The sequence below is a fragment of the Dendrobates tinctorius genome, unplaced genomic scaffold (assembly GCF_039654945.1).
Source record: "Dendrobates tinctorius isolate UK_male_01 unplaced genomic scaffold, ASM3965494v1 ptg000081l, whole genome shotgun sequence".
Classification (NCBI taxonomy): domain Eukaryota; kingdom Metazoa; phylum Chordata; class Amphibia; order Anura; family Dendrobatidae; genus Dendrobates; species Dendrobates tinctorius.
The window spans coordinates 20,952,738-21,241,095 of NW_027361749.1; the positions used below are offsets into that span (position 1 = coordinate 20,952,738).

A 288,358-nucleotide genomic window follows, 5' to 3' on the forward strand; every position below is an offset into this window, starting at 1 on the left:
GAATCACTGGGATCCAAGGAAGCGTTTCAGAGTTATTACCTTATAAAGGGACAGTGGTCAGAATTGTAAAAATTGGCCCGTCATGAACGTGCAAACCACCCTTGGGGGTAAAGGGGTTAATCACAGACAGCACGAGGACTGCACACTGCTGCCATCATTGTGTTGCCAGTAATTTTCATCCGCGACTGCTATTAATAACGAACATGTTATTTTTTTTGCAGACACACGGTATGCAAAAAACACTGATGTGTGAACAGCACCATAGACTAATAGATATGTGTTCTATCCATGACAAACACAGATAAAACATATCCGGGATTCACAGATGTCTGAATAAGGCAATAGGGTTGGAAATTTTAAAACCCCGTGAACAAAATGGGCCTCTGCTATCTTACAAAACTTTATAGCTGCTCTTTTTAAATATTAAATTAGACATCTAGACTATTCTCCCTCTCATACAGGTGTTAGAATTAAGGCCCCGTCTCACATAGCGAGATCACTAGTGAGATCGCTGATGCGTCACTGATTTTGTGACGCAATAGCTATCTCGCTACATGTGACACATAGCGGCGACCGGCCCCCCTGCTGGATATCGCTGATCGTGCTCAAATGTCCTGGGCCATTTTTTGATCGTTGGCATCCCGCTGGCCAGCATGCATCGCTGTGTCTGACGCCAATGAGCGACCTCGTTGGCGACGCAGAACTCAGGGACGCAGGCTGGAATAATTCAGAATAGCTACTGTGTGACAAAGCACCAGCGATCCTTACTAGGTCGCATCGTTGTTGGGATCGCTGGTGCGATGCTATGTGAAACAGGACCCTTAGTCATGTATTGATACAGCCTCGAAAGGTCCTGTAAAGATCTATGGAAAAGATAGTCTATGGCCAACAGGCCACTGTCATCAAATTGGGAGTTGTTAAACAAAGAGCCCATTTACTCTTATTACAGAGGGACAAAGGGGTTATTACCCATTGCCAATTTACCCCATTGTTAGGTAAGTTCTTGTAACATCACAAAATTGGCTATAGATAATCTGCTGTAAGTTTACCAGTGGGATTTAGTCATATAATTGTTGCAATGTCAGAAGTGGTTACAATTAGGTGAACTACGGTTTCATCACAAGTGGATTTTATTCAGGCAAATTACTGAAATCACATTGGATCATTTTATCATTGCTGTGAGCACTGGGTCCCCGAGTCTCCCCATGCTAGGCCGGGACTTCTGGTTCTGATCAGACCCTGGATGGTTCTGCAAATGTGCGTAAGGTCACAATCTAATCACATGCACCGTGACCTTGGAGTGCGCATGTGCAGAACCCCATCCTTGACCTCATCAAAAGCAGGAGTCTCAGGCTAGCGTGAGGAGACTCGGGGACCTAATGCTCACGTCGATAAGATGATACAATTAGGAAAGGACAGGTGACTGTGAGGAGCAGAGGGGCATGAGAGGTGAGCTGTTAGCGAAGAATAAATTTGTTTTTTTAATCTTTTGATGACACCTTACAGTTTAGCAAAATTATGGGCATTAGCCGCCATTTTGCTGAATCCATGTGGAAGTTAACTACAAAAAAAAAAAAATCTGCATTTTGGTTAATGCGGAATTTTGAACAATTCAAGTAGAATTTAGTTTCACTCCTCGATTAAAGAGCTACTGCTCTAAAGCAGAAGCAATCATTTGTGTTGATGTGAATAGAGATGAGCGAGCCCGAAAGTGTCAGGTGCTGAACGCCAAACACTGACTTCTCCTGGAGGTTCGCTGTACAGTTTGGGAGTCCGGAGAGAAAAAGAGAGACGAAAGTTCGGTAGCACAAGACGAACCCAAACTTCCATGGGTTCACTCATGCCTAGTTATGATTAGGTTTTGCAAGTATTTTCATACTGTGATCATTTACTAAAGAATGCAATAATCATTGGAGTTATCCATAAACATTAGGTTGAAGAGGAAATTCTCTTAAGTGCTCCCAAGTCTTAAAATTAAGACTGATGATATGCTCAGATCACAAGTGCTGCAGAGCATTGGGGTGTCATACACGAGGTGCAATCCAGATCTACTAATGTTGATCTTTTTTATATGGATTACTTGTAAAGTCACAGCCCACAGTTGACCACAGTTATTGACCGTCATGTTTCTGGATCATATATGTGTTTGCATACCAAGTAGTTCTTCCTTATAAATTTCAGACACTAAATTTACTATTTTTCAGTTTCACATATAGTGGAGCAATTTGTATATATCCATTAGGATCAGAAGGATCAATTCTCATTACACTGTATTATATCTTTTTACCATTTAATTCGCATGCACAAAGTATTACATAGGGACCTAAATTAATTTTGTAATATATTATACTCACTTTTTTTTTTTCAGTCTTCCTAGAAGGCCGCAGAACACTTCACTAGATAGGAACTCATTAATATAGGTTTATTGCATATTCTCAGATCCGCCAAGTCATACATTATATGAACTGTGTTTGCTTGCCACAAAATTGCAATAATCCTCTATAAAGCACATAGCCTCTTGATGTATTAAGAGTTTACACACTAATGCATGTTATGTATGCCTTGGAAGGATTAGGTTATATATCGTAATTATATTCTCATGCTTCATGAATACAAACAGCTACAGATTCTGTGTACCGAATGTGGAGAACATCGCAAGAAGCTTCCAATAAAAAGTGTAATTTTTTCATAAAAGATTTCAAAATTTATATGACCTAGTAGTTCTGAGTCAGAGTAATTTCAAAGGCCTCCTGTCATTCTGCATCAGTAATCCATGTAAGGCCGGGATCACACTACTGTGTGTGATGCGAGAAAGTCGCACGAGTCTCTCGCATCAAGACCCGGCGCTACCGCCAGCACTCAGGGCCGGAGCTGCGGCTGCGCCGGGTGTTGATGCGAGAGACTCATGTGAGTTTCTCGCATCACACACAGTAGTGTGATCCCGGCCTGAAGAATGGCAATTCATCTATCGAATGCATGAAAAGGAATCCAGAATGATTAAAGCTGCTACTAATTCTCTGCTGCACTCATCATGCCTGTCCTAATATTACTTTTTAATCACACAAGGACAACTTAAAAGCCAAAATGCAAGATTTTAAAGAGTTATTACGGTTGAAAAATTGACAAGTCCATCCAGTTCATCTCAGGGGTGGGAAATGATAAAGGTAATGGGGTATATGTACAACCACAATGAATGAGCCAGTCTATAGGCCCTGTCACACTAAGCGATATCACTAGCAATATCGCTGTAACGTCACTGGTTTTGTGACGCAGCAGCGATATCGCTAGCAATATCGCTATGTGTGATACTTACCTCCGACCGCTCCCCCGCTGATTATTGCTGATTGCGCGAGAACGTCCTGGGTCGTTTCTCGTCGTCAGCTTCCTGCTGGGCTTCCTGTGGTGCCGACGAATGACGCGTGGATGCGGGAGGACGTCAGGATCGTCTCGTCTGACAGGTAAGTAGCGAGCCCCGACCCCTGCGATGTCGCTGGTGAGATCTGCCTGAGTGGCAGCTCACTAGCTACCACTTAGCGATGCACCAGCGATCCATATTGTCGGGATTGCTTGTGCATCGCTAAGTGTGACAGTACCTATCACAAGAATTAATCTTTAAAAGAATAATGTTTTGGGGGCGCTAGTACTCCCAGAGGGATATCCGCCGCACGACAAGACAACACACCGCACTGTTGAAAATTACAATACAAAAAACCAAAATATGTCTGCGCTGAAATATCCTCATTAATCCAGAAACCAACCAAATTGCGAGACTGTAAACCCCCAATACCAAAATAAACTGCAAAATAAGTAAAGGCGTTTCAGAAAAAATATATATAATATAAATAGGTCAATCAAATAGGAAAAAAAATATATGTATAAAATTGTGTTATGGGAACACTGCAAATAATTATCAGAAGATGGTATATATACCTCAATTATGCCCAGTAGGATATTGTAGTTCACATGAAGAAAACAAAAGTGTGACCGTTTCCTTGGAGTCAAACGGGATTAAAGCTCCATGGCTTAGGTAGTTATAAGAAACTACCCTTCCCGCATGCCGTTTTGTGTATTACTTAAGATCAACACGGGGTAAGTCACTTCCAACAGTTAATTATTAGAGAACTGTCCCGGCCGGTGACAGTCTCATAGGTTACTCACTGCTCCCTCAGTGCGCCAGCGTTCTTCACAGCGCGGTTCACAGCGTGGAGCTTTAATCCCGTTTGACTCCAAGGAAACGGTCACACTTTTGTTCTCTTCATGTGAACTACAATATCCTGCTGGGCATAATTGAGGTATATATACCATCTTCTGATAATTATTTGCAGTGCTCCCATAACACAATTTTATACATATATTTTTTTTCCTATATTTTTTCTGAAACGCCGTTACTTATTTTGCAGTTTATTTTGGTATTGGGGGTTTACAGTCTCGCAATTTGGTTGGTTTCTGGATTAATGAGGATATTTCAGCGCAGACATATTTTGGTATAAGAATTAATCTTTCCCTCCTGATCTCAATTGTCAATCCACTCAACCAAACGTTCAGAAAACAGTTTTACACAAGTACACAATTATTGATGTTATTTTCTTCTAAAAAGTGAAAAAACATTCAAGCTCTATTTTAAGCCAACAGTTCCCAATGTCACCAGCTCCTGAGATTATGCCTTTCCTGCTTTCTTGTGTTGTTCCAATGCAAAAAAATAGGAAATAAATGTGTGTATTACAAAACATGTGTAATTGCAATAATTTTCTGGGAGAAATACTTCATTTTCTGGAACAATTTCAAGGGTGCCAACACTTTCGGCCATAACTGTATGCCAGGTAAAGGCCTTATGGTACAGTATCTGAACATGGAGGTTGTAGGCTTATTGACCAGTAAGCATATGCAAAGTGAAGATGGCGAGTCTCACTGGAGACATGGTCTGGTCTGATCTAAGAACAACAACTAGATACTAGCTATATGGATTGCCTCAAACATCCTTATAAATTGGTCCTAGAACGGACCACAATGTGTAGACACGCTGAAGTCGATAGTCTGTGTTCAGACCGATTTGCATGGATGACTGAAGCAGCCCTTAGACTAGCCATTAAGTCAAATTAGATGTCAATGGGCAAATTTTGCACAAGCTGCTCCATTCAGATGCCCACAGATGCTACCTTACACCCCTGTATAAGGCCCTGGTCTTTGCTGTAGGGTCTGGTCTTTGTTGCCCAGTAGAGTGAGGTGAGGAAAAATTGTATGCATGCAGAGTCAAAATCAAGAAGATGGGAAAAATAACAAAACCAGAATCATGTAGTCAAGAGATATCAGGGCTCAAGTCCAGCAGGTCAGGCAGTACATTGTGCACCATACAATCCAAGGGTCAATTCACAATAAACCACAGAAAAGAATATACAATGACTGGCAACGATACACAACTAAAGTGCATTTAAATAGCGTCTAGTGCACTACTGGTCAGACGAACCTGGCTATCGGACAGCTGGCTAGACCCGGTGATTGGCTGACCAGCACGACCATGAGTGACAACATTTATTACTTACTGATGAGGGCGACCACAAGAAGGGAAGTGAACTCACCTCCAGGGGCATAGCTAACTGCATTATTGGGACAGGAGTCTACATCTACTCCCCCTTTACTGTTAGCTTCTCCACCCGGAACAGAGCGGCAGAGTCTAAGCGATGGCTGAAGGACACAGGAATAGAGACAGTTGTGCATAGAGCCCATCAAATATGTCAGCACTATATAACTGAAGTGGAAAGCACAATAGAATAATAAAGCAAGGTGGGAGTGTTTCCGGAATGTTTTATTTGCATTTTTCATGTAATAAATTAGCGAGACTACTAACAGATTTCTTCTCTTTAATTCTGCACCTTAAATCTGCACAAATGATACTTGCAGTCCCTCCGACCACCATGTCATAGTGAATTGTAACCCACAATAACAGTTTCACATGAATATTTCACTACAACATGGATTTTAACGGGTGAGGAGAGCAAACACAGAGAGGGTCGTTAATTGAAAAAAATAGGAAAACATGGTTTGGAGGAACAGATGCGAAGCGCGGATGCTGCAGCACATCAATGATAGATTTAACTTCTGGCAGTCACTGCTGGGGGTTGTTCTGACTGCAGTTGTTTTCCCAGATATTCCCTGAAAGACATTAAATAAAAATATCAGTATAGTAATAAGCAAACCTAAATACGCATCAGCCATAGAGGTTCATTTACTAATGTATGTTGCATTTATTCCATTGTCTATAATTTTCATATTAGTTTCAAGCTGTAAAGCCCACCACACACGAGATGGCTGCTGGACAGACCTATCACTCTAGTGGGAGCCATCTCAGGCGACTCTCCCATACACAGAAGCACCAGGTTGGCCGACAGCTCTTGAGTTTTCTGTGAGAGAAGCGCTGCCTGCATCGGAGCTCATCTCGGAGAGAACGGAGTAATCCGGAGGCCAAAACCAGACAGGATCCTTAACTCCCCAGATAATGAGTTGTCTAGCACCCCCATACACTGAGTGTCGGCCGATCCCATGTATGGAGGGCTTAAGTTACCAGCAAAACAAGCTACTTTCAAAATACAGACACACGGAACATGATAAAACTACCACTGATAATCTGTTACTAAGGGAAGTTGCAGTAGGTTACACATTTTCTTAGCAGTGGCCACTACAGGAGAAATGTGGCATTACATTGTTACCAAGTAATCTATTATTATTATTGCGCCATTAATTCCATGGCGTTCTACATGTGAAAAGGGGTGTACATAATAAAAACAAGTAAGTTAACCTTAAACAAAACAAGTGAACAAGTGGTACAGGAGGAGAGAGGACTCTGCCCACGAGGATTCATAATCTATAAGGAATGGATATATAGGGATTTATAGTCATGCCTCGTCTTCCAGCGCAGATGTCACTTCTTTACAGCTTATTTGTGACACCTCGTGGCTCCCTCCTTGCTTAACCTAGGCACCCTCCCTGCTCCTTGACATGTCACATACAATCTGTGAAAGTGCATGGAGAGAATGCAAGGTAAGTGGAAAGACGTCACATAATAATTGTAAAGGAGTCAGGAGATATCACAAAACAAGTGACGACAATATGCCTGCTCACTCCGCGCTCCTTCACAACTCTTGTGTATCATATGAGGAATGTCGGTAAAGAAGAGCAGAGAGTGAGGGGAAGGTGAAAAATTAAAAACACACAGATAAGGATTAGTCTGAGGGATGGCATGCATTTGACTCAAGAAGCATGCCATGCCCCCCATGATTTTTTGAAGAATGTGGAGTTCAATTATTTTTTATCTCCCTGGAGTACCACTTTAAAGAATTTAATTTTAAAGCAGCTTTAACAGTTTATGTAACTTATTTAGAAACCTTACACAACTGCATGTACTGAAATATCCATATATAATATTTGCTTGTGCCCCTCACCCAACAAATATCTTTAAGAATACAAGGACAGAACAATGGAAAGGACACCATTGTAGGCATTTACTACAGGCCGCCTGTGCAAGCTGAAGATATGGATGAACTCTTTATGCATCAAATGGCCAAGTTCTCCTAAAAATATGACATAGTTGTCATGGGAGATTTCAACTATCCAGACATTTGTTGGGAATCTCTCTCAGGCAAAACTAACAGGTCAAGGAAATTCTTATCCTCTCTTGCTGACAACTTTATCTTCCAAAAGGTAAAGGAGAAAACAAGGGGAACTGCTACCTTGGATCTAATCCTTATAAACAGGGAGGAAATGGTTGAGGAGGTAAAAGTGGCTGGGACCCTAGGAGGTAGCGACCATGCTATTTTAGAATTTTGGATAACTAGAGGCGGAAGACCTGTGAAGACTCAGACGTCAAGGTTAGATTTCAGAAAGGCAGATTTTAAGGGATTCAGAAAGAGAATTGGAGGGATCCAATGGCTGGATATCCTTAAAGACAAAAATGTCCAGGAAGGATGGGAAATCTTGAAAAATGAAATTCTCAAAGCACAGTTGTTAACAATTCCGAAAAGAGGGAAGAATAGGAAGCATTTAAGGAAGCCAGGATGGATGAACACAGAACTTAAGCACATGCTAAAAAGGAAGAAAAAAATGTTTATAAAATGGAAAGAGGGAGGCATATCTAAAGAAGAATATAATGCTGTCTGCAGAACCTGCAGGGCACAAATCAGATTATCTAAAGCTGAAAATGAATTGAGGCTTGCAAGAGATGTCAAAAGCAATAATAAAGGATTTTGGGGATATGTCAAAAGTAAAAGAAAAGTCAAAGATGCTATAGGATTTTTACAGGATGAAAATGATGAAATGGTAAGACAGGATGTTGAGAAGGCTGAACTTTTAAATTCCTACTTTGCATCTGTTTTCTCTCAGAAAGGAAATGTAACATCAACTGTTATTCACTGTCCTATTAAGGGAATAGAAGAATCCAGGATATCTATAAACAGAAAGATAGTGAGGAAACACTTAGCTAACCTAAATGAATTCAAGTTTCCAGGTCCAGATGAATTACACCCCAGAGTACTGAAGGAGATAGCAGAAGAAATTTTTGAACCCCTCTCCATAATCTTTGAAAATTCTTGGAGAACAGGAGAAGTGCCAGAAGACTGGAGAAGAGCAAATGTTGTTCCTATCTTCAAAAAGGGGAAGAAGGTGGACCCAGGCAACTATAGGCCGGTGAGTCTGACTTCTATACCAGGAAAGATCTTTGAACAAATTATTAAACAACATGTATGTCAATACCTGGATAAGAATGAAGTGATTAAACAGAGTCAGCATGGGTTTGTAACTAATAAGTCATGTCAGACTAATTTAATTTCCTTCTATGACGGTATTACTGATTGGGTGGATCAAGGAAATGCTGTATAGTATATCTTGACTTCAGCAAGGCATTTGACAAAGTCTCTCATACAATCCTTATTGAAAAAATGACTAAGTATGGAATGGACAAGGCAACTGTTACGTGGATTCATAACTGGCTTAGTGATCGGACCCAAAGAGTGGTCGTAAATGGCTGCACATCCAGTTGGAAGAATGTCTCAAGTGGGGTACCACAGGGCTCTGTCCTGGGCCCTGTATTGTTCAACATCTTTATCAACGATTTAGATGAAGGAATTGAGGGTAAACTGATTAAATTTGCTGATGACACAAAGCTAGGAGGGATAGCTAATACTAGAGAAGAGAGAGAGAGGATTCAAAAAGATTTAAATAAACTGGAGAAGTGGGCAGCAACTAACAGAATGGTTTTTAACAGGGAGAAATGCAAAGTACTACATCTGGGCAATAAAAATGAAAAAAGCATATATAGAATGGGAGGAATAGGGCTAAGTGACAGCACATGTGAAAAAGACTTGGGTATACTAATAGAAAGCAAAAAAGGCAAATGCAATTCTAGGATGTATTAACAGAAGCATACAGTCTAGATCACGTGAAGTAATTATTGCCCTCTACTCCTCTTTGGTCAGACCTCATCTGGAATATTGTGTCCAATTTTGGGCACCACATTTTAAAAAAGACATCAACAAACTGGAGCAAGTTCAGAAAAGAGCGACCAGAATGGTGACCGGTCTGCAAACCCTGTCTTATGAGGAAAGGTTGCAGGATTTGGGAATGTTTAGTTTGCAAAAGAGAAGACTGAGAGGAGACTTAATAGCTGTCTACAAATATCTAAAGGGCTGTCACATTGTAGAAGGATCAACTTTATTCTCATTTGCACAAGGAAAGACTAGAAGCAATGGGATGAAGCTGAATGGGAGGAGACACAGATTAGATATTAGAAAAAACTTTTTGACAGTTAGAGTGATCAATGAGTGGAACAGGCTGCCACGAGAAGTGGTGAGTTCTCCTTCAATGGAAGTCTTCAAACAGAGGCTGGACAGACATCTAACTGGGATGATTTAGCGAATCCTGCTTTGAGCAGGGGGTTGGACCAGATGGCCCAGGAGGTCCCTTCCAACTCTACGATTCTATGATTCTAAGTAGTATTCCCAGCTCCAAGATCCTGTCTCAATATGTAGCAGGTGTAATAATAATATTAGCAAATCCCTCCAATTAGAAATGTAGCATAGTTCTTCTGATTCGCTATGCCTCTTTCCTCATGTGCACGACCTTGGGAATCCATGGTTACGACCACTGATATAGTGACAACTAGTTGCTAGTGGTCGTAACCTGGATACCTAAGGTCCTGCAATGCCTGTACACGAGCAAAGACATAGCATATCATAAAAACTATACTACATTTCTAATTGGAGGTGCATGCTAATATTATTATTATTGCACCTACTACATATTGGGATAGGATCTTGGAGATGGGAATTTCCCTTTATGTTAGTAGATATAATTATTCTTATTATTTGTGCCAAGAATAAGACAGCGCTTCGTTTCTATGATGCGCTATCAGAACTGTCTCCTCAATTACAGTAATGAAACACACGAGCCGCCTCTGTGAAAAACACCATAATTTACACAACACAAGCCCTGGGATCAGCTTGATCTGCCGGAGATACGGAGACAAGATGCAGTTATCTGTTTTTAAGAGAGTCTTTTCCCTATGTTCATCTTGTTATCAGCTATGGGGCACGGTCCATCAACAGCAATGACACGCTATTAATAAGAGCGCCGCTATAATCTTGGCCATCAACATTTTTGGGAAAAACAGCACACACACAATCCAGTCTGCTAGACGTAAACCATTCCACACTGACAGATCTAGTTTGCGGCTTGGGGTTTCTTGTAATAGAAAAAGTGATTTAATCAAACAGAAAATAGAAATGCAAAGATAGATAGATATATATCGGCTTCACGGGTGAAATCTCATTCTTGCTTAAAGTGTTGATTGAAGAAGTGGGCGTCCTACCTCTAGAATCTTAACATTATACTCTATGGGAGCTCTAGAAACAAAGTATTTAGTCCCATAGAGAAGAAGAGATTGTCTGCTTTGCACAAGTCCTTCTTGTTAGAAGGGTCTCTCGATGCTTACCAAGAAAAATGGCCATCTACTGTTACCCACAGTAATTAGTTGGAACATGTGGGAAAAGCAGTAATTAAAGCGGAATGCTTCTAAGAACGCTCGTTTCTCGATTATTCGACAGTGTAAACAGTCTGCCAATCACTTGAACAACAAGCAAAACGTTCGTTTGTGGGGTGAAATAGCTTTGAAGCCAGTTTAAAAATCATCATTCTCGACAGCAGATGACGTGGCAGCCTATGCAGAACAATCCATCACTGATCTCTCAGTGCATTACATAATGCTGCCTGTCTACAGCAAAGAGGATACTGGTCAGAGGTCGTTTAATGTAAACCTGCCCAACGTGTTCCCAATAAGAAATGCATTTCAAATCATTTCGACCTCCAGAGCAAGAGACATTTAGGCCTTAACTTAGAATTCCCTAGCATAGTATATCAATTAGTAGACACTTAAAGAAGGAGCCCTTTAAATGACCACTGTTGGACTGCACAACTGGGGTAATTCATATGGAAAAACAACTAGCGTAATGGATCTATCAACAACACTTAGGCAATGTGATCTAAGCAGAGTAAAAAAAAAAAAAAAATAGTTAAAAGTTAAAACTGCACCCCAGTCTAAGTCAAATTAAAGTGAAGCTGCACCCTTGACAATCTTACTAATAAAGCTAACCAGTTTTTTTTTTTTTTACAAAGTTTCTACCCCCAATATTGAGTGCCTATCTTTTGGTCATCAATATTAGATATGGGGTGGGGTGTCATTTGATGCTACAACCAATCAGAAGCTGAACGTAAACCATGTGATGGCACGGAGCAGCATCGCTCCATCACACTGCTTAGTGGCCGTTCTTAGGTACTGCAGATCAGCTCCATTTATATGCATAGGAGGTCACATACAGGACCTAGAGCAGCCACTAAACAGTGTTATGGGGTGATTATGTTGCGCAACTTCAAATTGTTTAGCTCTGGACGCCGCAGGAGCTGTTAGCAGCCAACTCATGATGGTGCTGGGAGTCGGCTCCCATCTGATGCTGATGACATACTGTATACTATAGATATGTCAGAGTATGTATGTCAGTGTCCAGCTGCAGCAATGAGACTCATGGGTCTTTCCCACCTGGTGATCAAGTTCCTGCACGGACTGGATTAGGAGTAAATCCTTTAATAGGAGAACAAAAAGGAAATCCAGCAAGGGCTCAGCAAACCAGGATTGGAGTAAAATAATACTTTTCTTTATTTCTTCAAAAAGGTTAAAAAAAGACCCACAAGGATCAGGAACCAGAGTGCGTGGCAGAAATAAACGCAAATGGGACTACGCGTTTCGGCGACCTATTCGCCTTCTTCACGGTCCAAACCTGTTGAGCCACCACGGCAGCTGGACCAGACGGCCGGCTCAGAGAAACAAGACAAGGCGAGACAAGACGTTAGTTCAAGGAAACTTCATTAAGGAACACTTCTGGGTACAACAGGTGCAAAACGTGAACACACAAAGTACATAAAGCAAGATGCGTGCAAGGGCACGCCGAGGTCCAAAGCATGGCACGTTCAGATGGTAGACAGAGGCACGAGGACATCGGACTCCGGACAGCAGGCAACGATCAACCGGGACATCAGGTTCTGTAGCTCTGAAGGTGATCGGCAGGTTCCGGACATCCGGTAAGCAAACCAGGGTTCCATGCAAGGAGACAAGACAAAGTTAGAAACAGGATGCGTGTCAACGAACACGCCCGGGTCAGGTTCACAGGACAGAGGCCTGCGCATGCCAAGGGGCATGCCAGGGACAGGTACAGGGACGGTGGCCTGCGCGTGCGAAGAGACACGCCAGGGAGAGATACAGGACGGAGGCCTGTGAGTGCAGAGGACAAGCCAGGAACCACGATAGGGTACGGTGGCATCGGTATCCGGGATGCTGGCATCGATCGACAGGGTCCAGGAATCAGACTGCGGAAATCAGCTCTGGACATCAGGCCGCAGTCATCTAGGGCTAGACCTCTGGCAGAGGTCGGCAGGTTACGGAATCCGGCAGGCAAGACAGGGTTCAGAGCAGAGCAAAGTAAGCAAAAGACTTTGTGCAAGAGTAGCACGAAAAGGCAAAGTGCAAAAACCAGCGTGAGTGCAAGGGAGCACAGAAATCACGGCTGGGGCACCGGCAGTGGCATATGCAGGCGGGCACGACTAGAGGCGGCACCGCTGCGGCTCACACAGCCGGTAACCACTATAGCACTGGACGGCGGGCACGGCTGAGGCACACAGGCGAGCACGACTAGAGGCGGCACGGTTGAGGCACAACATGCAGGCACCGGGTGACCAGGCACGAGCATGAGTGCAGGGAGCCACAAGGCAGGGCTAGGCAAAGGTACAGGACAGAGACGCGTGCGAGACAGCACGGAAAAGCCTAGTACGAAAAGTGCAAGGGCGCACGAAATATCAGAGACAAGGCATAGGGTAAGAGGCAGAGTCCTGCGCATGCAGAGGGCATGCCAGGGGCAAAGTACAAGACGGGGCCTGCGCGTGCCAAGGGGCACGCCAGGGACAGGGAAAGAGTCTAGCAGTGGAGCGTAGGCCGAAGCCCAGTGTAAGGTACACCTGGGGTGGACCCGCTAGACCGTGGCAACGAACCTCCCGGGGGCGAGCTGACCAGGTGGACCACCCCCTATACAGGGAGCGTTTGGGGCAAGCCCGCGGGTAACTATTACCACGGCAGCTGGTACCCTGGAGAGTAACGACAGACAGACTACTAGAGCCGGGTTGGGGGTACAGGACTGACGGTACCGGCTTGGAGACACAGGACAGGCGGCACGGCTGGGAGACACAGGACAGGCGGGCACGGCTGGGAGACACAGGACCTAGGAAAGAGGAAAAAGGAGAGGGGAACGAGCCACGGATGGACAGGACGCGATAGCGAGCATAGAGGGCGGCCAAAATCACTGGGGAAAAGCAGTGATACTCAGGCACCGCTGGCAGGAAGAGGCGGCCAGATATAGGGGCTAGTAGGAGGACTTCCGGGTCGTGACCTAAGGTGGAGGAGGAGCAGGCGCGCGTCCTCAGGAGGAGGAGGAGGAGCGCGCGTGCCCAGGCACAGTATGTGCGCGCGCCCGCCGAGCAGGAGGGGCGGGAGCGCGCACCCGGCGCGGTCCGGAAGACCGGACGAAGGGGACCGCCGGACAGGGAAGAGGAGCCAGGGAGGACCGAGGACGGCGGCGCAGAGGGAAGCGGGATGCCGGAGGAAGGGTAAGCTGCGGCCGGGAGGAGGCAGAGAGAGGAGCGCGCGGCAGCCGCCGCGTGACAGTACCCCCCTCCTTACGCGCCCCCCTCCGCAGTCCGGAAAAGAATTTGGCCAAGATTCGAGGGGCCTGGATGTTCTCTTGGGGCTCCCAGGACCTCTCCTCGGGACCAAAGCCCTTCCAATCAACCAAGAAAAAGGTTCTCCCCTTTTGCTTTCTCATGGCCAAAATATCTTTAACCTCAAATACATCGTCTGCGGAGACAGGCGGAGGTGAGTGAGGGGCTTTAGAAAGGAAACGATTGAAGACGACTGGTTTTAGCAAGGACACATGAAAGGCATTAGGGATACGGAGAGAGGCAGGAAGCCGTAGTTTATAGGAGACATCGTTAATACGGGACAAGATCTCAAAAGGTCCAATATAACGGGGACCCAGTTTATTGGAAGGGACCTTGAGGCGAATAAACTTGGAGGCCAGCCAAACTTTATCACCAGGGTGATATGGCGGAGCATCCAGTCGTCTTTTGTCGGCGTGTCTCTTAACTCTGTTACGTACCAACTCGAGAGCGGCCTTGGTCTCCTGCCAGATCCTGGAGAATTCCCCGGTCAGAAGGTCAGCCGCCGGTACACCCGAGACAGGAGGAACCGGTAGAGGTACACCAGGATGTTGCCCATAGACGATAAAGAAAGGGGACTTGCCTGAAGACTCGCTGGCGTGGTTATTATAGGCGAACTCAGCCCACGGGAGAAGTTCAGCCCAGTCGTTCTGGTGGACATTGGAAAAATGCCGGAGGTAGTTCACCAAGCACTGATTTGTCCGTTCAGCCTGACCGTTGGACTGGGGGTGGTAAGATGAGGAGAAGTCGAGAGTGACATCCATTGATCTGCATAGGGCTCTCCAGAAGCGAGAGGTAAATTGGACTCCTCTGTCAGAAACAATATGTTGGGGCAGTCCATGAAGACGGAAGATGTGCTGAACAAAGATCTTCGCCAAGGCTGGAGCTGATGGTAAGCCGGAAAGGGGAACGAAGTGTGCCATCTTAGAAAACCTATCAACCACCACTAGGACGACTGTACAGTTGGCAGAGTGGGGTAGGTCCGTAATAAAGTCCATGGCAATGTGTTGCCAGGGGGACGAGGGTATAGGAAGCGGGTGTAGAAGCCCAGAAGGTAACTGCCTAGGCACCTTGATCTTGGCACAGGAGAGACAGGAGGCGACGAAATCCCGGACATCCTGGGGAAGAGTCGGCCACCAGTAGTAGCGGGCTACCAGGTGAAGTGTCTTCTTAATCCCGAGATGGCCAGCCAGCTTGGAAGCATGTCCCCAGTGAAGGATTCGTCCTCGGTCCTTCTCCAGCACAAAAGTCTTGCCAGGTGGAGGTGAGAGAAGAGAAAGTGGTGCCACCGTGATGAGCCGGGATGGATCCAAGATATGCGTGGGTTCTTCTTCGACATCTGAGGGAAGGAAGGATCTGGACAAAGCGTCAGCTTTGAGGTTCTTGTTGCCTGGGCGAAAATGTAGATCAAAATCGAATCGAGCGAAGAACAGAGACCACCTGGCCTGGCGTGGGTTGAGTCTCTGCGCAGACCGAAGATAAGCTAGATTCTTATGATCTGTGAAGATTGTGAAGGGATGTGCGGCGCCCTCCAATAAGTATCTCCACTCTTCTAGAGCTAACTTGATGGCCAGCAGTTCTTGGTCCCCTATGGAATAATTCCGCTCTGGGGTGGAAAAGGACTTGGAAAAGAAGCCGCACGTGACGAGTTTACCGGAAGAAGATTTTTGAGACAAAACCGCTCCGGCTCCAGTTGCTGATGCATCCACTTCGAGGACGAACGGTTTGTTGGCCTCAGGACGATGGAGTACGGAAGCCGTGGTAAAAGCTCGTTTTAGAGATAGGAAGGCCTCCTCTGCTTCAGGGGTCCAGACGTGCGGGTTGGCTCCTTTACGAATCAAAGATGAGATAGAGCCGGCCAATGAGGAAAAATGAGGGATGAACTGCCGATAATAATTTGCGAAGCCGAGAAATCGCTGAACGGCTTTCACCCCTTGGGGACGTGGCCAGTTGAGCACGGCAGACACCTTCGCCGGATCCATACGCAGGCCGAAGTCGGAGATGATATATCCCAAAAATGGAAGGGAGGACTGTTCAAAGACGCACTTCTCCAATTTGGCGTACAGACGATTCTCCCTCAATCGGAACAACACTCGGCGGACATCTCTTCTGTGGGTGGACAGATCGGGAGAGAAGATCAGGATATCGTCAAGGTATACAACCACACTGGAGTACAGAAGGTCTCGGAAGATGTCGTTCACGAATTCTTGAAAAACTGCGGGAGCGTTGCACAAGCCGAAGGGCATGACGAGGTACTCGTAGTGTCCATCCCTGGTGTTGAAGGCGGTCTTCCATTCATCTCCGGAGCGAATACGGACGAGATTATAGGCTCCTCGGAGATCCAATTTAGAGAAGATTCGCGCACCTCGCAGCCGGTCGAACAGCTCGGGGATGAGAGGCAGAGGATATCTGTTCTTGATGGTAATCTGGTTAAGACCTCGATAGTCAATACAGGGACGGAGAGACCCGTCCTTTTTCTTAACAAAAAAGAAGCCAGCCCCAGCGGGAGAAGAAGACTTTCGGATGAAGCCTTTGGCCAAATTCTCTTGTACATATTCCGACATGGCCTGGGACTCGAGTGGATTCAAGGGATAGATTCGCCCCCGGGGCGGAGTCGAGCCGGGAACAAGCTCGATGGGGCAATCATATTGCCGATGCGGTGGAAGAGCCTCTGCCTCTTTCTTATCAAAGACATCTGAAAAAGCCCAATAGACCGAGGGCAAATCCGCAGGACCCGAGACAGGAGACGAGCATTTGAGGGGTTGTACTGGACGAAGACATCTAGTCTGGCAAACGCAAGTCAATTCGCGTTGCCAGCGAGATGAGATCTTCCAAAGAAGTAGGTGTATCCCTGCCTGCCAACTCATCCTTGATTCGGGACGACAAGCCACGCCAAAAAGCCCCTACTAACGCCTCATTGTTCCATCCTAGTTCAGAAGACAACGTATGGAACTGGATGGCGTACTGTCCCACAGAGAGAGCACCCTGGCGAAGGCAGAATAAGGACTCGGTAGCGGAGACCAGACGCCCGGGCTCATCAAAGACCTTGCGGAATGTCTCCAAGAAGGTTGCGAGCTGGGAGACTATCGGGTCATCTCGCTCCCACAAAGGATTCACCCAAGCCAATGCCTCACCCTCTAAGTGGGAAATCATAAAGGCCACCTTGGCCCGGTCGGAGGGATACTGCAGGGGTGCCAGCTCGAAGTGCAACTGACACTGGTTAATGAACCCCCGACAGAGCTTGGGATCCCCACTATAGCGTGGGGGTTTAGCCAAGCGGGGCGAGGACTGGGAAGCTGCCGCAGGCACAGGGACAGCGGCCGCCGTCTGTAGAGCTAGAAGGCGGTTATCTACAGAAGCTATGTAGTTTAAAATATGGGCCTGGGTGTCGCGCTGCTGAGCAAGCTCCTGCTGTAAGCCGGAGATCTGGGAGGCAATCCCCGGATCGGAGGTTTGCAGAGATGAAAGTCTGGACTCCATCGACTTGAGGAACGACATGATCCTCGCCTGATTCTCACGAAGGAACAAAAGTTCCTTTTGAGTCGGGGTCGGGGTACCAGCGGAATCCATGGCCTGAGTATTCTGTAAGGTACACCTGGGGTGGACCCGCTAGACCGTGGCAACGAACCTCCCGGGGGCGAGCTGACCAGGTGGACCACCCCCTATACAGGGAGCGTTTGGGGCAAGCCCGCGGGTAACTATTACCACGGCAGCTGGTACCCTGGAGAGTAACGACAGACAGACTACTAGAGCCGGGTTGGGGGTACAGGACTGACGGTACCGGCTTGGAGACACAGGACAGGCGGCACGGCTGGGAGACACAGGACAGGCGGGCACGGCTGGGAGACACAGGACCTAGGAAAGAGGAAAAAGGAGAGGGGAACGAGCCACGGATGGACAGGACGCGATAGCGAGCATAGAGGGCGGCCAAAATCACTGGGGAAAAGCAGTGATACTCAGGCACCGCTGGCAGGAAGAGGCGGCCAGATATAGGGGCTAGTAGGAGGACTTCCGGGTCGTGACCTAAGGTGGAGGAGGAGCAGGCGCGCGTCCTCAGGAGGAGGAGGAGGAGCGCGCGTGCCCAGGCACAGTATGTGCGCGCGCCCGCCGAGCAGGAGGGGCGGGAGCGCGCACCCGGCGCGGTCCGGAAGACCGGACGAAGGGGACCGCCGGACAGGGAAGAGGAGCCAGGGAGGACCGAGGACGGCGGCGCAGAGGGAAGCGGGATGCCGGAGGAAGGGTAAGCTGCGGCCGGGAGGAGGCAGAGAGAGGAGCGCGCGGCAGCCGCCGCGTGACACCCAGAGCCGGGCCAAGAAAGAGCCTTGGGACTAGACAGGGTACAGAGTGGAGGCTTGCACGTGTAGAGAGACACGCCAGGGACAGGGTCTAGCAGCGGAGTGTAGGCCGAAGCCCTGAGCCGGGCCAAGGGAGAGCCTTGGGACTAGACAGAGTACAGAGCGGAGGCCTGCACGTGTAGCGAGACACATCAGGGACAGGGTACAGAATGGAGGCCTGCACGTGTAGCGAGACACATCAGGGACAGGGTACAGAGCGGAGGACTGCACGTGTAGAGAGACACGTCAGGGACAGGGTACAAAGCGGTGGCCTGCACCTGTAGAAAGACATGTCAGGGACAGGGTACAGAACATAGCATAACAAGGAAGCATAGCGAAGACAAACAAAGCATGAAGGACAACACGAAACAAAGCACGAGACAAGAGACGGAATACGAGCACGGAGCGTGTGCAGAGACGCACGACAGAGCAAAGTGCAAGGGCACAGAATAGAGGGAGCGACCCAGCAGCCATGCAGGGAAGCAACACAATACTCAGGCCCTGAGCAAAGGAATGGGTGGTCTGATATAGGGCATAGCACCTCCACTTCCGGGTTAGGACCAGAGGAGAACTTCCAGTTCAAATCCTCCAGGATCACAGGGAGCAGTCACATGATCAGGATTCCAGACATGCAGGGATGATTGCAGAACCAGTGATGAAACCTAGGCAGGTCACATGATCAGAGTTCCAGACATGCAGAGATGATTGCAGAACCAGCCTATGCTGGAGCATAGGAAGGACACATGATCAGGGATTCTAGACATGACGAGATGATTACAGAAGGCAGAGCAGAAACGCAGGCATCCTGCAGCTCAACAGACATGAGGTGAGTGTGCACACTGCTCTAGGGAACATGCAAGATAGCAGACATGAGATGCGCGTGCACACCGCTCCAGGGGTTCTTGAGGCAAAACAGACAAGGCAGACATGGCGGACATGACATTAGGCAATTAAACTGAATATTTTAGCAGGTTTGACTAATTTAGAAGTAAGTTAATCTAAATATCCTTATGATGTCCAGCAATGAAATAAACAATAGGACCTGTACAATGTATGCAAAGATCTAGCAGACAGCTGGCAAAGTAAAAAAATGAGCAGAAAAGAAATGATAAATCTGCCACGTATTCGAAAAATCCATTCCCTCCTGCTGAATGTGATTATCACAATAGATTTGCTTTTCACTCGGTTACAGCGCTTGGTAATTGCTGCTCCAGAAGTGTGCTCTACAGCTAATCTTAGGAGGACTGTCACGACGGGCTTGTATCGGCAAATTAAATTAGAGCTGAATGGATTCGAGCTATTCTTTCATTTATATGTATTCAAAGACCACTAGTTCACAAAACCATCCCTTTAATTTATGTGTATGTGCGTTCTATGCATATGGATGAAAAAAGTGGATCCACTGTTACCTATGAGAAACAGAATGGACTACGGGTGCTTCTCACAAACTTAGAATATCATCAAAAAGTTCATTTAAATCATTTTTCAAGCTGGTTTTATAAAGTATTGTGATCTACTGAGATAATCACTTTTGGGCTTTCATTGGCTGTAAGCCATAATCATCAACACTGAGCTGAGCCAATATGGTTTTCTTTTTGGGGGGCTTAAGGGGGTAAAGAACACAACCATTGAGTTCAATTTATGCATTTGGCCCTATTTGCAAAGACCGATTTTATTTTCCACTGTGGGTCTCAGTAAAAGAGCGCCCATCTAATTGAGCCACTGCTATGCAATGGTCCATGTGTAGTCTTCTGTTGTCCTTCCTTAGGTCCCCATACCATGGCGGTTGATCGGTGCCCGCTGATCCTGTTGCAGTGGGTCTGATGGGATGGCAGAGGGATTTAACTGGGATCAGAGTTTGTTCTGATTTTGACAGTTGCCACAGGAACATGGCTTTGTATTTCATTAATGGTCCTGTTGATCATGGGGGTACACTGAGAATGCCCACACAGTCAAGGTTCGTAGTGGTAGCAAGTCCTCTGATGTATTACTGCTGCTCTAAAATATTATGGCAGGGGTTGTCAAAAGGTTAAATCAATAAGTAGCAGCAAATAAATACAGTAGAAAATATATTACAAAATTTTCACTTTTTCTTGAGCAGCATGATTGACAGCATAATCAAAGTAACACCCCAGATCTGAGTGACACAGGATGTGAAGTTCCGAAAGAATGTTCTTCTGATAATGCTTAATGGCTTATGTAGGATCCCTGAGGATTTAAAAAGCCATCCACACATTAAGGTACATCAGAAAATAGGAAAAATGCCTTGTAGCCTACATTTTGTAACGGCAGATGAACAGCACCTTTGACAACCATCTACTTAATGGGCGCTATTAAGTGACAAGTAGAATTAGGGCTGTCTGTCAAAATGAGAGGAGGTATAAATAACTATAATCAATACTTTTTTTTTGGGGGGGGGATCTGAAACAAGATCAAGAGTCATAAGACTCTATTGTATTTGCTTTGTAATTTCCACATATTATGATATCTTATCACTGAGCTGGTGGAGTAATATAGGGAATGACTGTCCATTAGGGTTATTTCTGCACGACATCTAGTGGGGCGAATTTAGACAAATGCATTTTAGTAGCTTTGCTTTTATGGTTCAGGAAATGTGGAATTATTTTTGCTGAATTATTATGTATGATTAACTATTTTCTTGAAATGGGAAAGAGGAAAACAGCAAAGGGCGCAAAGCAAGCTGCTTCCAAGGGAGCTGTATGCTGCAAGTGGCCGTCCATTACGGTATGGAAACATCTCAAAGGCTGGATGGATCCTAAAATTTGGGTTTGCTTGTATCCACCCAGTCGTGAGGTGATGAAACGTTGATTTGAAATTTCACGTTAAAGAATGGAACTTTACTTATCGTATCAAGTAAATTCCACCTATTTTTCAGACAAATTGAACAATTAAATCATTCTAGGGGGTTTTGGTTTATTCTACATTAACTGAGATCAGATCATATGCATGGATCCGACTTCACAAAAACAGCCTTGGATCTATCAACAGAGCTACAGTTGAATGCCATGTAGCAGGGGGCCTCCACTATGCTCTCTATGGGGTCATCTTATATTACGCATTCAAATTTAAGGAAATGTCTTTCTATGCTGGGTGCAGTCTCAGCCCCGATATGTTGTAAAAGTTTGCTTCATAAAGAATCTACCTTAAAGTGAGCATGTATCACCCGCTGGCTGTGTGATCTCAGCAGGGTATGTTTGACTCTGAAGTGCTGCAGCCACTGGGGACCAAGACCGCGCTATAGACTAGTGGGACAGGAGGGTCCCCGGCATCTTCTCCCTGCCCCAAATTGACAGGTCTCTGTCTATGTTTGCATACACAGAAGAAACTAGAAAGGAATGGGTAAAACTGGGCCTACCAGGTGAGCACAATTTGTGAAGTGTTATCGTCTTTTTACCCAGCTAGGACTCCATTGTGCTGTTTTTTCCAGTGTTTGCTCATAATATGTGAGCGTATAGGGCGATATCTGTCACTCCAGGGCAGCAGCGGGGAGAAGCTGCCAGGAACCCATCTGTCCCACTCTACAGTGCGGCTTGTCTCCATTGCCTTAAAGTATGTTTTTCTTTGAAATGTTACAGCATTTCAGAATCAAACATACCTGGCTGAGATAATACAGCCAGTGCCTGACACATGCTGCCCGCAGATTGGGCAGCATGTATAAAACGACAGCCTCACCCTAAAACAGTTGTTCAGGATTAAAAATTCAAGGTTTTCTTCCAAAAACATCACAACTGTCCACAGGCTGCATCCTGGATAACCCCTTTTAAAGAAATATACTCCCAAGTGTTGATGTTCAGACTCAGGGGAAGCAGATACACGCAATACTGGCTCCTCATGCCATTAAAAAGAGAAAGGCATCAGGAGTTTGCATTAAACAACTCTTCTTAAACGGACTCTACCAGCACAGATGACTGTTCAAACCAAGTACAGGCGCTCGGTGCACCATGGCGGAGCCAATTATTTAAGTGCACTGCCCCACCTACTTATTGTCCCTCTATCTTTACCCCCTCTCCCCTCTCTGACTGACAGCTCTGGCTTCATAGAGCCAGAGAAGGGTGGAAATAACTGGAAAACAAGTCAGTGGGAAGCTGAACTTAAATGCTTGGCCACGCCAAAGGTGCACCGAGTGCCTGTACTTGGCTTGAACACTCATTCTGCGAGGGCAGAATCCCTTTTAAAAGGCAATGAGAAAACAATGGTAGAGTCTATACACATTCTACCTAAAGTTGAAATTTTAGAACATCTTTTATGTATATTCTAAGAAACAATTGGGTGATTTGATGGAGATGTCTTCTGATCAGAACTTGTCCATAATTGTTAAAATGGTCCCTGGTTTTATTCAAAGGCTCCTATGTGAGGGATAAAGAATGACAAGTCCCACTTATGCCTTTGGAGAAAGTTTGGAGCACTGGTAGGAAACTGATCAGAGGCGCAACACCACACTGCACCCAAGTACTAATGCAGCCTGTGCAGACAAGAAGAGCACTTGGGGTGGTTTTTCCTGTCATTCTATATTTCTTGTAGACTATGTAATTCCACAATCATAAAGCCTTCACTGTCTCTAAGGCTATGTGCACACGGTGCGGATTCTGCTGCTGTTCCGCAGCGTTTCTGCAGCTGTGGGTCCGCAGCACATTCTGCTGCGTTGTACAGTACCTTTATTTCCTATGGAGATTAAAAAACGCTGTGCACATGCTGCGGATTTTTCCACGCGGTTTTGCTGCGGTTTACAATCCGCAGCATGTCAATTGGTGCAGAAACGCTGCAGTTTTACACCTCATCCATTATGAGGTGTAAAACCGCAGGGCAAAACCGCAGATAAACCGCAGGACTTTTGTCCTGCGGATTTACCTGCGGTTTTCTCTCCAAAATCCGCACACCAAAAAAAACTACGTGTGCACATAGCCTAAGGCTGTGTGCACACGCTGCGGATTAGGTGCGGATTCATCCGCGCGGATTTTGTAAAATCCGCAGGTGAAACTGCAGGTCAAAATACCTGCGGATTGCTCTGCGGTTTTGCCCTGCGGTTTTTCATCTCTTCAATGGAGGAGATGGCAAACCGCAAGGGAATCCGCAGAAAGAATTGACATGTCTATTCTTTCTGCGGATTGAAAACCGCAGATAATCCGCGCGGAAAATTCTGCACCATCTGCATTGCGGTTTTTGATTCCCATAGGGAATCATGCTACTGTACACCGCAGCAAAAACTGCTGCGGGTCCGCAGCGGCCAGAACCGCTGCGGAACCGCAGCAAAATCCGCAGCGTGTGCACACAGCCTTAGGAGATCTCTCCAGATCGTGCAATGAACCGTCTGAAAGGAGCCAGCTGTCACGAATGCAGCCACAGACGCAGCCCAGCAGGTGCCTCCACGCCGATGGCGAGGGGCGGGCATCTCCCGGGGACGCAATATGGACCCTCTATACCACAGAGGGGGACCTGGGCCTACCCGAACTAGGGAAAGGCAGCGACCGGGATTCTGTGGCAGCTGAGCATGAGGACAAAGAAGGCACGTAGGACTAGATAACACCACACAACTTCAGGTATAAATAAAGTAAAGTTTACTTAAAGTAAAGTCACAGTACATAGACAAAACAGGGCTAAACCAGGCTCCCGATTCCACACTTCCCAGAAGGGTACCACTCAGTGGACCCCAAGGCACCATCGAATCACCGAGGCACTCATAAGCGGGACATCGGGACACAGGCAGGACATCAAGACACACAAGGTCATCAGGACATCAGGGCACACGAGGTCATCAGGACATCAGGGTCACCCACAGGACATCAGAGTCACCGGCAGACATCAGACGGGAGTCGTTTGGTTCCAGACATCCAACACGACCTACAGGCACCACTACAGTCACCAGCTCCAGGCAGCGGTCATCAGGTTCCAGACTATGGTCGATAGGCTCCAGGCATCGGACCTAGGAAGGAACTTAAGCGTGATAGTGCTATCACCGCAGGATTGCTGGGCCTGCATGGAGCTAGCACCGCATGGTAGTCAGAGCACAGCATAGTAGATGCTCAGAAGGAACACCGGTTACAAGAGTCTCAGAGTCACTGGGTGCGGACCTCGAAACACGGAGGGATTCCAGGAACATAACACAGCAGACAGTTCAGACATAGTCAGGTACGGGATAGATACAGGATCAAGGATTCAAGCCAGGATACACCGCCTCCAGGCCAAGGCGAATTTAGACGGGGTCAGGTACAGGATCAGGGATTCAGGCCCGGATATACCGCCTCCGGGGCAGGGCGAGGGAACAGGACAAAGCAGGAATCAAGCCAGGGAATTTGGTACCATAACCGAGACAGACGAGGTCCACAGACACGAGACACACATAGCAAAGTCCAGGAGCGTTGTGAGTAGCTCTGGCCCCGCCCATAGGGCAGGTAAGTTTATAAAGGAGCTGCCCCTCAGCAATTGGCTGGGGACAGCATTTCAAGTACACACTAACCCTGATAAAAGCAGGGGAGGTGTGGCCGCGCACACCCTAAGCACGCACAGAAACCATTGCAGCACAATCAGTGCAGTAACTGCAGCTTAGAGCACCTGGCATCGTCTGCAAGCCTAGACACACGTGGAAAGTCATGCCCCAGCTGCAAATGACCTCACAACCAGTGTACAGCTTCCACAGCGGTGACCAGTGACCGCACATGCGAATGGTCAAACAGCAGAGCAAAGACCTAACAACACATGTGCAGCTACGCAGCAGAGCAGGGAACTGAGCAGGCTCCATACAGGTAACAGCCAGCATTATCCCAGCTCAATTAGGGGGAAAGGAGTAAGGGGTTAAAGCAGACATGCATTGTCACGCCGACAGGCAGATACAGACAGAACGGCGTGTCACCAGCGTTCTGTCTGAAATCAGAGCTCGGCATGCCAGTTTCCCTTGACCACATATAAAAATAAGGTCAGAAGCAAATCCACATTACAGTATCTAGCAGATGGGTCCCAGATGAAACATTGAGCATGGAATAATGAATTATCCAATTGTAAAGGCAAATATATAGAACTTTCCTGATGGCAGAGTGATAAAAGCAGTGCGCTAATGGCTCTAAGTAAGGATGAGAAATAGCAGCGATTCTGAAATAGCCTTCCACAGTGGGGTGCTGCAAATAATCGAATAATCATAGTAATTTAGAAAAGTCAATATTTTGATAATTTGTTTATAAAGTTGGGCACACGGTGGCCCTTGAGCCATGCGGTCTGCTGCCTCTCTGGGGCCACTCCTGACTTTGCAGCTCTGATAAATGTGTAGGATTCAGTGAAGCATTGCTTGATTCATGGCACCATCCTGAAACGCCACACGGCTGCTCGGAACGATCGATTGATAAATCATTCCTAGTCAAGGGAGTTCTTGATTGCAGTCTAATAAATACATTTGTGTCACTTTGTGCTATGTACTAGCAATGCTCTAGACAAAAAAAAAACAACAACCTGGGCATCTGTGTCTCATACAGTTGTGGCCAAAAGTATTGACACCTCTGCAATTCTGTCAGATAATACTCAGTTTCTTCCTGAAAATGATTGCAAACACAAATTCTTTGGTATTATTATCTTCATTTAATTTGTCTTAAATGAAAAAACACAATAGAGAATGAAGCAAAAAGCAAAACATTGATCATTTCACACAAAACTCCAAAAATGGGCCAGACAAAAGTATTGGCACCCTCAGCCTAATACTTGGTTGCACAACCTTTAGCCAAAATAACTGCGACCAACCGCTTCCGGTAACCATCAATGAGTTTCTTACAATGCTCTGCTGAAATTTTTGACCATTCTTCTTTGGCAAACTGCTCCAGGTCCCTGATATTTGAAGGGTGCCTTCTCCAAACTGCCATTTTTAGATCTCTCCACAGGTGTTCTATGGGATTCAGGTCTGGACTCATTGCTGGCCACCTTAGAAGTCTCCAGTGCTTTCGCTCAAACCATTTTCTAGTGCTTTTTGAAGTGTGTTTGGGGTCATTGTCCTGCTGGAAGACCCATGACCTCTGAGGGAGACCCAGCTTTCTCACACTGGGCCCTACATTATGCTGCAAAATTTGTTGGTAGTCTTCAGACTTCATAATGCCATGCACACGGTCAAGCAGTCCAGTGCCAGAGGCAGCAAAGCAACCCCAAAACATCAGGGAACCTCCGCCATGTTTGACTGTGTTATTTTCTATGAATGCCTCTTTTTTTCTCCTGTAAACTCTATGTTGATGCCTTTGCCCAAAAAGCTCTACTTTTGTCTCATCTGACCAGAGAACATTCTTCCAAAACGTTTTTGGCTTTTTCAGGTACGTTTTGGCAAACTCCAGCCTGGCTTTTTATGTCTTGGGGTAAGAAGTGGGGTCTTCCTAGGTCTCCTACCATACAGTCCCTTTTCATTCAGACGCCGACGGATAGTACGGGTTGACACTATTGTACCCTCGGACTGCAGGGCATCATGAACTTGTTTGGATGTTAGTCGAGGTTCTTTATCCAACATCCGCACAATTTTGCGTTGAAATCTCTTGTCAATTTTTCTTTTCTGTCCACATCTAGGGAGGTTAGCCACAGTGCCATGGGCTTTAAACTTCGTGATGACACTGCGCACGGTAGACACAGGAACATTCAGGTCTTTGGAGATGGACTTGTAGCCTTGAGATTGCTCATGCTTCCTCACAATTTGGTTTCTCAAGTCCTCAGACAGTTCTTTGGTCTTCTTTCTTTTCTCCATGCTCAATGTGGTACACACAAGGACACAGGACAGAGGTTTAGTCAACTTTAATCCATGTCAACTGGCTGCAAGTCTGATTTAGTTATTGCCAACACCTGTTAGGTGCCACAGGTAAGTTACAGGTGCTGTTAATTACACAAATTAGAGAAGCATCACATGATTTTTCGAACAGTGCCAATACTTTTGTCCACCCTCTTTTTTAAGTTTGGTGTGGAATTATATCCAATTTGGCTTTAGGACAATTCTTTTTGTGTTTTTTTCATTTAAGACAAATTAAATGAAGATAATAATACCAAAGAATTTGTGTTTGCAATCATTTTAAGGAAGAAACTGAGTATTATCTGACAAAATTGCAGGGGTGTCAATACTTTTGGCCACAACTGTAGACTAAAAACTGTAGAGCTCCAAAAATTATAATTACGGTACAAATTTTCAATACATATCATTATTATAAAGATATAAAGAAAGACTTACTATGTGCAATACTCCGAATCTCCCTCCTCCTTCTGACTGCTCTTCTTTCTTCTACTTACAGCTAGTCAACTTTGAACTTTAAAACTCCCTATGTGCACAAAAATAACTACTATTACACTGCACTAAGGACAGGAATAACTATAATAGCACTGCCACCATGTAGAGGAGTATGATTACTATAATAATGCCCCTCTGTGAAACTATATCAACTATAATCCTTTTATGTACAAGTATATAACGGCTATTGTATTACTCCTTATTTAAAAAGCTATAACTACTATTATAATACTGCCCCCATGGAGAAGACTATAACAACTATAATACAGCCACCATGTAGAGGAGTATGACTACCGTAACACTGCCTGTCTGTAATACGGTATCTACTGTAATGCTTTAATGTACAAGAATATAACTACTATAATACTGCCCCATATACAAGAATATAACTACTATAAATACTGCCTCATATATAAGAATATAACTACTATAAAACTGCCTCATATATATAAGAATATAACTAATATAATACTGTCCCCTATATAATATAACTACAATACTGCCCATTATAGATATAAGAATATTAGTATAATACTGTCCCCATATAAGAATATAACTACTATAATACTGCCCCTAATATAAGAATATAACTACTATAATACTGCCCCCTATATATAAGAATATAACTACAATAATACTGCCCCCTATATATAAGAATATAACTACTATAATACTTCCAAATCTTCTATTTCGACCAACAAATACTCTTTATCGTCCGAAACATCTCACATTTTATATTTCTTCCTATGCCAGATCTCAATACTGTAAATTTAGAACTGGAAGAATTAACAGCCTCGGTCTCCTTTGGTGCTCAAGTCTTTTTTATAATACTTCTCCATGCACAGGAATATACCTGCTATAATATAGCCCCATATGTAGAAAAAAATAAGTACTATAATACTGCCATCATGTACACAAATATAACTACTATAATACAGACCCCATGTACAAGTATATAATTGCAAAAATATTGCTCTTATGTACAAGAATAACTACTAATAACTACTATAATACTGCAATCTATATACAATAACATAACTACTACAATACTGCCTCCATGTATAATATGACTAATATATTACGGCCCCTATGGACAACTACTATAATATTGCCCCTATGGACAAGAATAACTACTATAACACCGTTCCATATACAAAAATATAACTATTATAGTACTACCCTATGTAGAAGAATATGACTACTATAATACTGCCTTCTAAGTACTAGAATATAACTTAATACAGCTCTTACGTACCAGAATAAAACTACTATAAGACTGGCCCCCATGTATAAGAATGTAATTACTATAATATGGCCCAATATGTAGAAAAATATAACTTCTATAATAATGTTTCTATGTATAAGAATAATTACTATAACTCTGCCTCTTATGCACAAAACTATAAGGCTATGTGCACACACAGTTTTTTGGATCTGCGGATTTTGTAGTAAAATCCGCAGATAAATCCGCAGGACTTTATCTGCGGATTTGCCCTGTGGTTTTACAATGGATGAGGTGTGAAACCGCAGCGGTTCAGCACAAAAGAATTGACATGCTGCGGATTGTAAACCGCAGCAAAACCACGCGGAAAAATCCGCAGCATGTGCACAGCGGTTTTTTTTTTACTTAGGAAATAAAGGTACTGTACAATGCAGCAAAATCTCCTGCGGACCCGCAACAGAGTCCGCAGCGTGTGCACACACCCTAACAACTAACAGGACGATGTTACACACAGTATCCCGATGTTCTCTTGTATGGCATATCAAAAAGTCGTCCTCTCACTCTCTAGCAGGCAAAGGCAGGTGACCTAGGTATTTTTTTTTTGAACCAAAGATTTTTTATTATATTCAAATGCCGTTTACATTACATGCAGGCAAAAGCCTATGCAAAATCCAGAACATATACAAAAAAGATATACGACATTCGAGTTACCCCCCTCATAAGAAAGCCCCCCCTCCTCCCTCCTCCCTCGCCCCCCAAGCCTAATTGCCATAAGACATTCTCAATAAGGTTGACTCTACTGCAACCACTTAGACCAAAGTTTTTCAAAATGCACCTCTTTGTGTCATCGTCTATAAACTCTTTCTTCTAACCGAACTACATTGTTCACTCGTACAATAAATTCCCCAACCGTCGGGGGCTCGGCATCGATCCATTTTTGTGCGATCAGTTTACGGGCAACATATAAAAGTTTTGCTATAATTGGCTTATATGCATTTCCCACAGACACTTCCTCCACATACCCCAACACACACGTTATGGGGTCCCTTCCCACTCCACATTGGTATATCTTCTCAATTTGTTCAATAACCTCCCCCCAATATGAAGAGAGTCTTGGGCAGGACCAGAGCATGTGTAACATTCCCGCGGGTTCAACTCTACATCTTGGACATTCCGCATTGTCCCTCAGGCCCATTTTTTCCATAAGTTCCGGGGTTTTATACGTTCTATGTATAATGTACAGCTGCGATATCCTACCCGGTTCACTCAATGAAAGTTTGGGTATATATTCTAATATAGTGTCCCATATTTCATCTTCTATCTGTCCCACTTCCCTCTCCCATTTAGCTTTTGCCTTTAGGGGAAACCTAATCATGTGGGAGTACAATAGGTCCCGGTAAATGGTGGAAATAACTCCCCTCGTACCCCCAGACGCGCACACATAATCCAACACAACATCTTTTTGTACCGTCATATGTGTCATATGTTTCTGTGCCTGGAATGCATGCCTGAGACCGAGGTATCGAAACTCCCCAAACTCCTCGAGAGCCCAAACTCCTCTTTTAATACAGAAAATGGCTTGATTTCCGTCCCCTCCAGTAACTGCCACATATATTGCAATCCTTTCCTCTCCCAATCACCAAAATCCTTCAATTTACACAGTTCTGATAGGCTTGCATTATCCCAAATAGGCGTGTATGTCGTCAATTCCCCAATTCCTCTAAGACTCTTAATATTTTGCCATATTTTATGCATTAACCTAAAAGTAGGTAGTCCTTTTCCATGACTCACAAAGCATCCCGCCTCCAGACTCTGTATTAATATTTTTTTATTGGTCAGTTGGGCCAAAATTTTTCCCATAACATTTAAATTTCCCTCCTCTTGCCAACCTCTGAAGTGCTGCCCTTGCGTTGCTATAAAGTATATCCATGGGTTTGGTGCCGCCAGCCCTCCTTCCCCCTTTGGAGCACTTCCAGTTTAATTTTTGCTTGTTTTTTCCCCCCAAATTAATTCCCTAAAAATAGTATTAATTTTATAAAATCTTCTCTTTGGGATCCACACCGGGGTATTATGGAGAATATACACCAACTGAGGCATCATTATCATTTTAAGTAGGTTCGTCCTCCCTACTATTGACAATACTAGTTTACACCATGCTGTCATCTTGGCTTTAAATTTAACTAATAAAGGATCCAGGTTTAATTCGAGAAATCTAGATATAGGCATTGATACCCATATTCCGAGGTATTTAAATTCATTAACTACTTTCAGCTGTCCATCCACCCCACCTATATGTGGACATCCCAATTCCCGGTCAATCCCCATGATACATGATTTGTCCCAATTAATTCTCAATCCGGAAAAGGATCCAAATCTTTCTATAAGGGCCATAACCTTAGTCAACGAATCTCCCCCATCTTGCAGAAAAAGGAGTATGTCATCTGCGTATAGGGCAATCTTTTCCTCCAGATTCCCATATCTGAAGCCCTGTATTTCTGTGGAGTTACGAATTTTAATCGCTAATGGCTCCATCGCCACCGCAAATAGCAACGGCGATAAGGGGCATCCCTGACGAGTTCCTCTGAACAACCCAAACGACTCCGAGGTCTCCCCGTTAATCCTAATGTACCCCTTTGGATCCACGTATAATAATTTAATCCAGGAAATAAATCTATGTCCGAATCCCATTAACTTCAATACTGCCCATAGATAATTCCACTCTACCCTATCAAATGCCTTTCGTGCATCCAGCGAGGCCACCACCCTTTCCCCTTCATTATCTGCCGGGAGTTGCATATTTAGAAAGAGTCTACGTAGGTTAATGGCGGTAGATCTATTTTGTAAAAAACCCAATTGGTCTGGATGTATCAATTTTTGAACAACCCCAGACATTCTTATCGCCAACATTTTAGCTAATATTTTAACGTCTGACGTCAATAACGAGATGGGTCTATAGGATTCAACGGATGAGGCATCTTTCCCCTCCTTAGGAATAACCACAATTACGGCCTCCCTCATAGACCTCGGCAATGCCCCTCTCTCCGCTGCATCTTCAAATACCTCCTTAAGTTTAGGTGCTACGACCTCTATTAGTTCCTTATATGCTTCTCCCGGGATACCGTCAGAGCCAGGTGACCTATTATTTGCCAATGACAGAATAGCCTTCTCCACTTCCTCTACAGTAAATAATTCTTCCAGATTCTGTTTATCAGTATCATCTAACTTAGGTATCTCCATCTCTTGTAAGTATCTATCCATTTCTTGTTCTCTAACCCCCAATTCTGAGGTATATAATTTTACATAGTATTCCCGGAAACATTCCAATATCCCAGAGGTGGCTTTATGAGTTACCCCATCCTCCTTGACAATTTTATATATCTGTGTGGAGCCTTTCTGCACCGCAGATATCACTGATAGTAAGTGTCCCACCTTTTCCCCTTCATCATAGAACAGTGCTCTCTGGAATGCCCTTTTCTTGTCTATCCCTTGTAAATATAACTTATTTACTTCTTCTTGTGCTTCTTTTAATGCTTTTTTAGTGGCGATACTGGGCCTATGTATCATTTCCTCCTCTGCCCTGCTCAATCTGTCTGTAGTCTCTTGGTTTACATGTCTCGTTTGTGTCTTACGTCTCGAAATATCTCGTTTGAATAGTCCCCTTAAATATGCTTTCATGGTATCCCACACTATAAGTGAGTCAGCAGAACCTTCATTTAATTGGAAGAATTCAATAAGATCTTTTTTAATAATTTCCATATTAAGACATTTGAGCCATTCCGGATGTATTGTCCCCCCTACTCTCCTCCTTTTTCCCACTCCCAGTCTCAAACTAACTTCAATTGCCTTATGGTCGGAGATAACTCTCTGTAAATATTCCACCGTCCCAACTATTCCGTCCATGCCCCTGTTACCTAATGCTAAGTCTATGCGCGATAAGGCATGATACGAGGACGAATAACACGAAAAGCATTTGTTCCCCTCATTCCGCACTCTCCATAAGTCTATCATACCCATCTCACTAACATATGTCCCGAATGGAGTCATCCTATCCTTCCTGGGGTTAATTCCCCCGATTCCCACACGATCCCAATACTCGTTCATGACATTGTTAACGTCCCCTAATATTAACACCGGACATTCCCCTCCCCTCCCCGTCCACTCAAAAATCTCTTGTAGTTTCTTTTTCGAATATGGGGGTGGAATATAAAGTGCCACTATGATCACACATACACCAGAAATTCGGCATCTCAGGGAAACAAACTGCCCATCCCTATCTACGTAAGATTCAATTTCCTCGTAGTGAGCATGAGAATGTATCAGTACAGAGACTCCCCTCGCGTAGGCCGAATACATAGAGTGATAGGCCCGGGTAATCCATTTTTTCTCTAACCATTTTTCTTTTCCTTTAATCAAGCGAGTTTCTAGTAAACACGTAATAGCTGGATTGTGCTTTCTAATTTCTGCCATGACTGCTGCTCTTTTACTTGGATCTGAAACCCCCCTCACATTCCAACTTAGAATTCTTGTATCACCACTCATTATGTCCTATGAACATCAGTTGTAGTCGGTCTCTTGTAGTCCCTTTATCACATTGCAGTATGAAAACTCTCCCACAACATATCCCCCCCTGATCCCCCCCGCCCCCCCCCTTCCCTCCTTCCCCGTATAACAGATTCTCTCTCTCCAACGAGAGAGGGTGCAACTGGCACCTAGCTACTGTGAGCCCTCGTATAGCCACTGAACCTCCTTCACTTGGGCGTACATCGCTCCCACCGTCACATACAAACATGCCCAATAGGCCACATAACTTTTTCTAACATGGATAATTCAATAAACATAAAAAAAAAAAAAACCCAGGATCTACGACCCAAAAATAGATCTGAGTACCCAGGCGTCGCGGGGCACAGATTCAAAAATAGAGAAAAAATGTCCGAAAAATTCTTCTTCAGCCTTTTCCTTCTTTCTCAGCCCTTAGTTTGGAGTGGTTGATTTCCATCCACTTGACGGCCTCCTCTGGGGTTGGAAAAAACTGAACAGACCCCAAAGCTGCTACTCTCAGTTTGGCGGGATATAACAGAGTACTTCACTCCCAGCACTCTCAGTCCTTTCTTGACCTCGCCAAATTTCATCCGCATTTTCTGAACCTCTGCTGAATAGTCCGGATATATTTCAATACGGCGTCCATTAAATATGAGGTCCTCCTTCTTCCTAGCCTCCCGGAGGATAGTCTCTCTATCTCTGCAGTTAAGTATCCTGGCCAACATTGTACGGGGGGGGGGACTACCCGGAGGGAGGGGTTGCAGGGGAACGCGGTGTGCTCTCTCTACCGCAAACACCCTGGAGAGTGTGTCTCTGCCAATTTTAGATAGGATCCATTGCTCAGTAAAGTCAGTGGGGTCGTTACCCTCTACTTTTTCCGGGAATCCCACAAATCTAAGATTGTTTCTCCTAGATCTATTGTCTAGATCATCTTGTTTTAAGTGCACTTCTGAAATCTTTTGCGTGTGCTGGTTCTGAGTTTTCTGCATTTTATTTACAGTGTCCTCAGTGGTGCTCACTCTCTCTTCCACAGCACCCATCCTAGCATCCGCCTTGTTTAGTGCCTCTTTAATTCCAATAATTTCTTCCTTAATATTATCAACCCGGCTGCTCAACTTAGTCAGTGTTTTTTTACAGGACAATACCACCAGAAAGACATCTTTTAAAGTTGGTTCCCCTTCAGGGCCCTCCTCGTCAGCTTCACTATCCTCCTCTTCAGATGCACACTCAGAGACAGTGACTCCCCCTCCCCCCTCCTTTCAGCCTCTCCTGCAGCTTCGTTGCTCATTCTCTCTCCCTCCAGCACAGTACCTTCTCCGGTGCCCCCCTCATCTTCCCTTGCAAAGCGCTGCAGCTTCTGGATAATTTGTGACCTTCTGCCATAGTTCTCAGTCAGTCTCTGTGCCTCCTCCACTCTCCCGGCGCCATCTTGTGCAGCCACACTGCCGTCCTCCCCGACGTCTTTCTGCCTCCTCCTCCCCATCTCCGCACTCTTCTTCACTCCCGGTGTCTCCACTCAGCCCTCGGGCACCCACCACAGCAGTAAGTGTGCACGGGTCTCTGTTATGTCGGCCTATTAAGGATTATTCTTCAGAATGACAGTGGAGCTCCTCAGCCTCACGTCCTCTCACATCCGCGCCAGGCCACACCCCCTGGTGACCTAGGTATTTAACACGTGTCTCGCACGTAATGTGTCAACTAAAAGCAGTGAGCATTGGTATTTTATAAGTTACAGATGCAGGAAAAAAGCGTCAGTGGGGTCCACCTCTCTGAACAAAACTACCAAGGGCCACAATTGCTATTAACCATGCCATCTAAAGAGTTAAATGGCTAGTATAATTGCTATTTCCGCTCCTGGCCATGACAGCACGTTGTCAGCTCTACATTACAGCTGACACCCACAAAGGATTTCGCCATAATAGTACAGCATCCTCCCCACAATGTATTAATACTCCATGGGACGCCATGCGAAGGGATTAATTAAATAAGCTGGAGTAAAAAGAGGGTGATTTATATTACTGGACCACGGGATGTTGGTTAAAATACATTTTCATTTCACCTTTGGCTTTGAATACAGCTTTAATTAATGCACAAAGATACATTCGTACTAGAACATTGCATTTCATTTACTCTGAACATTGTGCTATTATTACTAATATTCTTGATCAGTCTGTACTTAGTAGCAATTTATTGTATAGGACTTATATATAAGCTAAACTTTCTCTGTCCTGTAAGCCTTAGAAAATAAAGCGGTTTTCGGACTACCTTTAAAAATGTTCTGACTTGAAGACCTAGCCATGGCTAGTTAGAAATTTCCAGTTAACCTGTTCCTTTTAAGAGATTATCTGGCACCATTCACTTCTGCATCAGAAGTGATCAGTGCTGATGACATTATGACCCCACAGCGAATCTATTAACACATCTTGTATAGTTGTGAGGTTGCAACATCCAGAGTTGTGTAATCAGTAAACCAAACCTCCGACTCCTCAATATCACTGCCTCCCGACTCCACAGCTCTGCCTCACTACTGAGCATGTACATAACGTGCAGCACAGATTCATCTCACCTACAACTCCACAGCACTGGTCACTACTGAGCATGTACATAACGTGCAGCACAGATTCATCTCACCTACAACTCCACAGCCCTGCCTCACTACTGAGCATGTACATAACGTGCAGCACAGATTCATCTCACCTACAACTCCACAGCACTGCCTCACTACTGAGCATGTACATAAAGTGCAGCACAGATTCATCTCACCTACAACTCCACAGCACTGGTCACTACTGAGCATGTACATAAAGTGCAGCACAGATTCATCTCACCTACAACTCCACAGCCCTGCCTCACTACTGAGCATGTACATAACGTGCAGCACAGATTCATCTCACCTACAACTCCACAGCACTGCCTCACTACTGAGCATGTACATAAAGTGCAGCACAGATTCATCTCACCTACAACTCCACAGCACTGGTCACTACTGAGCATGTACATAAAGTGCAGCACAGATTCATCTCACCTACGACTCCACAGCACTGCCTCACTACTGAGCATGTACATAACGTGCAGCACAGAATCATCTCACCTACGACCCCACAGCCCTGCCTCACTACTGAGCATGTACACAACGTGCAGCACAGATTCATCTCACCTACGACTCCACAGCACTGCCTCACTACTGAGCATGGACATAAAGTGCGCACAGATTCATCTCACCTACAACTCCACAGCCCTGCCTCATTACTGAGCATGTGCATAACGTGCAGCACAGATTCATCTCACCTACGACTCCACAGCCCTGCCTCACTACTGAGCATGGACATAAAGTGCAGCACAGATTCATCTCACCTACAACTCCACAGCCCTGCCTCACTACTGAGCATGTGCATAACGTGCAGCACAGATTCATCTCACCTACGACTCCACAGCCCTGCCTCACTACTGAGCATGTGCATAACGTGCAGCACAGATTCATCTCACCTACAACTTCACAGCCCTGCCTCACTACTGAGCATGTACATAAAGTGCAGCACAGATTCATCTCACCTACGACTCCACAGCACTGCCTCACTACTGAGCATGTACATAACGTGCAGCACAGATTCATCTCATCTACGACCCCACAGCCCTGCCTCACTACTGAGCATGTACACAACGTGCAGCACAGATTCATCTCACCTACGACTCCACAGCACTGCCTCACTACTGAGCATGTACATAACGTGCAGCACAGATTCATCTCACCTACGACCCCACAGCCCTGCCTCACTACTGAGCATGTACACAACGTGCAGCACAGATTCATCTCACCTACGACTCCACAGCACTGCCTCACTACTGAGCATGGACATAAAGTGCGCACAGATTCATCTCACCTACAACTCCACAGCCCTGCCTCATTACTGAGCATGTGCATAACGTGCAGCACAGATTCATCTCACCTACGACTCCACAGCCCTGCCTCACTACTGAGCATGGACATAAAGTGCAGCACAGATTCATCTCACCTACGACTCCACAGCACTGCCTCACTACTGAGCATGTACATAACGTGCAGCACAGATTCATCTCATCTACGACCCCACAGCCCTGCCTCACTACTGAGCATGTACACAACGTGCAGCACAGATTCATCTCACCTACGACTCCACAGCACTGCCTCACTACTGAGCATGTACACAACGTGCAGCACAGATTCATCTCACCTACGACCCCACAGCCCTGCCTCACTACTGAGCATGTACACAACGTGCAGCACAGATTCATCTCACCTACGACTCCACAGCACTGCCTCACTACTGAGCATGGACATAAAGTGCGCACAGATTCATCTCACCTACAACTCCACAGCCCTGCCTCATTACTGAGCATGTGCATAACGTGCAGCACAGATTCATCTCACCTACGACTCCACAGCCCTGCCTCACTACTGAGCATGTACATAAAGTGCAGCACAGATTCATCTCACCTACGACTCCACAGCACTGCCTCACTACTGAGCATGTACATAACGTGCAGCACAGATTCATCTCATCTACGACCCCACAGCCCTGCCTCACTACTGAGCATGTACACAACGTGCAGCACAGATTCATCTCATCTACGACCCCACAGTCCTGCCTCACTACTGAGCATGTACATAAAGTGCAGCACAGATTCATCTCACCTACAACTACACAGCCCTGCCTCACTACTGAGCATGTACATAACGTGCAGCACAGATTCATCTCACCTACGACTCCACAGCACTGCCTCACTACTGAGCATGTACATAACGTGCAGCACAGATTCATCTCATCTACGACCCCACAGCCCTGCCTCACTACTGAGCATGTACACAACGTGCAGCACAGATTCATCTCATCTACGACCCCACAGTCCTGCCTCACTACTGAGCATGTACATAAAGTGCAGCACAGATTCATCTCACCTACAACTACACAGCCCTGCCTCACTACTGAGCATGTACATAACGTGCAGCACAGATTCATCTCATCTACGACCCCACAGCCCTGCCTCACTACTGAGCATGTACACAACGTTCAGCACAGATTCATCTCATCTACGACCCCACAGTCCTGCCTCACTACTGAGCATGTTCATAAAGTGCAGCACAGATTCATCTCACCTATAATTCCACAGCCCTGCCTCACTACTGAGCATGTACATAATGTGCAGCACAGATTCATCTCACCTACAACTCCACAGCCCTGCCTCACTACTGAGCATGTACAGAAAGTGCAGCACAGAATCATCTCTTCTATGACTCCACAGCACTGGTCACTACTGAGCATGTACATAAAGTGCAGCACTGATTCATCTCACCTACGACTCCACAGCACTGCCTCACTACTGAGCATGTACATAAAGTGCAGCACAGATTCATCTCACCTACAACTCCACAGCACTGGTCACTACTGAGCATGTACATAAAGTGCAGCACAGATTCATCTCACCTACGACTCCACAGCACTGCCTCACTACTGAGCATGTACATAACGTGCAGCACAGATTCATCTCACCTACGACCCCACAGCCCTGCCTCACTACTGAGCATGTACACAACGTGCAGCACAGATTCACCTCACCTACGACTCCACAGCACTGCCTCACTACTGAGCATGGACATAAAGTGCAGCACAGATTCATCTCACCTACAACTCCACAGCCCTGCCTCATTACTGAGCATGTGCATAACGTGCAGCACAGATTCATCTCACCTACGACTCCACAGCCCTGCCTCACTACTGAGCATGGACATAAAGTGCAGCACAGATTCATCTCACCTACAACTCCACAGCCCTGCCTCACTACTGAGCATGTGCATAACATGCAGCACAGATTCATCTCACCTACGACTCCACAGCACGGCCTCACTACTGAGCATGTACATAACGTGCAGCACAGATTAATCTCATCTACGACCCCACAGCCCTGCCTCACTACGGAGCATGTACACAACGTGCAGCACAGATTCATCTCATCTACGACCCCACAGTCCAGCCTCACTACTGAGCATGTACATAAAGTGCAGCACAGATTCATCTCACCTACAACTACACAGACCTGCCTCACTACTGAGCATGTACATAACGTGCAGCACAGATTCATCTCATCTACGACCCCACAGCCCTGCCTCACTACTGAGCATGTACACAACGTTCAGCACAGATTCATCTCATCTACGACCCCACAGTCCTGCCTCACTACTGAGCATGTTCATAAAGTGCAGCACAGATTCATCTCACCGACGACACCACAGCACTGCCTCACTACTGAGCATGTACATAAAGTGCAGCACAGATTCATCTCACCTATAATTCCACAGCCCTGCCTCACTACTGAGCATGTACATAACGTGCAGCACAGATTCATCTCACCTACAACTCCACAGCCCTGCTTCACTACTGAGCATGTACAGAAAGTGCAGCACAGATTCATCTCTTCTATGACTCCACAGCACTGGTCACTACTGAGCATGTACATAAAGTGCAGCACAGATTCATCTCACCTACAACTCCACAGCACTGGTAACTACTGAGCATGTACATAAAGTGCAGCACAGATTCATCTCACCTACGACTCCACAGCCCTGCCTCACTACTGAGCATGTACATAAACTGCAGCACAGATTCATCTCACCTACGACCCCACAGCCCTGCCTCACTACTGAGCATGTACATAAAGTGCAGCACAGATTCATCTCACCTACGACTCCACAGCCCTGCCTCGCTACTGAGCATGTACATAAAGTGCAGCACAGATTCATCTCACCTACAACCCCACAGCCCTGCCTCACGACTGAGCATGTACATAACGTGCAGCACAGACTCATCTCACCTAAGACTCCACAGCCCAGCCTCACTACTGAGCATGTACATAACGAGCAGCACAGATTCATCTCACCTACGACCCCACAGCACTGCCTCACTACTGAGCATGTACATAAAGTGCAGCACAAATTCATCTCATCTATGACTTCACAGCGCTGCCTCACTACTGAGCATGTGCATAAAGTGCAGCACAGATTCATCTCACCTACAACCCCACAGCACCGATCACTACTGAGCATGTACATAAAGTGCAGCATAGATTCATCTCACCTACGACTCCACAGCCCTGCCTCACTACTGAGCATGTACATAAAGTGCAGCACAGATTCATCTCATCTCTGACTTCGCAGCGCTGCCTCATTACTGAGCATGTACATAAAGTGCAGCATAGATTCATCTCACCTACAATTCCACAGCCCTGCTTCAGTACGGAGCATGTACATAAAGTGCAGCACAGATTCATCTCATCTATGACTCCACAGCACTGGTCACTACTGAGCATGTGCAAAAAGTGCAGCACAGATTCATCTCATCTATGACTCCACAGCACTGGTCACTACTGAGCATGTGCATAAAGTGCAGCACAGATTCATCTCACCTATGACTCCACAGCACTGGTCACTACTGAGCATGTGCATAAAGTGCAGCACAGATTCATCTCATCTATGACTTCACAGCACTGGTCACTACTGAGCGTGTACATAACGTGCAGCACTGATTCATCTCATCTATGACTTCACAGCGCCGCCTCAATACTGAGCATGTACATAAAGTGCAGCACAGATTCATCTCACCTACAACCCCACAGCACAGATCACTACTGAGCATGTACATAAAGTGCAGCATAGATTCATCTCACCTACGACTCCACAGCCCTGCCTCACTACTGAGCATGTACATAAAGGGCAGCACAGATTCATCTCACCTACGACTCCACAGCCCTGCCTCCCTACTGAGCATGTACATAAGGTGCAGCACAGATTCATCTCATTTACGACCCCACAGCCCTGCCTCACTACTGAGCATGTTCATAAAGTGCAGCACAGATTCATCTCACCTACGACCCCACAGCACTGCCTCACTACTGAGCATGTACATAAAGTGCAGCACAGATTCATCTCACCTACAACTCCACAGTCCTGCCTCACTACTGAGCATGTACATAACGTGCAGCACAGATTCATCTCACCTACAACCCCACAGCCCTGCCTCACTACTGAGCATGTACATAACGAGCAGCACAGATTCATCTCACCTACGACTCCACAGCCCTGCCTCACTACTGAGCATGTACATGAAGTGCAGCACAGATTCATCTCACATACGACTCCACAGCACTGATCACTACTGAGCATGTACATAAAGTGAAGCACAGATTCATAACTAGAGGAGGAAGACCTGTGAAGACTCAGACGTCAAGGTTAGATTTCAGGAAGGCAGATTTTAAGGGATTCAGAAAGAGAATTGGAGGGATCCAATGGCTGGATATCCTTAAAGACAAAAATGTCCAGGAAGGATGGGAAATCTTGAAAAATGAACTTCTGAAAGCACAATTGTTAACAATTCCGAAAAGAGGGAAGAATAGGCAGCATTTAAGGAAGCCAGGATGGATGAACACAGAACTTAAGCACATGCTAAAAAGGAAGAAAAAAATGTTTATAAAATGGAAAGAGGGAGGCATATCTACAGAAGAATATAATGCTGTCTGCAGAACCTGCAGGGCCCAAATCAGATTATCTAAAGCTGACAATGAATTGAGGCTTGCAAGAGATGTCAAAAGCAATAATAAAGGATTTTGGGGATATGTCAAAAGTAAAAGAAAAGTCAAAGATGCTATAGGATTTTTACAGGATGAAAATGATGAAATGGTAAGACAGGATGTTGAGAAGGCCGAACTTTTAAATTCCTATTTTACATCTGTTTTCTCTCAGAAAGGAAATGTAACATCAACTGTTCTTCACTGTCCCATTAAGGGAATAGAAGAATCCAGGATATCTATAAACAGAAAGATAGTGAGGAAACACTTAGCTAACCTAAATGAATTCAAGTCTCCAGGTCCAGATGAATTACACCCCAGAGTACTGAAGGAGATAGCAGAAGAAATTTTTGAACCCCTCTCCATAATCTTTGAAAATTCTTGGAGAACAGGAGAAGTCCCAGAAGACTGGAGAAGAGCAAATGTTGTTCCTATCTTCAAAAAGGGGAAGAAGGTGGACCCAGGCAACTATAGGCCGGTGAGTTTGACTTCTATACCAGGAAAGATCTTTGAACAAATTATTAAACAACTTGTATGTCAGTACCTGGATAAGAATGAAGTGATTAAACAGAGTCAGCATGGGTTTGTAACTAACAAGTCATGTCAGACTAACTTAATTTCCTTCTATGATGGAATCACCGATTGGGTGGATCAAGGAAATGCTGTAGATATAGTATATCTTGACTTTAGCAAAGCATTTGACAAAGTCTCTCATACAATCCTTATTGAAAAAATGAATAAGTATGGAATGGACAAGGCAACTGTTAGGTGGATTCATAACTGGCTTAGTGATCGGACCCAAAGAGTGGTCGTAAATGGCTGCACATCCAGTTGGAACAATGTCTCAAGTGGGGTACCACAGGGCTCTGTCCTGGGCCCTGTATTGTTCAACATATTTATCAACGATTTAGATGAAGGAATTGAGGGTAAACTGATTAAATTTGCTGATGACACAAAGCTAGGAGGGATAGCTAATACTAGAGAAGAGAGAGGATTCAAAAAGATATAAATAAACTGGAGAAGTGGGCAGCAACTAACAGAATGGTTTTTAACAGGGAAAAATGCAAAGTACTACATCTGGGCAATAAAAATGAAAAAAGCACATACAGAATGGGAGGAATAGGGCTAAGCAACAGCACATGTGAAAAAGACTTGGGTATACTAATAGATCACAGACTGAATATGAGTCAACAGTGTGATGCAGCAGCAAAAAAGGCAAATGCAATTCTAGGATGTATTAACAGAAGCATACAGTCTAGATCACGTGAAGTCATTATTTCCCTCTACTCTTCTTTGGTCAGACCTCATCTAGAATATTGTGTCCAGTTTTGGGCACCACATTTTAAAAAAGACATCAACAAACTGGAGCAAGTTAGAAAAGAGCAACCAAAATAGTGACCGGTCTGCAAACCCTGTCTTATGAGGAAAGGTTGCAGGATTTGGGATTGTTTAGTTTGCAAAAGAGAAGACTGAGAGGAGACTTAATAGCTGTCTACAAATATCTAAAGGGCTGTCACATTATAGAAGGATCAACTTTATTCTCATTTGCACAAGGAAAGACTAGAAGCAATGGGATGAAACTGAATGGGAGGAGACAGATTAGATATTAGAAAAAACTTTTTGACAGTTAGAGTGATCAATGAGTGGAACAAGCTGCCACAAGAAGTGGTGAGTTTTCCTTCAATGGAAGTCTTCAAACAGAGGCTGGACAGACATCTGACTGGGATGATTTAGCGAATCCTGCTTTGAGCAAGAGGTTGGACCAGATGGCCCAAGAGGTCCCTTCCAACTCTACGTTTCTATGATTCTATGATCTCACCTATGACTCCACAGCACTGGTAACTACGGAGCATGTACATAAAGTGCAGCACAGATTCATCTCAGCTACGACTCCACAGCCCTGCCTCACTACTGAGCATGTACATAACGTGCAGCACAGATTCATCTCACCTATGACTCCACAGCACTGCCTCACTACTGAGCATGTACATAAAATGCAGCACAGATTCATCTCACCTAAGACTCCACAGCCCTGCCTCACTACTGAGCAAGTACATAAAGTGCAACACATTCATTTCACCTACAACTCCACAGCCCTGCCTCACTACTGAGCATGTACATAAAGTGCAGCGCAGATTCATCTCATCTATGACTCCCACAGCCCTGCCTCACTACTGAGCATGTACATACAGTGCAGCACAGATTCATCTCACCTACCATTCCACAGCCCTGCTTCATTACTGAGCATGTACATAAAGTGCAGCACAGATTCATCTCACCTACAACTCCACAGCACTGGTCACTACTGAGCATGTGCATAAAGTGCAGCACAGATTCATCTCACCTACGACTCCAGAGCACTGGTCACTACTGAGCGTGTACATAACGTGCAGCACAGATTCATCTCATCTATGACTTCACAGCGCTGCCTCACTACTGAGCATGTACATAAAGTGCAGCACAGATTCATCTCACCTACAACCCCACAGCATTGATCACTACTGAGCATGTACATAAAGTGCAGCATAGATTCATCTCACCTACGACTCCACAGCCCTGCCTCACTACTGAGCATGTACATAATGTGCAGCACAGATTCATCTCATCTATGACTTCACAGCGCTGCCTCACTACTGAGCATGTACATAAAGTGCAGCACAGATTCATCTCACCTACAACCCCACAGCACCGATCACTACTGAGCATGTACATAAAGTGCAGCATAGATTCTTCTCACCTACGACTCCACAGCCCTGCCTCACTACTGAGCATGTGTATAAAGTGCAGCACAGATTCATCTCGCCTACAATTCCACAGCACTGGTCAAAATTGAGCATGTACATAACGTGCAGCATAGATTCATCTCATCTATGACTCCACAGCCCTGCCTCACTACTGAGCATGTGTATAAAGTGCAGCACAGATTCATCTCACCTACAACTCCACAGCCCTGCCTCACTGCTGAGCATGTACATAAAGTGCAGCACAGATTCATCTCACCTACAATTCGACAGCCATGCTTCACTACTGAGCATGTACATAAAGTGCAGCACAGATTCATCTCACCTATGACTCCACAGCCCTGCCTCACTACTAAGCATGTACATAAAGTGCAGCACAGATTCATCTCACCTACGACTCCACAGCCCTGCCTCACTACTGAACATGTGCATAAAGTGCAAAACATATTTATTTCACCTACAACTCCACAGCCGTGCCTCACTACTGAGCATGTACATAAAGTGCAGCACAGATTCATCTCATCTATGACTCCACAGCCCTGCCTCATTACTAAGCATGTACATAAAGTGCAGCAAATATTCATCTCATCTACGACTCCACAGCCCTGCCTCACTACTGAGCAAGTACATAAAGTGTAGCACATTCATTTCACCTACAACTCCACAGCCCTGCCTCACTACTGAGCATGTACATAAAGTGCAGCACAGATTCATCTCACCTACAATTCCACAGCCCTGCTTCAGTACTGAGCATGTGCATAAAGTGCAGCACAGATTCATCTCAGCTACAACTCCACAGCACTGGTCACTACTGAGCATGTGCATAAAGTGCAGCACAGATTCATCTCACCTTTGACTCCACAGCACTGGTCACTACTGAGCATGTGCATAAAGGGCAGCACAGATTCATCTCACCTACAACTCCACAGCCCTGCCTCACTAATAAGCATGTACATAAAGTGCAGTGTTGTGAATTTGCTTTCTGACCTACTTCGGGTTACTAGTGAAGGTAGTGGAGCTGGTTATATTGACAGAGGGGTCACGAGTTCTCTTTCTGGGCTCCCTCTGGTGGTTATTGGAGGTAATGGAGCTGATCTGATTAACAGAGGCTTGCCACCGGATAATGAGGAGGACGATTGGAGATCTGGAGTTTCTGATTGGATTTAAGACAGCCGACTCCCACTATCCCTGCTGGTGATTTTTTCCTGCCTCCTGAGGTCTTAGTTTCCAGATCATTCCCTGCATGCTCAGCTAAGTGTTCTTTTGCTATTGATCACATTTGTCTATTTCAGTTTTGTGTGGTCAGCCAGCTCCGGCTGAGGCTGTGCTGAATCTCCATCCATATGTTACTGCTTGTGCCAGTTTGTTTTTGTCCCTTAACAGATTGGCCTCTTTTTGCTCTGCTTTCAGAATATACCAGAGAGCTGATATAGTGGGCGAAGTCGTGCGACTTTAGTATTTTTCTATCAGACGTGTTGGACATTTTTTTAAGGGTTTGCAGACTTTCCTTTCCTGTCTTGTCTAGTTAGTGTGGGCCCCATCGTTTGCTCAGTCTATTTTCCTACCTGCGTTTGTATTTTCATCTTGTTTCACCGACAATATATGTTTGGGGGCTATCTATTCCTTTGGGGTCTGCTCCGGGGCAGTTTAGATTTCCCCTTTCTTGCTTTAGGCTTATTTAGCTCTCCGGCTGTGTCGAGGCATCTAGGATCATCGTAGGTACGCTCCACGGCTATTGCTAGTTGTGTGGTTAGGATCAGGGGTCTGCAATCCGCTTAGTTACCAACCTCTCTGGTTTTCTGTGGCTTAGCTTGGTCTTGCTCTCCTCCTCGGTGACCCAATCATAACAGTGCAGCACAGATTCGTCTCACCTACGACTCCAGAGCCCTGCCTCACTAATAAGCATGTACATAAAGTGCAGCATAGATTCATCTCACCTACAACTCCACAGCCCTGCCTCACTACTGAGCATGTACATAACGTGCAGCACAGATTCATCTCACCTACGACTCCACAGCCCTGCCTTACTACTGAGCATGTACATAAAGTGCAGCACAGATTCATCTCACATACGACTCCACAGCCCTGGGGCATCCATCATTTTACAGGAGATAATGGCACAGCATGCTTCCCTTTTCTGTGAAAATGACGAACTGGCAATGGATGCTTATATATGTTGTATTAAGAAAAGCAGATGGTGGGTCAAATAATTACGGTCACACGATCCAGCAAATATGCTGGAAATGGAGCGGAATCCTGACCATGCACACATTGCTAACTGTCATGGTTCAGCAATCTGCCGAAACCTCTTTTCAGTCTAAAAAAAACCTCCTGTCTGTCAGGTATCTGACGTAGGATGGATCCATTTCTTTAGTAGTTCCATTCTTCTCCTGTAACAGAAAAGAAACCTGGACCTCCTAAAGATGGTGTGAATGTAGCCTATCCTGGATGCGAGGTAACATGCTATATCGTATATTCAAGCTATGATTCTATGTCTGTTGCTCAGTCCACAAGGTGCATGACAGTAAAATGAATATAAAAGTCAATTTTCTTCAACTTTTCCCCAAAACTTTTTATAGAAGTAAATATTGATAAGTTCCTTTTAAATTGTTAGCAATTTAGAAATGAAGATGAAGCCACTGGAAAGCACTCAGCCAGCCACTGAGCTGACATTAAGGCCAGCAGTGCCGCTGATCAGCTGCAGTGTTCACATTGTGCCCCACAGGGAAATATTGATGTTAGAATAATCCTTCAAATTGAACTGAACAGTGACCTGTATGCATAAAATTAAATATTCCATAATATAGTCAACCCAGGTCCGATGGTAATTGAAGGGTTAAAGCGATGCCCCATGTTGTCACCAGCCTACATAGGAGTGTTCACAGAATGAACCCGAATAGGCTGCAACCAAACAGCAAGGCTATGTGCCCACGATCAGGAAATGGCGCATTTTTTGCTGCGTCCAAAACGCTGTATTCAATCACGCAGTTAAATCCGCATGTGTTTATTGAACCATGTGGATTTACCGCATCCAATACATTTTATTGTGAAAATGGACATGCTGTGGCTCGCAAACCTGCGGCATGGGATTTCTATAAATCCTATCCACTGTGTTTGCATCATAGAACGCAGCAGTTTGGGCGCAGCACAGGTGAGCTGCGCCCAAACCGCTATTACGGATCGTGGGCACATACCCCAACTGGCAGAACTCGGCGTACACCTCAATCCTGGTAGCGGAGACCCACGTGGAGTTATTCGAGTTCATATCAGTGGGCTCCCACGCTGACATTTATTTTTTCATTTATTAAAAAAAAAAAAAAAAAAAAAAAAAAATTTTGTGTGGGCTCCGGCATAATTTTCAGAACCATCAGAGGAAAAGCCAACGAATGAGGGCTGATCATAATAGCCTGAAATCCTTTATGGCTATTGGCTCCTTCTCAGAATATTAACATCAGCTCACAGCTGTTTGCTTCGCCTTTACTGGCTAGTTTACGGGGAGACACCCCCAAAAAAATTGACAAACGGTCCCCCTATAAATTCTAACTAGCAATGGCTAAAAAGACAGCAGCAGGATAATATTAATAGCCTATATAAGGGCCATGGTTATTGGCCCCCTCCAAGACTAAAAATATCCGCTATCAGCTATGGCTCATCAATAAATTGCACCAAATTGCGCTTAGCGTCACTCTTTCCACTTGACCTGGTGTGGTGATTGTTGGAGGGGTTCAAGTCAGCCTTGTATTGGCAGCTGACAAAGCCCGAGTCTATAAGACACCTCCCATTACTAACCCCGTATTCAAATTGTAAATAAAAAAACTCACAAAATAAAGACCTTTAGGCTAAGTGCACACACTGCAGATTCACCTGCGGGTTTTTATCTGCAGAACCGCAGGTAAAACCGCAGGTAAAATACCTGCGGTTTGGCCTGTGGTTTTGCCCTGCGGTTTGCCACCTGGACAATGGAATAGGTGGCAAACCGCAGCAGAATCCGCAGAAATAATTGACATGTCAATTGTTTCTGCGGATTTAAAACCGCAGCTTTTCCGCAGTTAAAAATCTGCAGCGTGTGCACAGCAGAATGTTAATCCCATAGGATAACATGCTACTGTACACTGTCTGCAGAACTGCTGCAGTTCTGCTGCGGCCAAAACCGCAGCGGATCAGCAGCAAAAACCGTAGCGTGTGCACATAGCCATATTGAAATAAATAACACGGCTTTACACACTTATTTAAGTAATATAAACAGATTATACTCACCTTAACACCTATTCTTTGATGCCCTTATCCCCTGTGAAAAAAAACAATATACTCACCTATCCCAAGTGAAGAGGTACCGTATTTTTCGGACTATAAGATGCACTTTTTCCCAAAAATTTTTTGGGGGAAATGGGGGTGCGTCTTATAGTCAAAATATACTTACAAGTAGTGTGGCGGCAGCATGAGTCGGGCAATACTGCGGCGGTCTGACGCTCCAGGATTACGATCGTACTCCCTTCCCAGGCGCTGCTCTGTGGTGTCTGGGCTGCACCTGCATTTTGTGAAAGCCCGAAGGCCCCGCACATCCATTGTGATGTAGTGGCCTCCGGGGGCGGTGTATACTCAGATTGAGATGTCGGCAACAAAAGAACCCCCCAGGAAGAAGCAAATGCGAAACGCGCATCGGGGACCATTGCTGCACCTTAAGGTTGAGTACATTTGCTTTATTCATTCATTTTTGCAAACATGCACTGTCCTCACTATGTGTGGATTTCTAATGCTGTGGTGATGCCAAGCTAATTGATATGTTGCTAAATTAAATATAGTGTGATTACAGTGCTGTGCAAATTAATTGGGACAAAGCATTTTTTTAAGTAAAATCGTAAGTTGGTTACCAGTCAGTGATTCAAACCAGTTTTAACTGCTTTGAACAGGTGTGAGTGCCTTTTCAAAGCAGTTAAAACTGGTTCGAATCACTGACTGGTAACCAACTTACGATTTTACTTAAAAAAATGCTTTGTCCCAATTAATTTGCACAGCACTCTATAAGGTTTCTTACCTATTCCCAGTTTAGCTTGCAGCAGGCATATGTTTCTGCACCTTATGCGATTGAAACACACTGTGATCATTTCTGCACGACTGTCTATTTAATATAAAGCTCTTTACAATCTATTTGCCATTAGTACCTCATTTAGGCTATATATGATGTCTATATGCTGCTAATCTACTTAGAATAGATCATTAAAAGGTGTTTTTCACCTACACCTAGTCTAACTTGCAGCATATGTAGATATTTGCCCTTTAAGCACTAGCTTGATATTATATGCTATTAATTATTTAGGTTTATAATATACATCTCTGTATGTGTGTGGCTGTCTGACAGGAGATTTCCGCTGTGATTATAACCTTTTTTACTTCTAAGATCTTTTCCTCAACTTAAAATTCGGTATTGATATTTATTTTACTAAGGTTTCTGACCGATTCTTACCCGTTTATAGAGTATCTAGCGGTGACCTTTTGTCTGATAACCACACTTATACTGATTAGACATTTCTAGTGGCTAATTAAAAAATCGTATGGGATTATTTTTGATGAATAGAAGGTACTCTCCTTATGGCAGTAATTTTTGCATTTGTATTTACCCCTATTAGTAATTTTTTATTAAATGTACGTATAGCTTAGTAAAGATTTGTATATTTTTTATATACTCGGCATTAAGGCTTCCCTTTTGTGTATAGGTTGTGTATATTTTTAAGGAATTTATACGTTCACCTCGTAGTAAAATTATTCCCTTCTATACCAAACACACTACAAATCCATAGAGTGTCCATCCACGATATCAGCGAGTTCACGTGAATGTCTAATGTGTATGGAGGCCTCCCTACTCTCCTCCAGCAGATAACGCCAAGGTAGGGAAGAAGCTGTCCTCTTGAATTTACATCAGCTGACTATTTTGGGAAAGGTTTGAAGAGCATAAGATCACTTCAATCTCAAAAACTGACAAGCAGGAGATAAGAAATGAACATAGGTAAGGGTTAGTGATGAGCGAGTATACTCGTTGCTTGAGTTTTTCCGAGCATGCTCGGGTGGTCTCCGAGTATTTTGGTGTGCTCGGAGATTTAGATTTCATCGTCTCATCTGCATGATTTGCGACTGCTAGACAGCTTAAATACATGTGAGGAATGCCTGTTTGTTAGGGAATTCCCACATGTATTCAGCCTGTCTACAAGTCGCAAATCATGCAGCTGAGACGAGGAAAACTAAATCTCCGAGCAAAATGCTCGGAGGACACCCGAGCATGCTCGGGAAAATCTGAGCAACAAGTATACTCGCTCATCACTAGTAAGGGTATGTGCCCATGTTCAGCATTAGCTGCCGATATTTCTGCCGCAAAAACATGCTCTTGGCAGGAAGAAATGCTGCGGAAAAGCACACTTTTTTCCAGCCTTTTTTATACATTTTTTGCCTATTTATAAGAATGGGTGAAAAACGCTTTAAAAATGCTGAAAGAATTGACATGCGCAGGATCTAAAGCGGCTTTAAACCTGCAAGGGAAAAATATTCAGCATACGCATTAGATTTCAGAAATCTCAATCACTTTGTTGGGACAATAAAACGATGCGTTTTCCTCAGCAAAACTGTGTGAAAAAAACAAGGGAAAAACACGAAGTGTGAACATACACATACTGAAGTACTCCAGGAAGGGATGGAGAAACTTGTGTTGGCATGGGGCAAGAGGAGAGATGACACCAAGATGGATTTCAGGCCGTAATGTAAGAGGCAAGGAAGCCTTTGTTAAATATTAATAATTCGTTAAATATTTCTTATTACACCCAGTTCTGTAGATTGCTTTAGCTTATATGACATAGGCTATTTTTAAGCTTGGCTCATGGTAGAAATGTCAGCTCACTACATATTTAAGTTTAGCCTTGAGGTAAATGTCAAACTCCATATATACCGAGATCACGTGCTTCAAGAGATGTATATAATTCATGGCTAACTGTAGAGGTCGCTGTCTTCTTCCCTCACCATCATGAAAGACAGACACAAAGATGTCGCCTGTGTAAGGCCATGACATGACATAACAGCTGGTATGTTACTTTACTACGAAGAAGCCGAACTGAGAGACAGACGCCATTTGCCATGTGGGATCTCAGAGAATGAAGATGGAAAGCTTTGCTATGAACAATGGACAATCTCTCTTTCACTTATTTTTATTCACCTGTTTTTCTGTAATAACCTTTCTTTGATGGAAGAATCCAAATAAACCACTATATTTTTATCTGGTAACTAGTCCTGAGTATTTTACAGGATAAGCATTATTTTACATTGGAGAGCCAGCCAGATCTGCATTTTTGTACTTTTTTGCGGATTTCCCTCCACTTGCCCAAAAGGGGGATTGGACTTTGCTAACGTCAAATCATATGTGCAAGTTATCGGGAATTCCACTACTTACAAGAATCACACAGAACCTAGAAGTAAGAATTGCCAGATAGATTGAGAAGTACTACAAGTGCCAAAGTGCCAGACGTGCTGAAGCCAAGACGTGTGAAGACAAGAGCCCAGCGTTGTCCATCAAAGGAACAAGCTGAGACATTTCAAGGTAAGATAAAATGGATGTCATTAATTGTCTTGCTAAGCAGAGTAAATTGAAATTTAAGTCTGTAGACAATTCTAATTCAGAAGTTTTATGGTTAAGTTTATATGCCGAGTGTGAACTCGAGAATCAAAGGTTAGATTCTAAGTTTTTCAATAGAGAAAGAGAGAGATTAAAAAATATTCTACAGATGGTAGATATATTTCATAGATCTGTGTCAGAGAAATCCAAAAATGATTGTTGTGATGTTCTCGAGATTGGCTGTAAAGTTAGGGAGATTGACTGTAATCAAGTGTCTGTAGCAGCCATTGAAGGTGACCTTGCAGACGTGGAACAAGATGGAGAAGTAGGAGGAGACTTCAGAACTGACGTAGAGGACGTACAAGGGAAAGACGTACCACTAAAAATAGACGACTCACAGGCCCAAATCCGAAGGAAAGTAAGGAAAAGTTTGCTACAGATATGCCAAATAATACCTGCATATGACAACAAAATGCATGTTTGTAGAAACTCTGAGGTTTTTGAAAGTTGTGTTGACAAATTTGATTTATCTAACGAGGAGAAGAATCAGTTGTTCAAAATGTGGATCCCTGTAACCTTTTCCAGGAGGTTATCTTTAAAGTTATCTGGTGAAACACATGAGAATTTAACTGATAAGGACAGATTAAAAATTCTCATTTTTTGTTCATCAAATGAAAATCATCCAGATATTGATATTCTTCAAAAATTAAGGATTGGTCGGAAGGAATGTATTTTTACGTTTATGTCCATATATGAACGTTTGTACAAAATCCTGAATGAGAATGTCAAAACACCGTCCCTCATAAGGAGTTTTGTAAGCAAATTTTGGTTTTTAAATCCTGCATCTCGTGTTATTGCGTCACAAAAAGATTCTTTGTTTGAATGTGCGCAATCTCTTGATTTTGCCAGAAAACACGAGAATCATGAAAAGAAAGTAAATTGTGCTAATTTTGTGAAGACAGGCAGAGTAAAATCTTATCAGAAGCTGGTATTAGCAAAGCCTTCTAAAATGAGTTTTCTCCAAAATCAAATCTACGAAGAAAGAAAAAGAAAATCACATGTTTGTTATAAGCCATATGGAATGATGCAAAAGAACACCGAAAAGACACAAATTGAATTAAGAAAAATGATGAGTTTTGATCTTCTTTCTGTAACCAAGATGGCCGAATTTGACAGACAGAAACAGGTGGTGAGTGACATCATGGCCTGTAAACTGAATACTCTGCTCCAAGAATCTATCAGCTTTAAAATGGCAAGAACCTTTCAGGATATTTTTTGCAGAGAAATAAGTATGGGTTTAGGAATTGGCTAGAAAAAGTAATTATATATATATATTTTGTGTAACAGTGTTATACAATTAGTGAGTTATATGTAATTATTTTATAGAGTATAATCCTGTAGTTTTATGGTTTGTGGATATATACATATTCATACAGTATATATAGAGTGTTTGTAGAAGTAGAAATAGTAGAACTGTATTTTTTAATGAAAATTAAAATCTACATCAGTAATAATATATAGAATTATGAATATGATATTAACCTTATTTTTTATGTTTCCTTAGAATTTTCATTTCAAAGCAGGACTTAATCGGGAAAAATTCTCTTCCAAGGATTTATGCCTTTATTTACACAGGAAGTTGCAATAATTGCATGATTTCATATATTTAACACTTAAAAGAAAATAACTAACGTATTTTTCGCTTTATAAGACGCTCCGGATTATAAGACGCACCCCAAATTTTGAGGAGAAAAATAGGAAAAAAACTTTATTTTTAATAAAATGGTGGTGCATCTTATAATCCATGCGTCTTATTGCTTTCCAGGGGTGGTGATGGAGGAGGCCGGAGTGGAACATTGCTGCTGGGATGAGGGGGTGTTTTGATGTGCAGCGTGCCGCTGCCAGTGTCTGTTACTGCCGCCGCCCTCTGTCCCCTGATGCTTGCCACCACCGCCACGCTCTGTCCCCCGGTGCCTGCTTGCCACCACCGCCGCACTCTGTCCCCCAGTGCTTGCCACCACCGCCACGCTGTCCCCCGGTGCCTGCTTGCCACCACCGCCGCGCTCTCCCCCAGTTCTTACCGCCACCACCGCGCTCTGTCCCCCCGGTGTTTGCCGCCATCGCCGCGCTCTGTCCCGTTCTGAGGGTACTTGCCGCGGCACTCTGTGCCCTGATGCTGCCGCTGCGCTGTCCGCCACCGCCGCGCTCCTGTCCCCCGGTGGTTTCTTCCGCCCCACCGCCGCCGCCGCGCTCTGTCCCGTTCAGCGTGGGGGGGGTCTCTGTCGCTCCATGCCTGCTTTCTTCCTGGAAAATGGCCGCCGCGCATGCGCAGACGGACATCTCGGCACTGAAATCTCGGGAGATGAGATTTCAGCGCTGAAATCTCATCTCCCGAGATTTCAGTGCCGAGATGTCCGTCTGCGCATGCGCGGCGGCCATTTTCCAGGAAGAAGGCAGGCATGGAGCGACAGAGACCCCCCCACGCTGAACGGGACAGAGCGCGGCGGCGGCGGTGGGGCGGAAGAAACCACCGGGGGACAGGAGCGCGGCGGTGGCGGACAGCGCAGCGGCAGCATCAGGGCACAGAGTGCCGCGGCAAGTACCCTCAGTGGCAGCGCAAATGTATATCCTCTTTGTAAGACGCACCCCCTTTTTCCCCTCAATTTTGGGGGAAAAAAAGTGCGTCTTACAAAGCGGAAAATACGGTAACTGCATTTTAAAATATGTTCTGTGTGTGTGCTTTTCCTGCATGGTTCGAATGACAACCACAGCAGGTGGAATTTGTACCTTGTTCTAATAATAAGTATACCAGACCAGTATACTATGTCCCTGTTCCTTAGGGAAAGAATTTTTAAAGGGGTCTCAGCTTTTGCAAAGCAATGGAATTTTTTTTCCAGGCCTAAATGTCAAGTATAGCTATACATATATTTATGTCATGTGTATTTGGGGAATATTCAAAGAAATATTAAGAGACTAAATTGAAATAGTTTACAATGCATTGATGATTAGGATAATTTGGGTTAAAACACGTGTATACATCACACCTTCGTATGTGAGGTATTTGGTTTAAACTTAATATGTGACACAGTCTGAGTGACAGTGACTGAGTGTATGAGCAGCTGCTGAGCGAGTGATGTGATACGTTTGTATGAGGCCTCAGGATTCTGAATGAGAAAAAAAAAAAAAACCCAAAAGCCTTTATCTATATGAGAAATATGCAGATCAGTTAAATTATTAGAATATTAGGATATATAATGAAATATTATCTACACAACATATATTTCTATAGTTCTTTAGTAATTATTTCTTGATTTAGTTAATTGTGGATAAGTGCAATCGCACAACAAAATAGAAAATAGTTTATGAAGAAAATCTATTCTTTCCTTATCAGCTTTAGCTCTTTTAAACAGGCACCAGCACAGAGCCTGGTATTCACCAGCTGCATCTGGGAATAGTGGACCTTCCTTCTCTGTCCAAGTGTGTTAATCTTAAACTACATTTAAATTAATTTTTCCAAAAGATAATTTTATGATATTCAAATTAATTTTAATGGTTACACATCTTCAGACAAATAATGGTATAAGCAAGTATAAATTCACATAATTTATACATGAATTATTTTTAATTTTGGTTTTGATAAATGAATTATTTCATGAAACAATATTTTTTGGTATTAAGGGGGAAAATATGTTTTTGATCCTGACTACATCATCACATTTGATTAAAACCTCTTCTTCACACATTTTAATAGGAAAAAATATTAATAAGGTACAATGGTATAAGTATTGGGTATAATAACAAGTATTATAAAGAGTCATTTCTTTACACTAAGAGGAATTACATGCAAAGTTGCATAATTTGAATATTTTGGTAACACAAGTTTATGACAATTATGAAATAATCCAGATCATGGAAATATTAAGGGTATATGTTACTGAAGACATAACTACTCTGCATCAACATAAAGGCCTTATTCTTATTTTTATTTTTATTCTTATTTTTCATTATTTTTAATTCTTTCACCAATATTTAGTAAAGTAATATCTACTGAGAATATTGCTTCATTAAATATAGCAATTATATGGTTCTATTACTAAGGAAATGTTTCACTTCTGAGTTATATGCAACAATTCTTTTATTCATTCATTCGCTCACTCATATATTCTTATTTTGGTTCATGGCTATACATTCCTACATATTATTAGTATAATAAATATATTCCTTATTAATAAAGATGAAAACACTGGTTACATAAAACACAGTGACACCTATGGGTTGAAAAAGGTAATTACACCTAAGACATAAAAAAAATGTTCTATCACATGAAAAAAATATGAATAATGTATTATCACTTATTATTGGTTTATTATTTCAAATATTGAAATCCATATATGGTACAAATTCTGATAATAATTATACGGATATTACTGATTGCTATGGTACGCTGTGATATTATAGGATAGGAAAATTACCAGATTTGGTATAGACTAGGGAATGAAGACTTCAAGCAAGATACTGAAATTACGTTAATAAAGACTTTTCATATTAAAATTGATTCTTATCAGTTGCAAGAAGAAGAATGCCGCGATCCAGAAGTTCCAGAAGGTAACAAAGCTATGACTTCTGAGAAATGAACTGTGATAATTACAAGTGCAGTATCCACCACTGACAGTCACGATTAAAGTGTCTAACCTGACAACCAGAGGACGATGATCCTATGATGCTGAGATGAACTGTGTTATCACGTTCTTATCAAGTTCCAGAGGTTTTCAATCACCTGAAAAGCTTCAATGAAAGCTGGTGAACAATGAAGGTAATTAACCCTGACATATGTCCTGTGCATTAGGACAAGGACTGGTTATGGTGCTATGTTTAGCAAGGAAGAGTCATTTTAACCCTTGCTTTGCTGACCAAAGACGTCACACCTGTTCAAAGACCAGTGCCGATGGAGGATTCCAGAATATCCAAGGCGAGCCAATGTAAGCCCAGGTTTTTAAAGGTGACACTACACAGATATTAAAGCTGCATAGACTTTGTTTTCGTATTAACATTTGAATTTATGGACTTTGATTTGATACACAACACAATTTCTACAACATCTATATGCTATAGAAAAACTGTGTTTTTAAAAGAACCAAGAAGAAGACAGAAGACATCAAAATGAAGACCAGATGACATCAGATGATGACTGGACCTGAGATGCTTCAATTTAGACTTAGGGAAGTATAATTATACATATTTTATATGAATATTGTTCACGGCTTACCATAACATGAATTCACATCAATTGTGTCATTGAGTACTTATAACGGTAATCTGATATTATTATTGTTATTGATATTAAAATATTTTGTCAAAGAAGAAGAAAAGAAGAAAAAAGATCTCATTATATTTTGAGGGTTCCAATTAATGTCTGTCTCCCTCAAAAGGGGGAATTGTTAAATATTAATAATTCGTTAAATATTTCTTATTACACCCAGTTCTGTAGATTGCTTTAGCTTATATGACATAGGCTATTTTTAAGCTTGGCTCATGGTAGAAATGTCAGCTCACTACATATTTAAGTTTAGCCTTGAGGTAAATGTCAAACTCCATATATACCGAGATCACGTGCTTCAAGAGATGTATATAATTCATGGCTAACTGTAGAGGTCGCTGTCTTCTTCCCTCACCATCATGAAAGACAGACACGAAGATGTCGCCTGTGTAAGGCCATGACATGACATAACAGCTGGTATGTTACTTTACTACGAAGAAGCCGAACTGAGAGACAGACGCCATTTGCCATGTGGGATCTCAGAGAATGAAGATGGAAAGCTTTGCTATGAACAATGGACAATCTCTCTTTCACTTATTTTTATTCACCTGTTTTTCTGTAATAACCTTTCTTTGATGGAAGAATCCAAATAAACCACTATATTTTTATCTGGTAACTAGTCCTGAGTATTTTACAGGATAAGCATTATTTTACAGCCTTCATGCGTCATTTTACTTCATACTATTACCTATGAGTTTCAGACTGCAAACCTTAATCCTGTTTTAATAAAGGTTTGAAGTTTTACTAGACATCATATCAGCATCCACGACCATGTAGAGCCATATTTTTTCCCTCTAGTCTATACTGACATGAATGTAGAATAATTGTTTGGTTCATTTATGGCATTTTTCTCCAAGTTCGTATGATCCCTTAAATAGGAATATGCTAGTTAACACTGATTGAATGAAATGACCAAATGTTATGAAGTCTAAACCGAGTGTAGAATGGGAATGTATGTGATCAGTGAAAATAAAGCCCTTGACCCTGCCATCATCAATGTCAGGCACACGGCTACATGAATGGGAACAGGGTATTAAGACAGTTCCTAGAATTCTTGACAAAGAGAAATGTAAAACGAGTTTCTATACAAAAGGGCTTCAATCAAGAAAACCCAGATTTGATTCCTTAAGACCTCATTTTAATGAGAATGGATGCGAGATGGCTTTCCATCATGAACTTGCTGGTGACCTGAAGAGAAAACACTTGAAAACTTCAATAAAATTAGGCCTTAAAAAGGTCAACTATAAAAGGCTTTCGGAGGTAGATGACAGCAAATTACATATACAAGGGCGGCTTTTATTATCAAGCCCTATATGCCGGCTTAGTTTCATTTAGATTTAGATTCAGCGACGAGCAAGAAAAGAACATTGCCCACTTGACATAATGTGACAGCCACCATTTTCCTTGTTAAATAAGCAGATCGTTTGTGGCCGATCATTCTTCTGCTATCTATACTCATAATCCATGCCCACTGATGCAGTAAAGCACTTTCCATCTCAGCATGATACCCCCTACTTACGGTAAATCCTTACTAGTTATGCTTCACGTTTAGCTCTATCTTTTCTCCTGGGTTTATATTCTGGTCAAAGCCCAAAAAATTAAAATGCATATGTCTACACATGCCGTATTACAGAGCTTTTCCCTCCAGAAGCATTGATTTCACGGTAGAGCATGGGAACTCAGCTGTACAAGGAGCGCCTAAAGGGTCCAAAATCTAGATCCAGAGGGTCAATCCAAGTTTCAATGCATGGGATGAAGCCTGATGCTTGGAAATGTTGAACTCCATCATAAAACTCTAGACACCATAATAAAAAGAAAAAAGAAATTGAACACTTGGATCTCTAAAAGGTCCATTTACAATGCATAATTCCTACAATAATCTTTCAGGGTAAACAGGCTACCGATCATCCGATGAATTAGAAAAAGGCTCTTTCATTGAGTAAAAACGGAGATTAGACCTACCGGTAATGTTATTTCCAGGAGTCCATCCTGACAGCACATTGGGGGGTTGTCCTTTCATCCTTACAGGGACAGGAAATGCATGAGAGGTTAAAAGGTCCCCTCCCACACCACCCTCCAGTGATTTTTCCAAGTACTACACCAGTATGGATGCAATTAAAATTTATTTAGATTTAGTACAAGCATAATGATACCAATACAAATCATAGGGAGGGAACTATCAGTGCTGTCAGGATGGATTCCTGGAAATAACATTACCGGTAGGTCTAATCTCCATTTTCCAGGACGTCCTATCCTGACAGCTCCATGGGGAATACCAAAGTAGGAATTCGCTTAGGGTGGGACTACTGCTTGTAGCATTTTACGACCGAAGGTCGACTGGCTAGCTGTTAGAGTGTCCAATTTATAGTGTCTACAGAAAGTGTTCGGTGTTGACCAGGTGGCGGCCCTGTCATATCTGTTCTACTGAGGCCCCCGCCCTCTCTGCCCATGAAGTCGCTATCGCCCTGGTGGAATGGGCTCTAAGCCCTTCAGGTACGGGCAAGCCTTTGGCCTCGTATGCCGAGGAAATTACTGCTGTTATCCACCTTGCCAGGGTATGTGTAGCTGCGCTTTTACCTCTATTTTTACCGCCGTACTGGATGAATAGTTTTGTGTCCTGTCGCCAATCCTGGGTGACTTCTAGGTAGCGGGTGACCGTACGTCTAACGTCTAGTGAATGAAACAGCTTTTCTTTATCATTCTTTGGGGCTGGGCAGAATGAGGGCAGGATTATCTCCTGGTTTAGATTCTGCAGAGACACTACCTTAGGGAGAAACCTTGGGTCTAGTTTGAGCATTATGTGGTCCTCGAAGATCTGAATGTAGGGATCTTGGACCGAGAGGGCCTGTATCTCACCTAAACGTTTGGCTGAGGTGATAGCTACCAAAAATACGTTTTATTGTGTGAGCTTTGAAATGTCTAACTCTGAAATTGGCTCATAAGGGGGCCTACACAGCGCGTTGAGTACCAGATTTAGGTCCCACGGGGGGACGGTTTTCCTCAATCTGGGTCTTAATCTCTGGGTGGCTTTTGTAAATCATGCTATCCATGGATGGGAGGATAGAGAGAAATTGAAAAAGGTACTTAAGGCCGCTATCTGGACTTTGGGTTTGCTCGGGGTCAGGCCCTTATCAAACCCTACTTGTAGGAAGTCCAGTATCTGAGGGATATTTGGCCGAGACAAATCTAAGGGGGCACTATCACTTTCCGAGCAGAATCTCTTCCAGATCTTACAATATATTGCTCTTGTAATAGGTTTACGGCTGGCCTGCAATGTGGAGATCACTTGGTCCGAGAGGCCATTAGACCTTAGGATGTCCCTCTCAGGATCCATGCTGCCAGTTGTAGGCTTCCTGGATTTGGGTGTAGCACTGGGCCTTGAGAAAGCAAGTCTGACTTTGTTGGCAGATGGAGTAGCCCCCTCTGAGCCATCTTCTTGAGGAGGGGAAACAAACTCCACCTGGGCCAAAAGGGTACAACTAGCATCACCTGAGCTCTCTCCTCCTGGATCTTCCAGAGAACCCTCGGTATTATGGCGATCGGTGGAAAACCATACAGGAGTCCCCCTCTCCATCTCTGGTTCAGGGCGTCGACTTCTTCTGGATGGTCTGCCGGATTGAGGGAGTAGAACCTCTTTAACTTGGCGTTTTTTCGTGTCGCGAAGAGGTCCAGTTGGGGTGTCCCCCAAATCTCTGAAGATCTCCTCCTTTAGCTCCCACTCGGTGGCCCGGACTTCCTGCCTGCTTAGTCGGCTATATTGTTTTGGGAGCCTTCTAGGTGTACTGCTGACAGGGAGCGAGAGTTGTTCTCCGCCCAGGTGAGGATGCGGGCTGCTAGATCCTGAAGTTCCCTGTGCCTTGGGCCCCCCTGGTGGCGTAGGAAGGTTACTGTGGTCACGTTGTCCGACATGATCTTTATATGTTGGTTCTGTAGGTGGGAACTGTTTCTTTTCAGCGTTTCCCAAACCGGTAATTTGAGGACTGTAAGCTGATGTTTTTGGGCCATGTTCCCTGACCGTATCTTCCCTCTAGGTGGGCTCCCCATCCTCTTCTGCTGGCATCCGTGGTGATGGTCACACATGGAGAATGGATCCAAGGAACCCCCTGGCTGATGTTTCTGTGGCTGACCCACCATTCTCAGGGATGATCTCAAAGCAGGGGACGGTCTGAACTTCTTGTTCAGCGAGGACTGCCGTCTGTCCCATTTTGTCAGGATCTCCCTCTGCAGGATTCTTGTGTGAGCCTGGCTCCACATGACGCAGGGTATGCATGCAGTTAGGGTGCCCAAGATCTCCATTGCGATTCTTATTGAAACCTGGTACTGGCCAAACTGACAAACCTTGTCCATGATGGGTTTCCTCTTTTCTTCCGGCAAGAATGAGACTCTTCTTTTGGAGTCTAGCATGACTCCCAGGAATCTCTTCTGGGTACTGGGCTGCAGGTCTGATTTTTCTCTGTTTAGGATCCAACCTAGGCTCTCGAGGCTGAAAATTATTGAGATGAGTTGTTCTCTTAACTCTGAGGCTGAACGGGATATTACCAGGAAGTCGTCTAAATAAGGTACAATAATTATGCCTCTCTGTCTTAAGTTTGCTACGACTTCGGCGACCAGTTTCGTAAAAACTCGAGGTGCTGATGCCAAGCCGAACTGAAGAGCCTGAAACTGAAAGTGGTAGCATTTGCCTCCTTTTTTTAGAGTGAAGCGTAGGAACCTTTGAGATTGAGGATGGATAGGAACGTGATAATATACGCTCTTTAAATCTATAGTGCACATGAAAGCGTTCTGGTCTATTAGAGGGATGGCAGTCTTCAGGGACTCCATACGGAATCTTTTGTACCGAACTCATTGATTTAGTGGTTTTAAGTTTATGATGGTTCGGCTTTCCCCCGATGGTTTTTTTATCGTGAAGAGTGTAGAATAGTGGCCCAGGCCTCTCTCTACATCTGGGACTGGAACCACTACTTCTGTTTTTAACAGGTCCCTTATGTCTGCCCATATAGGATCTATTATGGCTCTGGAACGGGTTTCTGTAACCACGAATCGTGCTGGGGGGGTTTCTGTAAACTCGAGGGTATAGCCCTGGGAGATTGTATTGAGGACCCATGGGTTCTGGGAGATGCGTTGCCATGCCCCTGCAAAGTGTCTGAGGCGCCCCCCCACAGGTATGGCGTCATTGCCTTCTGCTTCTAGAACTTTGTCCGGAGAGAGCCGGGGGAGCCTTTCTTCCCCCCCTCGAGTACTCCCAGCGAGATTTCCCTTTCCCCCTATATTCCTGCCTCTGGTAAGGACGGGGATCTCTGAAAGGGAAACTGCCTTTTTGGCTTTTCCTCTGGAAAACCTCTTTTGTCGTCAGAGGCACTCTCTAAAATCTTATCTAAAGCCGGCCCAAATACCTTCCCGCCCGAGAAGGGTATGGAACATAATTTATTTTTAGACTGGTAGTCCCCTGACCAGGTTTTCATCCATATGGCTCGGCGGGCCGCGTTGGATAGGGAATTAGGGAATTATTTCTGGCCGCAAACCGTACAGATTCTGCAGAAGCATCTGCCAGAAAACCGGTCGCGATCTTTAACAGGCGAATGCTCTCAAGGATATCACCCCTAGGGGTCTTTTCCTTTAATTGTTGTTCTAAATGGTCTACCCATAGGTGCATGGATCTAGTGACTGAAGTGGCAGCTATGTTTGCTTTCATCACCGCCACTGAGGCCTCCCAAGCTCTTTTTAAGAGCACGTCGGCCTTTTTGTCCATGGGCTCTTTGAGACTGGACGAATCTTCAAAAGGGAATTGAAGTCTTTCTCGACACCTTGGCTACCGGTGAATCAATCTTAGGCACTTCGTCCCAAGTGTTGATGTCCTCCTGGTTAAATGGAAGTCGCAGCTTAAAGTCTCGTGGCACAATCAGTCTTTTCTCGGCATCTTCCCATTCTTCCAGGATCATTGCCCGGATATGGTTATTAACTGGGAAGACCTGACGAATTCTAGCTCTTAATCCCCCGAACATTGCGTCCTGGATGGATTGCTCCTTCGGGGTTTCCTCGATCTGCATCGTACTTCTTACTGCACTGAGAAGCTCGTTCGTGTTTTCTGATGTGAAGAGGTACCTCTTCCCTGTCTCCAGGGGTTCAGAGGTGATCTCGCCCTCTTCCTCCGAGTCCGTGTCCCGTATCTCCTCCTCTGACGACTGGTCGGACTCCCATCTTGGTCTCTTGGCCTGGGACCGGCCAGAGGACTGAGACGCTGGCTCTGGCTGGTCACTGGTTCTGGCGTCCATGCTTGCGGAGCTGACAGAAATCACAGGTCTGTAGCGTCACCTATCGATCTGCCGCTGGCCCCCGCTTTCCCCCGCTCTTATCCTACCTTGTCTTGCGCCGGAACACTCATTCCCCGCTCCCTGCTGACGCGCCCTGCTGTGACCGGAAGTCGTCATCCCTGGGCGCCCGGAAGTGACGTGGCCGCCGCCATGGGCATTCTCGCGGGAACCGTGCTGTGGGAAAGCGGTATCGAATCCCGGAGCGACGCTCCACCGGACCGCAGGCAGAGAACCCCCCTTAGGGGGGTGCCGCGCAGAACCGTCCGACCGGAGGAGTTGGAAGTTAGGACCCCGAACCTCCTGGCCCCGGTAAGTTGCTGTATGCCGCGACTGCGGCGCTCTCGTGCCTGTCCTTACAGGGACAGGAAAAACACTGGAGGGTGGTGTGGGAGGGGACCTTTTAACCTCTCGTGCATTTCCTGTCCCTGTAAGGATGAAAGGACAACCCCCATGGTGCCGTCAGGATAGGACGTCCTGGAAATTATATTTTTCAAAGATCCTCGTTCTTGGAAGGACTTGGCAAGAACTCGCTCTGCTGTGAACTATGGCAGCCTATGCATATTCAATGCACATTGTATACTGCGGTCTGCCTGCGTAAACAGGCCATTAAATAATAGCAGATTGGTAAATCTCTACTGATCAGCGATGGTTTAGTGACGGTGGCCGCTCTGTGTAAATGGACCTTAAGAGGGCAGTGTGCTTCAGCTGCATGATCTCTATCTCTCAGAGATACGCCAGTGGAGAAACGATGATCACTACCACCTCCGATGGGTACATTGTCAAACCATTAAATTCGACAGAACGGCCAAATCTATTTGAAAGAAAAGTGCATCAATCATGTAAAGGCATTTATAGGTTATCAAGAAGAAGAGTAAATGTATTTCCATGGAGCGGGCACAAAACAGCCATGTCTGTATGCAGTTTGCAGAAAATCTAATTTCTATTACTGATTGTGATAGCATCACTGGTATCGCCTGAAGTTTGCATCAATTCAATTTATTTCAAGTCCATCATAATAGAAAATCCTGATTTATTTTTGAAATGATAATACATTCAGTGACATCCTAAGGGATGAGGCATTTGTGGATTCATTCACTATGCATTAAATAGGCAGATAAAGAAGGTATACTCTTCCAATCCCTCATTTTAAAGTCTCTTTAATACCAAGTACCGGTAAGTACAACCTTTCTTAATATTACACATTTCTTATGTCTAGAGCACACATATATACCGCACTTTCTGGCTCATTTACATTGTAACAAATTCAGTTTTTTTTTTTCCTTTTTTAATTTTTCTTAGTAAAAATAGAAAAAAAAAGCTTCGAAAAATCATCTAATTCCTTAACATTTACTTTCCCTAGATAGATGGTGTCCTCCCGGGATAACAACTTCCCCACTGACCAGTGAACCCGTGTGGCTGAAGAAGATGTGATATTCTACAGAGTTCAAGTAATGCAGATTTATGCCGACAACATACAGTTGCTTGCAAAAGTATTCACCCACTCACCCCCTTGTCATTTCCTCTATTTTGTTACATTACAACCGGTGTTTAAATATTTTTGTAATCCGATTTGTATGTGACGCATCAGCACTAAATAGTCTACTTAGTGAAGGGTCAAAAATACACTCAAATTAAATTTATGGGATCAAATAGCTAAAAATTGGCATGTGGATATGTATTCACCCCTTTTGCAATGAAACCCCTAAAAATATCTGATGCAAGCAATTACCTTCAGAATTGACATGCTTAGTGAGAGGAAGTCCACCTGTGTGCATTCTATGTGTCACATTCTGTCAGTGTATGCACACTTTCCTGAAAGGCCATGGAGGGTGCACCACCACTGACCGAACACCATGAAGACAAGAGAGATCTCCAAACAAGTCAGGGGCAAGGTTGTTGAGAAGTACAAGTCAGGGTTGGGTTATAAAAAAAATCCCAATCTCTGATGATCCCCCGGAGCACCATCAAATCCATTATCATCAAATGGAAAGAACATGGCACCACAACAAACCTGCCAAGAGAGGGCCACCCACCAAAACTCTCAGCCCGGGCAAAGAGGGAATTAATCAGAGAGGCAGCATAGGGACCGAAGGTAACCCTGAAGGAACTGCAGAGTTCCCAGCAGAGACTGGAGTTTCTGACCATATGACCACAATAAACCGTACACTCCAAAGAGGTGGCCTTTATGAAAGAATGGGCTGAAAAGAAAAAGAAAAGCATTTACTTACACAAAAAAAATTGTAAGGCTCGTTTTGAGTTTGCCAAAAGACATGTGGAAAACTCCCCAAATGTATGGAGGAAGGTGCTGTGGTCAGATGAGGACAAAATTGAACTTTTTGGCCACCAAGGTAAACGCTATGTCTGTTTTGGAGTGGTCTAGTCAAAGCCCAGACCATAATCCAACTGAGAAGCCATGGTTAGACTTGAAAATTGCTGTTCACCAGAGGAAACCATCAAACTTGAAGGAGCAGGAGCAGTATTATCTTGACGAATGGGCAAAAATCCTAGTGGCAAGATGTGGAAAGCTCTATCTAACTTATCTAAAGCGACTTAAGGGGGGCTTTACACATAGCGATATCGCTATCAATATCGCTAAAGCGTCACCGATTTTGTGATGCAGCAGCGATATTGCTAGCGATATCGTTACATGTGATACTTACCTCCGACCGGCTCCCCCGCTGGTTATCGCTGATCGCGCAAGATCGTCCAGGTCCATTTCTCGTCGGCTGCCTCCTGCTGGCGCCAACGAGCGACGCGTGGACGCGGGCGGGACGACATCATCATCGCCGCGTCTGAAAGGTAAGTAACGACCGCTGCTGCGTCTCTACGTCGCTGGTGAGATCTGCCTGTTTGGCAGCTCACTAGCGACCATTTAGCGATGCACCAGCGATCCAGACCGGGTCATATCGTGGTCGGGATCACTGGTGCATCGCTAAATGTAAAGGGGGCTTTACAGATTAATTGCTGCTAAATGAGGCTGTAAAAAGTTCCGAATTTAGGGGGTGAATCGTTATGCACACTGAAGTTTTCAGTTATTTTGTCCTACTTGTTTGCTTCACAATAAAAATAAAACAAATGTTCACAGTTCTGTACATATACTGATGCAAGCCTTCAAAAAAACAGTGACCACTCCACGTTGTGAGGTAGCAAAACACAAAAAATGCCAAAGGGGGGTGAATACATTCACAAGACACTGTATATAAGCAGGCTCACAAATGACAAGCAGGCATGGCTTACACATTCAACATCCACTTGCTAAACTTATTTGCAAGACATAATAAAGCTAAACTGGATTAGCAATTCCCTAATGGCCACAAAGCTTAAATAAAAGTTTGAAAGGATGTGTAATTACAACTAATGGCTTTTGTTAGCCTTTCATTTATATTTGATTTCTCTGGCTCCACACAACAATCTACATCAATGTCATTTGGAAACATAAAGAGAGGTAAACACATCACGAACGTAGCTGCCATCAACTAGTAATTACTAAAGTAAAATCATGCATTTAGTGTTACCTAACAACGAAAAATGAATAAAAGTGCATGTCATCAGGCAGACATGGAAACAGAGGCTTATCAAAACCGGAGTTTACTTGGCCATAGTGATCCGTCAAACATACATTGGCGAGAATTTCTTCTTTATGATTTGTCAACACAAAGATGTTCTCAATGTTGCCCGTTTCATAAAAGCAACGTAGCCAAATGAACCCTGATCTTGAGAAGCCGCTGTTCTACGACTACTGTGGTCCAGTACCGCAACCATGAGAAGCAGCTTTATCCTTACTGGAGACTTCTATACATATTGTCTCCTCTACATGACACCACAAGGCGAGCAAAGAAAATGAAAAGTGGTGAGGATCGAGATTTTACATCCAACGGTCTACAGTAGGTGTCGCCCTATGTAGCGACACTAATCTAACTGGATCAGGCAGACATTGCATACAGTAGGCAGTAATAAAGCAGAGAGTCCACAACTCTTCCCTCTTGGATCCACTTACCCACAGTTTACAATGGTTAAAGTGGTTTTCCCATCATGAACAAAAGTTTATTTTAATAAATAGATCTTGGAATAATAATAAGTTCCTCAATTGGATGTGTGTAAATGAAATGTTCCTGTGCTGAGATAATCTTATAAATGGGCCCCTGCTGTGTACTGTGTAATGGCCGTGGCCTGACCGTACAGGGACATGGTCTGATCATACCACAGCTCCTGGGCAGGGGAGGAAGCAGAAGAGTATACAGACGGGACAGCAGGAGACATTTCACTACCTGTTTTTAAACAAATGTCAGATGTGATTCTGTGATGTCCTGTCTGTATACTCTTTTGCCTCTTCCCCTGCCCAGGAGCTGTGGTATGATCAGACACAGCCATTACACAGTACACAGCAGGGGCACATTTATAAGATTATCTCAGGACAGGAACATTATTTTTAAACACATCCAAAAAATGAAACTTTTGGTAGTGGGAAAACCCTTTTAAGTGCCTTGTATTCATATCCAGGCAGATTTGGCAGATTGGGTTAATTTAAAGGAAGCTATTGCACCTATTAACTTAGATTTACAGAGGGAATCTTAAGGCCCCATACACATTGGAGTAAAGTCCTCCGGCCTTCCAACTGAGTCTCCTGATAAATGGTGTTGGTAGGTGAGAAGAATCGAGCACTTTAAATTCCAACACCTGCTTCTATTGTACTCACAGGAGATGAGCTGCCAGTGGGGTCTCTATAGAAAACACATTAATGCCGGTCATGTGGGGGGAGAGGCAGGAAGGGATCGGGAGAAATATCTGTCGGCTAAATGAGCAATGAGACAGAAGCTGTCTCGTGTGTTTAGTTATCATAATAGAGGTCCTAGCTCAAAGGAGGATCTGGATAGAAATGTAGACATTCGGCAAAAGTCCTAAAAAAGTCAACCAAAATAATACACAATGCAAAGAAGGACAAATAAAAAAGCATATAGCAATACATCTGATAGTATGAAGGTTTTCAAGACTCCAGAGATGGAAGACAATCGTGATTATGGCAAGAAGAGGAGAAAAAGAACTAAGCAAATATAACCACTAGTGACGAGAGACAGCTGGGATAAGGTGTTATCTGAGCATGCACAGGTGTAACCGAGTGATTCCGTTGTGCTCAAATAATATGTGCGAGTCCCCGCGCCTGCATGTCTCGTGGCTGTTCAACAGCCACAACACATGCAGGGATAGCATGACAAACAGCCGCAACACATGCAGGGATGGCTTAACAAACAGCCGCAACACATGCAGGGATGGCTTAACAAACAGCTGCAACACATGCAGGGATGGCTTAACAAACAGCCACAACACATGCAGGGATGGCTTAACAAACAGCCACAACACATGCAGGGATGGCTTAACAAACAGCCACAACACATGCAGGGATGGCTTAACAAACAGCCGCAACGCATGCAGGGATGGCTTAACAAACAGCCGCAACATATGCAGCATCGGGGACTTGAAAATATTTTTTTTTGAGCCCGCCAAAGACACTCGGTTAGCACACTAGCATGCTCGGATAACACCTTATTCCCAGCACATTCCCTTATCACCAATAACCACATATTTCATTGCTAGCATTTTATGGACTTTTCACCAACAATCCAACAACTTTTAATATCTGATAATCTATTCATCTGCTGCCAGATGAAAGCCCCTGCGTCCAGTTACCTGTGTGAGTGACACAACCACCCTCTTAGCTTTCAAACAAAAAAATAAAAACTAATGCAGCAGAATTACTATCACAGTCATTTATTCACAAGCAGCCACTTACCAGTTATGGACCATCAATTTCTGTACCGCTAGCAAAGCATTGTAGCGGACCTGTTGGTCTTCATGATGCATGTGGTTCATTACCAGCTGCTTCCCACCCAACTGCTCAATCACCCTGAAAGATGAAGAAAGACTTGTCATATTGATCGCAAGCACAGGCTCATCGATTCACCAGGACTTCATGACTCATGAGTATGAAGCGGTTTCTGCTCATTTTCATATCACATAACTATTAACTAGCTAATAATACATCATGAGTTTACAGGGATTATTTCATAATAACCATCTGACACATCTGACGCCATATTCAGGACTTCAATACTGGGAATGCTATTCTGAAGTTTGTGACAAGCAGCCGACACTTCTCATCCTAATCCTTCCACCTCATCACTAGTCCCACTGACTTGCTGGGAACTCAAGTAGAGTCTCCTGTTTGGTAAGGAAAAAGAGAAGAATCTCCAATATAATGTCAAGTATGTCAGAACTAATGTAGACAGGATTTAATAGCAGATTTCTACACAACCCAAGACCTCTAGTTGGGGGAGACATTGAGCATTGCAATAAAAAGGTTCACAGGGCACGATATACAGAATAGGTAAAAATAATTACATTAAACCTGTCACATCAGTTTACAAGTCAAAATCCACATCCGTGCCTTAAAGGGAATCTGTCACCAGGTTTTTGCTATGTAACCTGATAGCACCATGAGGTGGGGACAGAGACCCTGATTCCAGCAATAAATCACTCAGTTTTTCTGGGTGCAGCAGTGACGATAGAATCACAGTTTCTCTGCTGCAGATCCAGCAGAGCTCTCCACACCACAGCTTTCAATGTACATTGCATAGTGACAGATCGACTAATCAGTGCTGGGGACGCGGCTGGACTACTCTGCACGTGCCAAGTTGTCCTGTAAGGCCGGGATCACACTTGCGAGTGTGATGCGAGTCTCTAGCATCACACTCGCAAGAATGACCCCGGCCTAATGCTGATAAAATGCGCATTGTATTGAAACAGCAAAACACAGCCCAGTAAGTGACATTCCTGTAATCAGGGTCTCTGCTCCTATATTAAGGTACCCTCCATAACATTTGCCCTACATCACAAAAACCTGGTGACAGATTCCCTTTAATTATCTGATAATGTACATAACCACACTCCTGCGCTGTATGAAGCTTACCAGAGAAGAGTCATCTGGGTGTTGACAATGTCAGGAAGAGTCAGGCCATTCAATCTCCAACCACTGTATGACATCACCAGTCAGCAGCCAGAGAAAAGTCATTAGTGCCTGGAGTACAGGTGTCAGAAAATGGATCGTCTGACTCTTCCGGGCCTCATCAACACCCTGATGAATCTTTGTGCCCCTTTTATGAAATCAATTTCCCAGTTTTTTTCGGCATCTGAAATGACAGAGCAAGACAGAGTGCGTGTCACAGAACCCAAGCAATGCCTTAGAGTTCTATGTGTTTGGCAGTAGGTCCAAACAGGAAACAAGATGGCTGTTTTTGGTCCAACCATGGGACATCTTTGGTTAAGGGCAAAATAACAGCCTGCAGTTGTGAGGAGCAAAAGTGCTGCAGAATATCTCAAAGTGTACAACAGCGGCCACTAGTGGTCAATCAGCAGAATGCTGACAACTATGCGCTACATGGTGCTTGTCTGCACATAAGGCACCTACTTGGAAATCTAATCAGATCAGGGCCCGGTGGGACAGGTGATGCACATTACAATCAGATTACTGTAGAACAATAGTTTACAATATTATACACAAAATCTACACACACACAAAAAAAAAAAATTCCACACCTGCAGTACTCCACTTCAGATAGGCACATCACTGAGCACAGTCAAGTTTCCATTATAGCAATTAATTCTATCTGCAGTTTAACAGTTTGATGCCTTAGTTGCACAATCCTCTCTTTTCAATATAGAGCAGTGTAATTACTTAAGCCCTTAATTTTCTTGAAATGAGCTCCGACCAGCAACACGTGTGCCGCTTTCCGTTTGTTTTCACGGCCTGTTCACACAGGCAGACCAAGCTTAGTAAGAGATCATTCAGCGCACATAGGCTGGAATGGTTCTCCGCCGTCCAGGTTCTGTTTGCACAGGATGATGTAATGCAGGCAATGTTGATCTTTTGAGGAAACCTAAAGGCCCCGTTACACAGAACGATATTGTGAACGATACAGTTGCAACGTCACCAGTTTGGTGACGTTGCAGCGATGTCGAAACGACATCGTTGCGTGTGACATGTAGCAACGATCAGTTGGCTGATCGTTAATCGTTGCCTAATTGTCTGGGCCATAAATCTATCGTTGGTCTCCCGCTGGGCAGCACACATCGCTGCGTGTGACAGCGAGAGACCAACGATCAACGAGCTCCCAGCGCCATACAGCAGACGCTGGTATTCAGGGTAAACAGCGGGTAACTAAGCGCCGCACGGTGCTTAGATACCCACTGTTTACCCTGGAAACCAGCGTGCTCACTGGTCCTGATCGCTGGTGAGTCTACCTACGTGACAGCTCTCCAGCGATCCCATCCTCGTCGGATCGTTGGTGGGATCACTGGGACATTGAAGCGTGTAACGGGGCCCTTATGTTAACTTTATTGGACAAACAAGAATTCTGCTTGCTGGTCAGGTCATGGTCACGCTATCTCTAGTAATGCTCTTTTACAATAAAAGTGCAGTGTAAATGCCCCTTTACTCTGGCTGCCTGCTGCTAAATCAAATAGACAGAGAAGTTCGAGAGCTAAATGAATGATATGTACAGTAATTGGCTTTTCTATACCTGCAATGGTCCTGTGATTACAGCAGCCTCTGCACCGATTGAATCTGTGTATAGGACAGTACGTACAAAGCAGGGAGGTGCAGGGATGGTGAAAAGTGTAATCTAACCTATCAGGTTTTCAGAAATAGTGGTTGTAACCAGCTCCAGGGAATCTGTAACATGGCATTTAGTGATAAACTGTTGTTAATTAGGAGGAGAACTCTATGGCACAAACTTGCTGTGAAAGGGAAGTCTTCAAAAATCAAAGAAAAAAATCTAAGGAAGTCCAGCTCCGATCATGGCACACCCTAAAGGATTAAAAAAAATTGCTTTTAAAGTAGTATCCTACATTGTCACAATGTTACGTCTGCTGATGGCCTGATATTTGAAAGAATAATATGAGCAAGACTGAATTTAGACAGTCCGATGGCAGCTGTGTGTTTACTGATAGGCAGATGCTTGATCTCCTGTTTAGACAGGCTGACCACACTTCTATGTGCACAGAACAATGGTTAATATGATCATTTTGTGCGCACAGATTGACATGGTTCTCGGCAGCACATGTCCTGTTTATGTAAGGGTACCGTTACACATAGCGACGCACCAACGATCCCGACAACGATACGATCTGGCGAAGATAGTTTGTGCATCGCTAGTAAGCAGTCATACAGGCCGATCCCCAAAATGACGCACCAGCGATGTTACTAACGACCACGGCGATCGTAGGGACCTTGTCACACACTGTCTATTGTAACAATTCAGACTTTGAATAGGCGTCCTTCAGCGCTACCTTTTCCACGCCCCTCTGCACCGATTGGTGACCACAGCTGCGCTCTCATTAGTCTTATTGGGCGATGTATTTTACAACGCCCCTCTGCTCCGATTGGCGGCCACTACTGCGGCCACATTACGAAATCGAACTTATTTGCGCTCCCATCATTTGTTCCGGAGCACTGAGCACTATTGAGTTCTCTTTGGCTTCACTTTGTATTTGTACAGAGTCTTTTATAATGAGGTCGCTGTTGCGGCAACCAACTGGAGCTTAGGGGGTGTTGCAAAGACAACGTTTAATCACGCCTACGTTGCAGAGTTCTGAGTCGCCAACGAGGTCGCTCGTCGTTGATAAAGGACGTCAAACACTGCGATGCATGGTCAGCGGGACGCCAGCGATCAAAAAATGATCCTGGACGTTCAAGCACGATCAGTGACATCGCAGCAGGGCGCCGGTTGTTGCCGCGTGTCACATTTAGCGAGATCGCTAACGATGTCGCTGTTGCGTCACAAAATCATTGTCGCTTTAGCGATATCGCTAGCGATCTCGTTGTGTGTAACAGGGGCATAAGACTGTGTGCTGCCAAGAATGGTAATTTTTAGGCAAGCTTAAAAATTATTTCACTGGTCAGACAAGCATTTTGCTTATTTGTGGGGCAACTGACTGCCTGCTTAGATAAGCTGAGAGGTCGGAATATTTGATCACGATTAAACAGGCCCTTATATATCCTGTCGCACATATACAAGTTATAATTGATATTCACTTGTCTAAACACTTTGGACAAGAAAAAAAAAAAAAAAAACTAAAATGAGCATCTTTTGGTAACCACAAAATAGACAAAGATGGCCATTCTCTCTCGGCTCACCTGATATTATTTAGATAGCGCTTCCATTAAGAAGGAAAAAAAAAATCAACTTCCATTTGTGCCTAGCAGCTCTTCCCGTGACAGTCACTGCATGGCATCGGCTATGGGCGATTCCTAATGCAAACAGCAAGCTGCTAATGTACAAGCACAAATGCGGCTTATGCTTATTTCACCTTTAATGAAAAAGCACATTACCTCCAAAACTCTCGTCCACTGACTACAGAGAAACAGTCTAGAAATGACAACTGGAAAAGAAAAAAGTCACTAAATCACATTTTCTGCTAAAGCAATAAATGTCACAATTAGCACATTTGGAAAACAATCAAGCATTTTTTTTGTATTTCAGCTTGGAGTGGTGCAACTAATCCAAGCTCCGTGCCTCTAGTATTACAGTCACCAGCCGTGACCACAACTTCTGACTCCCCAGAAGCCAGAGGTAACGGTCACGCTCTCAATGTCAGTCTATCAGCGCCTTGTTCTGGGGTCAGAGGTAACGGTCACACGCTCTCAATGTCAGTCTATCAGCGCCTTGTTCTGGGGTCAGAGGTATCGGTCACACGCTCTCAATGTCAGTCTATGAGCGCCTTGTTCTGGGGTCAGAGGTAATGGTCACACGCTCTCAATGTCAGTCTATGAGCGCCTTGTTCTGGGGTCAGAGGTAACGGTCACACGCTCTCAATGTCAGTCTATGAGCTCCTTGTTCTGGGGTCAGAGGTAACGGTCACACGCTCTCAATGTCAGTCTATGAGCGCCTTGTTCTGGGGTCAGAGGTAACGGTCACACGCTCTCAATGTCAGTCTATGAGCGCCTTGTTCTGGGGTCAGAGGTATCGGTCACAAGCTCTCAATGTCAGTCTATGAGCGCCTTGTTCTGGGGTCAGAGGTAAGGGTCACAAGCTCTCAATGTCAGTCTATGAGCGCCTTGTTCTGGGGTCAGAGGTAACGGTCACACGCTCTCAATGTCAGTCTATCAGCGCCTTGTTCTGGGGTCAGAGGTATTGGTCACACGCTCTCAATGTCAGTCTATGAGCGCCTTGTTCTGGGGTCAGAGGTAACGGTCACAAGCTCTCAATGTCAGTCTATGAGCGCCTTGTTCTGGGGTCAGAGGTAACGGTCACACGCTCTCAATGTCAGTCTATGAGCGCCTTGTTCTGGGGTCAGAGGTATCGGTCACAAGCTCTCAATGTCAGTCTATGAGCGCCTTGTTCTGGGGTCAGAGGTAAGGGTCACAAGCTCTCAATGTCAGTCTATGAGCGCCTTGTTCTGGGGTCAGAGGTAACGGTCACAAGCTCTCAATTTCAGTCTATGAGCGCCTTGTTCTGGGGTCAGTGGTAACTGTCACACGCTCTCAATGTCAGTCTATGAGAGCCTTGTTCTGGTGTCAGAGGTAACGGTCACATGCTCTCAATGTCAGTCTATGAGCGCCTTGTTCTGGGGTCAGAGGTAACGGTCACACGCTCTCAATGTCAGTCTATGAGCGCTTTGTTCTGGGGTCAGAGCTAACGGTCACATGCTCTCAATGTCAGTCTATGAGCGCCTTGTTCTGGGGTCAGAGGTAACGGTCACAAGCTCTCAATGTCAGTCTATGAGCGCCTTGTTCTGGGGTCAGAGGTAACGGTCACATGCTCTCAATGTCAGTCTATGAGCGCCTTGTTCTGGGGTCAGAGGTAACGGTCACATGCTCTCAATGTCAGTCTACGAGCGCCTTGTTCTGGGGTCAGAGGTAACGGTCACATGCTCTCAATGTCAGTCTATGAGCGCCTTGTTCTGGGGTCAGAGGTAACGGTCACATGCTCTCAATGTCAGTCTATGAGCGCCTTGTTCTGGTGTCAGTGGTAACGGTCACATGCTCTCAATGTCAGTCTATGAGCGCCTTGTTCTGGTGTCAGTGGTAACGGTCACATGCTCTCAATGTCAGTCTATGAGCGCCTTGTTCTGGGGTCAGAGGTAACGGTCACATGCTCTCAATGTCAGTCTATGAGCGCCTTGTTCTGGTGTCAGTGGTAACGGTCACATGCTCTCAATGTCAGTCTATGAGCGCCTTGTTCTGGTGTCAGTGGTAACGGTCACACGCTCTCAATGTCAGTCTATGAACGACATGTTCTGGGTTGAGTTGTAACTTCCAGATCGCCTACCAAAGAATGGAGCGATCCGGCATGTCAAAAATTGCTGGAGACTACTGGAGCAGCGCTGATAAAAGATGAAGACAGTGGCTGGTAAGTATAGTACTATGGGCAGGAAACTTAGATTAGTGACACCACTCCAGTGCAGCAATAAAAATTTTTTTAAAAAAAGCAAAACGCTGAAGTGGCGCTTAAAAACCATTGTGTAATATTAAATAAATAATAAGAAAGCTTTCCTTTTTATCAAGAAACCTTGATAACTCATATCGATTGACTTTGGATTATCAAAGGAATAAAGGGGTGGAACATATGTTTTCAGGAGCACTCCTCTGCTTCTAGGTTTATCGCTTGTCAGGGATGGTGCACTCCTGATAACTGAATGGACCTTTCACCAATTCCGAATTATGCCCTCTCCTTACCTAGAAGGCCAGCCACTGACAATAGACTGCATAGGTAACCTAAGCAGTGAGCAGAAAACTCGTCTTATGTAGTCCATAAAGTAGCACGCTCGCCAAACAGTTTATTTTATTGTCTATGTAAATGTATGTGTAGTGTAGTGCAGGAGCAGCAATATACTCACCTATTGACGTTTCTCAGTGTCCAGTTCTGGTCCAGTCCTCTTTTTGGTTCACGTGACTGCTATTCCGACATGTCAGTTCACACCTGTCTTTATGTGTGAGGCGAAAGTCACTATCACAATGTAAGCCGATGGAATCTTGTTCTGACACTCCATAGACTTGCACTGTAAAAGCCATGTCTGGCTCATGCACAGGGCCCAACATGATTCAGAAAGTTGGAACTTCAGTCACTTGAACCAGAAGAGGACCGGAACGGCACAGGAAACCATGGAAGATGGTGATCGGTGCGTATATTACCGCACTTATGCAATCCATACATTTAAAATGGTTTAGGTAAAAAAAGTTTGCTGGGAGTGCTTCTTTATCTGCATAAATACAAAGGATTAATCAATTGTATTTACCAAGGTCACCAGGAATTATGAGCAGGTAGCCGAGAGATATAATATGTAATTCTAGCTGCTTTACTGCTTGATATTTAATTTTTTTTATTAAACTTAGAAACAGTATGTGGCCTACTGCTCAGCTCCCCCTTGTGGTGGCTATGGGTAGCCAGAATTGTATATTTTAGCTTTATGACTATAAAGGGAAATTGACAGTGTGAATTAGAAAATGTAGATCTGATTACTATAGAGATATTAACGTTTACCCCTAGCCGTGACATTTGGGCTGAAAGCAGGTGCCACATTTGAAGCATATAACGAATTTGCTGCGTATGTCACCACTTTCCCCATACCAAAATAACTACTTAGCAGGGACAATAATGGACAGGAAACAAAATCTGCCTGGGTAAAGAATGCACTGTAATCTCAATGCAAGACAAAACGAAAAACAAAAGTACAAAAACTATTTATTTTGTTCCCTCGGCGCCTCATTCACTGAACAGTGGATATAAACCATGGCATTGATGATGGAATGAACGAACAAAAATATTGTAGCCTTCTAGGAATTTTCATACATCTTTTAAATGTAGGTCAGAGGGTTTTTATTTGTGACTGTACATTGCATTCATTGCTAAGAATTGTGTGCACACACGGAAACACAAGGTTAAAAGAGTGATTCCTTTATGTTCCCTTTAAAAGGAGTTTATATTTATTTCTGAAGAAAATGGTATTTTTGACCATTATTTCAAATTACTCTTATTATCAATAAGGTACGTTGTAAAGATATTGTATGGACTCAATATTAATATTAAGTGGTTGAGTTTGTGAAGTCAGTATCTTCATTCTTCAGTCATTGTAGGGGTATTGTGCACACAACATCTGCTCCAAAAACTGCTTGAAAACGCGCTAAATGCCCCAAATTGAACAGATACATGTCTATGTCAAAATGACTTTTTGTTCCTGTGTTCAGTCTTTTAAGCATCTTTGACTTGATTCAGGTTTCGAAAGACCGAAAGCCGTTAAAAGAAGCGAGCGGACCATCTTCTGGGTATTCTTCGCTACGAAGACGCTCTATACGTTACAAGTCAATATGAAGGCTAAAAAATTCCCAAAAAATGCCACAAGTTTTTTTTTTTTGTGTGTGTGTGTTTTCACTTTAAAAATTGTTAGTGGTTTCTCCATTCAGTTAAAAAAGGAAAGCACTAGTGATGAGGGAACGTGCTTGGATAAGGCGTTATCCGAGCATGCACGTGTGTTAACCGAGTGACTTTGGCGTGCTCAAAGAATAAGCTTGAGTCCCTGCGGCTGACTGTCTCGTGCCTGTTCGACAGCCGAAACACATGCAGGGATAGCCTCTTTGTTAGTCAGTCCCTACATGTGTTGTGACTGTCGAACCCCCGCAGGGCCTCCCAACATAGTATTCGAGCACGTCAAAGGCCCTCGGTTAGCACACGCATGCTCGGACAACATCTTATCTGATCACGTTCGCTCATCACTACAGACTACTTAATATCAGTTAAAAAATATAAAGAGCCACAAGGCAGGCACAGTAATATTAAATATATAGGTAACATCCTTATAATAAAACAAATTTATTTACAACCACACATTATTATTGTCACATTGAAAAAAAGGATTAAAAATGTATTTCCTGCACAAATAAATATGATGGTGACACGACCCCTTGCAGAGCAAATTCACATACAGCCTATGTAAAGAAGATAGTCACTTCACAGTTGTTTTCTTATTAAACTCTCTTCCGGCACGGATTTCATTCTGTATTACACATCGCACTGATCGAAGACTCGTGCTTGTTTTTCGATATTTGCATTTGAGTGGAAGCATATTAAGGTTCTCGAAGAAGAGCAGATAAATTGAAGCAGCGCACACTGATCGATGATAGAGCAAAATCGATCCAGGCTTGTTTACAATCATTTATAGGTCACAATTATCTTCAGGTTATATTTGGTTTTTTTTTTCCCACTCAAAAGATAGTTAAGGATCATGATTTCGTTTAACAAATTATGAAAGAAAAATCAGAAAGAATGGATTTTTGTTCAGTCTGCCGCTCGGTTTTTCTCCCCGCCACAGGTTGAACTTGATGAACCTATGTACACATGTCAGGAGGATCAGCGACATCTAACGCACGTTTATAACCCTATCCATATGTTACTACGATGACGATAAGCAGGAAGAATATAGAAAATACACAAGAATAAATCTCACGAATCACTACAAAACTGAGACATATGTACACACTACGCCTATAGAGTGGCAAGAGTTAGAGGCTTTGGCCAGGGGTGCACAGAGCCTTGAAAAACACAGCAAGATTAGTAACATTTGTATCATTCATTTTTGTAGTTTTTTTTTTTAAGAAGGATTATCATGTCCAGACAGAGATTCCCTATCCAATCCGGTAAAAGAAAAGGTGCAGCAAGTCCAAGCGCTGCTAATATTTCCAAATTTATTACTGCCATTTTACTAAAAGGGTAAACTTTACTAAAATCCTTTTTAATTATATTGTTAGATGAAAAATGTTTCCGCCCGGGGGCTTCACTATTTAAAATTTCAAATAAACTTGCTTCCTGATTTTACATATTTAGCAGAGACTTTCATTCCCTGCAGATAGGTGGGCTCCACCAGTCCCCAGACCCTCCACTACCCTGTTTCCCCGAAAATAGGGCACCCCCCGAAAGTAAGGCATGCTAGGAGGAGCACTGTGCCTGCTAATATAAGGCACTCCCCCCCCCCCCCGAAAATAAGGCATACCTTGTTCTGTGCATGGGGCATGCAGTTGTGTCTCGCTCCCGCTGTCCAGTGCCCGCGACTGCAGCCGCGCTGTTCGCAGGAGTTAATCTCAGCCTCGGAGCTGTGTGCCGATCGCCGCCAATGAGCCCTGAGCCAATCACAGCGCAGGAACCATGGGCCAGCTGACGTCATCCTTAGCCTCTGATTGTTCCTGGGCTGTGATTGGCCCAGGGCTCCTGCGCTCTGATTGGCCCAGGGTTCCTGCACCACCAAAGCACTGAAAGCAGCAACGCGGAGGACACCAGTAAGAAAGTGAAAGTGTGTGTGTCTGTGTATGGGTATGTCTGTGTATGGGTGTGTGTGGGTGTGTGTGTGTGTGTGCTCGGTACACACATGGGAGGCTGCAGTGGGATACTGTGATAATGGGAGGCTGCAGTGGGATACCGGGATGATGGGAGGCTGCAGTGGGATGATGGGAGGCTGCAATACTGTACTGTAGAAAGATGGGGGCTGTAATGGAATGATGGGGGGTGCTGTATTGGAGACTGTAAAGGGATGATGAAGGCTGCAATGGGATGATGGGAATATTTGGGGCTGCAAAATGATGATGGGGCTGCTACGGTAAAGGAACTGCTGTCGGTGATTGTTACGGTAGCGGTACAGTGTCCAGAAAGTGTGTGGGAGCCATTTTAGAGCCTTTATGTTTTGTGGCCCTGTGTGGGAGTCAGGCAATTACAGTACCGTACCGTAGTGTGTTACTTTGATTTGTTGTCTGCTTTTCTGCTGAACGGTCTATATGTCTGACTACTGGTTTTACGCTACAGAAAGTTCCTTATGTAAGGGTAGAGCGCGCTGGAATGTTTCTCATGAAAATAAGACCCAACCCCCCCCCCCCCAAAATAAGACATGGTGCAACTTTCGGAGCAAAAATTAATATAAGACGGTGTCTTATTTTCAGGGAAACAGGGTAATTGAACAATAGATCCTTGAGAAGTGCAAAGCTCAGAAGACAGGAGCGCACAGACTGCTTGAGCGTGCACACAGACACCAGTACAGATAAAATAGAAATCATAAGCTACGAAGCCTCCACTTCTTTTGAATCCATGCACCCTTGCTGGTGTGTGGGCACCGTCTCCTGGATTGTGAACTTCTCCAAGGTCTATTGAACAGTGGGCACGGAAAGTATTCAGACCCCTTTAAAATTTTCATTCTTTGTTTCATTGCAGCCATTTGGTAAATTCAAAAAAGTTCATTTTTTTTTCCATTAATGTACACTCTGTACCCCATCTTGACGGAAAAAAACAAATGTAGAAATTTTTGCAAATTTATTATAAAAGAAAAACCAAAATATCACATGGTCATAAGTATTCAGACCCTCTGCTCAGACACTCATATCTAAGCCACATGCTGTCCATTTCCTTGTGATCCTCCTTGAGATGGTTCTACTCCTTCATTGGAGACCAGCTGTGTTTAATTAAACTGATAGGACTTGATTTGTAAAGGCACACACCTGTCTACATAAGACATCACAGCTCACAGTGCATGTCAGACCAAATGAGAATCATGAGGTCAAAGGAACTGACCAAAGAGCTCAGAGACAGAATTGTGGCAAGGTACAGATCTGGCCAAGGTTACAAAAGAATTTCTGCAGTACTCAAGGTTCCTAAGGGCACAGTGGGGTCCATAATCCTTAAATGGAAGAAATTTGGGACCACGAGAAGTCTTCCTAGAACTGGCCGTCCAGTCAAACTGAGCAATCGTGGGAGAAGAGCCTTGGTGAGAGAAGTAAAGAAGAACCTCAAGATCACTGTGGCTGAGCTCCAGAGATGCAGTAGGGATGGGAGAAAGTACCAGAAAGTCAACTATCACTGCATCCCTCCACCAGTTGGGCCTTTATGGCAGAGTGGCCCGATGGAAGCTTCTCCTCAGTGCAAGACATATGAAAGCCCGCATATGTTTTGCTAAAAACACATAACGGACTCCCAGACTATGACAAAAAAGATTCTCTGGTCTGATGAGACCAAGATAGAACATTTTGGTGATAATTCTAAGCAGTATGTGTGGAAAAAACCAGGCACTGCTCATCACCTGCCCAATACAATCCCAACAGTGAAACATGGTGGTGGCAGCATCATGCTACGGGGGTGTTTTTCAGCTGCAGGGACAGGACGACTTATAGCCTCATTCATGTTTCCTTCAATGGCAAAGTACAGAGATATCCTGGATGAAAACCTCTTCCAGAGTGCTCTGAACCTCAGACTTGGCCGAAAGTTCACCATCCAACAAGACAATGACCCTAAGCACATAGCTAAAATAACAAAAGGAGTGGCTTCGCAACAACTCTGTGACCATTCTTGACTTGCCCAGCTAGAGCCCTGACCTAAACCCAATTGAGCATCTATGGAGAGACCTGAAAATGGCTGTCCACCAACGTTCACCAAACAATCTGACGGAACTGGAGAGGATCTGCAAGGAGGAATGACAGAGGATCCCCAAATCCAGGTGTGACAAACTTGTTGCATCATCCCCAAGAAGACTCATGGTTGTACTAGCTCAAACGGGTGTTTCTACTCAATACTGAGGAAAGGGTATGAATACCTGTAAGTCTCTTTTCCCTGCATGAGTCAGCAAAATACAATTCTACATTACTGCAAAGTCCCTGGCAGGGGGAACAAGCAAAGCAGCTGGGTCAGAGTCAAAGAGGGGGTGGAGCATCTGCCAGGGACTTTGCAAAGAGTAGAATTGTAGTTCTAATGATGACTCATGCAGGGAAAAGCTAATTCTTTTTTCTACATAGAGCTTAGAGGGATTCAGCTTGTTTGCTTTAAATCACATGATGTCATAGACCTAATAGAAATTAGAAGAATTGGCTGGGTAGAAAGGCAAAATGAGCAATTGTTAAACAGCACTATATAATATGATGATTGCAATATACTATAAGGATAAAAACTTTGATGGGAGGAGGGCTTAATTAAGACCTTATTACAGCATCAAAATGGGTCCACTATGCTGTGGTTTGTTCGTGTTATCCAAGTGAATAAATGGACACAATTTGGAAAACTGTGCAACTTTCCTCAAGCTTTTTCCCCTGGTACTCCAATATAGTTGTTATAACCAAGTTGATGAGTTTCGTTTTGCTATTTTCTTCTTGTTTGTTTGTTCTTTTGCAAAAAAAACCCATAAAATTACTGCAAGACGCAGTTAGCAAATTAAATTAGAATACTTCTCCGAATTCTGTATACAAAATAGGAGCGCTGCTACAAAAAGTCCTTAGGTAACCATAGAGACAGTATGGTATGAAAAGGTGGATAGATTGGAGACCTTGGATATTGTTCAGAAACATATGTGTAGGTAGCAATAGATAAGAAATCACGGCAATGACTAAATAGCTAAAAAATATATATGTTGTGGAATATTAGATGTTTTGCCTCACAACCATTGCAGACGTACACTTTTGCCAAAGGCTTTTGCCAGTATAAAGTCAGACTTCCCCCACTGCTGCTTTTTCTCCCTACCTACCAGCAGTAGCCTTAGGGTATTGTGCACACGATCAGTAAACACTGCGGGTTGAACGCTGTATACTTGTCACAGCGTACTGGATGGGATTTTTGGAAATTTCTTGCCCACTATGCGTCCAGAGACACCCACAGAGATGGATTCGCAGCACGTCTTTCCAGAACGCAGCATTTCAATTTATCTTGCAAAAACTCCGCATGAGAAATTTCACCTGTTCAATATATTAGACGCAGTGAATCCGCACGGTTCAGTGATCACATGCAGATTCAACTGCATTCATTAGATGGCAGCGCTTTGGATGCAGCACACATGCGCTGCGTCCAAAGCGCTGCCAATTCCGGATCGTTGGCACATACCCTTACAGACACATGGAGAGCTGAGAATGCAACAGAATTCCTTCTCCCCACCCACCTCATGTAGTCCTACATATGGAGGGCTGAGACTGTAGCAGGATGCCTTCTCCTCACACAGTGTGCAGTCTTACATGAAGAGCTGAGACTGTAGCAGTATGCCTTCTCCTCACACACCGCGTGCAGTCTCGCATATGGAGGGCAGAGACTGTAGCAGGATGCCTTCTGCTCACACAGTCTGACATGAAGAGCTGAGACTGTAGCAGTATGCCTTCTCCTCACACACCGCGTGCAGTCTGACATGAAGAGCTCAGACTGTAGCAGTATGCCTTCTCCTTACACACAGTGTGCAGTCTTACATGAAGAGCTGAGACTGTAGCAGTATGCCTTCTCCTCACACACCGCGTGCAGTCTCGCATATGGAGGGCAGAGACTGTAGCAGTATGCCTTCTCCTCACACACCGTGTGTAGTCTCGCATATGGAGGGCAGAGACTGTAGCAGTATGCCTTCTCCTCACACACAGTGTGCAGTCTTACATGAAGAGCTGAGACTGTAGTAGTATGCCTTCTCCTCACACACCGCGTGCAGTCTCGCATATGGAGGGCAGAGACTGTAGCAGTATGCCTTCTCCTCACACACCGTGTGTAGTCTCGCATATGTAGGGCAGAGACTGTAGCAGTATGCCTTCTCCTCACACACCGCGTGCAGTCTTACATGAAGAGCTGAGACTGTAGTAGTATGCCTTCTCCTCACACACCGCGTGCAGTCTCGCATATGGAGGGCAGAGACTGTAGCAGTATGCCTTCTCCTCACACACCGTGTGTAGTCTTACCCATGGAGAGCTGAGACTGTAGCAGTATGCCTTCTCCTCACACACCGCGTGCAGTCTTACATGAAGAGCTGAGACTGTAGTAGTATGCCTTCTCCTCACACACCGCGTGCAGTCTCGCATATGGAGGGCAGAGACTGTAGCAGTATGCCTTCTCCTCACACACCGTGTGTAGTCTCGCATATGTAGGGCAGAGACTGTAGCAGTATGCCTTCTCCTCACACACAGTGTGCAGTCTTACATGAAGAGCTGAGACTGTAGTAGTATGCCTTCTCCTCACACACCGCGTGCAGTCTCGCATATGGAGGGCAGAGACTGTAGCAGTATGCCTTCTCCTCACACACCGCGTGCAGTCTCGCATATGGAGGGCAGAGACTGTAGCAGTATGCCTTCTCCTCACACACAGTGTGCAGTCTTACATGAAGAGCTGAGACTGTAGTAGTATGCCTTCTCCTCACACACCGCGTGCAGTCTCGCATATGGAGGGCAGAGACTGTAGCAGTATGCCTTCTCCTCACACACCGTGTGTAGTCTTACCCATGGAGAGCTGAGACTGTAGCAGTATGCCTTCTACTTACACACTGCGTGCAGTCTTACATGAAGAGCTGAGACTGTAGTAGTATGCCTTCTCCTCACACACCGCGTGCAGTCTCGCATATGGAGGGCAGAGACTGTAGCAGTATGCCTTCTCCTCACACACCGCGTGCAGTCTCGCATATGGAGGGCAGAGACTGTAGCAGTATGCCTTCTCCTCACACACAGTGTGCAGTCTTACATGAAGAGCTGAGACTGTAGTAGTATGCCTTCTCCTCACACACCGCGTGCAGTCTCGCATATGGAGGGCAGAGACTGTAGCAGTATGCCTTCTCCTCACACACCGTGTGTAGCCTTACCCATGGAGAGCTGAGACTGTAGCAGTATGCCTTCTACTTACACACCGCGTGCAGTCTTACATGAAGAGCTGAGACTGTAGTAGTATGCCTTCTCCTCACACACCGCGTGCAGTCTCGCATATGGAGGGCAGAGACTGTAGCAGTATGCCTTCTCCTCACACACCGCGTGCAGTCTCGCATATGGAGGGCAGAGACTGTAGCAGTATGCCTTCTCCTCACACACAGTGTGCAGTCTTACATGAAGAGCTGAGACTGTAGTAGTATGCCTTCTCCTCACACACCGCGTGCAGTCTCGCATATGGAGGGCAGAGACTGTAGCAGTATGCCTTCTCCTCACACACCGTGTGTAGTCTTACCCATGGAGAGCTGAGACTGTAGCAGTATGCCTTCTACTTACACACCGCGTGCAGTCTTACATGAAGAGCTGAGACTGTAGTAGTATGCCTTCTCCTCACACACCGCGTGCAGTCTCGCATATGGAGGGCAGAGACTGTAGCAGTATGCCTTCTCCTCACACACCGCGTGCAGTCTCGCATATGGAGGGCAGAGACTGTAGCAGTATGCCTTCTCCTCACACACAGTGTGCAGTCTTACATGAAGAGCTGAGACTGTAGTAGTATGCCTTCTCCTCACACACCGCGTGCAGTCTCGCATATGGAGGGCAGAGACTGTAGCAGTATGCCTTCTCCTCACACACCGTGTGTAGCCTTACCCATGGAGAGCTGAGACTGTAGCAGTATGCCTTCTACTTACACACCGCGTGCAGTCTTACATGAAGAGCTGAGACTGTAGTAGTATGCCTTCTCCTCACACACCGCGTGCAGTCTCGCATATGGAGGGCAGAGACTGTAGCAGTATGCCTTCTCCTCACACACCGCGTGCAGTCTCGCATATGGAGGGCAGAGACTGTAGCAGTATGCCTTCTCCTCACACACAGTGTGCAGTCTTACATGAAGAGCTGAGACTGTAGTAGTATGCCTTCTCCTCACACACCGCGTGCAGTCTCGCATATGGAGGGCAGAGACTGTAGCAGTATGCCTTCTCCTCACACACCGTGTGTAGTCTTACCCATGGAGAGCTGAGACTGTAGCAGTATGCCTTCTACTTACACACCGCGTGCAGTCTTACATGAAGAGCTGAGACTGTAGTAGTATGCCTTCTCCTCACACACCGCGTGCAGTCTCGCATATGGAGGGCAGAGACTGTAGCAGTATGCCTTCTCCTCACACACCGTGTGTAGTCTTACCCATGGAGAGCTGAGACTGTAGCAGTATGCCTTCTCCTCACACACAGTGTGCAGTCTTACATGAAGAGCTGAGACTGTAGTAGTATGCCTTCTCCTCACACACCGCGTGCAGTCTCGCATATGGAGGGCAGAGACTGTAGCAGTATGCCTTCTCCTCACACACCACGTGCAGTCTCGCATATGGAGGGCAGAGACTGTAGCAGTATGCCTTCTCCTCACACACAGTGTGCAGTCTTACATGAAGAGCTGAGACTGTAGTAGTATGCCTTCTCCTCACACACCGCGTGCAGTCTCGCATATGGAGGGCAGAGACTGTAGCAGTATGCCTTCTCCTCACACACCGTGTGTAGTCTTACCCATGGAGAGCTGAGACTGTAGCAGTATGCCTTCTCCTTACACACCGCGTGCAGTCTTACACAAAATTCAAATTCAAATAAGCTTTATTGGCAGTTTTGCCAAAGCAAGTGTACAAAAAGGAAAAGGGACTGTAGGGATGTTGAGTAGGGGCTGTTGGAAGGGGGCAGATCCAGGACAGGGCTATAGAAGTCCATGGCATAGGGAAGGAGGATGGGGGGATGGGGGCAGATTCAGGATGAGGGCTATAGAAGTCCATGAGTTATCATAGTTCTCTTTCTCGCAGTCTATGACATGAAGAGCTGAGACTGTAGCAGTATGCCTTCTCCTCACACACCGCGTGCAGTCTTACATATGAAGGGCTGAGACTGTAGCAGTATGCCTTCTCCTCACACACCGCGTGCAGTCTTACATATGAAGGGCTGAGACTGTAGCAGTATGCCTTCTCCTTACACACCGCGTGCAGTCTTAAGGGCCTGTCAGACTAAGCGATATCTCTAGCAATATCGCTATAACTTGTGACGTTATAGCGATATTGCTAGCGATATCGCTATGTCTGATACTTGCCTACGACCCGCTCCCCCGCTGATTACGCGAGAACGTCCAGGACTGTTTCTCGTCGTCAGCTTCCTGCGGCGCTTCCTGTGGAGAGACGAGCGTGGACGCAGGCGGGAGGACGCAGGATCGCCTAGTGTGACAGGTAAGTAGCGACCCCCGTCCCCTGCGATGTCGCTGGTGAGATCTGCCTGTGTGGCAGCTCACTAGCGACCACTTAGCGATGTGCCAGCGATCCTGACCGCGTCATATCGCTGGTCGGGATCGCTGGTGCATCGCTAGGTGTGACAGTACCTAAACATGGAGGGCTGAGACTCTAGCAATTTACCGTCTCCTCTCACACCACATGCAGACTTTCACATGGAGGGCTGAGACTGTAGTAGTATGCCTTCTCCTCACACACCACGTGCAGTCTTACACATGGAGGGCTGAGACTGTAGTAGTATGCCTTCTCCTCACACACCACGTGCAGTCTTACACATGGAGGGCTGAGACTGCAGTAGCATTCCTTCCTCCCCAATTCCTGTTTTACATTTCTGATAAAGGAAAAGGATTTCAATATTTCCAGGAAAAAACTACAAAGACACACTACTGCGATGTAAAGGAAATTGATTCTGCAGTCTTATGAGCCAATACCTAATTGGTGAAACATAAGAGGATAAGTTTTGGTACAGGGGTTGTCTCATGTATTCTGTTCGGGAGCGCACCATTCCACTGCTTCCTGTTTGCCGCAGTGCATTGCACTTCTGTAGATTAATGGTTCGGCGCAGTGGCATGGTCCCACTGCTGGTCCAAACTCTCCTATGCTGCAAGCATAGTCATCTCTGCTTCTGCAGCAACGGAGGAGCGCTGGGGGACATACGCTGGCTGGATCCAGCAATCTGGCCACCACTTGTAAGCGCTAAACAGAAGGCCTTGGTTAGGGAACCAGCCGCCTCTGATACACTGCATCGATGGCAGGTAACCTGAGTAGTATATTATAGAATTAAATTTACCTCTAATCTTGAGAACATAATACCTCATTGCTCGCCTCTTTGGACACCTGCATTGCCCATTTTTCCCTGTACGGTCCTCATCTCCTTTTCCTACTGCCGCCATGTGCGGAAAAACTGGGTCTATTGACGACAGGCAGGAACATCCGAATGAGACTAGGGCCAGGACATCTCTGCATAGGTCTGGCCTAGAGTGTGTATTGTAGTGTTGCAGCACACGTTGCCACGCCACAACGTGCATGTGTAGAGACGACCCAGGATGTCTCTGAACATTGGTACTGGAAGGTCATGGCAACCTTGCAATGTACAGCATAGGTCGTGGCTTCCCTAAGTGTGTTTATTCAAAGACAATGGTTTTACTTGCACATAGCGGTTTTTAAATTCCAAACAGAAAACACAGTATACGGTATATATGACTGAAGTAGCCAAGACATAATTGACAATACACCTATACTCGGACTGTAAACTGACTGGCCGAATCACACAAAAATAGCATTTAAAGTACAGCTAGACCTCGCCAAAAACCACCTTCAGAAGACCCCTTCCCCCACGTAAGCATCTCCTGTAATTTCTCCTGTAAAACAACATATAGTGCTTTAACTTTAGGAAACTCATTTTATTTTTTGATAATCATGATATTGTACTTTTAATTGCAAGTGACTGAAGGAGAGCAGATGTGTATCATAGATATGTAAAGAGTTAACAATAGAAGGACATCTTGGAGAGCTCCTCAGCAATTGTTTCTTATACACACAGAAAACGTAGAGTGACAGAATATGAAAGATTATACTTTATTGTCAATGCTTTTACAATAGGGATGTGAACAAAGGGGTAAATCATCAGGAGCTGTAAGCGGCTGAATGGTGCAGAAGTGGGGAAACAGACGCTAACTTTTATTTTAAAGACTGTCAAGGTTAAAACAATCAGCCTTTTTCTATTGTAAGCACTTAGAACAGGAGAGGTGGTGCTCAACAGAATGGAAATTTAGGATTCACATCATAATATAAATGGCATCTAGAGAAGGAGAGTTTGTCTTGTTTCATGTTGCGGAGATGTAACAGAATCGGAGCACGGAGCAGAAATCATTATCTTAATGGGGTAATGCACCTTATCTTAAGAACATGCCACAAACGTGTTTACAGGACCGGCCCCCTACTAATTGCAAATTAAGACAGTAGTCAGTTACTACAAATAAGAGCACAATAAGGCTATGCTCACATGTCCAGTAGTGATCAGTTACAAAGGATCCAGCAGATACCTTTTGGCAAAAACATGGATTTTTGTGATAAACTCACCGTAAAATCCTTTTCCCGGAGACGCTTATTGGAGGACACAAATACTGTGGGTGTATGCTACTGCCGCCTGGAGGCTGACACTAAGTGAAAAAAAGAGGTTAGCTCCTCCTCCGCCGTATACACCCTCGCCCCGATTACGGGCAGAAACCAGTTTGGTGCAAAAGCAGTAGGAGATCAAACAAAAATAAAACCTTAATGCAGGTAACAACATGTCTAGAAAAACACCACCCTAATATCAAAAAGAAAATGCATATTAAATTAAAAAAACAAGAGCCAATTGGCTACCAGGGTGGGTGTTGTGTCCCCCAATGAGCGTCTCGGAGAAAAGGATTTTACGGTGAGTTTATCAAAAAAAATCCATGTTTCTCCTTCGCCTCATTGGGGGAGGGGGACACAGATACTGTGGGACGTCCTAAAGCAGTCCCTGGGTGGGAAGTTGACTCACCGATCCAAGCTACATGCACCTCCTGTCTAAAGGTGCGCCACTGCTGCTTGGAGAACCCTTCTACCCAGGCTCGCATCCGCTGAAGCCTGAGTATGGATACTGTAATGTTTGGCAAATGTGTGCAGACTGGACCAGGTTGCTGGCTTGCAAACCTGTTCTGCCGATGCCTGATGCTGAAGAGCCCAAGAAGCGCCCACTGCCCAAGTAGAGTGTGCTCTGATCCCTGCTGGAACAGGTGCGCCTCTGATGCGGTAAGACTCTTGAATAGTCAACCGAATCCACCTGGCTATGGTAGATTTTGAGGCAGCAAGTCCCTTCCTGCGACCTTCTGGGAACACGAACAGCACGTGTGACAGAAGAAAAGGTGCCGTCCGTGACACGTACCTCCTGAGTGCTCTCACCAGATCCAACGTATGAAGGGCCTTTTCCACACAGTGTACCGGTGCTGGACAAAAAGAGGGCAAGACAATATCCTCATTAATGTGAAACGAGGAAATGACCTTTGGCAGAAAATGAGGAGCTGGTCTGAGAACCACCTTATCCTTGTGGAAAGTGCAAAACGGGGCTCGACAAGATAGGGCTGCCAGCTCCGAGACCCGCCTGATAGAAGTTATAGCTACAAGGAATGCCACCTTCCAGGAAAGGTACGACAAAGGCATCCTGTAGCGGTACAAATGGAGCTTCATGCAGAACGCCTAAGACCAGGATTAGGTCCCAGGCGTCCATAGGCGTCTTATAGGGAGATACCAAGTGGGATACTCCATGGATGAAAGTCTTTACCTGAAAATTGGTAGCAATCCTGGGCTGGAAAAGGACGGATAAGGCCGATATCTGTCTCCTGAGCGAACTTGGGGCCAAGCCTGAGTCTAAGCCAGACTGGAGAAAGGCCAAGATGTTAGGGATAGAGAATCTCAGTGGAGAACAATCGCGGCCTCGACACCATGAGAAGAAAACCTTCCAGGTGTCATGGTAAATTCGTGCCGAGGTAGGCTTCCGGGCACTAACCATTGTAGCAACCACTTCGCCCCCAAACCCCGCCTGGGTCAGAATCCAAGATTCAACGGCCAAGCCGTCAAACGCAGGGCCCCTGAGTTCGGGTGGCAGATCGGGCCCTGGGAAAGTAGATCTGGGTGCTCTGGCAGTCGCCAGGGAATGTCAGTGAGCAGCTGCACTAGCTCTGCGTACCATGCCCAACGGGGCCAGTCTGGGGCCAGCAGAATCGCTGAAACACCTTCTGCCTTGATCTTCTTGATGACTCTCGGAAGCAGTGGCACCGGGGGAAATAGGTATGGGAGGTGAAACTGGTTCCATGGCAGAACCAACGCATTCACGGCGATTGCCTGCGGGTCCCGGGACCGAGCGACAAATGTGGGCACCATATAATACACTACAGGAACAGAAAAGCGCAATAGGGTCTTATCCCGGTTAGTATTGAAATAATAAAAGAAATCCACTCACCTACTTTAGGAGAGATCGGGCATATATGATCAGTGTCAGCTGCTGCACGTCCAATGGTCATACAAGTAACCGCTGCTATATCAACTCTTACGGAATTAATTTTTGGACTTTCTGTGCGCTGCTCGACAAAACATACGATTCCAATCATGATTAAAGATTTATTCCCAACGCGTTTCGAAGCGAACACCACTTCTTCCTCAGGGGATGACAAATATGTCTTCCCCTGAGGAAGAAGTGGTGTTCGCTTCGAAACGGGTTGGGAATAAATAATCTTTAATCCTGATTGGAATCGTGTATTTTGTCGAGCAGCGCACAGAAAGTCCAAAAATTAATTCCGTAAGAGTTGAAATGTGGGCACCATGGCATTCACCCTGGAGGCTATGAGGTCCACATCCGGTATTCCCCACCGTTTGCAAACCTGCTGGAAGACCTCGGGGTGTAGTGACCATTCCCCGGACGCAAGGTCCTGCCGGCTGAGGAAGTCTGCCGCCCAGTTCTCTACGCCCAGGATGTGGACCGCCGATATCACCGAGTGATTCCTCTCAGCCTAGTGAAGAACGTGCCCTACCTCGCGCATGGTTGCTCTGCTCCGGGTGCCCCCTTGATGATTTATGTAAGCCACCGCCGTGGCGTTGTCCAACTGAATCCGGACAGGGTGGCCTGCTAGAAGGTGATGAAAATGTTGCAGAGCCAGCCAGATCACTCGTATCTCCAATAAGTTGATCGGGAGGCGTGCCTCCTGCGGCGACCACCGTCCCTGGATCGTGTAGTGGCGACAAACCGCTCCCCAGCCAAGGAGGCTGGCGTCGGTTGTGACTACCATCCAATGGTCTGGGGGAAAGGGTTACCCCTGGAGGAGGGAGGACCTTATTGTCCACCACTCGAGTGACTGTCTGACCTGCGAGGACAACCAGCACCGGTGATCGAGCGTAAAAGGGTTCTTGTCCCAGGATGACAAGAGGGTGTGTTGCAGGCGGCGAAGATGGAACTGGGCGAACGGGATCGCTTCCATTGCTGCCACCATCTTCCCTAGAATCCTCATCCCAAACTGGATGGTGTGAGGGACTGGTTGGCAAAGTGTCCGGACTCCCTGCCGGAGAGCTAGTGCCTTGTCTCGAGGGAGAATTACCAACCCTCGTGTGATGAAGGAGCAGCTACCATCTTGGATATGGGGCCTAATGCTTGCCTCATGTCTTAGCTTGGCCTGTCCATTTTGGTCTGAGTTCACAAGAATTACAGGGAGGTGTGATGAAGGACACCTACCCTGCTCCTACCCTCCAGGGCCTGTACGCATATTGAAGAAAGCAGGATTTAGTGCCCAATGTTGAATAGCAAGGTCTTTTAGTATGATAATGAGATAAAGCCCAAAACAGAACTTCAAAGCTTAAGCAGGAGCCACGCCAGCATGAGGCAGGAAGGGGCCTGGGGGCTTCAATTAGAATATACCTGTCAGCTAGACTCAGAAATACACATCCATTGTCTCTCCCAGCCTCTCCGGCTCCATCCTAGGATCATGGATTATGAGCACATCTTTCGAGTTATGGACTTATGAAAAATATCCGAGTGACCCTGAGGAAATCGCGCATCTGGCAGTGCGACTCCTGAGGCGGTGAGAGTTCTGGGGCCTGAGATACATAGATTGGCCACCCACAGCGACCCAATGGGGCCATATTTGCTCTCCACGCGACAGGCAAAACAAACCGCATTCACTGGTACCTCTCATGTCCTGATCCGATCATGCTGCTGGAAGTTACCCCCTTTCTTAGATATTGGGAATAAGTTCTGCAGGGAGCTAAAGGGTGGAGAATATTAGCCCACCCTCTGACACAGGGGGAGGAACCTAGCGTGCTGAACTAGCAGCACATGGCAGAGAGTCTCACACACTCACAGAGGAACCAGACGATGATGATCTAAGAAGGAACTGGGGACAGATCTGCCAAGGGGAGCAGAGTCCACTCTTTGGGGTCTGTCTGTCCGGAAACTAAGATTCTTGTACCTGTGGACTGCAGAGCTCCCGGCACCCACATGCAACCTACAATCTGGTAAATTGACCTCCAGCTTAATATCTCTAAGTCTTGTACCCTTATTGTTATATTTTACTCTGACTGCAAATCCACTGTAATTCCATTGTATAGCTTACTGTATATTTCTGTAATTATCTAGTGCGCCCTTAAGGCAATTAAACCATAAAATTAATCTTGGGCTGATGCTTTTACTCTGATTACGAATCTTAGAATACCCAGCGGGTAACAGGACATCCTCCCCAGCGGCTATTTGCTCTAGGTGCAGTTCCCTTACTGACCTGAGAGACAAAGGGGGCGCCGGAGAGCTGTGCCTGTGTAGTTACGTCACATTGGTGACGTGGGAGGAACGGGTCCTGTTTCCTCCACATTGGTGGCAGCGGTGGGATCAGAGTAATAGTGTGCGTGGGACCCCTACTCCCAGACACTAGAGACTACCAGCGGTAACTTTCACTGCTGGGGTCTTAAGGTCAGCCCAGCACTAGACGGTCAGAGTGTAAATATAATAAGTTGTGTGGGAGGTCAGGGTTGCAGCTGTGTCAGTAACCAGAGGTTCCCAAGATGGCGGAGGGCACCAGGAGTAAGGCAAAGGGGGAGGCCAATGATATGGTCTATGAGGAGGTGGTGGAGGACAATACCAATGAAGGTGAGGGGGAGCTCAGCCAGGGCTCCCCAAGGAGCCAGACCCCCGTGCTCAGTCCCGCAGTGGACTGTCCACCACCTGCCCGCCCCAGCCTGTCCAGATCGGAGGCCCTTTTCCAAGCGGCTATGGCAGAGTTCGAGGCTGGTAATGACGCCGCCCATGACAGACTCCTGGTGGCGGCAGAGAAAGCAGCGGAGCGTGAGCAAGCGGCGGCAGAGAAAGCAGCGGAGCGTGAGCAAACGGCGGCAGAGCGTGAGCATGCCGAACGTGTGCTGCAGGTTGCAGAACGCCGTGAAGCTGCGGAGCGCCGGCACCCACTGGAGATGGCTCAGCAAGGGCTTTTGTTGACGCTCCAGCCCCACCGGGGACCAAGGCTTCCAAGGTCCGGGCGGAGGACTTACCCCTGCTTGAAAAGGATGGAGACCTGGATTCTTTTCTGCTGGCCTTTGAGAGAACCTGCCTCCAACACCATCTGGCCCTGGATCAGTGGGCAAGGTACCTGACCTCCAGTTTGAGGGGTAAGTCCCTGGAAGTTTTGGGGGACTTACCTGCCGGAGAGGAGCAGGACTACAACAGCATCAAGTGGGCCCTGATCCAGCACTACAACCTCACCCCGGAGTCGTACCGCAGGAAGTTCCGGAGCCTGCAGCGGGCTCAAAGGACACCTGGACCAACCACATGCGGGCACTGCTGAGAGCTACGGAGCACTGGACCTCGGGTCTAGAGCTCACCACCCATCAGGAGGTCCAGGAACTGTTTGTCACGGAGCAGTTCTTGTGGAACTGCCCAGAGGACCTCCAGCAGTTCCTCCTTGACCGGAAACCAAAGGGGGCTTCTGCTACAGCCGCCCTGGCAGACGAGTATGCCAACAGGGCGTGCAAGCCAAAGAAGCCTGCCAGCAGCACCTGGAGAGGGGGTAAGCCCAGTCCTGCCCCTGTCCCCCCAGCCCCAGAGTGCAAGGGGTGTACCCCCCTGCTGCCCTCTCCAGGCCAGGAGCAGAACCCAGACGTTGTCATCATTGCAACCAGCCAGGACACTTTAAGGCTGCGTGTCCCCAGCGCCAGAAGGCCCCATCCCTGTCCCAGAAACCGTCCACTGTTTTGTGTGTGGGAGGGGGTGGTGGGAGGTCCCTGGACAATTACCAACCCGTCACCATCGGCCGCTCAGCGGTCATGGGACTGCGGGACACAGGCGCTGAACGAACCCCGGTACGTCCTGAGGTGGTGTCCCGTCAAGACTTGGTGCCTGGGAAAACCCTTTCCATCTCCGGAATTGGAGGTGTTGAACCGGCGCTGCCCGTCGCCAAGGTGTTTTTGGACTGGGGCGCCGGGAGGGGAATGCGGGAGGTGGGAATAACGCCAAATATTCCTGCCAATGTGTTGCTTAGGACCGATTTGGGGCGGCTAGTGTCTCAGTTGTGGCCACTAAACCCCCAAGTCCGGCTCCCTAAGAATGTCATGACTACTGTAAATGCTAATGTGTTGAATGTGCCTCCAACAGTGGAGGGAGTGAAACCTGATGGTAAGCCATGCACTGACACTACACACACAGGGCTCACAGTGAGGACAGGTGAGAAGACTGCAGGGGAGAGCTCAGAGGTGGAGGGAGGGGCTGCTATGGGCAGTGTAGGGCCCCTAAGTGAATCCAGCCTGCTGAGTCTAGGGCCTCTGCAGAAAGAGGAACAGGCCATGGGGGGAGGGGGTGTCCCGGGAGAGGAGCCACCAGGTAAGACCCCAGGGAAGGAGTTCCCCGCATCCGGGATGTCAGGAGGCCAGGGAAGTCTGCCTGACCCAGCGACTTGGTTGGGGACCGAGGGGAAGCAGGCGCTATCTGTGGTCTCAGCGGTCGTGGCCGCTGTTACCAGGAGTAGGAGCGCCGGAGCCCAAGGAGCCTCGCGGAGGTCCGACGGTTTCCCCCTCTCCGACCAAGTGACTGCCGAGTCAGACAGCGGCCAGGAGACAGATCCCGGGGAGCTGACAGAGGATGTGGCAGTTTCTTCAATTCTTGCGACATCGAGTCAGGGATTTCAGGCAGCGTTGGAAGCTGACACTAGTCTGAACGCTCTCAAGGAGCAGGCGGAACAGCTTCGCTGGAGTCCGACCACGAGCGAATGGTCTGGGACCAGGGACGGCTGTACCGGGTAACGGTCCAGCAGGGTTCACCGGAGGCGTGGCCAAGGGACCGACAGTTAGTGGTACCCTATTCGTTCAGGGCAGAATTGTTGCGGATCGCACACGAGATTCCCATGGCCGGACACCTAGGGATCACTAAAACCAGGGCCAGGTTAGCTCAGCATTTCTACTGGCCGGGAATGAGGACCGAGGTGATTGTCTACTGCCATTTGTGTGACACCTGTCAGAGGGTGGGGAAGGCGGGGCGGCGCCCCAAAGCCCCACTGGTAACTCTGCCCATCATTGAAGAGCCTTTCTCGAGGGTGGCTGTGGATCTCATTGGACCTGTGTCCACTCCCAGCCGCTCCAGGAAATGCTTCATACTAACGGTAGTGGACTATGCCACCCGGTACCCGAAGGCGGTAGCTTTGTCGTCCATTCGGGCTGACAAGGTGGCCACTGCCCTACTGGAGATTCTCTCCAGAGTGGGGTTTCCCCGGCAAATGCTCACTGACCGAGGGACCCAGTTCATATCGCAGCTGATGGAGTCTCTCTGTAAGCAGGTACAGGTGCAACATCTGGTAGCCAGCCCGTACCACCTACAGACCAATGGCCTGTGTGAGCGGTTCAATGGCACCTTAAAGCAGATGCTGAAGATGTTGGTCGACTCCCACGGGAGAGACTGGGAGCGGTATCTCCCACACCTGCTGTTTGCCTACCGGGAGGTCCCACAGGCCCCAACTGGGTTCTCCCTCTTTGAGCTCTTGTACGGGCGATGTGTACGGGGTCCCCTTGCTCTGGTGAAGGAAGCATGGGAAGGGGATTTGGCCACCCCTGGAGTGTCGGTCATTGAGTATGTCATGCGCTTCCGGGACAGAATGATGGCCTTGACACTGCTGGTGCATGACAATATGGCCCAAGCCCAGGCTGACCAGAAGCGGTGGTATGACCAGAATGCTTGTGAGCGGACCTACCAGGTGGGTCAAAAGGTGTGGGTACTGGTCCCCGTACCTCAAAACAAGCTTCAGGCGGCCTGGGAGGGTCCATACCTCGTGCACCAGCGGCTCAACGCTGTCACCTATCTGGTCACCCTGGACCACGCCCGTGGAAGGAGGAAGGCCTTCCACGTGAACATGATGAAGGCCCATCATGAGCGGGAGGCTTGTGCCCACCCAGTGTGCAACGTTCCCGAGGAAGGAGAGGTAGAAACCCTCCTGGATCTGCTCACCCAAGCCAAGGCTGGTGGATCCATCGAGGATGTGGGGGTTGGCCACCAGCTCTCAGAGGACCAACGTTCCCAGCTGGGGGGTCACCCTATACCCCTTTCGGGAGCTGTTCAGCAGCCTGCCCGGAAGGACTGAGACAGCCGTCCATGACGTGGACACCGGCAATCACCCCCCGATCCGGCGTTCAGCATATCAGGTCTCTCTTGAGGTGCAGCAGCACATGCGCCAAGAGATAGATGAGATGCTGAGGCTGGGGGTGATACAAGTGTCCAACAGCGCGTGGGCTTCGCCTGTAGTCCTCGTCCCTAAAAAGGACCGAACTACGCGGTTCTGCATGGACTACCGGGGGCTCAAAGCTGTGACGGTCACCGATACGTACCCAATGCCGCGCATTGATGACCTGCTCGATCAGCTGGCCGGGGCCAAGTACCTGACCATCAGGATCTGAGCAGAGGGTATTGGCAGATTCCCCTGACCCCTGGGGCACGGGAATGCTCTGCCTTTATCACCCCATTCGGACTGTACGAGTCCACGGTGATGCCATTCGGCATGAAGAATGCCCCTGCCACTTTTCAGAGGATGGTCAACACGCAGCTCGAGGGACTGGAAGGGTATGTGACCGCGTACCTAGATGACATCGCCATCTTCAGTCCCATCTGGGAGGATCACCTAGAGCACCTGGCGCAGGTGCTCAGGCGGATCCAGCGAGCAGGCTTGACCATTAAGCCGGAAAAATGCCAGCTGGGTATGAGTGAGGTCCACTACCTGGGACACCGGGTAAGTGGGGGAGCTCTGAAGCCAGAGCCCGGGAAGGTGGATGCCATCGCATCCTGGCCCACCCCCAGGACCAAGAAGCAGGTGATGTCCTTCTTGGGGACTGCTGGGTACTATAGGAGGTTTGTTCCACACTATAGTGCCCTGGCCAAGCCCCTGACGGACCTCACCAGGAAGAGGCTGCCCGTCGCAGTCGACTGGACAGTCGCCTGCGAGACAGCTTTCCAGGCGCTCAAGACCTCCCTTTCTAGCTCTCCTGTACTACAGGCAGCCGACTTCACGCGGCCGTTCGTAGTGCAGACTGACACCAGCGACTTCGGCCTCGGTTCTGTGCTCAGCCAGGTCGACACTACGGGCCATGAACACCCCGTTCTGTACCTGAGCCGGAAGCTCCTGCCGAGGGAAGTGGCCTATTCCACGATGGAGAAGGAATGTCTGGCAATTGTGTGGGCCCTGCAGTGTCTGCAGCCATACTTGTACGGACGCCAATTCACCATGGAAACAGACCACAACCCCCTCAGCTGGTTACACACGGTCTCTGGGACGAATGGGAGGTTGCTACGCTGGAGCCTCGCTCTCCAGCAGTATCACATCACCATTCGCCACAAAAGAGGCAGGGACCATTGTAACGCTGATGGGTTGTCCCGGAAAGGAGAGGTTGCGGAAGGGCGCATGGGGGAACACAGGAATGTGATACCCCCTAGCGCCCTCTAAAGCGGGGAGGTGTGATGAAGGAGCAGTCACCATCTTGGATATGGGGCCTAATGCTTGCCTCATGTCTTAGCTTGGCCTGTCCATTTTGGTCTGAGTTCACAAGAATTACAGGGAGGTGTGATGAAGGAGTTAACTGCTCCTACCCCCCAGGGCCTGTACGCATATTGAAGAAAGCAGGATTTAGTGCCCAATGTTGAATAGCAAGGTCTTTTAGTATGATAATGAGATAAGGCCCAAAACAGAACTTCAAAGCTTAAGCAGGAGCCACGCCAGCATGGGACAGGAAGGGGGGCCTGGGGGCTTCAATCAGAATATACCTGTCAGCTAGACTCAGAAATACACATCCATTGTCTCTCCCAGCCTCTCCGGCTCCATCCTAGGATCATGGATTATGAGCACATCTTTCGAGTTATGTACTTATGAAAAATATCCATGTGACCCTGAGGAAATCGCGCATCTGGCAGTGCGACTCCTGAGGTGGTGAGGGTTCTGGGGCCTGAGATACATAGATTGGCCACCCACAGCGACCCAATGGGGCCATATTTGCTCTCCACGTGACAGGCAAAACAAACCGCATTCACTGGTACCTCTCATGTCCTGATCCGATCATGCTGCTGGAAGTTACCCCCTTTCTTAGATATTGGGAATAAGTTCTGCAGGGAGCTAAAGGGTGGAGATTATTAGCCCACCCTCTGACACAGGGGAAGGAACCTAGCGTGCTTAACTAGCAGCACATGGCAGAGAGTCTCACACACTCAACAGAGGAACCAGACGATGATGATCTAAGAAGGAACTGGGGACAGAGCTGCCAAGGGGAGCAGAACCCGCGCTTTGGGGTCTGTCCGGCAACTAGGATTCTTGTACCTGTGGACTGCAGAGCTCCCGGCACCCACATGCAACCTACAATCTGGTAAATTGACCTCCAGCTTAATATCTCTAAGTCTTGTACCCTTATTGTTATATTTTACTCTGACTGCAAATCCACTGTAATTCCATTGTATAGCTTACTGTATATTTCTGTAATTATCTAGTGCGCCCTTAAGGCAATTAAACCATAAAATTAATCTTGGGCTGATGCTTTTACTTTGATTACGAATCTTAGAATACCCAGCGGGTAACAGGACATCCTCCCCGGCGGCCATTTGCTCTAGGTGCAGCTCCCTTACTGACCTGAGACAAAGGGGCGCCGGAGAGCTGTGCCTGTGTAGTTACGTCACATTGATGACGTGGGAGGAACGGGTCCTGTTTCCTCCACACCTCGTAAGGTGTCGAAAATCATCCCTAAAAAGGAAATCCTCTGAGCTGGCACAAGGGATGATTTTTTCACGTTGACCAACCACCCTAAGCGGGAAAGAGTATCTAGCGTGATGCCATAATTTTCCTCGCATGCCCGAATTCAAGGGCCCTTGACCAAGAGGTTGTCTAAGTAAGGCAGGACGACTATGCTCCGAGAGTGCAGGATGGCCATGGCAACTGCCATGACCTTTGTGAACACTCTGGGGGCGGTGGCTAACCTGAAGGGCAGCGCTGCAAACTGGAAATGTAGACCGTTGATGATGAAGCGTAGAAATCTTTGATGCGGAGGAAAAATGGGGATATGTAGGTAGGCGTCCTGGATATCGATAGAGGCCAAATATTCTCCCTGCCCCATATAACCGAACGGAGAGACTCCATCCGGAAATGTCTGATCCTGATAAATTTGTTCAGGAACTTTAGGTCCAAAACTGGCCTGACTGTCCCATCCTTTTTGGGGACTGCAAACAGGTTGGAATAGAAGCCTTGAGCCTGCTCATTTTCCGGTATGGGAATAATGACTCCGTTGAGCTGAAGCGATTTGATGGCCCCTAGTAAAGCTTTCTCCCGAGCATCCACCCTGGGAAGACGGGAAAGAAAAAGCCGTCCCGGGGGTACCTGACAAATTCTATCTTATACCCTGAGGACACCAGCTCTCTTACCCATGTGTCGTGTGCGACGGTGAGCCAGACGTGGCGAAACCAGAGTAGGCGGCCGCCTACCTTGCTGGTGTTGCCTGGAAAATGCCTCGAGTCATTTGGCTGAAGATCTTTGGGACCTTGGTCCCCTTGACCTGGGCTGGTGAGTACGCATTCTCCCCAACGGGTTGACTCTATGAGACCTGTTGATCCCTATCCTGGTTGGGGCGACCTGAAGCGGCAGAATTGGCCGCCGTAGTCCACCTGGGGTTGCAAAAGACGCGAAACCGTGCCTGAAACTGGTGACGAAAACAGCGGTTTGACCCTTTGTTGAGGGAGAAAACCGCTCTTCCCTCCTGTGGAGTCAGATGAGCTGATCCAACCTCTCTCCGCACTGATATGGTAGGGAAGTCAAGGACTTCTTCGACGTTGAATCGGCCCGCCATGTCCTTAACCACAGAGCTCTCCTAATGGAAAGTCCATTCGTGGCAGCGAGTGCCACGCAGTTGGCCGCATCTAAAGATGCATTAAGTAGTCCCCAGCCAGGGCAATCTAATTTACGATCTCTGACACTTCTGCTGGTAGGTCCATATCTTGCAAGGCTCTGTTCAATGATTCTGACCAAGAAACCATGGCCTTGGCTACCCACTTTGCCACAAACGAGGGAGAGACTGCTGATCCTGACGCCTCAAACACTGAGCGAGCCAAGCTCTCTATGAGACGATAAGTGGGATCCTTAATAGAAGACCCACTAGGTACGGATAGCAGGGTTTCAGAAGCCAAGCATGACACAAATGGATCCACCGTTGGGGATTCCGTCCATTTTTTACGGAGATCCGGAGAAAACGGATATCTCGCCTCGAGTGCCTTCTGGCCCGAGAAGCACCTGTCCGGCTGTTCCCTGTGTCATTACACTATGTCCTCAAACTCTGGGTAAGTGCAAAATACTCTATGGAGGCGCTTGACTCGCTTAAATGAAACCTCGTGACTTGAGGCCAAGGTGGAATCATCCTCAATCCCCAGAGTCTGGTTGATGGCTTCAATGAGGCTGTCAACCGTTTCTCGACACCCCGGCGTATCTAGGTCAAGGGGTTCATCCGAGTCATAGTCTGAGCCTTGCTCGCTATCGACTGCTGGTGAAGGAGAGCAAGAAGCAGAACTCACGGATGACGAGGCATCGGATGGACCGGGAGACGCCGTGTGGGTTTGTTTCCCCTGCGTCTGCCTGGAGTGAGAGCAGCCCCTGCAGGCAGGAGGCTCCTGTGAGGTAGAGGACCCCTCTAAGACAGGCGAGTCACTATCCCTGCCCCTATCTGGGGCACGAAGGGACTCGATTGCTCTCGTAAGTGATGCCATAGATTGCGACAAATATGCAAATAAAGTCCATGGAGCCTCATTTAATAGTCTCAAACACGGAACTAGCTCCTTTAGGAAACCACCATTACCACCATATTAAGTGGCCCTATAAGTCAATATCCAGCTCTTTACGAGTTTACAGATATGACAAGGGAAATACCAAGGCCAGGTATCCATCCACAGACAGCTGTTTCGGGGTGTTGCCCCTCATCAGTGTGGAGTAGGATTATGGCTAGGTGGGAGCAATGCCTAGTAGACCAACATCACGAAACAATCACTGACCACAGGGAGACCAGTCACAGAAAACACTGCGGCAGCCGGCAAAGGCGCTCAATCAGTGAAATCCTAGGTGCATTGCTCCCTGGGAAATACGAATATGCAAATAAAGTCCGCAATGCACCTAGGACTTCACTGATTGAGCGCCTTTGCCGGCTGCCGCAGTGTTTTCTTTGACTGGTCACCCTGAGGTCAGTGATTGTTTCGTGACATAGATTGCGACAGTGATAGTGCCCATTCCGATAGTGCCCATTCCGGGGGACTTGGTACACTGGGCTCGGTCGCAGGGGAGGGCTCCTGGGCGCGTTCGGACTCGCAGGCTTCGCATAATCGCTTGGTCTGCGCCTGCGGAAAGGCGGACCGACAGGAGATGCATGCAGCGTATAGAAACGTGTGCGTCTTAGCTTTTCCGGACATGCTGTTTCTGCCAGGCATCAGCGCTGCAGACCACTGGGCGAGAGCACTCCTCGTATTCACCTAGCGTGGCCTCTCGGGGGGTTGGGGGGCAGCACTTACCCCAGTCCTGTGTACCCAGCATTCTGGTAGTGCAGAGCACTGCTCCAGTTCAAACAGGTGCGCGCCACAACTGCGGGCAGGCGGCAGGGAGAAAAAAGGAGTCCTGGGGTTGGTACTTCCTCCTGCGGCCTAGCGTCGGCCCGAAGCCAGGGGCTAAAATTTCTTCGGTGCCCGCCCAGGTTACAGGGGGTGGGCCCGCCGGACATGGCGCGATGAAGGAGGGCGAGACTTCCGCCCGCGGCCTAGCGACAGCCGAAGCCGCGGGCTGGATTTTCAGCGCCCACCGGGGGGGGGCAGACACGCCGGCCGATGGAGCCAATTCCGGGAAAAAGGTGATCGCCGGCGAACACCAGGAAGCGCTATTTTGTAGCGGACGCTGCCGCTCCGACCCGCAGAAAGAGGCTAAGGGCTCCAGCCCTTTGGAACGCCACAGCAGGAGCCCTCCCAGGCCACCCTCCTCCGTGATGCTCCAGCTCAGGTAGAGGGGAGGGGGGCCACATAAAGGACGATGCAGGCAACCTAGCTCCGTCTTACCCTTCAAAGGGTGAGAAGAGGGACCGTCCGCCACCTTGCAGCACCGCAGTCTAGCATTGGTGGAGCAGTGGGGGCCGCACGGACTGCCTCTGTACAGCCTAGGGTTTCAATACCTTAGGGTGGTCAGGGCTAAGTCCGGCATCATGTCCCACGTCGCGGAAGAGGATACGTGGAGGCGACACTCGCACATGCTCGCTCGTTGTTGGTTTGGGGAGATCAGACCCTTTCAACAGGGTCCGTCGCCCATGTCTCATCTTCATAGAAGAAAAAAAAAAAAGAAAGTCTGGAAACAGACAGACGTGTGCCTCCAACAGACACTAAGCAAAAAACTGTTTTCCGCCCGTAATCGGGACGAGGGTGTATACGGCGGAGGAGCTAACCTCTTTTTTTCCCCACTTCGTGTCAGCCTCCAGGCGGCAGTAGCATACACCCACAGTACCTCTGTCCCCCAATGAGGCGAATGAGAAAAGCTGTGCAGAAATAATTTTTTAGTCCGTTTTTACAAAACTGATCTCTGCCGGATCCAATTTTTTTTATTTTATATTTTTTTACATTGAAGTCTATGTAAAAAAGAAACCGGTAATTAGAAATCCGTTTTTCTTTCATTTGTGGCTTGATCCAGTAACCAAAAACCAGATCCGTTACAAAAGAAGGAAAAACAGATGGTTAATTCCATAGACTTCAATGTTAAAAAAAAAACAAAAAACACAGACCGAGCAGAGAGCAGTTATTTAAATATGGCCGAGAAAATGGTGTCTGCACAACTTTTGCTGGTGCGTGTGTGATTTTGTATGCATATGTGGGGGTAGGTGTATGGGGAGAGGGCTCAGGAGCATATGCCTTTAACAGCAGCAACCATGGCTTGAGCCAAATGCTGCCGACAACCCCTTAAATACCACTGTCAGTATATGACCTCATCGTCTAATGGGTGCAATCGCACAGAAATGCTGTTTTGGGTGCCTATAGCCCCAATTTCCCCAATAATGGAGGCGGTACAGCACTGAGAAATCTAAAAGTGACCATGTGGATGACACTAGAAGGGTTAAAAAAAGTAGACTAATAAATAAAGTCCAAGTCCTGTGGACATCAAAGAGGAGGTTTCCCCACTTAGGACTCCTCATTGTGAGCTAGAAAAGGGAAAAACTTGGTAAGTGGATTTAATTTTGGGACATCTTGTGGAGTGTTTCTATTACAAGATAGATAAATCATTCCAACGAGCGCCATGCAAAATCATATTTGACCCTATAGTAGCTGCGTCCTCTCCTGACTGTTGTTTTCTGGAAGGCATTATATAAAAATCATAAGTAGAGCCTAACGCTACACATTGTGGACAACTGCTAACGAAGCATCACAAACTTTTTTTCTGTGGGTGGGGGGATAAGGGTGGAGCAGGGCTGGCGTCAGCAGCCGAGCAAGTGCCGGGGGGCACACTCGCTGTTTGGGACACCGGCGCGCTATGGAGACCCACGAGTGGGTCCTCCACTTGCTCCGGGCTCCAGAACTTGTAATACTTACCTCTCCCCGCTCCACCGCTGCGGCGTTTTCCACTTCTCCTTACTATGACGTTTTACGTCAGAGGGCGCGATGATGTCACATCTGTGCACCCTCTGCCTGAATATTCAGAGCAGAGAGCCGGTAGATGGCGACGGTGAGTCCCGAGCAGAGCAGCAGCCAGTGAGGATTGGTGAGCATTTACATTTTATTATTATTTTTTTAATGGTTGGAGCATCTTATGAGGACAATTACATATGGAGCCAATTATATACACAGTATCTTATGGGGACAATTACAAAAGGAACATCTCATGGGACCAATTACATATGGAGCAGTATATGGGGCCAATAACATTTTTATGTATTTATTTTACTTATTTATACAGCGCCATTAATTCCACAGCGCTTTACATACATTATTGGCACTGTCCCCGATGGGGCTCACAATCTAAATTTCCTATCAGTATGTCTTTGGAGTGTGGGATGAAACGGGAGAACCCGGAGGAAATCCATACAAACACAGGGAGAACATACAAACTCCTTGCAGATGTTGTCCTTGGTGGGATTTGAACCCAGGACCTCAGCGCTGCAAGCAGTATAAGGGACCAATTATATATGTAGAATCTTATGGGGCCAATTACATATGGAGCATCTTATGGGGCCAATTACATATGGAGCATCGTATGGGGCCAATTACATATGGAGCATTTTATGAGTGGGGCCCATTATATATGGAGCATCCTATGAGGCCCATCATATATGGAGCATCGTATGGGGCCAATTACATATGGAGCATTTTATGAGTGAGGCCCATTATATATGGAGCATCTTATGAGGCCCATCATATATGGAGCATTTTATGGGGCCAATTACATATGTTGCATTATATGGGGCCCATTCTATTTGGAACAATATATGGGGCCCATCATATACTGGAGCATTATATGGTGCCCATCAGATACTGTATGGAGCATTTTATGAGGCCTATTCTGTATGGAGCATTATGTGTGTCCCATTCTGTATGAAGCACTATATGGGGCCCATCATTTACTGTATGGAGCATTATATGGGGCTCATTATACTGTATGGATCATTATATGGGGATCATTATTTTATATGGAACATTATATGGGGTCCATTATTCTGTATGGAGAAATATATGGGCCTCATTCTGTAAGGACCACTATATGGGGTTCATTATTCTGTATGGAGCACCATGTGGGGCTCATAATACTATATGGAGCACTACATGGGGCTCCTTATTCTGTATGGAGCACTATGTGGGGCTCATAATTCTGTATGGAGCACTATATGGGGCTCATTATTCTGCATGGAGCACTATGTGGTGCCCATAATACTGTATGGATAACTATACTGGCCGGTTTCTGAGCTATTGATATCACTCATGTAATGTAAGAAGTGAAATCTTTGTTATTGTACTATACCTATATTTCTCTGCTGTATCTGTGCACAATGAATTGTGGTATGTGTTAAAGGGGCACACTGAGACACTTTCACTCGGGGTCCATGAAAACCTAAAGCTGGCCCTGGGGTTAGGCATTATTCCTAACATGAAAAATAACACAGATTTGGAAAGTATTTATGTGATCGTATAACGTCGAGAATCAGACACTATAAAAACACTTGCCTCTTTCCTCTTGGGTAATGCCGTACATACTCTCCGACATCATGGGCAGCCACGGCAAGGACTTGTGGGTCATCCGAGACTTCCAGGAGTTTTGTTAGGATCCTACAAAATGATTAGTAAAATGAGGCCAATTAAAGGTTTCACAATAAGTAACATTTTTGGCACTTGATCTTTGAGGCAAGGTCAATGTTTACTGCACTTCTAATACACCATACTCTTTTTTTGGGGGGAAAAGGAGGACTTTTTTGTTCATGACGGCATTTATAAAATATGAAATGCTCAGAAGACAACCAGATTAAAACTGCATATTGATGACTCATAGATATGCCTGTACTATAAAAAAAAAGCAGATGCTTTATCAGATCTGACCTGATTGGGATCTTCAGTCGTTCCAGGTGCCGCCGCAGCAGTTATTGCCGATTGGGTCACACTGGAAAAAACACTGAGAAACAGGTTTTCTTTACCAACTTTATTTAATTGTACTTGGCTGGTCAAAAATAGGTATATATGGTTTTTTTTTTTCTACTTTGCGGTGTATTTTTCAACAAAACGTCACGTGGTATTCATAGGAAAGTGTATGAGGCGTGGTATTCGTAGGAAAGTGCAAGCTGCTATGCTTTTCCATACATTGAAACAGATGGTATGCAGCCACATATTGGCTAGGCAGAGACCAAAGGAACCCACATTTAGCCTATGACTGGTAAATTGTGGATTATGGGAACAATGAAGTACAAAGGTTCTCATACACATTAGACTAATGTCAACAAACGAGTTTGGCCTACACTCTAAAGTGAACAGAGATGCTGACCACCTTATCGTTGAGGAAGATGCTGATCAGTCATGACCAAGTTAAGACATCCAATCGCATTGTTCTCCCACATATAAGCTCCCGGCAGACATGTCTGTCAGCGGCTTACTCATGGAAAACCTAGGATTATTTGGCTGAACGAGTGCTCCTGAGTATGGGAGAGACGGATGAGATCGCTGTCAGCTGAACGATTGGGTAAAGAATTGTTTGGGCGACAGCCATCTAATGTATATGGCTATCTTAAGGCTAAGTGCATATGGTATGACAAAAGGCTAATGTACTCTATTATATCTATTCTCAGACACTATTTGAGATCATCTTTATTTACCTCTAGCTTGAACTTCCCAGAATTTTGCTCTTCTTTATGTGTATACTATGAAGATGCTGGATCGGACTAGCAGATAGATAGACACATATATATATATATATAAACACATACACACATATATATATATATATATATATATATATATATATATATATATATATATATACACACACATACACACACACATACACAGTGGCATGTAAAGTTTTGGGCACCCTGGTTAAAATTACTGTTATTGTGAACAGTGAAGCAAATTGAAGATGAAATGATCTCTAAAAGGCCTAGAGTTAAAAATGATACATTTCTTTTTATTTTAGGCAAAAATATATCTGAATATATATTTTTATCCTTTACATTTTAAAAATTACAAAAAGGAAAATTGGCTGATGCACTCTGCGTGGTTAGTACCTATCAATCAACCTTAAATTGCCAAATGCCAATCAATGTAAGCTCATAGCTACAAATGAATATCCACCAACCTGTGGCCCAATTGAGAGCCCACCGCGAAACATGAGCATAACAACCAATTCAAAAAATATCAAAATTTTATTGGTAATAAAATTATTCACATAATTACAATATAGCGTACAAGAACAAAGATTGGTGACCCAAATGATTCCTCAAAATAAATTAATATTGCCGCCTAGCACATGACATGGCGCTGAAATGCTTATATTTTTGTTTATGCGCAAAATATAACCCTGCCTGTGAAAACGGAATCCCCACAGCCCATTGCTGTGTAATAACGCCAGCCCAATGAGACCTCTTAGGGATACCACAGCAGAAATTCAAAAACCCAGGAGTCACTGCACATTACTACCCCCCCTATCAAACTTCCCTGCCAAAGTGTTAGCTACTGGCCAAATATAAGAGGGGGAAACGCGCATCCTGATTCAAATTGCCCTAAACAGGAGTGGCCATCATTACTTTAAGAAATGAAGGTCAGTCAGTCCGAAAAATTGGGAAAACTTTGAAAGTGTCCCCAAGTGCAGTGGCAAAAACCATCAAGGGCTACAAAGAAACTGGCTCACATGAGGACCGCCCCAGGAAAGGAAGACCAAGAGTCACCTCTGCTGCGGAGGATAAGTTCATCCGAGTCACCAGCCTCAGAAATCGCAGGTTAACAGCAGCTCAGATTAGAGACCAGGTCAATGCCACACAGAGTTCTAGCAGCAGACACATCTCTACAACAACTGTTAAGAGGAGACTTTGTGCAGCAGGCCTTCATGGTAAAATAGCTGCTAGGAAACCACTGCTAAGGACAGGCAACAAGCAGAAGAGGCTTGTTTGGGCTAAAGAACACAAGGAATGGACATTAGACCAGTGGAAATCTGGGCTTTGGTCTGATGAGTCCAAATTTGAGATCTTTGGTTCCAATCACCGTGTCTTTGTGCGACGCAGAAAAGGTGAACGGATGGACTCTACATGCCTGGTTCCCACCGTGAAGCATGGAGGAGGAGGTGTGATGGTGTGGGGGTGCTTTGCTGGTGACACTGTTGGGGATTTATTCAAAATTGAAAAATATTCAGAATTGAGAGTTCTCAGTGGTTGATACCTTTTAATGGCTAACTGAAAAGATGGTAACACATTGCAAGTTTGTGAAACTACTCAAAGGCATACTGAACCAGCATGGCTACCACAGCATCTTGCAGAGGCGTGCTATTCCATCCGGTTTGCGTTTAGTTGGACCATCATTTATTTTTCAACAGGACAATGACCCCAAACACACCTCCAAGCTGTGTAAAGGCTATCTGACCAAGAACAAGAGTGATGGGGCGCTACGCCAGATGACCTGGCCTCCACAGTCACCAGACCTGAACCCAATCGAGATGGTTTGGGGTGAGCTGGACCGCATAGTGAAGGCAAAAGGGCCAACAAGTGCTAAGCAACTCTGGGAACTCCTTCAAGACTGTTGTAAGACCATTTCCGGTGACTACCTCTTGAAGCTCATCAAGAGAATGCCAAGAGTGTGCAAAGCAGTAATCAAAGCAAAAGGTGGCTACTTTGAAGAACCTAGAATATAAGACATACAGTATTTTCAGTTGTTTCAAACTTTTTTGTTAATTATATAATTCCACATGTGTTAATTCATAGTTTTGATGCCTTCAGAGTGAATCTACAATTTTCATAGTCATGAAAATAAAGAAGGTGTGTCCGAACTTTTGGTCTGTACTGTGTGTGTGTGTATATGTATGTGTAATATATTTTATACATATATACACACACATACATATACACACACACATACACACACAGAATTGCGGAAAAGTATGTAAAGACAATATTAAAAGTTGTGACCTATGATCAGGACAATATACGTCCTGGGAAAACAGCCCTCACCGTACCGGTCGTGACCTTTGATCCATGGAAACGGCCGTAGTTCTGTTGTTGTCTCCATCTTTTCTCCCTGCCGCTATGTTTTAATTTGCTTTGAATAAAGAATCACTACCGGTATGGTGAGTGCTGCCTTTTTCTTTCTATAGGACATTGCCACTGCACTTTATATCCGGCAAGCACCAAGATTATCACCATTCTACCGGATTCCTGAGGAGCTGTCAAGCTAGGTAAGTTGTGACCAGCGTCTTTGTCCTGGTGCCGGGTTTTCCTGTTTTCTTATCCACTGATGATTTAGCGATATTTTTAATATTAAATAAATATATATATATATATATATATATATATATATATATATATATATATATATATATACACACACATACATATACACTGTATCTATAATAATAAATGCCCTAACCAGCTTCCGGTTGTAACAACTTCCGTCCAGTTGTAACCGGTGACGTCACCACACACACACACGCACGTTAACCCTCAACACACCACACCGCCTCAACACACACTCCTCTCACCTTTCACCTCCACTCATGTCCACTCACTCTTTCACTCCACATACGTTCCTTTCTCTCACTCCGTTTCTCATACTCACACCGTCATCGTCGCTGCCCCGACATCTTCCTCCGCCGCCGCGATCCAGGATCCAGACGTTCTCCAGGCCGCCGACATTTTGGATCCCGATGTCGCCCACGCCAGCGACATGTTCTTGCGGGACGCCATCTTGGATTTCGTGAAGTCCCGCGATATTCAAGATGGCGTCGCCGCAACAACAGGAGTGTGTGTTGAGGCGGTGTGGTGTGTTGAGGGTTAACATGGCAAGAGGTGTTAACGACGTCGGCGAAATCTCGCGAGATTTCGCCGACGCCATCTTGCATTTGTGAAATTGCGTCATTTAGCTCACGCCGACTTGTTGTGCGGACGCTTGGCATTGCCTGTACCACCATGACTACTGCTGCCTTGGTCCTATGCCTGTTTACTGCCGGTGTCTAATTACTGGACCAATTTGCCTGTACTGCCATAACTATTGCTGCCTTGCTACTCTGCCGGTGTCTAATTACAGGGCTAATTTGCCTCTACCGCCATAACTACTGCTGCCTTGCTCCTCTGCCGGTGTCTAATTACATGGCCAATTTGCCTATACCGCCATAACTACTGCTGCATTGCTCCTCTGCCAGTGTCTAATTACAGGGCCAATTTGCCTCTATCGCCATAACTACTGCTGCTTTGGTCATCTGCCTGTTTACTGCCGGTGTCTAATTACAAGGCCAATTTGCCTCTACCGCCATAACTACTGCTGCCTTGCTCCTCTGCCGGTGTCTAATTACAGGGCCAATTTGCCTATACTGCCATAACTACTGCTGCCTTGCTCCTCTGCCGGTGTCTAATTACAAGGCCAATTTGCCTCTACCGCCATAACTACTGCTGCCTTGCTCCTCTGCCGGTGTCTAATTACAGGGCCAATTTGCCTATACTGCCATAACTACTGCTGCCTTTGTCCTCTGCCAGTGTCTAATTACAGGGCCAATTTGCCTATACCGCCATAACTACTGCTGCCTTGCTCCTCTGCCGGTGTCTAATTACAGGGCCAATTTGCCTATACTGCCATAACTACTGCTGCCTTGCTCCTCTGCCGGTGTCTAATTACAGGGCCAATTTGCCTCTACCGCCATAACTACTGCTGCCTTGCTCCTCTGCCGGTGTCTAATTACAGGGCCAATTTGCCTCTACCGCCATAACTACTGCTGCCTTGCTCCTCTGCCGGTGTCTAACTACAGGGCCAATTTGCCACTACCACTTCATAACTACTGCTGGGCAATTACAGGGTCAATTAGTATCTGTTTACTCTACAATACTCCAGGACGCCGCCTTCACTGCCAGATAACTGCCAAATAGACTCCTTTACCTGTGCCAACATGAGTCATAACAAAAAGTATGCCAATGCCAGTGAAAAGAAAGCAGCTTTAGCACTACGACAAAAACAACGCCGTGCTAATGAGACTCCTGAGGAAAAACACCATCGCCTTGAGAAGATTAAGGCTTATAAACGCCGTCGCCTCACACACGAATCCCCTAACTCTAAATCCATAAGATTGGCTGAAGAAGCCTCTGCACGCCGTCACCGCCGACAACAGACGGCCTCTTCCTCATCATTATTATTAGACTCACAACAGGATGCTTCCACATCAGCATGTGGAACAATTTACTGCTACACTTCATCCCATATGCCGTTCACTGACATAACTAATCAGCAATCTGTTTCTGCCCTATCAATACCACCATTCAATACCGATGCACAGTATGCCAATGCCAGTGAAAGGAAAGCAGCTTTAGCACTACGACAAAAACAACGCCGTGCTAATGAGACTCCTGAGGAAAAACAGCATCGACTTGACAAGATTAAGGCTTATAAACGCCGTCGTCTCACACACGAATCCCCTAACTCTAAATCTATTACATTGGCTGAAGAAGCCTCTACACGCCATCACCGCCAACAACAGACGGCTTCTTCCTCATCATCTATAATAATAAATGCCCTAAGCAGCTTCCGGTTGTAACAACTTCCGTCCAGTTGTAACCGGTGACGTCACCACACACACGCACATGTTAACCCTCAACACACCACACCGCCTCAACACACACTCCTCTCACCTTTCACCTCCACTCACTCTTTCACTCCACATACGTTCCTTTCTCTCACTCCGTTTCTCATACTCACACCGTCATCGTCGCTGCCCCGACATCTTCCTCCGCCGCCGCGATCCTGGATCCAGACGTTCTCCAGGCCGCCGACATGTTCTTGCGGCGACGCCATCTTGGATTTCGTGAAATCCCGCGAGATTCAAGATGGCGTCGCCGCAAGAACATGTCGCTGGCGTGGACGACTCGGGATCCAAAAAGATGGCGTCGGCGAAATCTCGCGAGATTACGCCGACGCCATTTTGGATCCCGATGTCGTCCACGCCGGCGACATGTTCTTGCGGCGACGCCATTTTGGATCGGCGAAATCCCGCGATAGTCAAGATGGCGTCGCCGCAAGAACATGTCGCCGGCGTGGACAACGTCTGGATCCAGGATGGCGCCGGCGGAAGATGATGTCGGGGATCGTGGAGCAGCGGCGATGACGGCGTGAGTATGAGAGACGGAGTGAGAGAAGGGGTCGTATGTGGAGTGAAAGAGTGAGTGGAGATGGTGAAAGGTGAGAGGAGTGTGTGTTGAGGAGTGTGTGTGTTGAGGGTTAACATGGCAAGAGGTGTGATGCTATCGCATCCTCCCGATGCGATAGCATCGGGCCATAATCTAGTATATAAATAATAGTGCATAACCGCCAACATGGGAGTCTGTGGGGTTCATGCATAATATACCAGTAGTGGTCCTTGGGCAAGACTACTAACACTATAGTGCCTACCTCAATAAACATGAGAGTGTCACGAACAAAGAGTCATACCGGCTCGGATGTCGCCCGAATTAACAAGGTCCGTGTCAGATGTTGAGGTACCAGTACAATCTGATGATAAATGGGCTACTGGAACAAACCATTCATGGACAAGGCAAGAGAACCTGGATATGATAAAATGCTACTATAACAGCAGACCAAATGAGAGGGGATGTATGAAGCGTATGAGGATTCTCTGGATAGACATAAGACCTGCATGTCCACTGACTGAGAAACAACTAAATAGCAAAGCCACTGAGGAAGAATCAGGTCTTCAAAAATTCATTTATAACAACAAGCAAAAAGGCAGCAACACTTACCTGCCCAGGTCTAGAACAAATGCACTGCAGGGTGCAGCCAGCCCATATAGCAAGATGTTAGCAACACAGGTGCAAAATACCAGATTAACAGCCACTCTCCACATACCCATTCCTGGAGGGGGTGACTGCCCAGTATACAATTGCACAATGAGGGTCCGCATAGGGTACCGTTCACACAAGGGAACTGCATGGTGTCTGGTTCACAGCCTATTAGTAACGCCCCTACTATTCGACTAGGCGGGCTGGCCAGCCCCTCTCAATGCATCCCAGTGTGAACACCCCTCATACGAGACCAAACGTATTTTTGGCCAAAATATCAGCTAATACCTCACTAATCGGTAAAAAATTTTTTGCACTACATTTTTCGGGTGCAGCCGAGCCCAGACACGTTTGGTCTCGTATGAGGGGTGTTCACACTGGGATGCCAGTAGAGCACTTGCATCAATACCTACCTCCACTGTAACTCAAACTAATAAACTGATATATGCTACTGCCTCAGCACTCATGGAAATGCTTGGCTATACAACCAGCAAGAACACCACAAGTATGTGCCCCACTTGGAAAAGAAGGCTGGAGAAAAAAATCAAGGTGACACGAAGGAAAGTTAGCCAACTAACAGAAATACAGAAATGTGTAAAGATCAAGAATAGGACCCAGCTGGACAGTACAAAGACATGACCTCAGCTGAAGCTCTAGAGACTGCTAAGCAAAGGCTCACAGCACTCGCTGCAAGACTAGGGAGATACACTAGTGAAGCTGAGGCCAAGAAGATAAATGCCCTGTTCTCCAAAGAACCATCTAAAGTGTACTCCCAACTTCAGAACAAAAGCACAAAGACTGCAACTCCACCAATAGCAGAGACTGAACAATACTGGAGGGACATATGGAAGAAGGAAAAAAAAAAACACACAACACCAGAGCAATATGGCTGCAAGATCTGAGAATGAAACACAGCAACCACCTAGAGCAAGAACCAGACACCATTACAGAAGCAGACATCTAACATCGGGTCAAGAACATGAAGAGCTGGACAGTACCTGGCCCAGACATGATCCACACCTACTGGCTAAAGAAATTAACAGCGGTGCATGAACGCATGGCAAAGCAGATGAACCAACTGCTAGAAGAAGGCCACCATCCAGCTTGGCTAACACAAGGTAGAACAGTGCTGATCTTGAAGGATCCTCATAAAGGAACAGCTCCATCCAACTACCACCCAATATCCTGCCTTACAACAACATGGAAACTCCTGTCAGGCATCATAGCCACCAAGCTCCAGAACCATATGAACCAGTACATGAATCCAGCTCAGAAAGGCATCGGGACTGACACCAGAGGCTCTAAGCACCAGCTCCTAGTAGACAGAGCATTCGCTCATGACTCAAGATCCAGACAGACCAATCTCAGCACAGCCTGGATTGACTGCAGGAAGACCTATGACAATGCCATACACATGGATCTGTGAATGCTTGGCTCTCTACAATGTCAACAGGAAATTAAGAACCTTCCTCAGAAACTCAATGGGGCTATGGAGAACAACACTGGAAGTCAACTCAAGAAGACAACTAGCACAAGTGACCATCAAGTGCAGCATATACCAAGATGATGCACTGTCCCCATTGCTGTTCTGCATAGGCTTGAACCCCCTCAGTCAGATAATTACAGAGTCTGGCTATGGATACAAGTTCAAGGGTGGAAACACCATCAGCCACCTCCTCTACATGGAGTTGTGACCCCTAAGGCTAGATTCACACTAGCGTTTTTTTAGCGCTGCGTGCGCAATAGAAACGCATGCAAAAAAGGCATCATGCGTTTTGCATGCATTTGCTTTTTTTAGGCGCATGCGTTTTAACCAGTTTCTAGCCATGTTAACTCTTAAAACGCATGCGATTTTAAACGCAGGAGTGCGCATGTCCTTGCGCACGCCTGCGTTCCCATAGACTGTAATGTGATTTTTTTTTGCGCATTCCGTGCGCAAGCATGCGCATGCGTTTTTTTGACACAGGTCGGACGGACCAAAAATGCAACAGGTTGCGTCCGGCGCGCCTAGGCGCACACTACAAAAAACGCATGCGCACAAAAACGCATACGAACGCGTGCAAACGCTAGACCATGCGCCCCCATGTTAAAGATAGGGGCACAGGACGCATATGCATGGACGCGCACGATGCGCTGCGCTAAAAAACGCTAGTGTGAAACCAGCCTAAGTTGGAAGAATGGCTACAACAGATCCAAGGAGCAACATCTGAGCTCTCTGTCCAGAAAAGCGCAATACTGGGAACAACTAAGATCCTGCGCTCTGGTAGGGGACCCGAGATTGAGAAAGGACAACAAAGACCACCCCATTGAGGGGTGAGAAGGTAGAATATATATATATATACACATACATACATACATATACACACACACATACACATATATACACACACATTATACAGCTATTGTTATAGCGAGATGTAGATTTAATACATAAAATTCCAGCTACAGATCATGCACTAGACAAAGAGGGGTTGATAGCATTAATAGACTGATAAAACTAAATCAGAGAAAATATAAATAGATACAGATATACAAGTGGGCCCCTGTTTGCTTCAAAGGTTTTATACCAACTATAGGGATTCACACTCTCAGGTAGGCATTAGTTAGTGTTCACATAGGCAATGCCGTTTTGTCCAAACAGGTGCAGTCTTATTGCCTTCATAAAACTCCAAAGGATTCAAAACCAAAAACAGCCTCTTCTGGGCACAAAGGTATGAAAGCAAATAAACAGCTCATTCAGCAGGCACATATTTGTCAGTGTTGGCTGACCCGAAAAGATTACAGTCCTTTCTCCAGAAGAAAACTTCATATACAGAATAGGCCCAATCTCACCAGTCTCAGTATTGCCTTTCAGCCAGAGCTCTAGAAGCTTCCAGCCCTAAACAAAAGTGTTCAACTCCAGGCACAGTTCATACTGAACAGGCTGCAGCTTCCACATGGTTCTCAGCAGTTCCAACACACAGACTGCTCAGCTTTCCTAGCTGACCCATTCATTCATTCTCCATTCAGAGAGACCCTGGCACATCCTCTTTCCCAGCTACAGCTCACTTTTTTTTTTTTTTACAGGTCACTCACCACAGTCCACTCGATTCTCCCCTATCCAGTAGTCTGACATATATAGTGAAACCAGGCCCTGATTTTTGTAAAAAGCTAGGCAGGTGCACCTGATAAAATTTTGCAGAGGTAGGTGTTAACCCTGTCCTACCTGACTGCTACACAACAAATTAGCATTAGTATGTGTTCACATTATACTACTGAGGCACAGGATATATTACACTTGTTAAAGGCCTATGGGAAATAGAATAAATCAAAGGAAACATTACAAATACCTGAGCTCTGCTCTAAACGGATCCAAATCAATTTAATACTGAAAGAAAATAGCTGCACAAACAAGAAACTCGCATAACTAAAGAATATCAACAATATTAATGCATTTAAAATTAAATAACAGAAAAAATTAAATGTGTGTATCATATATACACACATGCGTGAATCGGCGCCTGTGTTGCGTAACCTGCTAGACCAGGTTGTGACAATGCCACAATGAGCCTCGTAGGTTAAGATCGGCATTGACAAAGCCTGCCCTTAGCCAGTCATCAACAGATATACACATACATGACTGTACCACTCATATACCTATATAGATCACAATCTGTACCCTATTGATAAGAAGCTCTTTTCTTACTTCAGGAGCTCATAGTTCTTCTCATTCAGTCGTGGAGCGTTCTCTCTCCAGAACTTCTCTGATTTGTGGACTGGGCTCCATTCCAATCTTCCAGACTTCAGCTCAGAACTATACTCATCAAACGAGCTGTAAAGTAGGGAGAGAAATGACACTATTGCCAAAATTGTATCAGGTTTATTAATATATATTACAGATTAGTCTTCCAATTGGCATTGTGTATCCCAGAAATCAAACAGCGGTGCAAAAAGGCATATTAACAGCATAGCACATAATATCCCTGGCAATACTGACAGCTGTAAGAAAACAAATCAATAAGGAAAAAGTAAAGGATGCAGTGGAAATTTAATTCTCGGAAAGTGAGTGCTCATTCTAAATATGCCAAGGTGTATAAAGGCTGCTTACTATTGTTCAAAGATGGCTTTCGAATACAAGATTCTGCTGTAGAGGAAGTGCCTCCCTAAGGAGCAATATATTCTAACAGGTCTATCCAGCGAGAAGAGGGTGGACTTTTCATGCTTGCAATATTTTTAAGAATTATAACTCATTCTCTTCCCACCTTGTCTGATTTACAGCTCCCCTGTCACTCTCCTGCTGCGGAGATCTCACACCGCTCGGTACACGCTGCAGTTGTCAGTCAGGCTGGGTGTGTAGAGATGGAATACATTGTGGCGTAGTAACCACTGAGTCCGCTAGGGGGCGCTGTGTGGATGTCGCAGGAGAAAGGATGAATGGCAGAATACTGATTGGCCATTATGTATCTCAAAAGTGGGTGGCTTTGGGATGGAGACTTATGTGTTGATCAGCAGTGATACTGCTGAGGTGTTTCAATGTGTAAGGGAGAAGTCTCCAGGTAACTAGAGAGATGGGCGGGCCTGGTTACCTACAAACCCACCAAGTGGGTGTGTTTAAAGCACTATTGTAAAGAATGTGTATAGGCTTGAAGGACCTGTGATAAGGTCAGTCATGTGACCCGGTGGGCGTGGCTATGGACCATATAATGTGGCCACGGTAGGTCACATGGGGGTGAATGCTGGGACCTGGTTGGTCCAGTGTGGAAGGTCCCGCTGAGATGGGGCTTCCTGCCTGACAGCACTTGTGGACGCTGTGTTTAATGGCTGCAAGTGCCTGAGAGTTCCCTGGAGGGAATGAATGTCTGCAGTATGGAGAAACAGCCATGAGAGAACCCTGACAGGGTGAGATATAACTGTGAGGCTGAAAAGCCTGCGTATTGGACATTGCTAACAGAGTGAAGCTCTGTCATGAACGCTATGCCGTTTATATATTGCTGGTCATGGTTTATGATGTTTAATAAACCGCATGGACCGTTCTGAGTTTATGGAAAACCTGTGCCGGGCTGAGTTTATGGAAAACCTGTGCCGGGTCTGATTTTGTGGATGCCAAGGGAGTGAACCCCTACTTAAATGACAGCGCTACCTCACAACACTTAGAATCATGAACCATTTTATTCTATAGCTGCAGGGATCATAAAATGATCATCTTAATTTCAAAGTTATACAGGTATTCTAACTTGGATTTTCAAAAGTACGTACACAAACCTCAGGTCTAAGTGATCTATTTAATAATATATACTGTTTAGATTATAATATATACTGCTTAGATTATGAAATCTAGTGACAGATTCACTAACTCAATGACAAGGTGCTCATATAGCGCTATGTAGGCTAATGCAAAGTTGCCAGATGCACGGATAAACATCTTGATTTCTCCTAAGCGTACGTATATTGCGTTCTGGCCCCTGTTCGGTGGCCCCGTCAGGGCTTACATACGAAACCCCGGTATAACAGGATTAGGACATATGCGCAGACGGGTCATAGACTATAATGATGCCAGCAGAGTGAACCTGAGCTCTGATGTGTATCTTTTTGAGTGGATGCTCGCACAGTCTACTACATCTGAGTGTCCCCCAGCAGTAGGCGTACACGCTCAACAATGATGCACAACAGAGCCCACATTCACTCTACCGGCACCATTATAGTATATGGCTTAGTCGGTGAATACGTCCAAATTTTGTTTGGCGGGAGGTTTGGACATAAGCCCTGACGGGGCCAATGAACGGGTGCCTGAACGCAATGTGAAAACACCCTGAGGGGGCCCCAGGCCTTGCTGACAGCCAAAGACTCAACTTTCTCCTGCTAGATTGCAAGAGTAGGAATGTTAATGGGAATCGGTCACCCTATTTTTCGCCTATCAGCTGCAGGCACCGACATCAGGGGCTTATCTACTGTACAGCATTCCGATGTAACCTGAAAGATAAGAAAAAGGAGTTAGATTATACTCACCAGGGAACGGTCTGGTCTTGGTCCGATGGGTGTTGCCGTCCGGCGCCTCCCTTCTTCTAACGGTGGCGTCTTCTTCTTTGCTGCCTGTCGTGGCTCCTGCGCAGGCGCCTGCTCTGCCCTGTTGAGGGCAGAGCAGAATACTGCAGTGCGCAGGCGCTGGACCTCTCCCGGTGCCTGCGCACTGCAGGACTCAACAGGGCAGAGCAATGCGCCTGCGCAGGAGCCACGACAGGCAGCAAAGATGACGTCACCGTTAGAAGACAGGAGACGCCAGACAGGACGGCGACACCCATCAGACCGCACCGAACGCCGGGGTGAGTGTAATCTAATCATACAAGAAACAGGTACCATCAGCCAGCCCAGAGGGTGAACCCAGTCAGCCAGCCCAGAGGGTGAACCCAGTCAGCCAGCCCTCAGGGGGAACCCAGTCAGCCAGCCCTCAGGGGGAACCCAGTCAGCCAGCCCTCAGGGGGAACCCAGTCAGTCAGCCCTCAGGGGGAACCCAGTCAGTCAGCCCTCAGGGGGAACCCAGTCAGTCAGCCCTCAGGGGGAACCCAGTCAGTCAGCCCTCAGGGGGAACCCAGTCAGTCAGCCCTCAGGGGGAACCCAGTCAGCCAGCCCTCAGGGGGAACCCAGTCAGCCAGCCCTCAGGGGGAACCCAGTCAGCCAGCCCTCAGGGGGAACCCAGTCAGCCAGCCCTCAGGGGGAACCCAGTCAGCCAGCCCTCAGGGGGAACCCAGTCAGCCAGCCCTCAGGGGGAACCCAGTCAGCCAGCCAAGAGGGTGAACGCAGTCAACCAGCACAGAGGGTGAACGCAGTAATAGCAGTCAGCCAGCCCAGAGGGTGAACCCAGTAATAGCAGTCAGCCAGCCCAGAGGGTGAACCCAGTCAGCCAGCCCAGAGGGTGAACTGTTGTTAACTCATTTTCTGGTCTACCTCTGGTTTCTGGTGAGGGAACTGTTTGTGCTGACAGAGGAGTTGTGAGTTCTTTCTGGGCTCCCTCTGGTGGTGGCAGGAGGTAATGAAGCTGATCTAATTAACAGAGACCTGCCACTTGATAATGAGGATTGGACATCTGGAGTCTCAGACTGGATTAAAGACAGCCAACTCACTATTCCCATGCTGGTGATTTTTTCCTGCCTCCTGATGTCTTAGTTTCCAGCTCAGTTCCTGCCTTCTCAAGCTAAGTTGTTTCTGCTAATGTTCTCATTTGATTTGGCTTTGTCTATTCACTCTTATGTTACTGTATGTGCCAGTTTGCTTTTTGTCCCTTATTAGATTGGCCTCTATTTGCTCTGTTCTCAGAATATGCCAGAATGCTGATATAGTGGGTGAAGTCTAGTGACTTCAGGGTTTTTTTGCTATCAGAAGTGTTGGACATTTTTGCAGGGTTTTTTGGCGTGATTGCAGACAGTATCTTTCCTTTCTAGTTAGTGTGGGCCCCATCGTTTGCTCAGCCTATTTTCCTACCTGTGTTTGTGCTTTCATCTTGTTTCACCGTCAATACATGTGTGTGGGCTGTCTATTCTTTTGGGGTCTGCTCTGGGGCAGTTTAGATTTCCCCTTTTCTTGCTTTAGGCTTATTTAGTCCACCGGCTGTGACGAAGCGTCTAGAATCATCGTAGGTACGCTCCACAGCTGCTGTTAGTTGTGTGGTTAGGATCAGCGGTCTGCAATCCGCGTAGTTACCAACCTCTCTGTTTTCTGTGACTTAGCTTGGCTTTCTTTTCCTCCTCGGTGACCCAATCATAACAGTGAACCCAGTCAGCCAGCCCAGAGGTGAACGCGGTCAGCCAGCCCAGAGGGCGAACGCGGTCAGCCAGCCCAGAGGGCGAACGTGGTCAGCCAGCCCAGAGGGCGAACACGGCCAACCAGCCCAGAGGGTGAACGCGGCCAGCCAGCCCAGAGGGTGAACACGGCCAGCCAGCCCAGAGGGTGAACGCGGCCAGCCAGCCCAGAGGGTGAACACGGCCAGCCCAGAAGGTGAACGCGGCCAGCCAGCCCAGAGGGTGACTAGAGTCAATGCAGTCGGCCCACAAGTTATTGTGGTTCCATCTTTGAATCCTAGCAGATGCAGCCAGTACTTGGCATAGGCAGCAGTCCAACGTGGATTCTGAGGTCTGGCACAGTTCTCTTAGCCCTACTACCCAGGAACAGCTCTCTTAGCCCCACTGTCCAGGGACAGTGTTCTTCGACCTTCTAGCCAGTTACAGCTCTCTTACAGCCCATGGCCGTCCATGCACTGAACTCCATGTTCATACTGCATTGCATTGACATCTGCATGAGACCTCACAATTTCAATTGGCCCTTTGAGGGTTAACCACAACGCTGATATGGCCTTCGATGAAATGGAGTTTGATACGCCTGATCTAGAGGAAGGCAAAAACCCCATGGGGCAAACATTATTAGCTCCATATTAGGGTGAAAATTCCATCCCAACTCCGTACGGCAATCAGACTAGTTTCCTGGAACACAGAATCTAATGCCCATAACATGTAATATTATATATATCAAGAAAGGCCTTCCGACAGTTTTTGAATTTTAGTAGTGAATCAACCATTACAACATTATTTTGCAGAGCGCTCCATAGTCTCACTGTTCTTACAGTAAAAAATCTGCATATGTGATGTCCTTTTTGACACATTTACAATCATGTTAGGAGGAGTCTTAGGAGTATAAAGTCCAAGGCACTGACTGAAGCAGACAACAAAGGATAGGTGATAAATGCTTTAGGCTGGCATACCTGTGAAGAATAATGGGGGCTATAATTTCTTGCCAATAAACTATCATGTCCGTTTCAAGATTATAGTCTTTTTACAAAGTGTGAAGTTGAGAAAGGAAACCATTCTCAGTAGGTGGCCGAGCTAAATTCATGACTCCATCAGATATATGTGACCAAGCTATTTCTGGCAGGATTGGTCCCTACTGAGAGTGTAAAGCTTATTAACTCATGAAAATTTCTCCATCTGTACAGGAACTGTAATTTTATAAAGAGTTTTAATGTACGTCCTGAGATCTTGAGAATGGGCCGAAAGCCTGCCGGGGTACCAACCCATTCTACCACCCAGGGGTAGGTATAGTTGTAGAACAGGTTGTAGAAGCCAGGTAGCGAAGACGTGTATGGTCTCCAAATGTAACGGGGCCTGGCCAGATCTGATGGCACCAAAACCGCCGCCCTATGACCTTTCATAGAGAAGTTATGATCCATGATAGGTTTTGGAATTTCAGCTGCCAGAGCAAGTAGGAACGAAACTAGGACCATCCTAGGGGGGCGGGGAAGGGAGTGCCTGACCAAGGGGTTAAGTGCACATTAGACTGTGGGCCTTCGTTCTCTGCCAAGGGAGATCACGCCGTGCAGCGTGTTTGAACAAACCGTAAGAAGCTGGCCCCCACACCTCCCATATGGTTGCCTTACTCCAACAGGCCGAACATCAAGCCAATAACTGACTTTTGTATCATCTGCTTATACTTTTGTACTACCACCTGTGTTTGTATATCTGACCATTGTGTATGTGTGGGGAGGAGGACCCCCATATAGTGCCTGGGCCGGAACCAGGTAGACCGCCATCAGGGTTATTGAAGGAACCACACCAGGGTGATTACAAAGGGAGACATGCGACTGAAGTTGTCAGGGCAACAGGGGGCGGGGCTAGGAGGCAACGGAGCAGGGGGCGCGCTTAGGTGGCAGTTGGGAGAGAGCCAGAGAGAAGGCAGGAAGCAGGGTGACTTGCAGGGGCACCGACAGGAGCCTGTGAGTAGGAAACTGCGCATTTACCGACAAGAGAGACGGGAGAGACTTACCAGAGACTGCTCCCCGCCCCCGTTCTCAGAGAATCATCCCCGCTGCCCCCCACCTTTGTGGGAGAGAATCTTTACCTCAGGTTGTGGCCGTGAGTACACATAACCAGGCCGCGGAGGCTTGGACACTTCCCCCCAGCCTTCCCCCACCACGGCGACCCTGCCGTCACCGGCCTGAAGATACGCCACCTCGTCATAGGCGAGATTAAAGGCCCGCTACCCCGGCTTTGGGAGAGACTCCTTGAAAAAGACGGCTTCAGATCATCTGTGGTACTGCATCATCACCGCGCGCCACCAGCATCGCTTTCTTCAGGGCCTGTTGCGCCCCACCGGCATCGTTTTCTTCAGGGCCTGTTGCGCCCCACCGACATCGCTTTCTTCAGAGCCTGTTGCGCCCCACCGGCATCGTTTTCATCAGGGCCTGTTGCGCCCCACCGGCATCGCTTTCTTCAGGGCGTGTTGCGCCCCATCGGCATCGCTTTCTTCAGGGCCTGTTGCGCCCCACCAACATCGCTTTCTTCAGGGCCTGTTGAGCCCCATTCCTTCCTGGAGTAGCGAGGCGTCAGGACAGCCGCCTCAGCGACCTCTACGCGGCCACGCTCTCGAAACCGGCAACCCCCTGGAAGGCTAAGCGCAATATAGTTTTGTTAATATTGTTGAGTCCCTGCGTGGACTGTTAGTTTTTTTTCTTTCATATATGTTGGTTCAGCCAAGCCTAGCGGCTACAGTTTTATAAAAGTTATTTCACAAACCACCATCCGTCTAGTGTCTCGTCACTGCATCCTGCGAACCTGCTCAACCCTACATATGTATAATCATTGTGTATATAGTGTATTGTCTAGTGTGCCTTTAAGGCGACTAAAAATATAATTTAACCTTGGGCTGCTCTTTTATCTTGATCCACACATCCGTGTTCTCAGTTTTAACTTTCCAATGTGTCGGGGCTGGTTTCTGGCCCGATATAATCCTGTTAAAGGACCGGGCTTATATCGAACAAGGAACTGGTGGCAGTCCTACCATTTTGGTTAAGAAAAACGCTACTAAATTATGGCTTTAGCTAACTTGAAATTGACAATTAAATTTTTATTGTCCATTGTTTTAGGGCACAATTAGTATTTCATTGCTTTATACCAGAGCTCGAGCAAGAGACAACCGAGCAACAAGTAAACAAATTATAACATCTATCAAGACAACACAACCCTAACAAAAGAAAAATCTTGTAAACTAAACCGGTTCAGTAAACACGCTAATTTGTAAGATAAGTGTGTCGCACCTTAATGACGCTTGCCAGAGATCCAACGATATTTATAACTTTTAATCCAGTCTGAAGCTAAGCAACCAATTATCCTTAAATCTTCTGCTACCTAAACTTGTCCAGACGTCTGAGACCAGTAACAGTAATGGAATGTGGATGCGGAGGGAATATTAATGAGTGCTGCAGCGTTCATCAAGTAGCTCTCGGCTGCTGGGGATGGATCAATCAACTTCGATTATACACAAGCACATGACTTTATAAAGACTTCACTCGGTAAATACCGTATGGAAGTCAAGTTCAGACAAGGTTCACCATACATATAGTATGCCGGAAGTCCTTTCTTACATGTAAAAATTGCTGCAGAGCTGGTATTAAAGAAAAAAATATCTATGTATGCATCCATCTACAGATGCTGCAAATTAGGCATTAAAGGGAATCGTTTTTGCTACCTCATCAGAAAGCAGCATGATGTAGGAAAGGAGACACTGAATCCAGTGATGTATCACTCAGATTACTGGGGTGCAGCACTTGCCACAGAATCAAAGGTTCTGTATGTACATTGTCTATTGGCAGTGAGCTGCTTATCACAGGAGGGGACGGAGTTGGAATACTTGATAAAGTGCTTTAACCCTCAAGTACATGTGGGGTTTCCATGTGTGAATAGGGCTCAGGATCTAAGCTCATGCTGCTGCTGTTAACCATTTATATGCGGTTGTCAGGAGGTGTTTTAAATGGAATATGCACAAAAACAAAATGGCAGGACTCAGCATTTGTGTCACCTCACCTCCCTAAAAAAAATGTAATAAAAATAGATCAAAACTTATACAGTCCAAATTGGTATTAATAAAACAAGCCGCTCACCATTCAAAAAACAAGCTTTCACACAGATCATTCAGGGGAAAAACAAACATTTGACGGGTCTCGGAATGAATGCCATCAAAAAAGGATGGGAGGAATCTAAATTGTTTTTCACACAATTTCACTTGGAATTTTTCATCTTCCAGTAAATTGAATGTTAAAATGAGTGGTGTCATTCAAGTCTTCAATTAGCCCCCCAAAAAATAAATAAATAAACCTGAATATTGCTATGTTGATGGAAAAATTTAAAAAAATAAATCAATTTTACGAAACTTAGAAGACGGGGAGTAATAAATAAATGCGCAAAAAAAAAACAAAAAAACTGATCTTTAAGGGGCTCAAGTCTTTTTTTTTTTTTTGTTCTGTTTCAGACTACAAGTGATATTTATATCTACATAAAAAAAAAAATAAAACTCGGAGCTTTTCCTTTCGCGTCATGCCGCCATTAAAAGTAGACTTCAGTGATAAACTCCAATGAAAATGTATTGGCGGCACGTACTACAAGCACATGGTCATTGATAGCAGGTCATGGGAGATGGACGCATGGGGCGTTCTCCTACTGTATGTGACTACCTAGCAAATGGAGAATTCGCAACTCCTCTGTATTATTAGGTGACAAGAAAGTATTGCCAAGAGAGCAAAATGAGAGAAAAAGATAACCCAGAAGACTAATGCCTGATTGTACACCAAGGATGTTGTAGAGAGAAGAATAAGAGAGATTTAAGTCCGGTTTACATTTGGACCAAAAAGAACAAGGGGCAGATTTTAAGTCGGTCCCTGCTAGACCCTTATTACCGGTGGCTCAGTGACTTCTCTATCACAAGAACAAAAGGAAAGGTTTACATTTGTTACCGAATCTTCATTATACTCATAGAAGAAAACAGTGACTATCATCACACAAGGCACAGTTCTTCTGGTTGTCCTGAAGCTATAAACCAGAATGTGTGAAGAAAAGATTTCCATCAGGAAACTCAGAATTAATAACACTTTAGACTTGGTAACGTGTGATTCTTGAGTAATTTTCACTAATTAAAGGAAATATTTGGTTGCCAGGATCAATCTGTATTAATGATCATGCATTACGTTATGATGGTAATTTACGACTTAGAAATGTGCATTGTACGACTGTAGAACCATTTGCTCAGAGGACATACTGCCTTATCTTAATCATACCCTTCATTAGTGGCTATTTTCCTGCTGTTAAAAAATGCCTAATGGTGGTAATTCACCTTGGCTGCCCCAGGCGGGCCCATTGACCCTAAAGGAGACTGTGGCACACTCAGACTCCTCAGGCAGCAGCAGCTTATTTCCCTTGGGAACCAAGGACGTTGTAATCAAACATGCTCAATCTTAGTTTCCCCCGAAATCTGCCCTCTACACACAACACTGATCAACGATTGCCGGACCTGGGACTACCGCTGAATTAATAAAAGCCTGAATGCAATTCCTGAGAATATCGTAGTTTTCTTATGAACTGTTTGTGGCATAGAGCTGCATTTATGAAAATGGACAAGATAAAAGGTTTCTGACTAATAAGAATCTAGGTACTTGAAAACAGCACGTTACTGAAACATAAAAGTACATTTTAATGAATAGATATTGGAATAATAATAATAATAATAATAAATTTCACAATTGGAGGTGTTAAAAAAATGTTCCCGTGTGGAGATAATCTTATAGATGTGCCTGTCCGACTCATCAAAAGTGCTGGTGCCTTGTATCCCAGAAATGCTACTCCAGTCACTGACTGGAGTAACATTTCTGGCATGGCGTGCGGAGGTGCAAACCACTCTGAAGTCGCGCCAAATTCATTAAGTGGTGTGTGCCTCTTAGTGAATATGGCGCCTTGAACCCCAGCGCAAGTATGTTCTAGGCAAGTCTTGATAATTCGGCCCCAGGGTATCAAAAGAGTTAAAACTGCAGGGACAACAGTGAGAACTACATACCTTAAATCTTGCACACTTTCTCCCAGTTTGTCCAAGAGGAATTTGATATCTTCAACTATATCTTCATCATCATATTTCTGCTGCTCCAGGTTTTCCAGTTGCTTCAGAACTTTACACTGGATCATTGCTAGGGCATACTCCTGACGGGTTTCTCGTTCAGTGGATTTTTCTAGCAGATTCTACAACCAAAATAAATACTTAAAGTGAACCTGTCAGCAGGATTGTGCACAGTAACCTACAGTGTCAGGTCGGTGTCATTATACTGAGTACAATGATACCAGGGTTGATGAAATCTGTCTTGTGGTTGTTGTGTTATCCTTATTTGCAGTTTTCAATTAATAAGATTCCCGTGCTCCGGGGCGGCCTGTGGGGGGCTTTATGTAGTGCTCTGCATACATTTTCATCTGTATGGTTTATGACAGGTCACTGATCCCTCACTGACCTGCACCCTATTTTACATACTGAATATTATATGTATTGGGGGAAAAAATAAAAAAAATCACACTCAGCAGGCAGACGCCGGCGACTGCACTTGAGCTGCAGCATGAGCTCATCTATAATATGCATTAAATGGTTTTGTTTAGTCATATGCATTTATTCTGAAAAAAAAACAAAAAATCTTTCTCTAAATGTTGCCAGCTGCACCGGCACAGTAGCCTCTCTCTCGGCGATCGGATAGACGCTATTGTGCAGACACCACTGGCGCCATTTTGCCAGAGGAAAGAAAAAAAATTGTCTCCACCAAGGTGGTGCTGGCAGTGCTTGTGCAGTAGCATCTAGTGGATCGCTTATACATGCTACTGCGCAGGCGATGCCATTTTGAGAGATTTTTTTTTTCAGAATGCATACAACTTCATAAAACAATTTAATGCATATTATAGATGCGATCATGCCAGCAGAATGTGATTTTTTTTTTTCAATACATATAATATTCAGTATGTAAATTAGGGGGCAGGTCAGTGAGAGAGAGTGACCTGTCATAAGCCATACAGATTAATATGTAAGCAGAGCACCACATGAAGACCACCGCCCCCCCCACAGGCCGCCCCGAAGCGGTTTTGTCCTCAGGAAGAGATCCTGCATGACCTCGAAACACGTTGACTATTAACCTGTTTGAAATAAAGCTTTGATGAATATCGTCCGCCATTCATCTTTATCAGCAGCGCAGATTTGAACACATACACCCGGTTTCACCATTATCCGCGGTCTCTGGACCCGTGTCCTGCAGCGGCTGATCCGTGCTTTTTACATGTTGCTTGGTTGCAACAAAACAAGGTGAGCTTACTTCTTCCCGATGCACCCCATGTTTTAACCAGTTAAGACCATATTTGCTCTCCAGATTTTCCACTTCTATAAAGTGAAACATGTCAGATTTCAAAAAAATTAACTAAGGAGTTAAACTTACACACACACACACACACACACTGAGAGGACATCTCTCGCATTCAGAAAGCAGCCTTGATTTGCTAGTACAGGCTGTGCTGGTCTCTAATGCCTGTGTGCACAGTAGAGAGATGATAAATGTAATATCTGCCATTAGGCCTTAAATCTTGACTCTTTACCATTTTAAATGATTTTTTTTCTGAATAAAGTGCTATTGCCATAGTGACGAAAATCCTTTGAAGCATCCTGCATCAGAAGCATTGACCGCGGTATGAAAGCAGCATTTGGCGGGACTACCATGAATTTCAACACTAGAGTTTTACATTACAGGTGAAAGCATATCTGCTTCAGCATTAAAAAAGGTTTTATTCCAAGAATACACATATGTATAGCACAATATCAGAAGTGCAAATATGTAAATCATTCATTGGGATCAAGGCCAATGCACAATAAAGTTTATCGCCACATTCTGCATTTGAAAAACCTGGTATTCTCTCCCTGTTTGACATACTGAATAATCACAGATAACATGCCCCTCATCTCATTATTAGCTCCATCTTTCCCTGAGTCTCATCTTTTCCTTTCTGGAGGGATTGTGTTTTACATGCTGGGCAGCAAGCTTTCTCCATATCAAAGGGGGGGGGTGTCCCAATACACTCAGGAACTAGCAGTAGTGACTGGACAATGTCAATCCGTCAGTGTGTCCAGTACGTGTGGTGCGTACTGGAGACACTTACAAAAGTACACCCCATTCAAGTGAATGGGTCTGTGCACATCAGTGTGTTTCTACGGGCCGTGAGTCTGCGGGCAAGATACACTAAGTCCGTTTTTTAGCAGCAGCACGGGCCATAAAACATCCCGCACATGTGTAAACTGATGACATAGGTGTGTCATTAGTACCACACATACAGGCACCAGGGAAGCAGCGGTACAGTTATAGCTGTTCCCCGGCGCCGGGTGCTGAAGATCGCTCTCATTGTTCTGCCCTGCTCTGCCGGCGATCAACGCGACCAGAGAACATTGAGTGTTGTATTCAACCGATAATCACGAGAGCAGGCGGCGGCTGATGACACTATTATTCCCATCAGCCTACACCTGCTGCTGCTAAATACAGTGAGAGCAGGCGGTGGCTGATGGGAGTATTCATCAGCTGCCTCCTAAGCTATAATTTTTTATTCTAAAAATCAGCGTGGGTTCCCCTGTATTTTTGGTAACCAGCAAGGCAAAACTGACAGCTGCAGACTGCATCCCTCAGCGGTCAGAGTTAGCAAGGCTGGTTATCAAAAATAGGGGGGTCCCAACTCCGTTTTTTTAAATTATTTAAATAATTTTTTTTAAAAATGGCGTGCGGTCACCTCCCCTATTGTAGACAACCAATCTGGCTAAAGAAGACAGCAGAGGGCTGTTATTCTTAGGCTGGTAAGGAGCCATGGACATTGCAGGCACCCAGAAAAGGCACATCTATTAGATGCGCAAAAGTTTGGTGCTTTGCCCGGCTCTTCCCACTTGCCCTGTAGCGGTGGTGAGGGATATTGTTGACATTTGTTTTTTCCACTAGAAAAAGATGCTGGTATGGCGTTGAAACGCGTCGTGAATAAAGAACCTTTTTCCTCATCATCTTTTCTGAAGAACTTATTCAATTGAGCACCTCAGCCCACCTACATGTTTATCCAACTGGATCCAATATCTCCTGGAGGATTTATCCACCCGGCACAGGGCTATATTTCTTCATACCTACGTATGAGTTGTGCCTGTCACATATATTGTACAGCAGGTGAGCGTAACCAGCACTCTCCTCCATAGAGACATAGAGGTTTCCCACTCCTGGATTTACCCAAGTATTACACACACGGACATCTCCTATACTTATTTTTCTGGTACCGGAAATACCAGGATGTGTGAAACCAGCCTCAAAGAGAGTAGGGACACATCCCCAAAAGGTAAAACACAGCTGTTCATTCATTCATACATTTATAGAAAAAATAATTGTGGAAAAATACAACACAGAATTCTAGGACAAAATTATCCGGAATTGTTGTATTATAGAGGATACAAGTATGTACTGAAATGGCGTTGTCTGGAGCAGTGTCAGGCCCTCAGAGGTGTACTCCTAAAGGTACTGTCACACTTAGCGATGTACCAGCGATCCCGACCAGCGATATGACGTGGTCAGGATCGCTGGTGCATCGCTAGGTGGTCGCTAGTGAGCTGCCACACAGGCAGATCTCACCAGCGACATCGCTGGGGACGGGGGTCGCTACTTACCTGTCACACTAGGCGATCCTGACATCCTCCCGCCCGCGTCTCTCCACAGGAAGCGCCTCAGGAAGCTGACGACGAGAAGCGGTCCTGAACGTTCTCACGCGATCAGCGATAACCAGCAGGGGAGCCGGTCGGAGGTAAGTATCAGACACAGCAATATCGCTATAACGTCACTAGTTATAGCGATATTGCTAGCGATATCTCTTAGTGTGACATGCCCTTTAGACTGAGTGACTTACCTTGAAAGCTGCAAGGATGATCCTTGTCACTTTCTCTTTGACCGACTCTTGGAGGATATCAGATAATACTGGCACAATGTTATACCTTCGAAGATATTCACACATTTGTGGACTGAAGGCAAGTAGCCAGATTGAGAAGATCATTTGATACTGAAGCTGGAATCCGCATTTGTTGCTCAGGACCGACATTATGCTGAAAGATAAAAAGTAAGATACATTCATATGACTGTAAGTAAAGACCCAAATAATTACGGACTTTAGTAGAGATGGGAGAATCGATTCACAGGTCTCTAATCAATTGGTCAGGTCAGCAATTTGAGATTGCTCCTCTTATCTTCCGGCATTCCAGGCTCTTCTTTTGATTAGCTTGGCTGCCGAAATGTGATGCTGCACCATAAACGAAAGAAGAGTCAGGAATGCCATGAGGTAAGAGGAGATCCGCAGGCAGTCACAGACCTGGCCAACGGACCTGCAAATCCATTCTCCCACCTCTAGTCTATCAAACTGTTGTGTCCCGTAACAAAAAAAACAAGACTATGCCAGAAAAAATGGTGATATTTTATCCCTTGAACTCCTCTTGCCTCTTTAAAATGAATGGAAAGGTCAAGGATCATATGTGAATACAGTTTTTGGGTATAAGGAAGTAACCCCGTGACAGAATGCATAAAAGGAGTGCGTTTTCTCAGAGTGAAGTAAGTCTTAGAAGACTGAAAGGACCTGCTGCTAACATCTTGGTGCCAGATACTAGAAGACTCTACTAGAGGTAACGCCTCAAGGTGGCAAGGACCAACACAAAATTAGGCAGGTGGTTTTAGTGTTAGGACCGATCAGTGTATACATACACAGGCAGAGGCACACTAAAAGGATGATCCTGTAATGTGTTCAGGTTAAAGTGCTTGTGCCAAGTATAGAAGTTATCCCCTATTCATAAGGGATGGGATAGGGGATAACTTTCTATTTGCTGAGCTCAGTCTCAACCCCAGCTCCATTCAGACAGAGCTCTGAAAAGCCCCACTATCAGGATGGGTGGTGGTCCCAGTGGTCTCACCTCTAGGAAGTTATCCCCCATTCATAAGGGATGGGATAGAGGATAACTTTCTATTTACCGAGCTCATGCTCAACTCCAGCTCCATTCAGAGCTCTGCAGAGCCCCACTCTCAGGATGGGTGGTGGTCCCAGTGGTCGGACCCTTAGGAAGATATCCCCTATACTATTGATAGGAGAACTTCTATACTTTGTACAAACCTTATTGCATTGTATTATACACGTACATTGTTGATTCCTGGCTATCTGTCCACGTAAACATCTCATTTCCAGTGACGTGCACCTAACTAGTCTCCTTCCCACACTTCAGAAGATTCTCTCTGTCTACACCACCCATGCATCCTGTTCTTTCTGAGCTTCATATTTTTCAATAATGATATTACTCGTTTCACAAGCTGCAGTCAAATCCATGGCGACAGCAATTGTCTCTTCAAAGCTTCTCAGCATTTATCATTATGGCTTGTAAGGAGCCTTACCAGGTGACACCATCTGCTTCTACCCACGCGAAACGATACTCATTAACCCTCAGCATCAGCTGAAGGCATCCAGCAACACACTGCACGTACTGGGAGCTCTAGAGGAGGGGGAACGGGAGACATTAGCATCACAGGCAAAGAAAACAAAAACACAAGACGAAATTATTTTGACTACAGTACAGGCAAAAAAAAATAACACAATTACTGTAAATTTTTAGCCATTTACTGGCTGAAAAGCAAAAAAAAAAAGTTGGAGGTTGCCATTGCAATAGGGCAAGAGTTTGTCAGCCCTGGAAATAGAGAGTGCTTTACCGTTATTCCTATTACAAAGATCTTCATGGCTAAGCACAGAAAACATTGACCGCTAATAGCTTAACATTGTAGTCTAGTAGTCCTTAGTAAGAGTAACAATGGCGACCTCCATTAGAAGGAGCAGATTGTTGCATATTGCCACTCGCCGAAGTGCAGCATTTCCCATCCGCACGCTACTACATTGCCTAAACCAGTCCGTTCTTGTTTGCTAGTCTGGACAGGTCTCAGCAGCACAGTGTGGCTTTTTCCGCTGCATAAGATATAACACATTATTGGCTTTGTGGCAGTACGATGCTGTGATGGTGAACGTGCCCCATTGCGAGAGTGATAGATAAGGGCTCATTTATGCAACCGCGGAGTTTACGCTTTGTAACCTCAATTACTGGGATTTATTGGCTCGTCCGCGCGCTGTGTACAGTTTAGGAAATGGATTGTATAGCCGCTCCTTGGAGTGAATCACCAACATGGCCAAGGAATATGTCACACTTTAGGGAAGTCAACCTATCATTTAGTAATAGTTCTAGAATGACCATTAACATGAAGAATCTCTAACCTTTAAATAACTGTGTGGCAAAACTGCAAACTAAAAGGGATGCTCCCATCTCGTACACATATGGCATCTATCTCGAGAGCAGGGCCTTTGTCACGCTGCCCGCTGCCGTCAGAGCAGAAGTGGTCGAGATTCCAACCACCTCTCCACCAGCAATTCACCTTTGGACACCATTTGTGAGATGGAAACAGGATCCATGAGTGGGGTCCGTACCTATCACACATTTATGTAATGATAATAAACTTTATGGCATTCAGACACCGGGTAACTCTCCCATACACTGTCCCATACCCCATACACTGGGGTTAGTGTGGTGGAGCCAACATGTAATTTGTATGGGTAGTGCGATCCGGTCTAAACAGGCTACTAAACGACAGCAAATCAGCAAACGTTTAGCCAACTGATGGCCGTTTAATGCCAGAAGCCGGCAAGTATAAATGAACTCTTAGTCTGCTCCTTTCTCCTCCTTTACAGGCTTCTACATACACCAACTGAATTCGGATCCTTCAGTGTGCTGATTATATCTCCTCAATTAGGATATATTTGGCCAATTTTGGCCCGAAGAACCTTTTAAAAATTGAACCTAAATTTAAGTACTGCGCGGTCTGTTGTGTGAGAGGCATGCTTAATAATGCTCACATTGGATGCCACCAGAACAGAAAATCAGACATTTCCAGAAGGAAGGCAGCAAACATCAAACAGAAAAAAATGTGGACTTTGCTATCAACAGAGATTATCTTCCCAAAATGAGATTTAGGTTAATTAAGAAATAAAAAATTATTAATGACAAAGTACAAAGCATAAATGATGGGTACAACACAGGGTATATAATACATTTAGTTAGAATTATGAACTACAAAAAACAATGAAAAATGACAAATGTTATCACACTACTGTATGTAATGAGGATTCTCCTTTTGTTTTTAACATTTAATACTTTTATTACAAATGTAACACGATTCCTATAAGTCGCTACACAGCAGAGAACTCAAAATGAATGTAAACTGCGTATTGACAGAGGAGCATTAAGCGGAAGCTCGCAAGGTCAATTCTCTGCTGCTACACGGAGGAAGTTCCTCTTCCACCCTTATTAGACAAAAGCTTCATGAACGGAAAAAAAAACCTGCACAAAAAAATAAGTCGCACAGCCCTTAACGTATAAAAGAAATGAGTGGTGGTTAGTGTCATTAGGAGCACAAATTGCAGGGTTAAATTCAAGGCTTTCATTTGCATTCACAAATGTCCATTAAAGAATAATTTTCTGAGATTAATTATATTGAATCAATTTTTTACATTAGTGGATTCTAGTGCATGGAAAGTTCAAAAGTAATATGAATCTCGATAAGAGACACATTGACAGGGTCACACATCTGGAAAAAAAAATTGACAATAGATGATTACCCTCTAAAAACAATGTACAGCCCAACTAGCGACCTCAAATAGACCTATGGCAGAGAACAACTTGTGATAAATAAAAAAGAGGGATTTTTGGTTCTTACCATAAAATCTCTTTCTTGTAGCCTTCATTGGGGGACACAGAATACCATGGGTGTATGCTGCTGCTGCTAGGAGGCTGACACTATGCAAAAACAAGAAAATTGGCTCCTTCCCGGCAGTATACACCCACCGACAGATACCAAGTACCTCAGTTGGTGAAAAAGCAGTAGGATAGACCATAGAACTTTAAACATATGTACAACCCAACAAGGGGCTCAACAAGCCCAACACGGTACAACTTAAACAGGGGAGGGTGCTGTGTCCCCCAATGAAGGCTCCAAGAAAGAGATTTTACGGTAAGAACCAAAAATCCCTCTTTCTTTATCGCCTTATTGGGGGACACAGAATACCATGGGACATTCCAAAGCAGTCCCCAAGGGCGGGAACAGCAATAAGGAACAACTAACAAGAAGGGCTTAGGTCGGCCGGTGTGCCACCGCCGCCTGCAGAACCTTTCTACCAACAACTGCATCCGATGAGGCCTGGGTATGAACCCTGTAGAACCTCGCAAAAGCGTGTAAGGACGACCAGGTCGCGGCCCTGCAAATCTGTAAAGCCGAAGCCTGGCGACGCACAGCCCACGAAGCTGCCACAACCGGGTGGAGTGGGCTCTCACTCCCGGAGGGGGCCGCTTTTCCTGAAGTCGGTACGCTTGCAGAATGGTAGAACAAATCCAGCGAGCTATCGTGGATTTGAACGCCGGAAACCCTTTCCGGCGACCTTCAGAGATGACTAGCAAGGAATCGGATTGACGAATAGAAGCAGTCCTGGCGAGATAAACACGCAAGGCTCTGACTACATCTAGTTTGTGGAGGGACTTCTCAATAGGGTGAGACGGAGCCGGGCAAAAAGATGGTAGAACCATATCCTCATTGATGTGGAAAGAGGATACGACCTTTGGGAGAAGGGAAGGAACGGGCCTGAGAACGACCTTATCCTGATGGAGAATCAGGTACGGGGAACGGCATGACAAGGCCGCCAATTCAGAAACTCTTCTGATGGATGTAATGGCAATCAAGAAAGTTACCTTCCACGAGAGAAGGGATAAAGGAATGTCCTGGATAGGCTTGAACGGCGCCTTTTGGAGAGCGCTAAGGACGAGATTGAGATCCCACGGATCTATCGGTGAATGATGTGGAGGAGCCACATGGGCAACCCCTTGGAGAAAAGTCTTAACCTGCGGTAAGGTCGCCAGCTCTCTTTGGAAGAGGATAGACAGGGCGGAAACCTGGCCCTTGAGGGTACTGAGGAACAGACCCGCATCTAAACCTGACTGGAGGAACCCCAGAATAGATGGAATGGAAAAGGACATAGGAAAGACTTTTTTACCGTCGCACCAACGGAAAAAAGGCCTTCCAGCACCTATGGTAAATGCGGGAAGAGGCCGGTTTTCTGGCTTTGATCATAGTCTGAATCACCTGGTCAGACAAACCTGATTCTCTCAGGATCGCGGCCTCAATGGCCATGCCATTAAATTCAGAGACTGAGAATTCTCGTGGTAAAGGGGGCTTTGCGAGAGGAGATCCGGACGGTCTAGAAGCCTCCAGGGAACGTCCACGAGCATGTTCACTAGCTCCGCGTACCAAGGGCGTCTTGGCCAGTCTGGGGCCACCAGAATCACTGGTACGCCTTCCAATTTTATCTTTTTGACCACTCGAGGGATCAGGGCCAGAGGCGGAAATAGATAAGGAAGTCGGAACTGGGACCACGGAATTACCAGGGCGTCGCAAGCGACGGCTAGAGGGTCCCTGGACCTGGCTACAAAGTGCAGAACTTTGTGGTTCATCAGAGATGCCATGAGATCGACATCTGGGGTGACCAAGCGCTGGCATATCTGATGGAAGACCGAGGGGTGAAGGGGCCCATTCGCCTGATGCTAGACCTTGACGACTCAGAAAGTCGGCCGCCCAATTTTCCAACCCTGGAATGTGAACAGCGGAGATCTCCGGAACGTGACGTTCTGCCCAGAGCAGTATCTTGGCTACTTCCGCCATTACTTGCTTGCTGCGCGTGCCCCCCTGGTGGCTTATGTATGCCACAGCCGTGGCGTTGTCCGACTGAATGCGGACCAGCTTGCCGAGGAGGAGAGGCTGCCAGTGAAGAAGAGCCAGGAAGATTGCTCTGATCTCCAGAAGATTGATGGGGAGAAGAGTCTCCTGTGGGTTCCACCGGCCTTGAGACGTTTTTAGATGGAACACCGCTCCCCACCCTAGAAGGCTGGCAGCGGTGGTGATGACTTGCCATTGAAGCAGAAGAAAGGACCTCCCTTGAAGGACTGACTCTGCCTTGCCCACCAAGTCAGGGATTGTCTCACTCTGAGGGGAAGGAGAATGGGACGGTCCAAGGACAGCGAGGTCTTGTCCCAGGCCGAAAGAAGAGCCACCTGGAGGGGACGAAGATGAAATTGTGCAAAGGGCACCGCTTCCATGGAAGCTACCATCTTCCCCAGAACCTTCATGCAGGACCGAAGGGGAATGGGGGTTGGCCAATTGAGAAGTCGGATCCCCTTGGAAAGAGCTGCAAATTTCTCCTTCGGAAGAAACACACAGGCTAGATTTGTGTCGAATTCCATGCCTAGGAAGGTCAGGAGCTGGGTGGGGATCAAAATGGACTTTTCTTTGTTGATTATCCACCCGAGACAGCAAAGAGTGTTTAGGACTATCTGAAGACTCTGAAGACAGTCTTGCCGGGACGATCCCTTGATCGAAAGGTCGTCCAGATAAGGGATGATGAGGATCCCCCTGGAGCGGAGGATGGCCATGACTGTAGCCACCACCTTCGTGAAAACCCGGGGAGCGGAGGCCAGACCGAAGAGAAGAGCCGTGAACTGGTAGTGATCTTCCTGAATCGCAAAACGAAGGTACTTCTGATATTGCCAACACACAGGGATGTGTAGGTAGGCATCCCGTATGTCCACAGAACAGAGAAATTCCTTGTGTTCCATTGAGGCTATCACCGACCGAAGGGACTCCATTCTGAAGTGGAGAATCTTTAAGTGGCGATTGGGCAATTTGAGGTCCAGGATTGGCCGAAAAGAACCGTCCTTTCTTGGGATAACGAAGAGATTTGAATAGAACCCTGAAAATCGTTCGTGTGCGGGAACCGGAACGATCACTCCGGCGGCAAGAAGAGAGGAGACGGCTTGAAAGAATCCTCGAATGTGAGACCGCTGTCTTGGGGGTCGGGACAGGAAAAAACGTCTCTTTGGCGGAGACGCAAACTCGATCTTGTATACGGATGTGATGATATCCCTTACCCAAGCGTCGTCGACAACGGACAGCCAGGCGTCCGTGAAAAAGGAAAGTCTGCCTCCCACCCTGGAAGAAATTCCAGGTGGGGGTGACCCGTCACTTGGAGGCAAACCTACCGGACCGGGTACCTGACGACCTGGGGTATTGACCTCTAGATCTCCAGTGGGGAGCGGGTTTGTAAGATGGTCTTTTCTGCTCTCGCTCACTAGAGGCGGAAGGCCGATCTTGCTGGGTAGATCTCTCTGATGACGCGAAGGGACGAAAGAGCCTAAACGGCCGGAAACCCTTTTTGTTAAAGAAACGTTTTGGTCGAGACAGTGGAAGGGAAGTGCTTTTACCACCAGTGGCATCGGAAATTATCTGATCCAACTTGGCTCCAAAGAGCCTAGAACCATGGAAAGGCAGATTGGTAAGTGACTTCTTTGAAGTAGTGTCCACATTCCATGACTTTAGCCAAAGGACTCGGCGTACGGCCACTATGTTGCTGTTAGCCCTTGCCACGCACCCAGCCGCATCTAGGGCGGCGGCCAAAAGGCATTTACCCGGATGATTAATTTGATCTGCCAGATCTGTCAACTCGTCCTGAGGAGCTGCTGCTAAGATGCCCCTGCGAAAAATCTTTGCCCAAGCAGAGATGACCTTTGCTACCCAGGCAGATGCGAAAATCGGACAGAGGGAGGCACCAGATGCCTCAAAAATTGATTTTGCTAGAGACTCTATTTGTCTGTCTGTTGGATCCTTAAGTGATGCCCCATCCGGGAAGGATAGGACCGTCTTTGAGGCTATGCGAGAGACAGGAGGATCCACTTCGGGAGCTTTGGACCATTTTGCGCGTAAATCCGCATCAAAGGGGTACAGGACATCTAAGTACCTGCGGCCTGAGAAGCGCTGCTCGGGGTGCTCCCAATGTTTGGTCAGTGTAGTATCAAACTCTTTGTGGTTTGGGAAAGTTTGGGATGGAGGCCTTGCCCGCTTAAATGGAACAGAACATTCCTGAGATTTGGGCTTGTCTTGTTTAATTTCTAAGGTTTGAAAGATAGCTGAAAGGAGGCTATCGACCATATTCCGAGTTTTAGACATGTCATCTGCTTCTGAACTAGATCCCGATTGGGGATCCTTGTCTGACCTAGTGTCGTCTCCTGAAGAGGGAGAAGGGCACGTGGGAGAAGCAGCCGGGCCTAGAGAGCTGGAAGACGAGCCAGAGAGAACACGCTTCCTAGTAATTCTACTCGATCTGTCCCTCTGATGGTCGCGGTCAGGTGCAGACGACTCACCTTGCGAGGCGGTCGGTGCACAGGTGGCTGTAGATAGCTGTGAAGACCTGAAAGAAATAAGCGAGAAAAGATTAAAAAGTTCGACAAATACCTAAGGAAATAAAAGGATTATTAACTGCGGATCTGAGAAGATCCCGGTCCACCTCCTACAGACACTAAGCACAAACTGAGGTACTTGGCATCTGTCGGTGGGTGTATACTGCCGGGGAGGAGCCAATGTTCTTGCTTTTGTATAGTGTCAGCCTCCTAGCAGCAGCAGCAGCATACACCCATGGTATTCTGTGTCCCCAATAAGGCGATAAAGAAAAATAGGCCATACCAGTCAACCATCTAACCTATCTTAATGGCAGATGTCAGGGGAGAGATGAGGTTAGGGGAATTCGGTTAGAACTACCAATTCTTCTGTCCTCTGGAGGGTAAGCTGCCGCCAGAGACTTAGAATACCCTCCTCTTACCAGGGCTGAGGGTGCATACGTTTTGAGGGTCAAAAAAAAGATGAACAAGCAATTGACTAACAGCCATCTAATATGCATTGCTAGCCTTAAGTCCTCAAAGACATTAGACTAATGTTGGCTGAACCCACAGATATTGATGGGCTTGGACAACATGCTAATATCGGAGGACCAGCTAATTGACAGCGAAGATGTTGATTTGGTTAGGCATGCCTGATTTCGAGATACTGATCGCAAAGTTTCCTGATAATGAACTGCCGTCTGTTGGCAACTTTCTCAGAGAACACAGGAGTGCTCAACTGAGCGAGCGCGCCAGTGTATGGGAGAGGTGGCCATCAGCCATCTAATGTGCATGACCAGCTTTAGAGAGTTTGCCTTTTCACACACAACACACAAAAGCTGGCCAGACAAATAAAATAGCTGACAGCTATCTCTCCCAACTCCTCCATATAAAGTGCAAAGCAGGAAGCTCTTACGCTCTCAAAAGGATTGGCTGCTGAAATTCCACAGACTGGACCCTTCTGTCCTCCAACAGATGATGTCCAGGAGTCTCCATACACATAAGATAGTCAGCCGATCCAGCCACAATCGGCGATTGTGGCCAACTTTTATCTAATGTGTATGGGGGCCTTTAAATTGGAAGTTGCCATTGAGATGAGGCTAAGAATTTACATGGGTCTCACAAACAAAAAGGGAGGAGACAGAGGAGAATCACACTATGTATATACTTTTAAAATGGCATGGGACTGTGAGAATAGTGAGTGGTATAACACCAAGAGATGACAAAAGGTCCTACTTTATGTCTCAAATTAGAGCGAGAAGAGCAGATCTGAAACACAAACCACTGCAAGCGAACACATGCTAAAGGCCTCATGAAACTTTATTTGAAATCACATATGGACTGCATCAGCCGACACCGTTTCGCATGAACACTCGCTTCCTCAAGGCCCCATGACTGCATGCTGCGGTCCATATGTAATTTAAAATAAACCACAAGCGTCAAGGAATTGGCTTTTTGTTATCAGTTAAATATATACTTAGGAGATTCTTAGCTGAAATCAGGAGACTTGTGATAGGTCTAGGAATAGCGGTCCGTATATAGACCCCATGAAATACAGCCGTCTGGATCCAGCTTGGGTGGAGGATTAAACATTACAGAAAATCACATCTACAATCACGGTGATATGTTCGGAGACATTAGGATGAATGAATAGAGTACGGATGACTAAAACTACAAAAATTCACGGTCACGTCTCTATGTGGCCTCATATATAGGTGAATAACTGGAAACAAGAATTTAAAGGAACGGTAAAACGTGAGTTAAATTACAACCTGACACTAGTGATAACATTGTGTCTTGCTGCTTATTTTCATCATGCCCTTCCTGAGAGTCTCCTTACATCTTCTGCTGCCTCCACAATCACCGATGTAAAGTCGTCCCACGTTTTGCGACCAAACCTTGTGATTTTCAATAGGACTTTGGGTCACCCTTAGTCTATCTATAGCTTGGTTTCAGGTAATGAGAAGTGTGGAAAGGAATGTGGGTGGCACAGATGAAAGACAGAGCGGAGGACTTTAAGACATTACTGTTATGAGAGAAGTTACGGGAAAACTAAACTGAAGACAACTAGCAGTAAGTAACAAGCTGGCAACCGAACGTCAGGTGTCTGTGCCCTAGACTATGAGTCACCATTGTACCAGATCCATCGTCGTCTGCTTTTAGTCCTAAACACTTACATCACTCGGAGAAACTGTTCCTGTTTCCATAGCACCTCCACTTCGCGATTTCTGAAAGAAAGAAATGTTAAAAAGTTAAAGTGTACTTTACAATTTGTTTGCTTCTCTTTGTTATATTACTTAGCGCTTTATATGGGATTTTTTTTTGTTTTGATTTTTTACATTTGTTTAATTTTTCACAGACTGTTGGTTCAGATGGTGTATAATCTCAAAAATCTAAATTAAAAAAAAAAAAACTAGAGCAGAAAGAGTACACTTTCAGAACTTTGGACCAATGTCAGCATCAGTATTATGTGGTCTCAGAAGGAAAGACCTACGAACCGCATCCTGCTTGCTGTAATCCCTACCATCTTCTCTGATTTGTAGGCATGGCTCAACGTGATTGTTGTGGTGCGATGCATGTATGTATGATGTCACATCAGGCCTACTAATCTGAAGGAGAACTAAAGACGCCAGCATATAAGACACAGCTCACAGGACTGCTTCCAGTGGCCAAGGACTACTGACATACCGCTGGACAAGTGACATGTAAATTGATATGCTTCTCTCAAAAAAAAGTTCTCAAATGTTGAATAAGGGCCTATTTCTGATCATTGTATGCTTTGATCCCCTCTGCAGGCTCTCGCGCCAATTTTCAGTTCTCCTGGAGCTGGTGGGTTGAGATATGTCTTCCAAACACAGCACACAGAGATGGACATCCCCTCTTCTTTCTCTCTTGCACACCAACAGAGGCAGCAGCAGAGTGGAAGATGTTAAAGAGTACCACTGAGCCGTGAGGCTGTGAATCCAGCTTTGACGTGTGGGTGAACAGCAGCATGTAACTGCAGCTTGCTCCCCCCTACACTATACATGCATTAGGTATAATATGAGGTGTAACCTGACAACTCAGTGAGATGGAAGTCCCTCTTGCTTTGACCAAGACTTAGAACAGTTTCCTTTCTTGAGTGAATGGGGAGTTCAGGAAGAAGGGAAGACGTGGCTCATAAGTGGATAAAAAAGCCGCTTACTTTGATACAATACATTACAAAGTTTCATATACTACTGACTAATGCAATGTTTGTTCGAATAACAGTGACTATTTATTTTGTTCTATTCTTGTGCAGTTGCATTTTTCACAGATTTTTTCTAGATGTTTATCCATTTACATTGACATTTGTAATCCTCTGCTCTTCATTCATAGTTATATCATGAGACATTCACAGCTGCTCCATAAATCTGCTCACATAGCCTTTTTCGATTATCAGAGCATTAGGTTTTATTACCAGCCACCTGTGCATCTCACAGGTTTACAGGACCCATGAGGCCTAAAACACAGCAACTCACATATGGGGTGTCTTGTTGGCCTGCCTTTACTGGACTTAATTAAGAGTGAAAAATCTAAATGAAGCCTGAAGAATTTATTTTGCTACTTTCCAGGCACCGCAGATCACAGGTGAGTGAGCTAGAGTGCGTTTTTTTGCATATGTTAGAACAGTGGTATTTATAGATAACAATCACTGAACGTAAAGCAATGGCACCGCAAATAGTAGGAAAACAAAGAGAATATGGAAATAAGAAATGGAGAGGCACCAGTACTTTGTCTTCTGTTACTAGACAGAAACAGCTGTTAAGGAAACTTATTTTCTTGTGGTGCAGAGGCCAACAATTGTGCTAAGTAATCATACAGAAATTAGAAAGGCAACATCTCCATTTCCTTTGTGGTTAAAAGTCCTTTATTTTAACTCATATGGACATTCATTAAGTGGTGTAATATGTGGAGTGAGACACGTGGCTCCGGAGACAGGTGGACGACAGCCGTTTCGCGATTGGATAGTGCATCTACGTGATTGGACCCGTAGAAGCGCTATCCAAGTACGAAACGGCTGCCATCCACCTGTTTCTCCCTGCGTGTCTCCCTACACATACTGCCGCACCGCTTAATGGATGGCCATATGAGTTAAAATCCTGATGGTGGGATACATGATCATATGATGAGGCACCAAGGTAGCTTTTACAGCTTTACCACTTTGCTACTAGTCACATTGAAAATGCAGGCGTATGTTTTAGAGAGGATTGATAAATTATTAGCATATATTTTTTATTCATCTGAATCTATGCTCATTCTGGAGCATTTAGGAGTCAAGTAGACCGTCTTAATGCTACTGAGTTCACATTAGATAGCGAGGCAGACCACCCACAGAACAGACTGCATTTATAGCTAGGAAGGTTACCTTTTAATTAGAAAGAAAAAAGGCATCTATACAATTCTGTAAGGATTGAAAACAGTGGGTGCAGATTGTCCCTGTATCCATAATCCTTCTGAAGAGGATGTTCTAGTCTCTGCAGTATGAAGCCACGTGGCGCAATATTACCCGTCCGGCCATACTCCCGCATTCAGAGCCGACACATACTGTGGGAATGTAGATACAGCTAATGTATGGGGAGTCGTTAAGATTGTGTAATGCCAGTAATTACAATTTTATGCCACTTGTTACAAAACGACATAATCTGCCAATGAACCCAGTGAGTGGAAACGAATACCTGGGAGCTCAGCTGAGTTTTAATCCAGTTGAAGTAGTAATTTAAATCGCTGCCCTCCATCAATTCTCTCCCCCACGCTGCCAATTTAGCAATTATACGAGCTGCCTAAAAGAGAGGAGAGAAAAATGCAGAATAAAAAAATATATATCACTTAAACACTCCAAGACTTAATAATTAGAATATAATCCAAGACTGAATTCAGCACATTAAGTACTAATTACTAGTCTATTCTCCATGTATTAAGATCCAAGCAACGCAAGACCTAACAGAAGAAGGCATTGATGCCAGCCAGTGCTAGCACTGACATAGCCATTAGCACAGGTACCCGGCCTCTCAAGTCACCACTTAGCTCAGGGACACTGCTGAGGTACACAGGGGCGAGATACAAGAAATCCAACAGGTACATATTTAGTGTATAAATGTCTCTGACATGCATATTGGTCTATTTGGGATGTATAATACATTTTGACCACTTTGTCCTCTATCTATATTGTCATGTTATTTCCCTTCCTTGTTAAGCATATTGTCATATGAAATATCTTAGTTCTGTACAAATTTACTCTGCAAGCATAGGAGGGTCTACCAGGGTACCTAAAAGACTTCAGAGCTATTAAGCAGAGATATTACATCCCATCCCCCTTATGATTGTGCTGTTAATCATATCCCGAATGCAAAATTATCTAATGTGTTGCTCATTAGATGTGTGCTTGCTTTTGTGCTCTTTGTGTGGTATTCTGATCTTTGCTGCTCGACCTTGGATTTGTCTTAACCATCTGTTTGCCCAGCCCTTTTGTCATGATCCCTTCTTGGAATATTGACCTCAGACTGTTTCCTGACTAGGCATTTGTCCCACCCTTCTGTCTGTCTATGACATACTCTCTTGGCTTTTAACCTCGGGCCTCTTGACTACCCAGCCTCATCACTTATCTGAGTAGTGACTAGCGTCCCACATAATTTACCTATACATTTGACTGTTTAACCACTAATTTATATAGCACCATTGATTTCATGGTGCTGTACATGACGGGGTTACATACAAAATACAAATATCACTTACAGAAAACAAACTAACAATGATAGACTGTTACCCTTGCAGGCTTACATTACACAGGATGATGGGGAAGGAGACAGTAGGTTGGGGGCTTTCAGTGGATTCGGTGGTGATAAGATGGCAGCATGGTCATTGAAGGGTGTAAGCTTTATTGAACAGATTGGGTTTTCAGATTCAGTCTGAATGAACCAAATGTACTGGCTAGAGATAAGCGACTTTGCCTTTTTTAGGGTCGAGTCAACCCGAAAGTCGAGTCGAACGAAATCGGCGACTATAAGGAAAAGTCAAAGGTCCGACTGAAACACGAAACCCAATGCAAGTCAATGGGGAAGCAAAGTCGGCAGGGAGTGGAGGACAGTAAACACACCTACATGCCGGACCGCTTTTTTAAAGTGTGCGAAATCTCTCCGGATGCTGCACATGTCATCTCGTTGTCCACGGTGTACGTCCTTGCTCAGTGGCTGAAAAAAGTCACGTGCAAGCATTCTGGGAAATCCGACTTTGGCGCTCGTTTTGCCGACCACATGGCCGACTTCATGCTGTGGTCGGGTTTCGGTCGGCGAAACCCGACTTTGCCATAAGTCAGTGACTTATGAATCTGGCAGACCTGTTTCGCTCAACTGTAGTACTGGCTAATTGGATGTTTCGGGGTACAGAATTCCAGAGGATGGAGGATATTTGGAAGCAGTTTGGGTGAGGAACGAATAAATCTGGAGAAGAGAAGGAGGTCTTGGGAGGACCAGAGATTACGGGAGGGAAAATATCGGGAGATTAGTTCAGTGATGTATGGAGGAGATAGACTATTGACGGCTTTGTAGGTCAGTGTTAGTAGTTTTAACAGGATACGCTGGGGAATTGAGAGCCAATGAAGGGATTTGCAAAGGGGGAAGCAGTGGAGTAGCGAGGACAGACTGGAAAAGCGCAAGAGTGTTAGAAGGTAGGCCCCGTAGGAGGGATGCTGCAGTAGTCAAGGTCGGAGATGATGAGGGGAAGCACAAGCATTTTAGCAAATTGAGGGTAGAGGAAAGGACAGCTTTTGGAAACATTTTTGAGCTGGAGGCAATAGAAGGTGGGGAGAACTTGGATGTGTGGCTTAAAGGACAAGGCAGAGTTAATGATTACTCCAAGGCAGCGGATTTCCGTTACAGGGGAAAGTGTGATGTCATTTAAAGTTATGGATAGATTAGGTCGGAAAGATACGTAACATGGAGGAAAGATAATTAGTTCAGATTTGTCCACATTGAGATGGAGGAAGCAAGAGAAGAAGGAGGATATGGCTGGGATTCTGGACAGCAGAGAGGTGACATCTGGGCCAGAGAGATAGATCTGAGTGTTATCAGTGCACAGATGGTACTGGAAGCCATAGGACATTATGAGCTGTCTCGAGCCAAGGGTATAGATCGAGAAGAGTAAGGGTCCTAGATCAGAGCCTTGAGGGACTCCAAAAGAGAGAGGGCAGGATGAGGAGGTAGTATGGGAGTAGGAGACGCTAAATGTGCGGTTGGTAAGGTATGAGGAGATCCAGGACAGGGCAAGGTCTTTGACAACAAAGAAAGAGAGGATATGTAGTAGGAGGCAGTGGTCAACTGTGTTAAAGGAAGGGGACAAATCAAGATGGAGTATAGAAAATGGTCTGTTAGCTTTGGTAGTAAATAAATTGTTAGTTATTGCGGTGAGGACAGTTTCAGTGGAATAGTGGGATAGATGAGAAGTAGCAGGAAAGGTCAGCGTGAACATGCTGCTCAAAGAGTTTGGAAGCAAATGGGAGCAAGCGATATGGGGCGATATCTGGACACAGCAGTAGGGTCGAGGGATGGCTTTTTAAGTATAGGTGTGATTGTGGCATGTTTGAAAGCAGAACGGAAAGTGCCAGAAGTTAATAAGTTGAAGAGATGGTTAAGGATGGGAGAAGTGTGGTGGTGAAGTTGGGGAGGAGGAGGAGGGATGGGATGGGTTCAAGTGCACAAGTGGTGTGATTTGGAGAGGAGATGAGTAAGCTCTCCTTCAGTGATGTTGGAGAGGGAGGTTATGGGGTAAAGGCATTGATCAAGTATACTAAGGGGTTGTGGTGGTCGAACAATAAAGACTTCTCTGGTTTTAATGCAAGTGTTGCTTGTTTGAAATCGTGAAGTCATCTAGCAAATGTGTGTTCTTCCAACGCCGGGCCGCAACCCTGGACTCTTGCCAAAGATTTTTAGTGACGTTATTGTGCCAGGGTCGTCTATTGATTCGTCGCAGTTTGCCATGAATGAGAGGGGAGACCGAGTCAATAGCTGTTGCGAGAGTGGCACTGTAGAAAGCAGTAGCACTGTCTGTGTTGTGGAGTGAAGATATGGATGTTAGTGGTAGAATAGAGTCCAGGAGTGTACGAGGGTCTAGATATGCAAGGTTTCTGAGGATGTGCTGGTTACTGGACATAAGTGACAGGTGAGGCGGACAGGCATGAGAATGTGAGTAGATGGTGATCAGATGGGGGGAAAGGGAAGGTTGTGAGGTTAGGTAAGGAGCAGAGGCGGGTGAAGACCAGATCTAATGTATGCCTGTCTGTACAGGTGGCGGAGGAGGACCACTAAGTCCAAAAGATGAAGTAATTGACAAGAATTTGGAGGCTGCTGACTGGCAGGTGTCAGCGGGGATGTTGAAGTCACCCATGATGATGGTGGGAATGTCAGCAGAGAGAAAGTGAAGAAGCCAGGTGGAGAAATGGTCAATAAAGGCAGTGACCGGGCCTGGAATTCGATATACAATGGCCACTTGGAGACTGGAGGGAGAGTAGATGCGGACAGTGGACTTCAAAAGAGGGGAGGATAAGGAAGGGTAGAGATGGGATGGGGCTGAAGGTGCAGGTGTTAGAAAGGAGAAGATCCACTCCTCCACCATGCCTGTTGCCAGGGCGAGGAGTGTGGGTCAAATAGAGGCCACCGTAACACAGCGCAGCAGGGGAGGCCGTGTCGGAAGGTGTCAGACATATTTCGAGGCCCATGAAAGTAGGAATTAGTCCCACCGGTAATGGTATTTCCAGGAGTCCATCATGACAGCACCACCAGGAGGTTGTCCTTCTTATTCTTGATAGGGACAGGAAAACAGAAGAGGTTAAATAGCCCCTCCCCACCAACACCCTTCAGTGATTTTCTAAGTACCACACCAGGATGGATGCAACTCCATTTTATTGAACTCCCTACCACACGTTACATCACATATCAGATAGAAAATTCCAGGGAGGGTATATAAGGGGTGCTGTCATGATGGACTCCTGGAAATACCATTACCGGTAGGACTAATTCCTATTTTCCAGGACGTCCCTCCTGACAGCACCACCAGGAGAATTACCAAATTACTACAACTAGGGCGGCATTACAGCCTGGAGGACTTTCCTCCCAAAGGCTGTCTGAGGATTTGTCATAACATTTAACTTATAATGTTTGCAAAAAGTATTTAGACCAGGTCGCGGCCTTGCATATATGGTTCATAGATGCTCCCGCGCTCTCTGCCCATGAGGCAGAAACCGCTCTTAGAGAATGGGCTCTAAGGTTTTCTGGCGGAGTTTCTCCCGCCGACACATCTGCTGCACTGATAGTGGATTTCAACCATCTAGCTAGGGTAGCTTTTGATGCCTTCTTCCCTTTGTTTTTGCCTGCCATCTGGATGAAGAGGTTAGACTCTCCAGTCTTTTGTAAAATCTATTGTATTGGAGAACAGCTCTTTTAACGTCCAAGAGGTGGAGAGAGTGTTCTTGCTCGTTGTTGTAATTCTGGCAGAAAGCCGGTAGTACTATTTCTGGACTCCGGTGGAAGTCTGTAACCACTTTGGGAAGAAAGGCTGGATTTAATTTTAAGACGATGCAGTCTTCCTGGATCTTCAAATATGGATGCTCTATAGACAGGGCCTGAATCTCCCCTATGCATCTAGCAGTAGTTATTGCTACAAGAAATAGGGGTTTGAATGCCACTGATTTTAATAGGGCCTGCTCTAGTGGTTCATATGGGTCTTTGCGCAGCTCGTTTAGGACCAAGCTGAGATCCCAAGGTGGTATCGAGCTACGGATTGTGGGTCTCATCCGCTGAGTGGCTTTTATGAATCTTATTAACCAGGGATGATTGGCTAGGGGGAAGTCGAAGTATGAGCCTAAGGCTGACACCTGTACTTTAAGGGTACTAGGTCTTAGCCCTTTGTCAAAGCCCACATGGGGAAAGTCGAGAATCTGCGTGATATTCGGACCCCGGGTGACTGATACTGGCCCCTTACATTGAGAACAGAATGTTTTCCAGATTTTTTGGTATATGGCTGAGGTTACCGGCTTTCTACTATTCTGCATAGTAGATATTACCGAGTCAGAAACTCCTTTTGATTTTAGGATCTTCGCCTCAGGATCCAGGCTGATAGTTGTAGCATTTCTGGTCTCTGATGAACTAGGGGTCCCTAAGTTAACAGGTCCCGTTTCGCTGGTAATAGTATCGGATCTTCCCGTGCCATCCATTTTAGTAAGGAGAACCACCTCCTTTTGGGCCAGTAAGGAACAATCAATATTACTAATGCTCTGCTTTCCTGGATCTTTCTTAAGACCCTTGGTATAAGAGGGAGTGGCGGGAAGGCGTAAGCGAGCTCCATGTTCCATTCCTGAGCCAACGCATCTACTCCTGTTGGATTATCTGCCGGGTTGAGCGAAAAGAATTTCTTTGTTTTTGAATTCTTTCTTGTGGCGAATAAGTCAATCTCTGGTGTGCCCCAGAGATGGGATAGCTGTGTGAAGACCTCCTCGCTTAGTGACCACTCTGAAGATTGGATCTTCTCTCTGCTCAGGAAGTCCGCTACCTGATTTCTGGATCCTTTCAGGTGGACTGCTGTAACAGAGGTTATTGTCCGTTCTGCCCAGCAAAAGATTTTGTGTGCTAGGTCCTGAAGGTGACGGTATCTGGGGCCTCCCTGATGTTGAAGGAAGGCAACTGTTGTCGAGTTGTCCGAGAAGATCCTGACATTGTGACCCTTCAGTTCTTCTTGGCATGTTTCTAGCGCCTCCCAGACTGCTCTGAGCTCTCTGTAATTCGAGGACCAGTTGCGCACTGCTGGGCCCCATGTCCCCTGGAGGTATCGACCTTCCATGTGAGCCCCCCAGCCTCTGAGACTGGCGTCGGTAGTGATGTTTGTACATGGCAACAGTCTCCAGGGTCTCCCTTTTCCAAGGTTTTGTGTGCTTGTCCACCAGGAAAAGGGACTGCTTTCCTTACTCGAAGAGTCTTATGTTTTTGCCTAGTGATGTTTCTCTGTCGTCCCAGGACGCCAAGACTTCTCTTTGTAGGATTCTTGATTGGAACTGGCTCCATTGTACACTGGAGATGCATGAAGTCATGAGACCCAGGACTCTCATGGCTTTCCTTATGGAGATGTATTTGCGTCTCTGGACCCACTGGACCTCCTGTGTGATCGCCTGCTGTTTGTGCAGGGGAAGGAAGGAACATTCTTTTCCCGGGTTTAGCAAGACTCCGAGAAACATTTTCTCTTTTTCCGGTGTTAGGCTTGACTTCTTCCAATTTAGTACCCATCCTAGGTTCTGTAGAACCGATATGGTGGATGTAAGGGTCCTGCTCCATCTGTTGTGGAGAGTCTGCCACTAGCAGCAGGTCGTCCAAGTATGGTATGATGAGGGTATTTCTTTCCCTTAGATGGGCCATGATCTCTGCTATGAGTTTTGTTAAGATCTGGGGCGCCGAGGCGAGTACGAATGGCAAGCAACGGAACTGGTAATGTTGTATTCTCCCGTGATCTTTTATCGCGAACCTGAGGAATTTCTGGTAAGCTCTGTGGATGGGCACATGATAATAGACACTTTTTAAATCTAGGGTGCACATTACCGAGCCCTTTTTTATTAACGGTATGACTGCTTTCAGAGATTCCATCTTGAATCTTTTGTAGGTCACCCACCGATTTAGCGACTTTAGATTTATTATGGTCCGGTATTCTCCTCCTGGTTTTTTAATGGAGAATAATGTTGAGTAGTGACCCTGAACTCTCTGAGCATGGGGAACTCGGGTTATGGCCCCTATCTCTATCAGGTCCTGTACATCTTTTAACAGTCTTTGGTGGGTCCCCGGAGACTGGGTCTGGGTTATGCAGTATCTCCTGGGCGGTCGCTCGGTAAACTCAATTTTGTAACCTTCTGCGACCGTATTTTGAACCCACGGGTTCTGGGTAATATCCTTCCAGATGTTTTGGAAGTAATGGAGCCTTCCTCCTATCTTCCTGGCGTCATTCTCTGGTAGGTCTTGCCTTCTGCTCTTGAGGGGAACTTCTCCCTCTTCCTCCTTTCGGGTAGCTCCACCTACCGGACTTTCCCTTTCCCCTATAGTTCTGTCTGGGATGGGAGCGGGTCTTCCGAAAAAAAGGCGTTCGTTTAGGTTTTTCCTCCAGAAAGCCTTTCTTTTTGTCTGAAGCCTTCTCAAGTAGCTCATCCAATACGGGCCCGAAAACGAGGAGTCTGGAGAAGGGTATAGAGCACAGTTTGTTTTTCGACTGAGTGTCTCCTGTCCAAGATCTGAACCACAGCGCTCGCCTTGCTGCATTAGACAGGGCATTATTTCTTGCGGCAAAACGGACTAATTCCGCCGAGGCGTCTGCCATGAAGTCGGTAGCCGTTCTCAGGAAAGGTAGTGATTTTAGGATCTCCTCTCTGGGGGTTTTGTCTCTAATCTGATCTTCTAGTTCGCTCACCCATAAGCTTATTGATCTGGCTACCGAAGTGGCTGCTATGTTAGCCTTCATAGCGGCTGCTGATGCTTCCCAGGCTTTCTTGAGGAGGTCCTCTGATCGTCTATCCATCGGATCTTTCAGGCAGGACGAATGCTCGAAGGGGATAGCCGTTTTCTTTGACACTCTGGCTACAGGTATATCGATCTTCGGAACTGTCTCCCATACTTTTGTCTCTTCCGGATCAAAATGAAGATGGCACCTGAAGTCTTTTGGGACTATCAGTTTCTTCCCTGATTCTTCCCATTCTTCCAGTATCATCACTGTTATATGCAGGGCTGTGGAGTCGGTAAGCCACAGTTGCGACTCCGACTCCTGGATTTTATCAGGCTCCGACTCCGACTTCGGCTCCTTCATAAATGGCCAATTCATAACAACAAATTTACTGTTGTAAAATATTAAACATCGTGCTTATTCAGTTTCTCACCATCATATAAGTAATCAGACCACTTGGAGCAAAAACTACATTTATTAGAATACAATTAGAATATAGCAAATAACTTTTATAAACTTTTCTAAACTGTAAGTAAATATGCAATAAACACTTTTATGCAGTTAATAAGAAGAAATCTATAAATTTGTCCTCAGAAAAAGTATTGCCTCTGTCAGATCCTCCTTCATGGATGCCCTCAAATCTGATCTAATTATTTTGAGAGCAGAGAACAACCTCTCTACACTAACTTGTGTTGGTGGCAAAGCAGTAACCACTCGGGCAACATCTCTGACAATGTCAGGATACAGAGGAATCGCTTGTTGCACTGTTATTTTTGATGAACGGTCAAATTTCTCAATTTCTTTTAGTGCACATGAAAAATTCTGCTGAAATGTAGTGGCTGTGTTCCTTGATGGGGATGACTCTTCTTCTATGCGGGAACGCTTTGCACGGTCCTTGTGATCCAAATATTTTTCGAAATTAAATTCTTCATCAGTTGATGATGAGGGTGAAGATGTGGCAGGACGACCAAATTCTTCTTGTTCCTCCTGACTGTTCTGCAACCCTTTCATCCTTACTGCTATTTTAAACAGAGCTTCTTTTCCTTTACTTAGCTGTTGATCATCTAGAAGAATCCGATGCATTGGGTCTACAAAAACAGCTGCCAAAAGAATGTTATTTTGTAATAGTAGCTCCTCTCTCCGTTTCATTGATGTAGCAATGCCACTTGCAATTAACCCTACTCTTTGGGACAGGCGAAACATCAGGTTCTTCCACTCCTTTAAGAAAATACCTGGAGTTAAGTCCTCTGCTTGTAATTTTTTAGTCACTGTAAATGGGTGCTCTAGCAATTTTTCCAGCTCAGTCACCTGATTCCACTGACTTTCATTTAGCGTCAGTTGAGGGTTAGCCATGTCTACAAGAAAGGTTTTCAGTTCAACCAAGCGGTGAATCATTAAGTAAGTTCTTCCCCATCGTGTGGCTTGATCAATAATTGCCCCTTTTCCAGCACGTCTCTTCAAAATTGAGTCAACTTTAGGGGTTCTGGCAACAGTAGCCAATTTTCTCACCTTGCCAATCAGTGCAGCAGCATGTCCTTCTTACAGACTGTCTCTTATAGCCAGCTGTAGCGTATGCACAACACAGCGCATGTGATGAATGAAAGAACATATTGACACAGTTTCAACAAGATCATCTAAACTATCATGTTGCTGTTCATCTGAAGCAACTTCAGTTTGCTCCTCAGTTACAATACTGTGTTCCTCTATTTCAAACATTTCTGTGTCTGTGGACCCAGAATGTTCTTCTAGCTGCTGGTCACCATCATTACTCTCATTCATTAGCTTAATAGTACTTATCATATTTGAAGCATTGTCAGTTACGACAGAAAGAACTTGCTCTTTTTTAAGTTCATAGTCTTGCAGAACCTTTTCCACCAAGACCTGGAGAAACTCACTGGTGTGATGAGCTTTGGTGTCTTTTACTGCCAATGTCTTGGTAACTATTTCATTTTTGTCACAAACAAATCGGACATTGATGGCAAAATAGTTCACTCTGTGACGTGTGCAGGCATCCATTTTAAGAAACAGAAAGCGTCCCTTGAGAGTTTTTTTAAGTTCTTCCTTTTGTTTAAAAGCTTCTTCGATTACTAATTCTCTAATACTCTCTCTCTCCAGAGAAACACCAAGCTTGCGGGCCATTTCCCCATTCAGACACATAAAAGCTGGTCGTGAAAATAATGAAATAGGCACACTATCCTTTACAACAAGCTCTATGATCTGTTTTTTAAATGTATCTACTGTCATTGTCACAGTAACTTTGTCACTGACAAAATATCTTGCAACTGATGGCTGCAAAGTTCTCTGCTCCTTTGTTTGGCTGGAAGAGCTGGGCACTGGTTCATTGGTTTGGATGCAGTCTTTCTCATCCACTGCATTCAGTACTTCTGGATGAAAGCGCTGTAAATGTCTCTTTAGATTAGAAGCTCTGGTAGGAGCATTTTTATCTTTGCCTGAATATGCACTCATCTTGGCTTCACAGCATTTGTTTTCGTCTGGATCATTTGTCATACACTGACAGACATAATGTTTTCTATCTTGAGTGATGGTGAAATGTTCAAATACAGCTGATTTAATGTGATGCTTCTTTGACATTCTCAGGTTTTTAATTCTGCATTCACAATCCAAATGACAATTGTTTTTCCTAAAAACAATTGTACAAAATTATTGCCAGGTCGTACAACTGATATAGTGGTCAGTAATACTGTTATTATTCCTCATGTACTCACAGTTAACTGATGCAAAGTTTGTTGAAAGGATAATACTTCTTACAGTCTTCCTCTTCTGAGTAGCAGGCAGCTGTGAGATGCTTGGAAGATGCACACCTAGTATGATCTAGTCTAGAGGAGGAGCTTTACTACTAAGAATTTGCAACACATTTTCACTTTCAGTTTCATACATTGTAAGTAGGGGGGTTGGGGCAGCATGAGGTTAACCAAGTATAAGATTAGATAAGGGCAGTGGAGAACAGTGACACACAGGAAGTAAGAAATGTCTCTATCTCCAGCAGAACTGCTTATCACTGTTGTTCATAGTTTGATAGAACATATATATTTGAGTAACATTTATAAAATTCATATGAAAGTTCAATTATGAAATATTAATACATTTTTTTTTAAAGCTGGAGTCGGTACATTTCTACCGACTCCGACTCCAACCAAAACTAACTCCGACTCCGACTCCACGACTCCGACTCCACAGCCCTGGTTATATGTCCATTAACAGGGAATACCGTATTTCTGCGGGCTCTCAATCCTCCGAACATCTCGTCCTGTGTTGTTTGAAGTTCTGTAGAATCTTCTACCTTCATTGTATCTCGGACTGCCTGTAGGAGCGTGACCGTATCTTCCACGGAAAAGCGGTATCTCTTCCATTCTTCCGGACGAGCTGCCGAGGAACAGTCACCGGAGTCAGGATCGGAGTAGTCTGACACCTCTCCCTCCTCAGAACTTTGCTCCAGCTCCCATCTGGGCCTCTTAGGATGCGGGGATTGTGCCGGTACCAGTGCCGAGACTGTGGACTGCACCTCCTCTCGTATCACAGATCTCATATTGTCCAGTAGAGAGGACTGCTTTTGTCTTAGGAGTCTTGATATGCAGACCTCACATAATTTCTTTGTATGTTCTGACGGGAGCCTGACCGAGCATAGGGGGCATTTACTAGGTTTTATTCTGGTGGTCGAGGTGAATTGCTTAGGAGCCTCCGTGGCCTGCAAAATATATATAGGGAAGAGGGTCCTGTGTGTCTGTCAATGAAGACCTGTAAGGGACCCTACTAGAATCATAGAATCGTAGAGTTGGAAGGGACCTCCTGGGCCATCTGGTCCAACCCCCTGCTCAAAGCAGGATTCGCTAAATCATCCAAGTCAGATGTCTGTCCAGCCTCTGTTTGAAGACTTCCATTGAAGGAGAACTCACCACTTCTCGTGGCAGCCTGTTCCACTCATTGATCACTCTGTCAAAAAGTTTTTTCTAATATCTAATCTGTGTCTCCTCCCATTCAGTTTCATCCCATTGCTTCTAGTCTTTCCTTGTGCAAATGAGAATAAAATTGATCCTTCTACAATGTGACAGCCCTTTAGATATTTGTAAACAGTTATTAAGTCTCCTCTCAGTCTTCTCTTTTGCAAACTAAACATTCCCAAATCCTGCAACCTTTCCTCATAAGACAGGGTTTGCAGACCGGTCACCATTCTGGTCGCTCTTTTCTGAACTTGCTCCAGTTTGTTGATGTCTTTTTTAAAATGTGGTGCCAAAACTGGACACAATATTCCAGATGAGGTCTGACCAAAGAGGAGTAGAGGGCAATAATGACTTCACGTGATCTAGACTGTATGCTTCTGTTAATACATCCTAGAATTGCATTTGCCTTTTTTGCTGCTGCATCACACTGTTGACTCATATTCAGTCTGTGATCTATTAGTATACCCAAGTCTTTTTCACATGTGCTGTCACTTAGCCCTATTCCTCCCATTCTGTATATGCTTTTTTCATTTTTATTGCCCAGATGTAGTACTTTGCATTTTCCCTGTTAAAAACCATTCTGTTAGTTGCTGCCCACTTCTCCAGTTTATTTATATCTTTTTGAATCCTCTCTCTCTCTTTTCTAGTATTAGCTATCCCTCCTAGCTTTGTGTCATCAGCAAATTTAATCAGTTTACCCTCAATTCCTTCATCTAAATCGTTGATAAAGATGTTGAACAATACAGGGCCCAGGACAGAACCCTGTGGTACCCCACTTGAGACATTCTTCCAACTGGATGTGCAGCCATTTAGGACCACTCTTTGGGTCCGATCACTAAGCCAGTTATGAATCCACCTAACAGTTGCCTTGTCCATTCCATACTTAGTCATTTTTTCAATAAGGATTGTATGAGACTTTGTCAAAGGCTTTGCTGAAGTCAAGATATACTATATCTACAGCATTTCCTTGATCCACCCAATCAGTGATTCCGTCATACAAGGAAATTAAGTTAGTCTGACATGACTTATTAGTTACAAACCCATGCTGACTCTGTTTAATCACTTCATTCTTATCCAGGTACTGACATACATGTTGTTTAATAATTTGTTCAAAGATCTTTCCTGGTATAGAAGTCAGACTCACCGGCCTATAGTTGCCTGGGTCCACCTTCTTCCCCTTTTTGAAGATAGGAACAACATTTGCTCTTCTCCAGTCTTCTGGAACCTCTCCTGTTCTCCAAGAATTTTCAAAGATTATGGAGAGGGGTTCAAAAATTTCTTCTGCTATCTTCTTCAGTACACTGGGGTGTAATTCATCTGGACCTGGAGACTTGAATTCATTTAGGTTAGCTAAGTGTTTCCTCACTATCTTTCTGTTTATAGATATCCTGGATTCTTCTATTCCCTTAATAGGACAGTGAAGAACAGTTGATGTTTCATTTCCTGACAGAAAACAGATGCAAAATAGGAATTTAAAAGTTCAGCCTTCTCAACATCCTGTCTTACCATTTCATCATTTTCATCCTATAAAAATTCTATAGCATCTTTGACTTTTCTTTTACTTTTGACATATCCCCAAAATCCTTTATTATTGCTTTTGACATCTCTTGCAAGCCTCAGTTCATTTTCAGCTTTAGCTAATCTGATTTGTGCCCTGCAGGTTCTGCAGACAGCATTATATTCTTCTTTAGATATGCCTCCCTCTTTCCATTTTATAAACATTTTTTTCTTCCTTTTTAGCATGTGCTTAAGTTCTGTGTTCATCCATCCTGGTTTCCTTAAATGCTTCCTATTCTTCCCTCTTTTCGGAATTGTTAACAACTGTGCTTTGAGAATTTCATTTTTCAAGATTTCCCATCCTTCCTGGACATTTTTGTCTTTAAAGATATCCAGCCATTGGATCCCTCCAATTCTCTTTCTGAATCCCTTAAAATCTGCCTTTCTGAAATCTAACCTTGACGTCTGAGTCTTCACAGGTCTTCCTCCTCTAGTTATCCAAAATTCTAAAATAGCATGGTCGCTACCTCCTAGGGTCCCAGCCAATTTTACCTCCTCAACCATTTCCTCCCTGTTTATAAGGATTAGATCCAAGGTAGCAGTTCCCCTTGTTTTCTCCCCTACCTTTTGGAAGATAAAGTTGTTAGCAAGAGAGGATAAGAATTTCCTTGACCTGTTAGTTTTGCCTGAGAGATTCCCAACAAATGTCTGGATAGTTGAAATCTCCTATGACAACTATGTCATATTTTTTGGAGAACTTGGCCATTTGATGCATAAAGAGTTCATCCATGTCTTTAGCTTGCACAGGCGGCCTGTAGTAAATGCCTACAATGGTGTCCTTTCCATTGTTCTCTCCTTGTAATCTTACCCAAACAGTTTCCACAGAACTCCCAGTCTCTGAAGCTTCAATCTCTGTGCAAATATACGCGTTTCTAACATACAATGCGACACCTCCTCCTCGTTTATCAAGTCTGTTTCTTGCAAATAAGTTATATCCTTCTAGTCTTGTATTCCAAACATGTGTATTGTCCCACCAAGTTTCAGTGATTCCAATGACATCATATTTCTTTTCCTGCGTTAGTAGTTCCAATTCTCCTTGTTTGTTGCCCATGCTTTGTGCATTAGTATAGAAACATTTTAGTTTGTGATTGGTTTCTCTTTCTCCAATATTTTTATTAATTAGATTCTTTTGTCTTTGTTCTTCCTTTCCACTTCTAATAGCAGAGTTCAACATCTAAACACTAAACCCCTTTACTCACATGGTCCGGATCTGGCTCTAGGGACTGGACGTCTGGACGGCTATCACCTTCCATCTCTTACTGAGTCAGTGTGCTGTCCGTCAGTGTGTCTTAAGTAGTCGCCTTACCCGGCTTCAAGACATCTGATTCGTCCTCCTTCCGAGCCCAGCTGCTGCTAATGATGAGGCTGCCTGCTGCGCCGATGTGTGCGGGTCTGTATGTCCGCCTTCCCCGACGCCCTTCCTTGCACAGGGCGTCGGAATCCATGTGACGCCGGCCTGGTGGGATCCATCGTGTGTCCGGGCCGCGTCGTGCTGGGTGCCGCGATGTTTTTCTTGGCCCCGCCCCCAGAAGTTGTCACCAGCATGCCCCCGATGACAAAGCGCGCCGGAAGTCCAGGACACGAGGCGCCGGAATCCTGCAGCCTGGAGCAGCAGCTGCCGCGGCGCAGAGCCCTCTGAGGGGATGGATCTGACGGGGAAGCAGCCAGCTCGACCCCAGCGCTGAGGGAGCTCTGGCGGTATCAGCGCTGCTGCGGAGGGGATCCTGCCTCCTCCGACTGGAAACCCTCTGGAGAGGGCATCGCTTGTCCCAGGAACTCCTGCTCCACCGGGTCCCGGCGCCTCACGACGGCCTAACAGGTAAACGCAACGCTGCGCTCTTCTGCGTCTGTCCCTGATAGGGACAGGAAAAACACTGAAGGGTGTTGGTAGGGAGGGGTTATTTAACCTCTTCTGTGTTCCTGTCCCTATCATGGATAAGAAGGACAACCTCCTGGTGGTGCTGTCATGAGGGACGACCTCGAAAGAAAGATTGCGAGGGGTAAAGAGGCCGTGAATCACATGGAGTTTATTGCAGATAGAGCGGGCGTTCCAGAGTGCTCCAGAGAGAGGGAGAGGGGGGTGGGCGTTAGGGGCACAAGTTTTACGTAGATTGTTTATTATGACGGATAGTTTTTGGCAGCTGTTTCCTGTGTTTATATTAGATAGCTAGGTACATATTCACAATAGATTTTTTTTTTTTTATGAATACAGACATCTAATGTATCTTTTCTAATTTTTTACCTTTTCTTATGTATCTTTTCTAATTTAGGTTGTCAGAGTACTGGTGTTCATCTTTCCATGTGTTGCTTTTTCTATTATGTTTGTTATATTTACATATGTATATATGTTCTAATAAAAAAACTTTTGTATTTTAGCAAATTTATAGTGCTTTATTCTCTTGGTCTTATGCAGTACACTGGAGGTATAGAAGTAGTGCAAACTACAGCAGACTATAACACCGCCGGCAATGATCTGCTACAAATGACTGCCATGCCAAATCATCACAAATGTCCATCTGTCACCAAATCATACTGCAAAAAAACTTATGGATGAACAAAGCGTAAAAAACATGGATTTTTGTGATAACTCACCGTAAAATCCTTTTCTCCGAGACGCTCAATGGGGGACACAGGTACTGTGGGTGTATGCTACTGCCATCTGGAGGCTGACACTAAGTAAACAACACAAGGTTAGCTCCTCCTCCGCCGTATACACCCTTGCCCCGATTGCGGGCGGAAACCAGTTTAGTGCAAAAGCAGTAGGAGAAAAACGAAAATCAGCCTTAATACAGATAACAATATGTCTGGGAAGGAACCACCCTAACATCAACAAAAATGCACATTAATTAAACAAGAGCCAACTTGGCTAATAGGGTGGGTGCTGTGTCCGCCAATGAGTGTCTCGGAGAAAAGGATTTTACGGTGAGTTATCACGAAAATCCATGTTTCTCCTTCGTCTCATTGGGGGACACAGGTACTGTGTGACATCCTAAAGCAGTCCCTGGGTGGGAAGTTGACTCACCGATCCAAGCCACATGCACCTGTCTAAAGGTGCGCCACTGCTGCTGCTGAAGCCCGAGTATGGATATTGTAATGTTTGGCAAATGTGTGCAGACTGGACCAGGTCACTGCCTTGCACACCTGTTCCGTTGAACCCTGGTGCCAAAGCGCCCAAGAGGCGCCCACTGCACGAGTAGAGTGTGCCCCGATTCCTGCTGGAACCGGCGCACCCCTGATGCGGTAGGCTTCCTGAATAGTTAAGACGGATCCACCTGGCTATGGTCTATTTTGAGGCTGCGAGTCCCTTCCTGCACCCCTCGGGAAGCACGAACAGCGAGTCTGTCTGACGAAAGGGTGCCGTCCGCGAGACGTACCTCCTGAGTGCTCTCACCAGGTCCAATTTGGGAAGAGCTTTTTCCACGCGATGTACCAGCGCTGGACAAAACAAGGGCAAGACAATATCCTCATTAATGTGGAATGAGGAAACGACCTTCGGCAGAAAGGGGGGAGCTGGTGTAAGCACCACGTTATACCTGTAGAAGATGAGAAACGGTGCTCGGCAGGAAACTCTGAGACTCTCCTAATGGAAGTTATGGCTACCAAGAATACCACTTTCCAGGAAAGGTACGACAAGGAAATATCCTGTAGGGGTTCAAATGGAGCTTCCTGCAGAACAATCAGGACCAGGTTAAGGTCCCAGTCGTCCAGGGGCGCCCTATAGGGCGGTACCAAATGGGAAACTCCCTGAACGAAAGTCCTCACCTGCATATTGGTAGCGATCCTTCACTGGAAAAGGATGGACAAAGCCGATATCTGTCTCCTAAGGGAGCTTGGGGCAAACCATGAGTCTAGGCCCGACTGGAGGAAGGACAAGATGTTGGGGATAGAGAATGCCAGTGGCGAAAGTCCGCGATCTCGACACCAAGCAAAGAAGACCTTCCAGATGTGACGGTAAATTTTTGCCGAGGTAGGCTTCCGGGCGCTAACCATTGTAGCGACCACCTTGCGCCCAAACCCCGCCTGGGTCAGAATCCAAGATTCAACGGCCAAGCCGTCAAACACAGGGCCCCTGAGTTCGGGTGGAAGATCGGGCTCTGGGACAGCAGATCCGGGCACTCTGGGAGTCGCCAAGGAACGTCGGCGAGCAGCTGCACTAGATCTGCGTACCACGCTCTGCGGGGCCAGTCTGGGGTCAGCAGAATCGCTGGAACCCCTTCTGTTTTGATCTTTTTGATGACCCTTGGCAGTAATGGCAGCGGGGGGGAACAAGTATGGAAGGCGAAACTGGTTCCATGGCAGAACCAACGCATCCACGGTGATAACCCGCGGGTACCGAGACCGAGCAACGAACATGGGTACCTTGGCATTCCCCCTGGAGGCCATCAGATCCACATTCGGTGTTCCCCACCGTTGGCAAACCTGCTGGAAAACCTCGGGGTGCAGAGACCATTCCTCGGCCGCTACCCCCTGCCGGCTGAGGAAGTCTGCCGCCCAATTTTCCATCCCCGGGATGTGGACCACCGATGTTACCGAGTGGTTCTTCTCGGCCCAGCGAAGCACGTGTCCCACCTCGCGCATGGTTGCTCTGCTGCGGGTGCCCCCTTGATGATTTACGTAAGCCACCGCTGTGGCATTGTCCGATTGAATCCGGACAGGACGTCCTGCTAGAGAGTGCTGAAAATGTTGCAGCGCCAGCCGGACTGCTCGTATTTCCAACAAATTGATCGGGAGGCGTGCCCCATGTTGCGACCATTGCCCTTGGGTCGTGTGGTGGCGAAAAACTGCTCCCCAGCCGAGGAGGCTGGCGTCGGTTGTGACCACCAGCCACTGATCTGGGGGAAAGGGTTTTCCTCTGAAGAAGGGAGGAACTGATCGTCCACCATTCTAGTGACTGTCTGACCTGAGCGGACAGCCGGCACTGATATTCGAGCGTGAACGGGTTCTTGTCCCAAGATGACAAGAGGGCGTGCTGTAGGGGGGCGAAGATGAAATTGGGCAAACGGAATCGCTTCCATTGCTGCCACCATCTTCCCTAGTACCCTCATCCCAAACCGAATGGTGTGCGGGACTGGTTGTAGAAGCTTCTGGGCTCCTTGCCGGGAGCGCTAGGGCTTTGTCTTGAGGGAGAATTACCAACCCTCGGGAGGTGTCGAAAATCATCCATAAAAAGGAATTCTTCTGGGCTGGGACAAGGGATGATTTTTTCCTGTTGACCAACCACCCTAAGCGGGAGAGGGTATCCAGCGTGATGCTGACATTCTCCTCGCATGCCCGAAACGAGGGGCACTTCACCAAGAGGTCGTCTAATTATGGTAAAACGACTATGCCCCTAGAGTGTAAGATGGCCATGACGACCGCCATTACCTTTGTGAACACTCTGGGGGCGGTGGCTAGCTCGAAGGGCAGTGCTGCAAACTGGAACTGTTGGCCATTGATAGCGAAACGTAGAAACCTCTGATGCGGAGGAAAAATGGGGACGTGCAGGTAGGCTTCCTGGATGTCGATGGAGGCCAAGTATTCTCCTTGCCCCATGGTCGATATAACTGAACAGAGAGACTCCATTCGGAAATGTTTGATCCTGATGAACTTATTCAGGAGCTTCAGGTCCAAAACCGGCCTGACTGTCCCCATCCTTTTTGGGAACCGCAAACAGATTGGAATAAAAACCCTGAGCCTTCTCGTGCTCTGGCACGGGAATAATGACTCCATTGTGCTGGAGTGACTTGATGGCCTCTAGCAACGCCCTTGCCCGGGTCTCCACCTTGGGAAGCCGGGACAGAAAGAATCGTTTTGGGGGATACTTGACAAACTATTTTGTACCCTGAGGACACCAGTTCCGCCACCCATGAGTCGTGTGCTACCGTGACCCAGACGTGGCGAAACCAGAGCAGGCGGCCACCTACTCTGCTGATGTTGCCTAAAAAGTGCTCCGAGTCATTTAGCTGAGGATCTCTGGGACCTAGGTTCCCCTCGACCTGGGCTGGCGAGCCCGCATTCTTCCCAATGGGTTGGCTCTATATGAGACCTGTCGCTCCCTATCCTCGTTGGAGCAACCTGGAGCGGGAGCACCGGCCGCTGCCGTCCACCCGGGGTTGCGAAAGGCCCAAAACCGTGCCTGAGCCTGACGAGTCGGCTGTTTGACCCTTTGTTGCGGGAGGAAGCTACTTTTTCCCCCTGTAGCATCGGAAATGAGCTGGTCTAACATTTCCCCGAATAGGCGGCCTCCCTGATAAGGCAGGGAAGTCAAGGACTTCTTGGAAGTTGAATCAGCCCGCCATGTCCTTAACCATAGGGCTCTCCTAATGGATATTGCATTTGCGGCCGCAAGTGCCGCTCAATTGGCCGCATCAAAGGAAGCGTTGATTAAGTAATCCCCCGCCATAGCGATCTGACTAATGATCTCTGATACCTCCGTAGGCAGGGCTCTATCCTGCAAGACCTTGTTCAAAGACTCTGACCATGACATCATAGCCTTGGTCACCCACATCGCCGCGAACAATGGAGAGTGCTGATCCTGAAGCTTCAAATACTGAGCGAATCAGACTGTCTAAGAACCGATCAGTGGGATCCTTGATCGAAGAACCACTAGGTACAGATAACAAGGTTTTAGAGGCCAAGCGTGACACTGGTGGATCCACCACTGGGGATTCCGCCCATCTTTTACAGAGACCCGGGGAAAACGGATATCCTGCCTCTATCGTCTTCTGGCCCAAGAAATGCCTATCCGGCCGTTCCCTGTGCCGCTGTACTATGTCCTCAAACTCTGGGTGAGTGCCAAACACTCTATGCGGCCGCTTAGCCCGCTTAAAGGATATCTTATGGCCTGAGGCCAGGGTGACATCATCCTCCACCCCCAGAGTCTGATTAACAGCTTCGATGAGGCTGTCAACTGTTTCTCGACACCCCGGGGTATCTAGATCCAGAGGCTCGTCTGAGTCATAATCTGAACTCTGCCCGCTCCCGACTACTGGTGAAGGAGAGCGAGACGCCAAACTCACGGATGCCGAGACCCCGGATGGACCAGGAGACACCGTGTGGGTTCGTTTCCTCTGCGCCTGCCTTTAGTTAGAGCAGCCCCTGCAGGCCGGAGGCTCTTGTGAGGCGGAGGACCCCTCCCAGATAGGCGAGCCACTATCCCTGCCCCTATCTGGGGCGTGAAGGGACTCGATCGCCTTTGTAAGCGATGCCATAGACTGTGATAGTGATAGGGCCCATTCCGGAGGACCTGAATCACTGGGCCCGGTCGCAGGGGGGGGCTCCTGGGCACGTTCGGAGTCGCATGCTTCGCATAATTTGTGGATCTGCGCCCATGGAAATGTGGCCCGACAGGATACGCATGCAGCGTATAGGAACGTGTGCGTCTTCCCCTTCCCGGCCATATTGTATCCGCCAGGTCTCAATACTGCCCTGTTAGGGGGTGGGTGGGGGCGCACTTCTTGATTGTCAGTAGCATGGCCTCTAGCAGTCGGGGGCGCATTTACCCGGTCCTGTGTCCCCCCACACGTGCTGCTTCTACTGTGGGTGCGCCGACCGTCCTTTCCCGGTTGCGGCCTACGCTGACATGAAGCCGGGGACTCAATTTATTCGGCGCCCGCCCAGGAGGGCGGGCCTCTGGAAGTGACGTCGCGCCGGGAGGGCGGGACTTCCGGCCGCGGCCTACCACCGGCCAAAGCCGCGGCCTGGATTTTTAGCATCCGCCCGCGAAGGGGTGGCGGCGGACGGGCAGGTCGCATAGCAAGGACGCTGCTGACCTAAGAACGCCGAGTGGGCCCCGGCATCAGGCACAGCGCCACGCCGCCAGGAGGGAAGGGAGGGGACCGCTGACCTTTTAAGACACCTGATGATCCTCCTGAAGCTACTGGCTCCAGCCTTTCTGGACGCGCCAGGCTCTGCCAGATCTATTCGTGGCCTTCGCTGATCAGGTAGCAGAAAGGTGGTGGGATATCCAGGACGGTGCAGGCACCCTAACTCCGTCCTCCTTCAGGGATGAGGAGAGGGACCGTCCGCCGCCTTGCAGCACCGCAGTCTCGCGTTGATGGAGCAGTGGGGGCCGCTCGGACTGTCTTGTGCCTCCGTACAGCTCACGGTTTCCATACCTAGGGGTGATCAGGGCTAAGTCCGGCCTCATGTCCCACGTCGCGGGAGAGGATACGTGGAGGGATACTCACACGTGCTCGCTCGTTGATGGTTTGGGGAAATCGGACCCTTTCATTAGGGTCCGTTGCCCCTGGTATCTTCATGGCCAGAGAGAAGCAAAAAAAAAAAAAGTCTGGGGAAACGGCCCAGATATGTCCCACTGTGCGGGAAAGGATACGTTGAGACGATACTCACACGTGCTCGCCCGTTGTAGGTTTGGGGAGATCGGATCCTTTCAATAGGGCCCGTCGCCCCTGTCTCATCTTCATAGAAACAATAACAAAAAAAAATAAGTCTAGAGAAAACCAGACGTGTGTGCCTCCAAAGGACACTAAGCATAAAACTGGTTCCCGCCCGCAATCGGGGCGAGGGTGTATACGGCGGTGGAGGAGCTAACCTTGTGTTGTTTCCTTAGTGTCAGCCTCCAGATGGCGGTAGCATACACCCACAGTACCTGTGTCTCCCAATGAGACGAAGGAGAAAAAAGTACAACCCCAATTGCAAAAGACTTGCCACGCTGTGTAGGGTGTAAAGAAAACAAGAATGTGATGATTTGGAAATCACTTATAGCCATATTGTTTTCAAAACCGAACATAAGACACGCACCAGAATTTATGTTAGACATTTTTTAATTCATTTAAACATTAACTCATTTAGAAATCGATGGTAGCAACAATTCTCAAAAACATTGGGACAGTGCCATGTCTTCTATTGTGTAGCATCCTCTCCTCTTTTTACAACAGTCTGTACAAGTTTGTGAAGTGAGGAGACAAATTGCTGGAGTTATGGGACAAAAATCTTGTCCCATTCTTGTCTGATGTAGGATTCTTGATGCTCAATAGTACGGAGGTCTTCTTTGCCTGATTTTTAGACTCAAATGTTTTCTAATGGTGAAAGGTCCGGTTCATCACCAAAACGCTTCTTCTGTGAAGCCATGCTATTGTGATGGATGCGGTATGTAGTTTAGTATTGTCTTACTGAAATATTCAAGACCTTCCCTGAAAAAGATGTCTGGATGGGAGCAAATGTTGTTCTAAAACCTACTTATAAAGCTCAATATTGATTAAAATGAGGAGATCAGGCAAAGATTGAGTCAATTTCCCTGGGAAATTCTATTTGCCGACAACTTATTCCCCACAAATTGAATGTCCCTAGTACCCTAGAGCATAAACGTAAGATGTAAAAAAAAAAAATTCTAATATATTACTGCTCATCTCTCCTGTCCCTCTACTCGTCAGTCACCTGTACGGTCTTTGACACATCTTCTTATCAATGGTACGAGTGATTTTAGTTTTACATCCAAATAGTACTGCCTGGATAAATGGCGACTTCCAAAAAGAACAAATATAAATCAAAAAGAGCAGCGGAAGCTGTATGCCATTAAAATAAAAGATTGTTATTGAATTAAATTATTAAAAACAATTAAAAGTTAATGATGTAGGGACAAAATATGCAAATGAAGCAACTCAAATTATGGTAATGCGCAAACAGTAAAGAAGATGAAAGTATCTGACTCAATAAAAAGGCCTGAAAAAAGGAATAAATATTTATAAGGGGTTAAAGTAAAACCTCCAAAAGATAAATATAGTTGACCTCAAATGGAGTATAATAAAGAAATATAATGTATTCAAGTGAGGAATCAATATATAAAGTGCTTTCAAAAAGTATGCATGATGATATTAACCCTATATATGCGCTATTATACTGGCAAAGGAGTAACACTGACAAGAAAAGTAAATGAATTGGATGCTAAGAGTGCCAATGTATCAACTGTATAAAAGTCAGTGACCAGGCTTAAAGAGGGCACATAAGGCAATGTGCATGTAAGCTTTCCCTAAGTGGTTGCGGTACCCCAAAGATTTAGATTTAGTCAAGTTTATTAAGGTGGTTTTAAGGTTTTTATGATACTATTGAACTGTCCTTTTGACTTTTAGACAGTTCCTAATGCACCAGAATTGCTAAAAAGTGTGTACATTTTGATACATTTGGCAATTAGACAGGTATCCATGATGATGGCCAGAAAAATCCCCTAAAAATATAGAAATATGAAGGTGCAAACACTTTATCTTACCATGTGGACAGTGAACAGATCCTGGCGATTTAACATTGGTAAAAAGTAGGACCAGGCGGTGTTCTTCCCACGGCGAGCATAATCAAAAAATATGCTGACGCGTTGATGATTTTCCTAGAAGACATAAAACAAAGTGGTAACAAACAAGGTATGCTGAATTACTTAAACCTAAAGTGCAGTTTTACAATAGGGGACAATAAGTGTTCTCTTTATTGGAATAAACTGTCATGGTTGTGGACAGGGTTCCTTTCCTGTCCTCTCAGGGTCAATTTTGTATGGCCTCTTTTGGTTTGGGGAGGGCTCTGCTTATTGTCTGTTTCTGGCTCTGACCTTCGGCTTGGTATTCTAACTTCCCAACCTTTTTGCTACGTCCTGACCACTCTTAGCGTCTCACCCTTTGGCACTTTATCTACCTTCCGGCTTGACCTTGGCATGTTCAGACTACTCTCCGGCTTCGCCGGTCACAGCCGCTACTCAGTATCTGGCTCTGCCTCTGGCCACTCCCCCGGTGGTCACGTGTCTCAGGTCCTGCGCTCCGGCAGGTAAGCTCACCGGAGTGCTACTCACACACTCTGTCCTTCTGTAACACGTGTACAGACTCGTGCTTTGGGGTTCTTGATATGAACATGCACTTTTCCATCCAGAAATGCTAATAGGAGAGTGACTTCTGACAGTCAGGGCTCTATCCTCAGGATGGACATAGCTCCTATGTGACACTGCTTAAAGATCCTATCAAGTATACAATCCTTTATTTAGCATGTATTCCTGTGTGTCAATGACATGGGCAACAGTGAGACCAGCATTTATCTATGGAGCCATTATTCCAAGAAGTAACAAAAATACAATTTCCTGTTTATTAACTTCCTGGAAAAATACAGAGGTGGGAACCGGTTTAAAATAAATGAAGAGAATAAAAGTAGCACTACCCCATAATTATGCATGATTCTAAAGGCCCCATAACACACAGGGATATCGCCAGCAAGATCGCTGATTTTGTGACGCCACAGCAATCTCACTTTCAATCAAGTCAATTTCACTCCAGAATTCAATAGGTATTGTACCACATAAACCACGTCACCTATCTACAAATATAGGGCATGTTCCAATTCCATAAACCTCAAGGAAGATGTATTACAGTTGTTTGCACTCACTTTTAGGACCAAGATCCTGCCCAAATGTAGACAAGTTCCTGCTTGGTGAAATCTTTAAATAGACAAATAACCGTTCACAGCATTACGGAAGCCTAAATATGGTGACAGCCTCAAGACTAGAAATTGAGAATGACTGTGGAGCAGTTTAGGGTCTCAAAGGGAACCTGACATCCGGATTTACCCCTAGCGCTTTATCAGCCTCTTAATACCATTGTTAATGATCTCTGTGTTATACTCGAAAACTGCTTGCATTTGTTTAAAAACTATGGAAAATCCCACTTGGGTAGCGTCTAGTCTTGGGCGGCTGTCAACCACTGCTACAGGATCTCCTTGCCCTCAGAGGCATGGCTTACATTCCAACCCATGCAGGGAGGAGGAGGAGGAGAGGTCCCTTTCCTCCCCCTTCCTTCACACCATGGGATGTCAGTCATGCTGTTATGGGTGTGATCCCAATGAGCTCTTTCAACGATTGACAGTGGTCCCTGACTAGTCCGCTACCCACTGGCAGGAAGGATTTAACATCGTTTTTAAACAAACACATTTAGTGCTTAGGTCAATAACGTAGCTACAGGGGGGGCAAAGGGGGCCATCGCCCCGGGCCCCGCGCTCTGAGGAGGCCCACCTGAAGCTACGCTACTGTAACTGTATCGGCGTGTGCAGAACGCCAATGCAGTTACATTCTGCGGCAGAGCAGAGAGAATCGATCTTCTTGCTCTGCCCCCGGACGCTATGGGACCCGTGAGCAAGCGGGGGGGGGGGGGTGCCAGTGCCAGCAGTAAGCCCCCGCCCGCCATTGCACTTTCAACTGTATCGGCTAGATGCCATACTGCCTATGGGGTGCATTACATTAGGAGCTGCATTTTACTATACAGGCTGCCTATGGGGGTGCATTATATTAAGGGTGGCATTATACTATAGAGGCTGCCTATGGGGGTGCATTATATAACAAGCTGCATTTTACTATAGAGGCTGCCTATGGGGGTACATTATATTAAGGGCAGCATTATACTATAGAGGTGCCTGTGGGGGGTGCATTATATTAGGAGTTGCATTATATTATACAGGCTGCCTATGGAGTGCATTATATTAGGGGCTGCATTATACTATAGAGGCTGCCTATGGGGGTGCATTATATTAGGGGCTGCATTATACTATAGTCTGCCTATGGTGGTGCATTATATTAAGGGCTGCATTATACTATAGAGCCTGCCTATTGAGAGTGCATTATACCATAGAGTATGCCTATGGCGGGGTACATTATACTATACAGTCTGCCAATGGGGAGTGTGTTATACTATATGGAGGCCTATATGGAGTACATTATACTATATGGAGGACTATATTGAGCGATTGTCTGGTGCATTATACTATATAGAGGCTATCTAGGGGGCCCTCATACAGTGTGGAGACCAGGGCTGTGGAGTCGGTAAGCCAAACCTGCGACTCCGACTCCTCAATTTCCCTTACACCGACTCCGACTCCAACTCCGACTCCCACACATATTGCTTATATTTAAGTGAAAAATTTATTGTAGTACAATGTGAACCTCAGACATGTAATCATTTTTATGATCCAATAATCAAGATATTTAGATAGAACAGAATATATATTGGTGTACTACCCGGTTTTCATTCTTTTTGGTACAGATACGATATGGATAGACAGATATGGATAAATGGATAGATAGAGCAGATTTTTAATCTGCTTTTGCTATTGAAAACATTATCTATGAGCTCAAAAACCTTTCAGGTGATGCAGTTTTTTAAAAATCTGATCTGCTTTTGCAGCTGAAAAACGTATCCTCAAAAAACACAGGAAAAACGCTGTGTGTGAATGTAGCCTTAGATCAGGAATATAACAGCCATTTATAGGACATTTCATAACTTTCCCAAACTCCTATGAAAAAATATTCAGCACATCCTGCATTGAATTACTGTACCCAATTTATTATATATTTTAGGAGTCGGAGTCGGTCCATTTTATACCGACTCCAACTCCGACTCCACCAAAACGAGCACCGACTCCGACTCCACGACTCCGACTCCACAGCCCTGGTGGAGACCAGTGTTAGACCTATCAAACAGTTTGGGGGATACTAAGGGTTCAGTATATATACTGTGTGGGGGCATTAGACTGTATAAAAGAGCATCATATTGTATAGAGGGGAGACTCGGGACATTATTAAATGTAAAGTGGGCACATATTGTTATAGGGGAACTCAGGTTACTGGGACTGTCAAAGGAGCACACAGGGCATTATTACTTTTTAGGGGACAAAATGTTGGCACTGTTTTCTAGGGCACTTGCACCCGGCATTACTATTTTCTAGAGCCTTGCTTTATAATTTAGATGGCACCACAGAACCACACAGCAGGTGCAGTAATAGGGACACATACGGCAGCAGCGGCTCAGTATTGGGGTATCAGCAGAATGAGGAGTTTGTGCAGGTTGGGAATAGTCCCATTGAGGACGGTGTAGGAAATATGAGAAGTGAAATGTGTCTTTGCTGTAATCTCTGTAGTCAGGCCCTGGCTGGAGAAGTCGTCATGTCGGTCTGGGCCAGATGGAAGACGTGAAAGTGAACGATTCCATCAGAAAGAACATAAGCTGTAAGGATTATCTGTAACTGTGCTGTGATCTTTTATATGTTCTGTAGGACTGGTATGACTGGTATTATTTACCACTAACCATATGGCGGTAATATCAATATTGGTCTTTATATATAGATTATTTTCAGCAACAGTGCGGTCATCTGCTGAGGTTCTACTCCACTATTAGGGTGCGCGTCACTGAGTTGTAACCAAGGTTACCTTTATATGGGCCCAATGAGAAAGTGTTAAAATGAAAACCTGGCACTCAACTTAATGCTTGGTGAGGCAGTTTATTGTAGTACCAGAAAACGTTTCGATCAATATAGACCTTCATCAGTTACGTGCTAGTATGTTTGAAACTATTAAGATTATCCTGCATTACAGCAGCATTCTGACCATTTGATTACTGGCGTTATCAGTGAATAACATAAAAAGTGCCCTCCTTCAAGCTACTTTCAAACATACTAGCACGTAACTGATGAAGGTCTATATTGACCGAAACGTTCTCTGGTACTACAATAAACTGCCTCACCAGGTTTTCATTTTATCATATATGGTTTGGGAACCTAACTTGGCACCACTACAGTAGTGCACACTGTGTTTTCTACTCAATGAGAAAGTGTCACCCCCCCCTCCCCCCCAAACCAAAACCCTAGCTATGCCTCTGGCTTAGGTATAACACAGGGAACATTAATATGGTATCAAGAGACTGATAATGTGCTCCTGATACGTCCCAGGGGTAAATCCTGCTTGCCCTGGCTTATTTCCAGCATCACTGGGAATTTTGGGATATAGCATGTGCGGAAAAAAAAGAAACTCGGCTCTGTGATAACTGAATTGTAGACATTCAAATGACTTAACAAAAGTAAATCAAGAGGTTAAAGAAAACTCAGGAAAAATAAAGTATTCGTAAAGAGCTAAGCCGTGCAGTATAATGAAGCGAGAGCTGACATTTGATCTCATGAATAAGGAGAACAGAACGGCTGTCAGATCTGACATCTGGGCTTAGGAGCAGACAAGAGAACACAACTTAACTCTAGAACATTCACTTGAAAGGAAAATTATAGTATTCACACAACGCACGCTATACACCGAAGAAGGAAAATAATCTCGGGAAGAACAAAGGATTCGCTGTACCAACATATCAGAGATACTTATGTATGACCTCTATGTATCTGGCAGAGAGTACAAGGCCTATCCCATTACTAATCATTTGAATTGTAACACACCGTGCTATATATTTATATATATATTTATGCTATATACACACAAAGAGTATAATTATACTACCGCACCAAGCACGGACCCCTGTGTGCTCAGCAAGATTACAAGGCATCAGGGCATCCACTGATTAGCTCAGAATCCTAGCGACCTACTGCTGCTGCCCACAGGGCCCAATTCCACAGCACTGGCATAGCCTATAGCCATGGGCTGCCCTGGACCAACACTAGACATACTACTATCCTAAAGGGGCAGAGACCCTGATTTCAGGAATGTGTCACTGACCAGGCTGCTTACAGTAGTTTTGATAAAATCACTGTTTTACCAGCAGTAAATTCTCACTAGAGGACTGGTAAACCTACTGCCAGGTAGTCCTCAATATTCATGAGCTCTATATATTCCTCCCACTACGACTGATTAGACGCTTTCAGCCTATGTACAGCGAACACGAAATGCTGCCAATCACCGGTGTGGGGGGGGTTATAAAGAGCTCAGCATTAGAGAACTGCTAGATCTGCAGCAGATAAAACAGTGATTTCATCAAAAGTGCAGAAAGTAGTCTAGTAAGATATAAATTGCTGCAATCAGGGTCTCTGCCCCCTACATCATGCTGCTTTTAGATGGGGTAGGAAAAACCTGGAGACAGATTCTCTTTAAAGGGCACCTGTCACCCCCCCAGGCATTTTTAAGTAAAAGAGCAACCTTGTGCAGCACTAATGCTGCCTTCTGTCAAGATGGCTCTTTTATTTAACGTACCTACCACCGCCGAAATAATAGTTTTTAAAATTCGTCAGACATACCTGAATTATGACAGGGAGGCAGGTCTCCCCCCGGACACAGACGCCTCACATACGTCAGTCATGTCCTGCTTTTGAATTTGGCCCCGCCTCCTCAGCGGTCATTTCTTTTTCTTGCGCCTGCGCTGTAATATTCTGATGTCACCACAGGTCCTGCTGCACCACTGCTCTGCTGAGCTCCTCCCCTCCTGGTCACATGGTGTTGACATCATCACAGGTCCTGCTGCACCACTACTCTGCTGAGCTTCACCCCTCCTGGTCACATGGTGCCACATCATGTGATGTCATAGGACGGGGCAACACTAACTGCGCATGCCCAAGAAAGAATATTACAGCGCAGGAGCGAGAAAAAGAAATGAACGCTGAGGAGGTGGCGCCAAATTCAACAGCAGGACATGACCGACATATGTGAGGCGTCTGTGTCCGGGGGGAAAAAACCTGCCCCCCGGTCAAAATTCAGGTATGTCTGACCAATTTTAAAAACGATTATTTCGACGGTGGAAGGGATGCTAAATAAAAGAGCCACCTTGACAGAATGCAGCATTAGTGCTGCTGAAGGTGGCTCTTTTACTTAAAAACACCTGGGGGGGGGGGGGGGGGGACAGGTTCCCTTTAAGATCATTCTACAATTAAAGTTTGCGATCTAATTCAAATTCTACTTTCACATTTTCAATCTCTCTCGAGGTGGACAGTGAGTGTGAGCATTGACAATAAAAAAATACAGTCTACAACCCCCTGTATCAGTTTCAGGGCCAGTCAAGGTAATGGAATATGTCTATTCATTGACAACAAAAAAAGAATTTTAGAAATACGAAGGTATGGTTTACCATTAATTATGAGATGCGCAGACTTTCAGGAAACAATAAGAACTATTCCTCCTTTGTACACCCCTATAAATGGCTGATCACGGGCGCTGCAGAGAAATGGCCAGAATTCCCACCACCTCCCCCACTGACAGCAGTGCACAATGCGCCCCTATTCATTAGATGCGGGTCCTATTGAGGTCTTGTGCATTTATGGCCTATCCTGTGAATATACCATAGATCTCCGAGATGGGACTACCCTTTAAGCACAGCCCAGTCTTAAAGTCTATGGCAGATACTGAATGTACTATGTGAACAGAGGACATGGGCACAGGATCCTCCTCTGCTTTCCTGAGAGATTAGGGTCCCAGACTTGGACCAGTAACCATCAAGCACTTGTAGCTTATCCTGTGTAAATACAATAATTAATATAGTAATAGTAACAAGTCAAACTGATTTTTTTTTTCTTTTTTTTTTTTTAAATGATGTGCCTGCTTTAGATAACATTATTAACTGAACTATTCTTGTTTTTCTAAACTGTGTCCACAGCTCCCACGGAGACCATGAATTTCCATGTCCGCACTAAAAGTTTTGTCTGATGAAACATGTGAAAACTGCAGACTAAGAACGGTCACTAATGGGCTGCAGCGCTCATGTGACAAACGAGGTTGTGAGGTCACCGGGCACACAGTGATGGGAACAGAGGACCTGTAAGCATGCGCTTTTTCTTTTAGGTACACTGAAAACAGATTGTCCAATAGTCCCTTTAACACGGTTTATGAATGGTGAACCACCACCATCACTCATCCCGTTATCATATTTTACTATATAATAGTAATTTACTGCTGACCCCATGACCCAGTGATGTCGGACGCTTTAATAATAGTGATGAGTGAGCGCGCTTATCCGATCATGCTCGGGTGCTAAGCCAGTGACTTCGGCGTGCTCGAAAAATATGTTCGAACCCCGGCGCGCGTTGCTGTTCGACAGGAACAACACGTACAGTGATTGCTTAACAAACAAAAAATCCCTGCATGTGTTGCGTCAGTCTAAGGCTAGTTTCACACTAGCGTTTATGAGCGCAGCGACGGCCTGCGCACGGCCGCCGCTAAGCCCCGCCCCCTGCCGCGCCCCCGCCGGTAGCTCCGCCCACCGGCGCATAACGCTGCATGCGCCCTGCGTCCCCTATCTTTATCACAGGGGGCGCAGGCCGTGCGCAGTATGCGTTTGGCGGCGCATGCGCCTTTTTGACGGTGCGCCGACGCAACCAAACTGCAGCAGGTTGCGTTTGGCGCAGGTCGGCGCACCGTCAAAAGGACGCACGCGCCGCCAAACGCATACTGCGCACGGCCTGTGCCCCCTGTGATAAAGATAGGGGACGCAGGGCGCATGCAGCGTCATGCGCCGGTGGGCGGAGCTACCTGCATGGGCGTGGCAGGGGGTGGGGCTTAGCGGCGGCCGTGCGCAGGCCGTCGCTGCGCTCATAAACGCTAGTGTGAAACTAGCCTTACAGCCGCGAGACATGCAGCGGCGGAGGCTCAACGTATTTTTCGAGCACGCCGAAGACACTCGAATAACACCCGAGCATGCTCAAATAACACCTTATCCCAGCACGCTCCCCATCACTATTTAGTAAGTGATAAGAAATTTCTTGTGAACTTTAATTGCATATTACAGAATCATAACACTAAGGAAGAAAAATGGTTTAAAAAGAACTCTCCTTAAATAATGACTTCCACGAGAACACGCTCATACACCCAATAACCCCCCTTAAGGGAGTCGGAGTGCCATCATTTATTAACCGTAAACACAAAATCATCTAATCATCCGATTGAAATCAATTTCTGGCATTTGCATTTCTCCCTTCGATCAATCTTTTCACAGCCCTTTCGCTCATTTATTCCTTTAGAGATTGGTATAGTGTGAAAAGGCTAAAGATGGTAGAAGAGGAACGAAAACTAAATACTGTTTACAATGAGTGGGAATGGCGCTCATTATTAAAGAGCATCAATCACCTAAATGAGAAGCTCAGCGCCGCTCATTTGTTTACAGATTAATTAAAGTGTCATCATTAGTCAAATAGATAAGGGCAAGAAAGTAAATGCCTCGTCCCAGCAATAATGGGATTGAATATTCATTTTATACCATGCAGTCCCAAGCCAGAGAACATTATGACCAAGGAGGTCTTCAAAATCAAAGCGGCCAGGATGAATATGGATTTATGTATTCACAATCGGATAACATTGCGCGTCGTAATCAATATTAATCACGTCCTATGACCTGTAGAGGCAGTAACATAAAGCTGTACACTTTGCATATATATTCTATCATTAGAGGGGGTTTCTGTCCAATGCTGCACATTTACAGTAATGAATATTCTAAAATGTAACCGAAATAAACCCCATTTACTGTGACCATGGATTATTTTGAGGGATTGGGGGTATTGGATCATGGCAACTAGAGACTTGGAAGTGACTTTGGTTTGGAAATGCTAAAGGAGACAGACATGTCCATGACCCTACTGAGTACCCCAATCTTTGTAGAGAAAGGAGTTGGGGCACAAAGGACAATTTAATATTCCTGGCACTTTTCTATTATTACCTTGTTGTGAATTCACCGTTGCCTAATAAATTGTTGGGCAGGTGCGGAAAGACTGAGAAAATAACAACATGTTTTGGACAACGATTGACATGATTTTGGGCAGATCTAGTCTAAGTGCTCATCAAACCCCCAAGGAAGCAGAAGAGACTGTATAGACTGTAAAGACCTCCCCCATACATGATATCGACAGGATTGACGATGTGTATGTGCCCCCCCCCTGCGAATGATGCTGGGGAATAAAGGGGTCCAGGATGTTCCAATTTTCAGAATAGTAATCGTTTTATTCTCCAAGAGATGTCACCAGAGATGTCCAGCAGCGGCTCTCTAGAAAGAAAACACAGGCACGATGGACGGCACACATGGAAGAGACGGCCAAAATGCCCTCCGAACGAATGACTACCAAAACTACCGTTCAGGTGACAGCTATGTAATGGTCCGTTACTTTCTACATTTTCTGTAAATATGAAAGAAAAAGAACTATTTGCCTACAGCTGTTCTGGCTCTTCATCAGCGCCAAGTAGAAGACTGCGAGACCTGGGGCGACAACCCCACAACAGATGTCAAATAGATTTATTTTCCTTTATTTGGTTATATTGTTGATGGGGGGGTGTCTTTGGCTGGTTTCACACTAGCGTTTGATCGCGCAGCGCATCGTGCGCACGCGCAATGTTCCCCTATCTTTAACATGGTGGTCGCAGGGTCTTGCGAATGTACGCGCTCATCAGCGTTTAGCGCGCTGCACGCTATATGTTGCATTTTTTGTTCCGCCTACATCGTTAAAAAAAATCGTGCGCGCAAAAATAGCATTACAGTCTATGTGGTCGCTGACGAGCGCTTGGCAGTGCGCACGTCAGCGCCTTGTGCGCACACGCGATTTGAGTAAACAATGTCTAGACACTTGTCTTAAAACTCCCCCTAAGTAAGCAACATTGTTTGGGGGGAGTGTAGATAAAAGAAGGTGTCTTCAGGGACAATTACTCTACAGACAGCCTTGCAGAGAGCAGACAAGAGCCTAGAAGAGCCTTCCAACTGTGGATTCAAGCTTCAGGAGCCAAAATGTGAGTATTCTTCAATATAATGTCTGTGTGTCCTGTGCAATTTTATAATGTACGAATGTCTTTTTTGTTTTCATTTCAGCATGTCTTCTTCTGGATCGGTGTATTCGCCATCTCGGCAAGAACTGGCCCAAGCTGATCGTGAGGGGAGGATCTTGCTGCCTTTGGGTAAGTTTAGCTGCCTCTATAAATGTGTTTTAATTTTTTCTTTCTTTACAGACATCGGACACGGGCACTGGAGGTGAAGTGCGGGAGCAGTCTGAGCGGGAGCAGTCTGAGCGGGAGGAGAGTAGTCAAGTCGTGTCGAGGAGATGCAATCTTAGTATATATATATTTTTTTTTTTTTCTGTCTTTATTTATCTTGATTTTTCGCTGTTTCTTTTTGTATCTGTTTCATTTTCCAAAATTCAAAACATTATAATATTTTTTCTAGGTTCCACAACGGGATGACGAAGAAGTAGTGTACATCGACAATGAGCACCTGATCCGCCTCGTTGAGGAGCATATCCTGTTGTGGGACAGCCGTGACCAGCAGTACAAAGCCACAGTGGTGACCCGGCAGCTCTGGAATGAGGTGGCCGCAGCGATGATGGATGGCTGGCTGGGACAGCGCCTCTCCAAGTTCAAAAAGGGCATTCAGTAAGTATAAAGATGCTCTGTGATACTGCATTGATTTTTGGACCTGATGGTGCTGATGTGTTTTTTGCAAGATATATTCTTGCATTAAACACATCAATGCCTTGTGGAATACATAGATGGATTTTTGTCTTCAACTGCTGCATTGCTTTATGGTCCGGATGGTGCTTGTGTTTTTTTGGCAAGATATATTCTTGCATTCAAAACACCAATGCCATGTGGAAAACAGTGATTGATTTTTGTCTTCTGCTGTCATGATCCAGTTTTCACTCTTGCTCCGGATGATACTGTTGTTTTTGCTGCTACATATATTCTAGCAGGAAACATAACAGTGTCCTCAGTATCAACAGTGACTGCATTGTCTAGAATTTTATTTGTGCTGCTGCAGTGACTGTTTGCAAAGTTCTATCCGTTGTGTGTGCTGATAATTAACAGTGAACAAAATCCGCACACGTTGGCGCTCGATGATGGACCGCTTCAACACTGATGTTCATGCTGAGGGACAGGTTCGGAGTGGTTCAGCGGCAAGGTGAAGAAGAAAGTACCGCTATTATCGAGAGTTGGCTTTCCTGAGACCGGTCCTTGCCAGCAGAGCGTAAGTTTCTTTTTTTTTTTTTCTGGTTTGTTATTACTATGTACTTTTCAAATCCACAGGTGATGCTTCTTGTAAATGCATGATACTAATGTTTTCCCTTTCCACAGCACTTGGAGCAGCACCCTACAACCTGTCCCGGGAGCGGTTCTTCATCGATCAACCTCGGACCCGTCCCAACCATCCGACGGCCAGGAAGCATCTTGCAGGTCAGCAACACAGACAGCTGGTGACCAGGAAGCTGGTCCATCAGGTGTTCCCCTGTTCTAGGTCTCTGTCACTGGTTATGCAGGCACTACCCGCCAGCGGCAGAGGGCCTCGGACAGGCCTGTCATGCCCGAGTTCATGCTCTTGAGTGAGGCCTTTAAGGGCAGCCTCATGGCGCTGTCCGCCAGAACGGAAAGCGGTTTCTCCCTGATGGAATGTGGTTTTAACCACATGGAACACCGCTTCCACTCTGTTGACCAGCGCCTTGACCATCTGGAGGCCGACCTCAACAGACCACCGCATCATTTTTTCAGTAAAATTGAACAGGGCATGGCAGAACACCTTAGTCCTGAGCAACAGCTGAGTGTGTTACAGGCCTGCAACACTGCTTACTTGCAGGCTATGCAGCAGAATCGGTATGTGCAGCAGTCAGTGGTGTCATTTCCAACAGTTCCACCGCTGACTCGCTTCACCACACTACCGACTTCTGCTGCATACCACTGCACGGCCACCTGCATTGCCAGCGAAGCCGGACACCACTACACCACCCCAAGTCAGAGTGCTGCTGGACACTCCTCTGCCACCACCACTATGGCAAGCGCTGCTCCTGTATGGAGCACCACCACCGCCACAGCACCACCAGCTTGGACAGAAACCACCACAGAACCTGCTTGGGCCACAGACACCACCAGTCAACACCAAAGGAGCACCGCCAGCACTCCTCAGCAAAGGAGCACCGCCAGCACTCCTCAGCAAAGGAGCACCGCCAGCACTCCTCAGCAAAGGAGCACCGCCAGCACTCCTCAGCAAAGGAGCACCGCCAACACTCCTCAGCAAAGGAGCACCGCCAACACTCCTCAGCAAAGGAGCACCGCCAACACTCCTCAGCAAAGGAGCACCGCCAACACTCCTCAGCAAAGGAGCACCGCCAGCACTCCTCAGCAAAGGAGCACCGCCAGCACTCCTCAGCAAAGGAGCACCGCCAGCACTCCTCAGCAAAGGAGCACCGCCAGCACTCCTCAGCAAAGGAGCACCGCCAGCACTCCTCAGCAAAGGAGCACCGCCAGCACTCCTCAGCAAAGGAGCACCGCCAGCACTCCTCATCTTAAGATCACCGCCACCAATACTCCTCCTCGAAGTCACCCAAGAACTTTGGCTGAGATCACAGACAGGCAGCCTCCTGCTCGGAGCACCGACCCAACTTTCTCCCCTTCTAGCACCGCCACAGCCACTTCTACCGCCACCGCCACCACAGAGCAGCAAACGGGTGATCCGCATTCCCTATTTTACGGGGCAACAACACAGTCCACCATCACCAGGCAGTCAACCAAAGTAAAGCGGTCACAGGCTGCAAGTCGGTCCGGGCAGGATATTCCTGCACCAAGGGAAAAAAAAAAAAAACTTTGTTCGTCCATCCACCCTCTCCTCCTAATGTGTCTCAACCTGCCTCCATGTCCATTCCAGAGCTCCCTTCCCCCAGTACTTTCTCCTTCTCCTAGAACCTCTTCCTCAACCTCCAGTCGTTCCTCGACTCTCCACACACCCAAAGTATCCCAATCTTCCCCCAAACGTCTTTCCTAATAAAAAAATTTTTTTTTACTTTTTGTTACAAAATAAATGTGCAATTGTGCTTTCAAAATATTTTGATTGGTTACGGTGTAAATCGCCGACTACACACACTGCGCCGTACACTTAGCGTTTTTGCCACCAGATATCTCCATTACTGAGACATGTTTCTTGTGTCAGTCTTGGAGATATGTGTAGTCAACGAAACAAATCTACATGACATGACTTGTCTCTTCCACAACAGTCTCTACATTCTTGTAATATTGCACAGAGTGGATCCAGCAGGGTTCCCCAGCTCCAGTCCTCAAGGGCCACCAACAGATCATGTTGTATGGAATCCTTTTTTTTGGCTCTTGATATGGATTTCATTACAATTTGATCTGTTGGTGGACCTTGAGGAATGAAGTTGGGGAACCTTGCTTGATTCAGTCTGTGCAATATTACACGAATGTAGAGAGTTACCTACTCAGGAGTATTAGTGAATTTATGATGCACAAAACACAGCATCATAAATTCACTGATACACCTGGATTCTTGCTAATGGTTTTGGGAGTGTAAAAACAGAGAATGCACTCAGTACAGGTTTCATAAAGGTTTTTTTTTTATTAACATACCAACAACAGATATCAAAAAGGTTTTTTTTTTATTAACATACCAACAACAGGTATCAAAAAAAAATTTTTCTTATTATCATACCACCAAGAAAATTTTTTTACACCATTTGCTCTTGCCATTCCACCCGTCCTACATCTGAGTTGAAGTAGGCCGCAAATTGGTCCCTCATTTGGCCAACTTCAACGGATGACCTGAGAGGGTGCTGAGTGAATTCAGGCAATGGGTTTGAAGCAACATCATCAAGATCTAAGTTCGGGTGCTCTCGAGAAATTACAAAATTATGTAGAACACCACAGGCCTTGACCACCTCATCCACTGTTTCCAGTTTCAGATTAATAGCTGTGCCAAGAATGCGCCATCTAGATACAAGTATACCAAATGCACACTCTACTGTTCTCCTGGCCCTGGTCGGTCTGTAATTAAAAATTATTTTGTTGAGGTCCAAGTCCCGGCTGGGGTAGGGTTTGAGCAGGTTTTGGCACATCTGGAATGCTTCATCACCAACACATTACAAATGGCTGTGGCAGACCTTCGGTGTGGGGAAGAGGCCGTGGCATGGGGAAATTGAAGTTGCTGCCATACAACCTCCTGCCAATGTCCGAGTTCTTAAAAGCCTGGGAGTCATTCCCACGGCCAAATGCCCCAATGTCCACAGCAATAAACTGACATTCTGCATCCGCAATGGCCATGAGTACAGTAGAAAAGTACTTTTTGTAGTTGTAGTACTCAGAGCCTGTTCTTTTGGGCTTGATAATCCGGATGTGTTTCCCATCCACCGCTCCCAAACAGTTAGGGAAATTGCAGACAGTCCAGAATGTTTCTGCAATTTCCAACCACTTTTCTGCGGTTGGCAGGGGCATGAATTTGGGACAAAGAACGTTCCACAAAGCCTGGCAGGTGTCCGCTACAATTCCAGACAACGTGGAGATTCCAATCCGGTACTGGAAGTGCAGTGAAGAGAGGGTCTCTCCAGTAGCCAGGAATCTGTGACACAAAGTAAACCAAAAAAAAAATTAATATTTGTCTATACGTAATTTTTTTTTTTTTTTTTTTTTTTTTTTTTACACACGTTAAATTTAAAAAAAAAAAAAAAAAAAAAAAAATCTGCAGGCTTTGGTTCAATACATGGCATCAAAAAATTATGGCAGCCTTTAGTTAACGACATGGCAGAACTGTAATTCTGCCAGATTTGGAAAAGTACATGTCACAACCAAGAAAAATCAGCAGGCATTGGTTTAGCAAAACAACGTACCTTAATGTGACCAGGAGCCGTTCCTCAGGAGTAATCGCACGCCGGAGCTGTGTGTCCTGTCTCCGGATGACTTCTTTTACCCGACCAAGCAAATAGTGAAAGGTTTCTTTGGTCATCCGGGTATAATACGTAGATTTCTCCGGGTTTGCCTGGAGCTTGCTGTAGAGGGAGTGGTACACTCCACAGCTCTCCCGGAGTTCAATAATGGGATGTATCCACAAACGCTGCCGTCTTCGCTGCCTCTCTCTCTCCCTCTGTTCATGGCAAGCAACGGCATAAGCCTGAGCCATCCTCATGTCCAGAGCCAAGTCAAAGTAAAAACTCTTCCAGCGCAGATCCATGTTTCTCAAGGCAAATGCAAGCAAATGTGAAGAATTCAGCTGTAAACAGGGTCTACATAAAGAAGTTCCATAAGACACGCCCACTGCTGTCCCATTGGTGGAGTGTGTTGCAAGAATTTTTCAAGGATTTTTTCTCCAGTTTATTGCGCATAATAAATGCAAACGCATAAAAACGCTGCAATTTTTTGTAGTTATGCGCACAATAATGCTACAAGAAAACGCAGCGCTTACAAGCGTTTGCATGCGCTTTTAACATGCGTTTCATGTGCGCTCCAAATGCAGCGCAAAAAAGCGCTAGTGTGAAACTAGCCTTTCAAGGGTGAATAATGACCTTGAATAGGTGGCACTAAAGGCCCCATCTTTTTCCACTTTAAAGAATCTATTTGCATAGTTTTTTTCTCCAGGAAGTCCTGCATGGCCGATAAGTCTTCAAACTCAAGTTTGGGCGAGTACCCTAAAGGAAAAACATCCCCTCTTATCTGCAGGTTGTTAGGGAGGGTGCCCTCAAGGAGAAATGTCTACTCTTATCTGGAGGGTGTTTGGACGAGTGCCCTCAAGGAAAAACGTCCTCTCTCATATCTGCAGGGTGTTTGGGAGGGTGCCCTCAAGGAAAAACGTCCTCTCTCATATTGTTAGGGAGGGTGCCCTCAAGGAAAAACGTCCTCTCTTTTCTGCAGGTTGTTAGGGAGGGTGCCCTCAAGGAAAAACGTCCTCTCTCATATCTGCAGGTTGTTAGGGAGGGTGCCCTCAAGGAAAAACGTCCTCTCTTATCTGCAGGTTGTTAGGGAGGGTGCCCTCAAGGAAAAACGTCCTCTCTCATATATGCAGGTTGTTAGGGAGGGTGCCCTCAAGGAAAAACGTCCTCTCTTATCTGCAGGTTGTTAGGGAGGGTGCCCTCAAGGAGAAATGTCTACTCTTATCTGGAGGGTGTTTGGGCGAGTGCCCTCAAGGAAAAACGTCCTCTCTCACATCTGCAGGGTGTTTGGGAGGGTGCCCTCAAGGAAAAACGTCCTCTTATCTGCAGGTTGTTAGGGAGGGTGCCATCAAGGAGAAATGTCTACTCTTATCTGGAGGGTGTTTGGGCGAGAGCCCTCAAGGAAAAACGTCCTCTCTCTTATCTGCAGAGTGTTTGGGAGGGTGCACTCAAGGAGGAACATCCTCTTATCTGCAGGGTGTTTGGGAAGGTGCCCTCCAGGACAAACGTCCTCTCTCTTATCTGCAGAGTGTGTATGTGGGGTACTTATCCCTCCTAGGATTCAATGGGTGCTGTAAGTTAGTGTTCCTTAGTTGTGTGGACTGTGTGCATTTTGTTCAATTTGCTACTCAATGATGTGAGTGGAAGGTGAGTGAAAAATTGAGTGGAAAAAGAGTAACTCCTTGTGGTAAAACACACGTCGTATGCTGTACAATACAGGAAGGTATAGATAGGTATAGATTTAGTAACAGAAATCTAGTATTTGTAAGTCTGAAGACCTCAAGTGAGGTCAGGCCACAATCTAATAGATGCAGACAGACATCACTGCATTGTTTGCCATTTACATAGATTCCTCTGCACAAAGCTGTGCGACACACAAGAAAGCTGACAGCTAAAAGATGACTATTACCCGCGGGCTACAGTATAATCGGGCGAGAAGATAAAACATTTTTTCTAAGCAGGTAGGAGCGAGGAGCACTTGCCAGACATCCTAACCATTAGAAGCACAACCCGAAAACTACCTGAAAAATAAACTGCATGCACACAAGGAACAACCATAAATCAGATATTAAAGGGAGCCGGTCAGCACAGAATCACTGTGTACACTAACCACACAGCTTTGTGGGGGGGCAGAGCCCTTATAAAACTTTCATCTTTAGTGTTGTGATTGCTGTGTACATCCTGCAGAAACAGAAGCTTAACCAAATATGCTAATTGCGCTGCTCGGTGCACCCTTGGCGTGACCAAGAGGCTCAGTTCACTGTACCACCCACTGGATTTGCATGTCTCCGCCTCCCTCACCAGGGATTGGAAAAGCTGGCTTACCAGAGTCGGAGGGAGGCGGGGATATGCAAAACCAGTGGGCGCACAGAGCTTATTGGTCAAACCAAGGGTGCACCAAGCACTCTAATTAGCATTTTTTATTGAGCAGCAATTACAAGACTAAAAGTATGATATTTATAGGGACTATATCCCCTACAGGGTTGTGTGCTTCCTTTATACTGTCAGTTTGACTCACTTTATTGTTATATAGAGGCAATGGCAAATAATATGGTAGGAAAATACATTTTCTGGTACAATAACTGAAATATAAAAAATACATTTTGATGAAATAGTAACTATAGATACTGTTGTATGGACAGGATGTAAGTACAAACATCACAGTCCTGAGCTCTAAGTATGGGCAGTAATTCAGGAGACCTTAAGTTACGTACATGTAGGACATTTAGTGTGATTAGATCTTCTTAGGGGCTGGATCTCAGTGTGATTCTACACGCTCAATAATTTACCTGAAGCATATCATCGACCATAGTTAAGATGTACTGGACCGTTTGCTCCTTGGAGATGTGGGTCATCAGGTTGATGAAGGTTTTTGCACACTGAAAAGAGAAATAACAATATTATCATCCTTTTACAAATCAAGAACTCAAGTGCCAAGTAAAGAAACAAAAATATGAATGAACTCTGAGAAATAAAAATACTGTAAATATTCATAATTCACATCTCTACTCTGCACGCGCGAAGACAAAGTAACGATGCTGCATACAATCCTGCAGACAGATGCTGTGTAGGGCCGCAACAAGCACGATCAACAAAAGGAAACGCACCTGCCACTTAAAGGGAATCTGTCACCAGGTTTTCACTAACTGATCGAGAGCAGCATGATGTAGGGACAGAGACCCCAATTCCTGAAATATCTCCTTTACTGGGCTGCTTGCTACAGTTTTGATAAAATGCTTGTCTTATCTGCTGCAGATCTAGCAGTTCTCTAAATGCCGATCTAGCAGTTCTCTAAATGCTGAGCTCTGTATAACCCCACTCACACCAATGATTGGCCAGTTTTCAGTGTTCACTGTGCAGAGGCAGAAAGCTGCCAATAAGTTCTGGGATGAGTTATATAGTGCTCATGAATATGGAGGACTACCTAGCAGCAAGCATACTAGTCTTCCAAGGATAATCTCCTGCTGAAAAACAGTGATTAATCAAAACTACAGTAAGATGCCCAAGAAGTCAGACATCGCTGGCATCAGGGTCTCCAGCCTCTACATTATGCTTCTCTCAGATCAGGTGGCAAAAACCTGGTGATAGATTCCCTTTAACTGCAGTAAGGACATTCTCTTCTTTATGGTGATCTATGTAAATGCATAGAATAAGGAAAACCCCATTAGGAGTCCAGTAAAGGCAGCATTAAGAGAAAAACTGAAAGACACTGCAGTGTGAAATCAGGACTTCAACCACTTCTTCTCAGGACTGACAAGGGTCCCAGATGTTTCGACACCCCCCCACAGTAAATAAAGTAATGTAATATCCTAGACTGAAACCAACACTGTATGTAAATGGGAAAAATATTTAATAATTACTAAGTATTGCCCTTGATGTACGAGTTTAGTTAAACTTTATCAGTGGCATTAAGGGAACATCAAATCTACCACCCACATAGTCACAAAACTTGGCCACACTGTTACACTTTTGGCCCCATACAGATATCTGTCGGCCAAACAATGGTTAACTCATAGCCAACCCTTCAACTCCTCCCTCGGAGGGCTTGCCCTGTGGAGTGCTCTACGACAAAGCCATGGCCTGGCTCTTCCGATGTTGGAGAATCTCGCCGAGAACAAAAGGAAACAACATCAGAATGAATCACTCCCCTCATCCCGTGGATTACTGTACAGTAATATTTACAGGACTTCCCAAATCCTGGTGATGCTTCAGCAGAATACAGTCTGCAGCCTATTCACAGAGTACAGGCCATCATACGCGAGGTCGGCCTGGTATTGTAAAAATCCCAAACAACGCAATTATTTATGTATAAAAATCTAATACATACATAGCTTTACTGTGGGAAAGTCTTATTCGGAACATTCTGTAATCTATCCTTCAGAAGGCACCGATGACGGGGATCACTTTCAGATTGGGACAAAAATGCAAGTACATGATTGACAGCAGCTTTCTCTTATGTCCTGCCTCTTTGTCCTCCGGTGATGGGGTCTGGACAAGTACTATAGGACAGTGAAGAGGCACCATGTCACCTTACCTGATTGCCTTCATTGGTTAATATGGTTTTCTTCTCCTCGGAATTGGACTTTTCAAACCTCAGGATAAATTCACAGTCTTCTCCCGAAATCATCTGACCTCTAAAATAAAAAGTAGATAATAAACTCACAAGCTTCACAGTTACATGACAAAGATCTTATTTTATACTAAAAAAGAAGAAGGAATTTGTGAATAAATACAATCTAGTGGGGGTGGCACCGAAGAACTCAAATTTACCACCTTGTAACTAAAGGAAATCGCACTTCTTAAAGGGAAATTGGCCAAGTTGCAGGTGACATTACAGAGTTGGGCCCATATCTACAATATGCTCCATGACTTGCTGCCAACGGTTATCTGTCTCATGCCGCTCAGAATCAGGCTCCTGTTACTTGCCATAGGCTCCATTGAAGTCAACGGAGCCCACAGAATTCTATGGATATGGTCGAACATGTTGGAACAAAATCACATCTTGAAGACCTGAAGCAAGACAACAGTACAGAGCAAGCGCCGAACAAATAAAAGCAAAGCGCCTGAGGATCTTTATAAAGAGCATTAATGAAAAATAAATAAATAATGTAATGGTTAATTATACCAAAACACAGAAATACTCGTTTAATTCTAATGATAGTAGTGAATAGCTCTGTTAAAAAAAAAAAAAATTCAATGGAATCATACCTGCAACTTCTTGAATGACTGCTAAGAAAACAAATAAAAACACAGTGCAGGCAAGTAAAAAACCCTCTGGTAAGCTGTGGTAAAAAGATCGAAGAGGTCATAGTGTAAGGCTATGTGCACACGTATGCAGAAAATTTCTGTATAAAAACAGGACTCCTTCCCTGAAAACGCGCGTTTTTGGCGTGATTTCTTCCGCGCGTCCCCAGACACACAGAAAATAGCCAGAAATGCAGAATTTACCGCAAAATTAATGAGCATGCTACGTTTTTTACAGCGAAGTTTTTTTTTGCTGTAAAAAACGCATCAATATGCACAAAAAGTGCTTCTTTTTGCACGAAAAAAAAAAAGCTGTGTGTGAACACAGCCTAAGAGCGCCGCAACCTCTTCTCACAGCTGATTGGAGGAGGTACCAATGGCCGGGCTCCCATGATCTATCGTTGATGGCTTATCCCTGGGATGTTCTAGGACAGGGGCAGGGAACTTCAGTCCTGCCATGACCTTTTAGGGGGCCCCTGGGCAGATTCCCGGGGCCTGCAGTGCTTGGTCCGGAAGCTGTGTTTTGACGGCCGCTGGCCCTTTGATTTCTTCTTGCCCTGTGAGCATGCACACTCCATATTCACTACTGAAAGCGGAGGCATGTGCAATGAAATATTATGTCCTGACACCACTGCCAGCGCCAGGACCTACTTTATTGAGAGAGTTAGCGCAGGATTTGTACGGCTCCCGAAGGATGGTATAAATATCCAAATGGCCCTTGGTAGAAAGGGTTCCTCACCCCTGTTCTAGGATATAGCAAAGAATATTTTACACAGTTTCACTCTATCAGCGGGAAACATGCCTCCAGCACCACTAAGGGTGCTTTCACATTGTGTTCCACTTGGTATCCCCATTTAGACCTGCGTCTAAACCCACTGCAAAACGGGATTCGGACGGGCCATAGACCATAATGGTGCCGGCAGAGCGAATGTGCGCTCTGATGTCCATCATTTTTGGACGTATACTCTATGGCCCCATCAGCACATACATCAGACGCAAATCTCGACGGGGCCTCCAAATGGATGCAGGAACACAATGTGAAAGCACCCTTACTCTTCTTGTATGACAATACTGCTATTTAAGTCCTTTTCAGAGTCTTCTGTACTGGAAGTCTGGTATCAAATCTGTCTCTTGTAAAGGAGGTTTCGGAAAAAACACAATATTCACAATGGCTTCCCAATAAAGCTCTATGCAATTAAATTTAAACTGGAAATGATAATAAGTAATTATTTGTTGGTGACCCTTTCTTGGCATGCTTTTCTTTCTCTATTACTTTTCAGTCTTCTGAAGGGTTACAGATAATTGTCACATTGCGGACATCAGTCTTAGGCCACCATAGATTTAAAAAAAAAAAAAAAAGTGTTATATTGAAACACATGAGGTGCACGAGAAAAAAAAAAAGGGAGAAAATAATCCAGCTCACCGTACTGCCTTGCTGGAAAAATCCAGATCCTGCGCACGGATTTGACTAGGCAGTCAATCAATAGTAGAAAAGAAAAAAAGGAAAAATTCCAGCGCCAGAAATGGAAAATTAAAAATCCATTTTATTGTGCCAATACATATTAAAATTCCAGCAGGTACAGCATATCAGTCGGATGACTGCAGAACAACGCGTTTCGACGCCTCAGGTCTTAATCATGTTCTGACATTAAATGCAGCCAACTTCCTTTTATTGAATTCTCCCACCTGCACAAATCAGAAACACATGTGTGGACTGCTCCAAAGCAGCTCCCGATATTGTAATGGTGGGAGAGTCAAACAAGGAAAAAAACAGTCAATGTAGACAACATAACATAAATGACATATATAATTTAAAAGGGAGATATATATACTCCTAATGTAAGATGGAAAAGATGAATATATAAAGATATAAAGAAAAAAGAAAAAAAAAATATAAAAATAAAAAAAAAAAAAGAAAGAAAAGAAATAATATATAATAATTGTAATAACATATTTCAAAGTGCGTACCACATATTCATATCCCATACATAATATACTAAAAATTAGATCGATATATTACATTACAACCTCTGAGTAAAAATATGGGACGAACATATTCAATAATGCAATATAAGATCTTGTCGGCTATTCATACCATCCGGATATCTAGTGCCCAGGGTGAAGATCCAGAAGGACGCTCTGTTCAATAATTTCCTTCTGTGGTCTCCACCCCGAATCGGTCTGTGCACCTGTTCTATTCCCATGAAATGAAAGCCGCTAACATCCCCTTTGTGAACTGTGGCAAAATGCTTTGATACTGCAGAAACCGCAACAGCGTTGTGATTGGACACATCTGAAAGATGCCTCCTGATTCTAACCTTCAAGGGTCCCGTAGTGCAACCTGTGTATTGAATATTACAAATATTGCATGTTATTAAATATACAATATAAGAATTACAGTTTATTAAATTTTTAATGGTAAATGTTTTTTTGTTTACCATAGAAAAAAATGTTTTTCCTTTTTGTTTTTCCTTTTTGTACAAAATTACAAGTTTTACATCTAGTTGCACCGCATTTGTAGAAACCCTTTAATGTGATCCAGGAGGATCCCTCCGTCTGGCCACTGTCACTTGTAAAAAGACTAGGGGAAAGAATAGTACTAAGTGTAGGTGCCCGCTTAGCAACATACCTAATGTTATTCTGAATCACCTGTTTTAAAATAGGGTCCTCATTCATTGAGAATTGGTAAGTATTTTTTCACGATACCAGTAATAGTATTGAACTGATTACTATAATTAGTTGAAAAGACAATATTGTTATTAGATTTATTTTTCATATAAGATGATTTATGTTTAAACAATAAGTCTTCCCTGTTGATTTCGCTTACAATTGATTTAGCTCTATTGAGAATCCAAGGACGATACCCCCTCTTGGAAAGCCTATTACAAACCTGACTTTCTTGCCTATTATAATCACTGGATTGGGAACAGTTTCGTTTTGTTCGAATCAATTCTCCTACCGGAATATTATTCTTGGTCTGTGCGGCATGGCAGGAATCCGCCGTTAAAACAGAATTAGTGGCAGTAGGTTTGTGGTAAGGAGTGACTATGACAACATCCAAATCACTAATAGATAGGGTGACATCCAGAAAATTCATTGTAGTCAAATGATGGTAAAAGGTAAATTTTAAATTAAATTCATTGATATTCAAATATGAAACAAACCCTTGTATACTATCTTCTGGACCACACCAAATCATCAGCAGATCGTCTAAATATCTGCCATACCATAGCAGACATTTGGAAAATGGGTTCTCATCCGAATATAGGAAATCCTCCTCCCACCTCGCCATAACAATATTTGCAAGGGAGGGGGAGAAGCGAGCTCCCATACTAACTCCTCTGCACTGCAAATAAAAATTTTTATCAAAAGAAAAGTAATTATGTTTTAGGAGAAAATCAATAGATGAGACTATAAAATCTTTTAAACAGGTGTCATAGTCACTAAATCTGTCTAGGTGTAGGGATAGACAGCGTAATGCAACATTATGAGGTATAGATGGATATAAAGAAATCACATCGCAGGAGAGCCAAGAGTAATGAGATTTCCAACAAAAATTGTCCAGAGCCTTAACCACCTCTTTGGTATCCCTGATATAACCTGGTATATCAAGAATCAAAGGTTGAAGAAAGTGATCTATCCAGCCTCCCAAATTCTCCCCCAATGAGCCAATGCCTGAAACTATTGGTCTCAGTGGGGGAGGAAATACATTTTTATGAACTTTTGGGAGACAATGGTAAATCGGAACCACAGGGTTTTTATTAAATAAAAAATCCTTAGTTTTCTCATTAATAGCACCCACACAGACCCCCTCCTCCAGATATTTCAACAATAAATTATTATAGTGTCTAGTGGGGTCCTGATCTAACTCTATATAGGTGTCTAAATCCTGTAGGTCCCGGAGTATCAGTTTTTTATATAGACCTGAATTCAATAGTACAATGCCCCCCCCCCCTTATCAGCCTCCCTGATTATAAGATCAGGGTTAAGTTTTAACTCTTTCAGAGCCAATCTTTCCCTGTGTGTTAGATTATCCTTAGGGGGAACCATTGTATCATTCAACTCTAAGTTCAGTGACAATAAGCTCCTGGAACAGATCCAGTATTGGGGGTCGTGATTGTACCGGGTAATATTCCCGATTAGAAAGTACAGGTTGAGTAAACATAGTAGGTTTAATCAAAGCAGTATCACCATTAGCAGAGAGGAGTCTAAGATCCATTATAGCCTTCTGTTCAAAAAAAAAAAAAAAAAAGAAGTGTTACTACAATTAGGAATAACCATATCAGCATTATCTTCAACATCAATATCCTGTGAGGGGATCCCATTGTTATTATCAAAAAAATGACGCTTTAATGTAATGTTACGTGCAAATTTATTCAAGTCCAAAATAGTCTGAAAAATGTTAAAATTTATATTAGGGGCAAATCCCAAACCCCTACTCAGCAAGGAAATCAGCTCTTCAGATAGCACGTAACTGGACAAATTCCACACAGAAGAGTTAATGTCTCTGATGTTGGTGATGTACAGGAAAGGCATTGTTTCTGATGTTTCCTACCCGCTCTTCTGGTACATTTTTTGACTTTTTTTGGAACACTTGTGCTGGATTCTTGTTTTTATATTGTTTAGATCTTGTAGCGATGCCAGATATATTTAATGAGGAGTTGGAAAGATTAGTTGCTCCATCTGAAGTGGAGAGCAGAGATGTATCACCTGTAGAGTCAGAGTTGTCAAAATTGACTTGATTAAAACTGGAGTGACGTCTCCTTCTAATGATCGATCTCAGTTTATAATTCCAGGTGTAAATCTCATTTTTGGTATAATCTATGGAGTCTCTCATAAACTTCTTTTTAATATCCATAATATTACGCTCCAATTTTGACAATTTTGTTTGTATTTTGTCATAGGAGGTTTTATATGAGTCCAAGTTATGGAATTTCTTGAGAGAGTCCTTTATATGCACCAACTCCAATTCCTCCTGTTTAACAATTAAATGCATCAGTTTAATGGAACAGTCAATTAGTATATTATTCCAGTTTGTAATGAACTCAGTGTTATATTTAGTAGTGGGAAATTTTTTTGAACATAAACCTCTAGGTATCATACCTTTATCAATGTATGTCTTCAAAGAGGTAAAGTCCCACCATATCTTGAGTTCTTTGACCATGTTCCGTTCAAGATCCAGCATGTGTTCTTGAAATGAGTCCATTTCAGATGATGGCAATGCGTTTTCCGTTACATTAAAATTGATGCCAATTTGGAAAGTCTATTAGTATATTCATCTTGATCCATAAAGGAATCTACACCAGGATCCGACATTTAGATGGTAAAAATATGCAATTCCAATATAACAATATCCTCAGTCGGGAGCACAGGATTCAAAGCCAAGGTAAATGAGAAAAAAAAAGGGAGAAAATAATCCAGCTCACCGTACAGCCTTGCTGGAAAAATCCAGATCCTGCGCACGGATTTGACTAGGCAGTCAATCAATAGTAGAAAAGAAAAAAAGGAAAAATTCCAGCGCCAGAAATGGAAAATTAAAAATCCATTTTATTGTGCCAATACATAATAAAATTCCAGCAGGTACAGCATATCAGTCGGATGACTGCAGAACAACGCGTTTCGACGCCTCAGGTCTTAATCATGTTCTGACATTAAATGCAACCAACTTCCTTTTATGGAATTCTCCCACCTGCACAAATCAGAAACACATGTGTGGACTGCTCCAAAGCAGCTCCCGATATTGTAATGGTGGGAGAGTCAAACAAGGAAAAAAACAGTCAATGTAGACAACATAACATAAATGACATATATAATTTAAAAGGGAGATACAGTGGGGCAAAAAAGTATTTATTTAGTCAGTCAGCAATAGTGCAAGTTCCACCACTTAAAAAGATGAGAGGCGTCTGTAATTTACATCATAGGTAGACCTCAACTATGGGAGACAAACTGAGAAAAAAAAAATCCAGAAATGTTTTTTTTTTTTTCATTTTATTTGCATATTATGGTGGAAAATAAGTATTTGGTCAAACAAAATTTCATCTCAATACTTTGTGATATATCCTTTGTTGGCAATGACAGAGGTCAAACGTTTTCTGTAAGTCTTCACAAGGTTGCCACACACTGTTGTTGGTATGTTGGCCCATTCCTCCATGCAGATCTCCTCTAGAGCAGTGATGTTTTTGGCTTTTCGCTTGGCAACACGGACTTTCAACTCCCTCCAAAGGTTTTCTATAGGGTTGAGATCTGGAGACTGGCTAGGCCACTCCAGGACCTTGAAATGCTTCTTACGAAGCCACTCCTTCGTTGCCCTGGCGGTGTGCTTTGGATCATTGTCATGTTGAAAGACCCAGCCACGTTTCATCTTCAATGCCCTTGCTGATGGAAGGAGGTTTGCACTCAAAATCTCACGATACATGGCCCCATTCATTTTTTCATGTACCCGGATCAGTCGTCCTGGCCCCTTTGCAGAGAAACAGCCCCAAAGCATGATGTTTCCACCACCATGCTTTACAGTAGGTATGGTGTTTGATGGATGCAACTCAGTATTCTTTTTCCTCCAAACACGACAAGTTGTGTTTCTACCAAACAGTTCCAGTTTGGTTTCATCAGACCATAGGACATTCTCCCAAAACTCCTCTGGATCATCCAAATGCTCTCTAGCAAACTTCAGACGGGCCCGGACATGTACAGGCTTAAGCAGTGGGACACGTCTGGCACTGCAGGATCTGAGTCCATGGTGGCGTAGTGTGTTACTTATGGTAGGTAGAGTTGAGCGACTTTGGTCGGATCGGGTTTCGTGAAACCCGAATGAAACAAAATAAGTTTCAGATGAAACTCGTCCGACTAGAGCAAAAAAAGTCGGAGTTTCTTCCGACTTTTATTTCCCATTGACTTGCATTGGGGTCGGGTTTCGGACGAAACTCCGACTTTGTTTTGCTCTAGTCGGACGAGTTTCATCTGAAACTTATTTTGTTTCATTCGGGTTTCACAAAACCCGATCCGACCAAAGTCGCTCAACTCTAATGGTAGGCCTTGTTACATTGGTCCCAGCTCTCTGCAGTTCATTCACTAGGTCCCCCCGCGTGGTTCTGGGATTTTTGCTCACCGTTCTTGTGATCATTCTGACCCCACGGGGTGGGATTTTGCGTGGAGCACCAGATCGAGGGAGATTATCAGTGGTCTTGTATGTCTTCCATTTTCTAATTATTGCTCCCACAGTTGATTTCTTCACTCCAAGCTGGTTGGCTATTGCAGATTCAGTCTTCCCAGCCTGGTGCAGGGCTACAATTTTGTTTCTGGTGTCCTTTGACAGCTCTTTGGTCTTCACCATAGTGGAGTTTGGAGTCAGACTGTTTGAGGGTGTGCACAGGTGTCTTTTTATACTGATAACAAGTTTAAACAGGTGCCATTACTACAGGTAATGAGTGGAGGAAAGAGGAGACTCTTAAAGAAGAAGTTACAGGTCTGTGAGAGCCAGAAATCTTGATTGCTTGTTTCTGACCAAATACTTATTTTCCACCATAATATGCAAATAAAATGAAAAAAAAACAGACAATGTGATTTTCTGGATTTTTTTTCTCAGTTTGTCTCCCATAGTTGAGGTCTACCTATGATGTAAATTACAGACGCCTCTCATCTTTTTAAGTGGTGGAACTTGCACTATTGCTGACTGACTAAATACTTTTTTGCCCCACTGTATATATACTCCTAATGTCTGATGAAAAAGATGAATATATAAAGGTATAAAGAAAAAAAAAAAAATATAGAAAAAAATAATATATAACTGTAATAACATATTTCAAAGTGCGTATCACATATTAATCAATATTTTGTACAAAAAGGAAAAACATTTTTTTCTATGGTAAACAAAAAGACATTTACCATTAAAAATTTAATAAACTGTAATTCTTATATTGTATATTTAATAACATGCAATATTTGTAATATTCAATACACAGGTTGCACCACGGGACCTCTGAAGGTTAGAATTAGGAGGCATCTCTCAGATGTGTCCAATCACAACGCTGTTGCGGTTTCTGCAGTATCAAAGCATTTTGCCACAGTTCACAAAGGGGATGTTAGCGGCTTTCATTTCATGGGAATAGAACAGGTGCACAGACCGATTCGAGGTGGAGATCACAGAAGGAAATTATTGAACAGAGAGTCCTTCTGGATCTTCACCCTGGGCACTAGATATCCGGATGATATGAATAGCCGACAAGATCTTATATTGCACTATTGAATATGTTCGTCCCATATTTTTATTCAGAGGTTGTAATGTAATATATCGATCTAATTTTTAGTATATTATGTATGGGATATGAATATGTGATACGCACTTTGAAATATGTTATTACAATTATTATATATTATTTTTTTCTTTATCTTTATATATATTCTTCTTTTCCATCTTACATTAGGAGTATATATATCTCCCTTTTAAATTATATATGTCATTTATGTTATGTTGTCTACATTGACTGTTTTTTTTCCTTGTTTGACTCTCCCACCATTACAATATCGGGAGCTGCTTTGGAGCAGTCCACACATGTGTTTCTGATTTGTGCAGGTGGGAGAATTCAATAAAAGGAAGTTGGTTGCTTTTAATGTCAGAACATGATTAAGACCTGAGGCGTCGAAACGCGTTGTTCTGCAGTCATCCGACTGATAAACTGTACCTGCTGGAATTTTAATATGTATTGGCACAATAAAATGGATTTTTAATTTTCCATTTCTGGCACTGGAATTTTTCCTTTTTTTCTTTTCTACATGAGGTGCACGTTATGTTATTGGAAGTCTGACAACCTTATAATAAGACAGTGACCCTTTCCTTGTGCATCCTTAGGTAATGTGCTGAGTATATAACAATGAAGGGGTTATTATATATAAAGAGAAAAGGTCGCACTCATCGAGATGGAAGTTTCACTGATTTATTGACATATCATGAACATGTCAAGTCGGGGGAGTGACATAAGGAGTGCAAGAAAGGCTGACAACGGCCCTTTCGCGCTGCTCGAGCGCTTCAACGGGTCAAACAGTGGGGGGAAGTGCCGGGTTCATATGGAAATCACATCACTCCGTACCTCCTCCCTCCACAGCTGCTGTCTAAGTGACATTAGTGAATTAAAAACATGCTGAGATGCATTACAACATACAAAAGCATAAATACAACTTGCTGCACAAGCAGAAAAATGGTTACATCGAGAGATAAATTGCAATGCATATTCATATATCATTGTAATTTATTTCTCGATGTAACCATTTTTCTGCTTGTGCAGCAAGTTGTATTTATGCTTTTGTATGTTGTAATGCATCTCAGCATGTTTTTAATTCACTAATGTCACTTAGACAGCAGCTGTGGAGGGAGGAGGTACGGAGTGATGTGATTTCCATATGAACCCAGCACTTCCCCCCACTGTTTGACCCGTTGAAGCGCTCGAGCAGCGCGAAAGGGCCGTTGTCAGCCTTTCTTGCACTCCTTATGTCACTCCCCCGACTTGACATGTTCATGATATGTCAATAAATCAGTGAAAATTCCATCTCGATGAGTGCGACCTTTTCTCTCTGCATGCATTCCCAGGATTGATTGTTTCCAGGTCTGGCACCCGAGATTCCCAGCTGCTGGGCTTCTGTATGCCGCACATCATTTGAAGTCACACGGTAACAGCGGTGCCGTCCGCTTTTTATCTTGGTTTTTGGTTATTATATATAAGAACCATGTCACCAACATGAAGCAATAATTCACTACTCTCGGGCAACAGTCTGACGTATATAGGGTTCTCCCAACAGTGCCTAAATGTCTGCATTTGGGAAAAGAGGTGGGCCAGGTATAGTGGAAATACGCATGGAAAAAAAGCAACAGCTAGAAGCCTCTTACTCCCGTCTTTGTTGAGCCAAGTACACATTGGGGACACGTTCACACGGTCAGTATTTGGGGAGTATTACCTTTGTATGTGCAAGCCAAAACCAGAAGAGGAATCAGAGGAAAAGTGTAATAGAAAACTCCACTAGAGATTGGCAGATGAGCGGGTTCGGCAGAACAGCTCCCACTCTGTCAAATGACAGGGTGAGCCCGCAGCTGTGATCGGAGGTATAAAGTGTATCTCCGGTCACTGACATTGGCTGATGGGAGTATTCATCAGTATTGCTTCCATCAGCCAACGCCTGCTGCCGCTAATAACAGTGAAAGCAGGAGCGGCTGATGGGAGTATTCATCAGTATTGCTTCCATCAGCCAACGCCTGCTGCCGCTAATAACAGTGAAAGCAGGAGCGGCTGATGGGAGTATTCATCAGCCGGAGACTGCCCTCTAATTAAATAATTAAAAAAAAACAAAACAAAAAAAACACGGCGTGGGTTCCCATCAGAGGAGAGAGAAATGGGGTCCCACGATTCCTCCCCGGTATTTCCAGTGACCCTGGACCCTCCTGCATGTGCCGGTCTTGGCGTCTTCTTCCGGGAAGAAAATGGCAGGCACATGCGAGGTGCACTCGCCGAGATCTGCCAGCCAGCACCTGGCAACAATAGGAAATTGTTCCTATTGGTTCATTTTGATCAATGTGATAGGGTCTATCACAATGATCAAAATAAAAAATATGTATTTATTTCCATTTTTCCATTAGGGTTAGAGTTGGGCTAAAGTTAGGGTTATGATTACGGTTAGGGGTGTGTTAGGGTTAGGTTTATGGTTAGGGGTGTGTTGGGGTTAGGGTTGTGGCTAGGGTTAGGGTTGGAGTTAGAATTGGGGGGTTTCCACTGTTTAGTTACATCAGGGGGGTCTCCAAACGCAACATGGCGCCACCATTGATTCCAGCTAATTTTGCGTTCAAAAAGTCAAACGGTGCTCCCTCCATTCTGAGCCATGCCACGCACCCAAACAGTGGCTTTCCCCCACATAAGGGGTATTAGCACACTCAGGAGAAATTGCACAACAAATTTTGCTGTCCATTTTCTCCTGATACCCTTGTGAAAATAAAAAAATTTGGTTCCAAAGTAAACTTTTTGTGCAAAAAGTAAAATGTTCATTTTTTCCTTCCACATTGCTTTAGTTCTCGTGAAGCACCTGAAGGGGTAATAAACTTCTTGAATGTGGTTTTGTGCACCTTGAGGGGTGCAGTTTTTAGAATGGTGTCACTTTTGGGTATTTTCCGTTACACTGACCCCCAAACTTACTTCAAATGTGAGGTGGTCCCTAAAAAAATGGTTTTGCAAATTTTGTTGGAAAAATGAGAAATCGCTGGTCAACTTTTAACCCTTATAACGTCCTAACAAAAAAAACTATGTTTCCAAAATTGTGCTGATGTAAAGTAGACATGTGGGAAATGTTACTTATTAACTATTTTGTGCAACATATCTCTCTAATTTAAGGATACACAAATTAAAAGTTTTAAAACTGCAAAATTTTAAAATTTTTTCCAAATTTCCCTTTTTTCATAAATAAACGCAAGTTATATCGAATAAATTTTACCACCAACATGAAGTACAATATGTCACGAAAAAACAGTCTCAGAATCAGTGGGATACGTTGAAGCGTTTCAGAGCTATAACCTCATAAAGTGACAGTGGTCAGAATTGTAAAAATTGGCTTGGTCATTAGCTACCAAATTGGCTCTGTCACTAAGGGGTTAAAAGAGTTACATTCAATTATATATATATATATATATATATATATATATATGTGTGTATCACCAATCAATCACGAAGCATCTTTCATTTCACCAGAGCTGTTTAACCCCTTCACCCCCAAGGGTGGTTTGCACGTTCATGACAGGCCAATTTTTACAATTCTGACCACTGTCCCTTTATGAGGTCATAACTCTGGAACGCTTCTATGGATCCCGGTGATTCTGACATTGTTTTCTCGTGACATATTGTACTTCATGTTAGTGGTAAAATTTCATTCAAATAACTTGCGTTTATTTGTGAAAAAAACGGAAATTTGGCAAAAATTTTGAAAATTTCGCAATTTTCCAACTTTGAATTTTTATGCCCTTAAATCAGAGATACGGCACACAAAAAACTTGATAACTAACATTTCCCACATGTTTACTTTACATCAGCACAATTTTGGAACCAAAATTTTTTTTCGTTAGGAAGTTATAAGGGTTAAAAGTTGACCAGCGATTTCTCATTTTTACAACACCATTTTATTTTTAGGACCACATCACATTTGAAGCCACTTTGAGGGGTCTATATGATAGAAAATACCCAAAAGTGACACCATTCTAAAAACTGAACCCCTTAAGGTGCTCAAAACCACATTCAAGAAGTTTATTAACCCTTTAGGTGCGTCACAGGAATTTTTTTGAATATTTAAAAAAAAATGAACATCTAACTTTTTTTCACAAAAAAAATACTTCAGGTTCAATTTTTTTATTTTACCAAGGGTAACAGGAGAAATTGGACTGCAAAAGTTATTGTGCAATTTGTCCTGAGTACGCTGATACTTGATTTGTGGGGGGGAACGACTGTTTCGGCGCATGGCAGAGCTCAGAATGGAAGGAGCGCCGTTTGACTTTTTCAATGCAAAATTGGCTGGAATTCAGATCGGACGCCATGTCACGTTTGGAGAGTCCCTGATGTACCTAAACAGTGGAAACCCCCTACAAGTGACCCCATTTTGGAAACTAGACCCCCCAAGGAACTTATCTAGATATGTGGTGAGAACTTTGAACCCACAAGGGCTTTACAGATGTTTATAACGTACAGCGGTACATTTAAAAAATCATATTTTTTCCACAAAAATGATCTTTTCACCCCAATTTTTATTTTCCCAAGGGTAACAGGACCCTAAAAGTTATTGTGCAATTTGTCCTGAGTATGCTAATACCCCCCATATGTGGGGGTAAACCACTATTTGGGCGCATGGCAGAGCTCGGAAGGGAAGCAGCGCCATTTGACGTTTTTGGCTGGAATTGAGATCGGACATCATGTTGCGATTGGAAAACCCCTGATGTACCAAAACAGTGGAAACCCCCACAAATGACACCATTTTGGAAACTAGACCCCCTAAGGAACTTATCTAGATGTGTGGTGAGCACTTTGAACCCCCCAGTGCTTCACAGAAGTTTATAACGCCCGGGCGTGAAAATAAAAAATTCGTATTTTTTCCACAAACATGATCTTTTAGTCACCATTTTTTTTATTTTCCCAAGGGTAACAGGAGAAATTGGACCCCAAAAGTTCTTGTCCAATTTGTCCTGAGTACGCTGACACCCCATATGTGGGAGAAAACTACTGTATGGACACACGTCAGGGCTCGGAAGGGAAGTAGTGACGTTTTGGAATGAAGCCTTTGATGGAATGGTCTGCGGGTGTCATGTTGCCTTTGCAGAGCCCCTAATGTACCTAAACAGTGGAAACACCCATAAATGACCCCATTTTGGAAACGAGAACCCCTAAGGAACTTATCTAGATGTGTGGTGAGCACTTTGAACCCCCAAGGGCTTCACAGAAGTTTATAATGCCCGGGCATGAAAATAAAAAAATCGTATTTTTTCCACAAACATGATCAATTAGTCCCCAATTTTTTTATTTTCCCAAGGGTAACAGGAGAAATTGAACCCCAAAAGTTGTTGTCCAATTTGTCCTGAGTACGCTGACACCCCATATGTGGGAGAAAACTACTGTATGGACACACGTCGGGGTTCGGAAGGGAAGCAGTGCCATTTTGGAATGCAGACTTTGATGGAATGGTCTGCGGGTGTCATGTGCGTTTGGAGAGCCCCTGATGTACCTAAACTATTGAAACTCCCAACAAGTGACCCCATTTTGGACACTAGACCCCCCCACGGAACTTATCTAGATGTGTGGTGAGCACTTTGAACCCCCAAGTGCTTCACAGAAGTTTATAACGCTCGGACGTGAAAATAAAAAAATCATTTTTTTCCACAAAAATGATATTTTTGCCCCCAATTTTTTATTTTCCTAAGGGTAACAGGAGAAATTGGACCCCAAAAATTGTTTTGCAATTTGTCCTGAGTAGGCTGATACCCTACATGTGGGGGTAAAACACTGTTTGGGCGCATGGCAGAGCTTGGAAGGGAAGGAGCACCATATGACTTTTTCAACTCAGAATTGGCTGGAATTGAGATCAGACGCAATGTTGCATTTGGAGAGCCCCTGATGTGCCCAAACAGTGGAAACCCCCAATTCTAACTCCAACCCAAACCCCAACACACCCCTAACCCTAATCTCAGCCCTAACCCAAGCCCTAACCCTAGCCCTAACCCTAACCCTAACCCTAACCCTAATGGAAAAATGGAAATAAATACATTTTTTTAATTTTATTATTTTTCCCTAACTAAGGGGGTGATAACGGGGGGTTTGATTTACTATTTATGGCGGTTTTTATTTTTGGCAGCTGTCTCACGCTAAAAGACGCTTTTTATTGTAAAAATAGTTTTTGCATCACCACATATTGAGAGCTATAATTTTTCCGTATTTTGACCCACCGAGTCATGTGAGGTCTTATTTTTTGCGGGACGAGTTGACGTTTTTATTGGTACCATTTTCGGGCACGTGACATTTTTTGATCGCTTTTTATTCCGATTTTTGGTACGCAGAATGAACAAAAACCAACGTTTCATGAATTTCTTTTGGGGGGAGTGCGTTTACACCGTTCCGCGTGCGGTAAAATTGATAAAGCGGTTTTATTCTTCGGGTCAGTACGGTTACAGCAATACCTCATTTAGGTCTTTTTTTATGTTTTGTCGGTTTTATGCAATGAAAACTATTTTATATAAAAAATAATTATTTTTGCATCGCTTTATTCTGCGAGCTATAACTTTTTTATTTTTTCGCTGATGATGCTGTGTGGCGGCTCGTTTTTTGCGGGACAAGATGACGTTTTCAGCGGTACCATGGATATTTATATGCGTCTTTTTGATCGCGCGTTATTACACTTTTTGTTTGGCGGTATGATAATAAATCATTATTTTTTGCTTCGTTTTTTATTTTTAATTTTTTAGGGGTTAGCTAAAGGGGTTAACTAATGGGAAAGTTTTATAGGGCGGGTCGTTACGGATGGGGCGATACCTAATATGTGTACTTTTATTGTTTTGGGGTTTTTTTATTTTCAAAAAATGAATTTATTGGGGAATATTTTTATTTTTTTTTTACTAAATTTATTTGGCGATTTTTTTAAAATTATTTTTACACTTTTTTTTAATTTTTTTTTTACTTTAATACATAGTCCCAGGTGGGACATCACTGTCCTGTGACAGATCGCTGATCTGTCACATCACAGATCACTGTGACAGATCAGCAATCTGTCACAGGCAGTGCACATGGCTTCCTCATGCCTGCGCTTTGCAGGCACTGAGGAAGCCAGCTTCCTCCAGGCCCCCGAAGGCCCCCGTCGCCATCTTGGATCCGTGGAGGAAAGGAGTCCCCCGCAGCAGCGCTGAACATTGCGCTGCCGTGGGGGGCTCAGGGAAGCACGGAGGGAGCCCCCTCCCTGCCGATGCTTCCCTTTAACTCCCGGTACACCGCGATCATGTTTGATCGCGGTGTGCAAGGGGTTAACGTGTCGGGGGTGGTCCGTGACCGCCCCTGACACATAGTGCCGGGTGTCAGCTGTGATAATCAGCTGACACCCGGCCGCGATCGGCGGCGCTCACCACGTGGGCGCCGCTGATCGCGCTAGACGTACTATCCCGTCCATGGGCATAGGGGCCCGGGTCCCATGGACGGGATAGTACGTCTGATGTCAGGGAGGGGTTAAAAGAAGATAAGCTGTGTGACTGGTTGCTATGAGCAACAGTTTTCCCACCCCACGACAACACCTCTGCAGACACTGACGGGGTGGGAGAAACCTAGCATCCCCGGGAACATAAGTTCTCAGCCATTGTCTGCCCCCCAGAAAGGAGCAGAGAGCACATGACAGAAATGAATCACCCCCATTAAAGGGATCATTGGTATGGAAGTCAGGGCAAATCCATCCAGCGCTTTGGTACTGATCCAAGGCGTCTCTTATAGGGATCCCCGGTATGGACGTTAGGGAAATTCTACTCAGCGCTCTGGTTCTGACCCCAGGCCCCTCTTATAGGGATCCCCGGTATGGAAGTTAGGGTAAATCCCTCAGCGCTCTGATTCTCATCCCAGGCTTCTATTAAAGGGATCATTGTTACAGAAGTCAGGGCAAATCCACTCAGCGCTCTAGTTCTGACGCCAGGCCTCTCTTAAAGGGATCCCCGGTAAGGAAGTTAGGACCGTTCCACTCAGCGCTCTGGTTCTGACCCCAGGCTGACAGGATGGTGTGTGATATTAAGGGGTAGTAGTCCGGTGGCTCTGGCTGATGGGATGATGTGGGATATTAGGGGGAGTAGTCCGGTGGCTTTGACGGGATGATGTGGGATATAAGGGGTAGTAGTCCGGTGGCCCTGGCTGACAGGATGATGTGCGATATTATAGTTAATGTGGCTATGCGGAGTGGGCGGGGCTCTACACTCAGCATATATAGATCTATAAAGCTCAGTGTGTGTGTGTGTGTGTGTGTGTGTGTGTGTGTGTGTGTGTGTGTGTGTGTGTGTGTGTGTGTGTCCGCGATTGGCATCTGCACCGTCGCAGCTACAGCCACAAAATTTGGCACAGTCACACGGCTGGACCCCGAGGGCGTCATAGGCTTTGTTGTGAGACGAAATTTTAACCCTGCGCGTTCCAATTCGTGACCAAACAATTTTGCCCCTATCTACATAATGGGGAAAAACTGTGTGTGTGTGTGTGTGTGTGTGTGTGTGTGTGTGTATCAAGCCCCGCCCTCATGTCATAATGGTTGCCATGGTGACGCTAATGTCATAATAGGTTGCAATGGCGAAGATGCTGTCACAATGGTTGCCATGGTGACGATGCTGTCTTAATAGGTTGCAATGGTGACGGTTATGTCATAACGGTTGCCATGGTGATGATGATGTCATAATGGGTATATGGGCACGGGACTATGGGATGGAGGATGTGTGATGGGTATATGGGCACTGGACTATGGGATGGAGGATATGTATGATGGGTATATTGGCATGGGACTATGGGATGGAGACTATGTAAGATGGGTATATGGGCATGGGACTATGGGATGTAGGATGTGTGATGGGTATATGGGCACTCGACTATGGGATGGAGGATATGCATGATGGGTATATGGGCACGGGCCTATGGGATGGTGGATATGTATGATGGGTATATGGGCACGGGCCTATGGGATGGTGGATATGTATGATGGGTATATGGGCACGGGACTATGGGATGGAGGATAATTATAATTTGTTATAACTAACCACAGTTAGTTACTATGCCCGGGCAGCGCCGGGCTCTTCAGCTAATAGATAGATGGAATCATTATAATTTGTTATAACTAACCGTAGTTAGTTACTGCGCCCAGGCGACGCCGGGGTCTCCAGCTGGTTAACAATACAACTAAAGGATTAGTAATGGATAGGTGTTTTATAGAGGCCTCTCCATTACTAAGCAGTGGTCTTGATGTCACCTGACAATACAAAGGTGACATTATCCCCACAAATATGAATTGCATTTGCCACCACTACAGGGCAAGTGGGAAGAGCCAGACAAAGTGACAGAATTGGCGTTTCTCATAGATGCGCTTTTTCTGGGCAGCTGCGGGCTGCTATTTTTAGGCTGGGGGCTATATCAATGGCCCCTTACCAAACTAAGAACACCTGCCCCCAGTTGCCTGCTTTAGCAAGGCTGGTTGTCAATAATAGGGGGGACCCATGCCATTTTTTTTTTTTTTATTTAAAGAGCAAGCGCCAGCTGATGAATACTCCCATCAGCCGCTCCTGCTCTTGCTGTCATTAGCGACAGGAGGCGTAGGCTGATGGGAGCAGTAGTCCCATCAGCCCAAGCCTGTGACTGATCACAGCTGCAAGCTCACTCTGTCATTTGACAGCGTGGGAACAGCGGCTGTCTGACCAGCGGTAATGATTTTACCGCCGATTAGAAGCAGCGTTTGCTGCGCTGTCATGCATGTGACAGCTTGACAAACACCTGATAAGGGGGCCGAACCAGAACAGTAACAGGTACTTCTTGGTGAAATCAGTGTGCTGTGTCTATGCCCAAATAGTATGTGTTCGGTACGGATGACAAACTTTACAGTTCGGGTTCACCCATCTCTAGTCACCACTTCTGTATTTTTCACTTACTCTTGGTTTTGGCTTACAAATACTGAGGTAAAATACTGACCAAATACTGAGCGTTTGAATTTGGCCTTGTATTGAGAGTTGTTGGAAAGTCCTTGAAGACTGTATTAAAGTCCAAAGCTTAAAACAGTCATTCCTAACCTGTCTTAACATAAGAGCCACATTCTGGAGATGGTCGCAAGTCACAGCCAGCGGCAACCTTCACAGTGATGACACCCAAAGTCATTACCCATTACCAATATAGTGACAAGAAAGCACATTAAAACCTTGTGCCCTCATCCCTTATAGGAAGCATATTTACATTTTACTGTATATTTGCAATTCTCTCATTAGGCACAATGTTGCATCTAGCTTCAAGAAACCCTCTAACTGGCCATACCATCCTATCTGTGCCGGGCTACTCAAAAAAAAAAATTCAGCCTCGGGAGACCTTCTCCTCATAGCTGTTTGCTGGACCTGGTGTTAATGCGCCAAGCTGGAAGACAGCAGAGAACCACATATCATGGGAATGTGAGACACATGTGGCTCCCGAGAAAAAAAAAAAAGGTCAGGAAAAGCTCACAGCATAAAAGTGTAAGTGATCCTCCACCCCACATAGTAAATGTGACTATACATTTCTAATGCATAAATCACTATTCCTAATGGCCTCCGCTTTATTGCCGATCCTTCTGTATCTGTGATCGGTGTCCTGGAATCTTCATGACCAGAATGGCTTTTGCAGAGGAATGGGGATCACTGTGGAATGTCTTAACCATGCTTCCATGTCTGTTCCTTTTCTTGGGAAGGACACAACACTGATGTCCTCATCGCTAGTCCACAAGGCATCAACAGAAAGGGGTAGTTACCACAGCGCCCCCAGTGCCTCTGAACTGGCCACATTAGCCATGAAGAGAGTGAGCACCAACCAGTAGATAAAGGAGGAGAGACGGCAGAAGAGAGACCATTAGACATTACTATGGAGGGTCGCTTTAAACACGCTTATAGAGTGGAATCTCATCCATTTTGCTAGTATTGTTATAAGATGCAAATTTTCTAACCAAAAATCGGAATATAAAATCTGCAGCTCTTTTTCCTCGTATGAATATCCTAAATAGAAAAGAGAGAACACCCCCTTCATTCTTGTATCCTGCACAATGCGTAGGGGAAAGTACCAAGGGCTAAAACTTACCGCACCCCAACGTCTGAAGAGCAGGGCATCTACAGGTAACAGGACAGAGAAATAATAGCTGTTAGCAGCACAACTGCTCATTCCCACCACTTTCTACTGTAATTAATGTTGCTTTTGAGTCTTAATGAAGAAAGACTCCATTTCTCTTCTCTTTCCTTATTGCAGCAAACAATTATATTTGCTGTATTTGTTAAAAATTGTAGAGTCGAATATTGATTAGGCCAAATCACAAAGCACAGAGCAATCTGCGGTGGTCTTACTGCCTCAGTCAACGCAGGGAGAACCTGGTGATAAAGTGCCAATCAATGAAGACTTCCAGGAACCGGATTTCAGGTTGCCAAAGTAATAAAGCAGCGAGAAGAAATGAGGAGCAAAGCATTGGCTGAAACCACCTCCACATCGATAATCAGAACATACTAGCTATGGGTCACACATCAAGGACCGGAGAGCAGTTTACCAGCAATTCTGAGATCATTTCAGAATTTGACTGCCAGCAGCAATTTATTAACAGTACTGGATGCGAATGCAAAGTGGGGGGAAGGGATGGATATTTGGGGCTGTGTGCCCATGATGCGATTTTTAAGCGTTTTTGCCGCGATTTTCGGCGCAAAAACGTTTAAAAATCTTGTACAGAACGCCCCCCATGCATTCCTATGGCATTCCGCACATGCTGTGCTAATGCTGCGCTTTTGTCCAAGGCGGAATCGCATCGCGGAAAAAAAAATCGCAGCATGATCATTCTTTTGTGCGGAATTGCCGCGATTCCGCACCCATAGGAATGCATGAGAATCGCTGACTTCCCGCATGTGGATATGCCCACCATGCGCGAAGTTAAGCGTCTCATGTGCGGATGGTACCCACGGTGTGGAGGAGAGGAGACTGTCCTCCAGGCCCTGGGTACCATACCCCTGTAAAAAAAAGAATAAAAAATAAAAAAAAAAAAATCGGGGTATATTTACCTTCCGACGTCCCGCACTGCCATCCCGGGCCTCAGCGTTCCCAGTAATGCCTTGCGGCAAGGTCCTGTGATGACGTAGTCTCGCGTGACTCTAGCGGTGAGATCGCTATAGCAACGCGAGACCAACGTCATCACAGGTCTCGCAAGGCATTGCTGGGAACGCTAAGGCCCAGAATGGCAGTGCGGGACGTCGGAAGGTAAATATACCCCGATTATTTTTTAATTATTTTTTACATTCTTTTACTATTGAGGCCACATAGGCAGCCTCAATAGTAAAAAGCTGCTCACACTTGTCAAACACTATGTTTGACGAGTGTGACCAAACTGTCAATCACTTTCCAAGCGATGCTTCTAATCGCTTGGAAAGTGCTTGAATATCGCACGCGAAAATCGCGGCAAAATCGCAAACATAATCGCGGTAAAATCGCGCTGAAAAAACGCGCGATTTCTGGGAAGGAGTCCGGTTTTCAATGCTACGTGGGCACATAGCCTGAGGCCACTCACAACATCTCATCTGAAAAATGAAGCCGAGACCGAAGGAGGAAATCAAACATCAGGACCACGAGTCAGTCATTTTAATTACTGGGCTCAGCAGTCATTTCAAGAGGATGGCATGAGACCGCCGAGATACAAGGCACATGTAGATGACACAAAAGAGCAAAATTTACCTTAAATTATGTCCCAGACAATCCCCTTTAAACTAGTGATAGAGTCCAACATGCTGAACCCGCACAATCATGACAAACATAATGAGAACACACATGCTGACCACTTTGTCTGCTGCATCTTTTAATGGTCCCAATCAATGAGGACAACCTTCTTTAACTGTACAGGATGTGTCGTGCAAAGTATCAAAAACAGACATCTCTACAATGACGGGAGATTATAAAAATCTGTCCATCTTAAGATGCTCTCTGTGCCACATATACTGACTTTTTGGCTCACACCTGTATGATTTCTTGTCTAATCAGACCAGGCTATATAACTAGGCCAGAATTGGATAATTCATGGCTCACCTTAAATGGTTTTCCCACAAACAAAGTTATCAATAGATCTTGGAATAATAGTAATTTCCACAACTGGATGTGTCTAAACAAAATGTTCCTGTGCTGAGATAATCTTATAAATGTGCACTGTGTAATGGCTGTGTCTGACCGTACAGGGACCTGGTCTAATCATGTCCTGGGCAGGATGGTGGGGGGAGCAAAAGAGTATACAGACATTACAGCACAGCATCATATAGCAAATCTAGCACATGAAGGCTTTAGACTGGGTCTCAGCTCTACTGTTCTCAACATTTCCAAAAAAAAAAAAAAATTGGAATGCAAAAGCAAAGATCAATTGAAATATCTTCTCGACACCAGCAGAGACGTAAAATTTCTGTGCATAACAACTCAGATACAATGCCTTGAAAAAAGTATTGCTACCCCATGAACTTTTCCATACAAAACTATGTAAGGTAGTTAACACAAAGGAGGACAGTTTGCAACTACAGACAGATTTGAGTAAATTGGAGAATTGGGCTGAAAAATAGCAAATGAGGTTTAACACAGATAAGTGTAAGGTTATGCACATGGGAAGGCGAAACAGATGCTACAATTACTTACTAAATGGGAAACTGCTGGGGAAATCAGACATGGAAAAAGACAGGCATCTTAGTCAATAAGACGCTAAATTGGAGTGCCCAGAGTCAGGCAGCTGCCACCAAAGCAAATAGGGTCATAATTCTCCCTCTGTACAAATCACTCGTCAGACCACACTTGGTGTACTGTGTGCAATTTTGGACGCTGGTGCTCAAGAAAGACATTACTGAACTTGAAAGGGTTCAAAGGCGGGCTACTAAAATGATAAATGGAGTTGGTTCACTACAATACCCAGAAAGGTTATCAAAATTAGGTCTATTTACTCTAGAAAAGAGAAGACTTAAGGGGGTTTTACACATAGCGATATCGCTAACAATATCGCTAAAACGTCACTGATTTTGTGACGTTAATAGCGATATTGCTAGCGATATCGCTATGTGTGATACTTACCTCCGACCGGCTCCCCCGCTGTCTGTCGCTCATCGCGCGAGATCGGGCGGCTCCATTTCTCGTCGTCTGCTTCCTGCTGCGTGAGACGAGCAACGCTGGACGCGGGCGGGAGGACATCTGGATCGCTGTGTGTGAAAGGTGAGTATCGTCTGCTGCGTCGCTGCTGCATCGCTGTGAGATCTTCCTGTTTGGCAGTTCACTAGCGATCATATAGCGATGCACCAGCGATCCTGACCGGGGTCGTATCGCTGGTCGGATCGCTAAATGTAAAAGGGCCTTTAGGGGAGACCTAATATACATGTACAAGTATATCAGAGGGCAATACAGAGATCTCTCCAATGAACTGTTTGTACTAAGGACTGTGACAAGAACAAGCGGGCATTCTCTTCATTTGGAGGAAAGACAATTTCTGCACCAGCATAGAAGAGGGTTCTTCACGGTAAGAGCAGTGAGGCTCTGGAATTCTCTTCCTGAGGAAGTGGTGATGGCCAACTCACTGAATGAATTTAAGAAAGGAATGGATGCTTTTCTTGTGAGCAACAGTGTAGAAGGTTACGAATAACAGAATATTATAGGTAGATGGTTGACCCAGCTTAGGGGAATGAATTTTTTTCCCTATGGAGAAAATTGGCTTCTACTCTGTGGGTTTTTTGCCTTTCCCAGGATCAACAATGCAGAACAGCTGCACTAAAAATAGGCTGAACTAGATGGACATAAGGTCTTCCTTCAGCCTTCAAAACTATGTTACTATGTTACATTTTTTTCACGTTACACTTACACCCAAAACTTAAATGAATTTTATTAGCATTTTCTGTAATACACCAACACAAAGTACCGATTTTTTTGGATTATAAGACGCTCCGGATTATAAGGAGCACCCCAAAATTTGAGGAGTAAAATAGGCATTTTTTTTTTTTAATATAATGATGATGATTCTTATAACCCATGCATCTTATTGCTTACCAGGGGTGGTGGCTGCGGTGGGTCCCAGGGTCGCTGCTGGAGGAGGCAGGAGTGGGGTGATGCAAGCCGCAGGCTGGGATGAAGGAAGGGAGGTTTCAATGTGCGGCACGCATCTGCAGGTGTCCGTCGCTGCTGTGGATGTCCGGTCCAGCGCTGCCACGGGGGGTGTCCGGTGCTGCAGAGGCTCTGCCGACATTTTGTGAAAGGCAGGAGCCCTCACAGTTCCACGGTTTCCTATGTGGTGGACTCCGGGAAAATGGCCGCATTCGCATGCTCTTCTGCAGATGCAGCATCACTGTTAGCTTCCACTCTCTGGTACAGCCGCGACGCTGAATGATGTCGTCATCCAGCCGAGCAGCTGACTGCTGTGTGAGACAGGAAGCAGGACGGATCTCTGCAGCTCCGCTGCCATTTTCTCTTGTAGGCAGCAGAGCTGCAAAGATCTCTCCCTGCCCGCTGCACATGAGGGCAATATAGCCAGGGGCCCCATGGAGCCTCGGGGCCAGATAAACAGGTCAGATTGTATTCATTATTAGCCGCCCTGCAGGGGCCCCCCAGAGCCTCTGGGCCCTGGTACAGCCACACCGGCTGCACTCAAGTTATGTCCGCCCCTGCTGAACAAATACTGAACATGTTAACATGGCCTTAGTCATATACTCCACAAATCTGTTTTTTTATGGAAGAGTAGCTAGAAGAAAGCCATTTTTGAAAACAAGCCATAAGAAGTCCCATTTGCAAAAAGCCAGCTAGCATGTGGAAAAAAAAGTGCTCAGGTCAGAAGAGATCAAAGTAGAACTTTTTAGTCTAAATGCAAAACGCTATGTGTGGCAGAAAATTAACACTGCACATCACCCTCAAAACACCATTCTCAAACACAAACATGGTGGTGGCAGCATCATGCTGAGGGGATGATTTTCTTCACCAGGGACAGGGAAACTGGTCAGAGTTAATGGGAAGATGGATTGAGCTAAATAAAGGGAAATACTGGAGGTAAACCTGTTAGAAGATGCAAAAAACATGAGACTGGGGTGCAGGTTCATGCTCCAGCAGGACAAAGACTCTAAACATACTGCTAGAGCTACAAAGGAATGGTTTATATCAGGAGTCTCAAACAAGCGACCCCTGTGCCGTATGTGACCCCTCAGGTTCTTCCATGTGGCCCGTAAGCTTCCATAACGATGTGGCCCGGTCCAGGGAGCCACCGGCACCAGCATTTCTTCTCAATTGAATGTACTTACTTGGACACACATTCATTTGAAATGTATCACGAAGCAGAGACAAGCTCTCTACAATGCAATTCCAATAGCAGCCACCGGTCAGAGGCCAGCAGCTGACATCGACGTTGGCAGCGTATGACATCACTGCCATGCGCTGTCCCAGCTGTACAAGAGGACACTGTTCACCAAGGGAGCGGAGGACACGTGAGAAGGATTTTTTCCAAATGTGTAATGTGAATATCAGCACAAAAGGGGATCATGGCAGCTATATGGGGACATTACTACAGGATAAGGACATTATTGCAATATAGGGATCAGGATGGGGACATGACAACAGGACAGAGACCAGGATGGGGGACATTACTGCAATATGGGGAGAAGGATGCAGGATATTACAACAGGATAGGGGCATAACTACAAGATGTTGGCCATAATTACTGTATGGTGCTATTTGTACGACAATATTATTGTATGGGGCCAATTGGGGGGACAAAAAAAAAAGGAAAAAAACAAATGTAAAATGCCCTTCAAATTAAATGTTTTTCTACGTGTGGCCATATCCCCAGACGAGTTTGACACCCCTGGTTTAGATCAAAGCATATTCATGTGTGTGAATGGCCCAGTCCAGACCTCAGATTACTTACGTGCAAAAAGTGAACTTTTTATCAGCCCACAAAGCAAAAGAAATATATATACAGACACCAGTCACTTAGTTTCTATATTAACACACCATTATGGAGAAGTCTTTCTGGTACAATGGACGTCTATACACCATGGTCTGGAAAAGACGTAGTGTTGACACATACACAACCTCAGACGCGGCGGAGATGATGTGTGTTATGTACACAGACCGTGTGTACACATTACTGTAACCACATACCAGAATACCCACATCCAGGCCCTGCATTAGCAGACGCATCCAGTCTTTTAGTGGAATTAGCATGATAAGTCAAAGCCCATCACCCATAAGAATATTAGATATTCTCCTTACATTTTTCAACCAACATCTTGATAAGTTATTTTCTGACAAAGACAAAAAAAAACAAGAACTTAATTTACACTGTGCTCCAAAAGAATCACCAATTTACAACACAATTTTACAGATTACGTATAAAGAACATATAAAAGAAAGCAACTTTGTAAATTTCCCCTTAATGGGGGGGGGACTTGAGATGAATCTTTAGGAGCGCACTTCTCCTGGCTTCCACCCAACCTCGGGACCGCGCGCTCTTCGGACAGTTCGGACGAGTGCATGGTCTCACCACTCTTCTGACCTGTGCTGTCTACTAGGCTGCTCTGCCATTGCTGCACGGATGGAGGGCCGGGGACTGAAGCGGGTTGGAACAACACTAAAGGTACTGTCACACTTAGCGATGTACCAGCGATCCCGACCAGCGGTATGACGCGGTCAGGATCGCTGGTACATCGCTACGTGGTCGCTAGTGAGCTGCCACACAGGCAGATCTCACTAGCGACATCGCTGGGGACGGGGGTCGCTACTTACCTGTCACACCAGGCGATCCTGACATCCTCCCGCCCGGCTCCACGCGTCGCTCGTCATCACAGCAGGAAGCGCCGCAGGAAGCTGACGACGAGAAACAGTCCTGGACGTTCTCGCGCAATCAGCGATAACCAGCGGGGGAGCCGGTCGTAGGTAAGTATCACACACAGCGATATCGCTATAACGTCACAAGTTATAGCGATATTGCTAGCGATATCGCTTAGTGTGACAGGCCCTTAAGGCTGCGTGCACACGCTGCGGATTCACTTGTGGATTTTTCCATGCAGATCCACAGGTAAAACCGCAGGTAAAGTGACCTGCGGTTTTCCTGCGGATTGGCCAGAGGTTTTCCCCTGCGGTTTGACACCTGGACAATGGAACAGGTGTCAAACTGCAGCGGAATTCGCAGAAAGAATTGACATGCTGCGAATTTAAAACCGCAGCTTTTCCGCGCGGAAAAATCCGAAGCATGTGCACTGCAGACTTGAAAACTCATAGGATAACATTATACTGTACACTGCCTGCAGAACTGCTGCAGATCCGCAGGGCCAAATCCGCTGCAGATCCGCAGCAGAATCCGCAGCGTGTGCACATACCCTTAGGCCTTGACTTACTGTTTTTTAAAAAAATTATAAATAAAAAAAAAAAAAAAAAATCTCTTCTGAGATTAATTCAGACCACATATACGGCTGGTTGAACAGCGCTTGGGTGCTCAAGAGTGAGGTGGATGTGAATGAAGACTACGGAAATTAGCCTACAAAAAGAGGCAAAGTCAAAATACTAGGAGCACCCGACCTGACAAAAGCTTGCCCGTACATGTAACAGAAAGCCACATTTGCCAGAATTAGAAAAGCGGCAGCCGTCACTTACTGGAGATAAGACTGCCAGTTCACTTTGTTAGCCCGGACCTCAGCAGCTTTGGCTGCAATGATGTTTGTTGGAACCGCAGCATCGACGGCGCCTCGGATGTCCATCTTCACGTCTCTGTTCCTAAAAACACAGAAACAATCACTTATTCTGTTCAGAACAGGATGGAAAGCACAACATAAAAAACTGCCACAATTCTAGGGCGAAATCCAAATGTGTCACACGCTAATGTTCCTCTGGAGTTCACCCTTTACATTACAAATGGTGAAATCACTAATGAAAATCCACAGTTCGTGTTTCCACGCTGCAGACTCACAATCTTCACCGCAGCAGAACGCTTCCATGGGGATTTATTGCATGTGGGTCAGACTGGGTAAAATCTCATCTGCTTCATTGTGTTGTAATAATTTGTGAAAATTCCACTTGGAAAATCTACAGCGTCTGTCTCTTTGTGAACAGACCCATACAGTGTCAGTAAGGGTGCAGTATGGAAGAGCGCCGTGCCTTTATTGCTGGGGCAGCAGTTTGGCATTCTGTCCTTGCACTTCCCATATAACATGGCCAAAAACAGCTGAAATATCCGGGACTGGCACTAACAGTCTTACTATTGTTATTTGTAAACGGTGATGGCAGAGAGTCCCGCGACACGGGGGCCCGCAGAGAGTCCCGCGACACGGGGGCCCGCAGAGAGTCCCGCGACACGGGGGCCCGCAGAGAGTCCCGCGACACGGGGGCCCGCAGAGAGTCCCGCGACACGGGGGCCCGCAGAGAGTCCCGCGACACGGGGGCCCGCAGAGAGTCCCGCGACACGGGGGCCCGCAGAGAGTCCCGCGACACGGGGGCCCGCAGAGAGTCCCGCGACACGGGGGCCCGCAGAGAGTCCCGCGACACGGGGGCCCGCAAAGAGTCCCGCGACACGGGGCCCGCCGAGTACAGGTCATATTAGTAATGTGGTAAATTTAGTTGTTTGCAAGTTTTCACTGCATAACCAGAATGTTTGGCTACGAGACTGTAAACCGCTGTCTATTTGTCCTACTAGACCATAGGAAGATAGAGATCCCAGAATGGGGTGTCCCTATAAGCCCAAAAAGAAAGTCAATTCAAAAATCCTTCTTAGGATTACAATACACCAGAAAGCACTTGTCATCTGCACCCTCTTCCCCGGCCCTAATGTCGTGGAGGGCTGCTGCTATTTCACATTCAGCCTCAGGAAGCATTGCTAATAGTATCACATGCCTGGAACTTCCCCATTGTTACAGGACTAATAAGTCCCAGCAACAGTTGCACTAGTGTCATTGGGAACATTTCTACCCAATCACTTCCCAGTAATATCAGCCATTATAGACCATGCAAGGGCTGGCAGTAATAGGTTGCCTGCTGTACGACCGATTGGACAAGTAGAGGGGCCGTTCTTGTGGGGGCTGAGCCAGATTTTTAACAATTAGCCAAGAAGGAAAACTTATCTATTACAGGAGATTTTAATGTGGTTAATAAAGTATAGGAGCTATTAATGGCTGGTGCTGTATGGAGGCCACTTGCGGTGTGCACCATTCTAGAAATCCTATGGATGGCGGTATAATGGCACTGTCATGCACGCCAACTGCTTTGAATTATTGGTTTGGCTTTTGCTTTCTTTTTTAGCAACACATTAAAAACAGATTAAAAAAAAACCTACATATGATTGGAATTTGTCATCATAGTGTATTAGAACAGATATATGCCCCCAATAATACGAGTTTTTTCATGCAGTTATCGGCACATGTTCAACATTGAAATCCACTAGCAAAACGCAACGGTAAACTGTGTCGCAGTTCATACGGCCATGGATATTTCTGCTGTGGCTTTGAAAATGACTTCAGTAAGACACGACTTACATGTGGAACCACCCAGAGGCTGTGGCGCGTAGCCATCATAGATCAGCCTCAGACTAATTCACGTTTGCTCCGCAGCAGAAACCAAGGGGTCAACCTCAGATTTGTACTGGGAATTTTTTTCAATGTAAAACCCCTCTGTGTGAACACACGCTGAGATTATTAGACACTACCTGAAGCCTGATATTATATACTCATGCGGCTGCTCCTCGTCATGTAGGGGGGCCATTATCCCACCCATATCAGGGGATTGTTGTACAGAAAGCAGAGTTTACATCACACATTCCCCATGCCCTTTACTACGAGCAGCTTCCTGCGATGGCACAACAAGACCTCTGTTGTCTGTACACACGAAGGGCGCGCCGCGCTGTCCGCACCGGCAGGATCTCACCTGGAACTAGTAGTGAGCAGGAGACTCCGGATTGTGGCAGCGCGATGCCGGCCTGCGAGAACTTGTAGAGAAAATCAGCTCCTAAGAAAAAAAAGAAGATTCTAGTGAAAGGCGGCATTGTGCCATGGAGATAATGAGGAGCTGACGTGCTTCATTACTCGCCACATTCTCCATCCGTCAGCAAGGGAGAGGGGCTACACTGCTGCTTCTTCAGAGAGGGGGAGTGTGACCCCAAATCATTCATTCCCCGATCCCCTCTATCCGCCAACATACAGACGGCTATGGCCAAACACACAACAAGTACTAAACGGCAGGTCTGCTGCTGTAAAGCTGGGTGACAGCCATTTAGGGGTGAGGTTACCGTCCTATCGGATGTCACCCAGCTTTCCCGGATAGTTGTGTGAGTGGAATTCTGCAGAAGACAAAGCCCGATCTGGGATGAGAAGGCTTCTTACACTTACTCTTCCCCCTTCACAGTAGTTTCTGCTGGCAGTTTACACGGACATGTCCTTACTGACACGGACTGGTGAATTATCAGAGCGATGACAGCTCCGGCAGAAACATATTATTACCAAGGAAAGGAAACTGGATTTATAGCATTACTAAAGATCACACACAAGTGATGTCTTTATGCCCTGTCCATGCGGAGCGGGAGCAGAATACAGAGCGTGAACGGTGGGCTTAGTTTTCCTGCACAAACAGCGGGGTTTCCCTAAAAGGGTTGGGACATAATATGGGATAACTTGCTGATCTGGTGTCCACCCACTTAAATGCAGTGATGGCCCACCAGTGCTCCATTCATTCATTATGGGACTGATGGAGAAGGGGAGCCCTGTACTCAGCCTTCTCCAGCAGTCTAATAGACGATGACACTACATTCAGATAAGACCATTCTCCGGAGCCGTGGAGGTCCCCATCATCGGGGTCCCTGCGGTCAGCAGCTTATGATCCATACTATGGATTTACCAACTTTAAACAAACTTCGCCATTTTTGCAATGTTTTTATATACAGAGGATAAAATAAAAGACCAGATTCAGACTATGAACTCGTCATATATTTTTTGCATATTTTTTTTATATTTCAATCCATTAACTTCTAGAAAAAATTATTTTGTATTGGACCAAGCAGGGTATGGTGACAAGATCACGAGTGCAGGGAAAGCGTGGAGAAAGAGCAGACGGGTGAGGACCACGAGTTCACTCTAGACCCGCTGTGGGCGTTTTATACAGACGTGTGAATGGGCCCTATCTGACATTCAGTCCCAGAGACCCTTGAGCTGCCAGCCGGGGGGAACATGATTATGTATCGCATGTCGGCAATTCTCAGACAAGTCAAATGACGAAAAACATTCGTAAAATTTGGGGACATTTTAGAACTAAATATTTTCCTGGAGAAAAAAAATAGCAAGAAAGACGCAGATATGTGCAACTTGGTCTGTGACAAAGTGATTCCCGAGCCAGCAGCGAATGGAAATCCTGCACATTTAGAAACATTAGTGACCCAGCCGCAGCCTCGGAGGTCACAATAGGAAATGATTAGATCTGACCCCAGGATCTCAATGTCACAGGGCACTACAGCTCTTACCCTAAAGAAAACCCAGCCCGGAGCCAGCAGAGGACGATCCGTGGCAGAATGTACGAGTCCATCACTCCCAACCAGACCCCACTGTGGTGACAATGACAGACGGCCACACAGGGGGTCCGGGGGGCTGAGATGTTACCATCCCCCCACTGCTGTCACTCACATCCATCTCACCCACTGCTGTTTGGGGGAAATGTTAACCCTTCACAGCCAGGCACAGAATAGGTAAGGGCAGGGTTTTCTAGGGCTGTCATTTTCTGCAATGTCCCAATATCCTCGTATTAGGAGCAACAGCAGCCTAAACAGGGGGTGCTGCCCCCTACAGCAGGCGGTCTACCCCCGTACTGCAGGCAAATCAGTGACATGACAAAGCCAGCTCTGCTGCACAGAACACACCGCTGTATGCTGCACTCATGGGGGCCCTGTACATCGTGACGGTGCACACAAGACACAGCACATGGGGAGGCACCGACAGATCAGCGACAGCATCACCAAGGCCAGAGCAGCACCGACACCGGAGGCCGCGCCGCCGCCATACACGCTCCATCCCGACACAGCACAAATGTCCTCATCACTCACCTCCCGCACAGGCTCGTACCGGCGCCGGCAGCGGACAGACAGCACGGTGCTCACACCGATCCGGGTGACCTCTCCGCAGCGCTAACACACGGCTGACAAGTGGTCATGTGACGACAGCTGGGTCAGGTGACTTCACCGGAAACAGGTAGTGCCTGAGCGAGATGCTGGTCACGTGATGCTCTGGCGCAGCCAGACACGATGGGCGGGGGCTGCGGTGTGTATGTACTGTGTATATATATCTGTATACGTGTGTGTGTGTACTGTGTATACTGTGTGTATATATCTGTATACGTGTGTGTGTGTACTGTGTATACTGTGTGTGTATATATCTGTATACGTGTGTGTGTGTGTACTGTGTATACTGTGTGTGTATATATCTGTATACGTGTGTGTGTACTGTGTATACTGTGTGTGTATATATCTGTATACGTGTGTGTGTATACTGTGTGTATATATCTGTATACGTGTGTGTATACTGTGTGTATATATATATATCTGTATACTGTGTGTGTACTGTGTATACTGTGTGTATATATATCTGTATACGTGTGTGTGTGTACTGTGTATACTGTGTGTGTATATATCTGTATACGCGTGTGTGTGTACTGTGTATACTGTGTGTGTATATATCTGTATACGCGTGTGTGTGTACTGTGTATACTGTGTGTGTACTGTGTATACTGTGTGTATATATATCTGTATACGTGTGTGTGTGTACTGTGTATACTGTGTGTGTATATATCTGTATACGTGTGTGTGTGTACTGTGTGTGTATATATCTGTATACGCGTGTGTGTGTACTGTGTATACTGTGTGTGTATATATCTGTATACGTGTGTGTGTGTGTACTGTGTATACTGTGTGTGTATATATCTGTATACGTGTGTGTGTACTGTGTATACTGTGTGTGTATATATCTGTATACGTGTGTGTGTATACTGTGTGTATATATCTGTATACGTGTGTGTATACTGTGTGTATATATATATATCTGTATACGTGTGTGTATGTACTGTGTATACTGTGTGTGTATATATCTGTATACGTGTTTGTGTACTGTGTATACTGTGTGTATATATCTGTATACGTGTGTGTGTATATATCTGTATACGTGTGTGTGTATACTGTGTGTGTATATATCTGTATACGTGTGTGTATGTACTGTGTATACTGTGTGTGTATATATCTGTATACGTGTGTGTGTACTGTGTATACTGTGTGTATATATCTGTATACGTGTGTGTGTACTGTGTATACTGTGTGTGTATATATCTGTATACGTGTGTGTGTATACTGTGTGTATATATCTGTATACGTGTGTGTATACTGTGTGTATATATATCTGTATACGTGTGTGTATGTACTGTGTGTGTATATATCTGTATACGTGTGTGTGTACTGTGTATACTGTGTGTGTATATATCTGTATACGTGTGTGTGTGTACTGTGTATACTGTGTGTGTATATATCTGTATACGTGTGTGTATATACTGTGTGTGTGTATATATCTGTATACGTGTGTGTGTACTGTGTATACTGTGTGTGTATATATCTGTATACGTGTGTGTGTACTGTGTATACTGTGTGTATATATCTGTATACGTGTGTGTGTGTACTGTGTATACTGTGTGTGTATATATCTGTATACGTGTGTACTGTGTATACTGTGTGTATATATCTGTATACGTGTGTGTATGTACTGTGTATACTGTGTGTGTATATATCTGTATACGTGTGTGTGTACTGTGTATACTGTGTGTGTATATATCTGTATACGTGTGTGTGTGTACTGTGTATACTGTGTGTGTATATATCTGTATACGTGTGTACTGTGTATACTGTGTGTATATATCTGTATACGTGTGTGTGTACTGTGTATACTGTGTGTGTATATATCTGTATACGTGTGTGTGTATACTGTGTGTATATATCTGTATACGTGTGTGTATACTGTGTGTATATATATCTGTATACGTGTGTGTATGTACTGTGTATACTGTGTGTGTATATATCTGTATACGTGTGTGTGTACTGTGTATACTGTGTGTGTATATATCTGTATACGTGTGTGTGTGTACTGTGTATACTGTGTGTGTATATATCTGTATACGTGTGTGTGTGTACTGTGTATACTGTGTGTGTATATATCTGTATACGTGTGTGTATATACTGTGTGTGTGTATATATCTGTATACGTGTGTGTGTACTGTGTATACTGTGTGTGTATATATCTGTATACGTGTGTGTGTACTGTGTATACTGTGTGTATATATCTGTATACGTGTGTGTGTGTGTACTGTGTATACTGTGTGTGTATATATCTGTATACGTGTGTACTGTGTATACTGTGTGTATATATCTGTATACGTGTGTGTGTGTGTACTGTGTATACTGTGTGTGTATATATCTGTATACGTGTGTGTATGTATAGATTCATATGTATTCTGTATACATGTGTATGATATATATCTACATGTGCATATCCAGTGTATATGTGTGTACATATAGATGCATACCTCCAAATTTTAGTGATTTTTAGACGCCGCCGTACTTCCTGCTGGGTTAAGCAAGTGACATTTAAAAGGAATCTGTCACCCTTTTTTTCGACTTGCAGCTGCCGGCATAGACATCAGGGGCTTATCTACAGTATTCTGTAATGCTGTAGATAAGCCCCCGATGTAATCTGAAAGATAAGAAAAACGAGTTATATTATACTCACCGGGGGGCGGTCCGGTGGGCGTTCGGTCCGACGCCTCCCTTCTTCATGCAATGACGTCCTCTTCTCCTGTCATGTAATGGCTGCGGTGCAAGCGCACTGCACTGTTGAGGGCAGAGCAGAATTCTGCAGTGCACAGGCGCCGGACCTCTCCCGATGCCTGTGCACTGCAGGACTCTGCTCTGCCCTCAACAGTGCAGAGCAGTGCGCTAGCGCCGCAGCCATTACAGGACAGGAGAAGAGGACGTCATCGCATGAAGAAGGGAGGCGTCGGACCGGGCCGCCCACCCCGGTGAGTATAATATAACGTGTTTTTCTTATCTTTCAGGTTACATCAGAGGCTTATCTACAGCATTACAGAATGCTGTAGATAATCCCCCGATGTCTATGCCGGCAGCTGCAAGCCGAAAAAAGGGTGACAGATTCTCTTTAATGGAGAATTTTTTATCCCTGATCATGTTATCCGTCATGGGATTTTCTTGTGTAAATACTGTTGAAAAAAAGTCATTTAGCATATTGGCTTTTTCCTCATCCACCATTTCACCCAGACTATTTTTAAGGGGGCCAACACTATCATTTTTTAGCTTCTTAATATTTATGTAGTTAAACAATATTTTGGGATTATTTTTACTTTCTCTGGCAATGAGTCTCTCTGTCTCAATCTTTGCTGTCTTGATTTGCTTTTTACAGAATTTATTTAATCTTCTGTATTTATTTAATGCCTCATCACTACCTACTTGCTTTAATTCTCTAAATGCTTTATTTTTATCTCTTATTGCGCCCCCTACAGCGCTATTTAGCCATAGTGGTTTCCTCCTATTTCTCGCATGTTTATTCCCATACGGTATATATTGTGCACAGGTCCTATTCAGGATGCTAATAAACGTCTCCCATTTTCTTTGTGTATTTTTATGTCTCAGGATATCGTCCCAGTTAATTGCACCAAGATCATCTCTCATCTGTTTGAAATTTGCCTTCCTGAAGTTTAGTGTCCTTGTAACCCCACTACTACACATCTTATTAAAGGATACATGAAAACTTATTATTTTGTGATCACTATTACCCAAGTGACCATCAACCCTTACATTTGATATGCGGTCTGGCTTGTTGGTTAATATTAGGTCTAGCAGTGCCCCTCCTCTTGTTGGGTCCTGAACCAGTTGTCAAAGGTAATTGTCTCTCATAGTTGTCAGAAACCCATTACCTTTGCCGGAACTGCAGGTTTCGGGTTCCCCAATGTATTTCAGGGTAGTTGAAGTCCCCCATAATAATGACTTCTTGAGTCGCCGCTTCATCTATTTGCTTTACGAGGATATTCTCTGTTGCTTCCATTATTTTTGGAGACATAATAAACCCCTATCAGTAATTTATTATTTTTCCCCCCTCCCCTTATCTCAACCCACAGGGACTCTACATTTTCATTAGATTCATATATATTATCCCGAAGGATGGGTTTTAAGGATGATTTTACATATAAACACACACCTCCCCCTCGTTTATTTGTTCGGTCATTTCTGAACAGACTATAGCCCTGTAAATTAACCACCCAGTCATGGCTCTCGTCCAGCCATGTCTCATAACCCCACCATGTCATAATTATGTTCCAACAACATTAACTCCAGTTCCTCCATTTTGTTGGCGAGGCTTCTGGCATTAGTATACATGCACTTTATGTATCTCTCTGTACCTCTATTCTTTCTTAAATTATTAACTGTTCTAACCCCACTTTCATTATTTGTGCCCAGGTCTCTATCTGCACTGTCTTCCCCTCCTATAAAAGGAATACCCTCCCCCCATCCCTAGTTTAAACACTCCTCCAACCTTCTAGCCATTTTCTCCCCCAGCACAGCTGCACCCTCCCCATTGAAGTGCAGCCTGTCCCTAGCGTAGAACCTGTAGCCAACTGAGAAGTCGGCCCAGTTCTACAGGAACCCAAACCCCTCCTTCCTACACCAATTCCTGAGCCACTTATTAACCTCCCTAATCTCCCGTTGCCTCTCTGGCACGTGGTACAGGAAGTATTTCCGAAAATACCACCTTGGAGGTCCTTGCTTTAAGCTTGCATCCTAATTTGCTGAAATCATCTTTAAGGACCTTCCACCTACCTCTAACTTTGTTATTTGTGCCAATGTGCTTAGCACTCTGCTTAGCATGCATGCGCTTCCCTGAAATGTCCTCAGCCAATAGCCAAAGGACTCCTACAATTTAGACACCTCCTTGAGCATGGAGGTGTCTGAGCAATGTTGTTTGTATGTCTTACATGCTTGCTAGTTCTCAAGTCACAGTACTTGTATCCTGTATACCAGTACTGCACTACAGCCGTGCCCGCCTGCCTGTCCATTAGCCATGCCCGCCGGCACTTGCCTACCTGGATACCAAGAGATGATAGTTGTCTGTTACAGATGGATCTGGATAGGTTGAAAACTTGGGCCGAAAGGTGGCAGATGTGGTTTAACAATGATAAATGTAAGGTTATCCACATGGGAAGAAGGAATCAATATCACCAGTAAACACTGAATGGGAAACCACTGGGTAAATCTAACATGGAGAAGGACTTAGGAATCCTAGTTATGATAACCTTACCTCGAGCTGCCAGTACCAGGCAGCGGCTGCCAAGGCAAACAGGATCATGGGATGCATTAAAAGGGGTCTGGATACACATGATGAGAGCATTATACTGACTGTACAAATCCCTGGTTAGACCGCACATGGAGTACTGTGTACAGTTTTGGGCACCGGTGCTCAGGAAGGATATAATGGAACTAGAGCGAGTACAAAGGAGGGCGACAAAATTAATAAAGGGGAACTACAATACCCAGAGAGATTAGCAAAATTAGGATTATTTAGTCTAGAAAAAAGACGACTGAGGGGCGATCTAATAATAATACATTTTATTTCTACAGCGCCGACATATTCTGCAGCACTTTACATTTCGGAGGGGATTTGTACAGACAATAGACATTATAGCATAACAATAATCACATAGATTATAACAAATACCAAGAGGAATGAGGGAGCTGCTCGCAAGCTTACAGTCTATGAGGAAAGAGGTAGACACGAAAAGGTGGGTGGTAACAGTTGCCCTGATTGTATGGACCAGCCATAATGTTAAGTGTGTAACAGTACAGACAGAGGGATAATGGATGCATAAAGCATGTGGGAACATGATGCGGGGAACCTGGTTATGGTAAAACTTTTGACTGTGCCACCCAGGGATAGATTAGGTTAATGTGTTTGTGACGTTCAGGAGCAGACAACGTCCAAGAGTGGACCCTCTGGGTCGCGGAACTGGAGCCTCTGGGCCGAGCACGCCAGGTGATGACCGACCCCTATACAGGGATCTTTAGGGGCAGGACCGCAGAGGTCAGAACCGCGACAGCCGGTACCAAGAGGGGCGGCTCACAGGAGACACGGATGAGTGTATCGGGACTGGGTACCCGGAACACAAGGAGTGTATGTGGAACTGCGCAAACTACAGATAGTGCAAGACAGGTAGCCGTGAGCACATATGGCATATAGCGAGTAATACGTCCGGAGGTAAACAAAGCAGGACGCGTGCCAGGAGCACGACAAAGTACTGAATGGAGCAGCAGTCGTGCCAGGAGGTGTTACAGAGCACAGGGACAGAGAGTACCAGGAGGTACGACAGAGCAAGGGACTGAGGACAGGATACTAGAGTGTGCCAAGAGGCACTACAGAGCATGAAGCAATGTGAAAGTTCAGAGCAAGTGCTAGGAGCGCAGTAGAATACCAGACAGAGCAGAGGACCTGAGAACAGCGCACGGCCCGACTGGGACTAAGCAGACCCATCCAGGAAGCACAACAATAATCAGGCACCTCCCATAGGGGAAGGTAGCCTGATATAGCACATGACCATGACATGTTCCAGGTCAGATCCTAGCCAGAAAGCACATGACCACTATAGCTTCCGGGTCAGGTCCTCCATTACCATAGAGGAGACTGACCCGGAGACAGCACTGACAGGAGCGCGCAAGCATGACATGGAGGAGGAGCCCCGAGGACGAGAGCAGCGCGTGCGCACCCGACGGAGGCCCCGGAGGGGCCGCCATACCGGAGGGAGTGACGTCACACTCCTGGTGAGCACGGCATGACAGTGTTGAGGCGGTAGGCCAGTCTGAGTAAATGCGTTTTCAGGGCACGCTTAAAATTGTGGGGGTTGGGGACTAATCGTATTGACCTGGGAAGTGCATTCCAAAGAATTGGCGCAGCACGTGTAAAGTCTTGGAGACGGGAGTGGGAGGTTTGATTATTGAGGATGCTAACCTCAGGTCATCAGCAAAACGGAGGGCGCGGGTAGGGTGGTATACTGAAACAAGGGAGGAGATGTAGGGTGGTGCTGAGCCATGGAGGGCTTTGTGGGTGAGGGTAATAAGTTTATACTGAATTCTGGAGTGGATTGGTAGCCAGTGTAATGACTGGCACAAGGTAGAGGCATCGGTGTAACGATTGGTGAGGAATATGATCCTGGCTGCAGCATTCAAGACAGATTGGAGAGGGGAGAGTTTGGTAAGAGGGAGACCGATTAGAAGAGAGTTACAATAGTCGAGACGAGAATGAATAAGAGAAACAGTAAGAGTTTTTGCAGACTCAAAAGTAAGAAAAGGTCGAATTCTAGAAATGTTTTTGAGGTGCAGATGACAAGAGCGAGCCAGTGATCGAATGTGGGGGGCAAAGGAAAGCTCGGAATCAAGTATGACCCCAAGACAGCGGGCATGTTGCTGGGGAGTAATAGTGGAGCCACACTCAGAAACGGCAATGTCGGGTATAGGTACATTAGTAGAGGGAGGAAACACAAGGAGTTCAGTCTTTGACAGGTTCAGTTTCACATATAGTGAGGACATTATGTTAGACACAGCGTTTAGACAATCGCCGGTGTTTTCTAGAAAGGCTGGCGTGATGTCAGGAGAAGAAGCGTATAATTGGGTGTCATCAGCATAGAGATGGTACTGGAAACCAAATCTACTGATTGTTTGACCAATAGGGGCAGTGTACAAGGAGAAGAGGAGGGGGCCTAGAACCGATCCTTGAGGAACCCCAACAGTAAGGGGAAGGTGAGAGGAGGAGGAACTGGCAAAAGATACAGTAAAGGAGCGGTCAGAGAGATAGGAGGAGAACCAGGAGAGAACGGTGTCCTTGAGGCCAATGGAACGTAGCATAGTGAGGAGGAGCTGATGATCCACAGTGTCGAATGCTGCAGAGAGATCCAAGAGAATTAGCATGGAGTAATGACCATTTGATTTAGCTGTTAGTAGATCATTAGAGACTTTAGTGAGGGCAGTTTCAGTAGAGTGTAAAAGGCGGAAACCGGAATGGAGAGGGTCGAGAAGAGAGTTATCAAAGAGATAGCGGATAAGACGGGAGTGGACCAGGCGTTCCAGGAGTTTAGAGATGAAGGGAAGATTAGAGACAGGTCTATAGTTAGCGGCACATTTTTGGTCGAGAGATGGTTTTTTAAGTAGTGGATGTATGATGGCATGCTTAAATGAGGAGGGAAAGATACCAGAAGAGAGAGGTTAAATATTTTATTTAGGTGAGGGGTGACAGCAGGGGAAAGGGACTGGAGGAGTTGTGACGGAAATGGGTCACTGGTGCACGTGGTTGGGCGAGAAGATGCAAGGAGCCTGCTTACTTCTTGTCATGATCTGAATTTGATCTGACAGTTTTAAATTGCACAGGGTGAACTTTTTTTACTTTGACAAGTGCCAAGTGACTTGACTGTCCCCGGTGGTGGTTAGTGGTATCGCACTTTAGGTTTAATGTGCACGTAATTATGAATCAGGTGTGGGGCTCTATAAGTGAGTCTCAGGGTGTGCAATCACGTCTGGGGATATTCATTGATTCATTCTGAGTTTGTGAAGCCTGGGTGAACATGGAGCTGAAGAGGAGTCCTGCGCAGTCAGCCAGAGGAGACGAGTGGCAGCTAATGGTGTCTGCAGGAATTGCTGGCATGGCGTGGAGGAGTCGCAGTTTGTGGTGTCGGTGGGAAGTGCGTGCATGGCTTTGTGTCGTGGCGACTATGGAGAGAGTTGCACTCGGCATGCTCGACTTGGTGGCCGAGAGCTGGACTCAAGCATGCTTAGAATTTTGGCAGAGGCTGACTCATCCTTGGGACTCTGTTATTGGACTGCTGCAACTGGAGGTGGACTCTGCTCCAAGGCTGCACTATGGTGTAGGATCCAGGATGGTGATGGATCCGGGTGGAGGAGAAGACGCACGCAGGTGGTGGGGCTCTGTTGCAGGAGCATAAGCACAGAGCCTAAAGCTAAGTGGTGTTTCCCCTGTATTGTCTTCTTTCCTCATGTGTGTTGTTAGTGCAGTGGTGGGATTAGTCTCCGCACCGACCAATTCCCTAGTGAGGGTTTAGGGTCAGGGCGAGCAAGGGTTTAAGGTTCGCGTGCGGCGACAGGTGCGGAGCCTGTATAGGGAACGTAAGTAGTGCAGGGACACTGGCTCAGGGGAGCTTAGGAGGTCTCCACGTCCCCATTCCCTATCGCAGGGCCCACCATTGTTAATGTTATCCAGGTTCCCCCTTATTATTTAAATTCGCCACTGGAGGCGGTGTATCCAGGGTCACGTGTGTTATGGGTCCGCCTTGCGGTATCATCTGCGTCCAGACACACGTGACCATGACACTTCTTCTGTGACTGGTTCAAAATCAGAGAGTGAGCTAGATGCAGTGGGGGAGGGAGGACAGTGCATGGTATGAGGTGATTGGGAGATAATTTCCTGTCAAATCTGGTCAATTTTTTCTTTGAAGTAATTGGCCAGATTGTCAGCTCAGAGCTCCGTGGTTGGGGCCTGTACTCTTGGGTTGAGTAGAGAATGAAAAGTGTCCAAGAGACGTTTTGGGTTATTGGACAGTGAAGTGATGAGGGTGTTGAAATAGGTTTGTTTGGAGACGTTGAGGGCAGTGTTATATGTTCTAAGCATAAACTTATAATGGATGAAATCTTCGTGTAGATTGGATTTTCTCCACAGATGTTCGGCGCACCTGGAGCACCGCTGCAGGACACGTGTTTGCAGGGTTTGCCAAGGTTGTCGCCGTCTGTGTTGTGGTGTTCTATTTATAGGGGGTGCAAATTCATCCAGGGCACTTTGAAGTGTTTCATTGTAATGCTTCAATGCGGAATCAGGACATGAGAGGGAGGAGATACTGGCCAATGAAGACTGCAAGTTCTTCATAAGTTTCTGGGTGTTAATGGCCTGTATGTTTCTATAAATATAGACAGTGGGGGTGACCTGAGCAGCCTGGCAGTTCTTGATAGAGAATGAAAGAAGATTGTGGTCAGAGAGCGGGAGAGGGGAGTTTGCAAAATCATCCACTGTACAAAACCGAGAGAAGACCACGTTGAGGGAGTTTCCGTCTTCATGCGTTGGAGAATTAGTAAGCTGCGAAAGGCCAAACGAGGAGGTTAGAGATAAAAGGTGAGTAGCAGATGGGGAGAGGGGAAGAGCAATGGGGATGTTGAAATCTCCCATGATGAGGGTAGGGATGTCACAGGAGAGAAAATGTGGAAGCCAAGTGGCAAAATGATGCAGGAACTGATGGGAGGGGCCGGGAGGACAATACACCACCGCCACTCGCATGGAGAAGGGGGTGTAGAGTCTGACGGCATGGACCTCAAAAGAAGGGAAGACTAGTGAGGGTAGTTGAGGGATAACCTGAAAGGTACATTTTGGTGATAGGAGCAGACCAACGCCTCCACCTGCTCTATTGTCTGATCTTGAGGTATGAGAGAAATGTAGTCCCCCGTATGAAAGAGCAGCAGCAGCGGTAGTGTCTGACTGCTGGATCCAGGTTTCAGTAAGAGCCAGGAGGTTAAGAGAATTAGGAAAGGAAAAAGTGATGAGTGAAGGAGAGTTTGTTACACACTGAGCGAGAATTCCAAAGGGCACAATTAAGAGAGACAGATGGCATGCAGGGAATATTAATAAGATTAGAGGGGTTTCTGAGTGTAGCAGTTGGGGGGTTTGACTTTCTATAACATGGGGGACCAGGGTTGGGAGCAATGTCTCCTGCGACTAGGAGAAGGAGGATAGAAAGAGTGAGCAGATGGTTAATTGATTTGTGAGAGCGTCTCTTATGTTGAATGGTGGGACTGACTGGATCTGTGCAATTTAACAATGTGAAAAGAGCTTGAGTGCTATACATAGGAGAGGAAAGGAGGGGCCGATATGGATGGAGTGTATAGAGTTAATGCCAGGGCGGTGGATGTGTGTGAATGCAGCGGCCAGGATATAAATTACACAAATGCATATGGTATATATTTGTTGTACTCCAAATGTACAGGGAGTAGATGTATATAAATATCTTACCTGTCTCCTGCCCTGTCTAACTTCCATGTTATAACTGCCAGTACTTTGATACATGTACTTAGATTACATGTGCATTAATGCCCCCTGCATAAATGCCTTCCCCAAGCTATGTCTGAATATATAGGAGGCTAAAGGTACTGTCACACTTAGCGATGTACCAGAGATCCCGACCAGTGATATGACGCGGTCAGGATCGCTGGCACATCGCTAAGTGGTCGCTAGTGAGCTGCCACACAGGCAGATCTCACCAGCGGCATCGCTGGGGACGGGGGTCGCTACTTACCTGTCACACCAGGCGATCCTGCGTCCTCCCGCCCGGCTCCACGTGTCGCTCGTCGTCACAGCAGGAAGCGCCGCAGGAAGCTGACGACGAAAAACAGTCCAACCTGTTCTTGCGCGATCAGCGATAAGCAGCGGGGGAGCGGGTTGTAGGTAAGTATCACACACAGCGATATCGCTAGCAATATCGCTATAACGTCACAAGTTATAGCGATATTGCTAGCGATATCTCTTAGTGTGACAGGCCCTTAAGGGTGTGTGCACACGCTGCGGATTCTGCTGCGGTTCCGCAGTGGATTTGGTACAGTACCATAGTATCCTATGGATATTGAAATCCGCATTGCAGACGGTGCATATTTTTCCACGCGGTGCAGAAAGAATTGACATGTCAATTCTTTCTGCGGATTCCGCTGTGGTTTGCCATCTCCTCCATTGTGGAAATGAAAAACCGCAGGCTAATCCGCAGATAAAACCGCAGGTCTTTTGACCTGCAGATTTACCTGCAGATTTTACAAAATCCGCGCAGCTAAATCTGCACCCCAATCCGCAGCGTGTGCACGTACCCTTATGCTTAGATTTTTTTTTTTTTTTGCTCTCTCTCCTCATTAATCAATCAAACTAAATTGAGACAGCAGGACCCAACAAAATGTTGTGGTCAAATAAACATGTCCAGCACAACATGGATCATAAAGCACTTTGAAAAGTTTTTTGACCTTACAACATAAGGGGACAAGCAGAGTAAGTTGAAAAAACTATATACCAGATATAAGCTTGCATAGTTGAAAACACATATATAGCATTCAGGATAAACTGCTTGCTGACAATGAATGGAGTGGAGAAATACAGGTTGATTCAGAGCAGAGATTGAAAGAGCTGGTTACCTGTATGAAGAGAATAGAGATGTGTGTCACATTCATCCATGTTATAACTGCTAGTACTTTGATACATGTACTTAGATTACATGTGCATAAATGCCCCCCTGCACTCATTATGGGTGGAAGAAAAGCTATTCTGGCAGCTAAATAGAAAAGGGTTCTTTACAGTTAGAGCAGCCAGAATGTAGAATGCCCAACCACAAGAGGTAGTAATGGCAGACACTATAACCGCTATTAAAAAAGGGCTGGATGATTTCCTCAGTATACACACAATTGGTGGAGAAAGGCTGAACTTGATGGACCTAGGTCTTTTTTTAACCTATGTAACTATGTAAGAACCTAATCCTGTACCTTGAGTGGTATATGGTGACTACTTGCAGCTTAAGCCTAACCTCACCATCAGAGGCTCTAGTGAAGACCAGGTAGCCGCTTAGTTACACCCCTCCAGGATAAGTCTGGCCTGTGGTGCAGTGGGTTCACAACCCACCAGCTTGACAGTTATGATTTGTCCTAAAGTGTCTTTTGGGGCATTTTCATGAAGGTTTTTTTTTGTCAGTAGATTATTTTAACTCTTGTGTGTCTTCCAAGAGGAATCCTGAAGAATGATCCATTCATTTTAGTTAGTCGTTTCACAGCTGTTGAACGCTAAAGCATTTAAGAGAAGCACAGAAAGAATTAACACATGCAAGGCAAGTCGGTTTTACATTGTTGTGCTTTTGTTTTCTTTTTAACATTTTTAAGCCATTTTCAGTCCCGTTAAAAAAGACATTGAGTGCACATACCCTAAATCACTTAGTTCTTAAGGCTTTGAATGGAAATAATGGACATGCTTAACTGCCCTTCATTCAGATGGACCTACAGCAAATAGACACTTGCAACCTTTTGTGTTGATAGGTGATAAGTGTTGATTCTCTTTTAGACTTAGCAAAAGACTACAACCTTCAACTTCTTAGTAAAATTGCATATACTAGGTACTCAGATATAGTCCATTGGTTCTGTCAGTCAGTGGCCGTCTCACTGCCTGACCCCCCTTGGATGTCATTTTATGATACTCCTCAGTAACATGAGAGATTTTTGTGTACAAAGGGGCACACTCACTTTGTGATGGTGAAGCACCTTGCTGGCTCATGTATTTGATGCTACTAGAGTCATGTCTTTGTTTTTGATCTTTACAGTTGTTTCAAGTCTCTGTTCCACTTCTTTCACCATCCTTCTTTATGAGAGGGCAGATATACAGCAGAGATGAAGGGAGTCCACTTGATTTTGCAATCAAAGGTGTGAGGTGCAGAAATGTTTTATTCTGTACACATACTGTAGTTGTGCACCTGTGAATGTTTTTTTTCCTATATATATGCATATATGGGATTGTTTTTAGATTGCTGTAGCCCATTTTAGGGACTTCTAATTCTTTTTTTATTCTCAGCATAATGAGCTAACAAATCGCTTTTTGACTTTTACTCAAAATGTACAGAGGCAAGGGCTTCAATGGAATGGGCGTAAGGTGAGTATAATTGTGTTTTTTATTTTTAACCCTTTAACGACCGCCGATACGCCTTTTAACGGTGGCAGTTAAGGGTACGTAGTTCTGGTAATTGTACTGCTCTTCTGTAAAGGGACAGGCATGAGTAGAAAATAGACTCGGTGAAGTCAAATCCCTGTATTTTTTTCCAGACAATAGCACAGAGTGGTAAACAGTACCACTAATGACTTAGAAAAAATATAAGGCATGACTTACTGGTCTGACTAACAATGTGCATTTTCATCAGTCTAAAACAGTTGTTTTAGTACCTGTGATAAAACACTCCGGGATCGCCTTTGCTGGGGTCAAAGGTCACGTGCGTTCAGCATGAAACTCAGGCGCACAGCCGGGATTCGGGTATAACTGACACTGGGTCAGGTTTATTAAAGGTGAAAGCAATGCATAAAGGAAATAAAGCATAAAACAAATCCTTGCCTGTCCGGCATTAACTAAGCAAGGTACAACCTAACTACCAACTGGCGGGCTTCTCCCGTCCAGCCAAACCACAGATGCAGTGGGCACTGCTTTCACTCACGTGTGTCTCTCACACAGACAGGCTCTCTGTGTTCCCAGGCTGAGACACTCACACAACCACCTGGCATTCTTTTATATCCGCCTCCCATTATTCATTAGTCCCCAGGTGAGATACTGATCAGACTAGGCCACATAGGAAAGGTATCTGGGCGAGATATACCTGCCCTCATCCACTATTCCCACATGATTCTCACATATCCCTCCCCTCTGCTCAGACCACTCTGGTTGAGCAATGACACCCGCCAAACAGTGCACTCGGGACAGGGCATCTGCATTCCCCATCTGTACCCCTGGGCGGTGCTCCACTGTAAAAGTGTAGGCCTGCAGGGCAAGGAACCACCGGGTCACCCGGCTATTCCGTTCCTTGTGCAAGTGCATCCACTTGAGAGGGGCATGGTCAGTGATCAGCCTGAACTTTCTGCCCACCAGGTAATATTTGAGGGCCTCTAGAGCTCACTTAATGGCTAGGCACTCTTTTTCTACTACCGCATACTTTTGCTCATGTTTATTCAGCTTCCTGCTGAGATAGAGGACCGGGTGTTCCACTCCGTCCCTCACTTGTGACAGTACGGCCCCGATACCGGTATCAGAGGCATCCGTTTGTACCACAAACTCGCTGCGGAAGTCCGGAGTCACCAGTACGGGTTGAGAGCAAAGTGCCCGTTTTAGGCTATGGAAGGCTTCTTCAGCCGCTAAATTCCATTTAATCATGACGGAGTCTTTCCCTTTGGTAAGATCCGTCAGGGGGGTAGCGATGGCTGCAAAATTGGGTATGAACCGGTGATAATAGCCGGCGATCCCCAGAAAGGCTTGCACCTGCTTCTTGTTGACAGGTTGTGGCCAGTCCTGAACCGCTTGAATCTTATCAACCTGGGGTTTAACAACACCCCTCCCAATTACATACCCCAAATACCGGGCTTCTTCTAGCCCGATGTGACATTTCTTGGGGTTCGCGGTTAGACCTGCCTCCCACAGGTCGTCAATCACAGCTTGTACTTTCTGGAGATGAGTCTCCCAGTCCAAGCTGTAAATGACAATGTCATCCAAATAGGCCGAAGCATACTGCCTATGTGGCCTCAGGACTCGATCCATCAGTCTCTGGAAGGTCGGCGGTGCTCCGTGCAGTCCAAACGGCATATACACATACTGAAATAGACCTTCTGGCGTAGCAAATGCCGTCTTTTCTCTGGCAGCCTCCGCCAGAGGGATCTGCCAATACCCCTTTGTTAGGTCTAGGGTCGTAATATACCGGGCTTTTCCTAACCGATCTATTAACTCGTCGACTCGGGGCATAGGGTAGGCATCGAATTTTGAGACCGCATTCAGTTTCCTGAAGTCATTGCAGAACCGGATTGTGCCGTCCGGTTTAGGAATTAACACAATCGGGCTGGACCAAGCACTGTGCGATTCCTCAATGACACCTAACTCTAACATTGCCTTCACTTCTCGGGCAACAGCTTCATGGCGCGCTTCCGGAATTTTGTAGGGTTTCACGTGAACTGTGACACCAGGTTCCGTTACGATGTCATGTTTCATTAGCGTAGTCTGCCCAGGTTTTTCTGAGAAAAACTTTTGGTTGTGAAGTAGAAACTGCCTGACCTCAGTCTTTTGCCGCTCCGAGAGAGTCTCTACAACCCGTACCTCCGGTACGGTATGCGAGCAGACGGGACGGGCCAGCTCCGCTGACAAGGCAGACCGATCTTTCCAGGGTTTTATCAGATTTACATGATAAACCTGTTCAGGTTTCCGTTTACCTGCCTGGTATACTTTGTAGTTTACTTCACCAACACTTTCCTTAATCTCAAAGCGGCCCTGCCACTTTGCTAGGAACTTACTGTCCACCGTGGGGACCAGGATCAACACCCTATCTCCGGGTGCAAACGTAGGGATCTTGGCGCCCCTGTCATAGATTCTTTTTTGGGCTCCCTGAGCCTGCATCATGTGTTCTTTGACGATAGGCATAACAGCCGCAATACGGTCCTGCATTTGGGATACGTGATCTATCACCGTTTTAAACGGAGTGACCTGACCCTCCCAGGATTCTTTGGAGATGTCTAACAGTCCGCGAGGACGTCGGGCGTACAATAACTCGAAAGGCGAGAACCCCGTGGAAGACTGGGGCACTTCCCTGATGGCAAAAAGCAAATACGGAAGTAAATAGTCCCAGTTCTTCCCATCCTTGTCTATCGCCTTTCTCAGCATCTGCTTCAGAGTTTTATTGAACCGTTCGACCAACCCGTCTGTTTGAGGGTGATACACGGATGTGCGTAACGGTTCGATTTGTAACAATCGGCAGAGCTTCATTACCCTGGACATAAAGGGAGTCCCCTGGTCGGTGAGTATCTGTTTTGGTATACCGACCCGACTAAACACATGCACCAGTTCCTTGGCAATCGTCTTGGTGGCCGTGTTACGCAAAGGGATGGCCTCCGGGTAACGAGTGGCATAATCCAAGATGACCAGGATATGTTGGTGTCCACGTGCAGACCGTGGAAGGGGCCCAACTAAATCCATCCCAATCCTCTCAAACGGGACCTCAATAATAGGTAGGGGTACCAAAGGGCTACAGAACCGGGGCTTAGGCGCCGAGACTTGGCAGTCAGGACAAGACTCACAATATACACAAATATCGTGATGCATGCCTGGCCAAACAAAACAGTGTAATATCCTTTCGGTGGTTTTCTGGATACCCAGGTGACCTCCCATCACATGTCCGTGGGCCAGGTCCAGCACCTGCCGCCGGTAGGGTTTTGGCACGACTAATAGTTGCACCGTGTCTTCCCCCTTTTTCTCTATCTGATATAGTAAATCATTCTCCAAGACCATGTAAGGATATGCCAGCCTAGAGCCAGGTTCTACGGGTACCCCATTTATCACTTTTACATTTGTCCTAGCCTGAGAAAGGGTAGGATCCTTTATTTGCTCGCTTTGGAAGTCATCTTTCTGAACTTCCAAATCTGGCAAACGGGGAGGTGGATGGCTGTCTGCCTCCTCCTCTTCCCTGGTCTCCTCCGTATCACCCAATAGTATAACGGCACAGCTGTGTCGGTGCACAAAAGAAGGTTCCCACACCAGTATAGAATAATCAAAAAATTTTTGGCACTCAACTCGTTGCAAAGATGAAGAATTTTTATTTGCAGTCACAAATATAGACGTTTCGGCTGTATCAACTAGCCTTCATCAGTAAACTGCAAAGTCGACAAAAGTATATACAATACACAATCAGATACTACAGATAATCAATCCATGAAGATATCAATAACAGAAGAAACAAGTATTGATATGTGCACAAGTGGTAGGGAGGATGGAACAAGGTATATAGGAATTATGGCTCATGGAAGGAAAAGAAACAAATACACATAAAAGTAAAAGAAAAGACATCAAACCTACCAAGACTGCTCCTATCTCTATAATTTTCTGGACGTCTATGGTGAGACAAGACCCGCCAATGGTAAGCAAGCTGGCTTCATTAGTCTGCAAGAGTTCCATGAGTACTCTATCAGTTTTAACCCCTCACTGTCCCTACAGACAGACATTTGAAACTACAGCCAGCTGCTGTTCTTACAGCACAGAATTGGGGTTTTCTATGAGTCACAAGATTTAACAGTGAGTATAAGCTCATTAACCTCTTCCCGACCGCCCACAGTAGATAAACGTTGGAGCTTGCTGGGCTTTGTGCAGCGCCGACGTTTATCTACTGTCGGCGGTTTTGTGCCCCCCGGGACCCCCACATACCTTACAATGCGGGGATCCCGGTGCACAATGTATGCTGGGACCCCCGACATCATCGAGACCTGATTGGTTCAGATCCTGATGACGTCAGCGTCACAGCAGCCAATGGGAGCGATCGCTGGGAAACCTGCTTGTTTCCCGGCGATCTCACTCATTGTAGCGCGGCTTCTCCTCTGATCTAACACTGACAGATGATCAGAGGTGAAGCAGCGTTACTGTGTGACTAGATCGCTGCCTGGCACAGCTGATCGCTGCCTGACACAGCTGTGCCAGGCAGCGATCTTGTCACATAGTAACGCTGCTTCACCTCTGATCATCTGTCAGTGTGAGATCAGAGGAGAAGTGGCGTTACTATGAGTCAGATCGCAGGGCAGCGATCTTGTCACAAAAATAAAAAAAAGTAAAGAAAAAAATGCAGGTACACAGGTTAGGGCTAGGGCTGGGATTAAGGTTATGGGTGTGTTGGTGTTAGGTTTGTGGTTAGGGTTATGGTTAGGGCTGAGATTAGGGTTAGGGGTGTGTTGGGGTTAGGGTTGGAATTAGAATTGGGGGTTTCCACTGTTTAGGTACATCAGGGGCTCTGTAAATGCAATATGACGCCCGCAGACCATTCCATCAAAGTCTGCATTTCAGAACGTCATTACTTCCCTTCCGAGCCCCACCGTGTGCCCAAACAGTAGTTTTCTCCAACATGTGGGGTACTAGCGTACTCAGAACAAATTGGACAACAACTCTTAGGGTCCAATTTCTCCTGTTACCCTTGTGAAAATAAAAATTGGGGGCTAAAAGATCATTTTTGTGGAAAAAAAATGATTTTTTTTATTTTCACGCCTCTACATTATAAACTTTACTGAAACACTTGGGGGTTCAAAGTGCTCACCACACATCTAGATAAGTTCCTTGGGGGGGTCTAGTTTCCAAAATGGGGTCACTTGTGGGGGGTTTCCACTGTTTAGGTACATCGGGGCTCTGCAAATGCGACATGACACCCGCAGACCATTCCATCAAAGTCTGCATTTCAGAACGTCACTACTTCCCTTCCGAGCCCCACCGTGTGCCCAAACAGTAGTTTTCTCCCACATATGGGGTACTAGCGTACTCAGAACAAATTGGACAACAACTCTTGGGTCCAATTTCTCCTGTTACCCTTGTGAAAATAAAAATTGGGGGCTAAAATATTTTTGTGGAAAAAAATGATTTTTTTATTTTCACGCCTCTACATTATAAGCTTTACTGAAACACTTGGGGGTTCCAAGTTTTCACCACACATCTAGATAAGTTCCTTGGGGGGTATAGTTTCCAAAATGGGGTCACTTGTGGGGGGTTTCCACTGTTTAGGTACATCAGGGGCTCTCCAAATGCGACATGGCATCCGATCTCAATTCCAGCCAATTCTGCATTGAAAAAGTCAAACGGCACTCCTTCCGTTCTGAGCTCTGCCGTGTGCTCAAACAGTGGTTTGGCCCCACATACAGGGTATTGGCGTATTCGGGAGAAATTGCACAAAAAATTTTGTGGTTCATTTTCTCTTTTTACACTTGTGAAAATAGAAAAAAACGGTTTTGAAGTAAAATGTTTGTGAAAAAAAGTTAAATGTTTTTTTTTTCCTTCCATATTCCATTCATTCATGTGAAGCACCTGAAGGGTTAATAAACTTCTTGAATGTGGTTTTGAGTACATTGAGAGGTGCAGTTTTTAGAATGGTGTCACTTTTGGGTATTTTCGGTCATATTGACCCCCCAAACTCACTTCAAATGTGAGGTGGTCCCTAAACAAAAAATGGTGTTGCAAATTTTGCTGTAAAAATGAGAAATCGCTGGTCAACTTTTAACCCTTATAACTTCCTAAAAAAAAAAATTATGTTTCCAAAATTGTGCAGATGTAAAGTAGACATGTGGGAAATGTTATTTATTAACTATTTTGTGCGATATCACTCTCTGATTTAAAGGCATAAAAATTAAAAGTTTGAAAATTGCAAAATGTTCTACATTTTCGCCAAATTTTGATTTTTTTAACAAATAAGCGCAGCTCATATCTAAAAAAGTTTACCACCATCATGAAGTACAATATGTCATGAGAAAACAATGTCAGAATCAGTAGGATCCGTTGAAGCGTTCTAGAGTTATGACCTCATAAAGTGACACTGGTCAGAATTGAAAAAATTGGCCCGGTCACGAAGGCAAAAACAGGCTCGGGTGCGAAGGGGTTAAGATATACCTGATAACCAGGATAGGGAGCCCCAGAGTCTATTATTATGATTGATTGCATTTTCCTTTATGTTAGATCCCACAAGTAATCCCCTTTGGGACAATTCCCTTCAGGCATAGCCATAGGATGTTTATGCCAACTTCTGGTTGGTGCAACCTTTGGAGCTTTTCAAAGTCACAGATCTAATAGTGAGTAAACTCAACATGATATACATTATAACGCCTAAGGTTATATAAATTCTAATGGTATACTGTGTCCATGTTAGATCCTGTATATGATCTCGTTTGGAATATTTCTCTTACTACCCCTTCTCTTTGAAATCTACAGGTTAGTTCCAGTATCGTCATACATTGTAATATTGCCACACAACTGTAATGTTTTCTCACAGACACATATATTTTTTTTTTAACCAGGTTTATATACCAGTTCTTACATGGTGGATGGTATCACCTCCAATAGCACCTAATTTACTATTGGTCATACAATATAGTGAGTATATATATATATTCTAAAGTTATAGACAACATTGATTACTTCTTAACAGGATAATTTTATTGTTTTAAATCTTGTCTCACCATAGATATCCAGAAAATGATAGAGATAGGAGCAGTCTTCATAGGTTTGATGTCTTTTCTTTTACTTTTATGTGTATTTCTGTTTCTTTTCCTTCCATGAGCCACAATTCCTATATACCTTGTTCCGTCCTCCCTACCACTTGTGCACATATCAATACTTGTTTCTTCTGTTATTGATATCTTCATGGATTGATTATCTGTAGTATCTGATTGTATATTGTATATACTTTTGTCGACTTTACAGTTTACTGATGAAGGCTAGTTGATACAGCCGAAACGTCTATATTTGTGACTGCAAATAAAAATTCTTCATCTTTGCAACGAGTTGAGTGCCAAAAATTTTTGGATTATCCTCCGTATCACCCGTCATGACTGAAAACGGGAACTGCAGGTCATTTCCAGCAGACTCTTCCCCCGAGTCTTCCGGGGAGACCTCTTCCAGGGGTTCGGGACCCACACACGCCCTGGGAGAAGAATCATGTACACTATTACCCGGGGGCATCAACTGATTCTCCCACAATTGCCAGAAGTGGGGAAAATCCCGGCCCAAGATAACATCATGCAATAACGCAGGGACGAGTCCCACTTTATGTTGCACAGACCCATAGGAAGTAGTAATGCATATGACCGTGGTGAGGTACGAACAGGTGTCTCCATGCACACACGTTACAGAAAATTTGTCTGATGGTCCAGTCGGGGCTGACACCAGACTGGCCTTCACCAGAGTCACCGCACTTCCCGAGTCTAACAATGCCACCACATTTTTGCCATCAACAGTTAAATCACACAAGTGTTTTTCCACATCCTTTTGACCGGCATTCACACTCACTACCCGTGCAACCACAGACATGCGGTTTTTAGAGTCTGTGACGTCGCACTGCATGGGTTCAGTAGTGACCGGACAGTTCGCAGCAATGTGTCCCATCTCTTGGCAGCGGAAACACCTAACGGGCCCCTTGTTTAGACCATAGTTCGTTACTCTCGGCCTCGCAGTGCGGGCAGTCCCGTTTTCCTCCCCCACTGTCTTAGGGATTTTTCCTTCTCCCCTACTCCCTGGAACAGTCTTACCGGTTCCACGTGGAGATGATGAAGAACGAGGTGGGGTAGCGTCATCTCGGAGTCCTTCCACCACGGAGTAACGTTCAACCAGATCCACCAGTTGATCTGCCGTCGTAGGATTTCCATGGCTTACCCACTTCCTCAGGGCTGGCGGTAGAGCTCTCAGGTACTTGTCCATGACGACTCTCTGGATTATCTCTGGCGATGTCAACACCTCGAGTTGTAGCCACTTCTTCGTCACGTGGATCAGGTCGAACATCTGTGACCGTGGAGGTTTATCCGGCTGATAAGTCCATTGATGCACTCTGTGCACGGACAGCGGTCGTCACTCCCAGCCGGGCCAAGATCTTGGCTTTCAGTTTGTCAAAGTCCTGTGCGGCTTCAGGTTCTAAGTCATAATAAGCCTTTTGGGCCTCACCGGAAAGAAACGGGGCAATCAGGCCGGCCCATCGTGCCTTCAGCCATTTTTCTCGCACCGCCGTCTGTTCAAACGTGGACAGGTATGCCTCGACGTCATCTTCCGTCGTCATCTGCCAGTACCGACTCACATGAATCACTCTCAACTCGGCTTCCAGGTTAACCTTAGGTAAGCTTGCCAGGCGCTGCGCCACCTGCTGGAGAAGCGAACGATCGGTAGCTGTCATGTCCACCAACTCCTTCAGCTGGGCCATCATCACCAGATTAGCCTCTTGCTGGACGGCGGTGGACTGTACCAGCGCTTTCACCACATCCTCGATGCTCATGCTTCCAACGTGATGCCCGCGTTCTCCACCACAATGTGATAAAACACTCCGGGATCACCTTTGCTGGGGTCAAAGGTCACGTGCGTTCAGCATGAAACTCAGGCGCATAGCCGGGATTCGGGTATAACTGACACTGGGTCAGGTTTATTAAAGGTGAAATCAGTGCATAAAGGAAATAAAACATAAAACAAATCCTTGCCTGTCCGGCACTAACTAAACAAAGTACAACCTAACTACCAACTGGCGGGCTTCTCCCGTCCAGCCAAACCACAGATGCAGTGGGCACTGCTTTCACTCACGTGTGTCTCTCACACAGACAGGCTCTCTGTGTTCCCAGGCTGAGACACACACAACCACCTGGCATCCTTTTACAGTATATCCGCCTCCCATTATTCATTAGTCCCCAGGTGAGATACTGACCAGACTAGGCCACATAGGAAAGGTATCTGGGCGAGATATACCTGCCCTCATCCACTATTCGCACATGATTCTCACATACCATAGACATCAAACTGGTTCTTTAATGATACTCTTTACCTCTATTTCCTCTGTGAAAGCATGTAATGCCAATCTGCCACTTTTACGGCCTTGATTTTAAGAGTATCACTATCTATCATCTATCTATGACTTCACCTTTCATTTAAGAAAACATTGAGCAGCCACAGAGAGATGATGATTTTACTAAACAACACTTATCAAAATTTCTGAGTTTAATAGCAGGATTAATGTTACAAACTTCTAGTAAAAGTCCGGTATAGACTTCGATGTTGTGGGCTCCTGGCATGCAGAGCAAGATCCAAACAATGCTCCACAGCCCTTCTTACTTTGAAAGTGCGAGATCTATCACTTTGAACTAAACCAGTGTTGCCAGGTCCTGTACAAAGCAGTTACCAAACCGTATCCATTCTATTGATGTTACTGATCAGTAATCACTTAGCGAAGGATCTGGCAAAAGTGGTTCAGATCAAAGTGGAAGATTACACAAAAAACAATGGGGGCAGCTGTTCAACTGACACCCACAAAGTGGAAGATTGCCTGTTATCACTGTGAGAAGGCCATGGGTGGTTGTGGGATCCCACTCTGCATGCCGGGATCCTGTAACCCAGAGCGGGGATCCTGCAACCCAGAGGTTCGGACTCAACGTTTGCTAGAAAATTGTGTCCTGTAGTCTGATATTAAGGACAATTTTATGATCATAATTATTAATAAAATCACCAAACTGTGGCTGCCCTCTGTTTTCTTAAATAAAAACAGCAGCCACAAACTAGTGATAGATACTTTTCAAAGTAACCATGTCAAAAGTGGCCAGGTTTTGCGCATGAATGCTCCTTTTTTGTCTTAAAATCCCGCATATGGTTCCAGAGATATGTGCGCTTTTATTTAGTGCAAATTTTTTTAGGGTCTTTACAAAGGGGACGTGGTTCACAGGGTAAAAATACAGAGCAGCCTGAAAACGCAACCCTAGAGAGTCCTGTGAGCCACATCACCTTAGTAAAGACCATAAAAAAGTTGCACTTGTTAAAAAGGCCCATATCTATGTAACCATATAATTGAATCTAAAACAAGAAAAAAGCTGAACAGAAATAAAATAAGTAAAAATATTGATCTTTTTTGACCTGGTGACCACATCCATGAAAATGTGTTATTGTAATAAAAAAGATAAAAGGCTTGTAGTTATTTAAGCAAGCATTCATTATTTTCTCTAAAGGGTTCATTACTTTGGTAGATGGACAGATGTATATAAGCACATTCATTATGTAGCCTGAGTAATGCCAACTCAACAGTTAAATATTTTTAGTCATTAAATTCTATTTTGTGTAAAACAGGTCTGATAACTTTATCTTCCCAATAATCTCCATGGCTAGATCTGACTGATACTCCAGGGAAAGTTTCTTAGATCAGATCTCATATCTCCAGCCTCAAAATCTCACATAAGTGGCCCTGGCCATCAAGAGCTCAATGGGTTTGTTTTGCAATGGAATGAATGATGAGTAATATCTAAAATATAGAAGACAGCAACATCAACAATCTAAATTTTTCACACATATACATAGAGAATACATTTTAATCAAGGCATCAAGTCCACTAATGAGGCGTTTCCTGAAGAAATTCAACTATCGTATTTACTAAAAATGGTATAGTCAGATCAGTAATGTTACATTTTATTTAATTTTCAGTAAAAGTTTTTTTAATTCTAATTATGGAATAGGCTTTTACTCAGTGACGTAACTACAAAGTTATGGGCCCCGATGCGAACTTTCAAATGGGCCCCCCCATGCCAAAATACACGCACATCTCTTACACACGTTGCTCCACCCGGTACACCTCGTACACGCGCGGCTCCTCTCCGTACACCTCGTACACGCGCAGCTCCTCTCCGTACACCTCGTATACGCGCGGCTCCTCTCCATACACCTCGTATACGCGCGGCTCCTCTCCGTTCACATCGTACACGCGCGGCTCCACTCCGTACACCTAGTACACGCCCGACTCCGCTCTGTACACCTCGTACACGCCCGGCACCGCTCCGTACACCATGCACACACCCGGCTACGCTCCGTACACTTCGTACACACGCGGCTCTGCTCCATACACCTCGTGCACACACGGCTCTGCTCCGTACACCTCGTACACACACAGCTCCGCTCCGTCCAAAATTGTACACACAGCTGTTATGATTGGGTCACCGAGGAGGAAAGCAAGACCAAGCTAAGCCACAGAAAACCAGAGAGGATGGTAACTAAGCGGATTGTAGACCCCTGATCCTATCCACACAACTAGCAGTAGCTGTGGAACGCACCTACGATAATTCTAGATGCCTCGACACAGCCGGAGAGCTAAATAAGCCTAAAGCAAGAAAGGGGAAATCTAAACTGCCCCAGAGCAGACCCCAAAGGAATAGATAGCCCCCAAACATATATTGTCAGTGAGACAAGATGAAAACACAAACGTAGGTAGGAAAATTGGCTGAGCAAACGATGGGGCCCACACTAACTAGACAGGACAGGAAAGGAAAGACACTCTCTGCAATCATGCAAAAAAACCTGCAAAAAATGTCCAACACATCTCATAGAAAAATACTGAAGTCACTCGACTTCGCCCACTATATCAGCACTCTGGCATATTCTGAAAGCAGAGCAAAAATAGGCCAATCTAATAAGGGACAAAAACAACCAAACTGCCACAAGCAGTACCATAAGGATGGAAATTCAGCACAGCCCCAGCCGGGGCTGGCTGACCACACAAAACTAAATAGACAAAACCAAATCAAATGTGAACAATAGCAAAAGAACACTTAGCTTTAGCATGCTGGGAGTGAGCTGGAAACTAAGACCTCAGGAGGCAGGAAAAAATCACCAGCAGGGATAGAGGGAGTCGGCTGTCTTAAATCCAGTCAAAAACTCCAGATGTCCAATCATCCTCATTATCAGGTGGCAGGCCTCTGTTAATTAGATCAGCTCCATTACCTCCTGTAACCACCAGAGGGAGTCCGGAAAGAGAACTCGCGACCCCTCTGTCAATATAACCAGCTCCACTACCTTCACTAGTAGCCAGAGGTAGGCCAGAAAGTGAATTCACAACACAGTTCTGCTACATCCACCCGGTAAATCCCTCCTGACCCCACACAGAAACTTTACCTCATCCAGCACCATGACAACCAGCACAGCAGAGTCCTGGAGACACCAAGGCCCCTGATCATTTGACCCTGACTCCTCCCCTCATGTGACCTCATCACAGGTCCTGTGCAGACAGAAAAGAACAGCCTAAGACGTCATTGCAGGCTATGGGGGGCTGGGGTGGGTCTATCCGGGAGGGCGAGGTGCATGGGGGGGTGGCGGCTCAGTGCAGTGCAGGAAGAATAGACTCCCGGGCAGGACGCGGGGGGGTCAAAAACGGTACTGTCCGGCGAGAATCGGGACGGTTGGGAGATATCATGGTCTGACCTGCCGGGCCCTTGACTCCCCCCAGGCCTGGTCACAGTGGCAACTGCTGCGACCGTGGTAGTTACGCCCCTGCTTATACTGAAAGGCCACTGTATTAGAGATATTTGCCCTTTAATGATTCGAACTTACCTGTATGGAAGTTATACACGTGACCCCATTATGCAACATAAAATTAAGTTTTCAGTGTAACAATTATAAAGTCGAATGTTATGAACATTTTCGAAGGAGGCATTGTCATCGATGATAGACTAGCCGCGGCCAGGATTTCAAAGAGTATCAACCTTGTGGGGGTTTCTTGTGCAGTGTTGTCAAGAGTATTTTAATAATTGTATGAATTCAGTTAAAGGGTGATGCTGTGGAATAAAAAAAATCACATTGCAGTGAAACACAACGTTGGTCCTCCAAGTGAAATGTCTAAACACAAAATTTGCTCCTTAGCACAGATTGGCTATAATAGCAGCCATTGGATGGATGCCAGTGCTGTCTAACGGAAATGGAAAGGCAAGAGTTGGATCACTGAGCTCTAGTTAAAGAGGACCAATAACTACCCCTGCCTTTTTTTATTTTAAAATGTTACTAGTAAAAAAATAAATAAATTCTATATATATAAATCATTAAAAAAATCAGTGAGGAAAGTGCTTTTATTAATGTGGGAAAATATGGAAATTATATGCTTAACTATCAGCAAAAAAGTCATCGCCATTAACCATCATACTTAGCGTCATTCCACAACGCAGACATGATTTATCTGCTTTGGGCAACGTGGTGTCATTGCTCAGAGTAGATACCATCTTCAGTGTTTTGTAGCAAGTATGCGCCGCTCCTGGGGACATGCTACTACTTTCTTATCTGCAGCTTCACTATGTACTATTATCACACTGATCCATGAAAGCGAAGCCAAGAAGTGTTGCCAGATGCTCAGCTCCCAATGACATCATTGCACTTTCTGAGAAGACTGTTCACCGCTGCTCCAGCAGAGATAAGTATATTCCAGTCATCCCCTCTGTCTAACAGTATCGCACCTGTCTTTGCTCAGATAGGAGCATTTTCACTCTGATCAGAGCATAGACCATTGTGACATTGATAGTGAAGCTGCATGCAGGCATGAAAAAGTCTTCTGATAAAGTTGTAGCATGGACTCAGGAGTAGAGATGAATGAATATGTTTGGAAATGATCGCCGAACCCAAATTTGCCATATTCGTGTCATATTGATACCCTATTTGTGCAGAAATTATGTTTGCCGATCATTTCCGAACATATTCGCTCATTTCTACTCCCATTGTCTCCAAAGGTGTTTGACTATGTTCGGTGAATATTGCAAATACTTTGCAAAGTTCATGTTTTTCCCATTAATGTACACTCTGCACCCCATCTTGACTGAGAAAAACAGAAATGTAGACATTTTTGCAAATTTATTAAAGAAAAACTGAAATATCAATCATGGTCATAAGTACTCAGACCCTTTGCTCAGACACTCATATTTAAGTCACATGCTGTCCATTTCCTTCTGATCCTCCTTGAGATGGTTCCACTCCTTCATTGGAGTCCAGCTGTGTTTAAGTAAACTGATAGAACTTGATTTGTAAAGGCACACACCTGTCTATATAAGACCTCACAGCTCACAGTGCATGTCAGACCAAATGAGAATCATGAGGTCAAAGGAACTGGCCAAGGAGCTCAGAGACAGAATTGTGGCAAGGCACAGATCTGGCCAAGGTTACAAAAGAATTTCTGCAGTACTCAAGGTCCCTAAGAGCATAGTGGCCTCCATACTCCTTAAATAGAACAAGTTTCAGACCACCAAAAATCTTCCTAGACCTGGCCATCCAGCCAAACTGACCAAACGTGGGAGAAGTGCCTTCATGAGAGAGGTAAAAAGAACCCCAAGATCACTGTGCCTGAGCTCCACAGATGCAGTAGGGAGATGGGAGAAAGTTCCACAACGTCAACTATCACTGCAGCCCTCCACCAGTCAGGTCTTTATGGCAGAGTGGCCCGATGGAAGCCTCTCCTCAGTGCCAGACATATGAAAGCCCGCAGAGGGTTTGCTAAAAAAACACATGAAGGACTCCCAGACTATGAGAAATAAGATTCTCTGGTCTGATGAGACAAAGATAGAACTTTTTAGTGATAATTCTAAGCAGTATGTGTGGAGAAAACTAGGCACTGCTCATCACCTGCCCAATACAATCCCAACAGTGAAACATTATGGTGGCAGCATCATGCTATGGGGGTGTTTTTCAGCTGCAGGGACAGGATGACAGGTTGCTATTGAAGGAAGCATGAATGTGGCCAAGTACAGAGATATCCTGGATGAAAACCTCTTTCAGATTGTTCTGGACCTCAGACTTGGCCGAAGGTTCACCTTTCAACAAGACAATGGCCCTAAGCACATAACTAAAATAGCAAAGGAGTGGCTTAAGAACAACTCTGTGACCATTCTTGACTGGACCAGCCACAGCCAGAGCCCTTACCTAAACCCAATTGAGCATCTCTGGAGAGACCTGAAAATGGCTGTCCACCATTCACCATCCAACTGTCAGGAACACCGCACTGCACCAGCACACTGAGCCAGTACGCATGTCCTGAGTACAAAACAAAGATACCTGTGGAATGGGGCAGCAGTGGTGACGATGCATGCTCCAGGCTCACAGGACCTGAAGCATGTGACTGCAGAGGGCGTGGTCTAAACTCCAGAGAGCTAGGAGCTGAGGAAAACTCCTAGAAAGGTAACTACAGGACAATGATACCAAGGGGCATAGACAGAGACAGAAACCAGATCAAGCCAGGGTCAAAGCACAAGATATCACGGCAGTAACAAAGGGTTAGGCAGAATGGATAGTCAGGACGTAGCAATAGATCAGAAAACCAGAACGGGCAATAGACGGTACAATAGGGACAAACTGTAACGAAGTAACGATAGCCAAGCCAGGAGGACTGAACCGGAAAAGACAATAATACCAAAACGAGAGATGGAGTACAGAGTGAGGGGACAGACCGGGTCATACACGGGAAGCAAACAAGCAATGCAGTGCACACGCACACCAGGGGGGTCAGACACACAATCAGAACAACAGTATAACTGACAGAGAACCCTGGTAAAGAGTGAGTATAAATACCCCTCTCAGATCCAGAAAGAGGCCACGTACACTTAACCCTGTGAGTGCAGGGCAAGAACACTGTCCAAACCATGACACCAACCTGACGGAACTGGAGAGGATCTGCAATGAATAATGGCAGAGGATCCCCAAATCCAGGTGTGAAAAACTTGTTGCATCATTCCCAAGACTCATGGCTGTGTCAAGGTGAAAATATATTTTCTTATATAACTTTTATATTTTTATACTGTGAAACAATAAGTTTTTCCTAATTGCTTGCTAATGCAAATGTAACTGTATTAAAGATGGCTGCCAGTGTTCACTTTCACTTAAATTCAGTGTCTAAAGAGTTAAGTTAAGTTTCATTTCTCCTAAAAAAGATAACTCAGGAATGTGAAGAAGTAACCATCGGGAGACGTTTTGACGAATCAGAGAGAGACTGGACACTAGATGTATACTGCATAAACCCCGCCTAATGCACGCCTTCCCCTAACACTCAATATAGTATTGTGTATTTGTAAATAAAAGCCAGTTGTTGTACTGCTCCTGACAGGTGTGGATGCAGGACATTAGCTAAGACTGAATCAGCTGCGTGTCTGAGTCATTCTTAATCGGTACCAGATGTTTTGCGCTCGCACAATGATTTGGAATGACTGGTGAATGAGGATTCATTGTCGTTTACGACCCCGACAATTTGGAGCCCAACGGGGGGCGTGGACAGTGATCCGAGGCTCCTCTGGACCCATGCCTGGATGTCTGTGGATGATACCTGTAGTGGCTGACCTCGAGGACTGATCACCCTTCAAAACACGGTAAGTGAGATCATATACACTGTATGTGTCACACTTGCTAGTGTCTCAGCCGTTATTGGTTTGTCTGTGGTCTCCTTGGGTCTGAGGGGTGACCGGTCGAGTGGTGAGACTGAGTGCGATCCTGTGCCACGCTCTGAACCAGCAACTGAGAGACGTCGCATTCTGTGCGTCCTCGTGTACACCACACCTCCTCCACCGGTCATTGTACTCCATTCAACCACCCTACCCGTGACTATTGTCTAGTAGTGAAGTGGAGTGATAAATTGAGCTAGTTGCAGATTGTGGGGCAACCTAGAGGAAGGGATAGGAGACGCAGCCTCTGTGATATTGTACCAGCTAGGTAATTAAGACGTCCCGAGAAGGGACCACCTGTATTTCTGTGGAGGGCTCTCACTAGGAGACCGCCTCCTGACTGTTGGAATATCGTGGCAGGATAATCTGTTAATCACTGCTGTTCAAGGTTAGGGAAAGGAAATATTGAGCGCGAGGCTCTTTTCCTAGTACGTCGAATGTGAGGCTCCGTACTGTGGAACATCAGTGTTGATATCGCTACCAGTGGTTTTTCTGCAGAGAACCATAGTATTCTGTAAGAGTCATGCTGCGTATCTTAAAGCAGAAGTCTGTGCCCCACAAGTTAGATGAGGATGCTGTGGAGGTCAAGGCAATAGTAGCGTCACGGGAAGGCAAGAAGGCAGTCAAGAATGTTGAGAGATTGTATAAGCATGTAGGATTGCCCTCGTCAGGGAGATTACAGCCGGCTATGTGGCATAATCTCATAGAGAACAAACGAGGCATGTTGAAAGATAAAGGATTGTTAGAACAAGCACAAGCTCATCTGCGAGTTGCGCGAGGCTTGAAGAATGAAGGATGGAAAGAGATTGATGGGGAAGGAGGATCAGACAATGCGGAACCTGTGTTTGGTTATAAAATGCCTTTGAACTGTGATCTTATAGATTGTAAAATGGCCGCCGTGCCACTGATGATGAAAATGCAGTCCCAACCACCGCCCTATAATGGCGACAAGACGAGCTCTCCAGAAACGTGGGTGTGTCCTGTTTGTGTCGTGCAGAATCCAACCTGGGTGGAAACCTGCCGTGTGTGTGGGGCGGGCCGTCCTTGGGGTTCCGCCCAGACCATGGACGGAAGTGGGGCATGCCACGCCTCCACCGGCAGCCATCTTGGTGCACCCGGAATTCCTCCCCAGCCACTATGTCCGCTGGTAACACTTTCCGGCGAGTACTATCAGGGACCACCACTTCCTGAGAAACCTCCGGCACCGACCGATGCTGTTCCCACCTCTAATGTTCCTGTTTCTGTTCCGGCCTCTGGGCCTAGTCTCCCGGTGCAACCCACTGTGATATTTGTAAATACACCTGGTCAAGGTCCCTTCACTCTTGATGCCCTGACCGGCAGTACGGCTTTCCGGTCCGTAATGCGTATGAGGCGCCAAGCTATCGGAGATGATGAGGGATCAGAAGATTCTGACAATCAGGTTGCTACAATTCCCCCTGCCCCGCCACTGCTATTAGGTCCGTTCGAATCCCCCCGGCCCGGAAGGAGCCCACTACCTACCCCTCTCAACAAATCCTCTAGGTTGCCCCATGACCCTGAAATCTGGTTCCCCTGTCATTCACGCTATTACATCACACCTCAGGGCTCCCAGGTTCTTTTCTCAGTGGGGTATGGGGACATAGTTACCCACCAGGTAGGAGCCATAGTGAACCCAGCTAACTCTACCCTGTCGCATAGAGGTGGTTTGGCCCAACAGATAGCTAAAAAGGGAGGCCCAGCCATAACCCAAGAGTGTCAGGCCTACCTTACCAATTATGGCCCCTTGCATCCAGGAGACGCTATGTCCACCCAGGGAGGGAATTTGCCCTGTGATATAGTGTTACACACTGCAGGCCCTATATATGATTACAGGACACCCGAGCATTGCCGTACAATATTGCAGACCGCCTTACAGACAGTGCTTATCTTTGCAGGACGGCTAGGGAGAGATACACTTCCTCGTAGAACTTTGGCTATACCATTGATATCTTCAGGACTCTTTGGATACCCACTGGGCCCCTGTATGAAGGAACACGTTGAAGTCATCAAGAATTGTCTCCAATCAACCCCAGATCTCGATTTACAAGAAGTTAGGATCGTCTGTTACCATGAATCCGGATTAGAGGGCATCATGCCCTTGGTAGCTGAATACATGATACCACTGATGCACACAGGTATAAAGCCCCTGGATGAGGTAATACCCACAGCACCCCCAACTGCCCCGAAGGATGAGGCAGTGACACATGACAAAGAAGAAGAAGGGCTGAAGCTGAAATACAAACCCTTCACTCCGGTACAAATTGATGCTATTGTTAACAAGTTACCTGACCCGGACAAATTTCCCATGCAGTATGTAAGGAAACTGGAACAGACTAGGAGCATCTACGGGGCTACATGGTCTGATCTATCAGGCATCACCTCAATCAAAGCCTCCGAATATTTTCTCCCCACCATCATGAAGGAATTGAACCCCACTAAAGCAGGACCTCTCAACAAGTTCAAGTCTGGAAAGGAGTTTATCGCTCAACTCACAAAGTGGGCCCAGGATCGTCTCTGTGACGAAGCAGGATCAATACAGGATATACAACAAGAATCTGGTGAAGCTGTGGAGAAATACGCTGCCAGACTAACTATGCAGTTTGAAGACTTGGGTTATTCAACTCATGTGAAGACGCAGGCAGCCTTGTTGGTCCGTGCTTTTATTGATGGTCTGGAAGATCCACTGAAGGATAAGGTCATGAAGCTTCGTCCCGAATTACCTGATGGTCCCCTAAAACAGGCCCTCACTGTTGTGAAGAGTTATCAGAAAATGCTTCAAATGGAAGAAAAAGAAGCAGAAAAGGAAGCAGAGAAGGAAGCACAGAAGGACAAAGGCAAGAAGAAACCAGCCATGTATATGGCAGAAGCCTCAGAAGTACCTGTTATGGTGTATCAGGCTCAGGATCGGTATGGATCACCACGCTTGAGGCCGAGAGGGTCCCAGGGCCAAAACTACAGGGACAGACCAGTTCGTGATGACCAAGGGAGACCTCTGTGTTGGGAGTGTGCCAGCCCTGGTCATATGAGAAGAAGTTGTCCTCGCAGGGGGCACCCTCAGAGACCTCTTCCTCCTCCACACTCATGAAGTTCAGGCCAACCGGTGCCCACTTTTCCCGCCACCTGTACTTCCTCGTCTTGTGGTACAGTGACCCTGGAAGTGGACAATCAACCTCTCAAGTTCTTAGTGGACACTGGGGCGGCCACCTCTGTTATCTCTTCATCTCAGCTGCCTCCTACAATCTCCCTGTCTTCAGATTTCCTCACATGTATTGGAGTTGAAGGTCAACAAACCTCATCACCACTCACTGTTCCCGTCCCAGCTGGCCCATTCTCTGGTGTCTTTGCCAAATTTCTGGTGTCTGAAACCTGCCCCGTCAACCTTCTAGGAGCTGACCTCCTTCAAAGGCTTCACGCTACCATCATCTTCGGTGATCAAGGGATGGAATTGCAATTACAAGATCCTGCCTCACAACAAGGCACTGAAGATCGTTGTGTCCTTAAGGCTTTCCCTCTGATGATGATGACTCTGCAAACGACACCTTCCCCGGATTTGCCCAATCTACCTACCACTCTGTGGTCAACTGGACCTGAGGATGTGGGTCTGCTCAAAGTGCCTCCAGTAAAAGTCCACCTCAAACCTGGGCACCCATACCCCAGACTACCTCAGTATCCGCTTAAGGCTGCCCAAGAGCGGAGCCTTGGAGTTCAGATTACCTCCCTCTTACATTCTGGAGTGCTAATCAGATGTGTTTCACCCTGTAACACACCCCTGTTTCCAGTGAAGAAGAAGACAGCTCCTGGAGACCCTCCGAAGTACAGACTTGTACAGGACCTCAGAGCAGTCAATTCAGCCACCATCTTGGAAACTCCTGTGGTACCCAACCCAAACACCTTGCTTTCTCAAGTGCCTACTTCAGCAACACTCTTCACCGTTATTGACCTGGCTAATGCTTTCTTCAGTGTCCCGCTTCATGAAGACTCACAGTTTTTATTTGCCTTCACGTTTCAAGGATCTCAGCTGACCTGGACCAGGACACCACAGGGTGCCCAGAACTCCCCTAACCAGTTCACTCATGCTATGAAGATGACCCTGGATCCGTGGGTGTTACAGCATCTTCATGTCACGCTTCTCCAGTATGTTGATGACCTACTCCTCTGTGGAACTGAAGAGAATCTGTTTGCTGCTTCTGAGTCCTTGCTCCTTTTTCTTCATTCTGCCAACTGCAAAGTCTCAAAGGCCAAGGTCCAGTGGTGCAAAGAGAAAGTCGTCTTCCTCGGACACTGCATCTCTCAAGGCTCGAGACACCTCACCGAGGATAGAAAACATGCAATCGAGGATATCCCTTATCCAAAGACATACTCTGCTATGCAGTCTTTCTTAGGACTCATTACCTACTGCAGACAGTGGATTCCGGATGCTTCAAGACTCATGCAACCTTTGTATGATTGCCTCAAGACTGGAGGACCGGACTGGGATCATGCTGAAAATCCGTATATCTATGCTCAGCAAAAGGACTGTTTCCTGGCTCTCAAGGAAGCTGTTGTCAGCGCCCCTGCTCTGGGTCTCCCTGACTACACTCAGCCGTTTCATCTCTTTGTTTCAGAATCTGAAGGACATGCCTCTGGTGTGCTGGCACAGAAACATGCTGATCGTTTCCGTCCTCTGGCCTACTACTCAGCCAGGCTAGACCCTGTTGCCAGAACTGCTCCTTCCTGTCTCAAGGCTGTGCATGCAGCCCATGTTCTTCTGGATAAGTCTGCTGACATAGCACTTGGTCATGACTTGGTCATTCAAGCTGGACATGATCTCTCTGCTGTCCTCCAACAAACATCTCCTAAGCATCTAACGAGCCAAAGACATCTCAGACTTCAGTGCTCTCTACTTCTGCCCTCCAACATCACCTTCCAGAAATGTACTACCATCAACCCAGCCACTTTGCTTCCACATTCTAGGGGGGAGTTCCCTGACGGGTATAAGGACTTACCAGACGGGAGGTCACCTGATGACCCGCATGACTGTATAAAAGCACTGGAACAAGAAGCCTCTGCACCACAAAATGTGGTAACTCAAGAACTTCTCAACCCTGATTTGCAACTATGGACTGATGGATCTCGATTTGCAGACTCTTATGGCAAGTTCCACACTGGATATGCGGTCACCACTGAAACAGAAGTCCTTCTGGCTGAAGCCTTGCCACCTCACCTTTCGGCTCAAGAAGCCGAACTTGTGGCCCTACAACAAGCATGTTATCTAGCAGAAGGGAAGACGGCCAATGTCTACACTGACTCAAGATACGGCTATGGAATCTGTCACGATTTTGGATTCCTGTGGAAGTCCCGAGGGTTCATTACGGCTACAGGAACCCCTGTTAAACATGCACTAAGGATTAAAGACAGATGAAGGCATTGGAGCTACCTGTACAAATTGCGGTGATCAAGGTCAAAGCTCACGGGAAAGTCAATTCGAAGGAGACTAGAGGAAACCATTTAGCAGATCAAGCTGCCAAAGCTGCTGCCATAAAGAATGTCTCAGCAAAGTGGGAAGAAGAAGAAACAGCACCAGAAAAACCCTGTTGGGAAGGCACTGATACACCTGTGATGCCTGTGCTTACCAGAGCACAAACAAGAGAACAGGCAACCAAAGAAGCTACCCAAGCCGAAGAAGAACGAGACTTTGAGAAGTCCGAAGCCCGAAGAAAGAAGAGGGAGTTGATAGAAGACATGGAAATGGAATACCCTGCCACCGGATCTGTCTGGAAGCCAGCCCGACCACCTGAAGAGAGATTGTGGGAAGAACAAAAGTTGACCTCTAAAGAAGAAAAGAAGCAGTGGGAAGCTGCAGGAGCCATTCATGGGAATCGTAGTTCTGCCGGACAATACCAATTTCCTAGACTCTATAAGGTGGATGGGAAACCCTGTCTACCCAAAAGAATGTATCCAGCCGTTGCAGCATGGGCTCATGGATCAACTCATCGAGGAAAGAACCAAGCTCTGGCCTGTATCAAGAAGCTCTACTGGGCCCCAGGAATCTCTACCACTGTCACAGCCTACTCAAGAGCCTGCCCAGTCTGTGCCATCTGTAACTCAACAGCCACCGCCAAGGTTCCACTTCAGCATCTTGCCAAACCAGACTACCCTTGGCAGAGAATCCAGGTTGATCATATTCAGATGCCCAAGTCAGGAAAGTATGAGTACGTCCTAGTGGCTGTGGATATGTTCTCAGGATGGCCCGAAGCCTACTCAGTGACCAACATGACTGCCAAAACTACAGCTAAGAAGCTCATCACTGAAATTTCGTGCAGATTTGGAATTCCCGAAGTTGTTGAATCAGATCAAGGCCCAGCCTTCACTGCCAATGTCTACGAGGAATTGTGGCACATGTTAGGGACAGATTTGGGTCTGCACACCCCCTATCACCCCTCCAGTTCAGCCAAAGTTGAGAGAATGAACTCCACAATTAAGACCCAGTTGCTTAAAATGAGCCAGTACTACCCACTCCCATGGCCAGATTTGCTCCCCGTGGTCCTATACCATATCAGACACACCCCACAGGGAAAACACGGCCTGACTCCCTTTGAGATTCTTTTTGGTGCTCCACCTAAAATAGGAGACATTAGGCCACAAGAGTTGTCTGAGACAAATGATAAAGTTGTACAATTTGTGATTGCATTGTCTAAGGAACTGTCTAACACCCACTCTACAGTTTCTGCTTCTCTTCCAGAATCCACAGGTGACGTGGTCCATGACTTTGTGCCAGGAGACCTGGTGTATGTGAAAAAGTTTGTGCGCAGAGATTGTCTCCAGCCGAGATTTGAAGGACCCTACACGGTGATCCTGGTCACCCCCACTGCAGTAAAACTTGAAGGAAAGAGCACCTGGATTCACGCTTCACACTGTAAAAGAGACCGAACCAGTGTTTAGTCACAGTAGTGACTGAAGGGAAATGTTGCTGTTGTTTTTGACCTTGGGACTGGGGGCCATCCTCGCCCCTACCTCTTCGGCCCCTATTGTAAATAAGAATTCTGGTCCCTTTATTCTCTGGGTAAACCTGACAGCCCCGGTGAATATCTGGCGATTTGATTTCTGTGATGTAGTCAAGTGCCTTGAGACTGAACGGGTGGTAGAGGGGATCATCCAGTTCTATATGTGTGTTACCAGACAAGACAACAATAATTGTCATTATTGGACAGATGCTGCCTGGAGTACGGGGAATGATTGGGGATATAAACCTAGCGAAGCCATGTTCCCCAAGGATGGGACGGGTAGGAGTCTTCATGAGAGAATGCATCTAACAGCCCTTCTGCAACCATTTAGGGGCTGTAAATGGGGTAGAAGCTGTCACCCCCTTCTCCTAAATCTTGAAAGCCCTCAATCTGCTGATCTGCAGACGTTCGTACTAGGAAGGCATTATAATTATGTATTTAGTGCTGGACCTTATGCGTATTTAGGCCATATACGGCTTCAGGATATTAGCTTCAGACCAACCAAGGCCCCCGTTACCAGTACACCTAAAATAGGCCCAGGTGAGCGTTTGCAAAATGTAGTTAATGAAGTGATCCCCATTCCAGGTCTCAGTTGGCAAGAGGTTTTCTCCATAGAAACACAAACAGCCCCAAGGAAAAATTTGTGGTTAGAATGGGTGAGGTACAATGTAAAAGTCCAGAATATCTCTGTAGGATGTATTGCTTGTGCTGCTGCGAATACACACCTATACACACATGCATTGCTTTTCCCTGATGACAACACCACTGCCTGTGTCATGAATTTGTTGAAAGGTTTGAAGCCCACTGATTGCCCAGATTACGTCCCACTAATTCATAAGGAACCCAAACTAAAGGTCCCAGGAGAAGTAACTGTATCAGCTGACAATTACACCTGCTATAATTCCCACGACACCACAGGTACACCAGTAGGGATCTTCGAGACAGGTTTCTACAAAGAGAATAGTTCTCTAGATACTGACTTGTTAATCAAACATACACAATATATGTATGACATTTATTGGTTATGTGGAGATGGTAAGCTCCGTCCTAGGTTGCCAAATGCCTGGACAGGCCAATGCACCCTTGTTAAACTAGCTATGCAGTTCAAGATTCTACCCTGGGATCCAAAGATACCTGATGAACCTACCAGGAAAAGGAGAAGCCTCGATCAGCTCCATATGAGTTATGAAGAAGATCCACTAGTATATATTGATGCTATTGGAGTGCCAAGGGGGGTGCCTGACCAATTTAAAGCCCAGAACCAGATCTATGCTGGCTTTGCTTCTATAATCCCACAGGTGCAGATTAATAAAAATGTTGAATGGATCAATTACATATATTACAGTGAACAAAGGTTTGTCAATTTCAGCCAAGATGCCTTCCAAGGTATAGTTGAAGAATTGGGCCCTAACACTAGAATGACACTCCAAAATCGACTAGCCCTTGATATGATATTAGCTGAGAAAGGAGGAGTTTGTGGGATGGTGGGAGAGGAGTGTTGTACCTATATCCCTCAGAACTCTGGAGTGAATGGAAAAACCATGATAGCCCTTAAAAAGATAACTGGGTTAGCAGCAGAATTGAAAACTAATGCTGGAGTAGACACATCTTTCTTTTCCGTCTGGTTGGGTGGACTCAAGGGATTCCTTCAACAAGCTTGTATAGTACTGATTGCCCTCCTTGTAATTGGATCGATAACTCTTTGTTGTGTTATTCCCTTGTATAAAAAGGTTATTGCCAAAGCAACTCCGACTGGCACCTTCCTCAATCAAGAAGTAGACCCACCAGAGTACGATGGTACTGATCTAGGGGAGATCCCTAAGTATATTCCCCTCAAGAGAGTAGACAAAACCCCCCATTCTCAGATGATGTTAAGAGACTTAGTTTAGGGACAGCGGGAGAACTCCATGTGAGGTTAGTGAAGGGTTCAGCTGCCTGGAGGCCTCTCGCTAGGGGAGAGCTTCTGAGGTGTCTGGATGAAGAAATCCACCTCCCCTTTTCCCATCACATGGACAGTCTCGAAGGATCTTTCATTAAGGGAAAAACTTAGTGTTTAGGGGGGATTGTCAAGGTGAAAATATATTTTCTTATATAACTTTTATATTTTTATACTGTGAAACAATAAGTTTTTCCTAATTGCTTGCTAATGCAAATGTAACTGTATTAAAGATGGCTGCCAGTGTTCACTTTCACTTAAATTCAGTGTCTAAAGAGTTAAGTTTCATTTCTCCTAAAAAAGATAACTCAGGAATGTGAAGAAGAAGTAACCATCGGGAGACATTTTGACGAATCAGAGAGAGACTGGACACTAGATGTATACTGCATAAACCCCGCCTAATGCACGCCTTCCCCTAACACTCAATATAGTATTGTGTATTTGTAAATAAAAGCCAGTTGTTGTACTGCTCCTGACAGGTGTGGATGCAGGACATTAGCTAAGACTGAATCAGCTGCGTGTCTGAGTCATTCTTAATCGGTTCCAGATGTTTTGCGCTCGCACAATGATTTGGAATGACTGGTGAATGAGGATTCATTGTCGTTTACGACCCCGACAGCTGTACTAGCACAAAAAGAGTGCTTCTACTCAATACTGAGCAAAGGGTCTGAATACTTATGACCGTGTGATATTTCAGATTTTCTTTTTTAATAAATTTGCAAAAATTTCTACATTTCTGTTTTTCCCAGTCAACATCGGGTGCAGAGTGTACATTAATGAGAGAAAAAAATGAACTTTTATGAATTTACCAAATGGCTGCAATGAAACAAAGAGTGAAAAATTTAAAGGGATCTGAATACTTTCCGTACCCACTGTAGCTCCTTTTTAAAGACTTGAAAGGGACACTACTTTAGCCTAAGCAGAAGAGCGGATAAATAAATGTTGATGTATTAACAAATTCTATGAAATATCAGTAAATGTTATTTATTTCAAATCTACTGTTGAAAATACAAACCACTGTGTAACACTTACATTTTTTATTGGCAATTATAAAGGGGTTGGCAAGTCAAGTAAATATTTTGTAAAAGTGCTCCAACTGGTCTAAAAAAATGAAGTGAATTAATACTAACCTCTGATTCAATTTTTCTCCCATTGAGTCCCTGTCAGGGCTGCTGCAATGCAGATAGGTGCAGGCTCCACTAGATGGCCGTAGAGTGGATGCAGAACTGCACCCAAACAGCGGGCTTGCAATGCAGCAGCCAAACAGCAGGCTTGCAATGCAGCAGCCAGGCTACCACAGGTGGCAGCAGATTAGTCAGACAGGCCAAGTCAAGCAACTCACTGTAGCGTGGTACAAAGCAGAATAAACAAACTCAGAGTCAGAAGCAAGCCGATAAGACAGAAGCAGGTCAGGATACAAGCCAAGTCCGAACCGGGAGGTCAATACACTAAAGGGGAACACTGAGTCAAAACGGGAAAGGGGTGAAAACTGAGACACAGGTTCAAACAGCAAACACAGGAGGACAAATCAGAGCAATCAGAGTCAGCTACAGCAGCCCTAGGCAAAACCAGCCAGCACAGTCTGCAGGAAGCAGTGGCAATAAGTAACAAACCTGATCCCAGACTGAGGCTCAGAAAGGTTAACCCCTACATGACCAGACCGGAAAAAGGGAATTAGACCTACCGGTAATTCTGTTTCCAGTAGTCTCTCAGGACAGCACCATGGAGGAAGTCCTCCCTTGACCTATAGTGGGACAGGATCACAGAGGTTAAAAGGTCCCTCCCGCCTCCACCCTCCAGTGTTTTTTCAAAGTACCACCGAGGATGGATGAAAATGGTCTAAACGCGCCCTTACAAACGCATATATAAGAGACCATTTAACAGCTTCATCTTAGTCTGGAGCCATGGCGACCTGATGGACGAATGATCTGCCAGAAGATTGGTCCCGTGCAAGCCTAAAGGCATACAGTTGTGGCCAAAAGTATTGACACCCCTGCAATTTTGTCAGATAATACTCAGTTTCTTCCTGAAAATGATTGCAAACACAAGTTCTTTGGTATTATTATCTTCATTTAATTTGTCTTAACTGAAAAAACACAAAAAGAATTGTCCTAAAGCCAAATTGGATATAATTCCACACTAAACATAAAAAAGAGGGTGAACAAAAGTATTGGCACTGTTCGAAAAATCATTTGATGCTTCTCTAATTTGTGTAATTAACAGCACCTGTAACTTACCTGTGGCACCTAACAGGTGTTGGCAATAACTAAATCACACTTACAGCCAGTTGACATGGATTAAAGTTGACTCAACCTCTGTCCTGTGTCCTTGTGTGTACCACATTGAGCATGGAAAAGAAAGAAGACCAAAGAACTGTCTGAGGACTTGAGAAACCAAATTGTGAGGAAGTATGAGCAATCTCAAGGCTACAAGTCCATCTCCAAAGACCTGAATGTTCCTGTGTCTACCGTGCGCAGTGTCATCAAGAAGTTTAAAGCCCATGGCACTGTGGCTAACTTCCCTAGATGTGGACGGAAAAGAAAAATTGATGAGATTTCAACGCAAGATTGTGCGGATGTTGGATAAAGAACCTCGACTAACATCCAAACAAGTTCAAGCTGCCCTGCAGTCCGAGGGTACAACAGTGTCAACCCGTACTATCCGTCCGCGTCTGAATGAAAAGGGACTGTGTGGTAGGAGACCCAGGATGACCCCACTTCTTACCCCGAGACATAAAAAAGCCAGGCTGGAGTTTGCCAAAACTTACCTGAAAAAGCCTAAAACGTTTTGGAAGAATGTTCTCTGGTCAGATGAGACAAAAGTAGAGCTTTTTGGGCAAAGGCATCAACATAGAGTTTACAGGAGAAAAAAAGAGGCAATCAAAGAAAAAAAACACGGTCCCTACAGTCAAACATGGCGGAGGTTCCCTGATGTTTTGGGGTTGCTTTGCTGCCTCTGGCACTGGACTGCTTGACCGTGTGCATGGCATTATGAAGTCTGAAGACTACCAACAAATTTTGCAGCATAATGTAGGGCCCAGTGTGAGAAAGCTGGGTCTCCCTCAGAGGTCATGGGTCTTCCAGCAGGACAATGACCCAAAACACACTTCAAAAAGCACTAGAAAATGGTTTGAAAAATATTCAGAATTGAGAGTCCTCAGTGGTTGATACCTTTTAATGGCTAACTGAAAAGATGGTAACACATTGCAAGCTTTCGAGACTACTCAGGTCTCTTCATCAGGCATAGACTAATACAAAATCTGTTTCAGAATTGAGAGTCCTCAGTGGTTGATACCACTGCAATTTTGTCAGATAATACTCTGTTTCTTCCTGAAAATGATTGTAGAAAATGTTTTGAGAGAAAGCACTGGAGACTTCTAAGGTGGCCAGCAATGAGTCCAGACCTGAATCCCATAGAACACCTGTAGAGAGATCTAAAAATGGCAGTTTGGAGAAGGCACCCTTCTAATATCAGGGACCTGGAGCACTTTGCCAAAGAAGAATGGTCTAAAATTCCAGCAGAGCATTGTAAGAAACTCATTGATGGTTACCGGAAGCGGTTGGTCACAGTTATTTTGGCTAAAGGTTGTGCAACCAAGTATTAGGCTGACGGTGCCAATACTTGTGTCTGGCCCATTTTTGGAGTTTTGTGTGAAATGATCAATGTTTTGCTTTTTGCTTCATTCTCTTTTGTGTTTTTTCATTTAAGACAAATTAAATGAAGATAATAATACCAAAGAATTTGTGTTTGCAATCATGTGCATTTGCAATCATGTTATAGGTACTATATAATGGTATTTAACTATTTCCAGCAACTTCACTGAGTCCTGCATGTGTCCAACCTCCATCATTCATCTTTGCAGCATATATAATGGTATTTAACTATTTCCAGCAACTTCACTGAGTCCTGCATGTGTCCAACCTCCATCATTCATCTTTTCAGCATATATAATGGCATTTAACTATTTCCAGCAACTTCACTGAATACTGCATGTGTCCAACCTCTATCATTCATCTTTGCAGCATATATAATGGTATTTAACTATCTCCAGCAACTTCACTGAATACTGCATGTGTCCAACCTCTATCATTCATCTTTGCAGCATATATAATGGCATTTAACTATTTCCAGCAACTTCACTGAATACTGCATGTGTCCAACCTCTATCATTCATCTTTGCAGCATATATAATGGTATTTAACTATCTCCAGCAACTTCACTGAATACTGCATGTGTCCAACCTCTATCATCCATCTTTGCAGCATGTATAATGGTGTTTAACTATTTCCAGCAACTTAACTGAATACTGCATGTGTCCAACCGCTATCATTCATCTTTGCAGCATGTATAATGGTATTTAACTATTTCCAGCAACTTCACTGAATACTGCATGTGTCCAACCTCTATCATTCATCTTTGCAGCATATATAATGGTATATAGTTATTTCAACTCACCCTGCTTGTCCCCTTATGCTATTGAGGTCAAGTAACTTTTCAAACTGGTTTATGATCCATTTAGACCTGGACACTTGTTTATCTGCTAAATACATTTATTGTGTCCTGTTGTCCTAACTTAGTTTGATTGCTAACGAGTAAGGAGAGAAAAAAAAAAAAGGAAGATCTTAGAAGTGGCCTTCTATAAATTCAGAGCTAGCCTGGGGAAGGCATTTATGCAGGGGTGGCATTTATGCACATGTATCAAAGTACATTGGCAGTTATAACATGGCAGTTAGACAGGGCAGGAGACAGGTAAGACAAATAAATCTCTTCCCTGGACATTTGGGCAACCCCAAATATTTACCATATGCATTTGTGTAATTTATATCCTGGCCGCTGCATTCACACACATCCACCGCCCTGGTATTAACTCTCTACACTCTGTCCATATTGGCCCCTCACTCCTTTCCTCTCCTATGTATAGCACTCACGCTCTTTTCACATTGCTACACAGCACAGATCCATTCAGTCCCACCATTCAACATGAGACGCTCTCACAAATCACTTAACCATCTGCTCACTCTTTCTATCCTCCTTCTCCTAGTTGCAGGAGACAATGCTCCCAACCCTGGTCCCCCATGTTATAGAAAGTCAAACCCCCCAACTGCTACACTCAGAAACCCCTCTAATCTTATTAATATTCCCTGCATGCCATCTGTCTCTCTTAATTGTGCCCTTTGGAATTCATGCTCAGTGTGTAACAAACCCTCCTTCATTCATGACTTTTTCCTTTCTAATTCTCTTAACCTCCTGGCTCTTACTTAAACCTCGATCCAGCAGTCAGACACTAACGCTGCTGCTCTTTCATATGGGGGACTACACTTCTCTCATACCCCAAGATCAGACAAAGGAGCAGGTGGAGGCGTTGGTCTGCTCCTATCATCAAAATGTAGCTTTCAGGTTATCCCTCAAGTACCCTCACTTGTCTTTTCTTCTTTTGAGGTCCATGCCGTCAGACTCTACACCCCCTTCTCCATGCGAGTGGCGGTGGTATATCGTCCTCCCGGCCCCTCCCATCAGTTCCTGCATCATTTTGCCACTTGGCTTCCACATTTTCTCTCCTGTGACATCACTACCCTCATCATGGGAGATTTCAACATCCTCATTGCTCTTCCACTCTCCCCATCTGCTACTCACCTTTTATCTCTAACCTCCTCGTTTGGCCTTTTGCAGCTTACTAATTCTCCAAAGCATGAAGACGGAAACTCCCTCGACTTGGTCTTCTCTCGGCTTTGTGCAGTGGATGATTTTGCAAACTCCCCTCTCCCGCTCTCTGACCACAACCTTCTTTCATTCTCTATCAAGAACTGCCAGGCTGCTCAGGTCACCCCCACTGTCCATATTTATAGAAACATACAGGCCATTAACACCCAGAAACCTATGAAGAACTTGCAGTCTTCATTGGCCAGTATCTCCTCCCTCTCATGTCCTGATTCCGCATTGAAGCATTACAATGAAACACTTCAAAGTGCCCTGGATGAATTTGCACCCCCTATAAATAGAACACCACAACACAGACGGCGACAACCTTGGCAAACCCTGCAAACACGTTTCCTGCAGCGGTGCTCCAGGTGCGCCGAACGTCTGTGGTGAAAATCCAACCTACCCAAAAATTTCATCCATTATAAGTTTATGCTTCGAACATACAACACTGCCCATCACCTCTCAAAACAAACCTATTTCAATACCCTCATCACTTCACTGTCCAATAACCCTAAACGGCTCTTTGACACTTTTCATTCTCTACTCAACCCAAAAGTACAGGCCCCAACCACAAAGCTTCGAGCTGACGATCTGGCCAATTACTTCAAAGAAAAAATTGACCAGGTCCGACAGGAAATTATCTCCCAATCACCTCATACCATGCATTGTCCTCCCTCCCCCACTGCATCTAGCTCACTCTCTGATTTTGAACCAGTCACAGAAGAAGAAGTAAACAGGCTCCTTGCATCTTCTCGCCCAACTACTTGCACCAGTGACCCATTTCTGTCACATTAACTCCAGTCCCTTTCCCCTGCTGTCACCCCTCACCTAACTAAAATATTTAACCTCTCTCTCTCTTCTGGTATCTTTCCCTCCTCATTTAAGCATGCCATCATACATCCACTACTTAAAAAACCATCCCTCGACCAAAACTGTACCACTAACTAAACACCTGTTTCTAATCTTCCCTTCATCTCTAAACTCCTGGAACGCCTGGTCCACTCCTGTCTTATCCGCTATCTCTCAGAAAACTCTCTTCTCGACCCTCTCCAATCCGGTTTCCGCTCTTTAAACTCTACTGAAACTGCCCTCACTAAAGTCTCTAATGATCTACTAACAGCTAAATCAAATGATCATTACTCCATGCTAATTCTCTTGGATCTCTCTGCAGCATTCGACACTGTAGATCATCAGCTTCTCACTATGCTCCGTTCCATTGGCCTCAAGGACACCGCTCTCTCCTGGTTCTCCTCCTATCTCTGACCTCTCCTTTACTGTATTTTTTGCTGGCTCCTCCTCCTCTCATCTTCCCCTTACTGTTGGGGTTCCTCAAGGATCAGTCCTAGGCCCCCTCCTCTTCTCTTTGTATACTGCCCCTACTGGTCAAACAATCAGTAGATTTGGTTTCCAGTACCATCTCTATGCTGACGACACCCAATTATACGCTTCTTCTCCTGACATCACGCCAGCCTTTCTAGAAAACACCGGCAATTGTCTAAACGCTGTTTCTAACATCATGTCCTCACTATATCTGATACTGAACCTGTCAAAGACTGAACTCCTTGTGTTTCCTCCCGCTACTAATGTACCTATACCCGACATTACCATTTCCGTGTGTGGTTCTACTATTACTCCCCAGCAACATGCCCGCTGTCTTGGGGTCATACTTGACTCCGAGTTTTCCTTTGTCCCCCACATCCAATCACTGGCTCGCTCTTGTTATCTGCACCTCAAAAACATTTCTAGAATTCGACCTTTTCTTACTTTTGACTCTGCAAAAACTCTGACTGTTTCTCTTATTCATTCTCGTCTCGACTATTGTAACTCCGTTCCAATCGGTCTCCCTCTTACCAAACTCTTCCCCCTCCAATCTGTCTTGAATGCTCCTGCCAGGATCATATTCCTCTCCAATAGTTACATCGATGCCTCTACCTTGTGCCAATCATTACACTGGCTACCCATCCACTCCAGAATCCAGTACAAACTTATTACCCTCACCCACAAAGCTCTTCATAAAGAAGGCTGGTAGTGCAATAAGAGACTGCGCTGCTGTGGTAGAATTCAAGATATCGTTATTGCCAACGCGTTTCCTGAGCCAGTCCCAGCTCACTTCATCAGGGCATGATGAAGTGAGCTGGGACTGGCTCAGGAAACGCGTTGGCAATAAAGATATCTTGAATTCTACCACAGCAGCGCAGTCTCTTATTACACTACCAGCCTTCTTTTTGCACCAAGTCCTTGGACCTCGTGCAGACTGCTGCAGCTGTTTTATGCTATTATAGGTGTTGTGACTCTCACAACCCTATCAGGTGAGCCTAACATTTGCTGTGCACTCATCTACTTTCCATACAGACCCACGCATTGTAAGCGCCCTGTCTCCCCCTTTTTCTTTACATAGCTCTTCATGGCTCAGCACCAACCTACATCTCCTCCCTTGTTTCAGTATACCATCCTACCCGCGCCCTCCGTTCTGCTGATGACCTGAGGTTAGCATCCTCAATAATCAGAACCTCCCACTCCCAGCTTCAAGACTATACACGTGCTGCGCCAATTCTTTGGAATGCACCTCCCAGGTCAATACGATTAGTCCCCAATCCCCACAATTTTAAGCGTGCCCTGAAAACTCATTTATTCTGACTGGCCTACCGCCTCAACACATTAAACTAATCTATCCCTATGCGGCACAGCCAAAAGTTTTTTTTACCATAACCAGGTTCCCCGCATCATGTTCCCACATGCTTTATAATAATAATCTTTATTTTTATATAGCGCTAACATATTCCGCAGCGCTTTACAGTTTGCACACATTTCATCACTGTCCCCGATGGGGCTCACAATCTAAATTCCCTATCAGTCTTTGGAGTGTGGGAGGAAACTGGAGTGCCCGGAGGAAACCCACACAAACACGGGGAGAACATACAAACTCCTTGCAAATGTTGTCCTTGGTGGGATTCGAACCCAGGACCCCAGCGCTGCAAAGCTGCAGCGCTAACCACTGAGCCACCGTGCTGCCTTTATGCATCCATTAGCCCTCTGCATCTGTACTGTTACACACTTAACATTATGGCTGGTCCATACAATCAGGGCAACTGTTACCACCCACCTTTTGTGTCTCCCCTTTTTTCCCTCATAGATTGTAAGCTTGCAAGCAGGGCCCTCATTCCTCTTGGTATCTGTTATAATCTATGTGATTATTGTTATGCTGTAATGTATATTGTCTGTACAAGTCCTCTCTGAAATGTAAAGTGCTGCGGAATATGTCGGCGCTATAGAAATAAAATTTATCATTATTATTATTATTTTCAGGAAGAAACAGAGTATTATCTGACAAAATTGCAGGGGTGTCAATACTTTTGGCCACAACTTTAAGGGAGGGAATTAAGGGTGCTGTCCTGAGGGACTACTGGAAACAGAATTACCGGTAGGTCTACTTCCCTTTTTCCATTTCGTCCCTCCGGATAGCACCATGGAGAATACCAAAGGAAAGATTCCAGTGTGGGTACAGATACCCAAGGACCTAAAGTCCCAGGCAAGAACCAGGCTAGATATAGAAATGATCTGCAAGATCAAAGAAATATAGATGTCTAAAGAAAACCGCAAAGATAAACACCGTAGTGAGTGTCTGATCTATGTCTATAATGGCCAATTTCAGTATGAATGTGGCAAACAAGGTATGCAGCAGAAACAGAGTGAAACACACCCGCCGTACCCCCAATACCAATAACGAACAACCGTGAATTATAGTTGTTGTGATAGATAATTATAAAACACCGCAGCCAAAAAATAGGTTTAAAAACCTTATTGTCCAGCAAAGTATGGTGATAGCCGCAGCCACAACACCATGAGGACTGTACAGACCAGTAATCCGCTGCATGTGGTTAACGACAAAAGACTGTTCCTTCGTTGGTCCTCCTGGGCTCAGGTTAAACCCTGGTTAGAGATCAGCTTACCAAAGTACAAGGAAACCTGCAAGACAGAGACACTGGACTGCGGGAAGATCAAACCAATAACAGTTAGTACATGGATAATGGGCAGAGCATTGGGATGCACATACACTACTCATCCAGGAGATCACGTCTATTCCGAACCCTTTGATGTCTAAACCCCAAGTAAGGGTTGATTATTATTGAAACTAAGGAAATATGCTATCTGGCAGGTAATATCTCCTGCCATTACCAACATAGGACTTCTTATTAGAAGCACTGAAAGGGAAACGTGGATCACGCCTGTTTTACCTACAGTATGTTAGACACAGGGAGTCTGGAATCGATGAAAGTGGTGTTGGTGGGGGGTTGTTGGTAAAAAAACCTGTGATACGAGAGATTATTTCGAACTGCCTCTATATGAGTCATTAGTCTGGACATTATATATAAGTCAACTTAACTATCTATTTTCTGTATATATATATATATATATATATATATATATACACACACATATATACATGCATAGCCTAAAAGGCAATTTTCTCAGTGATATTTATATACCCAGACAGCCATGGTGGGAGTAACCATACCCTATAGCTAGAGAGAGTAGTTTTCTCCCCATCACAGAGGGGGATTACCTACTGTGAGGCAATGGGACTATGGGTTCTCAACTCTAAGCGTCCAGGTTACAGATTCTTTATCTCAGGAGCCCTGACTGCTGTAAGGACAGTGTGTGTGGTATCATCTGCCACCTGACGCAGTGCTGCTGTTTCGCCATAAGGTAATGAAAAAACAGTGTTCAAGAGCCGTGTTGCACGAAACGCATATGGTCTCATTACCCACCACCCCCTGTCACTGCTGTGCCATCTGAGATGTCTGTTTTGACATTTTGAATTTTTTAAGGATCATCCAATAAAATTTTTAAATAAGCCTTGTGAGTGAGCTGGATCCACTTCTATTTTCCCTCTTGCCTTGGACGCTGTGCAGCAGTGAGGAAGCCATGCTCCATCTTGTGCTTGGAATTATATCTCGGGGGTGAGCTGAATGTTCTCTTTTGTTTTTACAAAGGCAATGATGCAATCCCTGGTAAACATAGGGACCAGTATAAAGAGGGCGGGGAATTCCCCGGGCGATGAGTCAGCAGACCGGGACAGAGGCAGCTGGAGACGAAGGGAGCAACTGCAAGCGAGAGTAACTTACCAGGGCCAGGCAAGACACTCACTGAGGGCCCCAGAGAGACTGTGCCAAGACGAACAGCTGAGACTCGTCACCCCGCTACAGCCCGCGGCCACTGCAGCCCCAGCCCAACCCGCAGCCGCTGCCGCCTCTCCACAGCACGCGGCTGCGGCCTGCCCGTGGTCGCCCGCGGCCGCTGCCGCCTCTCCTCAGCCCGCGGCTGCGACCTGTCCCCCGCCACCCGCAGCCGCCCCACTCTCACCAGTGGCCGTGGCAAGTACAGTGCCGTTGGCGGCCACCACTGTTCCGATCCGCAGCAGGAGCTGAGGGTCAACAGCGCGCCAGAGCGCGCGAAGATTCCGCCAACGCCTCAGCAACTGGGCCCAGTAACTACTACGCCGAAGGACCACCATCCCGAATGGCGTGGGACATCTGGACAGCTAAGTGACTGTATCATTACGGACCCGTCTTCGGCCATACCGCGGCCCTATAGTGACCGGCTATTGCCGGGAGTAGTCGTGTTCTAATGTTTTGTGTTTGCTTGTATAGAGCCCCTGCGAGGGCAACCCGTGTTACCCCCTTTTTGTTGATCAAGCCTTGACTGAGGAAAGTTCCCTCTAGTCGTATAAACGTTATTCTAGTAAGCACCAAATTGTCTCGCGACTCGTCACTGCATCCTGCGTACCTGCAAACACCACATTTGGCGTAGTCGGCAGGATGCAGTCTCCGAGTCCGGACAACAAGGGCCCCCGGTCCAGCATTTCTTTGTGGGCCAAGATGAGCAATCTGCCCAGGTTCTCTGGCAGCAGTACTATGCTGTGGAATTAGATGGAGCAAATGTGTGGGTTATTCAGGATGCATCCGCTTACCCCTGACCTACAGGCAGAAGTGGCCCTGATGGCGTTGGACGGGGAAGCCCAGGACCCTGTAATGTTGAGGTCCCGGGGGCAGCAAAACACCTTCGTCAGGGTGTTACAGATTTTAGAAGAGGCCTATGGGGACCCGACCGATGTGGGGGAACTGAGAACCCAGATGTTTTGACGCATGCAGAAAGAGGGGGAAACAGTGACCCAGTATATGAATGTTTTGCAGGAACTGTTTTTAGCCATTGAAAGGAAGGATGGAGTCGGCGTGGGGACTGAGGACGTAACATTACATGACCTGTTAGTGACCAGGTTACGAGACACCCTGACAAGACAGGCTTTGTGAGAGCGGGTGCGAGTGGACCCACATCTGACCTTTTCAGAGATAGCGAAGGAGGCACGGGTTGGGGAGCAGGAGGTGACGGTCCATGTGGGGATGGCTCGGAGTATCGAAGCATCGGTAAGCGCCCTGAGCGAACCCCATTTGGTACAAGAGGTGAAGCGAGAGATACAGAGCATTAAAGTGAACAGGCCGAAGCCAAGAAAGCAGCCACAAGGAGTCGGCCAGGGCCGGGTAAAGGAGGCATGAACAATCGCGGCCCCCACCCAAGTCGGTCCCCACGACCATTTGCCTCTTACGATTGTGGAGAATTGGGACGCCACCCGGAGCTGGAGCCCATCACACGGGGTGGAGGAAGTCACGAAGACCTGGTCGCGCGGTGCCCAGTGGTATGGGCAGAGATCGAAGGCCGTGCCGTGCGATGCCTAGTAGATACGGGATCACAAGTTACGACCATGCCAGAGACTTATTTTCGGCAGCATTTTCCCGAAGCAGTGAAACCTCAGTGGGGGACCGTGATAAAGTTGGTAGCCGCCAACCAGCTACCAGTACCTGTCGTCGGAGTAGCCTGGATGCAGATTTCGATAAGCGGCAAATCACTCGGCCACCGGAGAGTGGTCCTGACCCAGGGAGACACAAACAGCAAACATCCGGTTATTCTGGATATGAATATGCTACGAGAGTTCGGCCACCTCCTCCTCAATGAACCCACACAGGAGACTCTGAGCCGCTGGAGTTCTCGCACGGCCCAAGGGCAGGTCTTCCAGCGGTTGGTGCGGGAGGCGCGAGTGCTCCAGGAGTGCCAGGAGGGTGAGGCGCTGGTCAAGGTCATCGCACCGGCGGCCCCCCGCTCGTGCTTCCTCCAGGGCAGACGGTGGTAGCTCTGCCGATCCACGCCCCGATGCCACTGGAGGGCGTGGAGGTGCAGGTGGAACCATGTTACTCGGAGCGCCTGCACCCTGGCATACTGGTAGCCCGCTCCCTGGCCACGGTGCGGGAGGGGACCGTCCTGGTGCATTGTGTCAACCTGGAAGACCAAGAAATCGCCCTGAAGCCCCGGGCCGAAATGGCCAAACTAGTGAGGCCTTTGGAGGAGATGCTGCCGGACCCCGCGGTCTAGTTGAAGGTGCAGCCCGAAGATCCTTGGGCAGTAACGGTATGAATCCAACAGGCTGTCACACCCTCGGCCCAAGAAAAAGGTTGAGTCATCCTGGAGAGAATGCGGGCCGAACTCTCTGGCCTAGCGCCAGCCCAGCTTCTCCAAGTAGAGACACTTCTTGGACAAATTTATAGTGTCTTCGCCAGCCACGAGGACGACTTCGGATGTACCACAGCCATCACGCGTGGGATCCCCACAACAGGAGCGGACCCCATCCGGGAGCGATATCGGCAAATACCACCGCAGCTATACCAGGAAGTGAAGACTCTGTTAGCCCAAATGCTCCGGAAGGGGGTCATACGGGAAAGCCAAAGCCCCTGGGTGGCCCCTATTGTCCTGGTTCGGAAAAAAGATGGCACCCTGCGTTTTTGCGTGGACTGTTGAGAGTTCATTTTCCCTTTCACCTTTGAGGTCTGATGAACTCTTCTTGTGAAGGAAGGTAGTGAGGCTGATTACCAAGCACCTGAGCAGGATGATGATGACTGGGTGACTGGAATTCCTGACTGGATATAAGGCAGCCGACGCCCTTCTGCCTTGCTGGTGATTTCTCAGAGGGATTCTAGGAGACCAGTCTGATTCCTGCTCCTCAAAAGCTAAGTTTTCTGCTCTGCTTTTTGCATTTGTGTTTTGGTTTTGTTTTGCCTTGTTTTTCTGGATTTCTGCCATTCCCTGCTGGGGTGAGCTGAATTCCTTTTTGCTCTGTCTTCAGAAAATACCTGAGTACTGATATAGTCTTTTTGAAGCCTAGCGTCTTCAGGGCTTTTTTCCCTATCAGTCTGTTGGCTCTTGTTTTGATAGGGTTTTGGCGGATTGCAGACAGCAGCTTTTCTATCCTGACCTGTTTAGTTAGCTTGGGCCCCATCATTTGCTCAGCCTATCTTTCTATCTGTGTGAGTGTTTTTTCATCTTGCTTCACCGTCATTATATGTTGGGGGCTGCCTATTGCTGTGGGGTCTGCTCTGGGGCAGTTTGGATTTCCCTTTCTGTCTTTAGGCTATTTAGTTCTCCGGCTGTGATCAAGGGGTCTAGGGCACCGTAGGAACCCCCTACGGCTACTGCTAGTTGTTGTTGGTAGGCTCAGGGGTCTGCAATCCGATAGCTGCCAACTTCTCTGGTTTTCTGGACTTAGCTAGTATTTCTGTTTTTGCCTCCTACGGTGACTCATTCATAACAGTGGACTATCGGAAGTTGAACGCCTGCACCATCAAGGATTCGTATCTACTGCCCGCATAGAAGAGTCTCTGTCTGCCCTGGGGAACGTGATGTACTTTTCAACCCTTGACCTGGCTAGTGGGTACTGGCAGGTGCCGATGTCGGAGGAAGACAGGGCCAACACAGCATTCATCCCATGGGACTGTTCGAGTTCAATCGGATGCCGTTTGGGCTGGCCAATGCCCCAGGAACTTTCCAGCGGCTGATGGAGTGATGTCTAGGAGACCTCAACTTTGAAGCCACGTTGATATACCTGGACGACATTATCATCTATTCCGCCACGTTCGAGGACCACCTGAAGCGGTTGGGGCAGGTGCTCGGCCGGCTGCAGAAGTACGGGTTAAAGGTAAATCCCCAGAAATGCCACCTGTTCCGCACCCAAATCGAGTACCTGGGGCATACCATCTCAGCAGAGGGCGTCCGACCCTCCCTGGAAAAGTTCGCTGCCATCCAGGGGTGGCCCACCCCCGAGACGGTGAAGGACGTGCGGGCCTTCTTGGGGTTGACCGGCTACTACCGTCGGTTCGTGAAGAACTTTACACGCCGAGCTCGAGCCCTGCAAGACCTGCTGAAGGGGGCTCCTACCGGGGCGAATGGATGGAAGATCCAGTGGCAGCAACCGCAGGAGGATGCATTTCAAGATCTCAAGGCTGCTCTCTCGGACGCCCCGGTATTGGCATATGCGGATAAACGTTCATCCTGCATACTGATGGGAGCCTCCAGGGACTAGGAGCTGTGTTGTCACAAGTGCAGAACGGCGGAAGAGAGTGATCGCCTACGGTAGCCGATCGCTGCACGATTCAGAACGCAACCCGGACAATTACAGCTCCTTTAAGCTCGATCTCCTCGCGGTAGTGTGGGCAATGACGGAGCGATTCGCAGAGTACCTGGCAGGCTCCGAGGTAGTAGTGCGGACCGATAACAACCCATTAGCCTATCTGGAGAATGCCAAACTGGGGGCCCTCGAGCAGCGGTGGGTGGCTCGGATGGCCAAATTCAATTATAAGATCATCTACAAACGGGGAGCTGAAATTGTGCATGCCGACGCGCTCTCCAGAATCCGACACACCACCCCAGGACAACGTCGAGACGACGAATTGGAAGCAGACAAGACGCCTTTCGCCCTTACCACCGCCGCGCTTACAGCAACCGCACAAGAAGCACCTCAGCCGGGGACCCTTAGGGGGAATGCTGGAACAGCCGCGCGACAAGTGGATCCAGCAGCAGCAGGAAGATGGAGAAATTGGACTCCTGCGCCGATGGGTGGCCACCGTCAAATTGCCCACTGGCTCACAGAGACAGACTTTGACCCAGGATATGTTGCTGATGTTGCGCCAGTGGGAGAAACTAGTCATCAAAAAGGGACTTTTATATCAGAGAGCCGTGTCACGAACAACGTCTGTGCCAGCATGGCAGGTGATCGTGCCCGGAGCCAATCTCAGCCAACTGGCTCGGGAAGCCCACGAAAAGGGGGCTCACTTTGGTGCTCAAAAGACGTTGCAATGGCTGCAGCAGATAGTGTACCATCCACGCTTGCACGCTGCTGTGGAAGAAGTTTGCCGAACCTGCTGCCGGAGCGAGCTCGCTAAACCTCCGAATGACCAGGAGGGACGGCTTCTTCGGTGGTATGGAAGATTTGGCGTAAACCCCGCGGACTATCACACCAGTCTGCATACTACAGGGACGCACCCCTTCACCTCGGGGAACCCCAGACAGCACCATGGGGACCAACTCCACCCACCTGTCTGGGTACGTCCGCCTGTATGAACAAGTCCTGCTTCCCAGCAGTGACTCTAGGAGGCTTCTTGGCCGGAGCCGCAATTTTGATTTTCCGGTTGAGTCTGAGGGAAGGACCCAGACCCCGATTACTGCTGCTGGAACTGCTTCTACACCATGCAGATCCTCACTCACCTCAGTGAGGCCCAGCGGCAATTGCTCACAGGTATCCACATGGCCAAGGCTCACCAGAAAAAAAATGTATGGTTGGTGATAATGTCACGGTCACGCGCGGCTGGACACAGCGCCTCCAGCAGGGCGGATTTAGATGACACGTGTGACCCTGGATACATCGCCTCCAGTGGGGCGAATTTAAATAATAAAATGTGCAGTTGGATACGCCACCTCCAACAGGTGAATTTAGGTAATACACGTAAGTCTGGAAACCCCGCCTCCAGTAAGGCGAATTTAAACTATAAGGGAAAACCTGGGTAACAATAACAATGGTGGCCCTGTGATAGGGAACGGGGAAGTGGAGACCTCCTGCACTCCCCTGAGTTAGAGTCGCTACACTCCTTACGTTCCCTAGTCCGGTTCCGCACCGGGCGCCGATCAGGACACCTAATATCCCTAGCTCGCCCTGCACCTAAACCCTCACTAGGAAAATGGTCGGTGCGGAAACTAATCCCACCACTGCACTAAACACACATAAGGAAAAGTGACAAAATGGGAATCACCACTTAGCTTTGCTCTGTTGCTTACGCTCCCAGCAACAGAGCCCACCACCTGCATGCATCTTTTCCTCCAACCCGATCCAACACCATAGTGCAGCCTTGGAGCAAACAGAGTCCACCACCTGCATGCAGCTATCCAGAAACAGAGTCCAGCAAATGAGTCCAGCTTTTCTGCCAAAGAGTCCAACTTTTTGAGTCCTGCTTTCCAGCAACCGAATCCAGCATCCTGAGTGCAGCGCTACACCATAGCTGCCACTCCACCAAGCCATGCAAGAACTCCTTGCTGACACGATAGCTGCAACTCCACAAAGCCATGCCAGCCCTCCTTGCAGACACCATAGCTGACACTCCAGGACTCTCACTGAGCTGCCCGTGACTCTCCTTCAGCTCCATTCTTCACCCAGGCTTGCTTGCAAATGAGAAACTATCACCAACCATGATTGACACACCTGACACTCTTTTATAGAGCAATCACACCTGTTACATAATTACGTGCACAAAACTAAAGGTAACCAGAGTGCAATGACCCTAATGGCCACCGGGGGGAAAACAACAACTGAAACCACCACAGTGCAATGACCCTAATGGCCACCGGGGGCAAAACCACCTTTGGCACACAGCCAAAGGAAAAAAAAAGGTTACTTTGTGCATTTAATCTGTCAGATCCAACCTGGATCATGACAGGTGGCAGCGCATGCGCAGATTGAGATTCTGTGTTCCCAAATCCTAATGCCCCTTTCCCTTCTGATCCCCACAATGTGATACCATGTGATCATCAATCTGGGTCTATATAAGACTATCCAAGGCCCATATCTGTGTCTTGATATTAAGACTTTTAGTTTTTTTGCACAGTTCCCTGTCTGCAGTCTTCAGAGGACATCGATTCCATTAAATAAAACTTTTACTTGACAAATGGCAGTCTTTACGAACAGGCAAACAGGATAAGGCCCAATGGGTTGTCGTCTTTCTCACAGATACCGGACACAACTTTAGCCTTGGTTCTCAGTATGAGTAGAGTATCCCTCTTGCTATCTTCCCTAGTAGGAATTCTTCTCTACTTGTAGCAGTGTATTCGGATTGCAATACCTTCCGCCACATGTAGTCTGAGTCCATCTTTCGCTGTAGCTTCACAGGCTGAGGGCATCCAAGGCCCCCAATGTCCATCTCGAGGTTTCCCCAGGCCAGTTGATGGAATCAAATGGAAAGATATTTTTGGCAATCTACTGTCCGGAGTATTAGATCCACGTTGTCCCCAGCAGCACAAAGCTTGAGGCTGCTGCTGACAGTTCACACTACTGTCCTTCAACAGACTCACACTTCCTGAACCTCACACTAACTCTCAGTTCCCACTCCCAAACTGGTCCAGCCATTACAGTTAACCCTGCCTAAGCTAAACTGCAGCCCCAGTGAGTGTTACCCTTTAATGACAGACATGAATATCAAATACTCCACCACTCCTACACACCTGCAGTAACAAGAAAATCATGCTGTTTGGGATAGTCTTATAGTCTTTACCCTTAACATGTTTGTCTGTAATTTTCTTTCTAATCTCATGAGACAACTCTCTAATTAGTTTTTTTTTGTTCAGTGTGGTATACACGATGATACAAAACAATACAGTGACTACTTTTCACCCTTTAAATAGGCAGACTGAAGTTTGAAGACACCTGTGATGCTAACTACAGGATACACTTTGGTTTAACATATCCCTGTGGTCAAATTATTTTCAATCTTTTCTAAGGGTACCATCATTGTTGTTCAGGCTATTTTCAATAGTTTATTTTTCAAATTTTTACCAACAATTCAAAAGCAATGTCTGATTTTCAGTAATTGATATTCAGTAAATTGAAACTGAAATTATGGTAGTTTCAAATTATTTCAGTGACTAATGTGGGTTTACATATCCGTGTATTTGAAAGTTATTTTTCAGAGTATGTCAGACTGATTCATGAATCCCATCTGGTTCTCATAGCCTTAAGTGTCCATTGAAATGTTTTGATCTCACATCTGGTATTTGTAGTGTTTACTGTACTCTTTTTTTTTTTATTAGAAATACTTGACATTCATTGAGCTAGACATGGCTATTTCCTTCATAACTACATTCATTCTTTGGATGTTTTTTTCTTTGTCTTCCTGAAAAAATGGAGGCATGGACCTATATGTTAATTTAAAGGGAATCTGTCACCACCTGGGACACTTTTCAGTGTTCTGCACACAAGAATGCTGAATACACGGACCACAGAAAGAAGAGGTACAGACTGTCGATAAAGTTCCGGGGTCATGCGCAGGATTCTGACACCACAACTGCACGTCACAGGTCAGTGTGACGTGCATGGGAGGTGGGTGATAGTATAATGATGAGAGAAGGCAGGGATTTCTAACAGGCACCGCACGAGTCTGGAAGAAATCATTAGCATAATGAAATAAAAGTCTATTTCTCCACATCTAGACAGCAACTATGAGGCATACAGGTACGACTAGATTAACATTTCCACTACCTGTATGCCCATAGTAATAGCTGAAAAATAACCCAGGAGGTGACAGATTCCCAGAGTACGGTTTATGATTAGCTGGTGTATGAATTAAGTTGTTCACATTAAGTTGAAAAATATATTCAGTTGGTTAGAAATAATATCTCCAAGCAGGAAATTAATCCGCACAGAAAGAAAATGCATTAATTGTGCACATGCCTCTGTGAACTGCCGACTAAGAGTGCATGCAGTGTAAGAAGTTCTCCATAGACCGGGGTGCCACTCCAAAGCAACAGGCACAACAACTTCACCAAAAAAGAAATACAGATGGCACTCACCGGTTAAAATCTCCACTCCTGCTCCCATCCTCCCTATGCCGATGTTTTAAAGAAATAGAATAAAGAAGATTTTAACCGGTGAGTGCCATCTGTATTTCTTTTTTTGGTGATTAGAAATAATAGTACAATGTACAACTGCAGCTTACCCAGGTCTTTGCTTTCAGAACTGTCTCAAAACACCCGAGTCAGAAATGCCAGTTCAACCACTTGCCATAGTGGTGCCCTGCCTCATTAGGACTGTCAATATTCAAACCGGGGTTGGAGTCCTGTTTGCCCTTTTTTCCATTTCATCCCTCCGGACAGCACCATGGAGGAAGTCCTCCCTTGACCTATAGCGGGACAGGATCACAGAGAGGTTAAAAGGTCCCTCCCCCTTCAGTGTTTTTCCTGTCCCAAAGGGGACGGTCGTAGGAGAGGTTGCTTCAGGAGGAGTGAAGATAGAAGGTGAACGTTTGACGGGGCCCACAGGGATCGGGCGGCTGGGCCAAACCTTCCCCCTGTCAAGCAGCCTGGGGCTGAAACCCTCCTAGGGGGGGTCCCTCAGCCACAGAGGCCAGGGTGCGGACGAGGCTCCTGGGTAGAGCCGCTTCCTCCCACAGTGGAGGCTCTCGGCTCCGACGCCAGCCTACAAGCCACTGCTACTTACGGTAATCGGGTGGAGAAGAAGGCGTCGCTCCTCCAGTGATGCCAGAGCAGGTCGGCGTGCGTTCCACTGTAGAACGCGGTTGTGCAGAACGAAACAGGCAACAGGCGACTTTCCTGGATCTCGTGGGGCACAAGAGAGGAAATCATTGGCAGTAATGCAGCATGACTGACGGGACGCCGCTTCCCTCCATGGTGGGCTCTCGGCGTTACCAGCTCCCCCTGTTTTCTAGCAGGTATGGAGCCAGCACAGGTAAGTGCACGGTGGAATGCTGTTGTGGTGTTTGCAGGTACGCAGGATGCAGTGACGAGTCGCAAGACAATTTGGTGCTTACTAGAATAACGTTTATACGACTAGAGGGAACTTTCCTCAGTCAAGGCTTGATCATCAAAAGGGGGTAACACGGGTAGCCCTCACAGGGGCTTGATACAAGCAAACACAAAACGTTAGAACACGACTACTCCCGGCAATAGGGCCACGGTATGGCCAACTACGGGTCCGTAATGATACAGTTACTTAGCTGTCCAGACGTCCCACGTCATTCGGGATGGTGGTCCTTTGGCATAGTAGTTGCTGGGCCCAGTTGCTGAGGCGTTAGCGGAATCTTCGCGCGCTCTGGCTCGCTGTTGACTCTGGAGCCCCACGGGCCCCAACGGAGTCCTTGGACGGATAGGCCACAGCCCCTGGACTGGGGCAAGCGGCAGCGATGTCGGGTGCCGAATGACGGGCCACCTGCGCAGCTAACGGCTGTGACAGGGAATCCACGGCAAGCCGAGGCTCAGCTCCTGCTGCAAATCAGAGCGGGACAGTGGTGGCCGACAACGAGACTGTACTTGCTGCTGCCACTGGTGAGAGCGGGGCAGCTGCGGGTGGCGGGGGACAGGCCGCAGCCACGGGCTGAGGAGAGGCGGCAGTGGCTGCGGGCGACCGCGGGCAGGCCGCAGCCGTGGGCTGAGGAGAGGCAGCATCGGCCACGGGCGACCGCGGGCAGGCCGCAGCCGCGGGCAGGCCTCAGCCGCGGGCTGTGGAGAGGTGGCAGCGGCCGCGGGTTGGACTGGGGCTGCAGTGGCCACGGGCTGTAGTGGGGCGACGAGTCTCAGCTGTTCGTCTTGGCACAGTCTCTCTGGGGCCCTCAGTAAGCGTCTTGCCTGGCCCTGGTAAGTTACTCTCGCTTGCAGTTGCTCCCTTCGTCTCCAGCTGCCTCTGTCCCGGTCTGCTGACTCATCGCCCGGGGAATTCCCCACCCTCTTTATACTGGTCCCACCCCTAGCTCTCCTGTCTGCCACAATGGTCCATCCCTGAACTATGTCCCCCGGGAACAGTTTCCCCTGGAACCTGGATGACGGCTCCTTTGGTTCCGACCCGGACACTCGATGGGGGGACCGTTCCTCCCACACTCCCCCGCCCTGTAGGTGAGCCTTGGCCATGTGGAGACCTGTGAGCAATTGCCGCTGGGCCTCACTGAGGTGAGTGAGGACCTGCATGGTGTAGAAACAGTTCCAGCAGCAGTAATCAGGGTCTGGGGCCTTCCCTCAGACTCAACCGGAAAATCAAAATTGCGGCTCCGGCAAAGAAGCCCCCTAGAGTCACTGCTGGGGAGCAGGACTTGTTCATACAGGCAGACGTACCCAGACAGGTGGATGGAGTTGGCCCCCATGGAGCTGTCTGGGGTTCCCCGAGGTGAAGGGGTGCATCCTAGTAGTGAGCAGGCTAGTGTGATATTCCGCGGGGTTTACGCCAAATCTTCCATACCACCGAAGAAGCCGCCCCTCCTGGTCATTCGGAGGAAGGCGACCAGTGAGTGTATTTTTCCTCCATATCCTGGGACCCTTCCTCTCCAGTGTGAGCAGCAGGTGTGCTGCAGGAGAGTAGGGGCATGTCTCAACCTTCGCCATTAGCCAACCCTGGGAGGCGCCGGCCTCATGGTGAAAAGGGTTGGAGGGTGGTGTTCCCGTGGTGAATAGCGGGGGTGTGAGTGTGATGACACAGGGGGACGCCTCTGTTGTCGATCCCAGAATGAGTTCACCGAAATATGACAAACGAATGTGTGGCAATAAACGTTCAGGTAAGGACCTGTGTGTGAACGAGCCTGTATGGGTGGCCACCAAAAAATATCCTGTGGAAGTGTGTTGCAGAGTCTTACCAGCTCATAAAGAACATACACATACATACCTCATTCCCCAGGTCGGCGCTTTGGAGATGAGTGGTGCCTCCAGAACATACTTTGCCAATACCAGCGGTGTGTCTGTCATAAACCTGAAGTGCAGGTAGTTGGAGGGGTGAACTCTGGATCTGGGCATCCCCGCTGTAGGTGGTGCCCTGATGAGAGGTGGTCTTGAGGGTCCAGAGACCCCTCATTAAGGGGAGGGTACTGTCATGATCCAGGTTGGATCCAGGTTGGATCTGACAGATTAAATGCACAAAGTAACCTTTTTTTTTCCTTTGTGTGCCAAAGGTGGTTTTGACCCCGGTGGCCATTAGGGTCATTGCTCTGTGGTTTCAGTTGTTGCTTTCCCCCCGGTGGCCATTAGGGTCATTGCACTCTGGCTACCTTTAGTTTTGTGCATGCAATTATGTAACAGGTGGTGGTTTCAGTTGTTGCTTTCCCCCCGGTGGCCATTAGGGTCATTGCACTCTGGTTACCTTTAGTTTTGTGCACGTAATTATGTAACAGGTGTGATTGCGCTATAAAAGAGTGTCAGGTGTGTCAATCACGGTTGGTGATAGTTTCTCATTTGCAAGCAAGCCTGGGTGAAGAATGGAGCTGAAGGAGAGACACGGGCAGATCAGTGAGAGTCCTGGAGTGTTAGCTATGGTGTCTGCAAGGAGTTCTTGCATGGCTTGGTGGAGTGGCAGCTATGGTGTAGAGCTGCACTCAGGATGCTGGATTCGGTTGCTGGAAAGCTGGACTCAAAAAGTTGGACTCTTTGGCAGAAAAGCTGGACTCATTTGCTGGACTCTGTTTCCTGACAGCTGCACGCAGGTGGTGGACTCTGATTGCTCCAAGGCTGCACTATGGTGTTGTATCCGGTTGGAGGAAAAGATGCACGCAGGTGGTGGACTCTGTTGCTGGGAGCGTAAGCAACAGAGCAAAACTAAGTGGTGATTCCCCTATTTTGTCACTTTTCCTTATGTGTGTTTAGTGCAGTGGTGGGATTAGTTTCCGCACCGACCATTTCCCTAGTGAGGGTTTAGGTGCAGGGCGAGCTAAGGATATTAGGTGTCCTGATCGGCGCCCAGTGCGGAACCGGCCTAGGGAACGTTAGGAGTGTAGAGACACTGACTCAGGGGAGTGCAGGAGGTCTCCACTTCCCCGTTCCCTTTCGCAGGGCCACCATTGTTATTGTTACCCAGGATTTCCCTTATTGTTTAAATTCGCCTTACTGGAGGCGGGGTTTCCAGGCTTACGTGTATTACCTAAATTAGCCTGTTGGAGGTGGCGTATCCAGCTGCACGTTTTATTATTTAAATTCGCCCCACTGGAGGCGATGTATCCAGGGTCATGCTTGTCATCTAAATCTGCCCTGCTGGAGGCGCTGTGTCCAGCCGCGCGTGACTGTGACACCACCGGAGCCATTTTCCAGAAGACTGACAGAATATCAATCTGCGCATGCACCTTTACCAGGGCAATTTTATTACAGCCCATCGAAAGATCAATCACAAATATTACCATCAATGACATTATACACAGGACCTTTGTATATAGTATATAGTGTACAGGTAATTCAGTGATCACCGGTGACATTACACACAGGAGCCCTGTATATAGTATGTAGTATACAGGTAACACAGTGATCACCGGTAACATTATACACAAGAGCTCTGTTTATAGTGTCAGTATACAGGTAATACAGTGATCTTCGGTGACATTACACTATGTACAGAGCTCCTTTGTATACAAATAGTGCTGATTCCTTTACCTGTACACTATACATCATATACATCATTTTACTTGGGTCCGCTGCACCTTGTATTAGTGCAGATGCATTTAGGCCTGTCTGGTTTGTATCATATACAGAGCTCCTGTGTATAAAGCCACTGGAGATCGCTGTATTACCTGTACACACACTATATATAGAGCTCCTGTGTATGATGTCATGGGTGATCACTATTACTTGTACACTTACTCTATATACAGAGCACCTGTGTATAATGTTACTGATTTTCACTGTATTACCTTTACAGTGACACTATACACAGAGCTCCTGTGTATATAGTATACAGGTAATACAGTGATCACCAGTGACATTATACACAGGAGCTTTGTATATAGTGTCAGTGTACAGGTAATACAGGGATCACCAATGACATAATTGTCACTCCTGCCATGCCTGTCATGCCACTTTGCCCCCAGTGCCGGGTCATTGCGGGCGCCCTGGAGGTCTCTCATGTCTTATGCTGCAAGATCCCTGGAGCAGTGTGCACATGCACCTCGTGACTGTTGTGCTGCAAGATGCCTGGAGCAGTGTGCATGTGCATCTCACTTCATGGCTGCATGCCGTGGCTGTGTGACCAGCTGTCTCTGCTCTGCCTGCGGCAATCCTGTGTTCCTGAAGACCCTGATCATGTAACCTTTCCAGCACTGTGATGCAGCAGTCCTCTCAGTGTTTCTGGAGCCCCTGATCATGTGACCTTCTCTATGGTCCAGCCCAGTTTGATCTAGCAATGTTCTCTATGATCCTGGAGGACTGAACCGGAAGTCCCCTCCTGGTCCTGACCTGGTAGTGCAGGTGCTAATGCCCTATATCAAACCACCCATTCCTATGGTCGGGGCCTAATTACCGTGTTGCTTCCCTGCATGGCTGCTTGGTCTGCTCGGTCGCTCCCCGTATCCTGTGCCCCTGCACTCTGCCCTGTCGTGCGTCTCTGCACACGCTCTGTGCTTGTATTCTACCTCTTGTTCTGTGCCATGTCTTGTGTTGTCCTTTGTGCCATGTTTTATCTCTGTCATGCTTTGACTGGTAGTCCCTCCTGTGTTCTCTGCCTTGCCTGTTTTGCCATGTCTTGTTTTGCTATGCTTTGACTTGTAGTCCTTCCTGTGTTCTCTGCCTTGCCTGTTTTGCCATGTCTTGCTTTTGCTATGCTTTGACTTGTCCTTCCTGTGTTCTCTGTTTTTGCCTGCTTTGCCATGTCTTGCCTTTGCTCTGCTTGGTGCTCTGTTGTGCCTCCTGGCACACGCACCATTCCTGCTCTGACCTATGGTGCTCCTCAAGAACATTTTCAGGCTAGTCTCAAGGTTCTTCCTTGACCCGGCTCTGGGCTTCGGCCTACGCTCCGCTGCTAGCCCTGTTCTCTGCCTGGTGCTCTGTTGTGCCTCCTGGCCCATGCACCATTTCTGCTCTCTGACCTATGGTGCTTCTCCAGCACATTTCCAGGCTAGTCTCAAGGTTCTTCCTTGACCCGGCTCTGGGCTTCGGCCTACGCTCCGCTGCTAGCTCTGTATTCTGCCTTGCTTTGTGGTGCCTCCTGGCACACTCTCCTTTCCTGTACTCTCTCTGACCCTGCTCTGTGCTTCTGCCTAGGTTCCGCTCCTTGCTTTGTCTTTTCCTTGCCCTGTCTGGTTTTCCCTTCCCCTTGTCTTGTTGTTTCAGTACCGACCTGTTGGTCGCGTAACACAGGACAGTGTCATGTGTCAGTCTTGTCGTTTTAGTTACCGGCCTTCGGGTCATGTCACACAGGACTGGCATACATGACAGATTGCCCCTTGCCCACCTCCTGTGCCTTAGTCATGCCACTTGCTTGTGTCTCAGCTGTGTGCACTGGCCAGTGAGGCGTGTCTCCTGCCTTGAACCCTGGCGTGGCTCCTAGCACGCACCCTGCCTCGAACCCGGGCGTGGCTCCTAGCACGCACCCTTCCTCGAACCCTGGCGTGGCTCCTAGCACCCACCCTGCCTTGAACCCTGGCTTGCCTGCCGGATTCCCGAAACCTGCCAACCGCTGCCAGAGGTCCGGAACCAGATGACTGCGGCCTGATGTCCGGAGCTGATTTCCGCAGCCTGATGCCTGGATCCTGTTGGTCGTTGCCCGTAGTCCGGAGTCCAATGCCATCACACCCTGCCTTGGACCCTGGCGTGTCTTCTAGCACGCACCCTGCCTTGGACCCTGGCATGTCTCCTAGCACGCACCCTGTCTTGGACTCTGGCGTGTCCCCTAGCACGTATCCTCTCTTGAACTCTGGCGTGTCTCCTAGCAGGCCTCCTGCCTTGAAACCCTGGTGTGTCTCCTAGCACGTACCCTGCCTTGGACCCTGGTATGTTTTCTAGCACGTGTTATGCCTTGAACATTTGGCGTGCCCCTGCACGCACTTTGCTGTGTTTTACTGTTTATGCCTTGCACCTGATTAAAGCTTGAAACCACGTTTATTGAAGAAACCCAGTGACCTCGCTTTATGTTTTGCATCCTGCTCTTTCCTGTTGTTAGACACTCACTAGTGTCCCCTGAGCCGGCCGTCTGGTCTCAGCAGTCGTGGTGGCTCACCCCCTTGGTCTTGCCCCTGACACTCCCTGTATAGGGGGTGGTTCCTCACAAGGTCAGCTCGCCCTCGGTGGGTGGGTGCCACGACCCAGAGGGTCAACTCAAAAAATTGGCTCAGCAGAACCTGAGTCCGTCACAATAATACACAGGAGATCTGTATAAAGTATATAGGTAATACAGTTGTCATCAGTAACATACAAATGAGCTCTGTATGTAGTGTCAGTGTACAAGTAATACAGGGATCACGAGTGCCATATACAGGAGCTGTGAATATAGTGTAAGTGTACAGCTAATACAGTGATCATTGGTGATATACTCAGGATTTCTGTATATAGTATACATTGTACAGGTAAAACAGTGATCACCAGTGACAATATATGTAAGAGCTCTGCATATAGTGTATAGTGTACAGGTAATACAGAGATCATCAGTGATATACAAAGGAGCTTTGTATATAGGGTAAGTGTACAGGTAGTACAGGGATTAGGAGTGACAGTAAACACAGGAGCTCTGTAAATAGTGTAAGTGTACAGGTAATACAGGGATCACCAGAGACATACACAAATGCTCTGTGTCTAGTGAGAGTGTACAGCTCCTGTGTATAATGTCATTGGTGATCACTGTATTATCTGTACACTATATATAGAGCACCTGTGTGTGTATAGTGTATATGCACATGCAACTAAGTGACTTATCAGTGTCGTCTCTTGTCACTTCATCTTCGCTTTTCTTCTTCATCCGGCATAGGCTGCTAACACTTCTTCCAGCCAGGACTCATCTTTGCAGAAAATAGCACACAGTTATCTACAACTGATCGCTTCTAGAGCACATTCCCCACTTTTTCACCAATTTCTACACTACATCAGATGAAGAAAAATAGCGACATAGTGCCACCCTCTATAGTACCAGGGCCTCCTTTTAGTTTCCTCATGGAAGATAGAATCCTCAAAAGTAAATTATATTACAGCAGCAATGTCCCCTAACAGACCCCTACAGTAATTATGTCCCCACTTGCCACAATAAACTAATAATGCACTTTCCTCATTCTGACCCTCATACAGTAATTGTCACCCATCCTGTTCCCCTTTATTATTATTATTATTATTATTTATTTATTTATTTATATAGCACCATTGATTCCATGGTGCTGTACATTAGAAGGGGTTACATGCAAATTACAGATATCACTTACAGTAAATAAACTTACAATGACAGACTGACACAGAGGGGAGAGGACCCTGCCCTTTCGGGCTTACATGCTACCGGATGGTGGGGAAGGAGACAGTAGGTTGATGGGTTGCAGCAGTTCCGGTGTTGGTTGAGGTGATATCTCCGGTAGTGGTGATCAGGCAGCGGGGTCATTGCAGACTGTAGGCTTTCTTGAAGAGGTGGGTTTTCAGGTTCCGTCTGAAGGATCTAAATGTGGTTGATAGTTGGACATGTGGGGGCAAAGAATTCCAGAGGATGGGGGCTATTCGGGAGAAGTCTT

The 288,358-nt window shown here is 45.7% G+C and overlaps 1 protein-coding gene across 4 annotated transcripts; it reads right to left on the reverse strand.

Annotated features, from left to right (window-relative positions):
• Positions 1 to 5,787: 5,787 nt before the first annotated feature.
• On the reverse strand, positions 5,788 to 220,892 carry ATP6V1H (ATPase H+ transporting V1 subunit H). Of its 4 annotated transcripts, XR_012233809.1 has the most exons (16): positions 220,677 to 220,892; positions 218,516 to 218,596; positions 216,257 to 216,376; positions 188,686 to 188,785; positions 186,941 to 187,030; positions 169,030 to 169,143; positions 145,521 to 145,625; positions 143,001 to 143,051; positions 133,928 to 134,025; positions 132,408 to 132,600; positions 128,524 to 128,702; positions 118,367 to 118,492; positions 107,402 to 107,503; positions 69,996 to 70,109; positions 27,832 to 27,919; positions 5,788 to 6,150 (listed from the first exon to the last, which is right to left on the reverse strand). XR_012233809.1 is itself a non-coding variant. In XM_073583809.1 (15 exons), exons 3-15 carry the CDS (start codon positions 216,358 to 216,360, stop codon positions 6,090 to 6,092), a joined length of 1,437 nt encoding a protein of 478 aa, XP_073439910.1. In that variant the 5' UTR covers positions 216,361 to 216,376; positions 218,516 to 218,596; positions 220,677 to 220,890; the 3' UTR covers positions 5,788 to 6,089. The 4 variants fall into 4 exon arrangements, 3 of the variants coding, with proteins under 3 accessions (XP_073439910.1, XP_073439912.1, XP_073439911.1); XM_073583809.1 differs by lacking the exon at positions 27,832 to 27,919 and having other exon boundaries at positions 220,677 to 220,890; XM_073583811.1 differs by lacking the exons at positions 27,832 to 27,919; positions 69,996 to 70,109.
• Positions 220,893 to 288,358: the final 67,466 nt, after the last annotated feature.

What these genes read in the sequence shown, in the direction of transcription:
- ATP6V1H (XM_073583809.1), bottom strand. Translation starts at nt 216,360, where the DNA reads ATGGACATCCGAGGCGCCGTCGATGCTGCGGTTCCAACAAACATCATT. An exon ending in GAAGCAGATGGTGTCACCTG is followed by an intron (nt 132,601 to 133,927) that starts GTAAGGCTCCTT and finishes TTTATCTTTCAG; the next exon opens with CATAATGTCGGTCCTGAGCA. An exon ending in GAAAGTGTGCAAGATTTAAG is followed by an intron (nt 118,493 to 128,523) that starts GTATGTAGTTCT and finishes CCTACTTTACAG; the next exon opens with CTCGTTTGATGAGTATAGTT.